Source organism: Pongo abelii, chromosome 7 (assembly GCF_028885655.2).
Source record: "Pongo abelii isolate AG06213 chromosome 7, NHGRI_mPonAbe1-v2.0_pri, whole genome shotgun sequence".
Classification (NCBI taxonomy): domain Eukaryota; kingdom Metazoa; phylum Chordata; class Mammalia; order Primates; family Hominidae; genus Pongo; species Pongo abelii.
In genome coordinates, this window is record NC_071992.2 from 116,407,902 (window position 1) to 116,696,259 (window position 288,358).

At 42.5% G+C, this 288,358-nt stretch overlaps 4 protein-coding genes, 1 long non-coding RNA gene and 2 pseudogenes across 9 annotated transcripts; 3 read left to right on the forward strand and 4 right to left on the reverse strand.

Moving 5' to 3' along the window:
- Positions 1–354: 354 nt before the first annotated feature.
- On the forward strand, positions 355–6,433 carry LOC129047492 (uncharacterized). The gene is made up of 3 exons (XR_008509208.2): positions 355–471; positions 4,195–4,297; positions 6,178–6,433. It is a non-coding gene; the product is annotated as an uncharacterized LOC129047492 (long non-coding RNA).
- Positions 6,434–68,918: 62,485 nt separating this feature from the next.
- ANKRD46 (ankyrin repeat domain 46) lies at positions 68,919–111,942 on the reverse strand. Of its 3 annotated transcripts, none has more exons than XM_009243988.4 (5): positions 111,715–111,942; positions 81,308–81,409; positions 77,640–77,977; positions 75,968–76,126; positions 68,919–70,918 (listed from the first exon to the last, which is right to left on the reverse strand). In XM_009243988.4, exons 3-5 carry the CDS (start codon positions 77,948–77,950, stop codon positions 70,702–70,704), a joined length of 687 nt encoding a protein of 228 aa, XP_009242263.1. In that variant the 5' UTR covers positions 77,951–77,977; positions 81,308–81,409; positions 111,715–111,942; the 3' UTR covers positions 68,919–70,701.
- LOC103891367 (glyceraldehyde-3-phosphate dehydrogenase-like) lies at positions 98,492–100,889 on the reverse strand (annotated as a pseudogene).
- A 13,122-nt stretch (positions 111,943–125,064) lies between the features above and the next one.
- On the reverse strand, positions 125,065–201,835 carry SNX31 (sorting nexin 31). Of its 2 annotated transcripts, XM_002819332.6 has the most exons (14): positions 201,770–201,835; positions 201,595–201,669; positions 188,217–188,331; positions 182,667–182,731; positions 169,982–170,092; positions 165,325–165,415; positions 164,330–164,417; positions 160,828–160,897; positions 152,674–152,766; positions 148,974–149,177; positions 140,934–141,047; positions 136,229–136,306; positions 129,208–129,264; positions 125,187–126,150 (listed from the first exon to the last, which is right to left on the reverse strand). In XM_002819332.6, the coding sequence occupies exons 1-14, from the start codon at positions 201,833–201,835 to the stop codon at positions 126,055–126,057; spliced, it is 1,323 nt and encodes a 440-aa protein (XP_002819378.3). In that variant the 3' UTR covers positions 125,187–126,054. The 2 variants fall into 2 exon arrangements, with proteins under 2 accessions (XP_063582536.1, XP_002819378.3); XM_063726466.1 differs by lacking the exon at positions 201,770–201,835 and having other exon boundaries at positions 125,065–126,150.
- Positions 201,836–233,981: 32,146 nt separating this feature from the next.
- LOC112134765 (U6 spliceosomal RNA) lies at positions 233,982–234,081 on the forward strand (annotated as a pseudogene).
- Positions 234,082–253,863: 19,782 nt separating this feature from the next.
- On the reverse strand, positions 253,864–274,211 carry PABPC1 (poly(A) binding protein cytoplasmic 1). Of its 2 annotated transcripts, NM_001135370.1 has the most exon segments (15): positions 254,277–254,317; positions 255,251–255,344; positions 255,877–256,007; positions 256,537–256,621; positions 257,601–257,755; positions 257,837–257,947; positions 260,062–260,152; positions 260,389–260,661; positions 263,320–263,415; positions 263,608–263,745; positions 264,043–264,137; positions 266,432–266,571; positions 268,419–268,534; positions 268,733–268,926; positions 272,052–272,624. In NM_001135370.1, coding segments are annotated over 14 exon segments (1,911 nt in total). In that variant the 5' UTR covers positions 272,245–272,624; the 3' UTR covers positions 254,277–254,317; position 255,251.
- LOC129047495 (uncharacterized) lies at positions 272,685–280,201 on the forward strand. Its single transcript, XM_054518698.1, has 2 exons — positions 272,685–273,275; positions 279,954–280,201. Exons 1-2 carry the CDS (start codon positions 272,685–272,687, stop codon positions 279,969–279,971), a joined length of 609 nt encoding a protein of 202 aa, XP_054374673.1. The 3' UTR covers positions 279,972–280,201.
- The last annotated feature ends 8,157 nt before the right edge of the window (positions 280,202–288,358 follow it).

Below are 288,358 nucleotides of genomic sequence, written 5' to 3' on the forward strand. Positions count from 1 at the left end.
GTGGACACCTGCTTTCAGTATTCCACACTCAGCCCAAGGGAAAAACAACTGCTCAAGCACAAAATGGTGATCCTGTTTTCTGAATATTTGGTCCTGAGTGTCATGTGGTCTGGTCTGTGGTGTCCTAGCTTTGAAATACGTCTCCTCTTATTTTCAGGAGACGATTCCTCTTAGCAAAAGGGCACTGTGTACCCTCCAAGGCTGGAAATGATAGGTTTTCGGGGAGGAGTGAAAATATTGTGCTGACAGCCCTTTGCCTGTGTAGAGCAGGGTTGTTTACTTGGGCTGGAGCACAGCTTTATTGAAGCAGAGAGTCGTGGTCCCATCATCAGGGTTGCCTAGTAACCGGTCTACGCCACACCACAGAGTTTCAGAATGGGCTGGACCACACACAAGTACCCATTTTGGGGGATTTCCAGTGGCAGTCCTACTCTCACTCCATCACATCACTTCTAAAATCTGAGTCACATGGTAAGACACAAGATTAATTGTTCAGCATCTCCCTTTCTTCTTTGAAAGTTGAAAAGAGTATTTGTTGGTTGAGTATGTTTTTTCAGATACTACAGAGAATTGGTCACTCTAGGTTATTGAGAGTATCTAATTTTAGTTTAATTGGATCTTTTTCTCTCCAATTCCTTTAATATTTTATTTGATATGATATTAAGAGCATATTCTGTAACTGAATCTTATTATGACTAGCCAGTTTAATATTCAGCAAAGTAGCTGAATGTATACAATGCTCATTTTATCAACAAAGATGCATGGTACCACACACAGTTTGAAAAGATACTCTGTCATCAAAAATGTTGCTACCAAGGAAAGAAATCCTATATAAGCATAAAGATACATTCTACTAAGCAACAGATTGAAGGAGTTGGACATGATACAAAAACAAACAAAAAGACAAATTTATAACATCCCTTTATTAAACAAACATTTATGAACTGACTATTATATAGATGTGTCACTTACTGACATGGATACATTCTGAGAAATGTATCATTAGATGGTTTTGTTATTGTGCAACCATCATAGAGTGTACTTACATCAACCTAAATGATTGCATAGCCTACTACACACCTAGGCTATACGGTATAGCCTGTTGCTCTTAGGCTGCAAACCTGTACAGCGTGTTACTGTGCTCAATACTGCAGGCAGATGTAACACAATGGTAAGTATTTGTGTATCAAAACATGAAAAAGGTATGGTAAAAATATGGTATGAAAGATAAAAAATGGTACACCTGCATAGGGCACTTACCATGAATGGAGCTTGCAGGATTGGAAGTTGCGCTGGGTGAGTCAGTGAATGGTGAGTGAATGTGAAGGCCTAGGGAAGCGGTGTTCAATCTTTAGGCTTCCCTGAGCCACATTGGAAGAAAAATTGTCTTGCGCCACACATAAAATACACTAACACTAATGATAGCTGATAAGAAAGAAGAAAGAGAAAGAAAGAAAGGAGAGAGAGAGAGAAAGAAAGAAAGAAAGAAAGGAGGGAGGGAGGGAAGGAAGGAAAGAAGGGAGAGAGAAAGCAAGAAAGAAAGAAAGAAAGAAAGAAAGAAAGCAAGAAAGAAAGAAAGAAAGAAAGAAAGAGAAAAGAAAGAAAGAAAGAGAAAGAAAGAAAGGAAAGGAAGGAAGGAAGGAAGGAAGGAAGGAAGGAAGGGAAAGGGAAGGGAAGGAAAGGAGAGAGGGAGGGAAGGAAGGAAAGAAGGAAGGAAGGAAGGGAGGGAAGGAAGGGAGAGAGAAAGAAAGAAAGAAAGGAAGGAAGGAAGAAAGAAAGACTACCTGTGCATAAATCTCGTAATGTTTTAAGAAAGTTTATGAATTTGTGTTGGGCTGTATTCAAAGCTGTCCTTGGCCACATGTGGCCCGTGGGCCATGGGTTGGACAAGCTTGGTCTAGGGCATTACTGTACACTACTGCAGACCTTATAAACACTGTATTCGTAGGCTATACTACATTTATTACATTTTTTTCTCTCTTCAGTAATAAATTAAACCTAGCTTACTGTAATTTTTATTTTATAAACTTTTTAAAAAACATATTCTCTTTTATAATAACACTTAGCTTAAAACACACATGGTACAACTGTACAAAAATATTTTCCTCTTTACATCCTATGCTACTAGTTTTGTTATATTTTTAAATCATTTTATTCTTTTTTCTTCAAATTTTTTTGTTAAAAACTAAGACAGAGGCCAGGCACAGTGGTTCATGCCTATAATCCCAGCACCTTGGGAGGCTAAGGCAGGTGGATCACTTGAGGCCAGGAGTTCGAGACCCACCTGGCCAACATAGTGAAACCCCATCTCTACTAAAAATACAAAAATTAGCCGGTGTGGTAGCACATGCCTATAATCTCAGCTATTTGGGTGGTGGACCCCCATCTCTACTAAAAATACAAAAATTAGCTGGGTGTGGTGGCATGTGCCTGTAGTCCAAGCTACTTGGGAGGCTGAGGCAGGAGAATCGCTTGAACCTGGGAGGTGGAGGTTGCAGTGAGCCGAGATCGTGCCACTGCACTCCAGTCTGGCAACAGAGCAAGACTGCATCTCAAAAATAAATAAATAAATAAAAATAAATAACCACAAATGTTGTGGGAAAAAAGACAATGAGTGTTTGGGAACCACAGTATGTAGAGGGAGAAGTTAAGGTAGAGGAGAAAGAGTCTGAAGATGAGACTGTGCTTGAGGAGATTCTCCATGCTGGAGGGTGATGATGGGGTATGCAGTACACCCCCCAGGTACTCCTGAAAACAGAGCTCAACTGCAACATGCCTCCTTTCCTACCACTAGAAGATGGGCAGTCGATGGTATTTTTGTGGTGTACAAAGGTGGACCTGTGTATCTTTGTGGAACAATTGCTATTGACATTGGCCCTGTTTTGCATTATTTATGATTTGTAAAAGCAGTATTGATTTTATTATAAAGGGGCTATTTTTCCTCAGAGGATTTGTTGATGTACGTTTGTTTCAGTTAAAGGTTCAAAGTAGCCACTACTGATTTTTGTCACTTAATCTTTCTATCAAATGTTTTTATTAATGATTGTGCATTATGTGTTCAGGAATTCAATGGGAAGTAGATTTATGGTCAGATCAGATTGAAGGCTTGGGTTAAAAATTAAGTGTATTTTTTCTATGTCAGTCTTTAGACATTCTTCATGGTTAAATTAAAGGTTAGCATGTTAATATCAATTTATGCCAGCTTGGGTCTTTACAAGAATATACACAAAGTAGATCATTGATCTTAAAATATTGCCTCTATTACCTCTTTAAGGGCATAATCTCAGTCTTTCCAACTTACTTTTTTGTTTTGGTTTTGTTTTTTTGTTTGTTTTGTTTTGTTTTTTTGAGACAGAGTTTCGCTCTTGTTGCCCAGGCTGGAGTGCAATGGCACGATCTTGGCTCACTGGAATCTCTGCCTCCCAGGTTCAAGCGATTCTCCTGCCTTAGCCTCCTGAGTAGCTGGGACTATAAGCACATGCCACCACACCTGGCTAATTTTTTGTATTTTTAATAGTTACGGGGTTTCACCATGTTGGCTAGGCTGGTCTGGAACTCCTGACCTCAGGTAATCCACCCTCCTTGGCCTCCCAAAGTGCTGGGATTACAGGTGTGAGCCACCATGCCCTGCTCCAGCTTACTTTTTGTAGTAACTTTGACAAAACCATGTATAAGAGACATTGGACATATCCTTTTTGTAATGAGAATGACAAATTCATTGTTGCTCATTGCAGAACTACGGCTAACATTAACTAGTTATTCAAACACCAGCCATGTTTGCTGGGGATTTCTAACATTTTAGAGGAATCCAGCAGTTCATGTTTATCTGGAAAGTTTGGAATATTCAGTTCAAGAATAGTTTCAAATCATAATTGCTCATTTTATTTCCTGTTAAGATTATCAGTCTCATATCTAGCTAGGGTGCTTGGAGTGGCAAGGGCAGAGCAGAAAGGACTGGCAACATAGATATTATGTTAAAGTGACACAGTTGGATTACTGATAAGTTATTTTGAATAAATTACAAAGAATAGGAATCTCAAAAGAGGTAAGGAACACTGAGGACTTAAACCAGATAATCTTGAGATAATCCAGTCTATCAACAAAATTATATAATTTTATATTTAAAGTACAAAAAAACAAACATTGATGTTTCTTATCTGCTCAGTGTAACTTTTGTTTCTGTTTTTGTGTAAGGTTCAAATTTCACAGTACAAAGTGTGTTCTTGAGATCTGGGGTTCTCTCCAAAATGGATAATCATTATTGGTTTTGTAATGCAATGCCAAGACCATCAATAAGGTAAGTTTAATTATTTATTGCTTTGCTTTTTCTTTAGCTTGGTCTTAAAAATGCTTCTCAATTGTGAAACTGGTTATCACACAGAAATAGCATATGCCATGCATCTCCTTCAGAATTTCAGTGTCAGGCATTATGTCTCTTTCAAAGATATTTCATTCATTCTCCTCAATGTATATGTGCTAAGTGTTAGTAAAGGTTTTTTTTCTTTCTTTTCTTTTCTTTCTTTCTTTTTTTTTTTTGGAGACAGAGTCTTGCTCTGGCTGGAGGGCTGGAGTACAGCGGCACAATCTCAGCTCACTGACTGCAACCTCTGCCTCCCAGGTTCAAGCAATTCTCCTGCCTCAGCCTCCCTAGTAGCTGGGATTACAGGTGTGCACCACCATAGCCAGCTAATTTTTCTGTACTTTAGTAGAGACAGGGTTTCACCATGTTGCCCAGGCTGATCTTGAACTCCTGAGCTCAGGCAATCTACCTGCCTCAGCCTCTCAAAATGCTAGGATTACAGGAAGTTGTTTTTGTTAGTTCATCAGGAAGGGAAATGGTTGTAGAACTCCTCAAAACTTGGATCCCTTTGGAGATGGACAGGCCTGGATTCGCTTTATATTACATGCACTTCACTTCCCACCCTGTGCTTCATCATGTGTAACCTTGTGCAAGGCAGTTATCCTCATCAAGCCTTCATCACTAATCTGCAAAATGAGAAGAATGATGATGCCCACCATATGGGACTATTTTTAAGGGTTAAATTCAACTTGAGCATTCACTACAGTTTTAAACACTTAGTAGGCCTTTGGGAAAGGTTGGCTATTCTTGTCACTCATACTTGGTAGAGGCTGAATTGTGTCACCCTCAAAATTCATATGTTGAAGTCCCATTTCCCAGTACCTCAGAATGTGACTGCATTTGGAGATAGGACCCTTAAAGAGATAATTAAAGTAAAATGCAGACATAGGGGTAGACCCTAATCCCATGCGACTCATATCCTCATAAGATGAGGGGATAAGGACGCAGATACACACAGAGGAAAGACTACATGAAGATGCAGGGAGAGGCCAGCCATCCACAAGCCACAGAGAGAGGCCTCAAAAGACACCAACCCTGCTGCCACCTCGATCTTGGACTTCTAGCCTCTAGCATTGTGAAAAACAAATTTCTGTTGTTGAAGCCACCTGCTCTGTGGTACTCTGTTATGGCAATCCTAAAAAATTGATACTGATGAAGAGTCTATTTCTAAATTACATGTTAAACAGTGTAAGATAAGGATGTTTCTGAAAATTACTGTATTTGTTCTGTTTCTATAATTTTCTTGCATGGGGAAATAACATCAACTGCATGTTCTGTTCTCTGGCCCTAAGCTGCCGTCTGTGGGATTTGGCCAGCCTGAGTTAGGCTGTGGATGGAATACAGACACAAAGATCAGGCGGCCTTGGTGGTAACCAAGATGCCCCAGGGCATAAAATCAACAGTGTAATGATTTAGCGTTTGTTATGTCAATACCGTGCTGGTTAGAGCAGCTAGCCTGGGATGAGCACATCAGAGGTAAATCAGAGTGAGCTCATATTTAAACACCACTCGGTTAGAACAATTGCCATTTTTCTCCAAGCAAAGCTAAAGATGTTGTTTGTTCACTTAGTGTTATTATGGGAACAAAATCATTAAACTGTATAGATTTTATTTTCCTTAAACCAGATGGAATCCTGATTTCATTGGAACGGAGGATAATAATGTCCACATGAATCGCTGATTGCTCTTGGTGGATAACTCCCCTAACTCCACGTGACTCTTTCCTTCTCCCTGGCAATTTGCATTCTTTTTCTTTTCTGCTTCCAAGCCTATCCTTGGGGCTGCTCATCTGCCCTTTGTGCTGCTTTCTTTCCCAGCTAGGCAAGGTGTTGGCGCAGAGACAACCCTGACAGCCCCGGAATCCAGGCCACTTGAATCCTTTTGTCCTGCTTTCATTCATCCCGGGTTCACCAACCCTAGGCACAGGGAGCAAGGACTTCCCCATCCTCACTACCTTCGGACCTTTCTGCAGCCATACTGAAGCCCTGACGGCTCTCTTGTTGATGAAAAGCAACTTGTCCATTGTCACGGGAGGGAAAAAAGAGACCTAAATCATTAAAACATTTATCCCCGAAGTTTTGGGAGGTTGGCTCTCTGTAAGTGACACCAGAGTCTGTGTTCGTAAATTGGAGATGGTAAAAGGACAGAATTTAGCATTTCCATGTGGTTGTGCAACTGCAGGGTCCACAGGGAGAGTCAGTGCCTCCTGACGTGCTGTGTCCCAGATGCCCTGCTTGCTTGCCTCTGCTTGTCCTGGGACGTGCCCTGTGACCACTCCCCGCTGTTGGCAATCGTAACAAGAAGCAGCTGGCAGGGGGAGCGTGGTTTGCAGAGTCCCAGCTCCAGCATCTCAGAGCAGAGGTGGATTAGTGCTGAGAAACAATAGCTTAACAGCCAGCACAGTCACATAGGCTCTGTCACTTAGTTTGAACCTCATGACAATCCTGAGAAGTAGAGCAGGTACTGTCATCCCCATGATTCAGCTCAGAGACTTGCTGAGGTCTTGGGAGGAGATCTGGAGCTGGGCTTCGAGTCTTCTGAGTGTCCTGATGTTTCATCACCCCTCAGATCACGCCAAAGAGGCAGCTGCCTACTCAGCTGATCCACAGCCGGGCCTGATCCCCTCCCTCCGTCAAGAATATTGTGGGGCTGTGCCACGCCTTTACCAAACCCAGCCTGCAGTCTTACCCAACCCCTGGTTGCATCTTTTTCTTGTATCCTACAACATCAGTTTCATTTACAGATAACTTTTCTTATTGCTGGATATCTGAGGGCTGTCCGAAATGTCCTGAGCACTTTATTTTCCAGAGTAGGGATTAGCAGGAAGTCTTTTATTTCTGCCAGCAAGAGCCACCTGAATCTCTCCGGCACAATGACTGTCATGATCTGTTTCCTACTGTATCTTGCATCCAGAAAAAGAAATGCAAAAAGTACAGGTTGCAAGTACAAATGCCAAGCCTGGATTTTTCCCATCTGGGAAGGGCCAAACCTGGAAGTCATGCCCAGAGTCCTGGTGGCCACTATAACTTTGCCTGCCTTTGCTTTGTAGAAGTAGTTTGGCCTGATAGAAGCTGCAAATTAAAACCATAAAAATTGAGCCAGGCGCGGTGGCTCACACCTGTCATCCCAGCACTTTGGGAGGCCGAGGCAGGTGGATCACTGGAGGCCAGGAGTTCGAGACCAGCCTGGCCAATACAGTGAAACCCCATCTGTACTAAAAATACAAAAATTAGCCAGGCATGGTGCCTGTAATCCCAGCTACTCGGGAGGCGGAGGCAGGAGAATCGCTTGAACCTGGGAGGCAGAGGTTGCAGTGAGCCAAGATCACGCCACTGCACTCCAGCCTGGGCGTCGGAGCAAGACTTTGTTAAAAAAAAAAAAAAAAAAAAAGACATAAAAATTGACCTAAGGCCTGTTAGGTGATTATACATTGATTTTATACTTTGTGCCAAAACGTGTCAGATCTTGGCCTGCCTGTCTCCAGCTTACACAATTGGGCGCATTCCTCAGTACTAGGGGTTGGCTGGGGCAACGGTGTTGGGGAAAGAAAATGAAGAAAACCGAGGCGTTTTGTGCTGAGCCTCTCAATCTGTGTGCCAGCGTTCTTGAGCAACTGTTAGAGAAGCCAAGTCCAGTGGGTGGGCGGTTTATGGGGCTCGGAATTCCCCCTCGAGGTTCCCATGGAGACTCCCCTGAGAGAGCTGCTCCCAGCCACCCCAGGAGTGAAAGGAACAGGCAGAGCTTGGTAAAGGAGGAGAGAAGGTCTCAGGGATGGCAGCGTGGGAGCCCGGGCAGGTGACCCCCATGCCTGCCTTGTTGGGGACTGACCTTGAGAAAAATTGTTACTTCAAATTGTTACTCCTGCTGAAAGGGGCGTTTCTGTGGTACCCTCTCTCTGGACATCATGTCAGTTTCCCTGGGAAGGCCTGGGGGATCCTGAGAGGGGTAGGGTGTGCTCTGAAAGTGTGAATTCCCCTGCCGGTCCCAGCTGCTTCTGCTCCAGCCACACTCTTCAGGACTGTCAGGGTCTGGGCTGAAGGTGGCTGAGAAGCAGGAAGGTAGGCGCGGCTCTGCCACAGGTTCTCCTTCAGGCCCTGACTAGCTATTGGTAGTCTAGCTGTTGGTAGCCATTGGCCATCTGGCTGCCATCCCAGCCACAAGCCCCACAGACCCAAGGAGACACCCCCTGATCCATTCACATTTGGAGTGGGAAGGAAGACCAGGTTGGCTTTCACAGTAGGACTTAACTGTTGTGAGAATGGAAACGCGTGGATTAGAGGCAGGAATACTGGTGCCCAGATACCCTTTGAGCCTATTTTTTCATTCATTCATTTGAGTAGAGCTGCTGAGGCCTACTGTGTGTCAGGTTGGATGCCAGGCCCTGGAGACAGAAAGGTAAATAGGCCAAAGTTACTGCTGAGCCCACCGTGAAGAGACAAAGCGAGTTTAAGCGATGACAGTCCAGTGTGGTAGGCGCTGAGATGGGAGCCTGGCCCACATGCTGTGGGATACATTGGAGGATGGGCTCCCAACTCAGTCACACAAGACAGGGAAGAATTCCTGGAAGAAGCAGCAGTGAAGCTGAGACCTTGGGCTTGGTTTAAACCCCAGACTCCCACTTGGTCTGTCTGTACAGCCCACTTCTTGTCCTATCCACATGTGCTCCTCTGCCTCTTTCCTCTGCTGATTTCCATCCCTGTCCACCCCCCATATCAAGCCTCTTACTTCTAAATCTTTGTTGAGTGTTGATTCTGTGCACTGAGCTAGAAGCAACCATTACCTCCCAGCAACCCTATGAGATAATGAAGTCAGACCACCTGGCTTCAAACCCCAGCTCAGCCACTGCCAGCCATGAGATCTGGGGCAAGTTAGTGAACCTCTCTGTGTCGGTTTCCCTAACTGTACACTGAGCCTAATGATAGTACACACTCCACAGTGTTGGTGTGAGGTCTAAATGAGTTAATATATGTAAAATGCACAGAGAGACATCAGGGATATATTCAGAGCTGTGTATGTGTTAGCTAATATTGCGGTAGCCTCCACTTTATAGATGAGGAAGTCGAATTCAGAGAAGTTAACCATTTGTCCAAAGCTACACAACTGGTAACAAGTCAGAGGCAGGATTTGAAGTCAGAGTTTCTGACTTCATGTCCAAAGTTCCCTTTTCCATGACACCACAGCTGCATCTGATACCATCTCTGGTTCAGAGTCCTACCTGCCCTTGTGGCCAAGGTCGTGACCTCCTGCCATGCTGTCTCAGCTCTGTCCCACCAACCTGTTGCAGCAGCTGAGCCTGGTCTTGTCCACCACAGCCCACATCTGAGCACCGGAACACACAAGAGTTTGGGCCCCCAAGACCACTCTCAGCCTGAGCCCTGCCCATTCAAACCGGCTGTTCTTGTGCAGAGAAGGAAGCGGGTCACCTCAGTGGCAGGAATGGGGCATCAAGAAGGCAACTGAGAAAGCTGCAGTGTTGAAATGAGAGAAGTGTCAAGATGTCATAGTGGAGGCATGGAGTGGAGCCAGGCAGGTGGAGTGAGCCTAATAGGTACACAAGGATTTCAAATAAAGGCAAACTTTCCCCTTTTGGAGGTGTTTTTTTTTGTTTTGTTTTGTTTTTGTTTTTGTTTTGGAGACAGGGTTTTGCTCTGTGGCCAGGGCTGGAATGCAGTGGTATGATCACAGCTCACTGTAGCCTCCACCTCCTGGGCTCAAGCGACCCTTTGGAGGCTTTTTAATGTGACTTTCTAATGCTAACTAAGGCACTGAGCACTAATTTCAAATGGAAGTTCCTACAATTATCCTAAACATTCTCATAACAACCCACTAGATCCGTATTAAGTCTATCCTGTAGTCCTTTCGGCCATTTGATAGAAATTGACCAGGGGGTCAGAAATTGGGAATCAGAGTCTCCAAGTTCTGTGCTTGCCCCGTGACCTTGGAGAGATGTTTGTCTTTTTAAGAATCTGCTTCCTCATCTGGAAACCAAGGGAAATTTTACCGTTTTCCTCTGAGGGGTATTTTTGAGGGTAGTTGTAGACCATCTTCCAAGTACAAAGCCTCAGATATGCAGAAAGAGAGCTGGCATTTCAGAAAATGTGGAGCTCAAGTGTTTTCAAATCCATTATTATTTCCATCTAGGAGCATTTTTTTTAAGGAGGCCAGGTTAGTTCCAATGGATTCAATACTGTGTTCATCCACTCCTGAATAACAATAATCAAAGTTCTTTATTTATTTGAGTTTTGTTTGAGACATTTCAGCCCATTATCCTTCAGCTGGGCCACTGAACCTACACTCAGAAATGAGAACCAGCTGACTAAATAAATAGTTGCATATGGAAAAGAAGCAGGAAACACCTTTCCAAAACTAATAATATTAACAAACTTTCAAGAGACACACAATTCATAATTAATGACTATTTGGGGGGAAAAAAAGACATAAACCTTGGAATTTGAAATATGATTCTGAGAACAGCCTGGTGTGTTTTTTCTTGCTCAGAATCTGTCCACCCTTTTTTTTTTGGCTCCTTTCCCTTCTGACAGCCGCATTAATTCAAGTTCTTTCTTTACATGTCTGTAGTCTGCAAATTTAGATACTGAGATTCAATACTTCTTGCCTGAACTCCCAGAGTCGCCAGTCGACAAAGGCTTATTAAAAACCTCGGTAAGTCATGTGACCAGACAGAACTGATTCTAGCTCAGCCCACAGGAAGGGTAGCCTTGCTCTCAGAAACCAAATCTCTGGCAAGGCTGCCTTTAGGGTCAGATTCAGTGACATTGGACTCTATGGCAGGGCAGACCCAATCAGTGTGCCTAGGCCAAGATTCAGCAGGCCACAGATGCCTGGGGAATGAGCTTGACCTCCTGGAGTCACTCCTTAAGAGAAGTACCCAGCCTACATCCCTGGGTTGTCCCACTTCCAACACAGCCCATATAATGCTGAAATTCATACGCCATTTACTAACCTGTGCCAGATCATCATATCACCCTCCCCTCTTTCTCTCAAGTGTGATAGAAATGGCTAGTTGACCCCTGAAAAGTCATGATCTCCTTGACTCCTTGATCTGTGTAGTATGAACTTGCTGTTGAGAAGCAGTTTACTAACCAGGGACTCCATTTCCCAGCCTCTCAACCCACCCCATGTCCTTCACTCTGGCCAGTGAAATAAGAGCCTGAGAGATGTGTCACTTTCTGGCTGAGGTGGTTAAGTATCCAGTGTGGCTTTCCTCACTCTCTTCCCCAGCTTGTATCACTAAAGGACAGAGGCCTGGATCCCCGAGTCGCTGGGTGGAGGAAGAGCCCAGGACTGCTGCCTGACCAGGAATGTCTGATTAGAGTTTGTGTGAGCCGGAAATACACTTTTGTGTTCAGCTGTTAATATTGTGGGTTTTTTATTGCAGCGGTTCACTGTGTTGACTAAGATAATGCCCATGCAGCATTTCCTAAGCAGCGCATCTCATGATAGTGGGATTTTCCCCTGCTCCTATCTTTCTTTGTGCAGAGAGCACCAGTGCTGCCCACGTGCCCTGTGGTCTTGTTTGAGTCTCTGTATACCTCTCTTTCCAACCCTCCCGAATGGAACCTCGCTTTGTGAGGAGGCAGTAGAGTGTGGGCAGAAGTTACAAGCATAGTTTCTGATCAGATTGCTTAGGTTCAAATCCTGACCCCACCACTTACAGACATGTGAGGCCTTGAGCAAATGGCTTAACTTCTCTGAGCTTTAAATTCTCTCCCTAACAGAGGGAGAGTACCTTGCAGAGTTGTCATGCTGAATAAACAGAACAGTGTAAAGTACCTGGCACATAATCAACACAGTAAATATTAGTATTGTTAGATAGCTGTTACCTACTGAGCCAGCTTCAGCATAACAGATATGCAGATTGACTGCAACCAATCAGCATCATCGCCACTCTTCTCTCTCCTCCTTTTTTCTGTTCATGTCAGTAATTCCCACCAGTAACGCACAACAGTTTTCTTTCATGGGTACTGGTGTTTCTTCTAGCTCTGTCCCATGGTCACCACCGACCTTCTATTCTGAGATGCCACAACAAATTTGAAATGTGTAAGTATTTTTTTTCAGAATGAGAAAGTAGGGTGGATTCCAAGGAAGCGGCCCCAAGTGTGTGCTGGATGAACGCTTACCTGCTTTGGTAGATATCTGGTCCTGCTCAGGAACAGCTGTCGTGATGGATCAGCGCTGCCCTCTGCCTCCCCTCAGGGTTCTGTGTTTCCAGCTTAGCTCTTGGGAGCTTTAGTAATGCAGAAAGCCAAGTGGGTAAAAGGATAAGAAGCACCCAGACTAGTATTAGAGAGGGTTTCCCCAAGATTTCAGAGGCAAGAGAAGCCAGGGCATTTGTGGGTTAAGAAGGAAGCAGAAGGAAGAGACAAGGAGGGCTGAGAACTGTATTGCCTGACATCCATCTTCTTTAGGATGGCCGAGAAGTACAAATAAAGGCCTTCTGTGATTTCTAATTGCTTTTTGGTGGCTAGACTGTCTTTCATGTATCATGGTCGTATTCTGAGACTGGACTGTGAAGCCACAGCTTCAATAGCATCATAACACTTTTTTTGCATAGATTGACATTCATCCATCCTATAAGCAGATGATAAACCTTATTTGAGAAATTAAATGAACACTGCAGCATTTGTTCAGCTGAGTGACAGGATTGAGGGGTTCCATCGGGGGCAACAGGTGTGGCAGAGCAGTGAAAAAGGCTGGCACATTCCCAGAGGAGGCGGCAGCCCCAACCTTGCTTCTAGCTTTCTGAATATTGAACAGGCAAAGGCCAGCACAGACCGCATGAGACACATCTCTGACCCCACAGAGTCTCGGGCATTCACCTCCTAATGCTATGAGTAAACCAGCGCTGCCATCAGAGCGTCTTGGCTATTGGCACCAGAGCCGTGACTGTCGCCCCATTTCAGATTCTGGTTAGAATGCAGATAAGTTCACAGTTTACAGGCTTTGAAGCCCTAACTGAACCTTTCTCCAGGACCTGTTTGCAGGCTCTTCCATGATAAGTCCTCCTCCACTGGGATTCTCATGGATTTGGGCCCAGAAGGACTTTAAAGGTCATATAGCCCAACTCCTTCATTTGAGAGAGGAGGGCACTTGAAATCCTGTGGATTCTCCTCTAACACATGCTTTGCTAACTGAGATGGTAACGGAAGCTGAAGTTGGCCAGCATGCTCAAGGGGCTAGCATTTCTGGGGGTGTTAGTAGTGAAAAAGAAACATGCTCACTGGGGTCTGGGGTGCTGAGACTTCACAGCCGTGGGCTGGGATGGCCTGGAAAACGGGCTCCCTTCCTCTAGACTGATAGTCTGAATTGCCTGTGAGTGGAGGGCATCAGGGGTCCATTGGATGCTGGTGTCACAGGGCTGCATTTCTGTTCACTCTATCGTGACCTGCCGGTGGCTTCCTGGAAAAGGCTGAGCTAATCCTCAACAATCCTTAGCATGAGAGCTCAAAGGTGACCGATGTTTCACAACAGGAGACTCGGTCCTTTGGCTTAAGTCTTCATCCTCTATTAAAATGCAAATATCCCTGAACAAGATGCTATAGTGGGAGAGTAGAGAACTGGATGCTAGTGCCAATTCTGCTATCGGCTCCTGGGTAACTGGGTAACCGTGGGCAGCATTCTCATTCTTGGAGCCTCAGCCTGTGGGTCACAGGACACTATCTCTGGGGTACCTGAAAGTGCTGCTAGGATTCTAACGTAACTAGAGAAGAATGAATGACCCCTCACACTTGACTGTGGTCCTTTTCCGGAGAGCAGCTTAGGGGAAAAGCGATGTGGAGAGTAATTGGGAGACTTTGGGCTCTGAAAGGGAACTTCACAACTTGGCTCAGGGCTGCACAACACAGGAAAGATAGTGCTCACAGCTCAGAGCCCACCAGTGCTGCTGGTCTGGACAGCGACATCTTGAGCCCTTATGAGGGGGCAGCTCCGTTCCCAGACACGTGTCACCCAGAGTCCAAAGCCTCTGTCACTTCAGAGGAAGCTGGAGAGATGATTCTGGAATAGCTCCTCTCTCCTGTGTGAGGCAAGGAATAAGTGAGCTCTTAAAAGGAAAGGTGCCCAGCCTGTAATCCCAGCACTTTGGGAGGCCGAGGCGGGTGGGTCACTTGAGGTCAGGAGTTTGAGACCAGCCTGGCCAACATGGCGAAACACCATCTCTACAAAAAACACAAAAATTAGCCAGGCATGATGGTGTGCACCTATAATCCCAGCCACTTGGGAGGCTGAGGCACAAGAATCTCTTGAATCCGGGAGGTGGAGGTTGCAATGAGCCGAGATCGCGCCACTGTACTCCAGCCTGGGCAAGAGAGAGAGAAACTCTGTCTCCAACAAATAAATAAATAAATAAATAAAAATAAACAAAAGGAGAGGTCCCCATCAGTTTTTGTTTGTTTGTTTTAAGACAGGGTCTCTGTCGCCCAGGCTGGAGTGCAGTGGTGCAAGCATAGCTCACGGCAGCCTTGAACTTCTGGGCTCAAGCGATCCTCCCGCCTTCCGAGTAGCCTGTAGTCTTGGCTGGGACTGGACATGGACCACCAAGCCCAGCTAATTTTTTAATTTTTTGCAGAGGTGGGGATCTCTCTATGTTACCCAAGCTGGTTTGAACTCCTGGGCTCAAGTGATCCTTCCACCTTGGCCTCCCAAAACATTGGGATTACAGGTGTGAGCCATCAGGCCTGGCCCCGTTGGGTTCTTGATAATTCTTTAATGAAGCAATTGCTCCAGAAAAGTTTTATACCATGAATACTCTTGCTAGTTTTCTCCAATAAAAGATGAGATGGCTTCTCTTTTGTTTGACTTCGGAGGGCCCATTACTGTTTGAATTTGAATTTGAGCTACGCCCACTTCAGGCAGAAGAGGAGTCTTTTTAGTCTGCATGAGGGAGAGCTGAACTGTGTTAGGCAGGAGAATTTTGTTGTAGTTGATGTTGCGCTTAATATTGGTGGATGGTGGATGTTGGCCCTGGGGCCCGTTAAGCAATTGAATGAAACAGACACCTGCCATATTTCCTGGCTGTCCAGCAACTTTTTAAACTCACCTTTGCTCTACTTGGGGAATGTCCTGCTTTGTAAGTTCTACTTTCAACAGGAACAACCCAGAAAATTCAGTTTGCAAACTCCTCTGCCATTACAGCACAACTAATATGAGCCGGGTTCTCCCAATCAAATTACCTGTAGGGGACCTGGACTTGGAAGTGAGGACCTTACAGAACCCACTTTGCTGGCAAGGCAGGTAATGGAGGTTTCTTTGGGAAGAAATGTGGTTAAGATGGCATCAGTGGAGTTGCCTGGCTGGGAGCTTTTGCCCTGGTGGCAGCTGCTTCCTCATCAGGACAGGGCTGTAGCATGGATTTGGACATTGTTCTATGAAACTGCTTCTCCAGGCTCCTGCTAAGTCTGTGAGCTAGCCAATTCCCTTTCCATAAACTCCTTTATTTTTGATTACCAGAGCAGGCCTTTGTGGCTTTCTGTTGAAAGCTTCGAAGGATTCAACAATCAACCACTAACTGGACGACTCCTCCTCACAGGCACTCTGTGCCCTGAGATTGCCACAGCAGCAGGAGGCTCAGCCAGACCTCCAGGAATTCCCCTTCTCAAACCTCGTTCCTCACCATTTCTTTCCTGCCTATTCACTCCAGGCCTCCCACATGGTCCTGTTGAGTTTATCCCCTCCTGTTGCTGCACTAACGGCCGCTCTGTGGGAAATGCAATGGTTTTTTAAAACCATCTGAGTCGCCTGGTTTTAAAGAATGAGCCTGGCCTAAGGGAGGCACATGGCCTCCATTCCAGAGATAGAGACCAGGTGCTCCTCCAGGATGGCAGCCCCACAAGAACCTGCTTGGGGGTTTCAACCCAGTTTCCAAATACCTGGGCCATCATTCCTTACACAGAGCCTTTGACATCTTCTTGCTTAGATAATTCACCACTAGCCCATGCTAGAATCCAAAGAAATGCCCAGTTAGATAATTTTTGTTTGTCTCCAGTGAGAAGTATTTCCAGAATGTAAACACTACAAGGACAGGGATGTGTTTACTGTTACAGTCATCCCAGTGTCTAGAACTGTTCCTGGGACCTAATGAGGTACTCAGTAAATCACTGTTGAATAAATGTAAGAATTTATTTAAACTGCAATCTGCCAGATAATGGTCTAAAACAGCGGTCCCCAAACTTCTTGGCACCAGGGACTGGTTTAGTGGAAGACAACTGTTCCACAAACAGCAGCAGGGCAGGGTTGAGTGGAGGGGGGATGGTTTCGAGATGAAACTGTTCCACCTCAGATCATCAGACATTAGATTCTCATAAGGAGTGAGCAACCTAGACCCCGCGCATGCACAGTTCACAATAGGGTTTGCGTTCCTATGAAAATCTAATGCCACTGCTGATCTGACAGGATGTGGTGCTCAGGTGGTAATGCTTGCTCACCTGCCACTCACCTCCTGCTGTGCAACCCAGTTCCTAATAGGCCACAGACCTGCACCAGTCAGTGACCCAGGGGTTGAGGACCCCTGGTCTAAAACAGACTGAAATAGAAATGAACATCACTTTGAAAATTTGGTATGCCTTAAGAGTTTCACAAAAAATATATCTACAGTATATCTATCCATCTGTTCTAGAAGTCTATAGCCATGGAGGGGGAGGCCCAGTGTATGGTCTTTGTGGAGAAGATGGGCTCTTTTTTTTTTTTTTTTTTTGAGACAGGGTGTCACTCTGTTGACCAGGTTTGAGTGCAGTGGTGGACTCATAGCTTGTTGCAGCCTTGAACTCCTGGGCTCAAGGGATCTTTCTGCCTCAGCCTAGTAGCTGGGATTACAGGTATATACCACTAAGCCCAGCTAATTTTTAATTTTTTTGTAAAGAGGTAGTTTCGCCTTGTTGCCCAGGCTGGCCTCAAGCAATACTCCTGCCTCAGCCTCCCAAAGTGTTGGGATTACAGGTGTGAGCCATTGCACCTGGCCTGGTTACCTCTTTGTGATATTTTTTGGTATCAACTACTAATTAAAATTTGTTGGCATTTGGTATATTTTTATTCTAAAAAGCCCTGAAAAATCTCTACTATTTGCAAAGCACCTTGTCATCTTCTTCTTCTTTTTTTTAAAAAAGGGGACAACAGTGTATATTGACATTTTTAGTTTTAAGCCTGCTTGAAACTGGTCTTTAATGTCTACATAAATTTAATACAAGCTTCCTGATGACATCACCCTCTTGCTGTGGCCTTTGGGAGATAGTGGAGAGTCTCACATCAAGTGCATTTTTAGTCTGTGGTTGACAAGCATGTTGAAGCTTTTGCATGCATCACCTCAGTTATCCTTCAAGGACCTTGAAAGATACAAGTCATATAATAACCTCCATTTGACCAATAAAGAAAGTGGTGCATAAAGAGGTTAAATTACTTGCTAGTGAATGGTGGAGCCAGGATTCCAATCCAGTCCAGCTGACACCAGAGCCTGCGGACCTGACCATCAAGTGTTCTGAAACTGGTAGACCAGAGGGCTTCTGGGGCCCCTCTAGTGTCTATGTACAGTAGAAAATGCTCAAAGATGATTGTCATCCCCAAATATTCAGCCCCTACCATAAGTTTCTCAGCATCTACTAGAGGCACGATGATAACTTAGCCCAGGCAATAGTCATTGCTTCTAGGATGTTATTCTCTAGTCTTATACTCTAGCATGCCCCATCCACACAAATGCAACTTTTTAAAACCAATATTTCACAGCTGGGTGTGGTGGCTCACACCTGTAATCCTAGCTGCTTGGGAGGCTGAGGCGGGAGGATCACTGGAGCCCAGGAGTTTGAGACTAGCCTGGAAAACATAGTGAGACCATGTCTCAAAAACAAAAATCAAATCAAGTATCTCTAGAAAATTCTCTGTGTGCTCACTCAACAGAATACAAAGGCTCAATTTCCCATCTTAGCTTTTAGCTCAAATGTTCTATGTCTTTTAACCTTGCTCTAAGCACATTGAATCCACTTTCAGAATTTCTTTGATGCCAGAGTTGCTCTGAATTGCCAACTGACCTCAGTGGTAAATGTTTGACAGCAACATTATTTGCTTTAAGTTGTCAGCAGGAAATACTTTATCACCACTTACTCCAATATTTCAAATTTATCTTCAATTTGCTTGAGAAAGTTTGCCTAGGCTGGGCATGGTGGTTTATTCCCATGATCCCAGCACTTTGGGAGGCTGAGGCAGGAGGATTGCTTGAGCCTAGGAGTTTGAGAGCAGCCTGAGCAACATAGTGAGACCCTGTCTCTACAAAAAAATAAAAATTAGCTGCAGTGGGTGGCATGAACCTGTGGTCTCAGCTACTCGGGAGGTGGAGGCAGGAGGATCACTTGAGCCTAGGAGGTTGAGGTTGCAGTGAGCTGTGATTGCACCACTGCACTCCAGCCTGGGTAACAGAGCAAAACCCTGCCTCAAACAGAAAAGAAAAAAAAAGAAAGTTTGCCTGAGTCGTTTAAACATTCGTGGAAAATGGAGTGGTGAGGGGGATGAAGTGTGTTTCTTCCTCTATTTTCCAATTCCTTCACCTCTCATCCATCAAAGTAAGGATATGATATGATTTAGCTCTGTGTCCCCACCCATATCTCATCTTGTAACTCCCATAATTCCCACATGTTGTACGAGGGGCTGGGTGGAAGATGACTGAATTATGGGGGCGGGTCTTTCCCATACTGTTCTCGTGATAGTGAATGGGTCTCACAAGATCTGATAGCTTTAAAAATGGGAGTTTCTTTGCACAAGCTCTCTTTTTGCCTGCTGCCATCCACGTAAGATGTGACTTGCTCCTCCTTGCCCTTCTGCCATGATTGTGAGGCTTCCCCAGCCACACAGAACTGTGAGTCTTTCCTTTGTAAATTGCCCAGTCTCGGCTATGTCTTTATTAGCAGCGTGAAAATGGACAAATGCAGGATGTAATTTGCAAACTATTTTAAAGGTAACAGCATCTCAATCATAGAGCTCTTTTAAAATTAACTGTGACTATAAATGATTTTTCAGATGCTACAAACATATTAGTATGTTTGTGGAGAAGCTTGTTGTCATTGTCTAAGGCCCAGGTGTAAGCGGGGCTTTGTTGAGATTAAGTCAGCTGATGAACGCTCTTATTTTTACTTCCATCTTTTTTCACAAGAATGACACTTACGGACAGTTTCCTTCTTAGGACGCTACACTGAGAGCATCTCCCAGAAGAGGAGTAAATGTTGTCCCTAGCTGATTCTGTATGGAAGCTCTTGACCTGGTCTGCTTGTGTTCCATTCTGCTACCCAAAGTCAAACCTAAAAATACAAATCTGAAATTATAGCCAGCACCAGGGTATAAAAAAACCAAGAACCAATAAAACCATTTCCACTTCTTTGCCAGAAGAGAAAGTCATCCCCAAATAGAGGATATGGATGCTTAGGTTTCAAAGAAGGGCCAAGAAAGGGTAACCCAGCACAGCTGAGGCAGGTTTTTTTTTGTTTGTTTTGTTTTTGGTCGGGGGGTAAGGGGGGTTTGGGGTGTGGAGTGCTGACTTCTCACACTCCTAAGAGGTTGCTAAGCAGGGCATCTTATTAAATGCCCGGCAATGGAAATCAGCCAAGTGTTCACAGGGAGGGGGCCCTCTCCCAGTCTCGGGCTCCCCTAGGAAAATAGATCTTAACAAAGCTCTTGATTATTTTGCCATGTCCATGATTTAGCATTTTTCCTGGAGTTGGAAAACAGCTGAGAACATTGAGCAAGTCCTTTTTGCTCATAGATAATGCCTTTAGTTTGGTTCTTACCACTTTTTTGAAACCAGGGATTGGCTCCAGCCCGTTCCTTATATGGATGGTGCCTCTAATTTGGTTTCAGTTTGATTTATGCCAGGATCTAACTCACTATGGAGCTCAACTAAGAATTTTATAAACACTTTTTGATGCTAATGATATGTGTCTCATAATATAGACATCTGGACGTAATGTCAAACAAATATTACCCACCACAAAAACCAGTTGGATCTGTTTGTGGTTACTTCAGCCCTGAGCAGTTCCTTCTTTAAAGGCTCTGACCTGATAAAGTAGCTTTTGGCCCCATCAGGCTGCTGGCTATGTGAGATAAAGCGATCCCTGAACCATTAGCTCTTTTTTCTCAGACCTATGCTCTGAAGCTGGATGGCCCAGCCCCTCCCCAGCACAAAAACGTCGTGTGATCCTGTCTGTTGAAATACTTTTCTCTGGGCCAGATTCTCCACATCAGCAATGCAGGATTAGGATATGATGCTTGTTTGCTTGGAGATCCAGGTGGTATTTGGAAGTGGCTTGCACAATTGCATCCCTATGGGAACTTACCTCCCACGTGCTTTTGGGAAAGTTTCCCCCTGAACTCCAACCACCCTGAATATAAAATAGAGGTCACAGTGGTTGATTCACCGGCATTTTCTAACCTAAGTTTCTTTAAAGTGTTTTTATATTACCCACAATCCTATTACGGCAATCACACTCACTGTGCATACAAAGAATCATTAAACCTTCTTCATGCAAGATCTCATTTCCTTCTCATAACTGCCCTGTGAGCTGGGTATCACTGTTATTTTAGTGGGAACGGGTAGGGAAACTGAGGAAGAGTATGGTGGGTTAGCTTCCTCAAGAGCACACAGTTTATAAATAACAGAGCCACCACTAACCCAGGTATGTCTGATCCCCAAATTCATGTTCTTAATCATGACCCTAGGCTGCCTGTCAAGTCGGGGTTAATGATAGAGAAAAGAAACCCAAATTTTATATAACTGATACGAGTTATGTGACATGAGAGGCTCAAATGAATAGTTCTTATTCATTCCGAGATCCCTCTCTTGGGGTCATCTTTCTCCCTTTCCCAGGATGCCGGAGGGCACGGGACTCCAGTTGGAGGAGGTAACAGAGTGCAGGTGTAGCTTAAAGATGCAGAGCAGTGGGAAGGGAGGAGGAAAGTAGAGGGTGGAAGGGTGCCTCTTGGGGAAATTCAGGGAGTGAAGGCCTCTGAACTGCATAAAAAAGGTCAAAGATCATCAGCTGAGGGATCATCTTGGAGCGAAGCTGTTGGTGCTGCCAATACGACCAGTGCTTTTACTGTGAGTTCCAGAATGTCCAGCCACCAGCACCCCGACACCTGCGGGGGTTGTGATAGCAGAGTGGCCTTGTGGGCTTCATGGAAGGGGTTTTTCAGCCTATATTGCCCTGGCCTTAGCAGTCTCGGAGAGGTTTATGCTTTTTGAGTGTAGATTAGACTCCCTAGCTCTGTTTCCACCCATACTCCTCCAACAGAAACTTACAGAAACCTCTCCCACTCTTTCTGCCTTGACCACACAGCAAAGGACTCCCCAGAAACAGCCCGAGCTTGTTGCCAGGGAGGCTTAAGAGCAGAGCGCCTGCTGCAGCAGGGTCTCAGGTTACCAAGACTTCTTTCCCTTGTATCCTCATTCTGCGGGACATTTTTAGTGGCTTATAAGTTTTAGCATAAATAATTGAAACTAGGTTAGCCTTGTCAGAAATAAACAGATGCAGCATGAGCTATCATTCAGCCTTGGAGGGCGTGTGTGTTTTGTGTTTCTTGCTGATTCATAAACGTTGGTGATGCACAGGCCCCCATTCCAAGGGTCACATTCCTGTATCTGTTGCACATGACTGTGAGTTTTATTCCCTTCAACCAAGCAGCTACCTGGACCTGGGGCAAGCTGGTACTGCCAGTGTGCCCAGGGACAGCTGTGAGCTGTAAACCCATGGGTCTGGGTTAATGTTTGCTGATGTTTATATCTTCCCTGATAGGTGGATGGAATTTGCCTAATGATTGTGTTTCCTTGAAAAGTTAATCAATGTCTAAGTGAGCCAGTCACAGACCACCTCAGAAGTACAGTGACGTTGGACTCCCAGCACTTTTCCCCCAAGGCCATGTCCCTGGGGTCAGAGTGACAGGAAAGTTGCAGTGAGCGATAGACGTGACCAGAGGGACCTGGGGGCTCTCTTAGTGGTTGTCTCTTGCACACCTTGTGCAAAGCTCTGGAGTCCAGATGTAAGGGTCACACCCACAAGGCATAATGTGGCCTGGTCCACCAGCACTCCCAGCCATAGCCCTGCTTTCTTCAGGCCCCCTTATCACTTTAAATAGGGCACCTCTGTGCCCACGTCATCAGGCCTTTTCATCCTGTGGTTGTCAGCCAGAAGGGACCCCTTCCTTCCTGCAAACATACCTCAAGCATGTATGCTGTGCCGGATCTTTATGATACTGAGAGGAAGAAAGCAGATGAGATCCCAGCCCTCAAGCTGCTTATAGTTGTGAGAAGGGAGGCGAAAAGGCAGTTACAATCCAGGGCACTGGGAGCTTCCATAGGGAGCCAGGGGCTGTGGAGAGCAAAGGTGCAGCCCTGAACACAACCTTGGGGATTGGGGAGGCCACTCAGAGGAGAAGATGAAGTCTGAGCAGAACCTGGAAGGCAGATAGGGAGTTACCAGCTTGGTGAATGTGGTAATCTCCAAAACATCTGCATCCTAATCAATGGAACCTATCAATGTCACCGTATGGGGCATACAGAACATTGCAGATCTGACTGAATTAAGGGTTTTGAGGTAAGAGGTTGTCCTGGATTATCTGGGCAGCCCTGCATGTATCACCGGGGTCCTTAGAAGAGGGAGGTAGAAGAAGATTTGACCACAGAGGAAGAGAAGGCCTTGTGACCTCATTGACAGAGATTGGAATGGTGTGCTTTGAAGCAGGAAGGGCCCACAAGTCTTGGAACACAGGTGGTCCCTAGAAACTGATGAAGGCAAGAAAACAGGCTTCACCCTCAGAGCCTCCAGAAGGAGCCAGCCTGGCCAACATCTTGACTTTGGCTCTGTGAAACTGGTTTCAGGCTTCTGGCTTCCAGAACTCTGACCTACTAAATTGTTTTTTGTTTTTGTTTTTGTTTTTGAGATGGAGTCTCACTCTGTTGCCTAGGCTGGAGTGCAGTGGCATGATCTCAGCTCATTGCAACCTCCGCCTCCCCAGTTCAAGTGATTCTCCTACCTCAGCTTCCCAAGTAGCTGGGATTAAAGGTGCCTGCCACCATGCCCCACTAATTTTTGTCTTTTTAGTAAAGATGAGGTTTCACCATGTTTGGCCAGGCTGGTTTCGAACTCTGACCTCAAGTGATCCACCAGCCTCGGCCTCCCAAAGTGCTGGGGTTACAGGTGTGAGGCATCACACCCGGCCTGTTTTGTTTTAAGCCACAAAGTCTGTGGAAATTTGTAACAGCAGCAATAGGAAACTGATCCAGTGGGGTGGGGCCGGGGGGATGGGCATGACCCAGAAGGAGGGAAAAACAGGGCCACAGGCTGGGCATGACACATCTTGTTACCCATGCAATGTTGGGGTCAGAGAGTGTAGAGAGTGGTGTGGGGAGAATGCAGGCTGAAGAGTTACCTAAGGTCAAAATCCTGACCTAGGAGCCAAGCCATCGATTTGGGATTTCTACTGAGGGCACCGGAAATCACTAAGAGCATCTGAATGGTGAGTGAGGAAGATGCGCCTGGCCAGCACTGTGGGGCCCCAGTTGAGGAGTGGGGAAGTGGCATCACACTAGACAGAGAGGCCACAGGGGAAGCTGTCGCCACCATTCAACCCCGGATCTGTGGCTCTGGAGCTCCACTAGAGTTCCAGGCTCTCCTCTGAAGTTCTGAGGACCTAGGGCAACTCCATTTCATTCCATAAACTCGAGTCGTTCTTGACTTGTATAGGGTTATCCCAGTTTGTTCTTTATGATCCCTGCCCACAAATGGCGCTGGTTAGGCCTGAATTTTTGAGATATAAAATTAGGCTGTTCAGGTGGATTTTTCCAGCTGTAGCTTGTGTGGCCAGAAAGAGGGACCTAAATAACTTGTGAGAGCAGCTGGGCCTGGTACTGGCAGGCTGAAACTCAGGGTCTATGAAGTGAGTTCCCATGTCTTTACTGGCCCCACTCAGATATGAATCTATGGCTGCTCAGGCTGTCTGGTTTTTGGACCCTTTATTCAGGTGCCAAGGGCCCAGCCAGCATGCAAGTTTTCTTGTACTCTTCTAGATGCCTGTAAATAGAACTTGCCACAAGGGCTACCAACCTAAATACCTACTGGGGCCAGTCAAAACACAATAGAGAGTGGCTGGACCTGAGAATCACCGGAGAGTTCTCATCCTGCCCAAAAGCATTTAAATCCAAATGTTCAAAAAATACATTTGAGGATCCCATTCAGCCTTCAGCCAATTTTGTAATCCTGGTGAGACTACACCCTTGTCAAAATCATCCTTCTCTCACAGTCTCATCAGGAGGCAGGTATTTTACAAAGGAAACCCCACCACTGTAGGTTTTTTGTTTTTTTTTTTAAAGTTGATTTGTGGTATAGGGGTGGTTGGAGAAAGAGCATCTGGTTGGGGCAGGTGTTAGCATTTTCCTGATGTACAGGCCAGAGCATTCTGACATCAGCTCTCCTTGCCACCTCCAGCTGCACCAGCCAAGGTTTAGGCAATGTTTAAAGGACACTTTAATAATAAACTAAACCACTTAGAAATCATTGGTTCAATATATGAACTTAAGGCTGGGATATGTGACCAAGGAGAAAAGCATTTGAGAAAACAGGCTTTTTCTCTGAGGTAATGGTATTGTGGTAGCCCTGCAATCATAAATGAAAGACAGGGAAAGCTTCATAACAGGATGTCCTTATTTAACAAAATGTCTGGGGGTGCTCTCAGCCTAGTGATTGCAACTCATGATAAAATTTTAGGCAAGCTCACTTACAGGAGTAAGGGAAATAGGTGGTGAGGTAAGGTGATGACAATGAAGTAAATTAGCAAAGAATGAGAGGCTTGAAGACCACAATTTATGGCTTCTCTTTATAGTTTTGGCATCTTCAGTCTGGCAAAAAGTCAGTAGATAAAATGTAATTTTAAAAACAAAATCTATTAAAACTGTAAAGAAAGCAGGAAGGAAGAGCAGGCGGAAAAGAAAAGATTAGACAAATTAAAACAAATAATAAATAACTATATCAACAATTACATTAAATGTAAGTTGACTAAAACACTACAGTTTAAAGTCAAGGATTGTCAGATTGGAAAAAAAATCAAGACCCAATTTTATGCTGTCTACAAGCACAGAACAAATATAAAGTCAGAAATGGGTTGTAAATATAAGGGTGGAAAAAGAGATATTACCTAAATTATTTTATAAAATAGAATAGGAGAGAATACTTCCCAATGCACTTTATGAGATCATCCAAACCCAAAGAAGGCTGATACCTGATACCTAAACCAAAGAAGACTATTATAATAAAAGTAAATTACACACCAATATTTTTAGGGAATATGGATGTATAAAATTCTTAACTAACTACTAGCAAGTTGAATCTCAAAAGTAAAAAGACAACTCCATTAAACATGGGCAAAAGACGTGAACAGATACTTCACAAAGGAAGACATACCACTGGCCAATAAGCATGTGACAAAGTGCTCAATGCCATTAATCATCAGAGAAATATAAGTTAAAATCATAATAAGATACCACTACGTACCTACTTGAGAGGCTAAGATTAAGAAAACTGAAAAACTAAATGTTGGAAGGATGTCATGCAACCAGGACTCTCACACATATCTTTAGTAGGAGTGTAAAATGCCACAACCACTTTTGAAAAAATGTCTGTCAGTTTCTTATAAAACTAAACATATGCCTACCCTACAACTCAGCAATTCTACTCCTAAGTATTTATGTAAGAGACATAAAAACCTATAACTTCAAAAACCTTGTACAAGTTCATGGCAGCTTCTTTTATAATAACAAAAAAGGGGAGACAACCCAAATGTCCATCAACAAGAGAATCAGAGCACAAACTATGATATAGTCATATAAATGAAATAAAATCAATAAGAAAAATGAATTAACTACTTTTTTTTGAGACAGGGTCTGGCTCATTCACTCAGGCTGGAATGCAGTGGTCCAATCACAGCTCACAGCAGCCTCAACCTCCCAGGCTCAAGTGATCCTCCCACCTCAGCCTCCTGAGTAGCTGGAACTATAGGCATGCACCACCATGCCCAGCTAGTTTTTATATATATATGTTTGTGTATGTGTGTATATATATATATTTGTGTATATATATGTGTGTGTGTGTGTTTATATGTATGTGTGTGTGTATATATATATATACACACACACACACACATATAGCAGCAACAAGTTTTTGCCATGTTGCCCAGACTGGTCTTGAACTCCTGGGCTCAAGCAATCAGCCTGCCTTGGCCTCCCAAAGTGCTGAGATTATAGGCATAAGCCACTGTGCCTGGCCTGAAATTAACTACTTTTAAAAAACTTTTCTTAAGAAGAATAAAACATTAAAATACTATTTTAAGTTACAAAAGAGTAGATACTGAACAATGTCACTTATATGAAATTCTAGAACAGGCAAACCTAATCATCTAAGGTAGAAAAAAAGTCAGAACAATGTTTGTTCTGGAAGTGGGAATGGAGATTTAGGTATTTGGGAATGCTTTAAGGCAATGGAAATATTCTGTATCTGATGAGGGTTTGGATTACACAGGTATGTGAATTTGTCAAAGTACATTGAATAGTAGACTTATGATTTGTGCATTTGAGGTTGTGTAATTTTGTTTTGTTTTGTTTTGTTTTTTTTTTTGGAGACGGATTCTCGCTCTGTCGTCTAGGCTGCAGTGCAGTGGTGCAGTCTTGGCTCACTGCAAGCTCCGCCTCCCGGGTTCAAGCAATTCTCCTGCCTCAGCCTCCCGAGTAGCTGGGACTACAGGTGCCCACCACCATGCCCGGCTAATTTTTTGTATTTTTAGTAGAGACGGGGTTTCACCATGTTAGCCAGGATGGTCACAATCTCCTGACCTCGTGATCCACCTGCCTTGGCCTCTCAAAGTGCTGGTATTACAGGCGTGAGCCACTGCACCCGGCTGAGGTTTTGTACTTTTTTTAAAAAGAACTGCTGGGCCCAGCACTTTGGGAGGCTGAGGTGGGTGGATCGCTTGAGCCTAGGAGTTTGATACCAGCTTGGGTAACTTAAGGAGACCCCATCTCCACCCACCCCAAAGAAAATTAGCCAGGTATAGTGGCATGAGCCTGTGGTCCTGGCTACTCAGAAGGCTGAGGTGGGAGTATTGCTTGAGTCCAGGAGGTTGAGGCTGCCGCGAGCCATGACTGCACCACTGCACTCCAGCCTAGGTGACAGAGCAAGACTCCATCTCAAATAAATAAATAAATAAATAACAAAATTAAAAAATACAAAACAACCATTCACAAACATTGAACTTTAGATAATGATATGCATGCTAAAGTGTTTGTGGGTCAAGGATGCTGAGGTCTGCCACTCACTTAGAAATGCATCAAAAAGTTAGGATGGAAGGATGTTTGGATAGATGGTTGGATAGATAAAGGTTAAAGCAAATACTATAGTGAAATGTTAACAAATGTATAATCTAGAGATAGGGCATATGCATGATTGCTGTATAATTCTTTCAACTTTTCTGTATGTTTTGAAATTTTTCATAGTAAAATGTTGGGAAAAAGGAGTAAAAAATGTGGTTAGGTGGGAAGAAAAATGAAGAGAGAGTTTTAGGATATATAGGAAACCAAAGGAATATATGAGAAAAGTGAGGCATATTGAGAGGTCTAGGGCACAGTTTCCAAATCTGCCTGTTTCCCAAAATATCCTGGAGAGCCTTTCAAAAATATGGATACCTCAGTTCTACTCATAGAAGTCCCGATTAAGTAGATCTGGGATGAATCTGGGAATCATTTTTAAAAGCTCACTAGTTGATGATCATCCCTATTGGTCGTTAGTCTAACAGGCCACATATAGTTGCTTTTCTCTACAAGGAGTAGAGTATCATGAAAGATACTATGTACAAGCAAAAACAATCGATATTTTCATTTTTAATAATCTCTCTTCCCCAGGCTAAACTTACACTTTAAGGACAGTGCAACACTGAGCAATTAGTAGCAACAAATTTCAGCTCATTGTCACTCCAAGTGTGATAGAGTTGGGCTGTCAAAATCTAGCCCTCCTCATTCACTCACTCAAAGGAGTAGTGGTGATGCCACTGTCAGTTAGGACTACTGCGTGATGCTGAAGAGACTGTGTCAGATGATAGATGAGATGGGTCCCAGCATGTCAGACCTTGATCCTGCAGAGAGCTGGCATGTGAGAGAGGTCAGGCTGTCTCCTCACTGCCCCGACACTGTGTCAAGCTAATTCCCACCACTGTGTAGTTTCCCCAGGCTGGGGTCCCACTCCACTCCTCCCTACCTATCTCAAACCTTCACACTCTTCAAGGGCCCCTTTTCATTAAGAATCCCCCAACTCCCACTGGGCAGAAGCCTATTGCATTGATAACCAGCACAATTCCTAGTCTGAACAATTCCTTTAAAAAAACATAGCAATTGGCTAGGCACAGTGGCTCACACCTGTAATTCCACCACTTTGGGAAGCTGAGGCAGACGGATAGCTTAAGGCCAGGAGTTTGAGATCAGCCTGGCCAACATGGTGAAACCCTGTCTCTACTAAAAATACAAAAAAATTAGCCAGGTGTGGTGGCATGCACCTGTAATCTCAGCTACTTGGGAGGCTGAGACATGAGAACTGCTTGAACCCGAGAGGCAGAGGTCGCAGTGAACCGAGATTGTGCCACTGCACTCCAGCCTAGGCAACAGGGTGAGATTCTGTCTCAAAAAAACAAAAACAAAAACAAAAACACTAATTGTTATTCTTTCACATTCATACTTCCTGTTCCTGTGCAAGGTATGGGAGGTGTGGTGAACATTTGTGATTCATTTTGGCTGCCCTGCATCTGAACCCCTTCCTATGTTTGTGAAATTCCTTGCCTCATGCATGGGTGCCCACCTCCCCCTAAAAACCAGAAACTTCCAGATACTCTATTTCCAGCTTCCCTTGCAGCTAGGATGTGGGCATATGGCTCAGGACTCTGGCCCCAGACTTAGAGTTGACAACTAAGGATGAAAAGAAACAGGGATTGTAGAGAATCTGTTCAAGTTTCAGTGGCCGCCAGAGCAGAGGCTCAGGCTGTGGTGTGCAGAGTCCAATGCCAGGGTGCGGGTGGTGCAAACCCTGGAGTCCTGGATCTTGCTGTGATGACAATGGGGTTATTCCTTATTCCTGTACTTATTATTCCTGTGGTGTTACCCAGTGGTGCTTCCTGCTGTACAGCCTCTCATGGTTTCTGCCTTTTTCTGAGCCTAGCTCCTCAGCCTTTCAGTTACACGTTTACTACTAAATTTATTTTCATTCCAAGTCAGCTAAAGCTGCTTGCAATTGAGTACTCTATGACAAGTAGATTTCAACTATAGAAGTATGGAAGATACTGAAAAATTGAATATTTAGGATTAAAAGTAAGGCTCAGAATCTGAGCCTTTGAGGCCAGGGGCTGTTCTGCATACCTTTTGTACCCCAGCAGAGAGGCTGGCCTGTAGTGAATGCTTGGTAAATGCTTGTTGATTGATTGATTTTCACGAGCATGAATGAGCATGATCCTCATGGGCCAATCATTCCCACTTCTTCCCATGCTTGTGTTATGTGCATTTCCCAGATACAGCAAGAGTCTCTTCATTTTTGGTTGTTAGTGCATTGTCTGAGGGCTATTTCAGCCTTTTCTGATTTCCTTTTGGACTTTGACTTATGAGAAAATTACATGCAGAGGATTTAAGTTTTCTCCAGGCCACATTCGAATACCTACTCTTCTTTTAAGCTGAGTGATCCCAGGCCCCAGTCAGACCCTACAAGAGGCTCAAAAATCTAGGAGTCCAGAGAAGCAAGGTCAGCTCATTTCCAGCAAGTTCCTTGGTTAAGAATGACCCCCTCACCTTGAGTAGGTGAGAAAGGCCATCCCAGTCACTGATTCCCACACCATTCCACTGGAAACTGGGAGGACTTGAGGGGCAGCTGTAAACAGAAGCCACACATGATGCCTCCAAGCAGGCCAACAGGGCATTGCCAAACAGGCTGTTTGTTGAGTAAGACTTGGCCATGACCTTTGCCATGGGATAGCCTCTCCCCGTGACATTTTTGAGGACCAGATCCCCTCTGGGAGTTTACCAGCCACACCAGAAGCATACCAAGGACAGCTGACATAACTCTAATTCTAGAGAACAAAAGCCAAAATTGCCCACAGAAGTTCTGTCTGGCCATGTCATTGTTAAAGGCCCTGAAGGTTAACTTCATTCGCTTGCCAGTGTTGGCTCTTTCTTAGCAAAAACTCATCTGTGCTGATGTCTGCCTTTCCTGAGTCATGCCAAGGGTGTCTCTGCCCAGCCGAGAATCTATGAACAGTGACCATGAATGAAACAGCTTCTTCTGCCTCCAGAAACCACTGGAGGAGCCATGCCATGTGGCTGGCTGATAACTAAAGTGTCTGTCTCCTCTTCTTTTTCTTTTTGTTGATACAGCCTGGACCCACGCCTTCATCAATCTACTGTCAGGGATAGATTGTGCATTTTCTGTGTCCCAGTGAGTGGCCCCCCAAAATAGAGCAGACAAGGCCTGGTCCGCAAGGGTACTGGTTTAGTTCAACAAATATCCGTAGAATGCCCACTTAGGCAAAATGGCATAGGGCAGATTGCCAAAATCAGGGTTGACTCGGCCTGGAGCCGTGAAGTGGGTCCAATAGGTCTCTGAACTGAGGCGGGAGGCCCCAGGATCCCGAGGTGTGCTGCAAAGCCTTTGATGACAGCATCTTGTGCCTAATACCTGGCCACATCTGAGCCACTAGAGACAGTACCTGATAAGGATGCAGATGCCTGGGCCCTACTTTCCAAAGTTCTGGCTCAGTAGGTCTGGGGGAAGACCAGTAATCTTCATTTTAACAAGGACCACTGATGGTTCTGATGCAGGCGATACAAGGACCACACCTGGAGAAAATTCCACCTCTAGGAGCATCAGGGGTAAAAACTTCGCCCAAACTTCCTAAGGTCACAACATATTCCCCCAACAGAGGAAGTAGTAACTTTTGGCCACAGCCCCTAGAGAGGGGATTCGCCTGGCGTTTCTATACTGTTCTCTGTCTAAGGACAAAGTGTGCCTTACCCCACAACTGGTTTGTGGTTAAAAGCTTCTATTGAGGGACGGTTTATTTCCTTCTAGCACTATGAAGCAATATAGTGAGGTTTTTGTTCCCTTTGAATCCCAGTCATTTTTTGCTGCAGAATATCTAGAGTTTTTGCCACAGTGGAGGACTCTGCTTAAGGACTACTCACCTGGGTCTGGTAATAGCTACCCCAATCCAACGGTCCTGAACGAGTAATATGGTTTGACTGTTTCCCTCCCCACCTCCAAATCTCGTCTTGAATTGTAGTTCTCATAATCCCCATGTGTTGTGGGAGGGACCTGGTGGGAGGTAATTGAATCATGGGGGCGGTTACCCTCATGTTGTTCTCGTGATAGTGAGTGAGTTCTCACAAGATCTGATGGTTTTATAAGGGGTTTTTCCTCCTTTTGCTTGGCACTTCTTGCTGCCACCATGTGAAGAAGGACATGTTCGCTTCCCCTTATGCCATGATTGTAAGTTTCCTGGGGCCTCCCAAGCCATGTGGAACTGTGAGTCAATTAAACCTCTTTCCTTTAGAGATTACCCAGTCTCAGATATGTCTTTATTAGCAGTGTGAGAATGGGCTAATACAATGAGATAGAACTTAAATCCCCTGCATGCTTATCAGAGGAGACTCCATAGAAGATCATGGACCTTGAACAAGGTGCAAGTGAGCCTAGATGCAATGCAATGGATCAGAGATTCCAGGCTGGAAAACCAGTGGGAAGGAAAGGATCAGGTGGGAGTGGCCCTCAGTTCCTGTGTGGGCTCTGGCAACAGGCAGCACACAGGAGTCTTCCTTGCTGGTGGGGAGAGAAAGGGGCAGTAGAAGGCGTCCCGAGCTGGAAGGATCAGCAGCCACTGCAGACTACTGATGGAGGCAGAACCAGGGAGGGAGAGGGTAGTGGCTAGTGGGGTCCAGGCATTGGCACGCAGGATGCAGTCCAGGCACTGGTACCTGGGAGAGCTAAAACTGGGGGAAGGGAAGACAGCAGGGGATTCTCCCAAGGAATCTGGAGCAGAGGCCCAGGCAGGGGGCCATCAAGGTGGAGAGGACTGAACCTGGAAATGGAAGCTTTCCAAGTCACACATTGAAGAGTATCAGCAAGGTCTTAAGCCCTGGAACAGTGAGGGATGGCATCAGGACAAACTGAGGTCAGTGAGTGTGTTAGCAGCAGACCAGGCTCCGAATGGCAAAAACTCCATCTGGGATGGGGAATCTAGCAGAAGACCTAGGAAGAATTTGAAGAGGATTCAGAGGTGAATTTGGGATGCTTGTAGCTTTTGTGTGGGCAGTGTGTTACTGGGGTGTAGTCCTCACTGAAGGCCCAAGATTCTGCCTCTAAGGGTGTAACTCTGCTGAATCCAGCACCTGAGAGGCTATCCAGAGCAGGCAGGAGGTCAGCTGTCAGTCTGTGGGCCCAGTTTTAGAGTCAAAGTGAATTTCCAGTGGGGAAGACCAAAGCTGAAGTCCATCCCCCAGAGGATGGGAGAAAGGAAGGCTGCAGCTCAGGCAGCTCAGGGAGTCTGAGGCAGCAAACAAGCTCTGGACCTTGAAGTGGGGAGAGGAAGTCCTTTCACCTCATCACAGTGCTCAGATCACCTCAGAAACCAGGTGGGACACACAGCTGTGACAGGTGAGAGATGATTCCATTGGTGCCTGGGATACCAGATTCATGCTGGGAAGTAGGATGGATGTGGTGGTTTGCAAAAGGCTTTGTCTGCTAAATTGAGGGTACTGGATCACACCCCAAGAGAAAGGGGAGCTCCAATGGAAAAGCCACCTGCACCATGATGCTGCCTGTCACTTGACTGAGCGTTGTGCTGCCCAGAAGCTCCTGTTGTCCTCCCAACTGACCGGATGCTCTTGGACAGTGGTGCCAGCTGGAATTAAGACTGGGTTTCCAAGGCCACTGTGACCACAGTGATTAATGTGAGTATCGCCAGGTGTTCTCCATACAGGCCCCCTCAGCATGGCTGTCCCCAAAGCCCTGAGCCCAGCTTTTCCTGGTTTTCTGCCTCCTTTAGCAATCCCTACTGCTAGGGCTCCAACATGCCTCAGCCAGAAAGCTGTCATCTCTTTCCTGGGAACATTCCTTAAGAAAGAACCATCATGGGGTTGGATGAAACTAAACTTGCAAAGAAGGTGATGTGTAACCAAGCTGGAGTGTGGAGTGTGGGGTCAAAGATGATGGCATTCTGTGTGGGGATGCAGTGGTAGGAATGGAGGTGAGGAGGAAGAAATGAATCCAGGAGGCAGTGTGACAGAAAACACAGACTTTGGTGACTACATGTGAGCAGCTGTAAACTGATAAGAAGAAAAGATGTCTCCAGCACATTTGGGTTAGTGTCATCAACCCATGGATCCTGCCCACAGCAAGACTTGGCCCAGTCACAACCTGCTTTCTAGCAATGTGGAGATAAATGCCTTCAACAGAAAGGGTTGGGAATCCCATGTGACAGCCGAGCTCTGTTCTGCCTTTGACAGAGTCTGATGCGACGTGGATCATCTCAGGGATGTGCCTCGCTGGCTTCACCCACCTGGAGCCTCAGGGGAAGTCTCAGGTGGGAGACGTTGATTTGAGAGGCCTGGGTATAAAAGTAATCCCAAGATGTCACAAGATAGAATAATTTCTCTGAGGCACAAACAGGGAGAAAAACAAGAACAGAACCCCTTAGCAGGACACTCATAATAAGAAGAATTAGGAAAAGAAAAGGGAACCCGGGGTGACACAAAACTGGGGGAGTCTGTTACCACAAGGTAGACGGCTACCTCCAGTTGGACAAATTTCCATGGACCACCATGCAATGTCTGGAGATGCCGCCTTTGATCCCCTCTTCTCCCTTTGCTCCTCCCCCATTTCCACACTCAAAGTGCACATTATTCAGATGTCCAGCACGCCCCTAAATCAACTGGACTTCTCTTCTTCCTTGGCAGATTCAAGGACCAGCCTTCATTGGAGTTGGGGTGGAAGCTACATGCTTGTGTCAAGGGTTGTAATCCCAAGTCTAGTGCTGTTTTCTGCGAACAATATCATTGTAAACACATTGAATGTGTCTGAATGGGATTCACATAACCTATTCAAAGATTGATGTCACAAGACTGATACTGAGCTGGAAGCTCTGAAATGTACTTGTGCTCAGGGAAGATATTTGCTAATGTTTGGCTTTAATTTCCCCTGGAACTTGTACACATCAGTAAGGCCTGGGGATAATGAATAACAGCATGGACAATAAATTTTAAAACAAACAAAATAAAAACTCAAAGAACATTAATGCAGACCAGTGCTGGGATACGATGTGTGTTACAAGAGAGTAATGATTACTCCTTGGTGAGCAGATTCTATTATCTGCTTCTTAGGAGCAGTAGGTGGCTGCCTCTTGATTGTATTAGTCCTGGAGTTATAAAAGCCTCAGTCCTTTACATTGCAAAAGTGACACATGGGGCGAGTAGGCAGGTAAGAGAAGGAGCAATTGGAGGACGAGAAATGAGATCTGTGGCAGGGGCTATTGGCTTTCCACTAAAACCCATTCTCTACTTCTTGCTGGGCAAGAGCTAGGCAGTATTTACCAGCCCCTCTTGCGTTTGGGGTGGCCACAAATGAATTCCGGCCAGTGGAGTGAGGGGCTTCTGAGACAGCAGCCTGCCCCTTCCACACTCCTGTTCCCTTTGCAGTGGCTCAAAGCCCTTGGGTGATGATGGAGCCACAGCTGGAAGAAGCCTGGGTCCCTGGGTCCCCCGCGGAGCCTCCACGCGGGAAGGTGGTCTAGAAATACACTTCCGTATTTCAGCCAGCATGCCTTGGGATCTTTTTTTAATGGTGGTTCAGCCTACCCTAACTAAAGCAGGGCCCACTCAGCACGCCCCGCACAGGGATTCTGAAATGGGAGCAGGGTCCAACGAAACTCTGCTTTTCAGAGAGCTCACACCCTAGGGGAGTAAAGGTGACGAGGACACTGGAGCTGGCAGTCAAGACCTAGGATGCCAAAATTAGAGCCCCTAAACACAGCAGTGAGGGTGAGCTATCCTCTTGTGAGGTGGGAGGAGGGTCCCCGTGAGCAGGGCTCTTCTTGGGCCACACCTGGGTCATGAAGAGGAGAGATGCTAAGTGTGACATGTCATTCAAAGTGCTGTCTGGAAATTTGAATTAGTTTCTTCAGTGGAGGCAGCACAGGTTAATCAGACAAACCAGCCATCAACAGGTTTCCTTTGAGGAGCTTGGTAAGAATGGAAAACCCGGGGCTGAGGGGCTTACAGAACTTACAGAGCAGCACAGTATCAGGGGCCCAAGGCACCAGGAACTCCTCTGGAAATTGGCGGGAACAGCTGGGGCAAAGCCGAGGTGACAGTACCCCTGGTGATGGGACGGCAGCGACCCTCCATGGTATAAGGAGTGGCGAGACCCCAAGGGACAGTGTGCAAGGACTCTGATGGCAGCAACAGACTCCTCTAGGAGCTGATGAGAAAGGCCTGGAATCCCAAGATGCACCCCTGAGGTTCAACTCCTACCCTGATCATCTCCTCCAAGATTCTGTGACCTGGGGAAGTCAACAGTACATTTCAACACCTATGATGTCAGCATGTGAATGACATTCCAATGCTGCTCATGGGGTCACCCCTGCAAAGATGAACTCAGTGGAAAGACCTTGCCAAACTGGAAGGAAAACAGGATACTTTTCTCCAAAATACTCATTCAATAAATATTTGCTTAGGCATTACAAAGACAAATAAGACTTGCCCCCGCCTGTTAGAGGTATGTATGTTGAGAAAAGGAAGGAGTGATTCAATAAGAAAAACAGCATTCAGGGAAGAGAAAGAAGGAACACATAAAAATTCAGGTCATATTAGAATAATATATATTACAATGAGTTTGACTATATTTCAGAATTTTCCCAAAATATTTCTTTCAAATTTGATTGACATTCTAAACTATTCAGCTTGATATAAATGAGTTCTTTGTGTACCCTCAGCAGGAACTGCATTTTAGCTGGTTTTAAATCTCAACAATCACTTTCCTGCCTTGGAGAAGGTGTGAACCAGGCTGTTTATGTAGAATCCAGGTGGGTTTGAGAGCAGCTTCAGCTGAATAGAGAATGACAGGGAGGCTGAGGAAGGGAGGGAGGGGACCATGGGCTGTCATACCCGGGGACTTAGGAAGGCTCTTGCTCTTGCTGGAAGCTCTTGCTCTTGCTAAACCAAGTAATCCCATCCCTAAACCAAGTAGTCCCATTAAAACATGAAACATCCAGAGTAAAATTAAGTTTAAAATAACTATTTGCAAAGCCAAACATAGTCTTACCATAGGATCCAGGCATCACACTCCTTGGTATTTCCCCAAATGGGTTGGAAACTTCCATATAAAAATCTGCATACAGGCCGGGTGCGGTGGCTCATGCCTGTAATCCCAGCACTTTGGGAGGCTGAGGCAGACAGATCACCCGAGGTCGGGAGTTCGAGACCAGCCTGACCAACATGGAGAAACCCTATCTCTGCTAAAAATACAAAATTAGCCAGGCGTGGTGGCACATGCCTGTAATACCAGCTACTCGAGAGGCTGAGGCAGGAGAATTGCTTGAACCCAGGAGGCAGAGGTTGCAGTGAGCCGAGATTGTGCCATTGCACTCCAGCCTGGGCAACAAGAGCGAAACTCCATCTCATAAAATAAATAAATAAATAAATATAAACCTGCACACAGGCCAGGCGGGGTGGCTCACCCTGTAATCCCAGCACTTTGGGAGGCCGAGGTGGGTGGGGTGGATCACGAGTTCAGGAGATCGAGACCATCTTGGCCAAGACGGTGAAACCTCAACTCTAATAAAAATACAAAAATTAGCTGGGCATGGTGGCATGTGCCTGTAATCCCAGCTACTCAGGAGGCTGAGACAGGAGAATCGCTTGAACCAGGGAGTCGGAGGTTGTGGTGAGCCGAGATCGCACCACTGCACTCCAGCCTGGTGACAGAGCGAGACTCCGTCTAAAAAAAAAAAAAACAAAAAACGAAAACAAACAAACAAAAAACCTGCACACAATTGTTCATGGTAGCTTTATTCATACTTGCCAAAACCTAGAAGCAACCAAGATGTCCTTCAATAGGTGAATGGGTAAATAAACTGTGGTACATCCAGATAATGCAGTAGTATTTGGTGATTAAAAAAAAAAGAAATGAGTTAAAATCTTGGATCTCTTTTTTTTAAATGAGTTATGAAGCCACAGAAAGACCTTAAATATATATTGTTAAGTGAAAGAAGCCAGCCTGCAAAGCTATATCTATACATGACTGTATGACATTCTAGAAAAGGCAAAACTATAGAGACAGTGAAAACATCAGTGATTGCCAGGGGTTAAGAGGGAAGGAAGGATGAAAAGGCAGAGGACAGAGGATTTTAAGGCCGGTGAAACGATTCGATATCATACCAGAATGGTGGATATGTGGGCTGGGGCTCAGAAAACAATACCCCAAAATGAATGCCTCAGAAGCAAAAGTTTCTCCTGCTCTCCCATCCCTGACCTCATTCTCCCTCGAGGTTAGCCATAGAAACCAGAAGTCCTCTTTCCCAAGGTGGATCATAGAAACTTTCAAACCCCCTTTCCCCAAAGCCAGTCATAAAACCTAAAAATGTGACTCTAACTTCCACCCCCGCCCCCACCACCTTTCTGTGTAAAAATGTGTCATAAGGAAATCATCTAACCTGCCTTGTTTGGTTGTAGGTCATAAGACCCCCATTCCAGAGAGGGCCCTGCCCCGTACCCAGCAGGAAGCAATGCTGCCCAGAGAGGCCACGAGGAATCTAGACAGGGCTTGCTGGGGGGCCCCACTCACTCTATGAGCATTAGGTCATTCCCTTTTTTGTCCAATCACATTTCTACATATTTTGTTGCACCCAAGCGTAAAAGTGGGCAGTGTCCCCTGCATCTCTGGGTCTTCATCCTGAAGGCTCCCCTGTCACGTAAAACTATGACCAAATAGATGTGTGTGCCTTTTCTCCTATTCATCTGCCTTTTGTCAGTTAATTTTCAGTGAAACTTCAGAGGGTGAAGGGGAAGTTTTCCTTGGCCCCTACACATGTCATTACAAACCCATAGAATGTACAATGCCAAGAGTGGACCTTAGTGCAAGCCAGGGACATTAGTCAGTAATAATGTTCCACGCTGACGCACAAATGAAAGTTATTTTATTTGTGTGAATAGGAGAGCTGACATGGTCTGTACTGATATCTCCTGGGCAGGGAGACGGTGAGCACGGCCCCAGAATTCTGACCTGCCGGGAGCCAGGCAGGTTTGCATCCTGGAGCTTGGCCAATTCAGCTGCCCAAGTTCTGGCCATGGGTCTGCAGCCCCCTGGCCCTTGTCTGCATAAGCAGGAGATGAATGAGAGGAAGCAGGACTCACACAGGAGGCAGGAGGAAGCCACCAGGAAGCTCACTGGCTCCAGGGGCAGCAGATCTGGGATGGGGTCCCAGTTCTCTCCTTCCTCATTCATGAAATGGGGCAATAATGGTACTTACTTCATTGGAGGTTCTTGGAGGGAATAAAAGAGATATTAGTTAAAGGCATGGAGCGCAGCCCCTGGCACACTGAGAAAGTTTAATAAATGTTACCAATTAATTGTTCTTATTATATAATGTCTTCCTGATAGGTTTTGGGGAAGGAATAAATCAAAGGTGAGAAAATATATACAAAAACCTGACCGAGAGGAAACATAGCTTACACACAAGAAGTGGCAGCTTGGTGAGCACACTGCTATGTCATATTGTGCCTAGTCATGACATAGCCAAGGACTGATATAGGCGCTCCCATAACCCATGGATGGATTCCTGCTGGACTCTATTCACGAAGGTTGCGATTCTAATTTTTTTAAATCCATGGATAAAACAGCTACCAGAAAATCCCATTTGGCTTCGGTGGGCAGCAAACATGTCAGTTGCATTTCCCGAGCTAGAGCTCTGAGGCTTAGTCATCCCCCTCCCTGGCTGGCTTCCATTGCTGTCTGCAGTGGGAGCATCTTTTATGAGATGACAGGAGGGGACTTCATGGATGTGCAGCCTGGGCTGCTGGTACTGCCGGGGCTGCTGGTACTGCCGGGGCTGCTGGTACTGCCGGGACTGCAGGAGAGGGATGGTTGCTATTAATTCTCACAACAGGAGGGCCCAGTGGGCTGTCACAGCCCACGCAGGGAATCACAGGCCTCCCTGGGTGACCAGCTGTCCTGGCTGCTACCAGATTCGGACTCCAGCAGGCTTTCCCCGGGGGCAGAGATGATCTTGATCTCTGGTCAGCTAGGATTGGTGTCCTTGATATTTGTGGCTCTGCATTGTTGGGGCACAGGATGCAGAGCTGGGGATGACTGAGCTTAAACTCCTGCTGCTATGGAGGGCTGCCTCCTTGCCCTGAATGCCCTGGGAGCCCTTTTAAAAACACAGGTCCAAGGAGTGATAACATGAGGGGCGGCACCTCTGGACCCTGATAGAGAAACCTGTGCAGCGGTATGTGCACAAGCAACGTCTCCAGGCGTTCCTTCCAGACAAGGCAAGAGGCCCCCAGGTGTGATATGTTAGCTACACATGGGCTTGGTCTGTACTGCAAATGTGTACCCAGTGATGGGGCCATTAGATATTTGGTTCCTACATTGCTGTGATGAAAATTTACAAAGAATGTTCATGGGGAAAACAGCTCCCACCCGTGGGCAGCAGAGGAATGTTGTCCAAGACTTACCTGGACAAGTAAGACTAAGGTCTCATCCCATCCTCAGCAGTTCTGTGACTTTTTACTGAACATAGGGAGGCAAGAAGGGAAATGAGCCTTAGTTAGCCTCAGGGAGAGCCAAGCCAGGTCTGTTTAGGGTCACCACCTTCACTGAACTGCCCTCCACTGGAGGCTGTGCTAGGAACTGCAGGACATGACCTCAACATCAAAATAGTAAAAATAGTGGCAAATGTTTAGCAGTGTTTGCAACATATCAGGTGTCACAGCAACCTCTGCAGGAGAGGTGAGCAGGGCTAATATTTAGCAGGTGCACCCTTGTACTGGCTGCCTGCCATTTAATTGGTTAGTGCCTCAGCTGGTTATTGAATATTTTCAACATCGGCCCTGGGTACTAAGATTAGTTCCCATTTTACTGATTAGGAAATCGAGGTTAAGAGAGGGTAGCCGACTTGCCTGAGATCACACAGCCTCGTGTGTGGCAGAGCCTTAGATTCCAAGCCAGGCTGTCTGACGCCAGACCCTTCACAGCCAGCCTGTACTTCCATGGCACCCCGGACTTCCCCTTGGAGCACTGGCCAGTGAAACAAACATGCCCTGGAGAAATGCCTGGGTGAGTGTGCTGTCTTCCTTGCACAGAGATGGGCCTCTTGCACCCTCTACTTTCCTACTGTGGCTGGGGTGAGGTGGCAGGTAGCTCTTCTGTCTTCTTCAGGGTTGTAGCTCACTGTCTTCTTCAGGAGTCCCACAGTGGGTAGGAGCACCAGCTCCTCAACAAGAGAAGACCATTAGGCTTCAGGAGGGAGAGGGAGTTTTTTTGGGAAGGAGAGGACCAAGAGAAATGAGGCAAAAGGGAGATCGGCCCCAAGGCTTGTCCTGAAAAAAGGACATCATCTTCTTCTAAGGTCCCGAGGGTGGGATTTACCTGACACATTCTTCCACGTGCTTATTGCAGGAGGAGCGTTGTGTTAAGTGCTTTGCATGCATTAATTATCTCATTTAAACCAAAAGCAACCCAGTGTGGCTGAGTGACTATATGATGTCCATTTTACAGATGAGAAAAGGGTGGCTGAGAGAACTTAAAGGACACACCACTTGTGAGTGGCAGAGCTAGGATGCAAACCAGACCTGACTGCTGTTAAAGCTTGTGATGTTTGTAGTCATTCTTCTATACTGTCCCCTCATAGGAAGTTCAGAAACAGAGAGGGTGGGATTTGGTCTTTGGCGTTTGTTTAAATGTATGTTTTTATAGATCTATTTCCTTAGCACATGCTATGAACCAGGAGCTTCCATTTGTTTATTTAACTGATTTATTAAGCCTTTTTAGGGGCCAGCCCAGGTTCTGGGCACACACTGGAGAAAGAGAGCTGCTGCAGTCCCTAACTCATGCCTCTTGCGGCAGTGGGTGGGTGGGAAGCGGGAGGAGGGGAGGAGGTGGTGAGAAGTCTGCTTCACATTATTCAGAGTTTCCTGTGAGCCAGGCACTGTGCCTGGTGCCAAGTGATTATATCATTTAGCCCTCCCAATAGACTCTCAGGTAGACACTCTCTTATTTCCACTTTTTTCCATTTATAGATGGGGAAATGAAGACAGGAAACTTAGGTAATCTGCCCAAAGTCTTATAGCCAATACATGGTAAAGCTGAGATTTGGACTCAAGTATCTGACTCCAAAGCCTGGGTTTTTTTGTCTTTCTCTCTCTCTCTTTTTTTTTTTTTTTTTTTTTGAGACAGGGTCTCACTCTGTCACCCAGGCTGGAGTGCAGTGACATGGTCATAACTCACTGTAACCTCAAACTCCTGGACTCAAGTGATCCTCCTTTCTCAGCCTCCTGAGTAGCTGGGACTACAGGTACACACTACTATGCCTGGATAATTTTTGTACTTTTTTTGTAGACAGGGTCTTACTGTGTTGCCTGGGCTGGTCTGGAACTCTTAGGCTAAAATGATCCTCCTGCCTCAGCCTCCCAAATTGTTGGGATTACAGGTGTGAGCCGCTGTGCCAGGTCAAAGCCCGTGCTTTGATTTGCTGCCTAATCTTCCTCCGTTTTGTATGTAATGTTAACCCCAAACCTGCAGGGTAGCCATTATCAGCCTCATTTAACTGACAGGGAAGCCCAGTCTCAGCGTGCCCAAGGCCTTGCTGGGAAGAATGGGATTCTGGGCCCAGGCATTCCAGCGCCAAGTCCAGGGCATGCTTGTTACTCTGCAGTGCCTCTCTGTGACAAGAGCCTCACCGGAAACTCGGGGGTGGGGGCTACCCCAAGCCTCCTGGCTGGACCCCATTCCAAGCGTTAGTGTAACAGATGTTGTGTGGCGGGAGTCTGTTGTGCTCCTGGTGTGTGGCTGGGATTCAGAGGTGTCTTGAAGTGCTCTAGGAAGCCAGCAGGCAGGGCCATGGCCGCAGAAGTGAATGCAGGGGTGGGGAATACAGGGAGTCCCTTGACCGGAGGAGACTTTGGAGGCATTTGTGCTGTTCGCCTGAACTCCACATCCATGGCCTACCCTGTGATTGTCATCATTTCTGTGTGAGAAAAAAGCGGCTACTGATTCACAGCGAAAGGAAACGGACTAGTTCTGAAACTTCCTGTTTGTCTGGTATCTGCAAAGATATCTGTGTTATGCAAATACCCTGACTCCCCAGAACTGCAGGTGTGTACAAACACACACACACACACACACACACACCCTCTGCTTGGCCCCATGCAGTGGGTCTCCTCTGTACCCAGTAAACTGAAACATGACTCTACTAACATGGTAGCCAAGACACTGGGGACTCTGCTGTCGGAATCCCTGATCATAGGGGCAGCAGCTTTGGCCTTTGTCTCAAAGAGCTTCACAGATGTCCCTTGTAGGCGGGTCCTGGCTTTGGCTCCTGGCCCACTGCAGAGCCTGGGAGTGAGGCAGGCAGATAGGCAAGGCGGTCTCACCCAGGCCCAGGAACTCCATTTTCTCTGAGCCCCATTCCTCCCTCCCTCGGCTCCCTGACTGTGCTGAACGCAGCTCCCAAGCACGGGGAGAGTCCAGATAATGGCAGATGTTGATTGTTTCCTGTTGGTTCACTGTGTCCTTTTGGCAGGCCTTTCTTTCTTTCAAAATATATTCAGGTTTGAGCCCAGCACTGCAGCTTGCTGAGTGGGTCTATGCTTCCATAGAGCACTGGCTTCGGGCACAGGCCCGAGACCCAGCCTGCCTGCAGGCTGCTAGCTGCCAGCTACCTCTGCACTAGGAAGCTTTTTAAACAGCTTCAGTGTTAATAGGTGAAAGTGAAAATGACATGTGACTTCTAAACAATTCTCATAGATTTAAAATAATTGTTCTCTGTAATGAGTAAAATAACACTCTTGCAACAGCTGAATGCTTTTCTCATATTCTGAGTTGCCCGAATTAGGGGAAATGTGTCTAAATGGCTGCAAGAGGCAGTTTTGTCAGCTAGACGTCTTTCTACAAGTATATTGCATCCTTTAGTCTCTTCCTGCCCCGCCCTAAGACCCTCACCTGGGAAGTGGGAGGTTGGCTTGGAAGGCAATTGTCAGGCCTCTGAGCCCAAGCTAAGCCATCATATCCCCTGTGACCTGTACATACACATCCGGATGGTCCGGTTCCTGCCTTAACTGATGACATTCCACCACAAAAGAAGTGAAAATGGCCTGTTCCTGCCTTAACTGATGACATTACCTTGTGAAATTCCTTCTCCTGGCTCATCCTGGCTCAAAAGCTCCCCCGCTGAGCACCTTGTGACCCCCGCCCCTGCCCGCCAGAGAACAACCCCCTTTGACTGTAATTTTCCTTTACCTACCCAAATCCTATAAAACGGCCCCACCCCTATCTCCCTTCGCTGACTCTCTTTTTGGACTCAGCCCGCCTGCACCCAGGTGAAATAAACAGCCTTGTTGCTCACACAAAGCCTGTTTGGTGGTCTCTTCACACGGACATGCGTGAAAGCGATGAAGCTGAGGTTGCAGGAAAGGAGTGATCACCTGACTCAGAGCTGGGCCCTAAAAGCCTAGGCCAGCGCCTGCCTGTTGTGAAAGGGAGTGGAGGGAGCAGGGGCTGGGACGGGTCAAACTGGGTGGAAAGCTAGGCTCTGCTGTTTAGAAGCTGTATGATCTTGAGCAAGTTGCTTAACCCTTGCTAAGCCTCAGTTTCCCATCCTGCAGAAACGGATTATCATGGGGATGAAAGGGGATCCAGAACCTGGAGCCGAGGATGGGGTGGGTAAGTGGAAGGTGTCGTGAGGACAGCATATACTGAGACACTCACCACCCTTTCTGAGGGCGCCTCAGTCACTGCAGCAGGTCACATGGTGCCTGAAACTCGTTTTTCCGAGTTGTGCTGGTTTGTGGAATGAAAAGGGAAGCCAGGCTTCCTCCTTACTAGCTCTGACTGCCTTGTTTTAAGGATCATTCACCTTCCCTAAGGATGGGATAAAGCCTTCCTGTAGAGCAGACTGATCTCCTTTATCCCAGGGGCTGTTCTGACTCTTACATTTACATATCACTCCTACTTTCCCAGCCAGCAGGATAGAAAACCTGAGGAGGGAATTCTGCCTCATAAACATTTCTTACAGATGGTGCAGACAGGTTGTTTCTTTTTTACCAAGGAAGCTCAGGGCTATTCTGGTTGCAGGAATGTTAAGCACTGATAAGAAGAGAAGATAAAATATTCACCCTCCAGGACCTGGAATTTCCCCATTCCTGAGCCCTGGCTTCCCTGTCTGAGATAGAGACTGTCAGTCAGTCACCTACCAATTTCCAATTTCTCTTTCTGCTTTACCAAAAGTACTTGATTTGGGATGGTGGTGGGGGGTGGCAGGCAGCAATACATCCAAGTAAAAGACTGTACTTCCCAAATCTCTTGAAACTAGGGACAGCCAATGAGGTATAAATGAAAATTATTGGGGCTGGGGTCCTAAAAGCTTCTCTCTTTTTTTTGAGACAGATTCTCAGTTTGTCATCTAGGCTGGAGTGCAGCAGCAGGATCACAGCTGTAAAATCAAAAGTGTCAAAGACAGGTCTCAATCAATTTAGAAAGTTTATTTTGCCAAAGTTAAGGGCACACCCTTAACCTCAGGTGATCCTGACAGCATGTACCCAAGGTGGTTGGTGCCCAACTTGGTTTTATACATTTTAGGGAGCATAAGTCATCAATCAATATGTGTAAGATGTACATTGGTTTGGTCTGGAAAGGTGGGACAACTGAAAGCTGGGACTTCCAAGTCATAGGTGGATTCAAAGATTTTCTGATTGGCAATTGGTTGAAAGAGTTATTATCAATAGAAAAGAACGTCTGGGTTATGATGAGGGGTTTTGAAGGGAGGAGGGTAGAATGAGGCATGTCTGACTCCCGCTTTCCATCATGGCCTGAACTAGTTTTTCAGGTTAACTTTGGAATGCCCTTGGCTAAGAGGAAGGGTCCATTCAGACAGTTGGGGGGCCTTAGAATTTTATTGTTGATTTAAGTGGCTCAGTGCAGCCTTCACCTCCTGGGCTCAAGTGATCCTCCCATCTCAGTCTCTTGAGTAGCTGTGACCACAGGTGCATGCCACCATGCCTGGCTAACTTTTTTTTTTTTTTGGTAGATATGGGGTCTTGCCATGTTGCCCAGGCTGGTTTTGAATTCCTAAGCTCGAGATATCCTCCTGTTACAGGAAAGGGGTCCTGATCCAGATCCCAAGAGAGAGTTCTTGGATCTCACACAAGAAAGAATTTGAGGTGAATCCGTAGAGTAAAGTGAAAGCAAGTTTATTAGGAAAGTAAAGAAATAAAAGAATGGCTACTCCATAGGCACAGCAGCTTCCAGGGCTGCTGGCTGCACATTTTTATGGTTATTTCTTGATTATATGCTAAATAAGGGGTGGATTATTCATGAGTTTTATGGAAAAGGGGTGGGCAATTCCCAGAGCCGAGGGTTCCTCCCATTTTTAGACCATATAGGGTAACTTCCAGATCTTACGTTGGCATCTATAAACTGCCATGGTGCTGATGAGAGTGTCTTTTAGCATGCTAAGGCATTACAATTAGCATATAATGAGCAGTGAGGACAATCAGAGATTACTCTTATCACTATCTTGCTTTTGGGGGGTTTTAGCTGGCTTCTTTACAGCAGACTGTTTTATCAGCAAGGTCTTTGTGACCTGTTTCTCGTGCTGACCTCCTATGTCATCCTGTGCCTTAGAATGCCTACCCTTCTGGAAATGCAGCCTAGTAGGTCTCAGCCTTATTTTACCCAGCCCCTACTCAAGATGGAGTCCCTCTGGTTCAAATGCCTCTGACACTCCCACCTCAGCCTCCCAAAGTGTTGGAATTACAGGCTTGAGCCACTGCACCTGGCCTTAAAACCTTCTTAAAGGGATCTAAGAAATTCACTCTCCCCACCCTCTTTCTTAACCGTAAAACACTAATGTAATGGCTGGAGTTCTAGCAACCATATTGGGCCATGAGGCAACCTTGAAAAAGGAAGCCACAAACTAAAACATTGACTCTCAACCTTTAATGCTGAAAAAGGAAAAAGTATCCCCGACATCCGGGAAATGGCCTGATACTTTGAGCTAGGGCTTAATCTTATTAAAAGCTTGCCTGGCTATTTTCGCAAACACTGATATCAGTTGCCAGTCTGCAACTGTGATGAAGAGGTCAAAAGAGACCCCTTCCTAACTCTGTCTAAGCACAAACAACCCCACAAAACACTAGACACACCCCCTCCTGGCTCATTAAGTGACAGGGGCCTCCTTATCAACTATAACTATAGCCTTGATCTTGTCTGCTGTCCTTATAGATAAGATTTACTAACATACCCAGCCACAGAATCGTCCTGTTTCCAGACAGCAGACAATGCAGAGCAAGCCCTTCCCTCCTAGACCCTCCCCAAATTCACCTAACCAAAGCCCAAAGCCTATAAGTCCCTTTGAACACCTTTTTACTGAAATGGTTCCCCCATGGTATCTTCCTCATTGCAACCAGTAATAAGGCCAACTTGTTCAACTACCGGTTTGCAAATAAATCACTTGGGGATTTGTTAAAATGCAGACCATGGTTCAGCAGGTCTGGAGTAGAGCTCATTCTGTGTTTCTAACAAGCACCCAGTGAGGCACTTGCTGCTGGACCATGGTCCCACTTTGGGTAGCAAGGCAGTTAAGGGTGGTAGATTAGAACGCTGGACATCCTTAACCTTGACCATGGGACCACTGTATGCATCCTGTTGTTTCTCAGTGAAAATATGCCTGTATTGCATGTAAGCCCCCGCTATATATGTTTGCTACTAGCAACTTAACCAACACATTGTCCTTGTCCTTAGAAAATGTGTGGTTACAGCCAGGTGTGTGCAGGCCTAGACCAGGCTTGGGGATTTATTGACCAAATGTGGTGCCTCTGAGGTGAAACCACAAGTAATCCGAGAAGCTGAGTCACTCCACTTAGTGGATTGGTGGAAAATTCTCAAATGGTCCTAAGCTGGCTCCATGTTGGGCTGAGGACTAGAGATCTCAGAGGCCCTACCTGCCCATCCAATTGCAGGTGTCTGGGCCTGGCCCCACCTTGCCTTCCTGCTCCATTGCTCACCATTCCACATCCCAGGGTACCATGATGTTTTGTACCTCCTTGCCTTTGCTCTTCCTTTTGCCAGGGATGCCCTTCCCACCTTCCTCCATGTGGCTAATCCTCCCTCAGCTCTGCTTTCAGTGTGTCTCCCCTAGTCGCCAAGGGCTGGCTAGTGCCTCTTCTTTGCTCCCAGGGCACCCTGTGCCTTTCTCTGCCCCAACTATTTCCCAGTTTGTAGCAGTTATTTATTTTGTGGTCATCTTCCCACTGGTCGTCAGCTGCTAGAGGGCAGGGATCATGTTTTGGGTTATTCATCACTGCATCCCCTGACATAGTCCCCAACCCTCGAGAACTATGAAACTGCGCCAAAGGTTCCAGATCCCCCACAGCCTGCCCTTAACCTCGAGCCATTTGAAGGGAGATTATGAGACAATAGTGAAAGACACCCTTCTCTAATGTTTTCCCCATTTAGGTTATGTGAAGTTGGCAGTTCCCAAGGGCTTTAGGCTTGAAGCTGTGGGTCATACCCCTTCGGAAACTTGGTCCCCAAGAGAAATGTATGCTTCTGAAAATCACAGGTGCATGAATCAGTGTTTAGTAAATGACTACTAAACTGAAATCAGGACTTATCTATATCTTGGCTTCTCAAACTTGAATATGCTTATCATCTGGATAGCAAAAGCATTCCTACACGTTGAGGCCTGCCAGCGTGGGTGTCACCCAGGAGCCACTCGGAAAGGCTCATCGGAAAACACCCCAGCCTGACTGAGGCAGAATCTCTGGGGGCAGGACCCAGGCCTCAGCATAAAAACTCCAGGTGATGGAAGAGCTCCCACCTAACAGGTGTGTTGACGTTGTAGGTGACTGATGTAGTTTCCCATCTCACAGCTTTACCTCCACTAAGAAAAGTCATGGAAAATTGAGACTTTGGGCTGAGTGTGGCTCATCCCTGTAATCTTAGTGCTTTGGGAGGTTGAGGTAGGAGGATCGCTTGAGGTCAGGAATTTGAGGCCAGCCTGAGCAACATAGTATCTCTTCAAAAAACTAAGTTTATTCTTTCCTCTTTTTTAGTTTTTATTTTACACGGCTCACTGTGGCTTTGACCTCCCATGCTGAAGCGATCCTCCTATCTCAACCTCTCAAGTAGCTGGAAGTACAGGCATGCACCACCACACCTGGCTAATTTTTTTCTTCTTTTTTTAAAGAGACAGAGTCTCGCCATGTTGCCCAGGCCCTGCTGACCAGGAAAAAAAAAAAAAAAAAAAAAGTTTTTTTTCTTTTTTAAAGAAAGAAAAGAAAAGAGACTGAGAAACTACAGAAAGAAAGAAGCGCTGATGACAATGCCTGCTTGCTGATGGTTACGAAGATCATAGCAGTGTACATTTTGTATGCATGAAGCCCGTGACTAAATAAACGTGTGGGGAAACATTTGTAAGGAAATAAGCTATTAATAAAATAAGCTAAAATCACAGTTACTGGACTATGACTGATTTTTCCCCTTTCTCTCATTTAAAATTAAATATTTGATGTTTATTGCGGCACTATTCACAATAGCAAAGACTTGGAACCAACCCAAATGTCCAACAGTGATAGACTGGATTAAGAAAATGTGGCACATATACACCATGGAATACTATGCAGCCATAAAAAATGATGAGTTCATGTCCTTTGTAGGGACATGGATGAAATTGGAAATCATCATTCTCAGTAAACTATCGCAAGGACAAAAAACCAAACACCACATGTTCTCACTCATAGATGGGAATTGAACAATAACACATGAACACAGGAAGGGGAACATCACACTCTGGGGACTGTTGTGGGGTGGGGAGAGGGGGGAGGGATAGCATTAGGAGATATACCTAATGCTAAATGACGAGTTAATGGGTGCAGCACACCAGCATGGCACATGTATACATATGTAACAAACCTGCACATTGTGCACATGTACCCTAAAACTTAAAGTATAATAATAATAAAAAAAGAAAGAAAAACAAGCAAAGTAAGAAATAAACCTTAAAAAAAATTAAATTAAATTAAATTAAATTAAATTAAATATTTGTATGACTTGTATAATAGAAAAATAAATGTATTCAATCTTAAAAAGATATTCTTATTTTACACTTTACGGGACAAAAGAGGTTGTGGGTTGGGATGGTTCAGTCCCCCTGTGACAACTCAAAAACAGAGACCTTAAGCCTTTCTCAACCAATGTTGGGGGACAGGCAGGCGTGTGAGGTGACAATGCCATTAGGGTATTTTTTGGAAAAATTTTAGTGCGAGAGACAAAAGCCAAATTCAAACTGGCCTGAGCCAAAATAGGTAGGAAAGGGAGAAGCGGGGACAGGGAGGAAGAAAGAAAGATAAAAAGAAAGAAAAAGGGAGAAATGTCTAAAGGCAAAATTACAACACATTTAGTTAAATGATTGAATTGGTTTTTATTTGAAATTCATTAATTGAGGCAGCATCTCCTCTAAAACTTTAGGAAAAGTGTTCTGATGAGCTGAACAGAGAAGCTTGGCTTTATAGGCAGAAAAGGGTGAAGAAAGCAGACACAGGGAACAAAAAGCAGATTGGCGAGCTCAGGTTACTTCAGGTTACTTTTCTTATAAAGGTTAAAGTAGAGGGGACTTCCTTATCAGGCTGACTACAACTGGCCTGTTTGGGGATTTGCATATTATCTCTCTCTGTCTTGAGTTCTGGGAAGGTCTGATGACTTAGTTTCAGTTTGGTGATATGGAACTTAGCATGAGTGACTCCATCTTGGTTTGGTCTACTGAGGCCTCCTGCAGAAGCTCAGCCCAAAGCAGTGATCTCCTATAAATTTCATTTAATAGAAAAGGAAGGAAGGAAGGAAGGGAGGAAGGGAGGGAGGAAAGAAGGAAGGAAAGAAAGAAAGTTGCTTATAACTAGAAAGACCAGCTGGACCCAGGAGCTCTGAGGTTGCTTTCAGGCCTCTGACCATCTCTTAGTTTTCCATCCTCAGACAGGCTCTGCCCTGCCTTGCAGTCTAGCAGTGTTGGCCAAAGGTGACTGACTGGCCCAGCTTGGGCCATATGTCCTTCCCTGTGGCCAGAGAGATGTACCTATGTGATGGCCAGGCTTGGGTCACGTTTTCCCTCCCCTACCAGAATCACATGAAAAGAGGGAAGAAGAGCCGCTTTCCCCCAAAGGAAAACTGAAGTGCTATTGTCAGAGGGGTTGCTGGGCAGACCAAAAAGATGACAATATCTGCTCCAATAGCTCGGGTTGTTGGTGCTTGGCAGATTTGCCTCTACGTCACTTTTCAGATGTGGATAAGACTGAGGGTGACCACAGGCTTCCGAGAGGAAAGGTGCCATCGGGGGTGTGAGGGGAGGGGGAATTCTTACTCACCAAGGTTAACACTGTGCACACTGTTCTCCGAGGAAGTGGGAATTTCCACATGGTGAGTTCCCTTCCCTGTACAATGAATTACTATCTTGATGAGAAACCCGTGGGCAGCTGGTTGAGAAGAGAAAGGTATTCTCTGAATGAGAGGGAATTTACCACCTTCCTTTCAATGGTGACAGTTTTTTCTGGTGTCACCGCAGGGTATGGATTGATTCATAGACAAATATACATATCTACATAGATGCCATTCTGCTAGCCTCTGCAAAATGCATGCCTGGAGACCATTTCTGCTGCCTAGGAGATGTCACCTTTGTCACCACCACTCTCTCTCCACCACTCCCACACCCTGCAGGGGTCAGGTGGGTGGGTGGGGAGCTCCCCAGCTGGAGGCCAGATTAGAGGTCTCTGTGTGGTGGGGATGGGGAGGATGGGGTGGGAATGAGGTGGTAAGCCACTGGCAGTGGTCCAAGTTCCATCCAGGATCTGTCCTAGGCCTCTTCCCAGGCTGTCGCTTCCACCATTGAATTTCTAACCTGGGTCTCTAAGTTTATGAATATCTCATTCCCGCATCCTGGGGTGCTCAGACATGTCTCCCCTGAGTCCCCAGCTGGGCTCGTGGCCGTGACCACTGTCCTCAGAGTTCCATCCTCCCAACAAAGGGACAGAAGAAACACAGGGCTCACTTTTCTGGATTCTGAGTTGGAGCCAAGAAATTCTATCTGCTGCTTCCTTCCTGTTGAATTACACCCCAAGGACCCTTAGTCCCTCCAGTCTCCTCCAGAGGCCTATAGCTGCCTCAGCTCCCCATGATGGATACCTGGCTCTTTCCTACCCAGAGGAAAACGCAGGCCCTTCCCCAGCCCTGCACTGAACTCCTGTGAGTGGCTGAGGAGATGAGGAGGTGTGAAGAGTGAGTATATTGGGGAGAGAGGGGTCCCCTGCCACCAGGTAACAAGGACTTCTGCCAGATCACCAGAACTGACACCTGGTTCCACTGGCCAGCTCTGAAGTGTCTGCCCTAACATCAACAGCTGATCTCCCACAGGGCCTAAGGAAACGGAATTGTGGGTAAACAAAACGTTTTATTTATTTTATTTTGTTTTATTTTTATAAATTTTTGGGGAGACAGTTTTGTTATTTTGCCAAGGCTGGGCTTGATCTCCTGACCTTAAGTGATCCTCCTACTTTGGCCTCCTGTGCTGAGATTACAGGTGTGAACCACCATGCCTGGCCAAGAAGTGAATTTGTAAAAGACATGAGGAAAGGCCTAGTGGAAAGCTAACAGTGAAAAAAATTTTCAATACTTGCTATAGAAACTAAAGAAACTCACAATATTTTGCTCTCTATTGGATCATTTCCATCAACATACAAATAAATACCTGTTATTTTTTCCCATCTTTAAAAAAATGCCTTCTTTATAAGTGATTCAACAAATTAATCAACGAGAAGGGAAAAATCTTCTCTATAGAAGAATTCCAAATAGTATATGTAGATACTCTCCCCTCCAGGAAGCCAAGCTTAAATCCACTCTCTTTGAGAGTGAACTGGATTTAGTGACTCACTTCCAAAGAGTAGAGTATGGAAAGGAAAAATAGTAACTTTATAGGAAAGAAACCCAGCAGGTACCTTGTTAACCAAATGATGAAGGTTAACATCACCGCTGATAAGTCATGTTGCTATCATTCACCCGCTGATACGATCTCATGAGAAGGGTGCTTCCCGACTGTGGTATTCTTCAAATCTGTTGAGTTATAAGAAAATATGAGATAAACCCAAATTGTGGAACATTCTACAGAATACATGATCAGTATTCTTCAAAGCCCTTAAGGTCATGATAAACAAGGGAAGACTAAGAAATGATCACAGACTGGGATGACTGAGACATGATGACAAAATGCAGAGTGATATCCTGGAACAGAAAAAAGACATTAGTGAGAAAATTCAAAAAACTCTGATTAGAGTTTATAGTTGGGCTATTAGTATTATACCAATGTGAATTTCTCAGTTTTGACAAATATACGTGAGGGAAAGCTAGGCAAAGGGTATACTGGAACTTTCTACCCTGTACTGTCTTTTCAACTTTTCAGTGAATCTAAAGCTATTCCAAAGATAAGTCTATTAAACAAGCAACAAAAACTTCCTCTAAAATTTAAAGATGGACAATATCGGTGTTGATAAATCTGTGGAGAATTTGGAGCTCATACATTGCTGGTGAGAATGTGAAATTAGATAGTCATTTTGGAAAACAGTTCGGTAGTTCTTATAAAATGAAAGATACATCACTAAATAACCCAACAATTCTACTCCTTGATATCTACCCAGTAGAAAGGAAATGTATGTCCGTACAAAGACTTGTATACAAATATTCATACCATTTTTCATCATAATGGCCCAAAACTAGAAACAACTCAAATGTCCATCAACAAGTAATGGGTAATCAAATTGTGGTATATGTATACAATGAAATATAACTCAATAATATAAAGTAAGAAACTACTCATAGATACAGCAACATGGATATTTCTCAAGTACATGCTGAGCAAAAAAAGCCAGACACAGGAGCACATCCTATACGATTTAATTTATATGACATTTTAGAAAAGGCAAAACTAATCTCAGAGACAGAAAGCAGGTCTGTGGCTGCCTGGAGCTGGGGATTGGGGAGGTGATGATGGGAGAGATTGACAAAAGGAGCACAAGGAACTTTTTGGGGTGATGCTGGTGATATGTATCTTGATTGTTGTGGTGGTTACATGGATGCATACATTTGTCAAAAATCATTAAACTGTATACCTCAAATTTATTGTATGTAAATTATCCCTTAATAAAGTTGATTTTCTGAAAAGCTTTCTTTGATCCATTTACCCTGCCAGCTCCCCTTTTGCAAGACTCCTGAAAGAGCTGTTGATACTCACTGTCTCCACTTCTACCCCATACATTATTTCTGAAGCCCACCCCAGCCAGGCTTCTATTCCCATCATGCCATGGAAACCATTCTCATCAAGGCGGCAGTGACCTCCATGTTGCTAAATTCAATGGTTAGTTCCCATTTCCCAGTCACATTTTATTTGACCTGTCAGGAGTATTCCACACAGTTAACTCCTTTTTCTTCCTTTGGCTTCCAGGACACAGTAGTCTCTTGGTTTTCTGCCTACCTCTGATTACTCCTCCTCTGTCTTCTGTGTTGATTCTCCTTACCTCTCCAACCCCTTCATGTCGGCTGCCTCAGGATTCCCCTTTCTGTGCTCCCTCCTCGGATGATTTCACCAAGTCCCAGGGCTGTAAATTCCATCTATATGCTGAGAATTTCCAATATGATTGACAAATTCTATCTCTAGCCCAGACCTTTCTCCCAAATTTTGACTCATAATTCCAATGGCCTACTTGGCATTTCTCTTTGGATGTTGAATAGACATCTCCAACCCAACATGCCCCAAACAGAACTCCTGATCTTCTCCCTTAAACCTGTCCCTGCTGCAGCCTTTCCTGGGCTGGCATCTTGCAATTTGCTCAGATAAAAAATCTAGGAGTCATCCTTGACTACCCTTTCTCATGCCCCACTAGCTCTACCTTCAAAATATATCCACAATCCATTGATCTTTCGGCATCTTCACTGCTACTACATTCAAAATCACATAGCAATTCTTCATTTCTCCCAAAATTAAAGCCAGTGCCCTGGCAATGGCCTGCAAGGCCCTAAAGGATCTGCTGTCTCCTTCCCGACACCTTAGCACTGTGATTTCAGCTCCCAACACTCTCGCCCTTGCCCAATCTTCTCCAGACATTCAGGTCTTTTTGTAGTTTCTCAATCATGTCAGGCATGCTCCCGCGCACCTGAGAGCCTCTGCTCTAGCTGTTCTCTCTGTTTGGGGTACTCTCCTGGCCAACTCGCTCACTTCCTTCAACCCTGTGCCTTCAGACTTCTCAAATCTCACCTTCTCAATGAGGCCAGCTCTGACCGCAGAATTTAATGTAACCTGCCCCACTCCCAGCACTTCTTATTTCCTTACCTTGTTTTATTTTTCTTTTGTTTTCACAGCACTCACCACTTTCCAGTACAGTATATTATTCAATCTGCTTATTTATTTTGTTTACTTTTCATTGTCTATCTACTCAAAGGCAGGAAACTGTTTTGTTCACGGCTGTATCCCATGTCCTAGAGTAGTGCCTGGCCCGTAGTAGCTGCCCAGTAGGTACTTGTTGAATGAAGTAATAAAGTTTCACCAGCAGGAGCAAACTTCCTACCTCTGGCCTATCAGCCTAGGTCTGAGCAGACTGATCCAGGAGATGACAGACAAAAGGTGGATCTGGAGGGATCCTGCCCTGTCCCAGGATTGGGAGAATTGAGAGAGGCTCTGGACTCTTCCTGCATTGTCTTTGGTTGTGCCTCGTGACCTCAGACAGACCTGGGCCTCTGGTTCGCTAGGCTGCAGCTGCGTGCTCAGAGCCACTGCCCACCGCTTAACGTCATAGTTCTCGGGGGACCTTCCAGGAACACTCAGACGATATATGTCCATGACTGCACTGCCCAGCGTAGCAGCCACTGGCCATGTGGCTACTGAGTCCCAACTGAGATGTGTTGAAATGGTAAAATTTCAAAGACTTAGTACAAAAACGAATGTAAAATATCTAATTACTAATTTTAAATATTGATTACATGTCGATACTATTTTGGATATATTGGGTTAAATAAAATTTATGATTAAAATGAAGTTCACTTCTTTCTTTCTTTCTTCTTTCTTCTTTTCTTTTCTTTTTTTTTTTTTGATACAAGGTCTCACTCTGTCACCCAGGCTGGAGTGTGGTGGTGGGATCATGGCTCACTGCAGCCTCGACCTCCTGGGCTTAAGCTATCCTCCCACTTCAACCTCCCGAGTAGCTGGGACCACAGGTGTGTGCCACCACACCTGGCCAAATTTTTGATATTTTGTAGAGATTAGCTGGGGGCGGGGGGGGTTCAATATGTTGCCCAGGCTGGTCTCGAATTCCTAGGCTCAAACATTTGTCCCTCCTAGGCCTCCCAAAGTGCTAGGATTACAGGCATGAGCCACCATGCCCAGCCGCTTGTATCTTATTACTTTTTTAATGTGACTACTAGAAAATTTAAAATGATATAAGTGGCTTGCATTATACTTCTACAGAATGGTTCTGATGTATGAGGAAAAACAACTCACATCTAGAAATCAAATCCCAAGACCCTGAAAATCCCCATTTCCTAAATCCAAACTGATGGCTCCTTTATTTCAAATAATACTGATATACAGTGAAATTCCATTAAGATAAAAGCCACTTCAGAATATGACTAATTCAGTTAATAAGGATTTCTTTAAAAGCTTTGGCTTTGTATCCTTATATCATCTTGTGATGCTTTGCCTGAGGGGCAGAAAGCCCTCACAAAACATTCATAGTCTCCTCCATTTGTTCTTCAGACATTTATTGAACTCCTACAGCATGCCAGGAGCTGGGTGAGGAGTGGGGGATTCAGCAAGGCTGGCTCCAGCCTCCCTTCCCTAAGCTTCCCTCCTAACATTGCACACATGTTGGGTCGCCCACTGAGGCTCACGTAGGCAGCCATGGAACCGGGGGCTGGGTGCCTGATCAGACCTGGGCCAGTGTCAGTACAGGCCTGGAAAAGGAGCAAAGCTTGGGCCCTGAGCTCAGGCCTGTGGGCAGGCTGCTGGCGTCCGGCAGGGTATTCTAGACCAAAGACTTGCAGGGTGAAGAGGTCTGCAGTATGCCACAGGACCATGTGGAGTATTTTGAGCTGAAGACATTTGAGAATCAACAGCTGCAGGAAGAGGCTCTTCCTGAACTCCCCTTATCTTCCTAAATGCAAAGCCTCCCCAAAGAATTCAACTATTATAAATCCCTTTCCCGGGAATTTCACAAAAAGAGAAGATTGACTCTTATCACTGAAGAGAAGTCAACACAAGGCATCACCTGGATAAGAAATTGCCTGAACGGATATTGTTACAAAACTATCCCCACAGTCCATGGGGACAATACATACTTCCCGTGGAGTCACCTAAGAACCTATTTATTTTTCCTAAGTTGTTTGGTCACATAGAAGTTCCCCTCTGCATCTGCCCACTCCCTATTAAGATGGCATATAAGCCCCAGATTCTAACCTCCTCCCAGAGTCAGCTTTTGTGTGTGTGTGAACTCTCATGTACCTACAAATTTGAACAATAATATGTTTTCTTTTTTTTTGGAGGCAGGGTCTCACTGTCATCCAGGCTAAAGTGTAGTGGCATGATCAGGGCTCACTGCAGCCTCGAACTCCTGGGCTTAAGTGATCCTCCTGCCTCAGCCTCCAGAGTCGCTGGGATTACAGGCATAAGCCACACCATACCTGGCTTTTTCTTTTGCTAATCTGTCTTTTGTCAGTTTAATGTACAGGCCCCTAAATACTGAATGTAAGAGCACAGAAGAAAAGTTTTCCTCCCCAGCAATGGTCAGGCACTGACACTGCACATGCTGCTCAGAGATCCGTGTGCTTTGTAGGCTAAGGGAAGGAGGCTTTGTGTTCCCAGTACTAAACGCAAGGGGAGCATTGACCCTGGGAACTGTTTTGGGGATGGATATAAGAGGCTGTGGGAGAGTTTCAGGAAAGATGAGTCTGAGAGCCTGGGGAATGCCATAGAGCTGTGACTTCCTAGAGGCCAGGCCCGGGGGAGAAGGGTGCCGTAACAAAGCTAGGAGTCACAGGGGAGCAGGGAAGACAAGACAGAAAGGGGCTCAGTGGCCAACAGGACCTGGCACCAGGAAGACATGTAATGAAAGGAGGGGTGGTCTAGAGAGACTTTCTCCTGTCTTCCAAGATTCTGTTGTCTTGCCATGTTGTTTTTATGGGATTAAAAAAATAAAGTGGGAGAATCCAGGGAGCAACATCTCTAGAAAAGTTGCCCCCTGGATCTAAGCTCTCTGGCCCTGGTCTTTCCCAGCAGGGATGATTCCTTCCTGACTTAGGGCTGAAGATCTGGACTGGGAATTATATGCTAAGTTTCTCATGAAAAGAGCAATAAAATTTACCCTCTGTTTCTGCCTCTTTCTCACTGTGCCAAATGTAAAGAAAAAAGAAAAGAATAAGAAAAGCAAAAAGGATTCACTAGAGATTGCAGGGCTAGAAAGGGAATAAGAAATGAAAACAACAAAATGTTATTTTAAATTTGCTTTAACAGCAGCTCAGAGATGCAGGTCAACCATTTACGAGAGGGAAGTGCCTGATACTTCAGGGATGGACTCTGGGCAGGAGATAATTTAGGATGAGAACCAGGGAAAACACATCCCCTGCCAACTTGCCACTGGGTCATGGAGAGTCTCCTTGGGGAAGGGGGGTTGCTTGAGATCTTGCCAGAACCATGCACACGTCTATCTGCTGGCAGAAGTGAGCTGCCAGTGGCTATGGGTGGGAGTGAAGGGGCTCAGCCTTGGGGGCGGGAAGTCTTTTCTTCCACCCAAACCCATTGTCTGAGTGTGAAAGTGCTTTCCTCAGCTGCAAACTGTATTTATGGCTTCTCAGAATTTTCCGAATGAAGTAACTTTTTTCCCCAGACCGTTTTCTTCACAACTGAAATTGGATCCCCACAGTCCATGGAGACAAACAAAACAGCATGACATCACCCGCCTGGGAGTTGTCATTTCAGACACCACGGCAGCCTTTTGTTCAAGATCAAATGGATGTGATTTGCCTTGTGGAGGTGGCATCCTGCCCGGGCGGAGGAGGGGATGGTTCCTGGAGCTCCATCTTGAGGATCTGGGAGGCCAGGAAGACAGCAGGTGCCCGGGCTGCCTGCAGGGCAGGACTGGAGAGGAGGGGACAGGTGATAGCAGGTCCCTCTGCCTCCTAACTGCAGAGCTTTGAGATGATGCTCCGTGACACAAGTCGTGACGGAAACAGCCCCACCCATCAGGAACGCTGACGTCTGTATCCCTTCTTTCTTGCCTTCTGAGGCTCAGGAGCACGGGACACTGACCTGGAGGTTAGATGGCCTGGATTCAGCTTCTGTCTTGCCTTGCAAAGCTTCCAAGCCTCAGTGTCCTTCTCTGTAAATGTGGGGAAAGTAGATTAAAAAAAAAAAAATCCCAGTTCTGTTAAGCTGCAGAGATGTGCCAGGACCAGATATAATCATAAATATATAGAACCAGAAAGCATGGGCTTGCTTCTCCTCTGCCCATCTCAGCTCTCAACGCTCACAGGAAGGGTCCTGCCGCTCCACAACTGTCCTTGGCTTCCTATAGAGAAGGCTGGGAAGATTGGCAGGGACTGTGTTCAATGTCCTCTTGAGCTAATAATTAAGGTATTATTTAATGAAAGCTCAAAGAAGAGCTGAAGCCATCTGGGAACCTAATCACCCAGTGCCTGCAGGCCTGACCAATTACACAAGAATAGAGGTTGGCCTGTCTTTCAGCAAATAAATGCTTACTAATACAGCACAGGGCAGAGCTCTAGATTGTGCTTGGCCTAAAGAGGAAGTAATCATATAATTACACTGATTATTGAGAGCTGCTGTGCACCAACAACAGTGTTGAGCGGCTTACACATCGCAGCTGATCCCCTGGTTAGCATTACTATTCCCATGTAACAGATGATGAGCTGAATCAGGAATATCCCCATTGAACAGATGGTGTACCTAAGGCTAGGGGAGCAGGGGTAGGTAACCTGCCCAAGGACACTCCATCATAGTGTAGGCTGGGGATCCAAACCCAGGTGTGTCTGATTGCGAGACCCCTGTGCTCACCACCACAGTCTTCTGCCTCCCAGTCACAAAAGAGTGGGTGTCTGTGACAAGCAGTGTCTTGTTTATTTTCTTATGCATCTGGTAAATGGTGAGGTAGACATCAAGTTGTGTGTGTGTGTGTGTGTGTGTGTGTGTGTGTGTGTGTGTGTCCTGTGGCGTACTGAGGGTAGGCATGTCATCTCATCTTTTCACATCTATTCTTGTAACTCAGAAGCACTGTGTTTCTCATTACTACTTATTTTATCCAAATAAAATGACAAAAAAAATCATATACACATACCTATTTTAAAAGGTTGACATTGAAATAAGTTGACTGTCCGTATTTATTCCATGGCTGGGAATGTTACTTGAGCAGTTGTAAACCAATAAACCAAAGTTAGGCTGTTGGCTGAGTCATTAGGACTCCATTAAAGACAATGAAGAATTTCGGCTGGGCATGGTGGCTCACGCCTGTAATCCCAGCACTTTGGGAGGTCAATGCGGGCAGATCACTTGACGTCAGGAGTTCGAGACCAACCTGGCCAACAATGGTGAAACCCCATCTCTACAAAAATACAAAAATTAGCCGGGTGGGGTGGCGGATGCCTGTAACCCCAGCTGCTCGGGAGGCTGAGTCAGAAGAACTGCTTGAACCCAGGAGGCAGAGGCTGCAGTGAGCCGAGATTGCACCACTGCACTTCAGCCTGGGTGACAGAGTGAGATTCCATCTTAAACAAACGAACAAAAAGACAATAAAGAATTTCAATCAGTAGGAGAAAGGGGGAAAGGAGGCTCTGCCACATAACTCTGGAATTGGAATAACTTCTTTATAGTGAGAATGAATGAGCCTGTTTATTTAACAGAAACTGCATTCTGAGCAAGGTCAGGTGTTTGGTCTGTAGAACAGCATCATTTCGAGGATGGGGAGCTCCAGGACCCTGCTATTTATAGCATTCTCTGAGCCAGGTGCAGGCAGCAAGGCAGCTGCTTACCTTCAAGCCTCTCTTCCACCTGCAGCTCAAGGCTAGGGCAGGGCAGGCCTTGAAAAGGTATAGAATTAGAAATAAGATAGGACAGAGCTCTTTCCACTGGGGACTGGGACTGGCACTTCCCAGAATGAGAATTCCAGAATGATGACCGGACAATAGCTGAAGTTATTCACTGAGGATGTAGTGCATTCCTGTTTCTTGTGACCAACACATACTTTTCGAAGAATATAAGAAGTTTAGTGGATTTCTGAGCTCAACCATTAGAACTCTTTTGTAATTAGGCAAGATGATGTCACCACACTTCTAGGGTCTTATAGTGTCAAAATCATGAGAGAACAGTTTCATGCTTCCTAAACAGAAAAAAATCTCAACCAGAAAGGAAATATAAGCTTCCATAATTCTCACTGACTCTTAGTTCTGAGAGTAGTTCTATTAGAGGAATACCTTTTGAAAGAAGTTTGCAATTGTGTCTACCAATATCTGAATTTTTACTCATGGAACTCAATCAAAATCATCCTCTGGAGTGTCACAGGATGTGCATTGGGCATTGTAAAATTTCTTGATTGGTTAAAAAGTATACACTTCCCTGTTCAATGTAAACCTGAGATTTGGCCAGTTCAGGGATTAGAAGCCCAGGCATTTTCCTTCTCCCATTACTGGAGAGGTCTCTGGGCTCTATTGAGGCTTTCTTGAGAAGAGACTGCTAGAGTTCCTGAGATGATGCCTGGAAGGTTCTATGGGGTCTTATAAGGCCACTGCTATGAAAAACCATGAACAGGATTTGTAATTGATAATGTAGTTATTAATACTTCCTCAACATATCAGAAATTTTGAGATAGTATGTAGACGAGTTGACCATAAGAAGCTGGAGTTTAGTCAATAGAACACATATAACACACATCAAGCCCCTACAGAGCACCAGGTCCTTTCAGATGTGGGTCTTCCTTCAAAGAAGCACCATGGACGGCATAATAGTTGAGCACAAAATCACTGGAGTGAGTTAGGCAGAACCTGGTTTCAAAAATGACTCTACTCCCTGACTTTAGGATACATACTTAACTTCTTAAGCCTCACTTTCTTTATGGGGATAATAAGAGTATCAACCCTGGTAGGGCCTGGTACACATGCAGCACTTAAATAACACAGTTATTATTTTTATTAATCATGATAGGTCTGTGAGGTTCCTATTATTTGTTTTAAACATGAAAACAGATTCAGAAAATGTATTTGATCAAGGTCAGTTCATATTAAGTTGGGATTTGTTGGCTCCAAGTCTACGTGTTTTCTTGTATAACCACAGCCTCCACTGTCTGATCCAAAATTGGAACTTATCTAAAATAACAAATGTGGATTGTTCAATAAGGTGAAATATAGAACTGTTAGCTGGTTAAATATGCCTGCCTTTCCCCCAAATCAGGGGATGTACAAAGAGAATTACCCAAACTTAAGTTATAGTGTAAGAATGCAAAAGCACTTTTGGGGTTAGGGTAACATTTAAGGATCTCTATGTTTTATTTTCTCCTAAACTTGAATCACAGTCTAAAAGAACAGACTGTGCTGGTGGAATTGTACTAACTAGGACTATCCAAAGTAAGTTACAGATTTTTGCCAGCTTTCTGTGCCAGTGACCTAGAAACTACTTCAAAACCTATTTTTATTTCTTATGGGCTGAAATTTCAGTGAAACAGTCCAGACAACGCTGACCCAGAGTCTTCAGATTTAGAAATTAATCCCCAAAGAAAGGGAGTAACTTTTATTGTGGCAGAGAATAACCTTCTCATAGCCCAATCATAGGAAGAAATAACTAACTCTTCAATGCCACATTTCCTACTTGCAATTTATGATATGAAGATGCAAGAGAATTAGGCTAGCAATTATTCTTGAACCTCTAAAAAGTAATTTGGCCTAGGGACACATAAAAACACAAAAGCATTCTGTAAAGCTGATGTTGCATACCATAAAATTGTAAATGTACATAAAGGGATACTGTGAAAAAGAGGAAAACCATTGAAATTTGCCAAGATGTATCTATCCATAAAATATGTAAACATTAATTTGTAAAGATTCCAGCAAATATTTATCTACTTAAAAAAAAAAAATAAGGAGATTTACTATTGTGCATTTTAAGCTGAAATTTCCCTAGGTCAGAGCTTATGTTTAAATTGATTCTTAAACTAATTCAGACATGAAAAAATAATCCAAGTTAAAAACAACAAAACAATAATAAATCTTTATGGAAAAAAAGGGAGAAGACTCTATTGAACATCCTGAAAAGTGATTCCTAAGCAGAAACAGTGATAGTTTTATCCTGAGTGTGGGTTATTCCATCCATCTTCTTTTTTTTTTTTTTTTTGAGACAGAGTCTCACTCTGTCACCCAGGCTGGAGTGTAGTGGTGTAATCTCGGCTCACTGCAACCTCCACCTCTGGGGCTCAAGTGATTCCCAGAGCTCAAGTGATTCTTGTGTCTCAGCCTCCCGAGTAGCTGGGACTACAGACACGTGCCACCACACCCGGCTAATTTTTGTATTTTTAGTAGAGATGGGGTTTCGCCGTATCGGCCAGGCTGGTCTCGAACTCCTTACCTCAAGTGATCCAACTACCCTGGCCTCCCAAAGTGCTGGGATTACACGAGTGAGCCACCACAACCAGCCTTATTCCCCCATCTTCACACACATTTCATTCCCTTTTCAGAGATGCTTCTAAACATGTGGAAAAGGATACAGGGGAAAACATACTGAAGAGCTTAATTAATACCTTGAAGACATCTCTGGCACACTGGAGAACCAGGCAGTAAATGTTTTTTTGTTTTTGTTTTTGTTTTTTTAAATGTCATCAAAAAAGGCATTTTATAATCCCAGGGCTTAAGTTGACAAATGTTCCTCCAACCATTGATCTCCTAACTTGAATCAAAAGTATGCAGCGGACAATGAGCTTGAATATATAATTGCTTCCCTGTTAAGAGAAGTATTGTGACTAGCCAGTGCAAAATGTGGTAACATCATGCCTGCTCTTGAAACCCTGGGGCCTGTTGCTCAGCTTCCTCACAGCATTTCCACGGTGCAAGGTGCTTTACAGAGAAAGTGCATTAACCGAAATGGATTTTTTTTGAGAAGTGGCAAGATTTCTCAAAATAAAATTGTTTATCAAGAGAAGTAAGTTTAGAGTGAGTCTCCTGTTGACACACAAATAGAAACTAGGTTACAGAAATCCACATCCTCAGCTATGACTATCAACTTGATGAAAAGATCAGTCTGTATTTGGCCTAACTATGAAAGCACACAGAATACAATGGTGAGAGAGTCTATCTTTAGGTATTTCACACCAGACTCTTGTAATTTTAATATTTAGAATGGCACACTGAGGTTGGGGGCATCTAATATTAGATGGCAGCATGTGAGGGAGGGGCAGTATGGAAGAGGGAAGAACAACAGACTGTATCTGGATTCAAATAATGGTTCTGCTCCTTTCCTAAGAATGGGACCACAGTCATTCAGTTCCCCTTGGTCTCCCCATCCCTCTCCACTCCAGGTGACTTCTAATGTCCCATCTCTAAAATTCTGTGATTCTAGTAACTTGTTTTTTTTGTTTTGTTTTGTTTTTTTGTTTTTTTTGAGATGGAGTTTCACTCCTGTTGCCCAGGCTGGAATGCAATGGCGTGATCTCGGCTCACTGCAACCTCCACCTCCCAGATTTCAAGCAATTCTCCTGCCTCAGCCTTTCAAGTAGTTGGGATAACAGGCATGCGCCACCATGCCCGGCTAATTTTGTGTCTTTAGTAGAAATGGGGTTTCTCCACGTTGGTCAGGCTGGTCTCGAACTCTCGACCTTAGGTGATCCACCCGCCTCGGCCTCCCAAAATGCTGGGATTACAGGTGTGAGTCACCGCACCTGGCCCCCAGTAACTTGTTAATGTTCATTTTTCAGGCTTCATTCAAATGATTCATTAGAATGCTAGACTATAACTCAGGTCATTTGATTTCCATAGTTTAGAATAATACCTGCTTATTCAGCTGAACATAAATCCTTTTTTGGAACACAGAAAGACACAAATAAGGTAAACTGACATTTCCAGGTATGCTAGAAACCACGACTGCATTTTGAATATGAGGCAACAAAGTATTGTTTCAAATTGCAAAAGGTCAATACATTTTCTGCTGTTATGTTCCAGAAATCAAAAAGTAATTTTATGGTAGTCCTATCAATTCATACTAATAGCTGTCTAACTATCCACCCCCCATCATAATCTAAAAACAACTTAAGTAGGCTAAAGTGAATATTTAGAACAAGAAAATAAAGCTAAAGATGAGGATTTAAAATAAATAGGAATGAGGTTCTAGTAAATCATCATAATGACGTACATTACAGTTGCTTGTGGTGAAACCCAAATTTAGCATTAAGCTTTTCAGCATCCAGTGCGAAAGACGAATTCTACCTGATCAATTACGCAACTCCTAGAGAACATAAATTGAAAGTAAAGTAACTGCTCAGCAGAAATGCAGTTGTGTGCATTAAGAAACAAAAGTTCCTTGTCAGGGGTCTTCATAAAGAATGGTGCCAACAGCATCCTCAGTAGCTTTCCTTTATAGATCCAATGGTTAAATCCACAGGATAGAAGACAATTTTCACTTCAAGACAATTGCATCACAACTAAGTAGACAGGCATCACAGCAGGATGGTGACAAGAGAACCCCGGTCCCATATTGCCTGAGTTCAAATCCCAGCTCTGCCACTTACTGGCCGTGTTACCTTGGGCATGCTATTCAAACCTGCCTCAAGTGCCTTAGTTTCTCTAATGGTGAGGTGGGGACAATAATAGCATTTGTGAAGATTGAGTTAATAAGTATAGCATTACCACTTATTAATGAAGAGCTCAGTAAAAGCAGTTGGGCTGGGCACTACCATTAGCACAGTTCAAGTACGCAGTTCTCCACTGACCTGACTTGAACTCAAGGCAGATTCTACAACAGTGTGGTCCCAAAGAACTTCCTGTAAAAATGGAATCTTCTTTACCTGTGCTGCCCAATAGTACCAGAAATGTGGCTAATATAATAAAGAAATGAATTTCGAATGTAATTTAAACAGCCACAGGTGGCAAGTGGCTACTGCATTGGACAGCATATAGAAAATTTTCAACGTTGCCAAGTTTGATTGGACAGTGCTGCTCTAAAACATCCTCCAAGCAATACTCTCTAAATACTGTTATCAGCTAACCTTTTAATGAGTGTTGGGTAACAAGGAACTCTAGATTGTAGTCCTTGACATCTAAGGAGTGTGGCCAAATCTCTGTCCCCAGGTGAATGTAGACACCTATGCCTCTGGCTGAGGAGCAGTCTGGTTGTGCTGTGAAAAGTCAAGAATGAGCGGCTGAACAGAATGCCAGCCTATGTGTGCTTTGAGGGGCACCAAGGCCAAGATCCCCCCTTAGAAAATTGTTTTGAATCTACTTGGAGCACAAACGAATGAACCTCATCCCAAAGTTCTACTTTAGCAGAGCTGGAATTTGCTTCGGCCTGAACAATATTAAAGGTGTTTTAATCAGATACTGGCCTCATTTTCCCCAAACGTTCTATTAACTTTGGGAAAAGCTACTTCCTGGTGTTCACTCCAAGATAAACTATTTGGAAAAGGTACATCAAGATGACTAAATAAGGCTGGGCACAGTGGCTCACGCCTGTAATCCCAGCACTTTGGGAGGCCGAGGCGGGCAGACCACTTGAGGTCAGAAGTTCAAGACCAGCCTGGCCAACATGACGAAACCCCATCTCTACTAAAAATACAAAAATTAGCCAGGCATGGTAGTGCACACCTGTAATCCCAGCTACTAGGGAGGCTGAGGCAGGAGAATAGCTTGAACCCAGAAGGCGGCAGTTGTAGTGAGCCTAGGTTGCACCACTGCACTCCAGCCTGGGTGAAAGAGTGAGACTCTGTCTTAAAAAAGATTAAATAAGCTAAGCTATAGAATGGGCCCCAGATAAGTAGGAGTTAACAACTGTCAGAATCAATAAAATGATTTCACATAAATTATGTAATAGAAACACAAAATAAAGGGAAAGAAATTTATAATAAAATGTATATTTCAATATGTAAATGCTCAGGCCCAGCTACATTAGAAGAAACAACGAAGTCATTAATATCTGTAATAGAATTATGTTGATGACTTAATTATAAGTAGCACTGCTGTCAATAACAAGATTTTTGAAAAGCGGTGCAATTCTTGATAAAGTTTTGAACAAAATGAAGTCGAATCTTCCCTTAATTATCTCGTGGTTGTATTCTTGGAAAATTCATGATACTTTAAAACTATACCAAATAATACCTTGTTTTAAAATGTGAAATGGTTGGGTTTTAGGTTCACATATCTAAAATTGTTTGTTTTCTAAACACATGAATGTCCAGCAGAACATTCAAGAATCATGTGGGATGTAGAACAATCCTTTGTTAGACTAAACTGTCCCATGCACTGTGGGATGTAAAACAACTATGGTCCCTGCCCAATGATTGCCAGGAGTGGCCCCAATCACTTCTAAAACCATTAGTCCAAGCTCAACATATGAATTCTACCAACCCCACCCCTGCCAATGACTGGTTCATCAATCCAGGCCTAAGTCAACCTGTGTAGGGTACTGGTTGGTTTGAGAATGAGGTACGTGATATAATGTCAGCCAATGAAACAGCTTAAGTTTGCATCAAAGTTTCCTACGACGGAGTCACAGGAAAGACGGTCTCTTCTCTACGTGGTGATAAATGGATGTGATGTCTAAAAATTCTGTACTCATTGCAGAACCAGCTGGAGGAAGCAGCTAACAAAGAGGGCAAGGCAAGAGCACAAGGGAACTGGGCTAAAGATTCTGGATGATGTCACCCTTGGGGTCAACCCTACCTTTTTATGTAAACGGGCTTTATGTAACTGGACTTCCAGTTACATAAATACATTTCCTATGGGGTAAGCTGTTTTGAATTTGGATTTTGGTTCTTGCAGCTGAAAGCACTTTGATACATGCATAAACAACTTCACAAGTCAAAAACTGAGGCCTGGTTTTGAAATAAAAACATCGAAACCAAAACAGCAGCAGTGGCAGGTGAATATTGTTCCTGGGCTTCTACACCAAGTGGTAAACCTGTGGCAGGCGCCGCTGATCGGAAGCCTGCATGCTCCACAGGTGAGGGGGCTCCACACTGCCAGCCTGTATAGTTCGTTCATGAAGCTACAGGTGCACTGTGGAAGGAGGACCAAGCACAGCTCACACCTGCAGCTTGTTGCGGGGGATGCATAAAAGGCAAAGAGCTATTCAATCTGAAAAGAAAAAATATAGCTACAGGTATAAAAGTAATGCTATAAGTATTTGTGTACAAAGAACTCTACAGGATGCTCTGTGGACAGATGGGGTTATAAAAATAGACGAAGTCCCTGCTCTCATGAAGCTTACAATTAAACAAGTTAGAAAGAAAATCATGTTTACAGACAAACGGATCAAGGAATGCAAAATAGAAGTAATAAAACTGAGTGTGGTAAGTGGTGGGGAAAGGAGGGGTTGGGAAGGAGGCAGTCAAGTATGGTTAACTATGGAAGACTTTCTGACAAGCCAGGGTTGGAGTTTGAATATTAAAGCTTCTATCACTGGGAAGATGTGTAAAAAAGGAAAAAAAGTAAGTATATAGGACCACGAGTGGAAAATTTAGTAACGTCCTGCTGAAATGGTATCAGGCGAGGTTCTGGATAAACATGGTTCCATTTCCAGATTCATGAAAGACAGCGGGACAGGAGGAAAGAGCAAGCATAATTGGGGCTGGAGCCTCAATCTGGAATCCCTCTTCCACCAGGTCCTACCTGTTTGACCTTGGACAAGTTACTTAGCCTTCCCTGTGTCCATTTTCTTGTCTTATAAACTGGTGACATGTAGTGCTCAAGGGGTCGTAGCGTAAAACTTGCATAATTGGGAGGGGCTTAATTGTGGTAGTTATTATCATCACCCTTAAATCTACGAGCAAGTCACTCAAATTAGTTTCACAGTATTTATAAGGCAAACATATTTGAAACTCAATATACCTAATACATTAGGTTTGAAAAAAAGCTGTGTTTTAAAAAGCAGCTAATTGCAATCCATTACAAAATCTCCAAATTAAAACTATAATACACTAAAAAAAGAAAAAGACAAATTGTGATTAAGGGATATATAAATACATTTATTGGTGGTATTCCTGAATGATGAATGCAGAGAACAGAATACAAAGAAATCAGCACATAAAAGGAACCATTAATCTTTAAAAATGCTATATACTTACATTTTGACCAATTTTGCATATTTGTTTAGATTTACAAACAAATGTAAAGCTAATTCCAAAGTTTTCTTCTGAATGTACTTCAAATTTGAATTGTAGTGTTCTCCATTCTAAAGTCAGCTGTTTTTTGCTGTATTTACACCAACTATGATTTACTTTGTTTGTATCTAACCTAAAAGCAAGACTCTGCAAGCTGATCCTGAAGCAGCCAGTTACTCAGGAATTTTACAACAGCTATTAAAGAGAGGATAAAGCCACATGAAAGAGCAAGCCTCAATACTAGATACATAGATACAAGAGAAAATACCAAGAAGCAAAAAGAATCACAGAAATACCAATTCTATTCTAAAGCATAATTTCTAATTCTAGCAGCAATTCAATTAGCAATAGCTTAGGTGCCTTTATTCCAAAAACAAAACCATTAGTTCTTTCACTACAATTTCCTGACTTTACCCAATGAATAATTATCAAGCCTTCATATTCTTTTTTACTAACTCAAGAACATAATTCATACATTACAGAATCGTTAACAAAAGAGGCCTTCAAACATACTGCTGAAAGCTGCAATATAGTTTGAGGGCCAGATTTCAATTTACATAATATTACCATTCAAAAAGAGTTTATGACACCCAGTACGATACTGTTCAGCACTGTTAACTCAGAAATGCTCCATCCATTCTTGCCATCAGAGAATTACAGATATGGATGGGATTGTTAAAAGTCTAACAGGGCCTCTAAATAGGATTGCACATGAAATAATTATGAACTATGATAAAACTGTGACAACACAGCTAGCTTATAGAACTGAGTTTTTCACTATAATAGCACTACAGAATTATGACAGTTAAATATCAGAATTATTTTTCCCTGCTAACTATTCAGTAGAAAAAGGATTTTCTGACTGTAATTCTGATGAACTGTTATCTCTGATGACTAGGATACTAGGGAAAGTTGGAAAGTGAACAAAATGAACTCATTTATTTTTCACAGATATTAACAAGCAAAGCAGTTTACAAAAAGATCAAAAATTATCCTAAAAACAAACAAATATAAGATCAAATCAATCATCTTTGAACAAAATATAGCTCATTTTCAAAAGTTTTGTTTGGTTTGTGACTAGACTTAAAAATACTAAAATAAGCCGAATAGATGCTAACAATACTAATTTGCACACAAGATTTGAAAAAAGTACTTCAAGTTTTATCTCTTATCCCTAGAGAAAGTAAATAAAAAGTGGCTCTTGCAAAAATAAATGAAAACAAAACAACCAACAAAAACTAATCATATAAGATACTGTTTTTCTTTTTGAATACTTCAATTGGTCCTATATTAGGATAAGGTTTTGATAGCAAGGACTTCCTAGCTTCTTCCTTTATCTTCCATTCTCTAGTCACTTCTGTGTTTTTATCAAACAAGGCTACATGTAGGTTTTCCTACAAAGTCAAGTTGAGTCAGAGGTAGCGTTAGGATGCAATATACTTGATCATAGTATGTAGTTAGTTCAAATGAACACATCGTTATCTAAAAGGATTACAATAATTAAAAATGCAAAAAGAAACATGTACCGCCCTCACTGCTTTGCACTAAGAAAAATTCTGAGAAACTGAGAACAAACATTGGAAGCCAGGAAACAGGCAATTAATTGCCTCATCTTCCATGAGCTCCTTTAATGCACCAGTTCAGGCTGGTTTTCCACGAAGGGTAGCACCCCACTCACATAATAGGCAATGCCAAGAGACAGCAAAGCAATGACGAAGATCAAGAGCAATACTCTCCAGAAGCCCAGATCCTCCACAAACTCCTGCCATGTGGTTCGGAAGCTGGAAAGGACTCCTTCACCTTGCTGCAGGTTGGGATTGAGGAGTGAATGGCTTTCCATGGCACTGCGGAAGAAGAAAGAGCAAAAAGGGCATTAAAAAAACACAGCAATTCTAAAAATATAAAACCACAGGGCTACTATTTAGAAAAGACCAAATATACACACACATATATATATATACTCTTACATGCTTACATATCTGAACAATATATCCTAAACTGTAAATTGCTAAATGGTAATGAGTATGTTTCTCTTGGTTTATAATTTAGTAAAGTCAAGTTAGAAATTCTATTAAAAAGGTCCTGGCTGGGCGTGGTAGCTCATGCCTGTAATCCCAGCACTTTTGGAGGCCAAGGAGGGAGGATCACTTGAGCCCAGGAGTCTGGGACCAGCCTGGGTAACACAGTGAGACCCCATCTCTATTTTTTTTAAGGTGTCCTGAGCAGAAGTCTTGAAATAGGTTATGAGTTGTTTCCATCAAGATATTAAACCACAACACATTCTTGTTATGTTAAATTTAGAAGATTCAAAGTGCAGACTCATAATTTAAGAATGTGTTAATACGAATAAGCAGACATGCAGGTGATGACACCTGAAGAGGACAGTCATCTACAAGTCAAGCAGAGAGGCCTTAGAAGAAACCAACTTTGTGACACCTTGATCTCAGACTTCTAGGCCCTAGAACTGAGAAAGTAAATGTCTGTTGGGGGCAGGGGGGAAGATGAGTAAATCTAAAAAGTCACTTATACAGTGTGTGTGAATCTTAAAGTTAAAAGGGAATTTTTATTAATTTAGTTCAATAATCTGACCAATGAAGGAATTCCTTCAATTGTAATTCTCTAATAATGGAAGGTTACTCCTCAGCCTGTTGTACATGTGGACTCATCTAGTCATCAGAAATTCTTTTTCTTTTTTTTTTTTTGAGACAGAATCTCACTCTGCTGCCCAGACTGGAATACAGTGATGCGATCTCAGCTCACTGAAACCTCCACCTCCCCAGTTCAAGCAATCCTCCTGCCTCAGCCCCCCAAGTAGCTGGGACTACAGGTGCACGCCACCACGGCTGGCTAATTTTTGTATTTTTGGTAGAGACAGGGTTTCACCATGTTGCCCAGGCTGGTCTTGAACTCCTGAGCTTAGGTGATCCACCTGCCTTGACCTCCCAAAGTGCTGGGATTACAGGCATGAGCCACCACAGCTGGCCTAGTCATTAGGAATTCTTAATAGTTTCTTCCTACTGGTTTTAGTTCTATCTTGTACAATAAGACAGAATATGCTCATTTCTCTTCTGCATAAAGTCTAGTCTAGTTGAAAATAAGGTAGTGCAAATACCATAAAAACACTGATTCTGGTTTTCAGAACTTTATCAATGAGAAATACGACTACCACACAGAGAAACTGCATCTGACTTTGGTACTTGGAAGCACTAAGGGAAGGGCACTCATGGTTATATCACAACATACAGGCCCAATAAGAGGGTATCATTTAGATTAAAGCCACGATGACCATGATCATAGGAATCAACTATCTACTGGTTATCAAAGTTCATTACTATCCTTCCTAACTCCCATAAAACAATCTTTTAGAGTCTCATTCACTATGAACTATGAGTAAACATGCAAAACTGGCATTTTTTAACCTACAACTTTATTTTACTTCTTGATACCATCAAACAAAAGTCCTTCAGCCTTTACCAACATTAGAGGTCTTCTCTGATCATGGGAAACTGACTTCCTAATGGGTCAGTCTGCTTAACACCCAAACTTTTTTTTTTTTAATAATTAAAACATGTTTATTCTCTGAATAAGAGAGGATGTTTTCAGTGGGAATCTACAACACCACAGTAATTTTGGAAAACCTGAGAGCAAGTTTAAAAATAAGATTAGAACTTTGAGAAGGCCTAAAAGAGTAAAACCACAAATAGATAACGAAGTTCTGCAGAGGCTTAGTTTGACCTATGTAAAATTTATTGATTATGAGTTGACATGCCCTTATACATGTTAGGTATAAAATGAAAATTCCATGAGCATTTTCACTGCTCTTCAGAGCTCATGAAGCTCTGCCAATCAGGATATTCTATAAAGACTTTATCCAATGAAATCCTTTCTACTGTCCAGGGAATATCTGATTCTAACATAATGGGGTGTGTGTATAACCTTTTTTTAAAAACCTGATATCTGCACTGTCTTTGGGGGGTGTGTTTGCATATATCTTTTTTAAAAAAAGTGATAGCTATACTGTTTTTGTTATCCCATACCTACAAAGTAAAAAGGAATTAAACAGAGTTATATGAAGGAGTGGGGAAATATTTTTCATTAACTTGATTTATAGTCCCTTATAAGGCCTGTAGAAGTTGTGCTGTCTTGGGGGAATCCTAAGAGAAATGGAAAATATTATAGTAAATACATTTAAAACCCTGCTTTATCTTCTGCTCTAGAAAAGGCCGTTACACAATTATGCCATAATGCCATGTGTTAGCCACTCTTTAAACTTTTTGTCTACTTTTTATTGAGATATAATTCACATCCCATAACATTTACCTTTTGAAACTGTACAATTCAGTGGCTTTTCATATATTCCCCAAATTGTACAACCATTTCTTCTAATTCCAGTACACTTTCAGCACCTCTATAAGAAACTCTGTACCTATTAGCAGTCACTCCCACTGCCCCTTCTCCCAGCTTCTAGTCTACTTTCTCATCTACTTTCTGTCTCTCTGGATTTGCTTATTCTGGACATTTCACATAAACAGAATCATGTAATATGTGGCCTTTTGTGCCTGGCTTCTCCAATGTAGCATGTTTTCAAAATTTATCCATGCTGTAGCATGTATCAGTACAATATAATAATATTAGTAATATTCCATTGGATGAACAGATGATGTTTATTCCTTCATCAGCTGATGGATATCTGGGTGGTATCAATGTTTTGGCTATTATGAATAATGCTGCTATGAACATTCATATATAAGTTTTTGTGTGGACATATGTTTCAATTTTCTTTGGTATATTCCTAGAAGTGGCACTGCTGGTCAGATGGTAACTCTATGTGTAGCTTTTTGAAGGACTGCCAGACTTTTCCAAAGAAGCTGCTCTACTTTCCAGTCCCATCAGCAGTGTATGAGGGTTCCAATTTCTCCACATCCTCCAGAGCACTTGTTACTATCTATCTTTTTAATTGCAGCTATCCTAGTGGGTGTGAAGTGGCATTTCACTATGGTCCTCATTTGCATTTTCCTAATGACATTACCTTTCAACTTTCTGATTTAAGCTTCAACCACTGAATTTCTACCATGACACTGAGGGGTAGGAGTAAGATAGGAAAACTAGGTAATAAAAGTGTTAATAACTCAATTTTTGAAAAACGAGCTTTATACAGTGTTATAATTAATACAAACTCTCATGCTGCAGTGAAATGGCAGGTATGTGAAGGAAGCAGGAGTACCTTCCACTGCTCATCCAATGGAATATTATTTTGTACTAATCACTTCTTAGTAAGTAATCACAACTGAGGCAAACTAATACTAAAAGTATATTTCTAATAAAAAGGTGCCAAGAAACTGGCTATTAACAAAATAAAGGTCCTAAAAATATACCAAAAAAAGCCACATTCTTGGTTGTTTTTCATGGTAAAGAAGCTTAAAGTACTTAATGTTATTTCCTAAAAAGATAAAAATAAATTTCAAGTTATCTTAGAGGAAAAAATCTTTAACAAATAATAGTTAACTCAATGTTGTTAAAGTGCTTATGCCATTCTGTCAATCCAAAGTACACAGGAGAGAAAAAAAAAAGGGCTTGCAAATACAACTCTGACTTCTTGTTTATCTGTTTGTCAGCTTTCAGTGATCACTCAAGAGGAGTATGCACTGTTCCAGAAGTAAAGATCTTGGATTTCTTTAGGACTGTATTAAATGCTTGAAAGTATCTAAACAAAATAGACCTAAGCTTGAGAGTGGAATTAATGGTCCTCAAAGAGCACATCAACTGGCACATGAGAGGAGGAAAGCAAAAATGGGTACAAAGGAATCAAATGAAGGGTAAGCTATGAAAAATAGAGAGGATTTCATTTAGAACTCACAGAAACAATGATCCCAATGGTCTAAGTGGATTATGTGATTCTAAATCCAAGTCCTAGTCCATCAGCTACTAGGTAAACAGCTGATGTGGGCCCTTGCTTATTCTATTTACAACCTACCGAGAATGCTGGGAAGAGGCTATGGAAGCTCAGCATCCTTTTTCCTTCACGTGTATAATCTGGAAGGCTGAAACTGCATGGTGGTCAACCAGATAATATGCTACTAGAACTAAGTCTGGCCTATTAACTTTACCTGTTGAGCCCAGTGACGTCAGGAGAAAAGACGGTGTGCCGCCTTTTTGGAGCTCCATGAACTGCGCTCTCCATTGCTTCTAGATGAGAAATGATGAGCTATTCAAGACCCTGTCAGTTACCACATCTTAGCTTCAATTACTTACAGGAGTCCAAATTTCATTAGCTCCAACTCATATGAAAGTCACTTTCACTTTCACATTACTGAACTATGCATGTGTTAAATACTATCTTGCTTTCCCTCTCCTGTTTTCTTGTTTCTCAGCACACCACTTCCCTACTGTTGAAACTACCTTTCGGTCTTTTCTAAAATTGCCCAAGTTCTTGGCTTTACTTATACTTCTCTTTTTTTTGAAATTCCATTCTTTTTGTGACCTGTACTTAAAATCCTCAAGCTCCAGCTTCCTTCCCTCAGATTCATTTGTTACTATTTTTCCTTTGCACTGTCAATACAGCAGGTGGCTAACAGAACATTACGTGCACATGACATGTAGTACTTTCTGTTAATAGCTTCTCAATTGTAATCTGCAGCCATAAGGTCCTATATAAAGTTCAAGTTGCACTTAAAAGCAAATGAATATTAAAGTTCACAAAGTTAACCATAAATCCACATACTTAAAGTGACTTTCCCCTTAAAAAATTATATTATCTTGCTGGGCGTGGCTGCATGTGCCTATAGTCCCAGCTAGTCAGGAAGCTGAGGCAGGAGGAATGCTTGAGCCCAGGAGTTCAAGTCCAGCATGAGTAATACAGTGAGAAAAAAAAAAAAAAGTTGTATCTCCAGTACCTTTCACTCTCAGCTGTCTGCATGGTCTCCAGTTTTGAGTGGGTTCCTCTGTTAAATCCTTTCACCTCCTGTTCTTCCAAAGATTCCAGCAATCGGATGACATCTTTATTTACTCCTCTGCGCTTTGCCAGAACTAAAGGGGTAGCACCTTGATGATTGCTAAAAAAAAAGTTTACAAAAATAAAGAAGCCATCATAGCAGTTATACTACATTGTCAGTTCCATTTTTAGTACCCATTTGTATAAATCTCAGTGAAGAAAGAATGGGCCCAATTAGGACCTACCCTAGGGCCATGGGGAACTAAAGGAGTATTTGGCTCACTGCGACTCTTCCACTATGAGCCTTGACCATCAGGCTGCAATCAGACCATGACTGATGGGATTTCTGCACAGTTCATCACAGAGCCCGTTATCCTTTACCCAAACACGTCCCCCACCTCCAGCCCCCATCCTCACACTGAATGTCTGCTCAACAGCAGATTGTGGTGGAAGTTACAGCCTTGTGCCTCTTTTTTTTTTCTGAATTGTACTATAGAAAGTGTTTATGAAGAATAAACAAATCACCAGGGGGAAAAAAAGGGTGGGTCCAATTTAACTCAAAAGTAAAACCCAGAGCTGAGCCAAACATCCAGTGTAGCTGAATTTTGAATTAACCCTTGTTTTTTTTCTTTTTTTTTTTTTTTTACTTCCAGGGAAAAGAAAAGAGAGAACATATAGTCAAAAAAGTGGATAAATCTAGTTCTAGACTCATTCTTATTTGATATTTACATTTTATGAGACAAGTACTTCTTTTTTAAAAGTCTAAGAAAAAAACGTCAAATAAGCTGCTTCGGTTCACGCAGCTATTTAGCGCTAATAATAGGTTAGAATCCCAATCACATTAAATCCTGCAGTCAATTCCTACCCCATTTTGTCCTGCAGAACAAAAGCATTTACTGTCTTATTCAGATTTAGGGGCATTATGGCATCAATAAATTAGGGCAGCGTGTAACTGTAATTTAAAGGTCAAGCTCAGTTTTACAGGTGACTTGACATCGTTCCCACTCAAAAAGCAGAGTATCACTAAAACAAACAAAAAGCCCCATGACTTCCTCAAATTGTTCAGACTAAAAAGGATCCTGGACTCCAGGGAGATTACGAAGCTCACATGGTGCGTTACATGACAGAAGGCACACAAGCATTACAGTCAGCGGAACTAGGTTCAAATTCCAGCTCTGTCTCTTATAAGCTGTGACCTTTTCAAATCCTCTATAAACTGTGTGAACTTTGTCCAATCCTTTTTTGTCTTCACTATCTAATCTGTAAAATAAAAACACCTATTGTGAGAGCTCTTCATTCTGAGGACTAAATGAGCTAACAAGTAAACACAGCCTAGCTCATAGATTTTCAACAAATGTTCTTTTCTTCTTCTTCCCTTGTTGTAACACTACATAATTAATTAGTAGCAGAAACTACCCACTATTTTCATAGAAAAAAATACGCTGCTTTAGCAAAAATCTAGAAGTCAGCCCCTCATTCCCTCACTTGCCTAATGATTACACTGTCTTCAATGCTTTCTGAACTTATTTCAACTGATTAATGAGGAAACAAAATCAACAGACCCAAGATAAGACTATCAGTTGAGAGATTAATGGGAAGAAATGACTAGACTTCTAAAACCACAGAGAACTTACCAAATATCAATTTTGAGTCCATTGGAAACCAAAAATTGGATAGTATCCACGTGGCCACAGAGGTGAAGAGCTGTGTTTCCTTGATAATCTGTGGCCAGAAGATCGGCACCGAATTTATGCAGTAACTGGCAGATGTCTACATTCCCTCGAGCTGCTGCAAGGTGAAGCCCTGTTCTGCCCCTGCTGTCACGAATATTTGGGTCAAAGCCACTTTCCAAAAGCCGCTTAGAATAATTAAAGTCCCCATCAATACAGGCTTGTAGCAAGGGCACGTTAGTCTGAGAAGAATCATTTACAAAAACATACGACATTGTTCTGATGTGGCGGATGGAACACGCCTGTAATGAAATAGGTGAGTGAGATTCCATGAAGACAAATGAAATCAAGACAAAGGAGTCATTTAGAAAAGAACTATTTCTCATCCTTTTTGGCCTCCTGCCTCTAATAAATAAATTACTTTAACAGAAACAACAACAAAGTTATCAATTATATTTTATTTTCCATTAAAACATTTTATTTTCTTCACATCTGCTGGAATAAAATTCCAATTCAATTACCGTAAAGCTCTATTTTGCTTTTCACCATGTAAAAAGATTAAGAGATTTTAAAAGTTAAGCAAGATATAATAGCTTAGATTTAAGTATTACATTGTCAGAACACATAGATAACATGGTGTTTAAACATCAAAGAACTACCCATATATAAATGCTACTGCTGGTAGACATTCTTATTTAATACAAACTAATTCTCTTTGATATATATGCTTCTTCTTGTATTTGAGATATTCTACATGGTAACTAAAACCACTTGCATGAAAAGAACTTATACTCAACAAAGACCTGTAGAGTGTTACGTTCATAGCACAATTTTTTTTTTTTGAGATGGTGTCTCGCTCTATTGCCCAAGCTGGAGTGCAGTGGCCTGGTCTTGGCTCACTGCAACCTCCATCTCCCGAGTTCAAGCGATTCTCCTGCCTCAGCCTCCCAAGTAGCTGGAATTACAGGCGTCTGCCACCATGCCCGGCTAATTTTTTGTATTTTTACTAGAGACGGGGTTTCACCATCTTGGCCAGGCTGGTCTTGAACTCCTGATCTCATGATCCGCCCGCCTTGGCCTTGCAAAAAGTGCGTGAGCCACCACGCCTGGCCTATAGCACAAATTTTAAGAGAAAGGCTAAGGAAAGTAACAAACTGAATTTAAAAATCAGAGCATGAAATCAATTCAGATTATGCTTCTTTTTACACGACTGCTCTTATTCTGCTGTGCTCTGTGGTTATCTCAATATGTGACTGTGCCAAATTTCCACTGTCCAAAGACTGAGAGATGAGGGAAAAAAGAGTAGGGCTGTCTGGGAATACCAAGTCAGGACAAAGCAGCAATCCCAACTAGGTCTGATGTGAATTTCATCTCTTGGACTCATCCAGCTCACCAGTTTGCCCACATCTCTTTCACGGATGTTTCCCGGCCCCACTGGTGCACCTGAACTCAGGTGAGAGTTCAGCACCTGCCTGGTGCACCCGAACTCTCAGAACATTCTGCTATACCAAACTGCATACAACTAGGTCTCTCTCTCTTCCCCTAGGTTCATTTAAGAAAGAGTTAAAGCCTGTCAAAAGAAACTTCGCTAGGAAATTGATGAGAAAACAAACAAGAAAACAGAAAGGTAGAGACCCATGCTTTTCTAGAGATGCCTTTCTTATTCTTCGGTTACAAAAGCTTAGTCACAGATGGACTTGGCTTATACAGCTGATCAGGTAAAGTCTCTTTCTGAAACACTGATGGAACTGGACGCTAGACCCATCTATTCTTGTGCCTAACCTCAGGGGGATTCAGGGAAGCCTGGTTGCTGAGTTTGGTGAGATTGCTGCCCCTATTCCTTTCAGCTTGGCTTCTCAGCAGAGCCATTGTCCCAAAATCTGGGGCTGCCTTACACAAGGGCTCTGCTGCTACCATGGGCTCTCTGTGGAAAGAGTGGGCATTAACATACACTGAGACTTGTTCTGAGCCAGGTACCAACTAGGAGCTTTTAATGAATTTAATTTAATCTTCCTAACAACTCCACAGTAAGGTTTTTTTATACCTGAATTTCAGTGAGGAGCCACTGAAGGATTTTTTTGTTTTAAATTGAGACAGGTTCTTGCTCTGTCACCCAGGCTGGAGTGCGGTGGTACAATCATGGCTCACTGCAGCCTCAAACTCCTGGGTTCAAGCAATCCTCCCACATCAGCCTCCTAAATAGCTGGGACTACTATTTCAATGAGTCCAGCCCATTGAAGAATTTTAAGTCAATGAAATGGCACAGTCTTATTAATCTTTCAGAAAGATGACTCGGATGGCAATATGGAGGCGTTGGATTGTAGAGACAAAGACTGGAGGCAGGGAGATCAATCATTAGGTCATTGCAGCTATCTAGGCAAGAAATGAAAACCTGACCTAAGGCAGTGGCAGGCAAAAGGGGACACACTGGAGAGGAACAGAGAAGACAGAATTAGCACAACTTAATGACTCACTGGATATGAAATGAAGGGTGAAAAGGGTCTGTTAAGAATAATTTCAAATAAGAAAAAAAGTTTATGATTAAAAACTACAGAGATTAAAATCAAAATAAACTTCAGATTATGATACATATGATGACTTTTAAAAAATCTGGCTGGACACAGTGGCTCACACCTGTAATCCCAGCACTTTGGAAGGCCAAAATGGGAGGATAGCTTGAAGCCCAGGAGTTCGAAACTAGCCTGGGCAACATAGCTAGAGACCTTGTCTCTATAAAATATTTTAAAATTAGCCAGGCATGGTGGCGCGCACCTTTCGTCCCACCTGTTCGGGACGCTGAGGTGAGAGGATCACTTGAGCCCGGGAGGTCGAGGTTGCGATGAGCTGTGATTGAGCCACAGCACTCCAGCCTGGGCATCAGAGTGAGGCCTGCCTCAAAAAAAACAAACCAAACCAAACCAAACCAACAAACAGAAAAACTCAATGAGAAGAATTTACTCAATAAAATAGTCAAGAATTCTTTTGTGAGGGTAATCTAAATATTTTCCCTTACAGCAAGGGTGTCCAACATTTTGGCTTCCCTGGGTCACACTGGAAGAAGAATTGTCTTGGGCTACACATAAAATACATAATGATAGCTGATAAGTTTTAAAAAATCGCAAAAAAATCTCAGAATGTTTTTTAAAAGTTTATGAATTTGTGTTGGGCTACATTCAAAGCTGTTCTGGGCTGCAGGTTGGACAAGCTTGCACAGTATTGAATCATAAAAATGGAAAAGCTATCATAAACCTTTTAAAAAATGAAATGCCACATATCAAGTGCTTTTCACATGGTAATATGTTTTGGTTAAATTTTTAAGAATAGATAATTTTTAAAATCTACTTGGTGTTTTTGATTCAAACACAGTAAGAATTCTTGTGGCTTGCAGACTGGGATTCTTCTGAATGTTGGCTCAGCAAGAAATAGAAGTCTCTGTGTCTATTTTTCAGGTGAGAACAAGTTTGTATTTTGTCAGTTTCTCTGTGTCCCTGAGCAACCGCTAAACTTAATCCCACATTTAATAAGCCCAATGATAGTTATTTTTCATCTTGATCACAGAACTGAATCTGTCCTAAAGCAGTTCACTGAAGGTTTCACATCTTGTGAGGAAGTCCACAGTAGTAAATACTCACGTAAGCCTTAAGATTAGATCTTTCGTTCAGTGGTCTCTCAGCAGTTTCTCTGAATTCTCAAGAAGGTTCAACAAAAATATTCCGTAATGTGCTGGCAAGGATCTACAGTAAATAGAAAATTCAGTTATAATAGAAGTGTGATGAGAAAAAGAACTCACTGTTCTATTAAATACAGACGGGTTACTGAGCCTGAAGAAATTCTCTAGAAAATCTGTAGGTGAGGCATCAACTTGTGAGGCCAGAAAAATACCTGACGAGTAACAAAGTAGTGAAAAAGAAGCAAAGAAGGGCTTAATAGAAGCTGCTCTGTGGCCCACAAACAAGAAAGCAAGACAGAAAGATAAAAGAATAAGAACCAAATTATGTGCCATCAGTAAAGAACAAATTGGGCTCTGAAAATTCACCCTCAGTCATTACTTGGAATTCAGAATGCATATTTTTCATATTATAAATGGAGGCTAGATCCCAGATTAGTCCACAAAAGCATTTTTATAAATAAAATACTATTCATAATGGGAAAAAATAAGTTTAAAAAACCAATACTTATATTTAAACCAAACAGGATACATTTAAGAAAAAGTATTTCTAATCTACCTTGAATGCTGGTACTTAAATCTCTTTAAATCTGTTCCCTTCCCTGTCTTTTCAGTGTGAAAGAAAACCTGGCCCAAATCTATCTGTAATCGTCTTTACATAGCCTGACCCTGCTCCCCCGCCCAGGCTGCACTTCTCTGCACCGAGAGAGACTACAAGAGCACCCTGTCTGCCCACTCAGCTCTTCTCTGGAGGGACCGTGGAAGCAGGGTCATAGGCAGGCAGTAAGGACCACAAAAACAGCAATATTAGTTCATGAAACAAACATTCACTGTGTGCCTGAAATGTGCCAGATACCATGCTATCAAGTCCAAATCCCAAATTCCTGGTCAGGGTGAAATACAGGTTAACTTTTTACTGGTCATCCTTGTTCATTGTTATCAAATCCCTGTGAACAAATTTATATAGGGAAATAATTAATGGTATTTTACAAAGCTCCATTTACAATATGTAAGTCAGATTGTATCATAAAGGCTATCAGTGCTAGGCTGGAACTGATGACAATAGCTGACAAACTATGTGAGGACCAGTCCCACACGAGGGTCAGTAAATATCACGAAGACATGATAACACACAAAACATCTACGCTCCTCGTTTCCTACTTCTTTTGTGATACCACAGTATCAATTTAGACGAACTTCATGTCACGGAGCCACTTACCTTGATTTCCTCAAACAAATATTATGTATTCACCCAAAGCCTAATATTTTTCCTCTCTTGTACTGACCTCTAGAGCTGAGTCTTTAACGACTAGAGCCTGTCTCTAATGTATGATTTGGCTTTAATTTTCAATGTTAATTAAAATGGTGCAAGTGGGTTATTCTGGATGTGGTAGAGCTCACATTATGGAAAAAGAAAAAATTTTGTTTTTCATCTAGAGATGGAATTATAGTTCATATGGTTATGCCCCCAAATAATCCTAATGTTCTCTTAAATCCACAAGAAAGACAATGCTTCTGCAATTTTCTTTTTTTTTTTTTTTTTTGAGACAGAGTCTCGCTCTGTCGCTGGTGCCAGAGTGCAGTGGTGCAATCTTGACTCACCTGCAGAGGACTCCCATGTTCAAGGAATTATCCTGCCTCAGCCTCCCCAGTAGCTGGGACTACAGGCATATGCCACCATGCCTGGGTAATTTTTGTATTTTTAGTAGAGATGAGGTTTCACCATGTTGGCTAGGCAGGTCTTGAACTCCTGACCTCAGGTGATCCACCCACCTTGGCCTCCCAAAGTGCTGGGATTACAGGTGTGAGCCACCGCACCCAGCCTGCCATTTTCTTTGGATATTACAACGCTCCATAAGAAAATACACTTGAACAAATTACAGATTTGTATGATTTCATATTAATATTATACAAATTCATTAGACCAAATTACCAGAAACCTGCCAAGAAAACTTCCAAGACCTCAATTAGACCTTACTCACTAGACTCTGTTGATAGCTTCCCTAAGAAGTCATAAAGTGAATACAAATCAGAGCACATATTTAACGACTGTCCAATGGGTGAAGAGGACTAAAGACTTTTTTAAATTAAACTTTTTGAGATAATTATAAATTCATATGCAGTTGTAAGAAATAACACAGAGTGATCCTGTGCACCCTTTACCCAGTTTCCTCCAATGGTAACATCTTGCAAAACTATAGTACAACATCACAACCAGGATACTGACATTGATATAGTCAAGATACAGAACATTTCCATCACCATGAAAAATCTCTCATATGTTGCCCTTTTTAGCTATTCCTGCTTCCCTCCCATGCCAGTCTCTCCTTAACACCTAGAAAACACTACCTAGTCTTCCATTTCTTTAATTCTATCATTTCAAGAATGTTGTATAAATGGAGCCATACAGCACATACAGGAACCTTTTGGGATTGGTCTTCTCACTCAGTATAATTCTCTGGAGATTCAACCAGGGTAGCTGTGTGTATCCATAGTTTGTCCCTTTTTTACTGCTGAGTAGTATTCCGTGGCATGGGTGTACCACAATATAACAGTTCATCTACTGAAGGACATCTGGTGTCTCCAGTTTCTGGCCATTGTTAAAGCTTCTACAAACATTTGTTTGTATGTGACTGTAAATCTTCATTTCTCTGGGATAAATGGTCAGGAGAGCAACTAGTGAGTCGTATGAAGACCTGAAGATGGTGACTAAAAGACTGTTGAGCATGAAGGTGTCTATTTCCCCCATTCAAGAATAATGTAAGGTCATCTTTGGAGTCATGTGTCTCGGTGTCAGGTTATTTATGGAAGAACCGGTAGGACCAAGCATTTGCAAGGGCACAGGTGGATGTACTGGCATTTACCAAAGGGAGTGTTTAATAAGAACGATTCTTCAAACAGAATTACAGGCACTAATAAAAGTGTGAATAATGAACCAGTAATCTTTCAAGATTCACTGAGGACTGAGTCTGTGCCCCTGTGAATGGATGTGAAACCTAAGTAAACATAATGAAGCCTGCTTGGAGAGGTGGGAAAAGTAGCGGGGAGAGATATGTGATAGTCTGACTCTCCTGAAAAGCACTACTCTTAGGAGTGTACCATAGAGAGACAATTTTCTTGTCAGATGCTGTTAAAAGAACTTGATTACTCCACCCGGAATGTATATGGAGCTGGACTGCCTGGGTTTGAACCCCAGCTCAGCTACTTACTAGCTGTATGACTTAGCACTCAAAAATAAGCTATTATCCTTTTCAGGCTAGGCACAGCTCTGGGGAGACAGTCCTCAGCCGTACGGAAGAAAGCTTGCGTACAGCACTGATCCTCTGGTAATAGAGCAGCTTCTGATAATGGGGTGACATCTAGTGGGCAGTAAAGACCTCCAGGAAAGAAAAATAAAAGAACTGGTTCCTGGCAGAGGAAAAACCACTAGTCTAGTGCAAGAACAGTCAATATGGGAATAACCACGCCCCAGAAAGCACGCTGGTTGCTGACCAGGGCCCTGGTTCCCAAAGAACAGCGTCCATGAGGAACAGTGTCCACTGACTGGTTCAGAGGCAGACTAGCTGGCATTGTTAAAAGCAGAACTTTGGGGGTCAGGTTTTTGAGGGCTGGTGTAGCCTGACACTTAAAACTCCTCATTCTGTGCTCTGTGGCACTGCCTGAGAGACCTGAAGATGGAGTCATTTATCCTTTCACATGACGCAGTCACTTAGATCTCGGCAACAAGAGCTTCTTATGTCAACCAGCGTGCTTGTCTCAACCCAAACAACAATAAAAAGGTTTTGATGGAAGCTTGTGATTCACTGACTTGATGAAAAGTCATGCCTAATTTTCTTTTATATCTCAAATTTTGGATCCACAATCTTAGGCCAATCTGTAAAACTTTAAGATATAATAGTATTCTTAATGGTTAAGGACTAATGGAGAGAATATATATACTTATAACTAAAAATTGTTCTATATCCAATATCAACAAGAATACATAATAGATGGATTTTTCATTTGGAAAGGCCATTTGGAAAGGCAAGACTAAGCACCACATTCTTGCTTCAAATGGACTGACTACATTATGCCTACACGAGCAATTTTGGTCAGAGATCAAAGCACCAGACATTTCAACAAAACGCAAGGAAAAAACGACATAGCTGGAAAGATATTCTGTCAGATCTTATTGCCTTTGCCATTTTCTAATGTCAAAGAAAAGTGCTGAAACTGTAAAAATGAATGATACACAGTAAATGAAACCCCCAAATCTAGATTCTATCACTTGGTTATTCTTATCCTTTTAAGAGGATACAGCTGTTTCAAAATATAATCTCAGAGAACTATAAAACAAAAATTTCCAATGAAGTGATTAAATCCTAACTGCTAGTACTTTAAAATTACTGTTCTTAAAACCTGAGCTCTGCAAAAATTCAAAGATATTGGGCAAGGAAAAAAGCCATGTTGAAAAGAAATTTAGCTGTGAGCAAGTAAGAATTTTAACAATTTAAAATCCTTCCCAAAACATTAACAATGTATTTCTTCAGTTTGCTTATCTTCAGCAGCTATTTAAACAGCAACTATTTCTCTAATAGAGTGATCTTAATTCCCAAGGCCCACAGACATTGAGTCTAGGGCCATACTGCTTTAAGCGGCAGGGTGGGGCTTCATATTTAGCTTATATATTTCCAATGTGCCCTGCAGCCACTGTAAGTTGTCAACATAACCACGAGAAAACAGTTCATGTAAAACTTTGTTGCTTGTTCACAACTGTCCTAAAATTCCTGCCAGAATATGTTTCTAGAAGCCATGAAATGGGTCTGATTTGTCTATATATACTGGCTGACTGCAGTGCCTGGCACATTAAGTTTCTTGAAGTCTAGACATAGGGAAATCCAATAATTCTTTCCTGAATGTACATTCAATTAAGTTCATTGTCACAAGATTTTAAAGTAATATTTTTTTCTTATGACTAGTTCTGCAGTGCATTGTAAAAATTTTTAGGAAATAAATATGAAAAAAAAGAAACTAAAAGCTGCACACAATCAACCATGAATCAAATTCATGATTCAACCAACCATGAATCAAAAATATTTGGGGAAAAAAAATTACATCTATACTGAACAGGTATGTACAGACTTACTTTCTTGTCATTATTCCCTAAACAATACAGTGTAACAACTACTTCCGTAGCATTTACATTGTATTAGGTATTATAAGTAACCTAGAGATTATTTAAAGTATATGAAAGATGTGCATAGGTTATATGCAAATACCATATCATTCTGTACCAGGGAATTGAGCATCTGTGAATTTTGGTATCTGCATGAGGTCCTGAAACCCATCCCCCATGGATACTAAGGGATGACTGTATTCTATGTATGTACCATAATTTTACTGAATTCCTTAGCACATTAAAAAAGAATTTGTTCTATATTTTTCCTATCACATAGATACATTCACATTTTTGGCTAATCAAAATGTAAACAGAATTTTGTGATGCAGATGAAAGCTGTCTAATATATGGCTGTGGAACCAGTCTCTGACCAGTGAATAGTTTTACTGTGACATCAATCTTGATGCAATGCTTTCTTTGCTCACTGCAAAACTTCTAAGATTCTGGTTTATGGTTCATCCTAAACTAGGATGGACTTAAGTTCCTTATTTCTCTATTTTTTGGAAAATTGTATTAGAAGGGCCTAGGAAGTAATTTCTCACTGATCATATGGCTAGGGCCCAACTTTTAACCTTTTAGTGATCTGTCCTAAATAAAGATAAAATATGTGAAAATTTATTTGGATTCTTTAAAAAAGGAAGAGTTGCTCTCTTTCTGTAGGAAGTAAATAAAAGAAGGAACTAAAAACACTATCCTTTTAGGATATCCCAGCACTATGAAGAACATTGGAAGGAAGAAGTTTATAAGCAGAATCTTCTGCATTTTATTTCCAAGGCTCAATAATAACAGAAGTTCAAATTTTTAGCAAATTTTTGGAACAATTTTTAGGCAGATATGGATCTACCACAGACATACATTTTTATTTTATATCCAACTTTGTAGAAAACACACATTTTGTGTTATTTCCAACATTTCAGTCTAATGTGGCTGTGTCTAAAATTCTTAACTTTTTGATGTCTTCAATACAAAGCTATTAGTAACTTCACAATTAAAACTACTAATGCAGTAAAAGTGAGGTTAATTTGAAGGATGTGAATTACAGAATAATACTTAAAGACAGGCCACTAGCCAGGTGCAGTAGCTCATAACTATAATCCCAGCACTTTGGGAGGCCAAGGTGGGAGGATTGCTTGAGCCCCGGAGTTCGTGACTAGCCTGGGAAACAATGCAAGACCCTGTCTGTACAAAAAACAAAAAAGGCCAGTTCATTGCGTTAAGTTCATATAATAATTAAAACTCTGTTAATCAGATATTACTTAGTAGATGTTCTTCTGGAATTAAGCTTAATGAAAACAGAAAAAAGAATTTCTTGTTTGTTATGTCTGGTATTACTATGCAAATAATTGCTTGGCAACATTTGAGATACACAGTATTCTACATTTATTAAGTTATACTGCAGGCACAGTTCTAAGTGTTTTTCCTGTAATAACTCATTTAATCCTCATAGAAACCCTACAAGGTACATGCATACTATCACTATACTCATTTCATGAGTTAAAAAAAAAAAAGTCACTAAGCTTGTTTCATAAGATTTTTTGTTTAATGAATTAGCTTAGCAAATGTCTTCATCAAACATAAGGGAGAACATTAGTCTAGTGTACACATTCCATATAACTCTTTACAATCATTTCATTCAAAGTGAACTTCTTAAACTGTAGAAACAATACCTGGAAATGTCTTTTACTTTACAGAAAATATTCTAGCACACATAAGCCAAATTAACTCTTTTTAATCATCTCATAAAAGTAAGTTTTTAAAGTATGGGAAAATAACAATAAAATATTTTTGGAAAAGCCTTCTACTTCACAGGTGACTAAATTCTTAGACTCATTATTCTCAAGTACTTCCTACTGATTGGGATAACAAGAAAACACCTAAATTTTTCTTTCTCCATCAGGATATCAAAAAACACCAACAAGGATTTCTGATATATTTCTGGCAATACTTATATTGCTTAACTATTATTTGTTTGCAGTAGTAAAGTTTAGTTATAATTCAACTTTTAGAAAAGGTATTGGCTTAAGACAAATCAAAATTAATTGTTCAAAAAGGAATGCTGGTTATTTTGGATATTCTATTTCACATTCTAATATCTTAGTATTTTCAAAAATCTTTACTATGTAATTTTACCATGTTTAAAATTCTTAGCAAGCGACTTCCTCCTCAGGAGGTTTCCAGTTTATAGTCCATCATTACATAATAAAGTTATTTGATTCTTTAAAACTGTTTTTCCTAGTTGCAACAGCACTTTATTTATATGGCCTAACGGTGCCACCTTGTGACCTGCGTAGGCTTCAAGTTCAACTTCAGCATCTAATATGGCATAAGGTGAGAAGTCTGTACCTCTGAAGTTTTGCTGTTTCATTTCAAGTTATTTACCACAATTCTCACTAACTGTGAATTTGTGAAAATCCAAAGTTGGGATGAAGTTTAATTTTCCTTTTAAAAAAGCTTTTCAAAAAAATTAATAGCAAAAATATGATTCCAGGCCTATTCAGAAATTTAAACCTCATTAAACCCACCTTAGCAGACTTTATATAAAGTACTACTTAAATGGCATTCTAACTTATTCATTTATTGTGTTGTTTCAAAATATAAGAATTGTGGGTTTTGCAAAATATTCCTTATTTTCTAAATAGTCTACAAAATTTAAACCAGACTTCACCCTAAATAAGTTTGAAGGTATGAGACTGTATCCTTACAAGTTTAACTGTAGTAGTCATGTGTCGCTTAATGATGGTGTATGTTCTGAGAACTGCATTGTCAGGTGCTTTCACTGTTATCTGAACAGCATAGAGTGTCCTCAGGTACCTACACAAGTCTAGAGGACATAGCCTACTACATGCCCATGCTATACATGACTGTATTTCCATAAAATTCTTAGAGCTGGAAGGCCATCCAACATCATTTAACTCAATCTCAATATTTTACAAATAAGGACACTGAGACCAGAAAGGCTGTGACTTTGCTACTTTACACGCTACCCCTCATCCCCACAGGTTCTAGTCCTATTCATGATTCACTGTCGAAATATAAAATGCAGTTGTGCACTACATAATGACATTTTGGTCAACGATGGACTGCATATATGAAGGTGGTCTCATAAGATTAGAATATTCTTACTATAACTTTTCTACGTTTATATACAGAAATATTCGCCAGTGTTAAAACTGCCTACAGTATTTAGTACAGTAACATGCTGTATAGGGTTGTAGCCTAGGAACAACAGGCCATACCATATGGCCTGGGTGTGCAGTAGGCTCTTCTATCTAGGTTTGGGTAGTAAGTACACTCTACACAAACAATGAAATAATCTAATGGTGCATTTATCAGAATGCGTGCGCCTGTCATTAAGCAATGCATGACTGTACATCATCTTCAACATAATAGTTTATTTTTCACAATTCTATTGTAATTTGTCCCTTTCCATGCTCTAGATTATGTGCTAAATGGGTGCAAGCATGTACTGCATCCTTCACACAAAACATACATAATGACAGTGGGTGGACAAGGGCCCTCCTCCCTACACTATAAAACCCTGGAGGATCTAGTGGACTTCTTTAAGGTGGGGTCTGCTGGGTGTGAAGCTATGCAAATCACTCTAGTCTACATTTACCATATGTACATTTACGGCCTAGGTAAAACCTTAAAATTCAGAATTCCTTACGTATCCTTATTACACTCACATCCCACCTCACTCACTCCAACCTCCAGGGGCCCTCGTAAATAAGGATATACAACAAAAGACAACTGGACAGCGGACTAAGGAGATGACTTAGTCAAACTGTATTTTTAAAATGGCATGTTTGTAGAACAGACATGAAAGGACTGAGAAATGGTAGAATGACTCATATGTGTGGTATTAGATGTATTTCTTCTCTCTCCACTGGAAATGTTGATTTAATGCTGAGACCTTTGGTAGAAAGGGAATAAATAGTCTTATATCTAAGGGAGTTGAGGAGTGTCTGTGGCTTTAAAGGGAATCTGTGGCTCTTTTCCTGCTGTCCCTGCTCTGGAACTGGGGGTAACCTATTTTGGGAAGGAGTCTTTTTTGAAAAGAAAGTAGGAAGTACATGCTTAGAAATGGCTCCAGGTTCATGAAAGAAAAACAGAGATTCCCTGCCCCCAGGTTTTCTAGCCTAGTTTATGAGGATAGAAATAAAGGATTATAGGCAGAAGGTGTAACTTTCGGCTAGTGCTTTCCTCATGCTGCCAATTAGGAAGGGGTGGGGCGAGAAGTGGAAGACACCAATATCCTAAAGCAGAGCTCAATCACCAGTCATGATAACTTCTTCAGCAGAGTAATAATTTCAAGCTGAAGACAATGAATTACAGCAATTCTCTTTCTGACTGAGCCCTGGCCCCTACACACAGCCTCTCCTATTAAAATGGTGAATCTGTGAGTTAGCTCAGTTTACATGTGTGTACTCAGAGCATTCTGGAGAATCTTTCAGAAATGGGAATAGAGGATGACAAGTTCCTATATCAGTTTCCCATGGAGCTATTTTCGCAAACTGCCCAGAGACCAGAGACCTGCCCATTGTGACTAACATGGGAAAGAATGGTCAAAGACTATGGATCTTCAGTTTTAATAGCTACATAGCTCTTCCAGATTTGCTGCTTTCCAGGAAATGTCTTTAATAAATGGGCTTTGTTTGTTTAGACACTGTCAATTAAAACTGATTCCTAGTGTTAGCAACTGTTAATACAAACCTTATTTTCCTTCTAATTCTTATCCTCAATCTCAAAACCATTTAATATTTTGCCATTTGTTCTATAACAAATACTAAGGAAACTGGGAATAATATGGTAAATTTCTTTATCTCAAAAAACAATTTTCTAAATGACTTGTAGATAGGAGCAGGACACAATATAAAACTGTTAAGAACTCGTTTTTAAAAGTTTGAACAACTGCTAAACTTTTGTCCTTGTACTCAAGAGAACTACAGTGTTAAGCAAAGATAATTATGATTTAAAAATTGTTCTTTAAAATGCTATCAGAAGATAATGGTTTCACAGTCTTCAAACAATAGGAGACTAAGTTTCTTGTTTTTAAATAAATAAAACAAATTACACTCTCAGGATTGACAAGCTTTGGATTTGGGGAAATTAACTATAATATGAAATGTTATATCTTAAACTGTAGAGAAGTATAAGAAAAGACACACAAAAACAAATTAAAGGCAAACTTTCAGGTTTATGGTAGCTATTAAACTTACCACTAATATTTTTGCATGTCTTCTTCAGTGATACTACCAAAATAAATCTATTCCAAATACACTTAAATATTTTTATTCAAATAGTGTCCTTTCATATCATGTTTCTCTGGCCCAAATTTTTCTTTTTAATTATATTTTATTGGATGGTTTCAGGAGTGTAAATGAAATCATTTAAAGATTAACCCAAGAGTTCTTAATGTCAAAGACCTTTATCTCCACGTCACTTCCATCACTTAATTGGACTTTGCACACTTAGAACTTAACTTCACCGCCCAGATCTTGACCCACAACTACCTTTTATATTCCCTTACACTTCAGGAAATATTTCTCATTTATGTCTCTCAATCTCTCCCTTACCCTCCTTTTGGCTACCCCAAGCAGGAAGAAATCTGCCCGTACAACCATCCCTAACTCTCTTCAGCCAGCTTCTGGTTCCTTCTAAGGCTCAAAGCAGATCACTTCCACTTCCACCAAGAAAGAAAATACCTTACCCATCCATGGGACCAGGACATAAAGAAGCAAGGACAATGAACATAAGTATAAAGTTGGGGAGAGACCTAGCAACTGGAGAAAAGACTATAATCAACATCTAGAAAGAACGAGCACTGGATCAAATCTCAGTGCCAGGATTCTGCTAACCCCAAAGTACAACTTGCCTCTCACTCTAGACAAGGGTGAAGCAAGGAAAAACAATCAGTGATCTTAAGTGATAAATAGCGAAGGCAGACTTCCAGACTTGAATCAAGAGATCCATGATCTGTGAATTTATCAAGAGTTATTTTTCAGGATAAGCACTAAGTACTAGACAACAATCAAAAGGTTTGTATCTTAGGTCCTAACTCTGCCATTTTCTAAGGTACTATCTTGAGTAGTCCAACTCTAAGAGTCCCAGTTTCCTCATTTGCAAAACTGGGAATAATATCTGTCTTACCTACTTCACAAGATTTTTGTACAGAACTTTGAAAACTATAATGAAATATACAAATATAAGATGCTATATATTTTTTCTTAGTTTCTTAGTAAAAGTTCCCCTCAAAATAAATTCACTTTGAATTGAGGGTAAAAGGATTTCCACATCTTGGTAACAACAAGTAAAAGGATTTCTGCCTTGAACGGGGTCGGGGCAACAACGGGAGCAACTCGTAGAGTTTGGTGCTCTTCACAGAGTGAAGAAGCAGAGAAGCCCAAGGAGATAATAACAGTATTGTACACTGGCACATGAGTATGTACATAGGGCAGATCAACAGTCCCAAATGGATACTTTGCCATGGCCTTAATATCATATCTAAAACCAGCACTCCAGAGGCTGGGTGTGCTGACTCATGCCTGTAATCCCAGCACTTTTGGAGGCAGAGGTGGGAGAATTGCTTGAGCCCAGGCATTCGAGACAAGCCTGGGCAACATAGTGAGACCTTGTCTCTTAAAAAAAAAAAAAAAATTTATATATATATATATATATATATATATGTTGGGTGTGGTGACACGCACCTGTAGTCCCAGCTACTCGGGAGGCTGAGGTGGGAGGATGGTGATATAATTTGGCTTTGTGTCCTCACTCAAATCTCATCTTAAATTGTAGTCCCCACATGTCAAGGGAGGGACCTGGTGGGAGGTGAATGGAGCATGGAGGTGGTTTCCCCCATGCTGTTCTCATGATAGTGAGGGAGGGCTTACAAGATCAAATGGTTTTAAAATTGGTAGTTTCCCCCACACACTCTCTCTTGCCACCATGTAAGACGTTCCTTGCTTCCCCATAACCTTCCACCATGATTCCATGATTCTAAGTTTCTTGAAGCCTCCCCAGCCATGTGGAACTGTGTGTCAATTAAATCTTTTGTTTATAAATTACCCAGCCTCAAGTAGTCTCTTTATAGCAGTGTGAAAACAGACTAATACAGAGAATTAGTACCAGGAGTGCGGTACTGCTATAAAAATAACCTGAAAAAAATGGAAGTGACTTTGGAACTGAGTAACAGGCAAAGGCTGGAACAGTTTGGGGGGCTCAAAAGATACGGGAAAGTCTGGAACTTCCTAGAGACTTGCTGAATGGTTTTGCCCAAAATGCTGATAGTGATATGGACAATGAAATCAAGGCTGAGGTGGTCTCAGAAAGAGAAGAGGAACTTACTGGGAACTGGAGTAAAGGTCACTCATGCTATGTTTTAGCAAAAAGACTGGTGGCATTTTGTCCCTGCCCTAGAGATCTGTGGAACTTTGAACTTGAGAGAGATGATTTAGGGTATCTGGCAGAAGAAATTTCTGAGCAGCAAAGCATTAAAGACGTGGCCTTGATTTTTCTGAAAGTGTACAAATGTGTTCACGAAGAGATAATCTGCAATTGGAACTTATGTTTAAAAGGGAAGCACAGCATAAAAGTTTGGAAATTTGCAGCCTGACTGGTAGAAAAAGTAAACCCCATTTTCTGGGGAGAAACTCAAGCATGCTGCAGAAATTTGCCTAAGTAACAAGGAACAGAATGCTAATAGCCAAGCAAATGGGAAAAATTTCCCCAAGGCATGTCAGAGATCTTCATGGCAGCCCCTCCGATCACAGGCCAGAAGGCCTAGGAGGGAAAAATGGTTTTGCGGGCTGGCATCAGGCCCCTGCTGCTCTCTGCAGCCTCGGGATATGGTGTCCAGTGTCCCAGCCACTCCAGCTCCAGCCATGGCTAAAAGGGGCCAGACTACAGCTCAGACCATTGTTTCAGAGGGTGCGGGGCCCAAGCCTTGGAAGCTTCCATGTGGTATTGGGCCTGCAGGTGTGCAGAAGACAAGAGCTGAGCTTTGGGAACCTCCACCTAGATTTCAGAGGACATACAGAAATGCCTGGATGTCCAGACAGAAGTCTGCTGCAGGGGCAGAGCCCTTATGGAGAACCTCTGCTGGGGCAGTGCGGAAGGGAAATGTAGGGTTGGAGCCCCCACACAGAGTCCCCACTGGGGCGCTGCCTAGTGGAGCTATGAGAAGAGGGCCACTGTCCTCCAGACCCCAGAAAAGTAGATCCACTGACAGCTTGCACCATGCATCTGGAAAAGCCACAAGCATTCAATGCCAGCCCATGAAAGCAGCCACAGGGGCTGTACCCTGCAGAGCCACAGGGACAAAGCTGCTCAAGGCCGTGGGAGCACACCCCTTGCATCAGTGTACCCTGGATGTGAGACATGGAGTTAAAGGAGATTTTGGAGTTTAAGATTTAATGACTGCCTGGCTGGGTTTCCGACTTGCATGGGGCCTGAGGCCCCTTTGTTTTGGCCAATTTCTCCCATTTGGAATGGGAACATTTACCCAATGCCTGTGCCCTCATTCTATCTTGGAAGTAACTAACTTGCTTTTGATTTTACAGACTCATAGGTGGAAGAGACTTGCCTTGTCTCAGATGAGACTTTGGACTTGGACTTTAGGTTAATACTGGAATGAGTTAAGACTTTGTGGGACTGTTGGGAAGGCATGATTGGTTTTGAAATGTGAAAAGGACATGAGATTTGGGAGAGGCCAGGGGCAGAACTATACGGTTTGGCTCTATGTCCCCACCCAAATCTCATCTCAAATTGTAATCCCCACATGTCAAGGGAGGGACCCAGTGGGAGATGATTGGATCATGCAGGCGGCTTCCCCCATGCTGTTTTCATGATACTGAGGGAGTTCTCATGAGATCTGATGGTTTTAAAAGTGGCAGTTTCCCCTGCATTTTCTCTCTCTCCTGTTGTCATGTAAGATGTGCCTTGCTTACCTTTCACCTTCCACAGGGATTCTAAGTTTCCTGAGGTCTCCCCAGCCATGAGGAACTGTGAGTCAATTGAACTTCTTTTGTTTATAAATTCTTTAGAGCAGTGTGAAAACAGACTAATTCAAATGGCTTGAGCCTGGGAGCTTGAGGCTGCAGCGAGCTGTGATCATGCAACAGCACTCCAGCCTGGGCAACAGAGTAAGACCTTGTTTCAAAAAATAGAATAAAACAAAACCAGCACTCCATAAATATACTCCAGACACTGCTCCAAAATTCTCTGCCAATGGTAATAATACCTCCCTAGAAACCCTGGTTTCAAATCCTTGATGCTTTCTTTTCTCCTGACAGTGAATTAGACACAAAGCCCTGTCAGTTCTGTCTTTCACTGTCTTGCGAGTTCTTTTTCCATTTTATTGACACTGCCTTCACTCTTAATTTGTGCCCTAACAAATAATTTTATACATGAAGTTTTCCAATGTCTTCCTAACTGGTCTCTCAGTCTCATTCTCTCTTCTGTTACCCTCTACCCCAGTCAATCACATTAAGCTATCATGTACATTTTTTCATCCCATGCTTTGTGAACATCACTTCCAAGCTGAAAGTATTTTTAGTAGCTCCCATGGCCCAAGCATGACCTTCTACCTTAGCTAATCTCCATTTCCACTTTTGCCTCTCTACAATACAGAAAAAAAAAAAAAAAATTCCAAAAACACAAACCATTTCTTTTCATTTCCTTACTTGAAATATGTCAATGGCAGCCCAATGTATTTAAAACAACAGCCAAAATCCTTAATAAAGGATAAATTATCATGCTACAAAGCCCTGATAATTTTGTTCCTGTCTACCTCTCCAAATTCATCTTTAACCATTCCCCCTTCTTGTTTTCTATACTCTACCCCCAACTTGCCTCCTTCCTGCCTCAGAGGTACACTCACTTTTCTTCCTGCTGGAATGTACTTCCCCTGGATGGAGAATCACTCAGGTCTCAGCTCAAATGTCACCTACTTCTCCCCACGTTACTTCTCACATCACCCTGCTTACTTCATTCATGTTCTTATTACTATCTATAATTTTCTTATTTATGTGCTTAATCATGTATTGTACATCTCCTCAGTTTGAAAGTAAACTTTGAGGGCATGAGTTTGTCTTGTTCCACACTATCCACAGTATTTCGCATTACCTATTACACACTAAGTGCTCAACCTGTATCTTTTCTGTTAAGTGAATGTATGGTCCAAACGTAAAGTATGCATTCAAATAAGTCTTTCAGTGGAGTCTGGAAGTCAGTATAAATGCTTAAGTAATGACAATGAAAATGAAGGCATTCACTGAAGGTGGCCAAAAAATATAACTAAACTAAAAATGTATGGCAAAAATGGGGTACCAATAAAACTGGTATCACATTTAAAAAGAAATCATGTTCATATGACTACTTCTTGAACATCTTTTAATGTCCAAGAAATAGGAATATTTAGAAATAATAAACATTTGTTGACTCCTCCCATAAGCAGGTACATATTAGGTAGAAATGCAATATGATATACACCTATGATGTATCCACAAACATTTTCAGAAATAAGAAATTTTTTTAATTAAAAAAAATTTTAAAGATTTACCCAGAAATGAAAAAAAAAGTAGTTTAGGTATTTCACACTTATTTTATATAATATGGAACACTAGGATTAATGCTGGTTTGTTTTTTTTTTTAATTCAGAATTTTTTTTAAACAGATGGGGTCTCACTATGTTGCCCAGGCTGGCCTCAAACTCCTTGGGCTCAAGTGATCCTCCTGCCTTAGCCTCCCAAAGTGCTAAGACTACAGGTGTGAGCCACTGTGCCCAGCCTGGAATGTTTTAACAAGTTAAATGTTCAACACATTTGAAGTAAAAAATAACATTTCAGAACATCCATACATTTATAAAAATACACGTGTTAAGCATACATTGCCATTCTAATATAAATTAGGAAAAAAAAAGTGAAACATTTTAAAAGAAACCATATAAAAATGGGGAAAATTTAAATAATCACCAAAAAATTGAGAATAAAATTCTGATTTCTTCCAAAACACAATTTTGCAAAAAAATTGCATTACTAGTATCACAACTGAGCTGTGAGCATATTTTTTATTACTTTATCTTTTTTAAAATGGTCTTTATTTTTTAGACCAGTTTTAGGTTCACAGCAACACTGAGCAGATTTCCCATATTCCCCCACCCTGCCACCACCAGAGGGTACATCTGTTACAACTGATGATCCTACACTAACACATCATTATCACCCAGAGTCCATAGTTTGCATTAGGGTTCACTCTTGGTGTTATACATTCTATGGGTTTAGACAAATTTACAATGACATGTATTCATCATTATAGCATCATGCAGATTAGGTTCACTGCCCTAAAAATTTTCTGGGCTCTGCCTATTAATCCTTCCCTCTACCCAACCCCTGATATTTTTATTGTCTCTATAATTTTGCCCTTTCCAGAATGTCATATAACTGAAATCATACAGTATGCAGCTGTTTCAGATTGGCTTCTTTCCCTCGTAATATGTGTTAAGTTTTCGGTATCTTTCCATGGCTTCATAGCTTCTCTTTAGGACTGCATAATACGCCATTCTCTGTATGTATTACAGTTTATCTGTTCACCTACTGAAGGACACCTTGGTTGCTTCTATGTTCTGGCAATTATGAATAAGGCTGACATGAACATCCACATGCAGGTTTTTGTGTGGACAGTTTTTCACTCCTTTGGGTAAATACCAAGGAGTGTGATTGCTGGATGGTAATAGTATGTTTAGTTTTTTTAAGAAACCACCAAATTGTCTCCCAAAGTGGCTGTACCATTTGGCATTCCCACTAGCAATGAATAAGAGTTCCTGTTAATCCACACTCTCACCAGCATTTGGTGTTGTCAGCGTTCTAGATTTTAGCCATTTTAGTAAGTGTGTAGTGGGATCTCATTGTTTTAATTCGCATTTCCCTGATGACATATGACGTGGAGCATCTTTTTCACATGTTTATTGCCATCTGCATATCCTCCGTGATGAGGTGTCCATTAAGATCTCTGGCTCATTTTTAAAATCAGGTTGTTCATTTTCTTCATTTTTTTTTTTTTTTTGAGTACAGGGGACTTTATTGATGGTACACGACAAGGTAGCGCTCTTTGTGGGGTCTGCATGGAAATTGTGAGGTGGGGAGATTCCCAGTGTGGTGGAGGACTGAGCATGGCAGGGACTGCCCAGAAGCTGAAGGTCTCTTTCTTCCTCTTGTGCTCTCACTGGGGTTGGTTGTCGAGCAGTCTTACTCCTTGGAGGCCCTATGGGCCACCACCCTGTTGCTGTTGCCAAACTCGTTGTTATACGAGAAAATGAGCCTGACAAAGTGGTCACTGAGGGCAACGCCAGCCCCAGCATCGAAAGTGGAAGAGTGAGTATCACTGTTAAAGTCAGAGGAAACAACCTGGTGTTCAGTGTAGCCCAAGATGCCCTTGAGGGGCCCTCCGACGCCTGCTTCCCGCCTTTTTGATGTCATCATATTTGGCATGTTTCTCCAGATGGCAGGTCAGGTCCACAACCAACACGTCTGCAGAAGGGACATGGAAGGCCATGCCAGTGAGCTTCCTGTTCAGCTTGGGGATGGCCTTGCCCACAGCCTTGGCGACACCAGTAGATGCAGGGATGATGTTCTGGAGAGCCCCACAGACATCATGCCACGATTTCCCACAGAGGCCATCCACAGTCTTCTGGGTAGGAGTGACGGCATGGATTGTGGTCACAAGTCCTTCCACAATGCCAAAGTTGTTATGGATGGGCTTGGCCAGGGGGATTAAGCAGTTGGTGGTACAGGAGGCATTGCTGATGATCTTGAGGCTGTTTTCATACTTCTCATGGATCATGCCCATTATGAATATGGGGGCATCAGCAGAGGGGGTAGAGATGATGACCGTTTTGGCTCCCCCCTGTTAAGTGAGCCCCAGCCTTCTCCATGGTCGTGAAGATGCCAGTGGACTCCACGGCGTACTCAGCTTCAGCATCACCCCATTTGATTTTGGTGGGATCTTGCTCCTGGAAGATGGTGATGGGATTTCCATTGATGACAAGCTTCCCATTCTCAGCCTTGACAGTGTAGTGGAATTTGCCATGGGTAGAAATATTGGAACATGTAGACCAGGTAGTTGAGGTCAACGAAGGGTCATTGATGGCGACAATATCCACTTTACTAGAGTTAAAAGCAGCCCTGGTGACCAGGTGTCCAATATGGCCAAATGTATTTACTCTGGCCTTCACCGTCACCATGATGTCTTAGAGACATGGCTTTGAGAAGAGGATGGTGAGCACTGAGTGACCCCAGCCAGTGCCCATACCCACCTCTCTTTTTGTTGAGTTTTAAGAGTTCTCTGTGTATTTTGGCTAACAGCCTTTATCATATATGTCTTTTGAAAACATTTTAGGCTGGGTGCGGTGGCTCACACCTGTAATCCCAGCACTTTGGGGGGCCGAGGTGGGCGGATCACCTGAGGTCAGGAGTTCAAGACGAGCCTGGCCAACACGGTGAAACCCCATCTCTACTAAAAATACAAAAATTAGCCAGGTGTGGTGGTGCACACCTGTAGTCCCAGGTACTCAGGAGGCTGAGGCAGGAGAATAGCCGGAACCTGGGAGGTGGAGGTTGCAGTGAGCCAAGATCGCGCCACTGCACTCCAGCCTGGGTGAAAGACAAAATTAGAGACAGTAAAAATATCCATGGTTTGGGGTTAGAAAGGAGGGAGAAAAGAACAGGCAGGGCACAGACAATTTTTAGGGCAGTGAACCTAATGTGTATGATACTATAATATGGATACATGTCATTATAAATTTGTCCAAACACACAGAAAATGTAACACTGAGTGAACCCTAATCGTGAAAGAAATCATGCCTTCAGTGTCTTATCTAAAAAGTCATCACCAAACGCAAGGTCATCTGGATTTTCTCCTATGTTATCTTCTAGGAGTTTTATAGTTCTGTTTTACATTTAGGTCTATGATCCACTTTCAGTTAATTTTTATGAAGGGTGTAAGGTCTGTGTCTAGATTAAATTTTTTTTGCATATAAATGTCCAGTTGTTACAGCATCATTTATTGAAAAACTATTTTTCTCCATTGTAACCTTTGCTTTTTTGTCAAAGATCAGCTGACTATATTTATGTAGGTCTATTTCTAGGCTATTTGGTTCCATTACTGTAGCTTTACAGTAAGTCTTTTTTTTTTTTTATTAAGCTGACTTTTAACTATGGTGCTTTTTTATTTTATTTTATTTTATTTTTTATTATTATTATACTTTAAGTTTTAGGGTACATGTGCACAATGTGCAGGTTAGTTACATATATATACATGCGCCATGCTGGTGTGTTGCACCCATTAACTCGCCATTTAGCATTAGGTATAACTCCTAATGCTATCCCTCCCCCCTCTCCCCACCCCACAACAGTCCCCAGAGTGTGATGTTCCCCTTCCTGTGTCCATGTGTTCTCATTGTTCAATTCCCATCTACGAGTGAGAACATGCGGTGTCTGGTTTTTTGTCCTTGCGATAGTTTACTGAGAATGATGATTTCCAATTTCATCCATGTCCCTACAAAGGACATGAACTCATCATTTTTTATGGCTGCATAGTATTCCATGGTGTATATGTGCCACATTTTCTTAATCCAGTATATCATTGTTGGACATTTGGGTTGGTTCCAAGTCTTTGCTATTGTGAATAGTGCCGCAATAAACATACGTGTGCATGTGTCTTTATAGCAGCATGATTTATAGTCCTTTGGGTATATACCCAGTAATGGGATGGCTGGGTCAAATGGTATTTCTAGTTCTAGATCCCTGAGGAATCACCACACTGACTTCCACAATGGTTGAACTAGTTTACAGTCCCACCAACAGTGTAAAAGTGTTCCTATTTCTCCACATCCTCTCCAGCACCTGTTGTTTCCTGACTTTTGAATGATTGCCATTCTAACTGGTGTGAGATGGCATCTCATTGTGGTTTTGATTTGCATTTCTCTGATGGCCAGTGATGATAAGCATTTTTTCATGTGTCTTTTGGCTGCATAAATGTCTTCTTTTGAGAAGTGTCTGTTCATATCCTTCACCCACTTTTTGATGGGGTTGTTTTTTTCTTGTAAATTTGAGTTCATTGTAGATTCTGTATATTAGCCCTTTGTCAGATGAGTAGATTGCAAAAATTTTCTCCCATTCTGCAGTTTCCCTATTCACTCTGATGGTAGTTTCTTTTGCTGTGCAGAAGCTCTTTAGTTTAATGAGATCCCATTTGTCAATTTTGGCTTTTGTTGCTATTGCTTTTTGTGTTTTAGACATGAAGTCCTTGCCCATGCCTATGTCCTGAATGGTAATGCCTAGGTTTTCTTCTAGGGTTTTTATGGTTTTAGGTCTAACGTTTAAGTCTTTAATCCATCTTGAATTAATTTTTGTATAAGGTGCTTTACAGTAAGTCTTGAAGTTGGGTAGTGTCAGTCTTCCAACTTTGTTCTCTTTCAATCTTGTGTGGGTTATTCTGGGTCTTTTGCCTTTCCACATAACCTTTATAATGTTTGTCAATATCCACAAAACAACTTGCTGGGATTTTGACTGGGATTGCATTGAATCTATAGATTAGGTTGGGAAAAAGTGATATCTTGACAATATTGAGTCTTCCTATCCACAAGCCTGGAATATCTCTCCATTAGTTTAGCTCTTCTTTGATTTCTTTAATCAGTTTTGTAGTTTTCCTCCTACAGTCTTATGTATATTTTGTTAATTTCTTTTGGAGGGTGCTAATGTAAATGGTATTGTTTTTAATTACAAATTCCACTTGTTCATTGCTGTTATATAGGAAAGCAATTAATTTTTGCATATTACCTTTGTATCCTGCATTTTTGCTATAATTGTTTATTAGTTCCAGGAGGGTTTTTGTCAATTTATTCAGATTTTCTACATAGATGATCATGTCATCTGCAAATAAAGGTAGTTTTATTTCTTTATTCCCAATCTGTATAACTTTTATTTATTTTACCTTATGTTTTGAGATGGAGTCTCACACTGTCATCCTGGCTGGAGTTTAGTGGTGCGATCTCAGCTCACTGCAACCTCTGCTTCCTGGGCTCAAGCAATTCTCCTGCCTCAGCCTCCCGAGTAGGTGGGATTACAGGCGTAAGCCACTGTGCCCGGCCTGTATAACTTTTATTTTCTTATCTTATTGCATTAGCTAGGCCTTCCAATATGACATTGAAAAGCAGTGGTGAAAGAGAACATCCTTGCTTTGTTCTTCTTCTCAGTGAGAAACCTCCAAGTTTCTCACCATTAGGTATGTTAGCTGCAGGGTTTTTGAAGATCTTTTTTTATTGAGTTGAGGAAGTTCTCCTTTATTTGTAGTTTACTGAGAGTTTTTTCATAATCATAAACAGGTTTTAGATTTTATTAAATGCTTTTCTTACATCTACTTATAGGATCATGTGATTTTTCTTCTTTAGCCTGATGAATGTGATGAATTACATTAACTGATTTTCAAATGTTGAAGGAGCCTGGCATATCTGGGATAAATTCCACTCGGTGAGGATGTGTAAGTATTTTTGTACATTGTTAGAACTGATTTGCTAATATTTTGTTGAGGATTTTTGCATCTTCATTCATGAGAAATATTGGTCTATAGTTTTATTTTCCTGTAATGTCTTTGGTTTTGGTATCAGGGGAATGTTGGCCTCACAGAATGAGTTAAGAAGTATTGCCTCTGCTTCTATCCTCTGAAAGAGGTTGTAGGGAATTGGTATAGCTTCTTCCTTAAATGTCTGGTAGACTTCACCAGTGAACCCATCTGGGCCTGATCCTGTTTTAGAAGGTTATGGATTTTTTTATTAAATTTCTCCAATGAATATCCGTCTATTCCGATGGTTTATTTCTTTTTGTGTGAATTTTGGTGGCTTGTGCTTTTTAAATAATTGGGAATTTCATCTAGCTTATCAAATTTGTGGGCAGAGAGTTGTTCATAGTATTCCTTTATTATCCTTTCAATGTCCATGGGATCTCTAGTGATGTCCTCTCTCATTTCTGATATTAGTAATATATGTCCTCTCTTTTCTTTGTGTGGCTAGAGGCTTATTAATTTTACTGATCTTTTCAGAGAACCAACTTTTGGTTTCACTGATTTTCTCTACTGATTTCTCATTTTCAATTTTATTAATTTATACTCTAATTCTTTTTTTTTTTTTTTTTTTGAGACGGAGTCTCGCTCTGTCACCCAGGCTGTAGCTGGGACTACAGGTGCCCGCCACCAAGCCCGGCTAATTTTGTTTTTGTATTTTTAGTAGAGACGGAGTTTCACCGTGTTAGCCAGGATGGTCTTGATCTCCTGACCTCATGATCCACCCGCCTCAGCCTCCCAAAGTGCTGGGATTCTTCTGCTTACTTTGGGTTTAATTTGCTCTTCTTTTTCTAGTTTCATAAGGTGTAAGCTTTAGATGGCTGATTTTGGATCTTTCTTCTTTTCTAATACGTGCATTCAAAGCTATAAATTTTCCTCTAAGCACTGCTTTTGCTGTATCCCACAAATGTCAGGCTATGTTTTCACTTTCATTTAGTTCAAAATATTTATTAATTTCTCTAGAGATTTTTTCTTTGACTTATGTTATTTAGAAATGTGTTATTTAGGCTGGGTGCAGTGGCTCATGCCTGTAATCCCAGCACTTTGGGAGGCTGAGGCGGGTGGATCATGAGGTCAGGAGATTGAGACCATCCTGGCTAACACAGTGAAACCCCGTCTCTACTAAAAATAAAAAAAAAATTAGCTGGGCGTGGTGGCGGGCACCTGTGGTCCCAGCTACTCAGGAGGCTGAGGCAGGAGAATGACGTGAACCCGGGAGGCAGAGCTTGCAGTGAGCCAAGATTGCACCACTGCACTCCAGCCTGGGTGACAGAGTGAGACTCCATTTCAAAAAAAAAAAGAAATGTGTTATTTAATGTCTAAGTATTCAGTGATTTTCCGGCTATCTTTCTGTTATCAAATTCTAATTTAATTCCTTTTGGTCTGAGATCAGATATTGGATGATTTCTATTTTGGCCAATTCCAAAACAGCTACAGCCTCACTGATTACTTTGTGCTTGTGCTCTATAGAGATGGTTAACCTATTTACTATTCTGACTATACTTTGGGGCCTTTTTTTTTTTTTTTTTTAACATCAGTTATTGCCAGGTGCCCAAGCATGAATTTAATATATTATTTTGACTGAAAATCAACTATGTGTTTTTAATTTCCTCAGATGTCCACTGCCTACCTAGACTCCATTCCTACCTGTTCCACTGGTACCCAACTCCATTACTCTTCACTGCTCATATGCTTTGGAGGGGTCGGTCTTTATTATCTAAGGCCATGTAACATATCACATTCCCTAGCTATTGTGGTTTATTTAAAGGTGAGCAAGTGACCATTCCAATAAAACTCTTTGCTTGGAATGCCAGAGAAATACATTCACTTTATTTTTCTAGAAATATGGTGTATAAATGAGATATCTAAAATTGCTTTTGTCATTTTTATATTTCACAGATAGCAAGTATACAGAGTGAGGCAGAACAGATAAATAGGGCCAAGCCTTGGTCTTTTCATATTACGGGTATCAATAAAGGATCTTTTTAAGACAGTTTAAATTAGGTTTTCTGTTACTTAGAACAAAATATCTAAATGACACAGAATCTGAAGTGGTCACTACTATTTGATTTCCACTTTTATATGCTTCTGTCATTGCTTCCTAAAAAGGAAAAACTATTGTTTGTGGCACATGTTTCAGCAAAAGACAAAGGTCAAAGGAAGGGTGAAGTGCACTGATATTTAACTCTCTTTGAGAAGTAGCTGAATTAAGGCCTAAGAAATCTCATGTTCAGCACAGGAGATTGAATACTGACTGAGAGCTTGGTAAATTCTAGAACTGACCAAGGAGATAACCTGAAGAACAAGCTGAAAGGATATTCTGAATAAACAAGTGAAATAAAAATAAGCCTATTGTGGGAAAACTCTTTTATAAGCAATCCACAGTTTTTGTTGTGTTTAAAAAAAAATCAGCATTAACAGCCAATGGGCAAAATACAGCCAAAAGACTGAGGAGAGGGCAGAGGGGCAGATTTAAATTAAAGTAGCAGCAATGCTGGGCTACTGGAAAAAAGATGACTGATAGTAGGACTAAAACTGCCACCAAAGTTAAAATGCCTATATAAACTGTTTCAACAAAGTCACACTCAGAACATTTTTTTTTAATTAAACTTATACGGGCCAGGCACGGTGACTCATGCCTGTAATCCCAGCACTTTGGGAGGCCACAGCAGATCACTTGAGGTCAGGAGTTTGAGACCAGCCTGGCCAATATAGTGAAACCCCGTCTCCACTAAAAATACAAAAATTAGCTGGGTGTGATGGCACGTACCTGTAGTCGCAGCTACTTGGGAGGCTGAGACAGGAGAATCACTTCAACCCAGGAGGTGGAAGCTACAGTGAGCTGAGGTTGTACCACTGCACTCCAGCCTGGGAGACAGAGCAAAATTCCATCTCAAAAACAAACAAATAAAAAACAAAAAAACTTAGGCAAACCAAAAAAGGCATCATAATGTAACAAAAGAAAATATAGGTTTTTTGGCTAGTTTTAATATGTTTACCTTAAAAAGTAAAATACAGCAGAGTATCTAATGTCATAAAGACCCAATATGGAAAGGTAGCTAAATAAACCATTTGTGCTCTTGCATTTGTTTCTGATTTACTTGGTACCATACCTAAATAATAATGTGCACAAATCTTTTAATTGATTGTATTCAGAATTTATTAAAAGTACCACTTATTGGATAGTTTATTAAATGCATGCAAGTATCTGTATATGATTTCTTCGGCATATGTGTGTTTAAGGCAACATGAGACAGAGCTAGAGACAGGAAAGCTGTCCATTTTAAAATCAAATTGGTGTATATCTCCTGCTTATTCAACATGTTTTGGTCTTGGAATTGTTTCTCTAATAATGTACTGGCAAGTCAGACGTTAAATTATTTAAGGTTTCTAAACACTGATTTGGTGGAAGTGCTAACAATCCTTGTGAACAAAGATAAGCTTCAGAAAAACTGAACAGCACTGAAAAAAAGTATCTACTTTGGAAAATAATGATCCTTTGTAATTGATTTTGGTTTTAGATACAAAGTTTACATTGGTAATTCTAATGTCTCTTTACCAGTTTAATTTTAAAAAGTACTTGGCTGGATGCAGTGACTCACACCTGTAGTCCCAGCACTTTTGGGAATCTAGAGCAAGAGGATCACTTGAGCCTAAGGATTCCAGACCAGCCTGGGCAACACAGTGTGAAACCCCATCTCTACAAAAAAATTGAAAAATAAACCTTGCATGGTGGTGCGTGCGTGCCTGTTGTGCCAGATATTCAAGGCTGAGGCAGGAGGATCACTCGAGCCCAGGAGGTGGAGGGTGCATTCAGCCATGATTGTGCCACTGCACTCCAGCCTGAGCAACAGAGCAAAACCCTGTCTCAAAAAAACATAAGGAAAAAAAAAGTACTCAGCCAGGTGCAGTGGCTCATGCCTGTAATCCCAGCACTTTGAGAGGCTGAGGTGGATCACCTGAGGTCAGGAGTTAGAGACCAGCCTGGCCAACATGGTGAAACTCCATCTCCACTAAAAATACAAAAATTAGTCGGGTGTGGTGGTGTGTGCCTGTGGTCCCAGCTACTCAGGAGGCTGAGGCAGGAGAATCGTTTGATGCAGTGAGCCAAGATTGTGCCACTGCACTCCAGCCTGGGTGACAGAGTGAGACTCCATCTCCAGGAAAAAAAAAAAAAAAACTACTTATCACAAAGACATAATCATAAACTTAAGTTCTAATAACACTGAAAGTTATTTTAAATAGAAATCTTTTACAAACATCACAATAGTGTCTTTTATAGAATGCCTAGACAAAACCCAGTTCTCTAATTATTTTCCTTATAGGAAATCTAGGAAAAACCTTTAGTAGAATGGTACTAGTATGACAAATTCAATATTATAGTCTCAAAAGAGGTGCACTAGATCTACAAGAAGAAAAGCACACCACTGAGAATTATTTACAATAAGAAAATGAAAAAAATCCAGAAAAATACTGTGCTCTCAGGGACATACAAAAAATTAAGAACTCAGGGTGGGAGAAAAAACAGTATTAAAGAAGACTGAGACTTAAAAAAAAAAAGACTATAAGTTAAATAAAAACACAAGAGAATTTAAAATCCAAATTGTAAGCAGTTAGGAAATCAGTGATGGAAGGGCCTAACTTAAGAAGCTATGCAAAAGAAAAAAGTTAGAAAGGATGTGTGAGATGACAGCAATGAGAGCACGAAAAGAGAGCCAACCAATGAAAAATTCCTGGAGAAAAAAACAAGAACAAAACAAAAGGCACCAACTTAATATTTTCCTCAGCTAAAAAAAAAAAAAAAAAAAAAGAAAAGAAAAAGCTTTCAATGTATAAAGGACCTGTCATCTTTTAGATAAAATTATTGGATTTAAAAAAATCAGTAGCTATAACCCTAAACTTTGAAATATTTTAATCATTTTACATCTACAATGCAACAATGGCTGTATTTGCTATGGAAAAGGCACATTTATCCCGTCAGGATGGTGTAAATCTGGTATTTTACTGCATACCTTGATTATTTTGTATTTGGGTTTGGACATTAACTTGCTGAGGGCAGAAACAAGAACCTGAACTCATGCCTTAAGATAAAAATTGCACTCTTTTTATACACTTACTACCTTTTGAAACTATGCAGTGGCTCAATCATGGCTCACTGAAGCCTTAATCTCCCAGGCCCATGAGATGCTTCCACCTCACCCTTCCAAGTAGCTGAGACCACAGGTGTGTGCTACCACGCCCAACTAATTTTAAAGTTTTTGTAGAGATGAGCTCTCCCTATGTTGTCCAGGCTGGTTTTGAACTCCTGAGCTCAAGAGATCCTCCAGTCTTGGCCTCCCAAAGTGTTGGGATTACAGGCATGAGCCACTTCGCCCAGCCCACCGAAGCATTTTTATGGGATCTTAAATCTACTACGTAAAAAGGACAAGCTTTATTGGTTTAGAAAGTTAAGTATACATTATTATTATGATCAGCAGTAGGACAGCTATTTTATTTCCACCAGTCATTGATAAAACAATCCAAGTGTAGTAGGTATTAATCAGTAGCTTAAGTTAGAATAAAAATTTACTATGGGAACGACTACAGTGCTTTCAAATAACCGACATATGAAAAATTTACAGCTAACCTCTTCCAAAGAGCTGCCCACACTGCAGTCTCCAATGCCCTTCCCCCTGTTGTCTCTTGAAACCACACCAATCAGATTTTCTTCCTCACTATTCTCCTGAAAGTGCTCTTGCAAGGTCACCAAGGACCTTCCTATTACTAAATCCAATGGTCATCTCCTAGTCTTCATTCTTACTTGACTTGTCAATCAGCAGGAGGAGACACAGTTGGCCACTTTCTCCCTGAAAAACTCTTTACTTGGCCTTCAGTACTCCATACTCGCCTCTTTTTCCTCCTACCTTCAAAAGCCTCTCCTTTGTAATTATTCATCTCTCCAATATCTGAATGTGGAAAGCCCAAGGGCTCAATTCTCATTTCCTTACACTAGATCTCATAGGCTCATGGCTTTAAATACCACCCTTCCGTGCAGGGGTGGCCAATCTTTTGGCTTTCCTGGGCCACAGTGGAAGAAGAACTGTCTTGGGGCACACATATAACGATAGCTGATGAGCTTAAAAAAAAAATACAATCAATCTCATAATGTTTTAAGAAAGTTTACAAATTTGGGTTGCACAAGCTTGCATTAGTGACTCCCAAATTTCTATTTCCAGTTGGACCTTTCTCTTCAACTCCCGTCTCTATAACCCCACTTTAACAGGCATCTCAAACCTGACTAAAACTGGCTCCACCTACCTTCACACTCAGTCTTCTCCATCTCAGTACACTGTAACTAAAGCCTTCCAATAGCTCAGGCCAAAGGCCACAGGGTCGTGCTTCACCCTTTCTCTCATAAGCACATCCCTCCAAACCATAAGCAAATCCTACCAGCAATACTCAGGATACTACGGCTTCTTACTGCCTCTCTTACTACCCGCCTGGTCTAAGCCACCGTTCTCTCTGACCCCAATTACTGCATCCACCTAACAGGTCTCCCTGCTTCCATCCTGCCCTTACAGTCAACTCTGAACACAGCAGCCAGAGTGATCCTTTACAAATCTTAAGCCAGATCGCCTCACTCCTCTGCTCAAAACCCTCCAACCACCTCCCTTCTCACTCAGAGTAAAAGCAAAAGTCCTTACCCGGGCCCATTAGCCCTCTGACCTTGTCTCACCCTCCTTCCCTCCGGGTGCTCAAATCTACTGGCCCCCTTGCTGTTCCTCCCTTGCTGTTCCTCTAACAAGACTGAAGGGTTCTGGGCTTTTGCCCTTGCTTGGTATGCTCTTTCTCTAGACAGCTGCATGGCGGTCCCCGACGCCTTCAGTTTTGCTTGAGTCTTTTCCATGGCACCAGTCCTTATTTTAAAACTGCACCTGTTCCTTCCTTGGTGCTCCCTATCCCCCTTTGCTACTTTATTTTTCTTCTTAGTAACTGTTACCGTCTGACTGCAGATACGTTAACTTTCACAAATTCTGTTTATTGTCCCCAACACCACCTTCCTCCAGTGACATGTTAGCTCCTGGAAGACAAGGACTTCATTTTGTTCATTCTCACATCCCCAGTGCTTAGAACAGAGCCTGGCCATAGAAGGTACTCAATATACGCTTGCTATATGAATGCCGAATATGCAAATTCTTAAATCTGTAATATGTAAGGCTAAGAAGTTTGGGACTATAAAGCCCAACTTCTTTCCACAATGAGAAATACAATTTCCCTTTGGACAAAGAACTGTGAGAATCCTTTGTTTTCCATAGTAAGTAACACAATTTACTCTAAATAACATGCCAAAAATTCCTTATCACTTCACGAAGCCTCTCTCCAATGCCCTTCCTGTATTCTGTAAAATATTAACTTACTATCATCAAACAATCTTTGATTTCCCTCTGGTACTGCTATCATAATATTGCAAAAGCAAAGTGAACTCACTAAAACTGGTATGGAAACATAAATAATGAAGAAATGTAATAAAGTGTGTTAACAACCAAACAAATTCATCTCTATTTCAAATCAAATTGTACTGGCACAGTGAGAACCTCAGTCCAAGTTTAACTTTATTATCACTATAGTCCTTAATGAGCTAACATTTTTCTTATTAAATTCCTTTTAAACTAAAAAGAAGTTCATATAGGACTCCTGCATATAGCCATGAAACTAAGCCTGAGAGAAATCAGTTCAGGCTACAAATTTAACTGATAACACTCTTAGAGAGCACTACATGTTTGGCTAGATAACAGACGCAGGGATACTGAAGTAAGGGAGATGAGACCAAATCTCGCTCAGCCTTTGCTAGCTTTCTGACCTTGGACAAGTCAGACTCTCGGTGCCTCAGTTTCCTTATCTGTATAATGGAAATGGTACCTGATAGGCTTGCTTCAAGGATTAAAGGTACCAGGTATTTAAAGCAATGGCACCCTGTCTGACATAAAATAAGCACTGAAAATAGCTATTACTAGAACATAAAAATAATCCCCACACCACTCATATTACAGCTCTTTAAGAGGCTCCTGGGTACCACCGTCATTTTTTAAAGATTGAGAAGTGCTACTATTCAATGGCATATTTTTACTTTATTATGTTCTGTAGCCAATTCCGAATACCGTGGAACGTTTTAAAAAACAGATGTTTTTTTCTTGAGGTAGTGTTGGGAAAACCTGAGAGAGAAGGATCTGCTTTTTAGCACTGCAAGCCAATTAAGAGAGGAAGTTTGCGATTACCCGAGCTCTAAGTGGAAGGTGTGCAAATCCTGCCTTTTAACACGGGCACCCCGGAGCCACGTGCCATTCTGGAGAGCTCACTCACACCCCAACAGCTTGTCCCGGCGCCTGAACTGTGCGCTCCTCCAAGCACACGCCGCGAAAACACCGTCTCGCCCCGGCCGAGCAGCTGGACCTGCGGCGGGGCTTCCGCGCTCATCCCCCGATTAACCGCGAACCAGTGCTGCCCGCGCTGCGCAGGGGTTCCCCGGACCACAGCCCTAACCCGCAAGCGCAAACGAGAACCTTCGCAGGCCTCTTCCCGGCCCTCGTGAACACACAGACCGCGAAGAAGCCATCACGGACCCGCGGTCGCTTCCTCGGCCCGGCTCCCTCCAGTCGCCGCGGAAGGTACGGGAAGCCCAGGCACCCTCGCCCCTCAGGGCCCCGGCAAAGCCTACTGGACCTCCAGTGCTACAGGGACGGTGCAAGTGGTATCAACTGGCTCTAGCCCAGGCGCTGCCCACGGGCCCCAGGCCAGGTACCTGCGACTCGAACGAGCAGCACCAACAGCAGCAGCTTCCCGGCGGCGTTGACGGGCGGAGGGAGGGGCCAGACAGGGGCAGTCGGAGTCCTCGCTGGGCCAGAGCGGTCTCGTGCTGCAGCCCCCGGCGCGCCCCCTGCAGGTGGGCGGTCCTCACGGTGGCTCGGGCTGCTCTGAGTCAGAGACTCCGGGAAAGCCTGCTCTGAATTAGGGAAAGCATCAAAACTGTGGCTTCAGAAGAGAAAGACAGCCTAGAAGAGGTTTATCCGATCTGAGTCCGGGAGCATTTTGCACTTTTCACGTCCTATTCTAAATTCACATCCCATCCCCTTAGCTAAATGGGGGCTTCAAAGGCAAGGGCAGTTTCATTAGGTGCTATAAGCATCAATTAATAATTGCTGGCCACTAGGTAGGTCTTCCATAGACCCCAAATTGACATATTAGGAATAGCCACTAATGATTGGCTGCGCTATTTCTAAAATATAATCCTGCATTTTTATTTTTTTCAAAAGTAGTTTTGAATCTTTTTTTTTTTTTTTTTTTTTTTAAAAGGAGTCTCACTGTCGCCCAGGCTGGAGTACAGTTGCTCAATCTCTGCTCAGTGCAAACTCGAACTCCGCCTTCCGGGTTCAAGCGATTCGCAGTTTGAATCCTTCCATCCTACTTTGTAGAGTTCCTTGACTTATTGCACCATGTACAGCCAAGACTAACTAAAAGTGTGGTGGGACATTCATATGCTGGAAACATTCTTTCATGCACAACTAGTTTTTTCTTTTTTTCAGTTTACCAACTCCAGTCCTACAGCCAAGACAACTCCCACTGCACAGTGACCGTCCTCTGAATTCTAGCACCCTCATCCAACCAAGCCACCCTCTATGGCAAACTTGTCCAACCCCTTGCCCACACCTGCAGGCTGCATGCAGCCAAGACAGTTTAGAATGCAGCCCAACACAAATTCATAAACTCTCTTAAAACATTATGAGGTGTTTTTTTTTTTGAGATTTTTTTTTAGTTCATCAACAATTGCTGGTGTTAGTGTATTTTATGTGTGGCCCAAGACAATTCTTCTTCCAATGTGGCCCAGGGAAGCCAAAAGATTGGACACCCCTGCTCTAGGGTATCTCATGGTTCATTTATTCAAGGACCATCTACACCGTCTAATAATTTGTTCTTGAAAATGTCATGTAAAGGTTTAGGACTATTGTCATATTAGAGGAAATCACTATTACATTTCTTTAATGTAAGAATTATAAGATCTGGCCATGCACAGTGGCTCACACCTGTAATCCCAGCACTTTGGGATGCTGGGGTGGACAGATCACTTGAGGTCAGGAGTTCGAGACCAGCCGGACCAACATGGTGAAACCTTGGCTCTACAAAAATACAAAAATTAGCCAGGCACGGTGTTGCACACCTGTAATCCCAGCTACTCAGGAGGTTGAGGCACAAGAATCCTTGAACCCCAAAAGGCGGAGGTCACAATGAGCCGAGATCTCACCACTGCACTCCAGCCTGGGTGACAGAACAAGACTCCATCTCAAAAAAAAAAAAAAGTTATAAGATCTTAGGGCATTTCACATTTTATTGTGCTATGACTAATCAGCAATATTACTTGTTAAATTGATGACATTTATTAATCAGTTTGTTATTGATGTCCTCCTTCTGGTTGTGTATTGAGTTTATAATATCTTCACTGATGCCTATAAACTATGTCAAATTAGCAAGGAAATTAAAGCTTTTCCTAATGTATTAATAAGATTTACTCTTCATTAGTTGACTCATCCAACAATCTGAGAGCCTCTCCATTACTTCTATTCAAATTTATCTCTTCCTCTTCATGAATTACTGCTTTTGATTGATATGAAAAAATGTAGGGATGGTGAAGACAGCTTTTTTCTCTGACGGGATTAAAGTGAACTGCATGCTGCACATATTCTATGACTCCTTCATGTTACCACACCTGGGCACTTTGACACAGTGGCTGTTAGGAGGTGATATAGTTTGGCTGTGTCCCTGCCCAAAATCTCATCTTGAATTATAATAATACCAATATGTCAAGGGCAGGACCAGGTGGAGATAATTGAATCATGGGGGCAGTTTCCCCTATGCTGTTCTCATGAGAGTGCGTGAGTTCTCATGAAATCTGATGGTTTTATAAGGGGCTTCTCCTTTTGCTCAGCACTCATTCTGTCTCCGACCACCCTGTCAAGAAGTGCCTTCTGCCATGATTGTAAGTTTTCTAAGGCTGCCCCAGCCATGCAGAATTGTGATTCAACTGTGAGTCAATCACACCTTTTTTCTTATAAATTACTCAGTCTTAGGTATTTCTTCACAGCAGTGTGAGAACGGACTAATACAGGAGCATTCATAGAAGCCATTCCTACTCTCCAGCAATAACTTAATGGTGCATGGAAGTGACCATGAACCACATGAATGTGTCCCATTAAATGCAAACCGAAGTACCCCCAACTGCATTTCTGCTTAGCTGGATCCCAAAAATGCCTGTAGTCACTCCAATGCTAGCCAGTAGAAGAATACTCCAGAAGTCTGAATGGAAAGAGAGAAATCTTAATCAATTGTAGGTAAAGTATTTTAATTTTGCAAGCTTTACAAAAACATATAACCATATCAATACTGCTTCCCAGGGCCTTGGAAGGGGCCTGAACAAGGGAGGGCTGTATATTGGCTTCCTATTGTCATTGTAACAAATTACCCTAAATTTAATAATTTAAAACAAGAATTATCTTACAGTTCAAGAGGTGAGAAGTCCAAAATCATTTTCACTGAGCTAAAATCAAAGTGCAGGAAGTGCTTTCCTTCTGGAGATTCTCAGGAGAGTTGGTTGCCATGCCTTCTCCAGCTCCTAGAGGCCACCTACGTCCCTGGCTCATGGCTCCTTTTTCCATCCTCAAAGCTAGCAGTGTAGCATTTTTACTCCCCTCTGACTTCTGCTTCTGTCCTTGCATTTCCTCTGTGACTCTCCTGTCTCTTTATAAGGACCCTTGTGATTATATTGGGCACACTTGGATAATCCGGAATAATCTCCCTATCTCAAGATCTTTCACTTAATCACATTTGCAAAGTTCTTTTTACCATGCAAAGCAACATATTCATAGATTCTGGGGATTAGGATTAGGATGTGGACATCTTTGAGGAACTGTTATCCAACCTACCACAAGAGCCCTGAAGATTAAACTTTACACTCTTCAGGTAAGTCTGCCTCTTCTTCCTCATTACTAAAATCTATTTGGTCCTGAGTTTTGATTGTGAGAGTTCCAATGGTGGGGGAATACCTGTAATTACAACCGAGATAAGTGTCATGAAGGGAAAGAGAAGCATTCCTTGAGGGCAAACAATATGGGAGCTAATTTAGATAGAAGGGCAACAATGTCTTTGAATAAGTGATATTTAATCTAAGATGCAAAGCATGAGGAATTAATTATGTAATGAACAAGGGAAGTATTCTAGACAGAGAAGACGGTATGTTTGGCCTGTGAATGGTGATGGCAGAAAGCTATCACTTTCTGTGGCGGTATCTCTACCACTGAATCCTTAGCATTACCACAGTGACTGGCACATCAGACATGTTTGGGAATATTAACTTAGTAGTTTTCAACCTGGCAGCATGTTACAATCATGCAGCAGCTTAAAAAATAACAGTGCCAGCCGGGCGCGGCATCTCATGCCTGTAATCCCAGCACTTTGGATCACGAGATCAGGAGTTCAAGACCAGCCTGGCCAAGATGGTGAAACCCCATCTCTACTAAAGATACGAACATTAGCCGGGGCGTGGTGGTGGGTGCCTGTAATCCCAGCTACTTGGGAGGCTGAGGCAGAGACTTGCTTGAACTTGGGAGCCAGAGGTTGCCACGAGCCGAGATCACGCCACTGCACTCCAGCCTGGGCCACAGAGCAAGACTCTGTCTAAAAAAAAACACACAGTGCCCGGACCCTAGCCCAGATCAAGTTAGAATCATTTGGAAGCACGGCCCAGGCATCTGCATTTTCAAAAGCTGTTCAGGGAACTCTAATGTGCAGCCAGGATTGAGTTGAGAATCACTGTATTAGATACAAATGAGTGAATGAATGAATAAGTGAAAGGAAATATTTGCTTTGGGTAGGGTTTTCATTTAGAAAGTTTTCTTATTAGGGATAAGAAGGGTTTTGGCTATATTCGTTATATAAATTCCTATCCAGTCTTAAAAAATGCAGACAGACTTTCAAAAATATTATACTTGAATGCTCATCAGAAGAGACTGAAAGTGATCCAACAACTATCCCAATGTAACTAGTTGTCTCTGTAGAAAGGTGATATGGTCAGAATGGGGAGGTGTTTGAAAAAAATACACCGCATCTACGAAGTAAGGGTTTTGAGCTCTGCTTTCCTGTTCCAGGGTGCATTTGGTTTCTGTAGTACTGATGAATGACCATGAGAGGGAGACATGCTCCTGACAGGTGTTGCTTCCATGGGTCTCCCATCTCTCAAGCCCGGCTAGAACGAGTCAGGTGTTTTCCACAACACTGTGGATTCTCAGGCATAACAATAGAATGAGTACAGGAGATGGCACAAGTAGCACATATTTATCTACACCAAAGTTAGGGTCATTTCAGTTCCCCAACAATTTTAAACATTTAAACAACCAGAAAAAAAAATGAAGTGTTTTGTGTGCCGGACATATTTGCGAAACTGTTAGAGAAAAAATTGGAAGCCCAGGAGAATAATATTTTCCTAGAGCAACTGGCACAACTAAAAAATATTCAAGCAAAACTTTCAGAAAGGGATCTCTTTTCTTAATTGCAGAGTAAACACCTTAGATGTCCTTGGGTTTCTGAAGTTACTAAGATAACAGTTGGACTCTTGGAAAGAAAAAAAAAGATCTCAGCTCCTTGCCGTAACATCCATTTGTCATTTCTCTTTCCACTTACCTACACATGCCAGAACCACACAGATTGTCACACACACACACACACACACACGCACACACGGCAAAATATGATGGGACGTACATTTAGGCAAGTTACCTAACATATGTCCTATACACCGTCTAGCCCTGCTGCCTTAGGAATTAAGTTTCCAACACATGCTTTTTGAGGAACATATTCAAATCATAGCAACTGGTTTGATAAATTTGCTTAGAAGCAGGCAAGGAAAAGTAACAGAAGATAACACCAGAAAAGCTCATGGTCCAGGCTCATCTTACCTCATCTTTCCTCCAGTTCCTTTCTGGCCCTAGTTTCCTTTCTAATCTTGTAATATTTCAACTCCTTTGAGATCAGGATAGTTCATGGCTTGTTAAGTCTGGGCAAAGTTAAGTTAAGGGTTCATGCAGGTCCCAAAAGTCTTTGGGATATCCATTCAGTTCAGTTAATGAGGAGAGTTGAGGATTCCAGCAATCTGTGTTGTTAAAAGTTTCACTTCAACCCTAGAATGGAACTTAGCTTACCCCAGGGGCTTAAACTGAACTGAAATCTTAGGCTTAGAGGGATCTTAACTTTTACATTAGCCCAAAACAAACTCCTGGCAATCATTCAAACAGAAGCAAAGCACATCTCCTTCTCAGTCTTGAAACATATGCCAGGAACTATATTAGACTTTGCCTCAATTCTGCTCTCCTCCTCTCAAAACACTGATCCTGCGGTTTCATTTCCACCTTTACAAAATTGTGATGCCAATGTCAGGGTAAAGCCTGAGGCTATCCTACTCTGACCTTTGAGGATATAGTCATACTCTGACAACTATTTTCTGCAAATATGACTGAACGAACATATCTTTTGGACACACACTCCTGCCTTATTCCATTCAGGCTGCTATAATAAAATACCACAGACTGGATAACTTAAAAAGAATAGAAATCTATTTCTCACAGCTCTGGAGGCTGAGAAGTCCAAGATCAAGGCATCAGCAGATTCTGTGTCTGGTGAAGTCTTCTCTCTGCTTCCAAGGTGGCGCCTTCTTCCTGTGCCCTCATGTGGCAGAAGTTGAAAGGGCAAAATGCACTAGGGTGTTCCCATCAACCTCCTTTATAAGAGCACTAATCCATTCATGAGGGAGGGCCCTCTTAACTTAGTCATTTTCCCAAAGGCCCTACCTTTTAGTACCATCACTTTGGAGTTTAAGCTCCAACATACAAATTTCGGAGGGACACATACATTGAAACTAGAGCAACTCGTGACCAGCAAGAAAGGAAACTTTTGACATTTTTATAAGAAAAACAAATAGGTAGGTAAGTAATACAAATTGCTCTTAGCCTATGAGTTATTTTAAGGCAAACAGAATGAGAAAAGACTCTTAACAACGTCTTCAAATTATTTTATTTTTATTTTTATTTTTTGAGGTGGAGTCTTGCTCTGTCACCCAGGCTGGAGTGCAGTGGTGCAATCTTGGCTCACTGCAAGCTCCACCTCCTGCGTTCACACCATTATCCTGCCTCAGCCTCCCAAGTATCTGGGACTACAGGTGCCCACCACCACTCCTGGCTAACTCTTTGTAGTTTTAGTAGAGACGGGTTTCACTGTGTTAGCCAGGATGATCTCGATCTCCTGACCTCATAATCCACCTGCCTTGGCCTCCCAAAGTGCTAAGATGACAGGCGTGAGCCACCGCGCCTGGCCAAATTTTTTTTTTTTTTTTTTTTTTGAGACAAGGTACAACCATGACTTACTGCAGTCTGGACTTCGCAGGCCCAAGCTGACTTCCTACCTCAGCCTCCCAAATAGCTGGGACTACAGGTGAGTTCCATCATGCCTGGCTAATTTAAAAAAAGAAAAAAATTTATAGAGACAGAGTCTCCCTGTGTTGCCCAGGCTGGTCTTGAACTCCTGGTCTCAAGTAGTCCTCCTGCATTGGTCTCCCAAAGTGCTGGAATTACAGGCGTGAGCCACCATACCTGGCCTGATTTTTATTTTTCAAAGACCTGAAAAATAAATTTTATTTGTTTATCTGGCAGGTCACAAGAGACATTAACAAAATAAATGGAGTTAGTTGCTTTTTGTGTTTTTGTTTTGTTAGTCATCCAACAGGATTTTTTAAGTCACAGGTAACAGTTTGCAATAGGGTAGTAAGGTTTTACGATTTTTCTATAGTGAATTCACAGCCTAAGATTTCCTCATCCTATCTTCATTGTGAACCCCCAGACTGCATGTCTGTCACCTGTTTTAATTTTGACAAAGAAAAAGGGAAAACAGAGGAAGTTAAAAAAAAGGAGGGGGATTAAAAAAATGTATGAATCTATGACACAAACAACCCATAGTTAATTGCAAAAGTAACTAATACCCATATCACATGATTAATAAAAATCCAGTTACCTGTAAAAATGTTAGATTTAACCACTATGACTTGTATCCAGTCAATAATTAAAAATAAACCCTAATTTATAATCTTACTATTTTCTTCCTTAATGTGGTGCTATGCAAGTCATGGTAGTGGAATCGCTTTCTCTTTGTGCATAAGTGGGGTACTTGTTGGCAGTGTGCCTCTGGAGAGCATGACGCTCCACCAGCTATTGTGAGGCAACACCCAGGTATCAATTCAATAGCTGATTTTGGAATGGAATTTGCCTTCAGGTAGTTGACTTTTACAAATACTTAAGAAGTTTAATAACTGCCATTTCACTTGTTTTACTCAGCATTTTTGTGTTGTAGAAAATCAAATTCTGAACTTCCCCTGATCAGGACCCAAATACAGTAGTAGATTTCCATCTTCTCTTCCTCTGCACACCAGACACCATGACAAAGGGGATCTCCCCAGAAATTCTGCCAGGACCAGTTTCCAGTGAGGATAAGAGCATGCATGAGCACAGCAAAGCCAACTCAGAGGACGAGTTTCAGCCTGCTGCTCTGAGTGCCTCCGCCCAGACAACTGCTGCAACTCAGAACCCATCAAATACTTATGAGCTCGTGTGGACAGATGGAAAACCCATTAGGAAGTACAGCCAACTGTGTGTTACCACATTTCTGGGAAAGAAACCACATTTGGTGCAGGAGCAGTGCAAAATCACTAAGGTCAGCACCTTTAAATCAACGGAATGTCTAACCTCTTTCAAGCTATCACACAACTAAAGCTATCCGGTTAGCTAAAGACTTTGCCCTACAGAAAAATACATGGGCTAGGGCTAGACCAAAGACCCAAGCCCACCAAAGACATCATGTACTTTTCTGTAGCTGTCTAATTTTTCTTAAAATTGTGATACAAACAACTTACTTCATAAGAATACAACTGTTAGCTATTATAAAGTAACTTATGAGCAAAATATAATTATACCTCAATAAAGTGGGGAGAAAGTACAATTACAAAGCTTAAAAGCCATCTTGTAAGAAATCGTTGGTTAGCCATACTTTTTTAAAGTTAAATCAGCATGTCTTTTTTTGTGTGACAGAAAAGCATACCTACTTTTTTGACATTTTTCCTGGACTATGGGTGACAGGAAGGAGATCACCCCGTGAAGGAGAGAACTCTCCCCTGTCTTCCACAGTCCTGCGTCCACGGAAACCACTCCCCTCATCCCGCCTGATGGGCCACTGAATACACACTGCAGGACAAGGGACAGCTAAAACAGCAGCTGAGAAAGTAGACTTGCCTCTATTGCTGAGTTTTCTTTTGCAGTTTTCCTTTGTTTGGTATTTTAGAATCATTTTGCCACTGTTTTACCACCAAAGGTTGGCACCTACTTGTTTTTTCCACAAATTAGGATCACCAAGCTCTTCTCAATTTTACTTTGAGGGTAATCTTAAGGTAATTTCTAACTGAAATGTTTAATGTAAAATTTGCTTAAATGTCCATGTGGGGATGTGTGTAAGCTGTATGCTGACCACACGCTGATGTAAACTGAGACCTAGTTCCGGGGAGGATGTTAGCTCATATATATATATGGGATTTTAGAGTTATGAGCCAGGAACCATGGATGAAAACCAATATATATGTATCATAACACCACCAGCCACTGATGGGGACAGTCCTTTAGTCCCTTCATGTTGAGTGTTAAAACATACTTGTGAAGGCATGTAAACCAGCCCTTCATACTTTTATCTCCCCATTCTAGACAACCAATGTTCTAATTTGTTCTACTTCTCTATTACTAAACGTTTACTCTAAACTATCAGGCCACTCCCTGGTTTTCAAACACAGATCCCTTACATCAAAAGAATATACAGGCCAGGCATGGTGGCTTATGCCTGTAATTCCAGCACTTTGGGAGGCAGAGGTAGTAGGATCACTTGAGCCCAGGAGTTTGAGACCAGCCTAGGCAACATAGCAAGACGATGTCTCTACAGAAAAATAATTTTTACAAAAGGATATACAATTCAAAAAATACTGCCTTATTACTAGAATCCTACGTAGTCATTAATAATTAGTCCAGTCCATCATTGTGTATGAATGTCTCCCAGAGTAAAGTCACTCAGGTTTGCAGGTTTCCTCTCAATCTTGTCAGGTGCCAAAAACAGGAGTGGTCTTGGCAACTAGCCTCACCCTTTGAGGCATCTAGAATAACTGAGCCGAGATATCATGTCATCTTTTGCTCTGAGACTCTTTTGAGGTATTAATGTAATATTGAATTTCTTTCCATTAATAACCTTTTTTTTTCTTTACTCTCAGCTTTTTCTCCTTCTCTCCATTGATACTCAAACTTTTTCACCTTTGGAAGGGACATTAGAATTGCCACTGTGCTGGTCTAGATTGTGGGCAGCAATACTAGTCTAGCAAGTAGCTCCTCCTCAATCCACTGCCATTCAGATAAGGTAAGGTTACACAGGTGCAGAACTAGTGAGCTAGTTTTGCCACCAGAGAACATAGCTGCATTCACTCTTGATCCCAATTTCTTAGATGGGGTGAAGGCACTACCCGCCCCCATTATCCCCTTAGTAATTCAGACACAAAGTTTAAAAATGTAGTTACAGCTTCTTGCTTAGAAATCATCCTTGCTTCCAGCACTTGTAATTGTAGCCCTGGTCCTAGGATCATTGCATCAGGTAGAGGAGAGAAAAAAAACTGAGGTTATTTGGGGAAGAAAGAGAAAATTATAATCATTATACCAGTGTACTCCTCCCTTGGCAAGAATTGCATAATCATATCAGCATCCTCCTCAATCCCTCTTCCCCAGATCAACCAAAAGAAATAAAACCAGAAAAATCTAGTGGGGACACTCCTTTAGTCCCATTCATGTTGAGTGTGAGCACCTACCTGTGAAGGCGTGTAAGCCAGCCCTTCATACTTTATCTCCCTATTCTAGACAATCAATGTTTTATACTCCTTCTACTTCTCTATTACTAAACTATTACTCTAAGGAGGTATCTCTCTGCCCATCGTTGGATATTATGGCTTATACATTGTTCCTTGGTCTGAAGAAATGACAGTTGTCTGTACAAATCCATGCAAGTCTTCAGTTCTTGTTTTTTTTATGGTGCTCTGAGCATTTTCATCTTCCACTAAGGAAGCAAAGCCCAGTCCACAGTCAGTGTCTAATTCCTGTCAAGACCAATGTGTAGCCCCCCAGGGCTACCGGCATCAGTCTCACCTGCCAGCTCTGGTCAGGGCCTTCCCACCAGGCAATCTGCCCCATAACCACTGGCAGTTTCTGTCTCTCTTGCTGACAAACAGGACAGTTCTTACTGGCATTCTGTGCCTGCAAAGATGCAAAAGGAGCATGTTTAGATTAATCCCATCTGTGCACTGCTGCAGTATTCCTATATCCACTCACTTCATGGACCAGGTGGTGACCACAAGGGTGGACACGGAGACAACTGCTTGTCTATTCCAGTCACCTTCTCAGCCTAGGGAGGAAGTTCTTCTGATGGCCATTGACTTATTCTCCTTTAATGCACCCCTCAAATTTCTATAGGGCTATGCCCCATATGGACATTCCTTTAATAGACCAGATTTCCATTGTCCTCTTGCCTGAGTGTATGGCCAGGCCATTGGTCACTGCCCATGAATCAGTAAAAACCCAAACATGGAGGCTTCTACTACTGTTCAGTTCTTCCATTACTGTAAGAAAAACAGCATGCACTTCAGCCCCCTCAGCTAATCTGTGTTTACCTTCTTTGATCAAAGCAGCAGCCTTCCAAACAGGAGGATGTTGTCCATTCACTCTGGAAATGCTTTCTGTAAACAGAGCAGCAGATTGTTGGTCAATCAAGAGCTGTTCACAGTGCACTGTCCAAGTGTCTATAGAAACCAGCAGCACCTCACAGTTTGTGTCAGTCCTGGGGGTAAAGAGGCTCTCTGCTCATGAGTATCCCCTTCTTGCATTCCCCAGGTGGCATGATCCCCTAGAAACAATTTCCATTTTATTGGGGAACTCTTCTGGGCACTGCCACTCCCTGAAGCATGTTTCTCTGCTGTCAGCTCTTCAATCAAAGCCTGCACATGTTTCTGTCCATAGGGCCCAAAGGGGCTCGGTGGGGCCTGACCACGATTTAATCACCTCTGTCCAATAGTTATTCTCATTATGATTTGTGTGAAATTTTCAAACTCAGTTGTGTTTGCCTGTGGGCAAATTGCTTATGCTAGTTATTTTAGGAGTATAAACAGCAGTAAAATCTCATATGAATGCCTAGAAGTCGAAAGAAGCGATGGTGGATATAGACATGGCAGGAGAAATTGTGGTTGCCTGGGGACCATTTTTGCAGGGATATGAGGAGTGGACAAAGGTATAGGCTGGTAATTGGCAAAGCCATGTCACACCCCTTAGGATTAGCAGTTACTGAAGGATATCAACAGTCACCTACCTGATAAAGCCACACACCAGCTGACGGCTTCTCCAGTGCTGAGGCGGCTGTGCTGGTGGCAGGGACTACCGCAGAGTGAGGTCCTCACCTCCTGGAGTGATGAGGGGGTCTCACTCGCCATCTTCTCCCAGCACCTGCAGCTGGGGAGCTCACTCTGGCAGCTGAAGTTCTGACTTTTTACGCAATCATCAAGTGTTTTGATCCAGAAGTGATTTAAACTCCTAAATTCCTAGATAAAACTAGGCCCAGTAATCCCCAAAAAAGGCTAATAGCTCCTTCTTCTCTCACATAACTACTAAGAAATGTATCATTTTACAAAATAAGTTTTGAATTTTGTTTGAATTTTTGTTTTGTTTATCAGGTGCTACCCTAGTTCCTTTATTCTTCATGTTATATTTATATACTGTGGAATGCATGTCATCAGTTGTGTTTTTCTTCTCATATTCTGATACTGATGATAACCTCAATGTTTGGAAAAAAAAACTATTAAATAAAATGCTTCTGTTTTGTCCATCCTCAAAGGTTAAACTGCTCTACATATATTGTAGAGATGCTGCATTAGGATATGCACATATTTCTGATCCATCCCACCTCTTAGCTTTGTCTCCTAACTACTCCCTTAACCTAAAACTTCGCTAGCACAGAGCAAGTTTACTCATTTTTTCTGCAATGCCACATTTATTCTCCCATCTGTAACTATCCTTCCCTTTCTCTAGGGTGCCCCACCCTTGCCCACATGGCTGTACTCTTTCTTCAAAGTCCCTCTTCCCCTTGGCGCTTTCCCGATGGCCCCGACGTCCTTTGACATGCAGGTCCACACTATGCTGTTGTTGTTGTTGTTTTTTAATAGATGTTGGGTCTCACTATGTTACCCAGGCTGGTCTTGAACTACTGGGCTCAAGTGATCCTCCCGCCTTGGCCTCCCAAAGTGCTGGGGTTACAGGAGTAAGCCACCATGCCCAGCCCACATAGCACACTTTTGACACCAACCACATATCTGGGATTACTCACTCTCTTATATATCAAGTTGAAACATGAAATTGTCAACATAAAACTACTTTTGGCCTACAAAGATAGCAGTTATATATGGTTCAATTTATGTGTGTTCTTACCCCAAATACAATTTGTTGCATTCTTTTTTTCTCTGATAGCCTCTTCCATTGTGTAGGTGTTTGCTATTAAAAAGAGATAGAGCTTGACTACTCTTAAATTGGCAAAATAGTAGCTAAACTTCCATTTTAATCTGAAGACTATCCTAGTCCATTAACACATTCACTTAGGATGATTTGAGATGTTTGTGAGTCTCTGCAAAAATATTCTACTACAGCCTAAAATTTAAATATAAAAACTTCCAGTAATAGGAGTTACAGCTATAGGCATATGTTTATAAATATTATAGAATTTTTAATAGATTCTATATTTCAAAAAGATTATTCACAGAATTTTAATCAACAAATTATATATTCACTAGAATTATTTTGTATTTATTATATAATTAGGTATACAACCCAGTTAGAACATTAGAATATTGTACTTTTTCTAATTACACTATACAGATTCCTCTGATCATCTTCCTTATTGTGGTCTTAATTCTATACATAATTACATTAATTACCATGAGAGAAATGAAGCTAGATAAGGAAAAACCTTGTGAGAAAGTATACATATTTTTAAAGCTAAGAGAATTATAAGGTATCTGATATCAGGTGCAGGGCCTTATTGCTTTCCAAATTAAAACATTCCAAGTAGTAGGTTGATTATTGAACTGCCTTCAGTACTCTAAGGACAGAATAAAATTATAACAGTGGTCAAGCAGAGAACAGGGCAGCGTTTTACTTTGAGTACATCCATATTGGTAGGCTCAGACTTATGTGAGGAAACAAATCAGTATTTCATCACCTCCTTGCTCTAGTTCTATGTGGCTAGATCAGAGAACCCAGGCTTCTTTTTCAGTGATTCCACTTCTTAGAGCCATATTTTCCTCCATTGAAGAGTCACGTCTTTAGAAATTGATCCAAAATGCCTTTATGATATTTTATGAGACTTTCATTTATGTAAATTCAGAACAATAAAAGACTTCATGAAGCCATATAAGGATCTATTTTAGAGAAAAAATCGAATGAGTTTCATATGAGTTGATTTGAATTTGCCGCTTGTCATTTATGAGACATTAAAAACAAACTCTATACTGTCATGACCAAGTGCAAAAATAAAATAAAAACTAACTCTATAACTTGGTTCCTTTGTTTTTTCTAATCTTGAAATTTCCATAGAGTGCTGTGGTATAATACCTTGATGAATACAGTCTGCCTTAATGCCAAAAAAATGGGAAGAGGTCAAATTTCCCCCACTGATGGTAGGTAGCCCACCTGAATCCCCAAGTTCTTTCACTGTCTTGAGATAGCCTCCAAGGATATTTTAAAATATGAGAGTTTTCTTCAGAGATCTTCTTCCTTTATGTTCCCAAAAACGCAGTCATCTTTAGCTATCTTAATCTTGCTTTTTCTTGATAGAAAACTAGAATAGTCTTTCTGCTGTGAAGTAAAGAGAGGTCAGAAATGTAAATGAAAGGAAATCATTTCCATAACAATAACAAAGTCACAGAGGTTAAAACAGTATTGAAATGGGCAACAGAAAGCTTACATTTGTATAAGCAATGGTTATTTTAAACAGTTTTATTCTGTAGAAGCTTTATTTTGGGGTGAGTGTAAATACATTCGTTAGGGCTGAGAAGAGCGCCGCCTACTGGTTTTATGTGTCCTTTGCATCTTTCGGGGCCCTGGGATGTCATCCGGGTAACATTTAACTCTACCTGTCTTGCCTCTTTCCCCTCTTAAAGTCATGCGACTTTCAATTTTTAACTTTGCCCAAAATCTTTAGTGCACATTCCACACAAATACAAACTTTAAAAAAAAAGCCTGGGCGGCCAGGCGCAGTGGCTCACGCCTGTAATCCCAACACTTTGGGAGGCCAAGGCGGGCAGATCACGAGTTCAGGAGATCAAGACCATCCTGGCCAACATGGTGAAACCCCATCTCTAATAAAATACAAAAAAATTAGCTGGGCATGGTGGCTGGCGCCTGTGGTCCCAGCTATTCGGGAGGCTGAGGCAGGGCAATCACTTGAACCCTGGAGGCAGAGGTTTCAGTGAGCTGAGATTGTGCCACTGCACTTCAGCCTGGCAACAGAGTGAGACTCCGTCTAAAAAAAAAAAAAAAAAGAAGAGGCCAGGTACAGTGGCTCACGCCTGTAATCCCAGCACTTTGGGAGGCTGAGGTGGTGGATCACTTGAGGCCAGGAGTACGAGACCAGCCTGGCCAGCATGGTGAAACCCCGTCTCTACCAAAACTACAAAAACTAGCCGGACGTGGTGGTGTACACCTGTAATCCCAGCTACTCAGGAGGCTGAGGCAGGAGGATCGCTTGAATCTGGGAGGTGGAGGTTGCAGTGAGCCCAGATGGCACCACCGCACTCCAGCCTGGGCAAGGAAGCGAGACTCTGTCTCATTTAAAAAAAAAAAAAAAAAAGTGTTACGCTTATTTTAAAACATTTTAGAGGTTAGGGTTACTGCAAATCTTTAATGAGTAATTTGCCTTCAAGTACTTATGAAATCTCAAAGACAGGGTTATGGAAAGTGGAAAGTGAAAAAAAAATGTGGAGCCCCTCAATGGGCAGATGGGCTACAATTTTTTTTCTACGAGGGATTTGTTTTGATAGAGGGGCCTCACTGCCAAGTGGTTAAAGCAACAAACTAATTTTATTTGTTAAACAACAAATAAAGACTGCTTGGGTTCAAATACTGGCTCTGATATTAACTGACTGTGTGACCTTGAGCAAGTGACTTAACCTTTCTGTGTTTCAGTTCTCTGTGCGGTAAGCCAAGGATAATAACAGTGTTTTGGTTGTTTATTGGGATTAAATGAGTTATACATAAAAAGTAATTATAGCAGTTCATGGCTCAGGATAAGGTCTATACAACAGTTTGCAAAATAAATTAAAACTCAATATAGTTGGACACTAGGTCTCTTTCCGACCTGTGGGTCCTACTCACAGCATGAGATAGGTTGGCCTGTGTTAGAGTTACCACTCATCTGAGAGGACAACTGAACTGATCACAGTTGTGCTGAGTGTTATCTGTTGTCCTGGGACAGTGACTCTCAAACTTGAACATGCATCAGATTTGTCTGGTGGGCGTGTTAAAGAGATTGCTGCGGCCTTCCCCCAGAGCTGCTGATCCAGTAGGTTTGGGGCCTGAGAATTTGAATTTCTAATAAGATCCACGTGATACAGATGCTGTTGGTTCAGGGACCACACACTGAGAACTGGTGTTCTAGGATCATGGTTCCAATTCTGGTTGTATAATAGGACCACTTGGGGAGCTTTTAAAAATTCCAATGCCCAGGCCCCTCAGACCAATTCAATCCAAATTTCTGAGGGTGGGCCTCAAGCATTAGTTTTTAGAGCTCCCCAGGTGATTCCAATGTGCAGCCAAAGTTGAGAACCACAGCTCCATGCTGTCAGCATGCCGCTAAAATGGGTGCATTAAAATAAAGTGATTACCATCTACATTTTACAGATAAAGAAATGGAAGTGCAGTATCAGAGTCCCTAATGCAGTTAGGTTTTGGATCTGCCTAATGACACATAGCCAGTAAGCAGTAGAGTTCCTATCTCGTCTCTCTGTCCAACCAGCCAGAAATGCTGTGATTATGAAGGAGAATGCTGTTATGCATTTATGCTAGTTTATTTTCCCTGACTGTATTCATTCAAGAAAGGACTTTATATACTTACATATTTATAAATACTGTACATATACACTAAGGATGTTTACATACACACCAGTCTGTGTGACAGGTGCTGCATCAAGAAGAAATCCCATTCAAATGCTACTTAGAAGTCACTTTTCTTTCATTCACCTACACTAGGATTTGAACTTAGAAAGGAAGAATTAGCAAGGGTACAGTTAGTTAAGGGCATAGTTCCAGGGTCAGACTGCCTGCTTCTTTCCATCACTGACTGCTGTGCAACCTTGGGCAGGTCACATAACCTCTCTGTGCCCTAATTTCCTCAACTTATTTATAGGGCTGAGAAAGAATGTGTTAATTCACATAAAAGTGCTTAGAATACTGCCTGGCAATAATGAGTGCTCAAAAATGTCATTGATTGTGATTTTTTCTATTATTATCTGCACAGCAGATCTAAATGCTCAAAAAGTATTTTGTAAACTTAAAAGTTGCTTATACAGAGTATACTGCAGAAAACTATGAGACCAAAATACACTAGATATATAACATATACAAACTAGAAAGAGAGTTGCCTCCAAAAAATGCATGGGGTGTACAAAAAAATCACCAAATAATTTTGTGTTTCTCTTGGAAATTTTCTATGTAAAAATTCTTGGTAGTGCTATGGGGTGCTACAATAAAAATACTACTGTGATGGCCTTCCAATTGGCCCAATCTACAAAGAGGAGCTTCTGAGAAACATAATTCTGACTTATTATTGAAAGTGGGATGACTTTGGTTAAAGAGGAAAAAAGATCAGATTTATCAAAATTATAATGTATCAATTACATAATTTTACTCACAGACCTGGCTTTGTTGAATGTGGTATTTTTTACTTTTGCTTTGTTCCAGAACTTCAATCTGCTAAATAGATTAGTGAAATGTCAGTCAGCTCAGCCCAGAGAAGCAAGCACACAAACAATCTATTTAACTAGCACACTTTCCCTTCCACGATAATCCTCTTAATGGTCCCAAAGGCTGCTGGTCAGCAGGTACACCTGCTTGTCATCTGTGCATTCCTCTTTCATTTGTCAGGGTCTAAATGTTACAGAAATAGAGTCCCCAAAAAGTTAAGTAAAACTTAATGTTTCACATTAGTGGTTGCCTATGGATTTTGTGATTGAAGAAAGCTTTTAAAAGAACATCACACAAAATGAAATGTCCTTCTAAATTCTGAAATAATTCTTGGGGTTGCAATCCATATGCTGACTCAAAGCCCAGTGGGGCTTTGGTTAATCAAAAGCCACCATTAATCAAACGAAGAATCAAAGCGAAGTTCAAGACACTTGAATATACCTCATGTACATAAGGTAAACCCAATATACCAGCAGGAAACAGATGGTGCAATCTTGGGGTAATTGAGGAGAATTTTAGGAAGGAACCGTTTAACTATTTAATGGAGGTGTGGGCAGGATTACATCAAATGCATGAAGGGATGTTGGGGCCCCCAGGGGCTAGCAATGAGGGGGATTTCCAGAGGATTCTTACCACCTCTAGGCCTGAAGGGGTGAGGGAGCAGCTGTGGCTGGAACCAGAGAGTAGCTGTAGCTATAAGGAGGAGAGATTGCCTGACGGGAGCTGTATCCCTCAGTAGAGGGACATTCCAACTACAGAGACCCAGCAGGTTCCAACATGGAGAAATAAACACCCCACTCTCACTTTTCTCCCACCCTCCAGTCTCCTGCTGGTTTCCCAATGAGTTATCCAGGGATGTCCAATCTTTTGGCTTTCCTGGACCACACTGGAAGAAGAGAATTGTCTTGGTCCCCACGTAACATAGCTAACGAGCTTTTTAAAAATCACAAAAAATCCCTCAGTGTTTTAAGAAAGTTTATGAATTTGCATTAGGCCACATTCAGACATGTCCTGGGCTGCATGCAGCCCACAGGCTGTAGGTTGGACAAGCTTGAGTTATCCCATTGAGGGTAAGGTTGTAGTACACAGTCTCCCAGGGCACAGAGCAGAGTGGGAGTGAATCTGGAAAGGCAGAGTGCCTGGCACACCTAGTAAACACCACCTAGCCAGGCTTTTGGGGGAAAGGGTTCTTAGACTCTTCTTAATGGGAAAGAAAAGAACTGCTATTAAACAACTGTGCATTAGGTACATAACTCAAACAAGGTGCAGTATTTATTCACTCTACAATTGTCAACGTCTCTGTACTAATCGCCTTTCTCCTCCAACATATTAGCTCTTTGACCCTGAATCCTCAGGTTTAGCCATCACATGGTACACACAGGCATTCATAAATGACAGAATAAAAAAGTGACTTAATTGTTTATTATTGCTTACTTCTCATGAGAATATAGACTGAGACATTTCAAAATAAGTGGGCTAAATAACATGACACTGCAAAAAAGCATTACCTTTTAACTATGGTTAACTTTGTTGTAAAATCAATTGCTTTAAGGAGGTATGCATAAGACTTCCTTGAGGTTAGTATTCTTAATGGAAATGTTCACATATTTAAGCCTATTTCAATAATTTTTTATTTTATTTTATTATTTTGAGACAGTCTCGCTGTGTTGCCCAGGCTAGAGTGCAGTGGCACAATCTTGGCTCACTGCAACCTCCACCTCCTGGATTCAAGCGATTCTCCTGCCTCAGTCTCCCAGGTAGCTAGGACTACAGGTATGCACCACCATGCCCATCTAATTTTTGTATTTTTGGTAGAGAACGGGTTTCACCATGTCGGCCAGGCTGGTCTCAAACTCCTGACCTCAAGTGATCCACCTGCCTCGGCCTCTCAAAGTGCTGGGATTACAGGCACGAGCCACCGTGCCCAGCCTCAATATTTTTTAAAAAGCCAGTTATTAAGTCTTGGTAAATGAGAAATTAACACTCTGATGTCTTATGTGTTTTGCTACTATTATTATTATTTTACAGTGTTACATTTGGGTCCGTAAATAGTCTTGCAGCCATGAAATACAGAACTTGGAGGAAAATTCTCAGAATTTTTCTCTCTCCTAGTCTCCTTCCCCTCCTGCTCCCTATGTCAAAGTAAATAAAATAGAACCAGTACAAATATTAAGCAATTTCTGACATAATCAGTTTTCTTAACTTCTTGCAATAAGGCCTTTAATACTTTATATACTAGGAGGAATAAAGCTGGGGAAACAAGCAAATCTTTTTTCATAATGCAGTATTCCTATACTTTCTTTTTCATCAATAGAGTAGTTTCTGTTAATAACATAATCACTTATTCCTGCACAGTAATTTCCCCATGGCTGTCTAAAACTGTGTCCTCCTGCTATGCTCATACCATTCTCCTGACTGCCATAGACAGTTTTTCCATTTTCTATATTGGACCAGCTCTTCAAAAGGCTAACATTCCTCAGATATCAGAGGCCACTGTCCTTGGTGTTTCCTCTCCTCACCGTATAATAGAAACATGTTTAAAATTGCCAGTTGCCTTTTAAATAGTTTCACCTTGCCTAAAAGGAAAGAAGAATGGAGGGAAAAATACATCTGGTGATGGTAGTTGAGGATGGAGTGAGAGGTGTAAGGTAATCAGGAATCAGAAAGCCATCTTGTTCTTTGCCATTTTTGAGGGAAACTAATTTTGAGATCAGATCTACTTTTAAGAAAAACAAAGGGAAAAATATACAAACTAGGTATAGATTATTAGAAATATAAATTGTTTCTTGCCAGGCACGGTGGCTCACACCTGTAATCTCAGCACTTCGGGAGGCCAAGGCAGGCTGATTGCTTAAGCTCAGGAGTTTGAGACCAGCCTGGGCAACATAGTGAGACCCCTGTCTTTACAAAAAATACAAAAATTAGCCAGGCATGGTGGTGTGTGCCTATAGTACCAGATACTTAGGAGACTGCAGTGGGGAGGATGGCTTTAACTTGGGAGGTGGAGGTTGCAGTGAGCTGAGATTGCACCACTGCACTCCAGCCTGGGAGACAGAGCCTGTCTAAAAAAAAAAAAAAAAAGTCTTTTTAAGTCAGAAAATTATTCACCAGCATACTCCTGATGTACATCTCATGTATCCAGATTACAGTTCAATATGTAAAATAATAATAATGCACATTCAGAAATTCCTTAGGAACACATCTATTGCATAAAATACATCTACTCTCTTTTCTTGGTGTCTTTTGGAATTCTCTAAATGGCAGAGATTGTTGGTAGTTTACTCCATTATCCATTCTGCCCTTCTTCCTTAGTAATTACACCCAGTTTTATTTGAATAGACAACACACCCTGCTAAAAGACCACATTTAACAGACTCCCTTGCAGCTAGGTGTGGGCCTGTGATGTGACTATCTCTTGGCCAATTGTCATAGGGGAAATTCTGAGTGAGACTTCTGAAACTTCTCCTTAAAGAAAAGAAGTGAGCCCTGCTTCATATTTTCCTCATACTTGCTGCCTAGAATGTGGATGTAATGATGGGTGTTCTGGCAGCCATTTTGGGGATGAGGTGAAGGCCACATACAGAAGATGGCACAACAGAAAGGTCTGTGTTGATACTATGGAGCCACCCCATCCAGCCCTAGACTGCCTACCTCTTGACTTCTTTTAGATGAGAGAGAAACAAACTTCATTGTGTCTAAGACACTTGTTTTGTCTTTTGCTTTCTATTATATGCAGCAAAACCTAACTCTAACTAATATACTTTATTTTTAAATAAAGCAATCCTTTATAATTCTGCTCTAATTAAGAACAGCAAATATTAAGGAAATTGATTCAGGCTTTTGTACAGGAGCATAGCTTTAATAAGAATGTTACACTTTTTTTTTCTTCCGGTTTATGGTTAATATTGCCTTTAAGGGCCAGGTACAGTGGCTCATGTCTATAATCTCAGCACTTTGGGAAGCTAAGGTGGGAGGATTGCTTGAGTTCAGGAGCTCAAGACCAGCCTGGAAAACATAGGGAGACCTTATCTCTACAAAAAAAAAAAAATTAGCTGGGTGTGGTGGCACATGCCAGTGGTCCCAGCTACTTGGGAGACTGAAGTAGGAGGATCACCTCAGTCTGGGAAGTTGAGGCTGCAGTGAGACATGATTGCACCACTACACTCCAGCCTGGGTGACAGAGCGAGACCCTGTCTTTAAAAAAATTGTATATATATATATATATAGCATTTAAGAACTTAATATATTTTTGTTGTGGCTGTATGTTTACATTAGTGCATTTGCTTGACCCAAATTTTAATGATGTCTTCATAAACAGAGCACAAGTTTTATCTTTGAAAACATTACCTAAAGCTAACTAAGCTAATTAAGTTAACAATACATTTGTTTTTTCCCTCATTTCTTCTTACTAGGATAAAACTAGCACTATTTAATCTGCTTCTAGGGACCATCTGCCTTATTCATGGGGCTCATTTGGTTACAGTTCTCTCCCCTGCTTCAGATTCTTTAAGATGATCAAAATCTTGGACTCGGAACCTGCCCTGCAAAATAGAGACCTCTGTGTCCTAGTCCATACAAGCCTTCTATAAGTGCTAAGTGTCAGTTTTGACTTTGTGTGTTTCCCTAGAAAACAAGGGAATGTTGCCATGGTACATTTATATGGTTTCCTTGAGCCACAAAATGACTTAAATTGACTGTACTTGTGAGGGGGCCCAGCACTCAGGATGAGTTCAAACACGGAACTGTCTGCTCTCTCCACCTCCCAGGTTCTGCTCTACCCAGAGCTTTGTAGATATAATTCGAGATTAAAATGCAGATTATCCTTACAAAATCCTCTTGGAAACCCAATTTTCAAAATGAAAGGTCTGAACTTTTCATTCCAAGAGCCAAAATAAGTAAAAAAAATAAAGAGTTTCTGGAACTAAAACGTGTTAAATATTTGGATAAAGCAATACAAGGGTACTGACTAATGTGCTGATTTTGCTAACCTCAGAGATAAATTATGGATTTCGATTCATGTGCAAACTTAAGATACATAGTGTGGTTGTTTTTCTTGAAAACTTTAAATAGATTACTACTTTCTCCATTTTACTGAGTTAACTCTTTAGCTACTCATTGTACAAGTATTTCCTGAATCAAGTAGCTTACATTTTTTTCACCACATTTGAGAGCACTTCTCCCTTTTAATGAGGCTACTTCAGTTAATTACTTTTCTCTTTCTTCTTTTTAATACATACAATAATCTCAGCCTAAGAGGGTCCATCCTGCCTGAGAGGTTGGATTTTATTATACTACTCTTTTAAAAAGAGTTTCCTTGATTCTTTTATTGCTTTGATTTACTACTCTCTAGTACATTTTGAATTGTTCAATCACCAAGAGGCAGTGAATTTATTTTCCCTGGAAAAGATATGTTCAGTTCTAGAAGAAACAGAAATAATTACAAAACACAGCTATTTTCTTAGAAAAAAGCTGGAAAGTCAAGTAAAGATCAATGTTAACTAAAGATGTCATCCATCCTCTTAGTCTAAATTTAAATGAAAACATTAGAAAAGTTTCCTGGCCGGGTGTGGTGGCTCATGCCTATAATCCCAGCACTTTGGGAAGCCGAGGCGGGCAGATCATGAGGTCAGGAGATCGAGACCATCCTGGCTAACACGGTGCAACCCCGTCTCTACTAAAAAAAAAAATACAAAAAATCAGCCGGGCGTGGTGGTGGGGACCTGTAGCCCCAGCTACTCAGGAGGCTGAGGCAGGAGAATGGTGTGAACCCGGGAGGCAGAGCTTGCAGTGAGCTGAGATGCACCACTGCACTCCAGCCTGGGCGACAGAGCGAGACTCCATCTCAAAAAAAAAAAAAAAAAAAAAAAAGAAAGAAAAGTTTCCCAATATTTTCTATTATATTTTAAAATATCAATATAATATTCTACAAAAGAATTAAGTTTATGAATGTCAACCAGGTACTGGTATTTCTTTCTTTCTTTTTTTTTTTTTTAAGATGGAGTCTCACTGTCACCCAGGCTGGAATGTAATGGTGTCATCTTGGCTCACTGCAACCTCTGTCTTCTGGGATCAAGCAATTCTCCTGCCTCAGGCTCCCCAGTAGCTGGGACTACAGGTGCACACCACCACGCCCAGCTAATTTTGTATACTTAGTGGAGATGGGGGTTCACCATGTTGGCCAGGCTGGTCTCAAACTCCTGATCTCAAGTGATCCCCCCACTTGGCCTCCTGAAGTGCTGGGATTACAGGCATGAGCCACCATGCCCGGCTCCAGGCATTGGTATTTCTAATCATTTAAAAAAATTTGTACTGTCATGTTTGGGACATACTTGTATCATGATAATGACTAGGCAATGAAAACAGTATAAAATATAATTTTTTCACAGCCTTCTCACCAACCTTTTTGATGAGTTACTAGGCCTTTAATAAATATAATAATAAATAAACATTAGAACAATAAAGTTTAATTTTATATTGAGGAAAAAAATAGCCTTGAGAGTTTATTTTACTACTTCCCCCAACTGTTAAAGGCATTTTCATTCGGCACAATGGAGGTATCAGGAAGCTATGGGTTCTTTCTAGAGATAAACTTATAATAAGATCATCCCCACTGTGTTAAAGACCCCCTCAAGACCCTGACTTGAAGGTGCAGCTTCTATAATAAATCCGAAAGCCTCCCTGTCAGAGAAGGCTGAAATAAAACAATACAAAGTCGAGGGTTAGAATTCTCAGTAACCCAAAGATGACTTCTCATTGGAAAAATGACTTCAATTCTAAAGACAGGCTTCCTTCTGCCCTGCCATCCTGACCACTGAGCTACTAGAGGGAAGAGGAGCTCGCTTCTGTGGTTTGGAGTCCTCCCTTTAGGACTAGACCTGCTGGCCCAGGGAGCTCATGAGTGTAGTTTGGTCTCCAACTGTTGGCTGATGGTGGGAACGTAAAGTGAAAAATATACACAGATAAGAGCACTCACCATTTCTGTATTCTCAGCAGCTAGCTTTACCATCTTTTCTGAGATCATCTTTTTCAAGCAGCTACTCAGCAAAAAAGCCTAAGAAATGCAGGAATAAAGAACTCTTGTAACTGAAGAAATCTTCACTCTCTTTCTTCCCTCCTCACACCACAAAGCGGATTTTGACTCTGCCCTCCAATAACACACATTCAAGAATTTAGATTTCTTCATTAACCTCTAGAAGTTTTCATAAGATCCAATTAGCAAGTAACTATAAATTTTCTCAATTATGTGGATATGTTTACAGCAAATTTTTTAAAGAAATGAAAAATGTCCAGGCTCTCACTATTAACATTTTTCCTCTTAAAACTCACCCCTTGCATCCCATGTTTTCTATTATTTTGTAAGCAGAGCATGTTTTATGAGCAACAAACAATAAAAACTAATTATTATTATTATAATGAGATGAACTGATGATGGTCAATCCTATATTTAATTCTAGACATTGTATACATAATTATTGAGAGACCTCTATTGGGCATAAAAGTAACTGGTTTGTTTGAAGGAATATATTAGCACCTTATTGCTTTTACTAAAGTGAAAAAAAAGATTAGCTGTTTTTCTTCACTTCACTTTCTTATTTTTCTTTTTTTTTCTGAGACATAGTCTCACTCTGTCACCCAGGCTGGAGTGCTGTGGCTGCGATTTTGGCTCACTGCAACCCCCGCCTCCTTGGTTCAAGCGATTCTCCCACCTCAGCCCGCCACCATGCCCAGCTAATTTTTTTGTATTTTTAGTAGAGATGGGGTTTCACCATGTTGGCCAGGGTGGTCTCAAATTCCTGACCTCAAGTGATCCACCCGCCTTGCCTCCCAAAGTACTGGGATTATAGGTGTGAGCCACCGCGCCTGGCCCACTTTATTATTTTTCTAGTATCTTTAATCACTCATGTTCTAGACTGATAGTCACCTCCACTATCCTTCGTGGCTTAATCATCATTAGTGCCAAGACACTCATAGTTGTACAACTTGCTACACAAAAGCTGGGCTTCCTTATTCCAGGCTCTTCAATACTATGAGCAAAATTGAAGGTTCCCTGTGATTTCCCCATTTGTTCCTTTCCCACTAATCCTTTTTCTCTCTTGTCCTGCTCTTAATTCTTGGCCTGCTGTTTTCTCCTTTGGCCCTACTAAGGTGTGGGACAACTGCCAGTCAAAGTTGAGGCTATAAGAACTTAGCGCAGGGCTGTGTTCAGGGGTGGTCACTGTGTTGGGGGGGAGGATGGAGAGGAGAAGGGAGGAGAGAGTGAGAGAAAGCACAGGCTGAGGTGGTAGCCAAGTAGGAAGTTCTTGGAGGGGAGAACACAGAAAGCAGAATTAGAGGTAAAATGGGCTACATACAGCACTCAATGTCTTGCAGGGGTGTAGAGCCTTATAGGAATTAATTTTATATAAAAGGGGAAAAGAGGGAAGAGAAAAAAAAGGGCTGACATCAATTTTTAAAAGAATTAACAGATGTGGCATTTGTGCAAACATTTTGACTTCCTAGCTTTGCTAAGAACTAGCCCTGTTTATATGTGCATATATGTAACCTATGCAAAACCAGATAATAAAATAAACAACAAAACCCTGAGCAAATGCAGCTAGGAAGGACATTTAATAGTGTCCAATAAGATGCAGACCAATTCCATATTCTTATACAATGTACACAAGTACATAGGCCAGGACTCTGCTATAAACTGTCAGGTTTATTAAATATGAAAAGATTGAAAATGAATAAAAAATTTAAAAAAGACAAAGTAAAAGGATTGAGTTGTGTTTTTTTTTGAGATGGAGTCTTGCTCTGTCGCCCAGGCTGGAGCACAGTGGTGTAATCTTGGCTCACTACAACCTTCGCCTCCCAAATTAATGGGATTCTCCTGCCTTAGCCCCCCAAGTAGCTGGGATTACAGGTGCCTGCCACCGTGCCCAGATAATTTTTGTTCTTTTAGTAGAGATGGTGTTTCACTATGTTGGCCAGGCTGGTCTTAAGCTCCTGACCTCAAGTGATCTGCCGGCCTTGGCCTCCCAAAGTGCTGGGATTACAGGCATAAGCCACTGCACCTGGGCAAGGATTCAGATTTCATTTAAAAGGTCTCAAAAAGATTTGGGCCCAAGCCCTCATTTGTGTTTGCAAAGCACACAAGTCACATTTCCACCTTTTGCAAAAGTAGCCCTTGAGTATGTACAACTATTATATATCCATAAAAATTATAATGTTTTTAGAAAGTAGCCTTTGGGTGTACATCAATAAAACTCACACTCCAGGGGAAATAAGACCTTACTAGGAATCCTTTGAAAGAATGTTTATTGCACCTCTTTATGGTGGTTTAAACTCATTTGCTACTGACTAGATTTAAAAATCATAGTAAAATTTAACCGCACTTAGCATTCTGAGGTTGGGAGGTAGTTTTACTACCCAAATCTCTCTATGTCTCTCCAAGTGACTGATAATCTTGCCTTAGCAAACCAGTCTACCATTTCCCTAAAGATGTTTCATATTTAAGGTGGACCTAAGGACCCACTCCTTTAACCTAGAATTTTGGTTTAGTACTTCATGTTTTCAGAGGACTTTGATATAATGACTCAACTATACTAGAAGTAAAGAGTCAAAGAGGCCTTGGTTTCTGAACCAGAATGTTCCATGGAACTTAACCTGATCACCAAAGACTCAAGTTGAATATGACATCGACGCAAAGAGTACTTTACTATTTTGATTCCATTTCAGAACACCTACAATTTTGGTTCTGAAATGGCTTAATTTAGTAAAAAGGACTTTTCAATTGGATTTGGTGTTTAGATTTTCTCTTTTTTAGCATTTCCACTCCAATTTTAGTTAAAAGCCTATGGTAGACATGGATAGTTGGCTACCCAACAGCCATTGCCCCTTCTTCTTTCCTAAGAGACCCTGATTTTGTTCGGGATGATAACATGCTCAGCCCCAGGCAATGGTTCATGCTTACTCTAAGCCAATCATAAATCCTGTTTCTCTTTGCTAGATGCTTGGTTCCCAGACTCCCTTGCAGCTAGGAGTGGTCATATGATCCAGTTCTGGCCATTGAAACATAATAGGAAGCCTACTGGGGGGTTTCTGGGGTAAAACTTTTGCTTTCCAGATAAGAGAGATATGGGTTGAGCATCCCTAATCCAAAAGTCCAAAATGTGAAACTTTTTGAGCCACTTAAATGATGCCCCAAGTGGGAAATTCCACACCTGATCTCCTGTGACTAGTAACAGTCAAAATTTAGGTGTACAGCACAGATTCTGTTGCTGTTGTTTCACAGCTGATACAGGTATTCCGGTGATGCTATTGTGCTGATTAGCTACCCTGAACACATAATTTTTCGCTGCATTAATGGTATGTCATATTTTCTACTGTTGATTATGTATATGTGAATAAGTATAAGAAATGGATTGCTTATCAGTAGCATATAAATTCAGAGTCAGGAATGATGGTGATGCCCAACAACCACAGATGGTCCGCATGGGTGGCTGAGGTAGTGACATCTTTGCTTTCTGATGGCTCAATGTCCACAAACTTTGTTCCATGCACAAATTTATTTAAAATATCATATAAAATTACCTTCAGGCTATGTGTTTAAGGTGTATATGAAACATAATTGAATTTCATGTTTAGACTTGGGTCCCATCCTCAAGATATCTCATTATATACAGTTATACATCACTTAATGATGATGGGGGTATGTTCTGAGAAATGCATCATTAGGCAAGTTTGTCATTGTGCAAACAACATAGAGTGTAGTTACACAAACCTAGATGGCATAGCTTGCTATATACCTAAGCTAGATGATAGAGCCTCCCATTCTTAGGCTATAAACCTGTACAGTATGCTACTGTACTGAATAAATTCTGAGGCAATTGTAACACAATGATAAGTATTTGTATCACCTAAATATAGAAAAGGTACTACAGGAAAAAGGTGAAACATTAAAAAAAAAACATAAAAAAGGTACAGTAAAAATACTGTATTATAAACTTATGGGACCACTGCTATATATACAGACTGTCATTGACCAAAATGTTATGTACCACATGAATGTATATGCAAATATTTCAAGATTAAAAAAAATCTGCAATTGGAAACAATTCTGGTGCTAAGCATTTGGGATAAGGGATACTCAACCAGTGGCTTTTTATCTGCTTGGAAATGGTCAAGAGAATAATAGAGATGCCAATCATCTACCTTCAGTATTTTTATTAACTAAGATCATAAAAATCTGTATTGCCTAAATCAGGGGTTGGCAAACAAGGCCAGACCACCATCTGTTTCTATAAACATAGCCAGACCCACTTGTTTATATACTGCCTATGGCTGCTTTTAACAGAGTTGAGCAGTTGCAACAGAGACTGTATGGATCTCAAATCCTAAAATATTTACTGTCTGGTCCTTTAAGAAAAAGTCTATGGACTCCTGATCTAAGCCACTGTTGGTAGAATCTTCTATTACTTGGTAACTAAATTCATTTCTAACTGATACAAGGCCACGGTGACTAGTAAAATAAAACAAAACATAAAACAAAATAAAAGGTATTACAGTCCCAAACGAGAGTGCATAGAACACTTTAGTGTCCTGCTCTAGCTGGGTTAGGGTCATGTGCTTCATCCACCCCAGCAAGCAAGACAGTATTTCAGCACAGAGGGTGTTCAAGGTCTGCCCTGAGAACTCACCTGTTTGGTGTAAATAACAAACCACTGCCAGCAACTATCCTCACTGTATTGAAATCTGAGCTCTAAGTTCTGGTTGAGAGTTGTCTGGGGCCCATCCGTATCCAGCGGAGTTCCCTACAAAGGAAAATATTTTATATTCAATGTAAATTTAAATGCCTATTAATTTGCCTGGAGCGGTGGCTCACACCTGAAATCCCAGCCGAGGCGGGCAGATCGCCTGAGGTCAGGAGTTCGAGACCATCCTGGCCAACATGGTGAAACCCTGTCTCTACTAAAAATACAAAAATTAGCCAGGCGTGGTGGCAGGTGCCTGTAATCCCAGCTACTTGGGAGGCTGAGGCAGGAGAACCACTTGCACTAGGGTGGCAGAGGTTGCAGTGAGCCGCGATCATGCCATTGCACTCCAGCCTGGGTGACAAGAGTGAGACTTCGTTTCAAAAAAAAAAAAAAAAAGCTCATTAATGTGTTGGGCAAAATATCAAAATGAGGGAGACTGTCCTTATTTCCAAGAAGGTATCAGTCTACGGAGGAGCCATGAAAGTAAATCACCACAGTTTGATATATTAATAGTTAAGTGTTAGGAAGGAAACACAGGTCTATGGAAGTAAATAGGAGGGGCACCTAACCCAGGGTAGGAGGGCAAAGGAAGACTTCCTGGAAGGGTCATCTGAGCAGAGGTAGAAACTACCCAAGTTTGTTGTGGTGGTTTTATTTTGTAGTGTGTAGGGGAGGTGAGGGGTGATTTTTGAAAGAGGAAATATAGCAAGTGCAAACGTCCTGAGGCATGTTGGAGACACTACAAGGGAGTGTGCGTGTGGCTGCAGTACAGGCTCCAAGGCATGGAGGGTGATATGAGAAGAGGCTTAGGACCAGATCCTGAAGGCCTGGTAGGCAACATCTGTGATTTTTGCTTTGCAGCATCCATCATTCTTTTTCCTAGTAATGGAGTCTCAAATACCCTTGGAAAAACCATCCCTCTTCCACTGTTGGCTATCTATGTAGGACTGTCAGGGAATGAAAAGTCAAAGGATGGCATATGACCAAATTTCAGGCCAAGTGGACAAGTAATTCTCTATGCTCCTCATGTTATTCCAGTCAGAGAGACCCAAATGGTAGGTCCTGATAGAGTTCCTATTTCTTAGAAAGCTTGAGCTCCTTTGGTTCTTAACTTTCTAAAGCCTCTGCATCCGTTTTTCCTTTGAATCTGTAGGTTACTCCATATCCTTCCAATAAATCCCATTTTCCACTAGAGTCCAATGTGTTGGTTCCTATTGCTTGCCAACAAAGAGCCCTAACTCTTACAGGTTTTATAAGCTAAGGATCCCTTTCTGCAGATTATATGCAGTACACAAAAAAGAAATAGACAAAGAAAAAAGATATTTTCCCCCTAGGGGGCAACAGACATTATCCTAAGGGCAACAGATTTTCTTTAAGAGGTTTCAGCTAGGTGTGGTAGCTCATGCCTGTAATCCCAGCACTTTGGGAGGCTGAGGCAAGAGAGTCTCTTGATCTCAGGAGTTCAAAACCAGCCTGGGCACCATAGCAAGACCTTGTCTCCAAAAAACAGGAATTAGATTTATATTTTAGAAACATTGGTCTGGCAGCATCAGTTAAAACATGAATTGGAGGCTGGGTGCAGTGATTCATGCCTGTAATCCCAACAATTTGGGAGGCTGAGGCAGGCAGATCACTTGAGGTCAGGAGTTTGAGACCAGCTGGCCAACATGGTGAAACCCCATCTCTAGTAAAAACACACAAAAAATTAGCTGGGTGTGGTGGCTGGTGCCTGTAATCCCAGCTACTAGGGAGGCTGAGGCAGGATAATCACTTGATCCTGGGAGGTGAAGGTTGCAGTGAGATGAGATTATGCCACTGCACTCCAGCCTGGACAACAGAGTAAGACTCCATCTCGAAAACTATAACAACAACAACAACAACAAAACATGAATGGAAAACAGCTGTTTTCAGACACTGAACAACAGATAACGCAGTACTGTTAACCCAGAGAGAAGGAAAACCAAATGAAGTGAGCCCCATAATTATCCCAGCTTACCACCTGAAGAGGTTTCCAGGATATAACACAAAGACAGGGAACCCAGAGCCCAGGGGTCTTAATGAGTGGAGGAGAAAGGGTAAAAGTTTCAAGAAGTTGAGACTGGAATTTATGGTGCAGAATACCAAAGACTAGGGCTTTAAACACAGCGAGAGCTCTAGGGAGTTTTTGACAAATCTTTGGCTGAATAATGATCTCTGCGTGTATAGAGTAAACCTACATAAGGCTGGGGAAAGGACATCTGGAAAGCAGTAGGTTGGAAATTGCAGGAGCTCACAAACAAGGATGAAAAGAATTCATGTTCCCATCGGCCAGAGCAGAGAGACAATAGACAAGATGTCAGGTAGAGCACTAAGAATGGTAGCTAAGGCGTAAAGGGCTAAATTAGCCCTAGACTAAAGATTACTCTGCAACTTCATTAAGGCAGGCGGGCGCCTGTAGTCCCAGCTACTCAGGAGGCTGAGGCAGGAGAATGGCTTGAACCCGGGAGGCAGAGCTTGCAGTGAGCCGAGATCGCGCCACTGCACTCCAGCCTGGGTGACAGAGCGAGACTCCGTCTCAAAAAAAAAAAAAAAAAAAAAAAGAAAAAGAAAAAGAAAGCTTAAAAGCAAGCATTAAAAAAGTAAAACTGGCCAGGCATGGGGGTTCATGCCTGTAATCTCAGCACTTTGGGAAGGTGAGGCAGATGATTGCTTGAGGCCAGCAGTTCAAGACCAGCCTGGGAAACATAGCAAGACCCTGTTTCTACAAAAACTGAAAATTAGCTGAGCATAGGCACATGCTTGTAATCCCAGCTACTTGGGAGGCTGAGGAAGGAGGATCTCTTGGGCCCACAGGGTTGAGGCTGCAGTGAGCCATAATTGTGCCACTGCATTCCAACCTGGGTAACAGAGTGAGACCCTGTCTCTTAAAAAAAAAAAAAAAAAAAAAAAAGTAAAACCAATCCCAAGTAATTTAACTGCATGCCAGAATAAAATCTAATACTCTTTAAAGGAATTCAGTAAAATGCAACATTCAACAATGTAAAATTTGCAAAGTTTAGCATACCACAGAAAATTATCTGGCTTGCATAGGAGGAGGAAAATATGATCTGCATACAGTAGAAAAATCAATCAATAGTGCTTACTCAATGCCAGGTGATAAAAACAAACAAACAAACAAAAAGTACAAAGAAAAAAGTATCAATCAGTAGAATTAGATCCAGAAATGACAGAGATGATGGAATTAGTAGCAAAAATATTGAAACTGCTATTTAAAGTATGTTCCATACACTCAGGAATTTGGAGAAAAATAGAAGCATGATAAGGAGAGAAATGGAAGATATAAAAAAGATCTAAACAGAACTTCTAGAGATGAAAAATACAATACTAGCAGTAAAAATGCACTGGATGGGATAAATAGCAATGTTAGACATTACAGAAGAAAATATCAATAATCTTAAAGCTATAGCAATAGAAACAACCCCAAATAAAGCAGAGAGAGAAAAAATACTGAGATAGATAAAATCACAATGGGATACCATGTCACATCTATCTACTATGTTGGCTATAATAAAAAAATAATAACAAGTACTGGCCAGGATGAGGAGAAATCAAAACCCTCCACTGCTGCTGGGGATATAAAATGGTGCAGCCACTTTGGAAACTAGGCTGGCAGTTCCTCAAAAAGTTAAACACAGAATTATCATTTGATCCAATGATAATTCTATTCCTAGGTATATACTCAAGAGACATAAAAACATATGTCTACACAAAAGATTGCACACAAATGTTCATAGCAGCATAATTCATAACAGCCAAAATATAGAAGCAACCCAAATGTCTATCAGTGGATGAATGGGTAAAATGTGCTATAACCATAAAGTGGAATATTATTTGTCCATAAAAAATAATAAAGTACTGATGATACATGCTACAAGAATGAACATGGGAAACATGCTAAGTAAAAAGCTAGTCACAAGGATCACATATTAAATGATTCCATTAATATAAAATATCCAGAATAGGCAAATCTATTCTATAGAGACAGAAAGTAGATTAGTGGTTTTTTAGGGCTGGGGGGATAGGAAGGTGACAACTAAAGGGTATGGGGCTTCTTTTTCAGGTGATAAAGTGTTCTAAAATTGATTGTGGTGATGGCTGCACAACTCTGTGAATATACTAAATACCATACCATTGAATTGTATACTTTATATGGGTGAATTGTATGGTATGTGAATTATATCTCAATAAAGTTGTGACAAAGAAAGACACATGTGATATTGGTGGGGGAATATACACATAGATCAGCCAAACAGAACAGAGAACCTAGAAACAGACCCATACAAACATGCCCAACTGATTTTTGACAAAGGTATAAAATAACTCAATTGAGGACAGACAGTCATTTCAACAAATGGTACTGGAGCAACTGGACCTCCAGAGGCAAACAAACAAACAAAAGGTTGGGGATGGGGGGATAAACATCTTATTTTTATTTTATTTTATTTTATTTGAGACAGGGTCTTGCTCTGTCTCCCAGGCTGGAGTGCAGTGGCATGATCTCAGCTCACTGCAACCTCTCCCTCCCGGACTCAAGGGATTCTCCTGCCTCAGCCTCCCAAGTAGCTGGGATTACAGGTGTGCACCACCACACCCAGCTAATTTTTATAGTTTTAGTAAAGACAGAGTTTCTCCATGTTGGCAAGACTGGTCTCAGAATCCTGATTTCAAGCGATCTGCCCACCTCGGCCTCCCAAAGTGCTGGGATTATAGGTATGAGCCACTGTGCCTGGCCTGATAACCTTATAAGTCTCATGCTCCATACAAAAATTAACTGAAAATGGATCATGAACTTACATGTAAAACCCCTAACTGTAAAACTTTTAGGAAAAAAAATAGAAAAACTTCAGCATCTATAACAGGATTTATCAAAGAGTTCTTGGACTTGACAGCAAAAGCACAATCCAAAAAAGGAAAACTGATTAATTACATTTAATCAAAATGAAAAATTTTTGATCTGCAAAAGACCTTGTTTAAGAGGATGAAAAACTATAGAGTGGGCCAGGTGTGGTGGCTCACACCTGTAATCCCAGCACTTTGGGAGGCCAAGGCGGGCAGATTGTTTGAGGTCAGGAGTTTGAGACCAGCCAGCACAACATGGTGAAACCTCATCTCTACTAAAAATACAAAAAATTAGCCGGGCCTGGTGGCACATGCCTGTAATCCCAGCTACTTGGGAGGCTGAGGCAGGAGAATCCCTTGAACCTGGGAGGCGGAGGCTGCAGTGAGCTGAGATTGCACCACTGCACTCCAGCCTGGGCGACAGAGCAAGACTCTGTTTCAAAACAAAAATGAAAACAAAGAAACAAACAAACAACAGCAACAACAAAACCAAAACTATAGAATAAGAGAAAATATTTGGAAACCAGAAGGCCAACAAAGAACAAGTATCTAGAATATATAAAGAACTCTCAACACTCAACAGTAAAAAGCCAAACAATCCAATTCAAAAATGAGTAAAAGATATGAGAAGACATTTTACCAAAGAAGGTATACAGATGGCAAATAAACACATGAAGATATTCGGCATCATAAGCCATAGTGAAATGCAAACTTAAGTCACAATGAAATATCTTTACACATATATTAGAATGACTACAATAAAAAAAATAGTGACAACACCAAATGCTGGTGAGAATGCAGAAAACTGGTTCACTCATACATTGCTGATGGGAACGTAAAATGACATAGCCATTCTCAAAAACAATTTGGCAGTTTCTTTAAAAAGTAAACATGCAATTACCGCATGACCCAGCAATTGCACTCATGGGCATTTATTCCAGAAGAATGAAGATTCATGGTCAGACAAACACCCGTATGTGAAGATTTATAGCAGCTCTATTCATAACAGCTAAAAACTAGAAACAACCAGTGGTTCTTCAATGAATAAATGGTTAAGCAAACTTTGGCACATCCAGACCATGGACTGCTGCTCAACAATAAAAAGAGACAAACTACCTGGATAAACTTCCAACAAATTATGCAGAGCAAAAACGAGCCAATCCCTAAGGCAATTGATATTTATAGAATGTTCTACCCAAAATGGAAGGCACATTCTTTTAAGATACATGTGAAACATTTACCAAGATAGATCAAATTTGGGGCCACAAAACACGTTTCCATACCTTTCAAAGGGCTAAGATCATACAATATATTTTCTCTGACCTCCAGGAGGAAAGAGTGGTGTAGGGAGAAGGGTTAGGAAACTGTTCAAACCATCCACACAGGGCATGTTGAGACCAAGCTGTGAGTGCAGAGATAGAGGGAATTTTTTTTTCTTTTCTTTTCTTTTTTTTTTTTTTTTTGAGGCAGGGTCTCACTGTTGCCGAGGTTGGAGTGCAGTGGCGTAATCTCAGCTCACTGCAGCCTCTGCCTCCCAGGCTCAAGGGATCCTCCCACCTCAGCCTCCCCAGTAGCTGGGACCACAGGTGCACACCACCATGCCTGGCTTATTTTTGTATTAGTTTGTAGAGATGGGATTTTGCCATGTTGCCTGGGCTGGTAAGGGAGACTTTTGAGGGACAACAGAGTATAGAATGGATAGGCCTCCATTAGCACTTAAATGTGTAGGGTCAGAGAGAGAGAAAAGTCAGAGATAATTTCAAGATTTCTGGTTTGGCAATTAGGGTGTGGTAGTGGAAGTTCCCTTGACCAAGTAGGGAACACAGGCAGAAGAACCCCATGAAAGGCATAAGGAGATGGCCGGGCGCGGTGGCTCACGTCTGTAATCCCAGCACTTTGGGAGGCCGAGGCAGGTGGATCACGAGGTCAGGAGATTGAGACCATCCTGGCTAACATGGTGAAACTCCGTCTCTACTAAAAATACAAAAAATTAGCCGGGCGTGGTGGCAGGCGCCTGTAGTCCCAGATACTCGGGAGGCTGAGGCAGGAGAATAGCGTGAACCCGGGAGGTGGAGCTTGCAGTGAGCTGAGATCGCGCCACTGCACTCCAGCCTGGGAGACAGAGCAAGACTCCGTCTCAAAAAAAAAAAAAAAAAAAAAAAAAAAAAAAAAAAAAGAAAGGCGTAAGGAGGAAAGGACACGTCTGCTTTGGGGAAAGGCTGCATTTGAGATGTCTGTGAGACACCTGGTTGAAGGCATCAGAGGTAGAAAAAACTGGGCCTTTGAGAAGGGTCTGGGCATTGATTTCGAGAATATGTAGAGGAATGATGCTAGAATGCAATGCCAGAAACACCAGAATTTCAGGAATGCTCAGAGGGAGAAGTGGCCCACGAAAGTAGGGGAGAAAGGAGAGAGATCTTTGAGAAGTAAGAAATGGTTGACAGTATCCAATGCCACAGAGAGGTCAAGTATGAGCCCAGCTAAAAAATCCCCAGGGATTCCATGGATTTAACAAGTGGGTGTCATGCTCTGATAGCTTTTGTCCTCTATTAGTTAACCTCAGTTTCCTGTGTAAAGAGGATAACACCACTTAGCTCACTGGGGTCTTACAGGCTGAATTAAATAATAGATGAGACAGTGCAGCACAGCCCCTGGTACAAAGTGGGCACTCAATAAATCTAATAAAGGTTTCTCTCGGGAGGAGCTGGCAATGCAAGCATGATGCCAAGGTGTTGTAAGAAGAGCTCTGCCTGTCAGTGCCAATCTTGAAGGGTAGAGACCTTGTCAACACTGAGCACACAGTAAGTGCTCAATAAATAGTAGCTGTTATTGCCATCTGCTGTTATTACTACAGCCACCCTTCAAGCAGTAGGGAGTCCTGCTGTTGGGAAGGTGGAAAGATCAATGTCTCTGCTTCTCTGGGTGGGGAACGTGCATCAGACTACAGATAGGTTTTACTGCTAGGTGATATTTAACGTGGCTTAGATGTCACTCCACTCAAGGTACAGATTCAAATGGCAAACCTGTCTCCCTAGTGTCAACTTTGTCATCCAAGGGTACTAGGATTTTTAAGTCATGGGCAAAGCAAGGTGCCAAGATACTCACAAGGAAAGTGACCTGCCAGCACTTCACCCTGCTCATCTGGAAAACGATGTCCTGGGTCTGGCTGTCAGGCAGGGTGATGCAGCAGCTGATCTCATTATTGCCAACAGAAAGAACAGCTCCAGAGCCTGGTTCTGGGTAGTCACAGGTACAAGGATCCAGCTGCAGGTATCCATAGTGCTGTACCTCCCGGGCCAGCTCCAAAAACTGCTCCAAAAAGGGTGATGTGGGGGGAGGGGAGGCAAGAGGAAGCAAAAGACTACTTGAAACAGATGAAAACCTCATGTCAGAAGCTACTGTCATTCTAGGATAATACATGGAACTGAGTCACAGTGAAAGCTCCTTTTCTTGATCATGCAATTGGAGATAACGCCCCTGGTGCTCACCAGAAGCCCAGGGGAAATTCATGGAGTGTCCTTCTAGGGAAGGGACCATTCCTGCCTCTTTCACCATTGTGTCTCTGCCCCTGTTATGGTGCTTGGTACACAGTGAAAATGAAAACATTCCATGAGTAAAAGAAGAATGAAGAAAAGAGTCCATAAAATGGATGAACAGATATGATTCTGTTTCAGCAGATTATAATAGCAAGTAAACAAAAAAGTGTATGTTGGCTTTTTTTTTTTTTTAGACGGAGTCTCACTCTATCACCCAGGCTAGAGTGCTGCGGCATGATCTCGGCTCACTGCAACCTCCGACTCCCTGGTTCAAGTGATTATCCTGCCTCAGCCTCTCAAGTAGCTGGGATTACAGGCACGTGCCACCACACCCAGCTAATTTTTGTATTTTTAGTGGAGACAGGGTTTCACAATGTTGGCCGGGATGGTCTCGATCTCCTGACCTCGTCATGACCCACCTGCCTCAGCCTCCCAAAGTGCTGGGATTACAGACGTGAGCCACTGTGCCTGGCCTAAAATGTTGGCTTTTAAAAAACTAAGCTGAGATCTATGTAGGAAGAAAAGTAGTTCATTTCTACAGGCTGCTTTATATGATGGTGATATTAATTGCCAGAGAAAGAGATTTTAGAAATGGCAATGAGGGTACGAGCTGGTCTGCTTTCTAAATAGAATTCCAGAGAGCCCCCAGTTGCCCAGGGAAGACTTTTAAAATTTAGCTTTTCCCTCTGCTTCTGAAGTGACCTAAGAACTGAGGACAGTTGCAGTCACACCACTGATCAAGGCATCCTGTCACATTAACGTCTGTCCAGGGCTTTTCATTTTATTAATGATTGCATTTAAATAAGCTGGTATAGGTTTGGTGACCTCCACTCTGTTCTTCCAGCTTTCACCATGGGCCTGGCCTAATGGTATGTGAGATGTGCATGTGGAGAACAGAGTTCCCACTTTAGCACATGGTTGAATCAGAAAGAAGACTACCTAGTGGCAACTTGTGATCCTTTCCTGAAGCAAGGTAACTCACACCTCCTTTACAAGGACTCCGGAGGCATTCTCTGATACAGTGATACAGGCCGAGACAGAAGCAGTAAGGGACAGCTGACTCCTGATCTCATGCTGGCAGGAGTATTGAAAGCCACTGTCCCATCCAGCCCATGTGTCAGCTCATTGTGCTATGGTCCAGGCTTCAGCTTGGGAGATGCATTAAGGTGCTGGCCTTCAGTTGGGTCAGTGAGAAACATCAGAAAGGACAGGTTGCAAGTACATGGTACTTGTGCAGTGATTGGGGGCAGGAGCTGAGTCATCTTGTCACAGAGCAGACAGAGAGTAGTGTCATGCTTTTGCTACAACACTTTCTAACTGATATGGTATAAATTTATAATTGTTTATCTTATTGTTTGATAACACTTCTTTAAAATTGTAATAATCTCTTGGCTGCAATGAGCTAAAAGAAAGGAAAGTGTTTGTTTAATTAAAAGTGAAGCTCTATTTTGCAAGAAAGTCAGTGATGAGTAAGTAACTTATGTAAAACCCTTGTTGGCATTTGACATTCGATAAAAGGGTGTTGTGATATTACTGACTATATGAACACCAGAAGACAGAATTCTACAAGGATTCTCTACTTGAAAATTAGTTAAGATTGTACCTAAAAAAGACAATTTAACATACACAGCTGCAGAAAGTATGTTTATATTAATATATTTAGATTTTGATCAGGGATTGCTAAACTTTTATGTAAAGAACCATCTAGTAAATATTTTCAGCTATACAGACATATGGTCCCTATTGCAACTTACCTCTGCCACTGCAACACAAAAGCGGCCTTAGACAATACATGAATGAATGATTGTAACTGTGTGCCAATAAAACTTTATTTACAAAAAAAGTGGCCCATGGACCACAGCCTTTCTCTGATTTAGATCAAATGCCTCTTTTTTAAGTTAATTTCACTCATTTCACTTCCAAGTTTTCTTGTACATAAAGTATAGTTGTTAATGTGTTTGCTCCATTAGCAGAAGAACTTGACAAACAAATAATGTTGGTTACATATCAGTACATGCAGATGCTTTGAGAGAAAGTAAATTTCAATAAAAATTAAATTTTTTATTCAATTTATGTACTCAAAGCAAAGCTTTTTTAAAATAGCATTATTACAAATAGTATGGTAAATTCAGATAAAATGTTTATCATAGAAGATAAAATTTATTTTGTGGAAAAACTACAAATACACATTTTGGCAGGGCATGGTAAGAACAATATTCTTACTAAATTAAGAAGTTTATAGGGCAGATATGTATGAAGACTTGGTTGTGGCATACACAGTTTGTAGTCGTATCTAAAGTAACAGCAACATTCTATCCATCAAAATAGAAGCTTCACTTGTCAAAATTTACAAACACACAGAGAAACTGAGCTCTTTTTTTTTGTGACACAGCTGAGGTAGAACACTGGGCTAGCAGGTGGGGGGATACTAAATTGTGGCAGTATGTGCCTTTCCTTTTTCTTTTTTTGCAGTTCATCAATAAAAATCTCAAAGGTCTGAGCCTTTGAAGAATTATTTTCTGTTACACATAAATGAGTCCTCTAAATTTTGGTTGTATTTCGTTCAAAAATCAATGTTGCAGTTGTGAACACTGGCAAAGTCAAAAGAATTTTTAAAAAGACAACACAACAAAACAGAGGCCATTTCTTCTGTTAAAATACATCTTGTCTGTCAGACACATTCGCTGCTTGGGGGCAGGAGGTATGTGATTTGGTAACACCTTTATGGAAACTTTAAAAATGAATGTTTAGAAATATATCCTAAAGAATAATAGAACACATAGTCAAAGAGGATGTTGGCTGCAATGTTCAGGGACTTCAGCCAGGAACTATACCAGGTGCTGTGAATACACAGAGTATGTATAAATTAGACACAGCCCTGGGCCTCATGGCTCTTGCTGCCAAAGTGATTTATAGCAGCTAGAGCTGGAAACAACCTGACTTCCAATAATAGAAAAGTGGTTAGCCAAACGATAATATAACCATAAAATGGAATACTCTGTAGTCACTAAAAATAATGCGGAGGATCTATATTAATTAACTCAGCAGAGGACTCACAATATACCGTCTGTATTTTTTTTAGAATCTTTAAACAATAAAGCTTTTATTAATTCTGTACTCAGAACAATCAATGAAGATATTCTCATTTTTTTAAAAAGAACCCCATTTTTAGTGCTTGGTAGGTTTATAAATTACAGAAACAGTTCAATTCTAATATGTTTCTTTAACTCCCTTTCAAGGGATTTCTCTTGGAGCAATATTTGATTCACCTTTGTTTGATTGTCTTCTTTCTGGAAAGCTTCTAATTTCTGCCTCTGCGCCTCTGTGGGTTTGGCCCATCCTTTTTCAATGTCCTGTATTGCCTTAAAATAACGTAAGTTGCAAAATTAGCAGTCTTAGCAGAAATTAATCAATCTGACAAAAACATACTCTTGTATGAAGGGATATAAAAACAAACCCAAGTGGATATATATTTAGGGATTTAGCGTGTTATAAGCCTTATTTTTTAAATTAGTAAGAAGAGATTGTTCAACAGCTTGGGGACAATTGGCAACACTTGGCAAAAAAGAAAATAAAATTAGCTCTTTCCCCACACCACCCAATCGAATAAATTCCAGATAAAGATTTAAATGTATAAGACCATAAAAGAATCAGGAAAAAAATAAAGGTAAATATTTTTATCTGATCTTGAGGTAGCGAATATCTTTTTTAAGATACAAAAACAAAATGTCATAATGAAGAAATCGTCATATATAATTATGTGAAACATAAAACTTCTGTACATGAAAACTAACAAGAACAAAACTAAGAATCAAATGGAAAAACAAGGAAAATGATTGCATCATATATATCAAACAGTTAATATTTATATAAAGCAATAGGAAAAATGTAAGCATCACCAAAAGGAAAATGGACAACAGCTATGTATTGGCAATTGACAAAATGGAGTTCCAAACAATAAGTATATTTGAATCATAAACATAGATATTGGAAAAAATATATTGATAAGGCCATTAATGCTATTGTTTATAACAATGAAACATTTTCAACTTGATAGCGGCAAACACATGTATAGTGCTTACTATGTGTCAGGCAATGTTCTAATTGCTTCGGAACAAAAGTCAATCCTTACAGCCACCCTGTGATGTAGGTACTGTTATGAAATGCCCCAAAATAGGTAACTGAGTTTGGGTATAACTAAATAATATGCTACGCTATCATTAAAAATTACACAGAATATTTAACAACATGGGAAATGTATGTAATGTACATGAAAAATATCAAACTGCCAAGTAAGAGTCTAGTAGTAAACCCTAATTTTTATAAAACAACAAAAAATAAATATAAAACAACAAAAAACCCTCATATGGATACTTACGAGTCAAGGAAATGGATGTGCAAATACTTGAAATGTATGAAATAAATATACCCGAAGAGTTAATTAATAGTTTATATATCTGGTTGATTTAAGATTTGGGGTGACATCTACTTTCATTTTTGAATTCTTCCACATTCGCAAACTTTTTATAAGATAAAAACTAATTTCACATTTAAAAAATTAAAGTTGAATATATTGTTGGGTCCTGTCTGGTCAGCCTAGGGTAACCACCATCAGCAAGTGTTCCCAAACTCCAAATCCTTAATGGGGTTCTTGGTTGCCTCCTAATCCACTGCATGCTTCAGCAGAACGACACTGGGCTCAAAGGCAGAAATTGCCTGGAAGGCAATGGCCCCCTGTGGAAGCGCGTCAGGACTGTGGTGAAGCAACATGAAACGTGGAAGTAACAAAGCCTGTTGTCTCAGCCTACCCTCCCTGGGTTAGGCACCTTTTCCTGTGCTCTTTCTCTCTCCTTTCGGCACCCAGCTCCCTTCCTCTTTAGCCAGTCTGGCCCCAGGGAGGCCGTGGAATCCGCTGTCCACCTCCTCAGCTGCACACACTCGGCCTGTGCTGCTCTGACTTGTCATGACGGGCAGAAATGGCCATTGTCCCTCAGGCTGTCAACCACTAAGGGAAGACCCCGCACCCGTCGTCTCAGTGTGCCTTGCCCGGTGTCCTACATACGGCAATGCCCAGCATTCTTTGCCAATTATCAGGCGCTTATTTTCACCTTAGTCTGAACATAAGCCTATCTGTTACATCCCTCAGTGATATTGGCAGGCTATGCTTTATCTCCCAGAGAAGAATGAAAAGCTGAATATGCCTTAAATATTGCAGTTTAGGCTGGGGGAAAAGGACATGGGATTTAGAGAGGAGAAGAAAAATAACTAATATTTGTAGAAAACTTGTTTTAGGTCAATTTTGTCATTGACTTTTTCCCAACTACAGTGGTCCCTCTTATCCTCGGGGGATACTATCCAAGACTCCCAGGAAGGATGCCTGGTACTGTCACGGATAATACCAAACTCTATATATACTGTTTTTTCCTGCATATACATACCTATGTATGTATACATAAACTATGATAAAATTTAATTTATAAATTAGGCACAGTAAGAGATGAACAACAATAACTAATAAGAAAATAGAACAAGTATAACAATATGCCAGCATCACTACTCTTGCACTTTAGGGCCATTATTAAGTAAAACTGGGGCCTTGAACACAAGTGTTGGGATACCAGGATGGTGATAACTGAGATCACTACTAAGTGACTGATGGGTGGATGATGCAGACAGCACGAAGAAACTGGACAAAGAGATTATTCATGTTCCGGGCCAGCAAGACGTTTCATCACACTACTTAGAATGGCGTGCAATTTAAAACTTATGAATTGTTTATTTCTGAAATTTTTTCACTTAATATTTTCAGACCATGCTTGACTGCAGGTAACTGAAACCACAGAAAGCAAGACCAAGGATAAGGGGGGCCTACTCTATTCTATGGAGAGGAACAATACCACCATTCTACAGATGAGTAAATTGAGGTTCAGAGAGGTTATGATATTCAAGATGACCCAGCGAGTAAGTGGCAGGAGTTAGAGCAAACCCAGGTCTGGACACTACACCAAGCCCTCCTTCCCTTGCTCAAGCCACTGAATTCTTACCAGGTAGGCAGCTACCCACCCCAAGGCTTTCTCCGTGTCGCCAATTCTTCTTCAAACCAAACCTACAGACCATACGAGAAAGCATGGGTGTGAAGAACAAAACGCTGCCTTCTTTCCTGAATTGTACTTGATGGTAGAGCCCAGTAAGGGCTGTTAGCACAGGGGAACAATATTGAAAAGAAGGGATGGCTGTGTAAAGATAAACGGGAGTCACGGCAGTAAATACTAACCCAAGACATGTCATTCACCATCAGAGTAACTGGATCCTCAGACACAGAGATGCAGATGTCTTACAGCAAAGGTAATGTAACTGTTTTGTTTCATTACTTTTTTTTTTGTGATGGAGTTTTGCTCCTGTTGCCCAGGCTGGAGTGCAATGGCACAATCTCGGCTGACTGCAACCTCCGCCTCCCGGGTTCAAGTGATTCTCCTCTTTCAGCCTCCCAAGTAGCTGGGATTACAGGCGTGCGCCACCATGCCCAGCTAATTTTTTGTCTTTTTAGTAGAGACGGGGTTTCACCATGTTGGTCAGGCTGGTCTTGAACTCCTGACCTCAGATACCTTGGATGATTGGCCTGCCTTGGCCTCCCAAAGTTCTGGGATTACAGGCGTGAACCACCACACCCGGCCTTTTTTTTTTTTTTTTTTTTTTTTTTTTGAGACAGTCTTACTCTGTTGCCCAGGCTGGAGTGCAGTGGTGTGATCTCAGCTCACTGCAATCTCCGCCTCCTGAGCTCAAGCCATACTCTTGCCCCAGCCTCCTGAGTATCTGGGACTACAGGCATGTGCCACCACACCTGGCTAATTTTTGTATTTTTAGTAGAGACGGGGTTTCACCACATTGGCCAGGCTGGTCTCAAACTCCTAATCTCAGGTGATTTGCCCACCTCTGCCTCCCAAAGTGCTGGGATTACAGGCATGAGCCACTGTGCCTAGCCTTAGATCATTACCTTTGAAAAGAGTTGACCCTGATTATGGGTTCACAAGTCATCACTCAAATGTGATATTATACAGTGCCTCACTCTGAGTAGGTCCGGACAATGAGAGTCGAGTCTAGACAAGTCTACTCAGTTACATGGTTCCCTGAACACTGGCTGAGAGGGGCTTATGCAGAACTGAACTTAAAAAATCAAGCATCCTAAAGGTGCTGCAGATAGAAAAAAAGAAAAAATAATAAAATAAAAAAATTTAAAAATCAAGCAAAATTACATAAGCCATGGTCTTCCTGAGCTTCAGTCACACATGCTCTAGTGTCCTCTGCAGAGGGCACAGTAGTGAGAAATGGAGGTCATATGCCTCTCAAAGGCAGGCACTGGCCACTCGGCTCTGGCTAAAGCATGGTGGAGAAGGACAAGGGACGTGTGTGCCTGGACAAGGTCACCAGGCCATAGGGGATTCAGGAAGCCAAAGGTCAGCCCCCCTTCACTCACCAAGTCATGGGCCCCAGCGCAGGACTAGTCCCACCTGGAGGATGAGGTGCCTTTTTCTAATTTGCATCACTGTCCAGGCCAGCAATGGCCCTGCTGAAATGCAGGCCCAGAATTGACTGAGCCTTCAAAATTTATACTTACTTATAGTTTTAAATGCAATCTCTCATTTTTAAACTCAGGTTAAAAGAGGAGGAGAAGAAAGGAAACAGGCTGTGGGAATTCAGTTGACTCGTTGGATATCACTGGGCACATCTGCTTTAGAAAATCAAAGCTGTGCCCGTTAATAGTTAATTATGATGGCTCCATTATTTATCAGAACTCAAGAGCTTTTCATGTTAACTTTTTTAAAGGATGACTGCTTCTTAGTCTTTTTTTTTGACAGAATCTTGTGCTGTCGCCCAAGCAGGAGTACAGTGACGTATTCTTGGCTCCCTGCAACCTCTGCCTCCTGGGTTCAAGTGATTCTCCCACCTCAGCTTCCCAAGTAGCTGGGACTACAGGCATTTGCCACCGTGCCCAGCTAATTTTTGTATTTTTAGTAGAGATGGAGTTTCACCGTGTTAACCAGGCTGGTCTTGAACTCCTGACCTCAGGTGATCCACCTGCCTTGGCCTCTCAAAGTGCTGGGATTACAAGTGTGAGCCACCGTGCCTGGCCACTTCTTAGTCTTTCACATATCCCAGGCACCCAGGACACAGGAGGAATGAGACAGTCTCTGCCCTTGGCCATTCAGAGTCTGGTTGGGAGAAATGGGAGGAAGGTAGGCATTTTCTTCTGGGGAGAGCCAAGGCAGGCCTCCCAAAAGAGGCACTGATTATGGTCCTGACTCTCCTGCTGACCTTGGACCCACCTTTGACTTCTTAGCTCCTCTACCCAGATTCAGGGAACAATGATGATGGTGATGATGATAATAATGATGACAAATATTATTATGATATCAACTACAATTTTTTGGAGACTTTGCCAGGCAATGAGCTAAGGTTTGAATGACAGTCTATTAAAGCTTGGAGAAAACTTAGAGATGATGTTAGTTCCACCTCGTCTCAACAGGGAGATGTCGTGGTTCAGAAGGATATGGTGGCTGGCCCAGGGTCACCCAGAGAGAGGACTAGTGTCAGAACAAGGGAAGGAATTCATTTCTGAAACTGCAATTCAGTGTGCCTCCCATGAAGCCACATTTTTTTTAGCTTTGAGCAGAGGAAGTACCATCATCTGTTTCCCTCTGGTTATAAATCTTTAATGAAGACAGATTTAAAAAGTCACATTATGATGCTCGAAGCTCTGACCTCTCATCACACAATGAGAAGCAAAAGACATGCCATAAAGATGATATTTCCCACAGGAACGATATTAGAATTATGTGATGCAATCTCAACCAAGGACATGGTATCAAACCAGACACAGCTAATAATGAATCATAATAGCAAGGATGGGCCTCAATAAACATTTAAAGTGGGAAATTCTGCTCTAACTCGTATCAAGTACACTGAACGTGATTTTTTTTTTTTTGAGACAGGTTCTTGGTATGTTGCCCAGACTGGAGTGTAATGGCATAATCACATCTTAACTGACCTCTGCCTTCTGGGCTCAAGCCATCCTCCTACCTCAGCCTCCGGAGTAGCTGGGACCACAGGCACACACCAACACGCCTGGCTGACTTTTATATTTTTGGTAGAGATGGGATTTTGCCATAGTGCCCAGGCTGGTCTTGAACTCCTGAGCTCAAGTAATCCACCTGCCTCAGCCTCTCAAAGTGCTGGGATTACAGGTGTGTGCCCCCGTTCCCAGGCTGAACATAATTATACATGTATTAATGTATAATACGGAATGAACTCAAAGCTATATTCTAGCCATAAAAATACAATAGTGAACATTAAACATTTAATAAGTGGTATTTTGATTTGCCCTCTTAGAATTTAGAAGAGCTTTGGGATCTTGATCTATAAAAGTCACTTAAGGAGGCATGGGCTAAGTTTCTTTTCCTCTTCTACACCCTCTGGTAAGCCAGGGTATCAAAATCCACCCATTGACCTTTTTCTATGCCCAAAGTACTACAGTAGGTTTTATTAACATTCCACTTGAAAAGCTCATTAAAAGTAATAATTTATCCACCATCTCTCTCTCTCGTGAGTTTATAAATCTACCGAGTATAGAAGCTTAGAATCACGCTAAATAAAAGCCACCTGTAAATAAGTGTTGTTAAATTTCTTTATCTACAATTTCTATTAATCCAAACCCACTACTCAATCTTTTGTCAGCAAACCTAATGTTTTTCTTCCTGAAAGTGTGGATGGTGCCAACTACCTTACAGAGTTGTTATGAAGCTCCAATGACATAATGCACTTAATTAATATGATGCCAGGCCCACCACAGGGCTTAATGCTGACATCGTGCCAGGAACAGTTCCAGTTTCTGGGGATGCAGCAGTGAACGAATAAATACCCACTTTCAGGGAGAAATCATTCCAGTAGGGAAAGAGTAAACAAATATACACAACACACACACATACTTACATTGGCAGATGGTAGAAATACTACAGAGGAAAAAGAACAAGGACATTGGGATCTGGGGTTTAGCCTGAGTGAGATGGAAAGTCTGGGAGGGGTTGGAGCAGGGCAGGGCTGTGACCCACCACCCTGCCTGCTGCCTGAGAATAGACTGTGAGATGTTCTCAGGGAACTCACTGAAAGAAGTTTCTGAGCTTTCTTCCCAGAATTGTGGAGCCAAGCCTGGAAAAGATGAGGTCTCCAAAGATGGCAGTGTGGTGAGTGTGAACACCTGGGGCAGCTGGTGACCGGGGTGTGTATGTTGGGGGCACAACTGGCTGACCATTCCACGACTTGGCAGAAGCTTCATCACACGAGGCAGGAGAAAGGAACTGAGGCCTAGCTCGAAATTTACTTTATTAGAGGCTGGGGGTAGGAGTAGGTAGGGCCAACTATGTAATTTTCAGGGTCTACCTAGTGCAAAATGAAAATGCTGTTCAAAAATTTAAAATTTTGGGTAATGGGCACAAAAAAATAGAATGAAGAAGACCTAGTATTTGCTAGCACAACAGGATGACTATAGTTTAAAAAATTAATTGTACATTTAAAAATAACTAAAAGAGTATAATTGGAGTGTTTGTAACGTAAAGGATAAATGCTTGAGGAAATAGATACCTTATTTACCCTGATGGGATTATTACACACTGCAGGCCTGCATGAAAATATCTCATGTAACCCATAAATATTATATATATACCTACTATGTACCAATGAAAATTTAATTTTTTTAAATAAAAACTAAAAATAAAATGAAGAATTTCAAGATGGTAACAGCGATCATTACAGAAGCATGGGTTCTCTGAGCCCGGAGCCCAACGCAACTGCGCAGGCCACACTCCCGCCCGGCTGGAGCCAACGGCAGGCAGGTTGCTTGTTGGCTTAGGGGCAAGAAGGCTATGCTAGAGTGAGATTTAAGGATCATGTGTGACTTTAAGTTATCAGGGATATCCTTTCTAGGCTCATGATGACAGTGTGTCAGCTGCAAATTCAGAGAGGGATTGTTAAAATGGAGATAGAATTCCTTTTCTCTCTCTAAACTCCTCTACTTTTTACATTTTATTGTTATCGTGGTAAAATATATACAACATAACTTGTCATTTTAACTGTTCACAAAATTCAGAGTCATTATATACATTCACAATGTTGGATAATCATCACCACTATTTAGAGCTAAAACTTTTTTATCATCCCCCAACGAAAACTTGTACCCATCAAACAATAACAACTTCTCCTTCTCCACTCCCTGCGGCCCCTGGTAACCTCTGTTCTACTTTCTGTCTCTGTGAATTTGCCTATTTTAGGTACGGAGGTAGAATTATTAACTGCCACAAAATTTTTTTAGTGACTCCAAGCCAACATGGCCTATGATCTATGGTGCTGTCAGAGCTCTTGGTGACCCTCACCTGCATGTAGAGCAAATCTACGGCCACGCTGCAGTCCATCAGCATGGAGTCGAGGGATGGATCCATATACCTGCAAAATTCAGGAGCGTGAAATTCATTCCTGTGACATGGCCCATGGGCGCACCTGGCAAGTGCTTTGGAAAGTGGTGGCCCTCTACCCTATGAACCAGGGCCCCCTTTTCTAACGAAGCCACACCTCCACTTGCCCAGCTTTCACTCTGTGCCTCCACCTCTTTTGTTTCCTAATTTCTTTACACTGTAAGCTCTTGCCTGGAGGGCTCTGAGAGTAAAGAGGCACAAACATAAAGCTTTAGGGGAATGGTCTGCATCCCTGTTCACACTCAGCCTCACTCTTGGCCACCAAGCTGTGGATTCCCTTTCTCCACCACACAATACCTGGCATAGTCAACTGCCCCATACAGACCCACCCCCATATTCACCACCCTGCAGCAGGGCCACCCTCATCTCTTGCCTGAGCTGCTCTGGGAGCCTCCTTCCCAGGCTTTCTGTCTCAGCCACGTGCCCTTAATCTCATGCTCCATATTCTAACCAGAGTGGTCTTTCCTGTGAAACTTTTCAGACTCTCATGGTTCCTGGAGTTAGATATTTATTCTACTCACTTTCAAGGCCCTTCCGGGGACCACCCCCACTTTCATTTCCAATTCCATCTCTCACCAACCCCACCACCAACGCTGTATTCCAACCATGTTTTCTCTCCTCTCCCCCTGCCTGGAAGACCAAGGCCCTCACCAGTCTCCTCCCCTGACTGATTGGCCTTTCTTTGCAAGCCTTATGCAGTGCCCCCTCCTCTGGTCCCTACTCCCCAAGGCTGCATTAACCACCCATCCACTGTGCTTCCTTGGCACCCTGAGTTTATTCCAATTGCCACTCTGATTAAGTTTTCTTGACACCATCTGTGAAGAACCCCAAGGCCAGGGGCCTATCCAGAGTTGCCCCTCTGCATCTTGACAGAGTGATTTGCAAATAGCAGGGGCTCCGTGTCTGCCTGTCAGATCCAGAATCACGAGGAACTGAAATTAATGACTGTAGAAGCACAGTAGCATGTTAAGAAGGGACTGAAACTGTCAGGAAAGGGTACCTATGGCTGATCTCTACCAACCAGAAGGCAGAGGTAAGCAGAGTTGCTATGCTCAGAAGAATAGGGTGAATAGACCAATGGGGTTGGCTTACACCGGGAAAGGGATAAATACGGTGCTTGAAGGTCAACTTCATTCTGGGATGGGGAGAAGTAACTGAAGCATCCCTACTTACATTCCAGGTAACTATGCACCCACACATTCCAGAGGCCCCTGTGTGCAGAGAACAGACCCATCCCAGACTGGGCCTCCCACAGGCCAGCACAGGCACCCTCTGGCCTGGAGGAAGCCGTATCATCATCATGGGGGAGATGCACCCAGGCATCTCTCCTTAAGGACAGAGAAGTCCTTAAGATGCCACTTAGGCCTCACTGAGGCTTCACCTGCTGGGAATCACTCAGCTTTTAGAGCTAGCCTTCCAGCTCCCACCCGGCAAGACTTCCCTCTGGAAAGAGGGCAAGGCACCTGCAGGAGGCTATGCCAGAATCTCCCCTCCAGAGACCTGATCCTCAGCTCTAACAACAGAAATGGAACCTCCTTTCTTCCCAGTTCCCATCAACAGATGCAATCTGCCTGAATCTGAGATGCTGGCTTATAATTTGGGGTAGATGTTTTTTCTTGCACATATCATCTAGAGTTTACCTATTTCAAAAAGACATAGGCAATGCCTAATTTCTAATTCGACCTTCAAGGTAAGCAACAGAATCGTCATCTTTCCTTTGATCTCAGGTTTTCAGGAGAGCACATGAGTGAAAATCTAAGCCCCAAGGATTTTTTTTTTTTTTTTGCTTCCTATAATCACCATCATCATCAATATAACAGTCACAAACATGACCAAAACTTACTGAGCATATGGGACTATTTTACATAACCCTTATAATAATCCTATGATGTAGACACTATTTTTATTATTCCCATTTTATAGATAAAGAAACTGAGGCTTAGAGAGCTTGAACAAACTTGGCTAGGTTTATGCAGCTAAGACCTGAGCAAGCCGCGACTTAGATTCACATACTGTAATTCCAGGAACAACTGTGCTCAGCCACTCACTACAGTAAGCAGCTTCCAGAACAGCTTTACTCTAAACTATTGGATGGAACCAAGTCCTTCTCCCCTTCTCAGGGTTTCGCACCTCAAGATCTGGACCATTCCTCAGGATACTTCTAAACAGCAGTATATGAACTGCCTTGCTGGGAATATCCTTCCACAATTCGAAGCCACAAACTGGAGCTCTAGAGCAAGGTATCACAAGGTCAAGGGAATTCTTAGACTTCAAAATACCTTTCTTTAAAACCTTTGTACTCAGATAACAGAATAAATGGGCTGGGAGAGAGCGAGCCTAAGGAGCAATCCCTTGCAGCCACGGTAATAAACGCTGGGAGCTGCAGGTTATAGGACTGGGGGTGCATAAAGTCCTGCTGCTTGGCACTATTTTCTATAATATTTTGTTCTCCACAGGCCCCTGTGTTACTGGAGGAAATGACAGTATTTTCTGCAGAGGGACACTTGTGTCCTGTCTAGGAATATGGATGGCCCTGGTACACATCTTTTAGGCACGTGTAAGCACAGTACTTAGAGTTCAAATTCACTGCAAACTGGCTGAATCCACCCTTTACCTTCAGGGAATACCACACTTCTACGGATGAATCAGATCGGGTTGTAATCATCAACAAAGTCCCTCCATTAATACGGTCAGTGATGCATTGCAAAGCAAACCCAAGGCCAGCCATTTCCCACCATTATCTGCTTTAATCCATGTCCCCTGGCCCCACCCCTAGTTTTCAAGTCTTACTTTCTTGTTCGCCTATCAGTAGAGATGCAGAAAGATGGCTACCCTCCTCATTTTCATACTCCACCCCACCCTGAGTATTTACCTGAGACACTGAAAGTCATCCTCAACATCCTATTCTTTAAGACAAATATTCAGAAACTAGTTTATTTCACCCTCTCTCATTTTCATTGCTTTTCTTTTCTTTTTGAGACAGGGTCTTGCACTGTTGCCCAGGTTGGAGTGCAGTGGTGTAATCTTGGCTCACTGCAGCCTCAATCTTCTGGGCTCAAGTGATTCTCCTGCCTCAGCCTCCTGAATAGCTGGGACCACAGATGCACGGCACCACATCTGGCTAATTTTTTTGATTTTTAGTGGAGATGAGGTCTTGCTATGTTGCCCAGGCTGGTCTTGAACTCCTGGGCTCCAGCAATCCTCTTGCCTTGGTCTCCCAAAGTACTGGGATTATAGGCATAAGCCACAGCACCTGGCCTTCATTGCTTTTCTTACAGCCTTCTCTAAGTTCTTGGTCTCCAGCTGTCAGGCTATGAGCAGGATGTGATGGGACTCTGATAAGTCCTGATGGGCAATGGTGAAATGTCCTCAAACGCCTCTGTCACTTTCAGAAACTACTTACCACTTTCGGAGTCCAACCTTACAGTTTTCCACCTCAGAACTTCCAAGACTAACATAAGGGAGTTCAAAGTCGGCCAATTTTTTCACAACTAGAGAAAGGGGAAAGCCAGTCTTACTGGTTGAAACAGCACAGACAGCTTATATATAGCAGCTTTCAAATGGGAAATAAAACCTTATTATTGGAAATAATAAAACCACGGTAAGAATATCCTCTGTATTTACATGTAATTTTAACTTTCTGAAGTTCATTCAAAAAATAAACATCATTTGATCCTCAAAAATATCAGCCCCTTGGGTGGGGGGTGTTTTACACTGTGATATAGATGAAAAAATAGATCCGGAGACATCCAGAGCCTTCGCAGCTCACCGCAGGGCCTAGCAGCCAACCCTCTACACAAGCCCCTTAACTTCCAACTCAAAACCACCTCCCCTGGCTTCTTGAGGACATTTATAAACTACTTTAATATAACTGATACCATTTCACAAAAAAAACCTTGTAATATCTAGAAACATACTGTAGAGAAAACAAAAGATAGGAGAATCAGACTGTCTTCTTACACTATCTCATTACACTTGAAAAAAAGAATCTAATAACTCATTGATATCATCCACAAATATTCCTTAACAAGGAGAAATGATGCTGTGGTGGGGCATCCTGATCCCTGGAGTCTAGCACTCCATTCACAGGAAACGGTGCAGGCGAATGGTCAGTGGTCAGGCCCGGGCCTGCGGTAAAGGGGAGGGGGTCAGGATTAGGGCTGGGGGTACACAAGTGCAGTTACTGGACCACCCAAGGTATGAGCGGTTTGCCCCCACTCTCCCCTAACAAGGACGAAACCTCCCATTCCCCAAACCCTTAACCCAGTGACTGAGAACAGTGGTAGGGATCACAGCCCGGTGGGTGGCCAGCCCCTCAGCTGTGACTCCTGCATCGAGCCCCTGCTCACACCTGTCTACTCCATCTCCTAGCTGATTCACTTGTTCCTTCCTTCTTACCAGAGAGCTTGCCCTCCTTGCCAAACCGAATGAGAAAGAGGCCGAAGTAGCCCAAGAGCTCCCGACACAGTCCAATTTTGTATGACACCACCTTTAACCAGAAACAAGCAGAAGGGGAAAAAGTTAGGTGTGCCCACCATGCATCCTAACTGTGACATGCAGACATGGAAATGGCCGGTAGACATCAATAAAAAGTGCTGTCATGGGTTAGTGAACACTCAAAGAAAGCTTTTTGGAATCCAAAAATGGTATCTATTTTAGAAAATTTTAAAACACAAAAAATTAGAATAAAGAAAATAAAAATCAGTCCCACCACAATGGACAGAGGCTGGCCCCAGTTGAGGTTGGTCATCCCATCTCAGATGTGGACACACTCCCGGATCGTCTTGGTCTTCATTTTCCCCTGGATGGCAGCAGCCATGCTCCATGAACATCTGTCCTTCTGTGATGTCTGTCCCTGGAGCCTGCACACTAGTTTACCTTCCTGTGGGCTGCATTACCAGCTATTTGGAAAAGGATCACTCCCTGCTGCTTGGCTGGCATACAAACGTGCATGTGCTACTGCCCACCTTTGACACGCCAGGCCTGCTTCACCTTGATGTTTCCTGCGATGGTCAACTGTAATTTACTAGGATGTTTGCAAAATGAAAACCTCAGATCCCAGGCACAGGTTGCCTTCCTTCACATTCCTCTTTGACTTTTATATCAAACAGCTTTCATTTCAACACCAGTGGCTTCATTTGTACCATCAGCCTATCAGGGTGTCACCTCACAGCATTGGACATCTACTCACGCTCCCTTAGCAGAAACTTCTACATGACCACAGGCTACCTCCCTGCCATCTGCCCAGCCCAGCCCCTATTTAACGCTGGGCTCTAGAGTAATTTCTTTATACTCTTGGTCTTAACTCACTAAATCATCTCTGTACCACGCAGGGAGTGGCCTCCAAGCACTGCCCTCGAGAGCTGCTTTACCCACGGCTCCCAGTTCTCCAGGTGGCAGTTGTACAAATACCAGGCTCACAGGGGGCCTTCTCTTGTCAGAGATACATAAATTACCCCCAGGAAGCAGTCTGATTAGGTGGCTGGTATGAGTGGGTGTTCTCAGCATAGCTTTGAAAATAAAGAGCAGCTCAGGAATAGTTTCACCATTTCAAAACAATTCCCTTTCCCCTTCTTTCTGTCTCTCTCTTTCCCCCATGTTTTGGGTTGCAAAACGCCCAAAAGCCAAACACAGTGGGTGAGTGTGTGGTAGGTAACAGCATAGTAAAGACATCTTTCCCAGAGTAAACCTGACCCAGGTCCACTCGAGTTAGATTTCCTTCTTTTCTGCCTAATTTAGGGAAAACAACAAGCTTACATGCCAAGGCAGACAGAGGAAAGGCATGGGGACAAAAGGAGAATGAAGAAGGCTTTCGCATTCATAAAGACATAAATATAAACACCTTCTTTTGAGAGGAGTGAGCATCAGCAAAAAAATACATAATAATATTTTTCCTCTTAGCAAATGTTAATGATGATTCAAAACACGAACGCCATCACTAGCACCACAGTAGTCCTAGATTTTAGCTTGCTGCTGGTCCTTAAACAGGCCATTGAGGCCCGGCACAGTGGCTTATGCCTGTAATCCCAGCACTTTGGAAGGCCGAGGCGGGTGGATCACCTAAGATCAGGAGTTCAAAACCAGCCTGGCCAACATAGTGAAAACCCATCCCTACTAAAAAAAAAAAAATACAAAACTTAGCTGGGCGTGGTGGCACGTGCTTGTAATCCCAGCTACTCGGGAGCCGAGGAAGGAGAATCGCTTGAACCTGGGAGGTGGAGGTTGCAGTGAGCCAAGATCGTGCCATGGCATTCCAGCCTAGGCAACAAGAGTGAAACTCCATTTCAAAACAAACAAAAAAAAGAGACCATTGAAAAGTAAAAGGCAGGCTGTGGGTAAGGCAAACCTGGGGAAGCAAAGTGAGAATGGCAGCAAGTGTGCTGGAGAAGATGCAGAAGGTGATTTTTAATTATAAAACTTAAATTATGGTTTTATGCAAACTAGACAATTTCCCAGCTCCTGGAAGGAAATTCACACCTGCGGCTGGCCAAGTGACCACTTCACCTGTTATGGAAACTACCACTTCTAGGGTAGAACCTCCAGTTAAACTTACCTGATCTGATGATGTCAATGTCTTGGGTCTGAATTTCTCACAGGCCAACATGATTGGAAGAGAGGAAGCACATTTTTCTGACTGCAAATGTACTTCATCAAATGTATGCTATTAGTTTCAAGGGAAATGGACAAAACAGATGGTACCACAGAACCCTAGAGATACTGCCCTACTCAGTATGTACTCAGCACTCCCTCCAATATCAAGATCAATACCAATACCAATAATGATCAATAAACATAACTGCCATTGTCTCGGCAACATGAACTATTTCCATAATTATTTACTTAGACATTGTCTGTAAAGTAGCTTACCCAAATTCACACAGCCCTTACACAGCAGCACTGTACAGCTGTGGGTTGCTTAATGACAGGAATACATTCTGAGAAATGCATCGTTAGGCGATTTTGTTGTTGTATGAACACTGCGAAGTGAACTTACACAAATCTAAATGGTTTTGCCTACTATACACCTAGGCTAGATGGTATGGCCCGCTGTTCCCAGGCTACAAGCCTATTAGCCCAGGTTTATACTAGTATAGTAGGCATGTTACTGTACTAAATACTCTAGGCAACTGTAACATGCTGGTAAGTATTGGTGTATCTAAACATATCTATTGTTATTATTATTATTATTTTTTTTTTTTGGAGATGGAGTCTTGCTCTGTCACCCACGCTGGAGTGCAGTGGCGCGATCTCGGCTCACTGCAAGCTCTGCCTCCCGGGTTCATGCCATTCTCCTGCCTCAGCCTCCTGAGTAGCTGGGACTACAGGCACCCGCCACCACGCCCGGCTAATTTTTTTTGTATTTTGCAGTAGAGATGGGGTTTCACTGTGTTAGCCAGAATGGTCTCGATCTCCTGACCTCATGATCCACCCAGCTCGGCCTCCCAAAGTGCTGGGATTACAGGCGTGAGCCACGGCACCCGGCCAAAACGTATCTAGACATAGAGAAAGTACAGTAAAATATTGTATCATAAACTTATGGGACCACCATTGTATATGCAGTCCAATGTTGACCAAAACGTCATTATTATGTGGCACATGACGGTAATTTGAATCCAGGACTCATCCTAAACCCAGAAGATAGGAGACCCCAAACTACCACCACCACCACTGCCTTCAGCTGCAGGCATGTCTAGTTTGGTCAGCAAGCCCAGTGTGTAAAAAAAGAAGTCAATGAAGATGTCTTTGGGCAAGGCAGGTGCTCTCTCCTGTTCTGAACAATTCCATCCATTTCCAAATTATCTCTGATCCTGCAGCTGTACCCCAGAGCTACCTGCCTGGCCCCAGACACATACAGTCTGTGGCTCCCACTCTATCACTGCCTTCCTACTCCTCCTTCATCTATGAGACTGTCTCCCACTTCTAGATCCTGAGCAATTGAGGTTTCTGTGTTTGGGGTACAAACTTCCTCAAGCATCAAGGGCCTTTGATACTTTTTAGAAAGACTATGCTGGAAATCAATACAGAAGATTAGCAAGACTGGAAGCAGGGAGACTAGTTTAGGGGCAGCTGTAGAGATCTAGCTGGGAAACAATGAGGGCTGGAGCTAAGGTCAAGATGTAGGATCGAGAGGAGGAAACGGAGAGACGATGAATATAAGAGAGGCTGGAGATACAGGAATAGGTTAAGTCAAGGCAGGCCTGAAGAGCTAGCAGCCAAAATGGGAGTGCTTCCATTTCTCAGCTCAGAAAGGGTCAGACACCATAACCCAAGCGCAAGAACTTTCTGTCCTTTGAAAGTTCCTAGAAACTTTCTGACTCTTCTTCATGTTTATAACTTTGTATTTTCTCTTGTATGTTTCTCTGGAGGATTAAAGCTAAAACCTTCCAGAGGAAAAGGGCCTGGGAGCTTGCCCCCGGGGAGCAGAATGTGGATGTGAGAAGACAGCGTCCCCTCTGCAGCCCTGCTCAGCAGATGGAAGAGGGGTCTGGGAGGCAGAGCTGCTGAAGAAGGACAAAGCCTTCTGGGTCTTGTCCTATTAGTCCTCAGACAGTGGACTACAACTCATGTCTGGGCCCTCTGCACCCAGAATTAGCCCTGATGGAGCACTGGTTTCAAGAATTTTCCCTGTGGGAGAACAGGAACCTTCAAGAAGTCCCCTGTCACCCACATACCTAGGTATGACCTGTTTCAGACTCTGCCAATCCCCACTTTCCTTCCTGCTCCCAACAATGGGGCATCCAATAATGATGCATTTCACATATTCCCAGGCCACATCCCTGGCTAAGTTCCAAGGAAGTCACAGCAGCCTTCCAAGAGATCTCTGGAAAATTGGTGCCCCCAGGGAGGGTGAAATCAAAGAGGCCCTGGAAGATTGGCTGTATCTCAGGTTCCTTCGTTGTTCTCCCAGGAAATGCCAGTACCTCTGCAGATAATCATCCACAGAGCAAAACAACAGGCCAGAAGCTCCTGGAAGGTAACCGTATCCCACTCTCTGCTTTTCAAACAGAACCATCCCTAGATTCAGTTCTGGAGCTGGAGTTTAAGCAAAGCTTACCTCTAGGACTCTTTCAGCAGTGTCTGATGTTATAATTTCGATTTTAATACTCTGTTCATTGGGCAGAAATATGTCCAGACAAGCTTTCTTGGTGGCGATGTTAAATGTATTCTATAAGCAAAAGAAAAGCAAAATAAATTTCCATACCTTTTTTTTTTTTGGAGGCAGAGTCTCACTCCATCACCCAGGCTGGAGTGCAGTGGCGTGATCTTGGCTCACTGCAACCTCTGCCTCCTGAGTTCAAGTGATTCTCCTTCCTCAGCCTCCCAAGTAGCTGGGATTACAGGCACTCACCACCAAGTCCAACTAATTTTTTGTATTTTTAGTAGAGACGGGGTTTTACTGTGTTGGCCAGGCTGGTCTCAAACTCCTGACCTCAGGTGATCCACCCTCCCTGGCCTCCCAAAGTGTTGGGATTACAGGCCTGAGCCACCGCGTCCGGCCTCCACACCATTTTTTAAAGCTGTGCCATTGCAGCAAGCGAACAATCCACAGCTTCCTTTTTTGGTACTCTTCTAGCATATGGTACCCAAAGTTCCCAAGAGACAAGTGCAGAGATTGGAAGGGTTGTTTTGTGGGGTACAGTGGAGGCAAGGCAAAGCAGTAACATGAAGCTTAAAGAATTTCCAAGTAAACAACTGAGTATCTATATTGGAGAAAACAGCTTTTGATAAAGTCTGCATCCTTGACAGTCTCATAATTAAGTTGCCCAGTTTTCAGTATTTCCAAGCATCCCTAAAGCCCATATCCCTGATTTTTTCTGACACTAATTGTGGGTGGGGGCAGGGGGAAGGTGTTTCCATGTAGCAACCAATTCTCCAGTTCTTGAACATCACAATGGCTGTCCAACAATTCAATTCAATTATGACATGCTTTACCTGGAGTTAGCATCAGGTCCCACAAGTTTAAGGGCTCAGCTTCACAAGACTACCCCCTTCACATGCCAGCAGCAAATATGGGGCCCAAGTTACTCACATTTCTGCCCAGCTGACTACAAATTCTGTTTTCCATGACCCCCTCTCAGGTTTGATAGTTTGCCAGAACAACTCACAAAGTGAAGGAAAATGGTGTACTTACTATTACTGGCTTATTATAAAGGCTACAACTCAGAAACAGCCAAACAGAGGAGTTGCACAGAGCAAGGTGTGGGTGGGGTTTCCATGCTCTGTTTGGGTGCCCCACCCTCCCAGCACCGCCACGTGCTCACCAACCTGGAAGCTCTTCAAACCCCATTGCTTAGGGGGGTTGTTTATGGAGGTGACGTTATGGAAGCTCCTCAAACCCCATTGCTTAGGGGTTTCTTATGGAGGTCTATGACGCAGGCATAACTGATTAAATTATTGGCCACTGGTGATGAAACTCAATCTCCAGCCACTCCCCCTTCCCAAGAGGCCAAGGGTTGTAGGGTAGGAGCTGAAAGTCCCAATCCTCTAATCATGCCGTGGTCTTTCAGGTGACCAGTCCGCATCCTGATACTATCTCGGAGTCCCCCAGCCAAGAATCATCTCATCAGCATAAACTCAGGCAATGCTGAAAGGTGCTTGTTATGGATAACAAAAGGCAGTCCTAACACTAAGGAAATTCCTAGGAACTCTGTGCCAGGAACTGGGGACAAAGATCAAATTGGTTTTGTATTACGCCACACTAAATATGCAGTAATTTATGATTTTGCTATAGCAAAAATCGGAGCTGCACAAACTGTGAGGCCAGTGAAGAGAAGTGAGTTGCCATCTAGTGAGTGAGTTTCCAGCTGAAGGAGCAGCTCCAGCTGGACACAACTCTGCAGTCTTAAGCATCCTGCGAGGGGAAGGATGTGTGCTAGAAGCAGGAACAAATCTGGGGACCTGTGACATTATCGGGATGGAGCTGGAGACATTGTTAGGCCATCAGAGTCCAGGGAAGCACAGGCTGAGTTTGTTACTCCAGCTGCTATAGGGAGAGGGAGGACCCCAGGAGGAGGCAGGGTCCAAGGAGGCCAGCAGCTGCCCACATGGGGCCTCGCAGGGCAGCGATCTGGGGGTGGATCGTTCCTTGGCATCTCCTAAAGGCGATGCTGTCAGTCTGCAGACCTGCTTTGTCTCTGGCTGATTGAGGTCACAGCCTTTCTCATCCCAGATTCCCTGAGAGGATTAAACTCTAATGCCCCAAGGCATCCACAGTATACAATAAATTAACTTCTCTCCTAGGCATTGAGAATGGTACTGGTCATGTAACATCCTCAGGAAAATGGAGAAAGGAGTCACATCACCTTTTGTGTTTGGAGACTGCTATATAAGCCAGAATACTAGTCACACAGTGCAGGTGGGAGTGGCAGGGAAGTAACCTCCTTTTTTTTTTTAGACTGATACATTTATGGTATACACCTGAATTTGTGGTGCAAAAATCTGATACCCATTGCACACATTCTGTATCATGTTTAAAATAATTTCAACTTTTATTTTAGATTCAAGGGGTACACTTGCAGTTTTATTACATGGGTTTATTGCGTGATGCTGAGGTTTGGGGTGCAATTGATCCCATCACCTTCCAGGTGTCAGGATGTAAAAGGGAAGATCCAAATGACCAATCAGGAGATCACTGGGGGACCACAAAGCTGGGGCTCAGGTCAGCTGACCGGGTGAGACCCTGTCCCCACCATGGGCAACAGCTCCCCTTTCCTCAGGCCCCCTGACCTTTCAGACACAACAGATGCTGCAGGCTTCACAGGGACCTGGGTAGCCCCAGCAACTCAATCACATTGCTCAGTGACCCCAAAAGGCTGATCACATTAGCAACAGGCTTATTTTTCATCATTTCATTGTCAAGGGGCAAGTTTTGACTTTACATTTTAATTCCTCCCCACCACATGCTTACAATTACTAAAGTTCTATGATTCTGAATCCAAGTTCTTTAGAAGAGATAATCTGCTCTCTTCTACATTCAAAGGATTAGTGCAAAAAAGCAATATATTTGTGTGTTATATCTACATATATAAGAACATGTGTATACAGCACATCATTTATGGATAAAATATCTATATATTTATTATATACAAATATTTTATTAGATCGTGATCCTGGTCATTGGGCTCATTGTTTCACATATAGCAGCTCACTTAATTCTCATAACAACTCTATGAGGCATATACACTTAATAATCCCATTATTTTTTCAGATGAAGTAAAGGTTCACAAAGGTTAAATAACTTTTGTGGCCGAGCACGGTGGCTCATGCCTGTAATCCCAGCACTTTGGGAGGCTGAGGTGGGCGGATCACCTGAGGTCGGCGGATCACCTGAGGTCAGGAGTTCGAGACCGGTGAAACCCTATCTCTACTAGAAGAAAAATAAAAAAGGAAAATACATTTAAAAAAAAAATTAGCCAGGCATGGTGGTGGATACCTGTAATCCCAGCTACTTGTAAGGCTGAGTCAGGAGAATTGCTTGAACCCAGGAGGTGGAGGTTGCAGTAAGCTGAGATTGCACCACTGCACCCCAGCCTGGGTGACAGAGCAAGACTCCATCTCAAAAAAACAAAAACCAAAAAAAATAACTTCTCCAAGGACACACTGCTAGTTGGTGGCAGAGGCAAAACTCAAGGCCAGCTCCACGTGACTGTAGGTTCTAAATATGGTAAACATCTCTCCCAGCTGGCCCAGAAGCCTGGCACCCCAGTGTGATAACTGCAGCACTGTTTTCACTCTCAAAAGCATCCCAGTTTGGCTAAGCAATATGGCTGCCCTAGCTCTAAGCTACCATGTGTTAAGCTTCCTCTCTCCATGTAGAAGAGAGTTAATATTTGACTTACTGGCAACAGGTAAGAAATAACGGAGTCAAAGAAAGATTCAGAAAGGTCTTTTCAACACTCATATCCAGTCACGTTCCGAGACCTCCATATTTCCCACCTTAAATGATCTCTTGAGTCCATCTCCATCTCACCACCAGCACCTTAGACCCAGCTAACATCCTCTCTGCCCTGGACTCCCCACTTCAATGGGCTCCTTACAAGTCTCCTTGCTTCCATTCTCCTCCCCTACCAGTACTCCTCACACAGCAGCCCAATATGTATTTTTTAAATGCAAACCTAAAAATGTCCATTTCTTACTTAAAACCCTCCAACATTCTAACATTATTCATAGGTCACCTGACTCTTTGCCATTGGTCAGGATGAGAGGAATTGGTGGTCCACTGCCCCTTTCTTCCTTTCCTCCTCCTGTCTGGCACGTGTTCCAGGTTTCGATGCTCAGTGCAATTCTCGCTCCCTCGGAAGGAGGAAGGAAGGGCAGGGTCCTTGCCATCAGCTAGGGCTGCTAATGTTGGAGTAAATGGAGGGAAGCTCTGTGAGAATAAAGTCAATGTAGAGAAGAGCAGGGTTTGGGGTAGGGGTGAGAAGTGGGAGGCAGCCGACCTTCCATGACCTTTTAGTTAAATAAACAAATTTCTCTTTTGTGATTTTGGCCTTGACAATGAAAATAACCTGACTAATTGGAAGTAGTTGAGTTCTACCTTCTCCGCTCTAGATGCTTATTTGTAGAATGTTCTTGGCTTTTTTTACGCTTAATTAGTTTAAAGCCAGGTTAGATGGCTGCCTAGAAGATAAGCTCCTTCAGAGAAGGATTATGTGGTGAGTTTATCTTGAAGAGTGCCCTGTACAAATAGACATTTAATAATCTTGGTTCCATATTTCTCAAAATAATCCAAGTGAGAAGAGAAAAAGAACTAGCATAGTAGCGTCCGAAATGGGGCATTTGCCAGGCACGGTGGCTCGTGCCTGGAATCCCAGCACTTTGGGAGGGTGAGGTAGGCAGGTCATTTGAGGTCAGGAGTTCGAGACCAGCCTGGCCAACGTGGTGAAACCCTATCTCTACTAAAACACAGAAATTAGCTGGGCGTGGCGGCACATGCCTGTAATCTCAGCTATTTGGGAGGCTGAGGCAGGAGAATTGCTTGAACCCAGGAGGTGGAGGTTGCAGTGAGCTGAGATTGCACCACTGCACTCCAGCCTGGGTGACAGAGCAAGACTCCCTCTCAAAAAATAAATAAGTAAATAAATAAATATGAAAATAAATTAAATGGGGAAACTTAAAAATGGAGTGTTGATATATGAACTTCTCTCTCCAGCCCATGACTGCATACTTATCCTACAGATATGTAAGAAGAGAATATTAAGGTTAAAGCCTCCAGTGTTCTGTTTTGATGTTGCAGCACTGGTTTTGGCTGAGGTAACCTCCTCTCAGCAGAGAACCTGCCCTTCAAGGGAGGCAAGAGGTTAAAGAGCCACCCAACCCACAGGCATTGGCCAGGATGGACAAATTGGTTGGCAACCGCACTCACCTTCCTTCCTCCTTCTATCACACCCTACTGGTTTGTATTACTCTGTTCTCACATTGCTATAAAGAAATACCTGAGACTCGGTAATTTTTATAAAGAAAGAGGTTTAATTGGCTCACTGTTCTGCAGGCTGTACAGGAAGCATGACGCTGGCATCTACTCAGCTTCTGAGAAGGCCTCAGGAAGTTTACAATCTGGAATGTGAAGGGCAAGCAGGCATGTCTTACCTGGCTAGAGCAGGAGCAAGGGTGACGGGGAGTGCCACACACTTTTAAACAACCAGATCTCAAGAGAACTCACTCACCATCATGAGAACAGCAACAAGGGGATGGTGCTAAACCATTCATGAGAAACCACCTGTGATCCAATCACTTCCCGCCAGGCTCCACCTCCAACATTGGGAACTACAATTCAACATGGGATTTGGGGGAGAACAGAAATCCAGACAGTTCCCCCACCCAGTGGAATTCTGACTCACATTCATCTTCAACCTCATCCCCTTTCCCCAAGACTCCAGCCACACTCTCCTCCTCCCTCATTCCCACCAGCTAACCTCACTTCATATTAGTCACAGAGAAAACAGCAAGATGGAACTTACTCTGCTTCCACTCACCGTCCAGCCTTGGACCCTGCCTGTAGCCTTGCTCTATCTTTCTTTGTCCTACACTCAATTTAAAAGGTGCCCTTCCTCCACCTGATCCCAGACCTTGTGCAATTCTCCTTCCAGAAGGACTTGGAACCACTGATAACCAAGGCCCCTCCTTCACATTCTCATCTTCCACTTCTCCTTCTTTACCGGCTCCTACTCACCAGCAGGCAAACTTATTCAAGTCTCTGTCATCCAAAACAACAGAAAGTCAGAGACTTTGGGTAGATCATCTTGAAGGGAAAGAACCTGATGTGCTTGACTATGGGGAAAATTCTGTCTTCAACACTGCTATAGGTACGGAAGGAGTTTAGTCATATGTTTTGAGACAACTAAGCATATTTTTTTTCTTTTAAGTGATTCAGTTTTAACTCCAGTTGCGGGGGAGGTGGGGGGATGGGTGGAGGCAAGGGGAAGGTGTTGACTAAGGACTTAATTTTTTAAAATTAAAGATGGGGAGAAGGGAAGAATAGAAGAAGTGACACAAGAAAGCTGAAATCCTCACATCCATCACAGTCAGTGGATAGGGTTTAAAAATTGAAGAATAATAGCTGGGTGCTATGGCATATACCTGTAATCCCAGCTCCTGGGGAAGCTGAGGAGGAAGGATCACTTGAGCCCAGGAGATGGAGTCCTGGGCAACATAGTGAGATCCTGTATCTGGAAAAAAATAAAACGAAGAATAAGAGATAGTCATATATGTATATAATTAACCTCCATATTTTTAAATATCTGAAGAGAAAGCTATAAGATTTGAAAGGCATTGCCTCTGGAGGACACTGGAGTGTTATAATCCTTTTTAGCACTATTTCACTGTTATTTTTAGGTTTTTAACTTTTATTCCATCCATGATATCTATTTCATTTTTCTAACTATAAGCACATTTTGCTTTGGTAAGTAAACAAACATTTTAGAGCAATATAATAAAGAGGAGAATTGATGGCATCAAAAGATCTTTGTGTGATGAGATCAAAGCAAGCACAAAACAGATCAAACAAGTTTAGAGTGGAAATCAAACAACAATTTGGCTCTATTTGTGATATTTGAATTTTACTAGAATGTTTTAATGTATTATTCACAAAATTAATGAAATGTAAAAGCAATACAAAAACCAATTCGGGGGAAAAGTCAACCTGGTAGAATTGGCTTGTATAAAAAACAAAACGTTAAATGAGCTGCTATCCTTTTTTTTTTTTTTTTTTTTTTAAGTCAGGGTCTTGCTCTGTTGCCCAGGCTGGAGTACAGTGGGCTGATCATAGCTCACCGTAGCCTCAAAGCTCTGGGCTCAAGCAATCCTCCTGCCTCAGCATCCAGAGTAGCGGGGGGTATAGACACGTGCCACCACCCCCATCTAAATATCTCTTATTATTATTTTTTTGTAGAGACAGAGTCTCACTATGTTGCCCAGGCTGGTCTTCAACTCCTGGCCTCAAGTAATTCTCCCACTTCAGCCCCCCAAAGTTCTGGGATTACAGGTGTGAGCCACCACGCTTGGCCCAGCTGCCATACTGATCTATGATGCAGCAGGAATGAAAAAATGCAATTCATACTAGAAAACTAACAAAAACACATTCATTTTAAAGAAACCTCAAAATCTTCCAATACCATGGGCTGCCTTAACACATTTTAAAATATGTGCTTTGTTGCTATTCTGCTCTGAGGCAGAGGAACATTCTTAAGAATGTTTCCCATTTCACTTGTAGAGAAATGACAGTGGGACATCATCATTGCATGTGATGGAGGTTTAGAGCCTGGTGAGTCCGCATATGGATTTTCTTGGATGCGCACATGGCTATTAGACATTCCTCTGCCTCAGAGCAGAATAGCAACAAAGCACACTGATCTCCTTGAAAAATTAAAAGGTTTCTCCAGTTGTTAAATTCAACTCAATTAAACTCAAAAAGAGCACATATTTTGAAACGTGTTAAGGTTCTGGGAAGTGACTGTTACCTCTGTCCTGCCCTCTCTAGAAGCAAACAGAAAACAATGAAAAGGAAAGCATCCTTGAAGAAACTTACAAATAGCCCTGAGCCTGAGGTTTTCAGAAGGGCTGCCAAGTGCAGTGAAAATTGAACCTGGTCAGGAAGGAGGGAATTAGAGGTCTCAAAGTGCTGCAGAACTCAAGCAATGCATAAGCTGCCTCAAAGCAGTTAATCACGTGGTGCTCAGCCTGTCTGAGAGCGCTACTCCAGGCCCCATTGGACACCACCTAGTGGCAGGGCATGCTGAAGAGATGTACACACACTCCATCTTTGCAAAAAGCAATCTCTCAGCATGGCTGGGGAAAGAAAAGGGACTGGCATTAAGATTTTGCTTTTTAAAACCTATGTCTTGGCCAGGCATGGTAGCTCACACCTATAATCCCAGCATTTTGGGAGGCCGAGTTGGGTAGATCACCTGAGGTCAGGAGTTCAAGACCAGCCTGACCAACATAGAGAAACCCCATCTCTACTAAAATACAAAAATTAGCTGGGCGTGGTGGCATGCGCCTGTAGTCCCAGCAACTCAGGAGGCTGAGACAGGAGAATCGCTCGAACCCAGGAGGTGGAGGTAGTGACTACCTCATATCTGTTAACATTGTGCCAGATGATATGCTTTAAGGGTATCAGTTAATTTAATCCTCAAAGCAACCCCAAGAGACAGGAGCTCTTCTCCCCATTTTACAGATGGGGAAACTGAGGTACAAAAAGCCTAAGTAAATTGACCCAAGTCATATAAATCAAAAGTAGGGTAGCCAAAATTAGAACTGAGGCCATCTCACTACTTAGCCCGAACTCTTAACCCCTAAACCAGGTCGGGGGCTGTTGATCTTAGTCAATCAAAAGATTTAGAATGCTAGATCATGATATGAGGAGCTGGGGTTTAAAGCTTTGCTGCTAGACAGTCTGCTCAGGCCTTAGGGTAAAGTGTTCATAAGAAAGTGCTCAGAAACAAGAAACAAGAACTGGAAATACAACAGATTCAATGAATTCAGCTCAGGCCCCCTCCCTAATACTATGTGTCAGCAAACAGCTAGCTCACAACAGCATCCCCTTTCAAAGTTAATTGATGACCTAAAGATAACTGGCAAGGGACCTATGCAAAAATCCTGCAAGAAAGGAGGAAAGAAACATGACCAATGAAAGGCAATAAACATATACCAAAAGAATTACATCATTAAGCAGATGAAAATGATGGATGTGTTAATAAAAAGAAGGTGTTTCTGAATGAAAACCTCAAATAATAGATAAAAGCCTCAAGAAATAAGATAAAAAGAAAGACACAAAAGTGAGCTGGCAAAGTTCACAGAAGAAATGGAATAGGAAAATAAAGCCATTACAAAAGTGAAAATTGTGTTAGAAAAAGTAAAAACAGGCACTGAAAAACACAGCTACAGGTATAAGGCTTTTGTATGAAGTCACAAAGGCAAAATATTAAGGAACTAAAATCAGGTATAAAACCTTCCGAATTATCAGGAAAATAAGATATACAAAACTGGCTGGGTACAGTGGCTCACGTCTGTAATCTCAGCACTTTGGGAGGCCGAGGCAGGAAGATCACAAGGTCAGGAGTTCAAAACCAGCCTGACGAACATGGTAAAATCCTGTCTCTACTAAAAATACAAAAATTAGCTGGGCATGGTGGCACATGCCTTTAATCCCAGCTACTTGGGAGGCTGAGGCAACAGAATCACCTGAACCCGGGAGATGGAAGTTGTGGTGAGCCGAGATCATGCCATTGCACTGTAGCCTGGGCAACAAGAGCAAAACTCCGTCTCAAAGACAAACAAAAAAAGAGATATACAAAACAAAGCCTAACAACATTGAATGATCCCATGAATGATGGAAAGCAAAACCCATAATGCACCCCAAAAAGACGACTGAACTAAAGTCAACTTACCATTATATGTGCAGATATAGAATGATCTGCAAGACATAGGTTTAAAAAAGCAGGTCAATTTAAAAAAATTTTTTTTTCGAGACAGAGTCTTGCTGTCACCTAGTCTGGATTGCAGTGGCATGATCTCAGCTCACTGTAACCTCCACCTCCTGGGTTCAGGCAATTCTGCCTCAGCCTCCTAAGTAGCTGGGATTGCAGGCATGCACCACCACGACTGGCTAAATTTTTATTTTTGTAGAGATGGGGTTTCACCACATTGGCCAGGCTGGTCTCAAACTCCTTACCTCAGGTGATCCGCCCACCTCAGCCTCCCAAAGTGCTGGGATTACAGACGTGAGTCACAGCACCCGGGCATTAAAAAGCAAGGGCTAATATCCAGAATCTACAATGAACTCAAACAAATTTACAAGAAAAAAACAAACAACCCCATCAAAAAGTGGGCAAAGGATATGAACAGACACTTCTCAAAAGAAGACATTTATGCAGCCAAAAAACACATGAAAAAATGCTCATCATCACTGGCCATCAAACAAATGCAAATCAAAACCACAATGAGATGCCATCTCACACCAGTTAGAATGGTGATCATTAAAAAGTCAGGAAACAACAGGTGCTGGAGAGGATGTGGAGAAATAGGAACACTTTTACACTGTTGGTGGGACTGTAAACTAGTTCAACCATTGTGGAAGTCAGTGTGGTGATTCCTCAGGGATCTAGAACTAGAAATACCATTTGACCCAGCCATCCCATTACTGGGTATATACCCAAAGGATTATAAATCATACTGCTATAAAGACACACGCACACATGTGTTTATTGCAGTACTATTCATAATAGCAAAGACTCGGAACCAACCCAAATGTCCAACAGTAATAGACTGGATTAAGAAAATGTGGCACATATACACCATGGAATACTATGCAGCCATAAAAAATAATGAGTTCATGTCCTTTGTAGGGACATGGATGAAGCTGGAAACCATCATTCTCAGCAAACTATTGCAAGGACAAAAAAACAAATACCGCATGTTCTCACTCATAGGTGGGAATTGAACAATGAGAACACATGGACACAGGAAGGGGAACATCACACACTGGGGACTGTTGTGGGGTGGGGGGAAGGGGGAGGGATAGCATTAGGAGATATGCCTAATGCTAAATGACGAGTTAATGGGTGCAGCACACCAACATGTCATATGTATACATATGTAACAAACCTGCGCATTGTGCACATGTACCCTAAAACTTAAAGTATAATAATAATAAAATTTTTAAAAAAAGCAAGTTGAAAAAGTGTGTTGAGTGTGCGCTTGTTTGTAAAATAAAATGTGTGTGTGTGTGTGTGTGTGTGTGTGTGTATAGTCATGTACCATTTAATGACATTTTGGTCAACAGCAAACTGCACATATGACAGTGGTCCCACAAGATGATAGTACCATATTTTTACTGTGCCTTTTCTATGTTTAGATACACAAATACCACGGTGTTTCAATTGTCTACAGTATGCAGTAGAGTAACATAGTATACAGGTTTGTAGCCTGGGGCAGTAGGCTCTACCATCTAGGTTTGTGTAAGTACACTCTATGGTGTTCACACAATGACAAAATCGCCTAATGATGCATTTATCAGAACGAATCCACATTGTTAAGTGACACATGGTTGTGTGTGTGCATGTATGTGTATATATATGTGTGCATGTATGTATATATGTATATATATATGCATGCTTATATATGTGCAGAAATGTGTAGCAAAAGAGCACTATGAACTATTAGACTATAAACAACAGTTGTCACTGAGGAGGGGTATCATAAGGGAAGAAAAGTTACTTTTCATTGTATACACTTGTGCTATTTGAATTTTACTATCATCACCGCTTCCACAGCAAACTTTTCAAAGAATAGGAAAGTGTGTGTATATATAAACCATCAAGCAAATGTGAAAATACGAACCACTACAGAACAGAAGGCTCTAGGGCCATTTCTCAGGTTGACTGGGCCAGTAAATATCCCAACACATTTGAACCCCTGTTTACATGAGATTTGTTCTGAGAACCCAATGGGATTTTATTTTATAAATGAGTAAATGAATGAATGAAATGTGTTCTCATTTTTGCAAATCCGATCATTCCTCCCCTGGCTAAGGATCCAGTTAACTAGTATCATATTACTGCAGAACTTAAATTCTTTCAGAGCTTTTCCAGCCAAGCTCATGCATACAGGCATAACAATGTTTCCTTATGTGTCATTAGAATGAGTGTTGTGCTAAACAAATGTACTTAGCAGTTTCAGCCTAGGGAGCAAGTGACCCATGATTCTTTAGACCAACAAAGGAAAGGGAGTTGCTGTATGTCATTCTGTTCATGTTGAATTTTCTCCATGATTCATTTACAATAAAGGCAGGAGTAGAGAATATACAAGGAATAGCCAGCATGGCCTGCTTTCCTGATATCTTCACTGTGGCCCATTTGGAAATCTCAGCTACAGAAGCAGGGTCACAGACATGTTATGGGAACCCTTAAAGATAACGGCTGTAGTTCTCGTACTATACTCGAAGGTCTTCATCTTCATGTCCTGTTTTGAGATGTATAATTCTTAGGCTACAGAAAAAGGGATCTACTTAATAAAATGAGCCAAAGGTCAAGTGACACACTTCATTTTCCATCTAAAATCTAAACCTCCAAAAGAACAAAATAGGAACCATCCCCCAATTGACTTGAAATGAATATATTTTGTCTAAGTCCAGGCTCTGTGGGGCTGTGGCCAGTGCACACATGTGTGTGTACCTGCACACTTGGTTCATGAAGAGTGTCCTGCAGAGGAATGATGCCCCCATTAAAGAAGAGCAAGCTTACCAGCTGCGCCAGTTTTAAAAACTCAGTGAAGACATCACTTCTCAACACGTTTGGGTCCATGGTTACTGAAAAACATGGGCAGTGAGCCAGGTTAGCATGGGCAGGGCTGGGCCTTGCCTGTTAATTGCTATGTCCTCCAGAGATCGCTCCACGCCTTGCCAGTGCTCTGTCTCCTCCCTGAAGTGATGAATGTTGAAACCTCTCAAATACAGGAAAACCCCCAAAGCTTGCCTCCTATAGGCAGCCTTAACAACAGGAACCCATGACACCCATCCAGGGTGACAGTGTTCCCAGGCATCTCACTTCATTTATACATACCCATACTACCCAACATCCATTTTGCTGCCCTACCAGGATGATAATGAAGTTTATATGAAGAATCAGAAAGATCTTAAAACCTGCATCTAGACTCCCAGCCTAGCAAGACACAGGGTAATTTGAAAATTTAATTCAACCAAGAAACATCAACTGAGAGCACCTCTTTGGAGTCTCGCCCAGTCGCCCAGGCTGGAGTGTAGTGGCGTGAGTTCGGCTCACTGCAATGTCCATCTCCTGGGTTAAGGCGATTCTCTTGCCTCAGCCTCCGAAGTAGCTGGGATTACAGGCACCCACCACCATGCCCGGCTAATTTTTGTATTTTTAGTAGAGATGGGGTTTCATCATGTTGGCCAGGCTGGTCTCAAACGCCCAACCTCAGGTGATCTGCCTGCCTTGGCCTCCCAAAATGCTGGGATTACAGGTGTGAGCCACAGCACCCGGCCGAGAGCACCCCTTTGAATGATAGGAGTTCTCAAGATGTTACCAAAAAAAAGCAACGATAAGGCAGTCAGAGAGATTTAAAATATTTCATTCTTCTATACTTACCAAAAATATTTTCACCCTTAGTTTTAAAGCTCCTGACACAAATAGCCAGGAGATATGGGCAGAGCAGATGGGGCAGACACACCCCCATGAGAACTGCAAACCCACAAGGTATGGCCCAGCCTGGTTCCTCCTGGTTCACCCCCTTGCCACAGATCCTCCCCTATATCCTGCGCTTCAGCTACACTTAATACTTACTAAATGCTGCCAAATTCTTTCTTCCTTCTGTTTTCATTGCTGTTTTTTTTTTGAGACGGAGTCTTGCTCTGTCACCCAGGCTGGAGTGCAATGGCGTGATCTCAGCTCACTTCAACCTCCGCCTCCCGGGTTCAAGCAATTCTCCTGCCTCAGTCTCTCAAGTTGCTGGGATTACAGGCGTGCGCCACGACACCTGGCCTGTTTTACTAATTTTATCAAACATCCTCTACCAGCATTCAAAACCATCACTGACTTCATTGCAGGCTGTGCCTTTTCCAAAAGACATCACGTTTTCCAAAATAAACGAAGAGAGAAAGTCCCTGCAACATGAGAAACTATTTATAAAAAGCATTCTGTCTTTTCTGAGGGGTAATTCCCAGGGTGGATGAGGGGAAAGCCCTTGCATTATTTTCTGCAACGGTGCATATAGTCAAACTATTAATAACTATATTCATTAGCATAAGTTCTTGGGAATGAGGAAAGCTGCTGAAAAAGGTATTCACCCAACTGATATTTACTGCATGACTATTAAGTACAAGCACTAGGCTAAAAACTTTGTATATTTTAGCTTATCTAATCTTCATGACAAACTCTGAGGTAAATATTATTTCTATTTCACGGATAAAGAAACTGAGGCTCAGAGCAGGTAGGTATCTTGCCCAAGGTCACACAGCTGGTGAGGAGCTAAAGTGGGATTTGACACTGTGTCTGATTCTAGAACCTGTGCTCTGAGTCATGAGGCTAAGCTGTACTGTCTTCCTACTTGACCTTGTCAAAGACAGTACACAGGTCATCCTGATGATATGAATAAAGACCAGGCCTGGAAAAGTGAACTCTGAAGCACTGTGATCATCTGTAAAAAGGCCAGGTATTAAAGGAGCATTTTGCTAAGACACAAGAAAACAAACTAAGGGAGAATGAAAATTCAAAAGATATTACATTTTGAACTTGAACTTTGAAAGAGCTCATTCAGCAGGTCTAAAAAGAAGTATGGTCCCATGACAAAAAAAAATTAATGGGAAATAGGTGGCTTCTAGAATTTTTACTTACTATGTTTAAGAAAAACATGCAGCCATGAAAAATAATGAGATAAATCTATGACTGCTGATGTAGAATGACTTCTAAGGTATATATATTTTAAGAGAAAAAAGTCAACGTACAGGAGAAAAACTTTTTTTCTTGAGCTACAAAGGATATCAGTATAATAGTTGGTGATGTTTTATTTATTTATTTTTAGATACAGGGTCTCCATCTGTCACCCAAGCTGGAGTGCAGTTGCTCAAATCATAGCTCAGGAGGTCGAGACTGCAGTGAGCTGTGATTGTACCACTGCACTCCAGCCTGGGTGACACAGCAAGACACTGACTCTAAAAAAAAATAAAAAGAGATGAGATCTATATTGCTCAGGTTGGTCTCAAATTCTTGGGCTCAAGTGATCCTCTTGCCTCAGCTTCCCGAAGTGTTGGGATTACAGGTGTGAGCCACCACGCCCAGCCTAAATGTCTCAGCAGTTTTATGTTTGCTGACTTTATTTTATTTTTTGAGACAGGGTCTTTGTTGCCCAGGATGGAGTGCAGTGGCAAGATCAGAGCTTACTGCAGCCTGAAACTCCTGGGCTCAAGCAATCCTCCCACCTCAGCCTTCCAAGTAGGTGCAGGCACGTGCCACTACACCCAGCTAATTTTTATTTATTTTTTATTTTTTGGTACAGATGGGGTCTTGTTATATTGCCCAGGCTGGCCTTGAACTCCTGGGCTCAAGGGATCCTCCTGCCTTAACCTCCCAAAGTGCTGGAATTGCAGGCATGAGCTACCATGCCGAGCCTAATTGTTGGCGAAGTTTGAATAAGGTCTCTAGATAAATTATTGTATCAATGTTGTTTCCTGGTTTTGATATATTGAACATTATTGTATCAATGTTGTTTCCTGATTTTGCTAACTATACTGTGATTCTATAAGACAGTCTCTGTGATCTTAGGAAATATACAAAGTATTTTATTTATTTTTTATTTTTTTGAGATGGAGTTTCACTCTCATTGCCCAGGCTGGAGTGCAATGGCATGATCTCGGCTCACTGCAGCCTGCTCCTCCTCCTCCAGGGTTCAAGCAATTCTCCTGCCTTAGCCTCCCAAGTTGCTGGGATTGCAGGCACCCGCCACCATGGCCAGCTAATTTTTTGTATGTTTAGTAGAGACAGGGTTTTGCCATGTAGGCCAGGCTGGTCTTGAACTCCTGGCCTCAGGTGATCTGCCCACCTCAGCCTCCCAAATTCACAAAGTATCTTAAAATAAGATGGCTGAGGTGTGTAACATTCAAGTGAGTCTAAAAAAAAGATATAGAGAGATTCATATATACACATACACACACAAGGAAAAAAGAATGATAAGACAAATATAAAATGTAAACATCTGGGAAATCTGGGTGGTGTATACAGAAATGCTTAGTATTATGTTTGCAACTTTTCTGTAAACCAAACTTTCAGAATAAAAAGCTCTGAAAATCAGCTACAGAAAAGTATGTATAGTAAACTTCAATTGGTGTTGAGCAAAAAGGGATCTATATACACGCAAATTGCTGCTAGGGAATATACAAACAGCCTGGGGTGGAAAGGGAACTTACCTTTCATTGTATATTCTTTTAGGTAGTTTATATTTTAAAAAATATTATGTGTATACACTTTTCCAATTTTAAAAACTTTAAGTCTTTAAGTGCCAGTTTTGCCATTTCCCCTCAACATCCTCTTTTCCGTGAGAGCCTAATCTTGCCAACCGCAGTTTTGCTGTACACAGCATTTCCAGGACCCAGGCGAAGGGCAAGCCGTTGTACTGTAAGCCTCACAGGGGCCAGAGCTGAATGTCCTTGGTGCCTTAGCATGGCTTCCTGGTAAGGACTAACATGGAGGCACTAGCTCTGGCACTGCTAATAAAGACCTCTGATATCTCTTAAGAGCTTTCCTGTAAGCAGTTCATCTCATCCTTTTGTTCATTCCTAATCCAGAAACATTTTTTTTTAACCTCCCAATCAAAGCCAAAATACAGCACCCAAGTGTGACTCTAAATATAAAGTAGGCCAGGCATGGTGGCTCACCCCTGTAATCTCAGTACTTTGGGAAGCTGAAGTGGGCAGATCATTTGAGATCAGGAGCTCGAGACCAGCCTGGCCAACATGATGAAACCCCAACTGTACTAAAAAAAATACAAAAATTAGCTAAGCATGGTGGCAAGCACCTGTAATCCCAGCTACTAGAGAGGCTGAGGCAGGAGAATCGCTTGAACCTGGTAGGCAGAGGTTGTAGTGAGCCAAGGTCACACCACTGCACTCCAGCCTGGGCGACAGAGTGAGACTCTGTCTTAAAAAAAAAAAAAAAAAATTAAATATTGGGTGCAGTGGCTCATATCTGTAATCCCAGCACTTTGGGAGGCTGACATGGGAGGATTGCTTGAGGCCAGGAGTTTGAGACTAACCTGGGCAATATAGTGAGACCCCACCTCTATAAAAAAAAATTTTTTTTTTAATTGGCCAGGCATGGAGCGTTGCACATATAGTCCCAGCTTCTCAGAAAGCTGTGGTGGGAGGATTGCTTGACCCCAGGAGATCAAGGCTATAGTTAGCCATGATTGTGCCACTGTACTCCAGCCTGGGCAACAGGGAAATATCCTGTCTCAAAAAATAAAATCTGCAAACATATAACTGCTGAGACATTTAGGCTGGGTGTGGTGGCTCACACCTGTAATCCTAACACTTTAGGAAGCTGAGGCAGGAGGATCACTTGAGCCCAGAAATTTGAGAGCAGCCTGGGCAACATAGTGAGACCTCATCTCTTTTATTTATTTATTTATTTTTTTAATCTTTTTTGGAGTCACTGTCTTGCTGTGTCACCTAGGCTGGAGTGCAGTGGTGCAATCACAGCTCACTGCAGCCTCAGCTTCCTGTGCTCAAGCTATCCTCCCACCTCAGCTTCCTGAGTAGCTGGGATTATAGGCATGCACCACCATACCTGACTAATTTTTAAAATTTTGTTTAGAGACCGGCTCTCTCTATGTTGCTCAGGCTGGTCTTGAACTCCTGGCCTCAAGTGATCCTCCTGCCTCAGCTTCCCAAAGTGCTGAGATTACAGGTGTGAGCCACCATATCCAGCCAGACCTCATCTCTTAAAAAAAAAAAAAGGTATTTTTAAAACCAAATACAAAGAACACATATTATATGATCCCTTATATATGAAACGTCCAGAATAGGCAAAGTTTTAGAGATAAAAATTATAGTGGTAGTTGCCAGGGCGTGGTGGGGGAGGGAAAGAGGAAGTGATTGCCAGTGGGTATGAGGTTTCTTTTGGGGGTAGTGACAATATTCTAAAATTAGATTATGATAATGGTCGCACAATTAATTACATAAATATATTGTAAAAGAATTGTACACTTTAGCAGGTGAATTTTGTGGCATACAACTTACATTGCAATAAATCTGTTTTTTAAAAAACCCTGCAAATACATACCATTTTGCAAATATTGTTCCAGTTGGTCCCTCCTCTCATCAGCCATAGCTGTGGTCATTGCCAGATAGTACTTCGGTGGGAAGGGTGGCAGGCAATTTCCAAAGACCCGCCTTAGCTGAAAGATCCAGGAAACACTGTTAAGGCAGGTGAGCCTCCAGTTCAGGGTTGATGAGATTACTAAAGCCTCCTTTAGGGCAAGTCCCATCCTAGCACTTTATTTCAAATTAAGCCTACCTGGTGGCCCAAAGGGGGAAAAGAGGACAATTTGATTTTCTTAAGGATGAATTTATTTCAGTATATATTCTGGAGACGTTCCTAGACATATCACAGACTGACAGCTCCAGTTTAAGTTTGGTAGAGCTGAGATGTATTTTTATTTTTCATTTGTTTTACAAGACTAGCCACTGCTCACATCATACAATATTATCTTGATTCATTCCACAATAGTGTCTGTGATATCAATGACAACGGGAATTAAATTTCTCAACCCTACCTCCACCAAATCTGAACTTGACAAATGCTTACAGCTGTGTTACCTAATGCATTAGCCACCAGCCACCTGTGGCGAATGAACACTTGAGCGTGGCTAGTTTGGATTGAGATGTGTTGTAGGTGTAAAATACATTCCACATTTCAAAGAAAAGAGAATGTAAAATATCTCACTGATAATTTTTTATATTGATTACATGTTGAAATGATAATATTTTGGATATATTGAATTAAATAAAATATATTATTAAAATTAATTCCATCTGTTTCCTTTTACTCTTTTTAACGTGCCTATCAGAAAATTTTAAATTACATAGGTGACTCATATTTCTTTCTTTCTTTCTTTTTTTTTTTTGAGACGGAGTTTTACTCCTGTTGCCCAGGTTGGAGTGCAATGGCTCAATCTCGGCTCACTGCAACCTCTGCCTCCCAGGTTCGAGCAATTCTCCTGCCTCAGCCTCCCGAGTAGCTGGGATTACAGACATGTGCCACTACGGCAGGCTAATTTTGAATTTTAGTAGAGACAGTGTTTCTCCGTGTTGGCCAGGCTGGTCTCAAACTCCCGACATTAGGTGATCCACCTGCCTCTGCCTCCCAAAGTGCTGGGATTACAGGTGTGAGCCACCACACCCAGCCGGGTGACTCACATTATATTTCTATTGGACCAGTGCTGGTTACAGAATTCCAATAAGGCTGACATATGATCCCAAGTAGAAACCAGCCAGGCCCTTCTCTCCCACTTACTCATATATGACCCACGACCACGGTAGTAATTATTTTTATGGAACCTAAAAAGTGGATGCATAAAAAATAATTTTAAAATTAAGAGCTAAAAGTGTGCATCTTTATTCCAGCCCTACACTTGTAGTGGCAGCTTGAAGGTAAGGCACAGAATCATTCTCCTGAAAATAAGAGAAAGGAAACCACTCAGAAACCCAATCAGGTTTTGACATGGTACCTCTAGAGCAGGAGGGCTGAAATCTTACTATTACCATACTCAGTGGCTTAAAGAAAATGAAAGATGGAATAAGAAAAATGAGGCTGCAAACAGTAAGATTTTTTAATTCCATGGCCTTTGTCACAAATACAGTGAGTATCTGACAAATATTTACCTTGCATAGATAGGCCCTAACTTCAAAAAAGTCAACAATCCGATAACTTCTCTCCATGCCCACTACCGTCACCCCGGTCCAAGCCACTATCATCTCTTTTCTAGATTATTGCAGTAGCCTTCCAACAAGTCTCTCCGCTTCTACCTGTGACTCCTTCAGTCTATTCCTAACACAGAATCTAAAGTGATACTTTATTTTTATTTTATTTTATTTTTTTGAGACAGAGTCTCGCTCTGTCACCCAGGCTCGAGTGCAGTGGTATGATCTTGGCTCACTGCAACCTCCGCCTCCTAGGTTCAAGTGATTCTCCTGCCTCATCTCCTGAGTAGTTGGGACTACAGGTGTGCACCACCATGCCCAGCTAATTCTTGTATTTTTAGTAGAGATGGGGTTTCACCATGTTGGCCAAGCTGGTCTCGAACTCCTGACCTCAGGTGATCTGGCTGCCTTGGCCTCCCAAAGTGCTGGGATTACAGGTATGAGCCACTGCATCCAGCCTAAAGTGATACGTTAAAAGTGTAAGTCAGCCAGGTGCAGTCATGCACACCTGTAGTCCCAGCTACTTGGGAGGCTGAGGCAGGAGGGTTGCTTGAGCCCAGGAGTTGAAGGCTAGCCACTGCCCTCCAGCCTGGGCAACAGAGCAAGACTCTATCATCTATTAAAATAAGAAAAGTAAGTCAGATCATTCCACTGCCTTGCTCAAAATCATCCTCAACTTCTCATCTCACTCAAGTAAACCCAAAATTCTTACAATGACCTAGAATTGTGCCATCTAATATGGTGGGCATTAGCCACCTGTGAGTAAATTTAAACCTAATTAAAATCATATAAAATTTTAAAATTCAATCTTCAGTCTTGCTAGCCACATTTCAAATGCTTACTAGCCACTTGAAATATTGTAATTTGCTATTGAGTTGGGCAAAGCAGATATAGAGCATTTCCATCGGCACAAAAGTTCTATTGGAAAACATTGGTCTAACATCTGGAATGGTTATTAACTGCCTGCCCGTGGGCAAAACACACTTCCCTGATGCATTTTTTTGGTGGTTGGTTGTTTGATTTTTAGATAACCGGAATTTGGTACCAGCAGTTATTTGTGTGATTTAAAATTTTAAAAACTTGTATCTTGAAGAGAATACAGAATATTACAACCACTTTGAAAGACAGTTTGGCAATTTCTTACAAAGCTAAACACAGTCTTACTCTACAATCCAGCAATAAATACCCAACTGATTTGAAAACTGTCCATACAAAATGTTTATGGCAACTTTATTCATAACCCCCAAAATTTAAACAACAAATATGTCCTTCAGTCTGTGAATGGATAAGCAAATTGTGATATATCCATACAATGAAATGTGTTATTCAGAAATAAAATGAAATAAGCTATCAAAACACAAAAGACATGAATGAAACGTAAATAAATACTGCTAAGTGACAGGAGTCAGTCTGGAAAAGCTATATACTATATGATTTCAATTATATGACATTCTGGAAAAGCCAAAAGTATAGACACTTTATAAAAAGATCAACAGCTGCAAAGTTTTGGGGCAGGGAGGTACAGAATAGCTGAAACACATGGAGTTTTTTAGGGCAATAAAACTAGTCTATATGAAACTAGAATTGTGGATTCATGACACTATGCATTAGTCAAAATTACAACAGAACTTCATGTTTTCTGAACTTTACAACAGAAGCTTCATGTGTGCAAATATTTTTAGAAATAATTTAGGAGGTTGGTGGAATCTGAGGATGGAATGTGGAATGTGATAAAGCTATATTACAAATGTATGAAACCAACTCACTGAACGTGGTGAGAAAAAAAGTGCTGACCTAAGTCACTTTGAAAATAAGTGGAGTCTGTATACTAAAGGCAAAGAAACTAACTGTACACAGGCATTGGACTCTGGCTGATAAAGTTGTTTCTCACAGGAGTATAGGTTAACAGCACTATACTGCTACATGTGTATACAGAATCAAACAAGTAAATGAATGGCAGATAGTGGGAGTCAGGTTTCCAACTGTTGTAGTGGCAGTTTACACATAAGGGGAAGAGGCTAGAATGATCCATGTGGTAATGCACTAGAGTTGAATATATTAGTATGACCACATGTTTAGTTTAATATAGATACAGATGATTACATATAGAAAGATTTATTCATGTGTCTGTATACATGGGTTAGTATACACACATATATTTCCTTGCTGTCAGCTGAGAGGACCTAGATGCAACAACACTCCAGTAGCAATGAACATATCTAGTGCCCAGATCTTAGTTTCCAATACCATTCTACAATCAGTGCAACCAAGGATCTGTGGAGAAATGGCTGATTTCTAGGGCTGAGGCAGGAAATATACATGATGGGCCTGGAGTACCTTGTAGCTCCAGAAAGAAAGGAAACATTCAAAACAAATGAAAAAAAACAAATCAGGAATGGGAGTATGTCAGAGACAAAGGAGCAAAATGAAAGAGCTTCCATGGGCCAAGATGGAACAATTTGACCAACCAAGTAGTAGTGAAATATAACCCAAAGTATAAAGTGAATATCCATGAGTCCTTATAGACTTGTTTTAAATAAATAGGAGCGACTAGACAAATCTCTTATGCAGAAGAACATCTTTTCTTTTCTTTCTTTTTCTTTTTTTTTTTTTTTTTTTGGAGACAGAGTCTTGCTCTTGTTGCCCAGGCTGGAGTGCAATGGCGTGATCTTGGCTCACTGCAACCTCTGCCTCCTGGGTTTGAGTAATTCTCCTGCCTCGCCTCCCGAGTAGCTGGGATTACAAGTATGTGCCACTATGCCTGGCTAATTTTGTATTTTTAGTAGAGACGGGGTTTCTCCATGTTGGTCAGGCTGGTCTCAAACTCCTGACCTCAGGTGATCCACCAACCTCGGCCTCCCAAAATGTTGGGATTACAGGTGTGAGCCACTGCGCCCAGCCACATCAGATAATTTCTATAGATACTCCTCAAGAATGGGGAGCATAAATCCCCACTCTCAGTGTGGGCTGCATGTGGTGACTTCCTTCCAAAGAGGATACTATGGAAAGAGAGGACAAAAGAGTAACTTTACAGTGGAGAAAACTGACAAATACTACCTCACCCAGGTGATGAAGACCAACATCAAGAGTTTAAGTCAGAGGATAGTAGGTACTCTTGATACGATGTGATTAGAGTGGCACTTTATCTCTGGGGTCTTCATCCCCCCAACCCATAACCCCCATCTAATTATGTGGAAAATATAAGACAAATTCCAAGAAGGATATTCTACAAAATATCTGACAAGTACTCCTTAGAATTATCAAGGTCATTAAACATAAGGAAAATCTAAGAAACTGTTACAGTCAAGAGGAACTTAAGGAGACCTAACAACTCAATGTAATGTGGTACACTGGCCAGAGTCCTGGAAGAGAAATAGGACGTTAGATAAACACTAAGGAGGTCTGAAAAGTTATAGATTGTAGTTAATAAGAATGTATAAATACTGATTTGTTAATTGTAATGAATGTACCATATTAATATAAAACCTTAATAACAGAGGAAACTGTGGATTATATGGAAACCCTCTGTCCTATCTTTTCTGTAAACTAAAACTGTTTCAAAAAATAAAGTTTATTTAAAAAAAACTGATGTTCTGGCTTCTCTTGAAAACTGAGATCTGGAATCAACGGGTTCACACTCAGGCAACTGTCTGGTGAGGGGACCTAAACCGTTCCCACCACTCTCCACTGTTTGTTGGTCACCTGATCCTCATCTCTCATTTAAAGTACCTGCCAATTGGCTGCGGTGGCTCACGCCTGTCATCCCAACACTTTGGGAGGCCTAGGTGGGAAGATTGCTTGAGCCTATGAGTTTAAGACCAGCCTAGGTAACATGGCAAGATGTTGTCTCTACTAAATATACAAAAAATTAAGCCAAGTGTGGTAGCATGTGCCTGTAGTCCCAGCTACTCAGGAGGTTGAGGTGGGAGACTAACCTGAGCTGGAGACTTCAAGGCTAAGGCGGCAGTGAGCCGAGATCACACCACTGCACTCCAGCCTGGGCCACAGGAGTGAGACCTTGTCTCAAAAAAAAAAAAAATATATATATATATATATATATATATATGTATACACACACACACACACGCATATATATATGTGTGTATATATATATATATATATAGTACTTTCCTGTAGCCATTTAAGTTTGCAATCTCTCATCTAAACCTAGTATAATTTTTTTTTTTTTTTTTTTTTTGAGACAAGGTCTCACTCCTGTGGTCCAGGCTAGAGTACGATTAAACCTAGTATAAATTATTATAGGCCGGGCGTGGTGGGTCACGCCTGTAATCTCAGCACTTTGGGAGGCCGAGGCGGGCGGATCACGAGGTCAGGAGATCGAGACCATCCTGGCCAACGCGGTGAAACCCCGTCTCTACTAAAAATACAAAAAAATTAGCCAGGCGTGGTGGGTGCCTGTAGTCCCAGCTACTCCGGAGGCTGAGGCAGGAGAATGGTGTGAACCCGGGAGGCGGAGCTTGCAGTGAGCCGAGATCGCGCCACTGCACTCCAGCCTGGGCGACAGAGCAAGACTCTATCTCAAACAAACAAACAAACAAACAAGACATTATAGCAACAATTCTGTTTCTTTTAAACTCAAGGAAATTTTTCTGCCCTTCCAGAGACTGTCAAAAAGCATCCCAGTTGGAGCATTATCCCAGGCAGGGCTGCTGAAACAACCTGGGATTGATGCACCCATCTCTGCTAATTCCATTAAACAGAAGCAAGAATTTGACTTCTTTGCATGCAATTATTTCTTGGCTAACTGATTAAGTGATCTTTAAAAGGCAATTGTCTTCATTGGCATGTGTTCGTAAATGTCGCAGATGTTCCCGAATCAGTTCTAATCACAGCAGCCTTGAATTAACAGGGCTGCCTGAGTTATCCATCTGCAAGACAGTATCTTGGGGAAGCCCTGAGGCCAAGATCTGGGGAAAAATCAACAAGGATTAAGGTTCTAATACCTATCACAGAGCAGAAACCTTCCCAGCAGGTTTACAACCTGAGCTGACTTGTCAAGGAATCTTTCCCCTCCCTTCTCGGATACTGATCTAAAGGGGACAATGAACATAAAGGAAACTGAGTAGTTAAACGTGCCAAAAGTCACCAATCAAATCCAAATTCAACTCCACCAAAAGAAGACCTTTTCCATGGGTCTCAGTACACAGTTGAGCTATCAAAACCACCAGCATACTGAGAAGTATCTGGTACTACAGTTCAGCCCTACCTGTCTTTCAAAAAACTAAAGAGATCAAAAGGAAAACATACCTGTTCTGTTCTTTTATTATGTGGTGTTTTCGTTTGTTTGGGGTATTGTGGGGTTTTTTTAAGACTGTGATCTGACAAATATTTTCATAAACCCCAGAACAGGGCGGGTGCGATGGCTCGTGCCTGTAATCCTAGCACTTTGGGAGGCCGAGGCAGGCAGATCACCTGAGGTCAGGAGTTCAAGACCAGCCTGGCCAACATGGCAAAACCCCCTCTCTACTAAAAATACAAAAATTAGCCAGGTGTGGTGGCAGGCACCTGTAATCCCAGGTACCCGGGAGGCTGAGGCAGGAGAATCACTTGAACTTGGGGGGGTGGAGGTTGCAGTGAGCTGAGATCGTACCACCTCACTGTAGCCTAGGTGAAAGAGCGTGACTCCTTCTCAAACAAAACAAAACAAAACAAACAAGCAAAAAATCCCAGAACAATCTTCTGTACCAACTTCCCCTTTGTACAGCTCTGCCTTTTAACATGAAGAGGCCTTTACAGGCCAGTTGAAAATGTCACCTACTTCCCCCACCTTACTGCATTCACACCCCCCTATACCTATGCCAAAACGGTGACGGCCTGGGACAAGTGGAATTAGACACAAACAGTGTCTGTTTCTAATGTCGACTCATTCATCCCACCTCTCCAAGTCCCCTTGTAGTTAAAAACCCAAATTCACCAGATAAAGGGCCACAGCTCAGAGTCTGGGTGGTGGCATCTAGCACCTAAGAGCATGGCCTAGAGCTTGCATATTATCCCATTTGTTCCTCAAAACAACACTACGAGGTAGACAGATCCTCAGCACCGTGAACATTGTCATCTTCCACCTTGAGCAGGAGCAACCCCAGACTCAGGGAGATGAAGTGACTTCAAACTAGGACATCCAAGCTAATGACTGGCAGAAGATGGACTCAGTCTTCTCACTGCTGTCATCATCATCACCATCACCTTTTCCACCAAATCTCTGCTAAGCAACTACCAAGGCAGAATTTCATGCTGGGTGTTCCATACCTACAAGACTTCATCCTGTCCCTTCATTCAAATATTTGGGTTTTGCTTGTAAATAATCAGGGGAGACAAAATATAAACACAAAAAGAGGAAGGAGCATGACAAGGTTGAAACATGAAGTGGCACAGCAATCAGAGAAAGGCATCTCATGCAATCAAGGTGGAACTTCCTGGAGGAGATGGGACTGAGGTGGGCTTTGAGAAACGATTGCTCCCTTGACAGGTAGACTAAAACCGGGAGTCATCCCAGGCAGAGGAAGTGAGCCAGCCAGAGACAAAGAGTGGGCCAGCCTGATAGGAAAAGGAGGTATGGGTAGGGAAAGAGGAGATCAGGTTAGGTCAGAGGGGAAGCAGCCAAGTTGGGTCAGCACTTGGCAGGGAGGACAACTGAACCAGCGCATACAGGCTGCACAGCCCTCCCCTCCTGCTGACAGGTCCTTTGCAAGCTTTCCCAACTTGTCCCCATTGCCATGTCTGATGCTGGCAGAGTGCAAAGAAACAGAGCCCCATATCACTGTTCACAGAGCCCCATATCACTTACACAGGATGGCCTCATCTGTAACTTGGCTGAAATGAGCTGATTAAATGTTTCCCTCACAGATTTCTTTAAATCTATTTGGGCAGGGTGGTGCCAGCAAGAGCAGGTGCATAAATCAAACTGGTTTTTTTTTATCTAAAGGCACAGAAAAAGGTGGGGCCAGACAGTTCACATGGCAGGAAGATGGGCAGCACTGAGCAGCAGAGGGTCAAAAAGCTGCCAGAGCCCGAGGGAGCCTCACTGGGAACAGGACTGCAGGTGAGGATGACAGAGGGCGCAGGTCACAGCAGAGCCCATGGAAACACATCCACCTCTTCCCAAGGTCCAGCTTTTCTTTGTTTTGGTTTTTGTTTTGAGACAGAGTCTCCCTCTGTTGCCCAGCCTGGAGTGCAGTGGTGGGATCTCAGCTCACTGCAATCTGTGCCTCCTGGGTTCAAGCAATTCTCACGCCTCATTCTCCCAAGTAGCTGGGATTATAGGAACATGTCACCACACCTGGCTAATTTTTTGTATTTTAGTAGAGACGGGGTTTTACCATGTTGCCCAGGCAGGTCTCAAACTCTTGAGCTGAAGTGATCCACCCACCTTGGCCTCCCAAAATGCTGGGATTCCAGGTGTGAGCCACTGCACCTGGCCAACCCAGGTCCAGTTTTTATGCATTAGCTCCCCACATACCCTGGCTGAGATGGAGTGGAGGCCACCTCACCTGTGCCAGGTACTGCCCCTCAATCTCAGTTATCCAACATGCAAAATTTAAGTCCAATTCTTAAAGCCAAAGATCACACATGCTAAAGTAATAGTCCTAATTTAACAGAATGCATGGCATATAATAGAAACTTAGTAAATATTTCTTAAGCAAATAATCAGTTAATTATATAGATGAAAACTATTCTATCAGGATGCAGAACTAAACTGGAAATAAACTGGAAATAAACTCATATTCCCCAAACACACACACAGATGGGGACCTTTCTACTATTTCCTTTTTTACAGTGCTCTGTGTTAAATCAGATTAAGAATTCTGAGCCGTTTCACTTCCTCCACTGAATAGGAGAAATAAAAACTAGCTGAGAAGTATCTGGGAGAGATCACCCAACCTTTCAGTCTCAGACTTAGGGTGGCCAGATAAAATACAGGATGCTCAGTTAAATGTGTATCAAGTGGTGCATGGGACATACTTATACTAAAAAAAAATTGTTGTTGATTTGTAATTTAAATTTAATTGGGAGACTTTGTATTTGTATTTGCTAAATCTAGCAACCCTACTCAGACTCTTCATTTTTTTTTTTTTTTTTTTTTTTTGAGACAGGGTCTCACTCTGTCACCCAGGTTGGAGTGCAGTGGCGCAATCTGAGCTCACTGCAACCTACACTCCCAGGCTCAAGCGATCCTCCCACCTCAGGCTCCTGAATAGCTGAGATTACAGGAGCACCACCATGCCTGGCTAATTTTTTGTATTTTTGGAACAGACAGGGTTTTGCCATGTTGCCCAGGCTGGTCTTGAACTCCCGAGCTCAGGCAGTCCACCCACCTTGGCCTCCCAGAGCGCTGGGATTGCAGGTGTGAACCACCATGCCCGGCCTCAGACTCTTTACCTATAAAATGAGAATGATGATGATGATTGAACTGCTGACCTTACTGGGGACTTGCTGGAACAAAATCCTGTGTCTGGAACTCTCATGACACAGAGTGGATGTCGGAGGCCTGGGGTCAGGGCTGAATGAAGGGGATTGAGAGCAAAAAGATTATCGGGGCTAAGGGCAAACTTCCCCTTCATCCTCTGAAGGTTCACTAAAAAACGAACTGGCAAAAGGCCGATTCATAGGAAAAAAGGCGTACAAATTTACTAACATGTGCGGGAGTCTTACAAAATATAAGATCTCAAAGAAATGGCCAGACGGTTGATGGTTTTATACCATCTTGAGATTACAGAAAAAAGCGGCATGGTACCAAAAACAGGTTATGGTGGCGAATCAGGTTATGGTGGCAAGACAGGTCATGGGAAGAAGAGGAGAGACCTGGCCAGCAAAGGTGGTCTTAGTATACAGAGGAAACCCACAGGTAGCAGCTCTCAGAAAGAATAGTTGGTAAACATTTGTTTCAGACCTTTAAAGGTGTCAGACTCTCTGTGATTCTTTCCTAAATCTGAACAAGAGAGGACTTCAGAGAAAGCCTGGCTGCATCAATACAGATTCTCTCTACAGGTGCAAATCTCCTCCACAAAAGGCAGCTTTTCAGCTATTCTGATATTTCCAGCTCTCTACACAGCCATCTTGAAATATGTCATAGTAGTACATTTTGAGATGAAATATTTTGGTTTCCTTCAAGGACAAGGGGACTTTTAAAGGCAAAAAAAAAATTTCAACCTTGATCGTGGTGGCGGTAATTGTATACATTTAACAAAATTCATTACACCAAACCCATAAAGTTGGGGAATTTTATTACATTACATGATTCCAAAATATAGTAAAAGTATGTTAGTTTAGGACTCAGTCATTTGACTCATTGTTTTACTGATACGATTGATTTTATCAGCTTTAGAAAGAAACCACATTAATGTAATAGGTCAGAGCAGGTTCTAGAAATCAAATACTGCCTCCAACATTAACAGTATGACTTTGGGAAAATTGTTCCTCAGCTTCTTCATTTGTTAAATTGGACTAATTCTAATGCTAGCTCATAAAGCTATTGTAAAAATTAAGCTATTACAGGTGAAGTGTTTGGTACCAAACTCAGTACACAGTAACTACTTGTTATTATTTCAGATTGATTATAAATACCAATAGCCATCTAAGATCTAAATAGTTTCTTTAAAAATGTAGTAGTTTCTATAGAAAGGGGGAAAATGATAAATATTCATATAAGATATACGGAAGTTGGAAACTAGACAAAGAAATTTCCATTTTAGTATTTTGAGAAATCTGGGATAAATATGAAATACTTATTAAAATCTATTGTATACCCTACTGAGGGCACCGAGCCATGGTAATTCAATATTTAAAGGCCCCAATAGTAAATAACAGACAATTTCTACTTCATGTCTTACCAAATAGAAGATCAAGAATAAAATTTATTCACTCTACGCCTCTGCTTCTGGACCTGCTAGGATTTGGTTCATCTGAGTTTTCCTGAAAATAAGCATTTTCCCGAGTATGTTGGGTAAGGAGGGCCAGATTCAGGAATGCTTGAAGCCTCTGAGTCCACAAATGTTTGCTGAGCATATATTATGTACCAGGCTCTGCAAGAAGCTGGCCCCTAATCTTCACAAGCACACTGTGAGGCTGACATCCATAAGGACCCATTTGCTTATTATTTCTGATGAGAAAATTGAAGATCAGAGGAGAGGTGAGGTGATCAGCCAGGACGCAGTTGATCAGTCACAGACTCTCTTGCTGCCTACTGCTCTGCTCCCGCCCCTTCCCCACCTCAAGCTGCAGGAAGACAGAGGAGGGTAGGAGAGGATACCCTGCTTCCCCCTGCCAATGCCTAAGACACTCATCCTTTCTCTTCCTTTGAGATCCCTGCCTCTGCAGTCCTCACAATTCCCCATGTGTTTCAGTCACAAGTAGCTTCTTATCTTCCAGAAGTCTGAATCTATGCCATTCTTCATTCAATCATTTGACAATCGTTCCTAAGGACCTACTGGGTCACAGCACTAGTAATACAAAGATGACCACTCAAATTAACTAGTAACCACATTACAACTGTTCTTAGTTGACTCCAAAGATACTTAATCACACCTTGAAAATGGACTTTTCCAATGCCCTATGATGTATGAGCAAGAAGGCTTGCTACAGTGACAATTTCAACAGCAGAAAAAACAAACTAAGCTGTCGGTCAACAGAAGATGGTTAAATGAAACATGGTGTATCTAACTCACTAGAAACCCAGAGACTGTCTGAAAAACTCTCTCAAAACAAACAAACAAACAAACAAACAAAAACAGCTGTTGCCTCTGGGCAAGTTTTTTCTGTTTTCTCTACACTTTTTTTTTTTTTTTTTTTTTAATAGAGACGAGGTCTCGGCTATGTTGCCCAGGCTGGTCTCAAACTCTGGGACTCAAGTAATCCTCCCGCCTCAGTCTCCCAAAGTATTGGGATTACAAGCATGAGCCACAGTGCCTGGCCTGTACTTTTGTTTTTGTTAGGTATGTGCTCTTTATAACCTAAAATCTAAAACAAAAAAAACAAAAAGCACTATTCCTGGGGGAGTGGAGGAGGAGGGTAAAGTTTATTTCTAAACTTTCATTTACTTCTCTAATCCATTTTGAAGATTTATAACACCTCCTTATAAGAACAATGAAACCCATTAGAGCAGACTAATAAATCAGTCTGCCTCCCAGAGAAAATACTGTCAAGACAGCAGGGTGAGAAACTATCCTAGCTTGGTAAGTCATGTTCCCTGGTTCCCAGCCTGCCAGTACTTGAAGCCTCATGGCCATTCGAAAACAAAACTAGAGACACACCTTTTTAAAGAGGTCAAACTTAAGAAACTCTGGAGACAAAGGAGATTAAATACCCATGTACAAGACTCCAAAGACTCTAGGCCTTGATCTAGACCCAGTTTCCTAATTTTGGACGGAGGCATTGTCCTGGGGAACAGCGGGCACTGAAATGGGGCCCAGCATAGCCCCAGCGCCCTGCCAGGCCGGGATAGCGGGGATCACCCGGCTGCGGCTGCGAGGGGCTTGGAAGAATCACCTGCGCCCGCTTCCCTCATCTCACAGCTCTAGGCGACCAGCAGCCGCAGCATGCATTCATCCAACTGTATGCCAAGCAATTCAGTTCATCGTTACCAGGACCCTGTTTCACAATAGGAAGCCCGAGGCCCTGAAACGCCCAGTGTCTTGCCAGAGTCAGAGGAACAGAGCGCTTTGGGGACAGCTTTCTCCACCTGTCTCAGTGGATGGGCTTGTATCCGCCTCCAACCTGCTCACCTGTTCGTTCCAACCGTGCAGCTGGCTGTAGCGCACCCTGCAGAAGAGGAACCCGTCCAGGTACACGGAGTACAGCTGCAAACACACAGACACCCCGTCCCGGGTGAGCAGAGGGATAAGTGAGCATTGCCACCGGCCCCCTCCCTGCCCACCCTGACCCCAGCCCTGGGCGCACCACGTAGCGGCCCCCCAGCGCATCGGACCGCTGCTGGGACACCGGGATACAGAAATGCATCTTCATGGCTGAGCGGTGGCTTGGGAGTAGCGCTGGGAACCCGACCTGCGGCGGCGGGCGGTGCGCGGCTCTGAACTCGGCAGCGGTGGACGCAGCCGGGCCTGCCACGCGACACAGGGCGAACCCCGGCGCCCGCTCTCCCTGGCCCGGGGCGTCCACAGGTGGGGCCGGGGCCGGGCCGCGCCACCTCCCAGTCCCCGCCCCATCCAGCCCCGCCGCTCTGGTCCCGGGATAGGTGGTGCCCGGGACTGGAGCCCATCCACGGCCACCCCCACCCCGGACATCGGCCACTGTTGGCATTTTCTCCAAGACGGCCCGTGAGAGGCTTGAAAACAGTTTGTGTCCCATTACCTGCCAACGCTGCCTGCAGTGCACTAATTAAGATTTCTGTAATTACATAGATCTAGTAACTGCCCTATGATTAGCAGAGTTATGTTTAGTCAGCTTTTTGTATTGACATTTGTTAAATGTAACACAAGACATGCAGCAATATATGCAACCCTGCTTTAGTATTATTCTTTCAGTCTTGTTTTTTCCCCTTAAAATACCAGAAGCCCCCCAAAATGGAAATGGCTTGGGTCTCTCTTGATCCCTGAGAAGCCCTCATTTTTAGACAGGTGCATTCACATAAACACTTGGTTCTCTGGACTACCCAGTGCAAGTTCTTTCAACAGTCTCTCATTTTTAGTTGCTGTGGAAAATAATCTTCCTAATTCTCTTATTTTAGTTAAATGAAACTAGAATTCCTCCTGCCTTGCCGTGATCACAGAGCACAGAGACGCTGCAGCTCTCGCCAGCCTGTTCTGTAGCAAGCCCTGGGCTGGCTCCATTCTTCCCTCTCTCCTTTAATCCACCCATAACTCTTCCAGGTAAACAGAGGACATCCTAACATGGACAAAACAGGCCCAGGGGGTGGAGGAACTTGTCCAAGCTCACAGGGCATTTTTTTTCATGGGTCTCAGTCGTTTACTGCAGGATTTCATCAGGATCATTGAAAGTCCTTTCAAATGCCAGTCATCCCTGGGGTAAGAGCTGCATGCCTGAAATGGGAATCTGAGACTAAGGAAGGAGAAGCGACGCCTGCCAAACACCGGTGCCTCCTGCGTGCTTGCTGGTTGCCAGGACCTGACATATGCTATGCCATTTAATTTTCACAAACACCTGTGGGCTAGGAGCCATTGACAGTTCTGGTCTTATAGAAAAGGAAATTGAGACTTAGGGCCATTAAGTGAGGGAAGCAGTATAATATAGTAGTTAAGAGAATGGCAACAGGAATTCGTGTCCCAGCTTAGTGGCTTCTAGTTGAGAGGCCTTGGGCAAATTAGTGTTTTTTTTTTGTTTTGTTTTGTTTTGTTTTGTTTTGAGACAGAGTTTTGCTCTTGTTGCCCAGACTGGAGTGCAATGGCACGATCTCAGCTCACCACAACCTCCGCCTCCCGGGTTCAAGTGATTTTCCTGCCTCAGCCTCCTGAGTAGCTGGGATTACAGGCATACGCCACCACACCCGGATAATTTTGTATTTTTAGTAGAGATGGGGTTTCTCCATGTTGGTCAGGCTGGTCTCGAACTCCTGACCTCAGATGATCCGCCCACCTCGGCCTCCAAAAGTGCTGAGATTACAAGTGTGAAATTAGTGCACTCTTTAAGCTGCTGTTCCTTCTTATGAAAAAAGGGTCTTGAGCAAACATGGAAGCGATTCCTGGTTGGTGGATACCTATTTTGAGCAAACACAGAAAGGGATAGGAGCTGGAAGGTTGGGCATGCAGAGTTAAGTCTTTGCATCCTGTGTATCTTTCTTCATCTGCCTGTGTCCTCCTCACTCTCTTGAGGTTCAGACCAGTGAGTCAGAAAGGTAAGGCTGGATGGCTTGGGATGTATATCTTTCTCTGTCTTTAGCTGTATTGGTCTATGTTGAGTGTCTAGGGTCTTTTGGAATTTGAGGAAATATACAAAATTATACGATACATAGGAGAACTACAAAATCATACCAGTGGTTCTAAAATGTCCACGGTTCCTGGAGGATTTTCTGGTCCAGAACACCTACTCAGAGACTGACTGTAGTTGGTTGAATAGTGTCCTGATTTGGAAATAGGGTCTTGGCAGACATCATAAGGTAAGGCTCAAGATGAGATCCTACTGGATTAGGGCAGCTCTATATCCAATTAGCATGTCCTTATAAGGCACAGAAAAAGAAATACAGAGACACAGAGGAGAAGGCCACATGAAGACAGAGGCAGAGCTGGAGTTGTGCTTCCAGAAGCCAAGAAGCGCTTCAGGCCACCAGAAGCTCAGGAGAACAAGGAAGGAGTCAGCCTTAGAGCTTTCAGAGGGAGCACGGCTCTGCCGACACTTTGATTTCAGACTTCCAGCCTCTAGAAGTATGAGAGAATTCATTTCTGTGGTCGTAAGCCACCCAGTTTGAGGCACTTTGTTATGGAAGCCGTGAGAAAAACCTACACTGATGCTGTGGCCACAGTCAGCCTCATGCCAGAGAGCAGAGGGCTGAGCCCCTGGCCGTGTGCACAACTAGGAGGAGATTGGAACAGAGAAAGAGCAGCTCAGAGGAAAGGAGACCTGCAATCTGAGGGACAGTGTCCTGAATGTAGTAACAAGACTGGCTAACCCTACGCAGCACTCACTCTCGGCCAGACGTAACTCTGTGTAACATGCACAAACTAATTTAATGCTTGCAACAACCATCTGGACTTGGTGGGTTTTGTTTTTGTCTTTGTTTTGGAGACAGGGTCTTGCTCTGTTGCCCAGGTTGGAGTGGAGTGGCATGATCATGGCTCACTGCAGCCTTGACCTCCCCAGGCTCAGGTGATCCTCCCACCTCAGCCTCCCAAGTAGCTGGGACTACAGGGGTGCGCCATAACACCCGGCTAATTTTTTTTTATTTTTTTGGTAGAGATGGGGTTTTGCCCATGTTGCCCAGGCCAGTCTCTAATCCCTTGGTCTCAAGTGCTCCTCCCACCTCAGCCTCCCAAAGTGCTGGGATTACAGGCGTGAGCCACTGCCCTGGTCTTTGGTGTGATTGTTATCCCTATTTTACAGGAGATGAAACTGAGGTGGAGGGAAATCAATAACTCACCCGAAGTCACACAGTTTGTAAGAGAAGAGTCAGGATTCAAATCCAGGCTGCCTGGAAAGTCTCCAAAGCCCTTGCTCCTAATCACTTCTCCAAACAAAAATAACATTTCAGTCTGTACTTACTCATTTGAGGAACTCTGAAAAATCAAGAGTCCCCAAATTTGAGGGATGACATCAGGAAAATACCACTCTATGGAAATGAAACTGCTGGGAATCGAGCCGTGGCAGAAGTGACCCCCACCCCAGGGGACCTGGGAATGGGCTGCTGAGAAGCACATGTGCAGGCATCTGTGCAGGGCCTCTGTGCAGGCATCACATCCAATGTGGGAATTGAAAGATGAAGATGGAAAAAGTGAAGAAGATGGGGCCAGGTGCGGTGGCTCTCGCCTGTAATTCCAGCACTTTGGGAGGCTGAGGCATGCGGATCACTTGAGGTCAGGAGTTCGAGACCAGCCTGGCCAACATGGTGAAACACTGTCTCTACTAAAACTACAAAAATTAGCCAGATGTGGTAGTACACACCTGTAATCCCAGCTGCTAGGGAGGCTGAGGCAGGAGAATTGCCTGAACCCAGGAGGCGGAGGTTGCAGTAAACTGAGATTGTGCCATTGCACTTCAGCCTGGGTGACAGAGTGAGAATTCGTCTCAAAAAACAAAACAAAACAAAACTGAAGACAGAAGGTGGGGCCAGCTACAACAACCTTACTGTCTAGTAAGAGGAGGCAGACAATATTCAAAAACTACTAAATACCAGCACCTTGGGGAGGGGGCACGGTGATGTCTAGTCTGCCACAACAGCACACAGGAGGGACATTGACCCAGCAGGCATGAAGGGAGGAGCAGAGCGGGAAAGGCTTTCTGGAGAAGGTGATGTTTCAGAGAGATTCTTCAGGAAGAGTTAACTGGTAAGAGCATTTTAGGAAGGCAACACAGCAAAGGCCTGGGATAAAATTAAAAGAAACAAAAAGCCAGGTGATATGGTTTGGCTGTGTCCCCACCCAAATCTCATCTTGAATTGTAGCTCCCATAATTCTCACATGTTGTGGGAGGGACCCTGTGGGAGATACCTGAATCATTGGGGCAGTTTCCCCCATACTGTTCTCGTGGTGGTGAATACGTCTCATGAGATCAGACGGTTTTATAAGGGGAAACCCCTTTTGCTTGGCTCATTCTCTGTTGTCTGCCACCATGTAAGAAGTGCCTTTCAGCTTCCTCCTTCTGCCATGATTGTGAGGCCTCCCCAGCCACGTGGAGCTGTAAACCCATTAAACATTTTTTTCTTTATAAATTACCTAGTCTTGAGTATGTCTTTATCAGCAGGAGTTTGTTGTTACGGAGAAGTATAGGTGAGGCCTAAGAAGAGGACAATGAGGCTGCGGAGGGAGGAAGCCTGATCTTTTGAAGGATGCAGCTGCTGGGCCAAGAAGCTTGGAGTTCACCCTGTAGATGAAGAAGAGCTACCTATGGGAGAAGGTGTGGACAGCATGTGTTCTAGATGGAGATCACTGAGGCCAGTGTGCAGGGAATGAGGGGGGCTGTCACATAACTAGAGGCAGTCAGACCAGCAAGGAAGTTTTTTGAGAGAAAAGACTGTAGAACATGAGTCTTGTAAAGCGCTCCTCAAAAACTGGGTGGGAGGCCTGGGTGGCATCATCTGTAATAACCCCTCTTGGAGGTTCACAAAGTGCTTTAGTGTATGGAGGGCTCTGAGATGTCTGCAGCAAGGAAACCTGGGACTCTGTTTTACATTGTACCTGTTCACACTGCAGAGGCTAATGTCCCAGGAATGGCTGTCAACAGAAGACAGAGGCCTAGGCTAGGGCAGTGTCAAAAAGGATGGATTTAAAAATATTTAAGAAGCATGCTTGGTCTCTCAAGTCACCTGCTTGTCCCTCTTCCAAGTGTACTTTCCTTCCTTTTTTTCTTTCCTTACTGTTCTAAAGATTTTAAAGAAACTTCCACTCCTGCTCTGAAAAATAAATAAATAAAAACAGCCAGACATGGTGGCTTACACCTGTAATCCCAGCACTTTGGGAGGCCAAGGCAGGCAGATCACCTGAGGTCAGGAGTTCAAGACCAGTCTAGTCCAACATGGTGAAACCCTGTCTCTACTAAAAATACAAAAATTAGCCAGGCGTGGTGGTGGGTGCCTGTAATCCCAGCTACTCGGGAGGCCGAGGCGGGAAAATCTCTTGAACCTGGGAGGCAGAGGTTGCAGTGAGCCGAGATAACGCCACTGCACTCCAGCCTGGGCAACAGAGTGAGATTCTGTCTCAAAAAAAAAAAAAAAAAAAAAAAAACTTTAAGAGCAAAGCACAAACTGTATAATTACCTAGAAATGGCTCCTGTCCTCAAAAAACCAAAAGATAACCATTTAGGCTTTAACGATTTGTTGACCCTAAACCACTTTGGGATCCTTTCACAATGTATTGCAAAGTTTGGGTACTTGTACTTGATCCACATTCTGGAGGTTTTCATTTCCTTTCTCTTAGATCCTTTCTTCATGTGTAATGGTTGCTGCCAACAATGATTCCCAGATGTGACCCTGCTCTGTCCCAGTCTGGCAGCAAGAAGTATGGAAAAACTGAACTAGGCATTCAATTCTGAAGAAATACAGGTGCAAGAGCAAGCATTCGACAGTCATCCACCATGCTAATGAAGCTTACACAGAAAGATGGCATGCCATTGGATATTGTACCTTACAGTAAATTAATATTTTGTTAAAATGTAATTTTAAAAAATGAGGAGGGAAAGTGACACAAGACTTGGATTAATCAGGCATGGGAAGTAAAGAAAAGTGGGGAGGCTGGGCATGGTGGCTCATGCCTGTAATCCCAGCACTTTGGGAGGCTGAGGCAGGCAGATCACCTGAGGTCGGGAGTTCAAGACCAGCCTGACCAACATGGAGAAACCCCTGTCTCTACTAAAAATACAAAATTAGCCAGGTGTGGTGGCGTATGCCTGTAATCCCAGCTACTCAGGAGGCTGAGGCAGGAGAATTGCTTGAACCTGGAAGGCAGAGGTTGCGGTGAGCCAAGATCGCGCCATTGCACTCCAGCCTGAGCAACAAGAGCAAAACTCCAACTCAAAAAAAAAAAAAAAAAAAAGAGAAAGAAAGAAAAGGAGGGAAGGGAGCCCCGAGGCTTCCTCTGGGTTTGGGTGGAACAGGCTTGCTGGCCAAGGAGACCTCATTTGGGGAGGCAGCAGGTATACCTGTGGAGTCCAGACTGTGCTTGGATGTGTGGGAAGGAGGTCCAGCTGGAGGGCTTGGGAACCAATCTGAAGTGGAGGGACAAGACAGGGATTGGGAATAGGGGTGAAGATCAGGGTCACAGGAGACGGTGCAGTCACCTGGTGAAGGCCCAGAGGTGAGGAATGAAGTGGACTACTTGGGAGGCTGAGGCAGGAGAATCCCTTGAACCTGGGAGGCAGAGGTTGCAGTAAGCCAAGATCGCCCCACTGCATTCCAGCCTGGGCGCCAAAGGTAGACTTCAAAAAAAATAATAATAATAATAACATCAACAACAAAAACTAAAAAAATTGGTCACCAGCTGTGATTTGTTACCACTGTGAAAAATCACAAATCCTTGGCATTTTGTTTAGATCTTGGCAGGTCAGTTCAGCCCAGCCTGGACTGACCATGGGAATCGTCTGGGAAGCTTTAAAAAAATGCTGATGTCTGGGTCCCACCTTCAGGGATCCTGATTTAATTGTTTTTTGGAGGATAGCCTGGGCATCGGGATGCTAATGCTCCCAAAGTGTGAAAACTACTGGAGAGTGAGTAAAACCCACTGTAGTCAGAGTCCCTCACGGCTCCGAAGATTCTAAAGGCTGCAATTTTGGCTCAGCTTGCTGTCTAGGAGATGGAGGCTACTGTTGGAAAAATGCTTCCCCGGGAAGCTACGTTAGAATCTCATCCAGGCAGCTTGCAGGGACAAAACTGTAGTCTGTGAAACATTGCCTGAGATTTTATTCAAAGTCTTTTTCATTCATTTGTAGAATGCAAGTTCGTTTCTTGTGCTGCTAGGAACCTATTAAGCGACAGTGAGTGGAAGCTCAAATGCTGCTGCAGAGGCATTAGCCAGTATTTAAGAGCACAGTTAACATGTAGTGGGTACTTCCCATGTGTCAGACACTATTCAGGGCACTTTACAATATTACTTCACTTGATCCGCACAACAACCCTATGAAATAGGTACTACTGTATGCACTTTACTGATAAGGAAACTGAGATCAGAGAGGTTAAGTATCTTGCCCAAAGTTGCACAGCTGGTAAGTCCCACAGCCAGGATTTGAAACTCGAGTGCCCAGGCTCTGCAGTGATCTGTGGGACACTAGGACCACAGTGGGGCATGGCCAGTGTGGACTTTGTGTAAGCACACACGAGATGCTTCTGGGATCACCATACTTTCAAGAGGTTCTTTGCGATGAGTCAAGGTCTTGGTTAGGGGTGAACCAATGACTGCTGTTTGATCACTCCTGGTGGGACCTACTCTGTGCCCACTGGCTGCTAGGCTTGGCAGAATTCAAATTTTAATACAGTTGTTTCCAACTGCATTGTACAGGTGGAAAATATGTTGATTTAAGAAGAACTTAGATTCATGTGGGATTCACACATGGATTACAAAGCAGGATCAAGAATTAAGTAAGGGACATAAGAAGGTGTGGGGGCTGGCCGGGCACAGTGGCTCATGCCTATAATACCAGCACTTTGGGAGGCCTAGGTGGGTGAATCACCTGAGGTCAGGAGTTCAAGATCAGACGGGCCAACATGGTGAAACGCCATCTCTACTAAAAATATAAAAATTAGCCAGGCCTGGTGGCGGGCTCCTGTAATCCTAGCTACTCGGGAGGCTGAGGCAGGAGACTTGCTTGAACCCAGGAGGCGGAGGTTGCAGGAGCTGAGATCACGCCACTGCCCTCCAGCCTCTCCAGCCTGGGCGACAGAGCAAAACTCCATCTCAAAAAAAAAAAAAGGTGTGGGGGGACATCACTATTCTTTTCATTCAGGGTCAAGGAGCACAGCAAGACATTCCTGAGGCTGTCCCATGTACAGGTCTCAGAGACAGATATCTAAGGTATTTGGTTTGAGGCATTTTAATTATTTTTGCTTGCTTACAGATGGCTATTTTTATTGGTTACAAGTAACGAGAATGTTTCCTGCTTTTCTGAACAAAGGTAGCAACTCCATAGACATCAGAACTATTTTTAAGTGTTTTTTTGTAAAAGCAATATCCATTCATTGTATAAAATTTAGAAAACACAGATAAACCAAAAGAAGAAAGTAAAAAGTTTCCTCAACCCCAAGACAAAGAGTAATTACTGTTTGTGTTTTGGTTTGGATCTTTTGGCAAACATTTGGTACAATTTTAGTTTATATCTTTCCAGTCTTTTCAACCCTGGCTTTATAAGTTACCCCTACCCACAAAATGAGGTCTTTTAAGACATACAGTTTTAGAGCTTTTTTTTTTTTTTCACTTAATCCTTTTCCTTTTTCTCCTTATTCTGCTTTCATAGGTAAAATGAGACAAACTCTTTGATCTACTGACAACTCTACTGTATCATTTCTCTATATAATGAAAAAGATAACAATAGAAGGATTAACAAAAGACAGAAAAATGATTTAGGAACTACGGGAGAAAAAAAGAATGAAAATATAATTAAGATCACTCTTTGGCTGAAAGTAAATTATGCCAGTGGAAATGATTTTGCTCAAATTATATATCAGTTATTGTGATTATTAGTTACCTTTCTCTGAGCACTTACCATCTTCCAGAGAACCATTTTACGTAAACTGCTTTGTTCAATCTTCACACCTACCCACAGATTAGCTAATGGTATTAGCAGTAGTAATAATAGTAGAATGCTGATTTTCAGATTAAAAAACTAAAGCAGAAAGAGGTGAGCTTGTCCCAGTCACATTGCTTAAAAGTGGCAGGGCCAGAAATTGAATCCAGGCTCTCTAAGCCTAAACTCTTTGCGGCAATTTTTATTATTTATTTTAAATTTACTTCATATGAGTTATTAGCCACTAATGTATGCTGTTTCCTGTAAATACAATGTTTTACCCATGCCTACGGGCTCTTCAGAGTGATACTAAATGATTGTGTTTTACACAAGAGATCAAACCAGGTCCTGCAGTGTCACTCAGCACTGGGCTCTAACTCAAGTGGCAGGCGTCCCTGACCTGACAGAAGGTTCTGTAGGGGTCAGACTTGATGCCCAGAAAGTTCCTATATTCAGCCTTCCCCACTAACACTGGCCTGGCCTCTCCTAGCAGCCTGGCCTGGGCCTGTCAAACTCCAGTGTACTTGCTCTGAATCCCTCCTCTCCACAGACCCCAGTGATTAGCCATAAAATGAGCTCACAAAGGCATTTACACTAAAATCATAAATCTGAATAATATTTGTAAAAGGGCTGCTTTGAGAGGTTCTACTCAGTATTGGGTTCTGCTGGCAGACCAAGCCCTGGCAAACACACATTCGAGCTAATGCAGCATGGATCACCCCTTTATATTTTCCTCATGTCATACAGTTTTTAGGAGCCTTTTGATGAATATTCAATCTTCACAACAATCCTACCTTCCAGAAAAGCAGGTCGATATTTTTTTTTTTTTTTTTTTTTGAGACAGGGTCTTGCTCTGTCGCCCAGGCTGGAGTGCAGTGGCGTGATCTCGGCTAACTGTAACCTCTGCCTCCCAGGTTCAAGCGATTCTCTTGCCTCAGCCTCCCGAGTAGTTGGAATTACAGGCATATGCCACCATGCCCAGCTAATTTTTGTATTTTTAGTAGAGACGAGGTTTCACCATGTTGGCCAGGCTGGTCTCAAACTCCTGACCTCAGGTGATCCACCCGCCTCGGCCTCCCAAAGTGCTGGGATTACAGGCGTGAGCCACCGCGCCCAGCAAAAGTAGGTAGATATTATAAGTTCCATATTACTGACGAAAAACACTAAGGCCCAGAGAGGTTCAGAGGATTAGAAGGTTATAGAATCATAAATTCTCATAAATGCAAGAGGATCAAAAAAGTCCATCAAAACCAGGGATAACAATAAGACTAGAACCGAGTGTTGACTCTGATTCAGGTAGCAAACACCTGAGGCCCTGTTTTAAAAAGAATGAGGTTAGTGGGAAATAATGATAGCTAATATATATATATATTTTTTAATCTAGATAGGGTCTCACTCTGTCACCCAAGCAGGATTATGGTTCACTGCAGCCTCGACCCCCTGGGCTCAAGTCATCCTCTCACCTCGGCCTCCCAAGGAGCTGGGACTATAACATGCACCACCACACATGGCCAATTTTTTTTTAATTTTGTAGAAACAAGGTCTAACTATTTTGCTCAGGCTGGTCTCAAACTCCTGGGCTCTAGCAATCCTCCTGCCTCAGCCTCCCAAATTGCTGGGATTACAGGTGTGAGCCACTGCATCCAGCCACTGTTTTTTTTGTTTTTGTTTTTGTTTTTGTTTTTTTTGAGACAGAATCTTGCTCTCTTGCCCAGGCTGGAGTGCGGTGGCATGATCTTGGCTCACTGCAACCTCTGCCTTCCAGGCTCAAACAATTCTCGTGCCTCAGCCTCCGAAGTAGCTGGGATTACAGACATGCACCACCACGTCCAGTTAATTTTTGTATTTGTAGTAGAGACAGGGTTTCGCCACGTTGGCGAGGCTGGTCTTGAACTCCTGGCCTCAAGTGATCCACCTGCCTTGGCCTCCCAGAGTGCTAGGATTACAGGCATGAGACACCGTGCTCGGCCATATTAAATCATTTAACCTCATGACATGTAGTAGGTACTCTTCTGCTCCTCCCTTTATTGATGAGCTCACTGAAGAACTGCATGATTGAGAAAACCGCCCAAGGTTATGCAGCTGTTAAATGACAGAGCCAGGATACGAACTCAGACAGTATGATTCTAAAGCCGGTATTCTCAACTGCTATGATCACTTAGCAATGCCTGTCGGGGCAGGAGTAGGGAGAGATGGCACTTGTAACATGTATTTGCAGCCCCCAAGCTCTTAATAACTGCCATGCTGGGTGGGGCATGGTGGCTCACGCCTGTAATCCCAGCACTTTGGGAGGCCGAGGTGGGTGGTTCACCTGAGGTCAGGAGTTTGAGACCAGCCTGGCCAACGTGGTGAAACCCCGTCTCTACTAAAATACAAAAATTAGCCAGGCATTGTGGCAGGCACCTATAATCCCAGCTACTTGGGAGGCTGAGGCAGGAGAATCACCTGAACCCAGGGGGCAGAGGTTGCAGTGAGCTGAGATTGCGCCACTGCACTCCAGCCTAGGCCACAGAGCAAGACTCCGTCTCAAAAAAATAAAATAAAAATAAATAACTGCCATGCTTTCTCATCTAAACTGTCCCACCAGATGTTTAAGTCCCCTCTACAATATCAATTTCAGCTGTTGCTTGAATGGAGAACATTTTGAGGTAGGAATTTGCTCAGTGTCAGAAATTTTTGTTCCCAAAAATAGAGTATCATAACACACTCGGCCTAATTTAAAAATACATATTTTTGACTTTTGAAAATAAATCAGTGCTCTACTATTAAAAAAACAAGAACAAAATCATGCTCCTTGCAACAACATGGATGTAGCTGGAAGCCATTATCCTAAGCGAATTAATGCTGGAACGGAAAACAAAATACTGCCTGTTCTCACTTGTAGATGGGAGGTAGACATTGGGTCCACACAGACACAAAGGTGGGAACAACAAACACTGGGGGCTCCAAAAGGAGCGGGGGTTGAAAAACTACCTTTTGGGTAGTATGTTTGCTACTTGAGCGACAGGATCATTAGAAGCCCAGATCTCAGCATCATGCAATATACTCTGTCGAACAGAGCTGCAGAGGTACCCCCCAAATCCAAAATTAAAATGAAAAAAGAAATAAATGAAAATCAGGAATATTTGATTCCTGCTGAGCAGTATCTTTGTATTTGAGAGTTAAAAGACAGAAATAGCTCTTTTCTCGACAGTACAACTGGAAATAACCCAACCAAGCCTTTCTGAATGCACAGGGCTTTTGAGGAATGCTTTTTCAGAGTTGTTTTGTTTCTGCTTTTGATTCTTTTTGGCTTCTCTTCCTCAGTTGCGAGGATACCATGTGAATTAAGACGGCGATGTCCCCCAGCTCGGAAGCAGTCAGAGTGGAGCCCTCTGGAAACCCTATCGAGTAAAAGGTCCTATAAAGAAGATTTTGTTTCTTCAACAGAAATGAGAACCACAGCTCCATGGCTGGAGAATAAAGGAAAGGCATTCTCAGCCATGCCAGGGTGCACTGTAAATAAGAATGTGGCTGGATACGTCCTGCCTGCTGAGCTTGTCTTACTATTCAACTATCGGACTTTGATTTTGGTTAAGTAAACATGAACTTGGGGACAACCAGCTTTTCTGCATCTCTAGTCAGGGAGTTGTAGGTGCAAGTTTGAGCTGGTGGCTCTGGCAGTGAGCTGGCCAAGCGAGGTGGCCTGGTATTCAGCCAAGAAAGGAGATAATGAATATATAGTGGATACCTACGGCGGATCTGGCACTGTGGATGGGCTGTGGGTCCCACAGTAGATGTCTCTGTGCTCATACAGTCTTACAGGGAAGCAAGACATTCAGAAAGAAAGAACACAAGTGGATTCGATTCCAAGCGTGATCCGCTCTAGGAAGGGCAAGCACAGAGAAAAAGGTTGCCTCTTGAGAGGGAGACAATGGAGTGAGGCCTGAGTCTGCTGTTTCTACATAACTCTTATAGAACTAGTTGATTCTTTAAGCTGTATACAACTACAGTCTTGATAAAAAATTTTAAAATGAAAAATGAAATCAAGTGAGTGGGTGGGACTAGATAACCTCTGTGTTTTATCAGAATTTCTAAGATAATCTTAGATCTGAAATTCTAAGATACTGCCTGTTGTGCTAATGCTTTGGGAAGAACTGGTTAACAGCTAAACACCCTGAAAATACTGGAGTTCACCCCCCCATCTTTTTTTTTTTTTTTTGAGACACAGTCTCACTTTGTCACCCAGGCTGGAGTGTAGTGGCACGATCTCGGCTCACTGCAACCTCTGCCTCCCGGGTTCAAGTGATTCTCCTGCCTCAGCCTCCTGTGTTGCTGGGATTAGAGATGCGTGCCACGACGCCCAGCTAATTTTTGTATTTTTAGTAGAGACGGGGTTTCACTATGTTGGCCAGGCTGGTCTTGAACTCCTGATCTCAAGTGATCCACCCTCTTCAGCCTCACCAAAGTGCTGGGATTACAGGCGTGAGCCACCACGCACGCCCTGCCCACTTTCCTTTTCTTGAAATGTGATAAGGAAGAAAGGGGAAGTCATAGGAGAAACGATGTTTGGGCCCTGACTTAGGCCCAGGTGCTGAGCTAAGCACATTTGTCTTCGATCATCTCAGTTAGCTGTCATGGTTATTATTGTCCCAAGTTTAAAGATCAGGAGAGTCTGAAGTAATTTACCTAAAGAAACACAGCTGATGTCCGAGCCTGAATTTGAACCACAACTCCAGTTGTTTCTTGTGTTTCATTTGATTAAACCCAAGGGCAACACATTACCTCCCCATCCCTGAGCCGAACCCCTTGAAGGCAATTTTGCAGGAGCTGATCCTGCTATGCGGTGTGGCTTTATGATGTAATCTGATCTAATTCTATCTAATTTGATGTGAGGAGAAAACTTAGAATACCTATAGGAGTGAGATGTGAGCTTAGAACTCTTTAGACACTAGTCATAGAAACTCACTAAAAATATCCTAATTTTTTTTGTAAAGACGGGGTTTTGCCATGTTGCCCAGGCTGGTCTCGAACTCTTGGACTCAAGTGATCCACCCACCTCAGCCTCCCAAAGTGCTGGGATTACAGGCGTGAGCCACCATGCCTGGCTGAGACATCCTGAATAAAAAGGGGAAATGTACTTAGTGCACAGGGGTTCTTTTAAGAACTGTAGGACAGGATATATATAGTTGGGTCTTGAGAAGGGATGGATCTTGAAACTGGAAAGTTTCTGAAACTCTCTGTATCTCTTTTCTCTGCACATCTGCTAATCCGTTTTCCCTTCTTCCCAAAATAACCTGGCAGAATATAGTCACTGTGTAACTCTTGCCCTTCTCCATCCTCGTTTTCATGTTACCTGTAACAGTTCCAGCCTTAGTGAGTGATTCAGTCTGCTAGTAACCTGGTTGGAAGTTCCTGGGAAAGAGAATTTGATTTGTCCATGCCTGGTCTAATCAGCAGAGAATGTGGCCATCCTACATAAATATGCATGTGTGTGTGTGTGTGTGGTGTATATGTGTGTGTGTGGTGTGTGTGTAGCAGTTCCACGAGAAAAACAAAAGGTAGGGCCATGTGCTCACAGGCTTTACTAAGTCTGACCTGCTAGGACATGGCACCCTGGAGTTCACTTCCCCTTTCTATTCCTACTTTACAGGACTAAAAAATAAATTTGTGATAATAACAAAATATAATTAAAGAAGCAAAACAAAAAGTTTAAATTATATGTACAGTGGCCTTTTGAAATACGTATTAGTCTAATTTTTGGTTGCATATGTCAGAAACTAAACTCAATGTAACTCAAGCAAAAAGAAAATTGACATTCATGCAAACTGGGAAATACAGATGTGATCTGACATCATGCATACATGAATCTGGGATCTCAAATAATATCTTTGGGGCTTTGCCTCTCTCTTACCACTTCTCATTTCTGCCTTCCTCTCCACGTTGGTTTCATTTGCTTCTTCTATAGATGGCTGCTTCCATGAAGCTGGGAAAGATGACTACAAGTAGTTCCGGTTTGCCAGCAGTTACAGCCACTCCTTCCGGGAACAGTGCTTCTTCGTGTGTGGAAGGGGAGGTCAGTAGCGCCCCCTGAAGAGCATTTTGGGAATTTGTGGGGATGATTTTTGTTGTCACAATGATGGTGGAAAGCTACTGCTTAAATTTTATGCTAGACTTGCTGTGAAGCATGGAATAGTCCTACACAAAGAATTATCCTGTGTCTCACACAAATTTATAATGTCCAACTGGACATCTATGTGGGTGGAAAGCCTATTTGTAATTAATTAAGCCTAGACTTAACCCCATTTTATATATAAAGTATTTCTTGCACAGTTTTAATATACACTGAGTTGTCCATACATACTACCTTGTGTAAAACAAAGGAAAGTTTTATTTGCTTTTGTTTGAAATTTTGCCAAGGGCTGTTCATGATTTCACTGTTTCAGAAACCACATCGCCGATGGCAATGCCACTTACAGTGTTGGAGGTATCACACAGCACACCTGCATATGGCTTCATCTGCGGCTGTCACACTCACGGTGATTCTACATGTTTGAACAAGCATCTGACTCCCTCATTGTGTCTTCTAGTGTGGGCATAACCATGCATTTACTTACTGATGCATTATTATTTTATTATGTGCTATTTTAGAAATGAGTTTATTATAAGCTATTTTAATTTCTCTTTTCTACTACAGTTAGGGCATCATATATATATATATTTTTTTTGGTATAGACAGGGTCTTTTTTTTGTTGCCCAGGCTGGTCTTGAACTCCTGGCTTCAAGACATCCTCCCAACCCCAAAGTGCTGGCATTACAGGTGTGAGCCACTGCACCCTGCCTGAGGTTTTAAATAACATGTACATGATCTATTACCTTTCAGTATATTAAAAGGATAATAAAGTATTTGTTTATAAAAAGCAAGTGTTAGATTTTAGAACGACTGTCTTAGAGGAAGAGGGCTGTGTACTCCCTCCTAATGAGCATCACCTTGCCAACTTGTAAGGATGACCCAGATGGTCTAGTGTGGGTCATAGTCCACCCCTGAACCCAAGGGGTGACCAAGAAAGGAAGTGCTCCTGGCTAGCTTGGTTAGTGGGGCACCCTTGGGAAAGGGGTAAGAAGGGAGGCAGAACAGGCAGGACCCCAAGATACATAGCTTCTCAAGGCGGCATGGAGTGGGGAGGGGCTCCCCAAAGGGAAAATGGGGTGCTGTTACTACATGAAGGCAGAAGGGAAGCTGGACAGGCTAAAGTGACAATTATGCACAAAAAAATTTTAAAAAAACATATTCATGACTTAGAAACCTAAGAAATGGAAAAGTGTTGACGAAACATTCACTACTGCAGCCTGCAGGGCTTACAGAACAAGTCCACTACAAACCAAATTGCTAAGGATGAAGAGAAACAGAAAATGACCATTGAAATGCAGAAAACTGCAAGAGAAAAAGCCAGGATCCCCTCTAAACAACATCGATGATGCAACAATAACAAAGCTTCCTGCCTAAGGTTGGCAGGAATTCCAGCTATGCTGTGCACAGTGGGAGATGGCCACACCAGAGAGCTGGGCTTGGCAGCCAAGCTCCTTGGCTGAATGTTGAATCAGTCCCCAGGACTCTGCTAGTGGAGCACTAATTTTGGTATCCCCTGACTGCATATAAGCAGTTGTACATAATAATGGCACTCCAGGGAATTGTATCCACTCACTTGGAAGAACCAAGCAAAGGATTTGCATTGTTCTCATCAACTGGTTGCCCATCTGGACATCCTCCTTGTGGGCTGAACTCTATATTTTTATAAAAACAAAGCCTTAGGAGAGCTCCATAAATATCACTTCTTTCAGTTGGGTTGTGCCTGGAGCTAGGGAGTGAACAATTGAGCCTAGAATATTGATATTCTAATTTGCTGATGGAGGTGCTGTACGGGTTAATCATTATTTTTTCTTTATTCAATAAACATTTATACAGCATATTCCATGGCCTGGTACAGGACCGAGTGATACAAAGACTTGAGACTCATAGCTAGTGTGAGATCATGATCCATAAGCAGAAGTGCTGGATGACACCATGGGCTCATTCCCCATTCACTCCACCCCATGCATTGCTGCCCTCTTCTTGGACCTATCAAGCTGACTCCTGCCTCAGGCCCTTGTTTTTGGCTGTTTTCTCATCCCTAGATAGTTTATGAGTCCATTCCTCTCTTCTTTCAGGTCTCTTCGTAACTGCCACCTCCACAAAGAGGCTTTCCCTTCCCTAAACACCCCAGCTAAAAGAAACCCTCTCACTTCCCCTCCCAGCCCTTATTCTCTTATTCGTGCCTGTTTTATCCCCTAACCTAGTTTGATTTTTCATCAAAAGAGTCTCATTAATAAAGCTGGAGAAGAAAATATTATCAATATCTTATGTTAAAAATAATGGTTACTTCTTACTAAATATTTTCTATTTGGTCCGGGTGCAGTGACTCATACCTGTAATCCCAGCATTTTGGGAGGCCAGGCAGGTGGATCACCTGAGGTCAGGAGTTCGAGACCAGCTTGGCCAACATGGTGAAACCCCGTCTCTACTAAAAATATAAAATCAGGCAGGTGGTGCCTGATAATCCTAGCTGTAATCCTAGCTACTCGGGAGGGTGAGCATGAAAATCACTTGAACCCGGGAGGCGGAGGTTGCTGTGAGCCAAGATCGCACCATAGCACTCCCACTTAGTCAACAAGAGCAAAACTCTGTCTCAAAATATATATATATGTGTGTGTGTGTGTGTGTGTGCGCACGTATTTATCTGAAATTGCTGTGTTTTAAGTACATTAATAACTTTTTTTTTCTTTTTTGAGACAGGGTCTCACTCTGTCACCCAGACTGGAGTGGAGAGGCACTATCATAACTCACAGAAGCCTCGAACTCCTGAGCTCAAGCAGTACTCTGGCCTCAGCTTCCCAAGTAGCTGGGACTACAGGTGCATGCCACCACACTCAGCTAATTAAGGGCATTAACACTTACTTCTCTCCCAATAACTTTATGAATTGGTTCTGAGCTTGTTCTTATTATCTTTTTTGAAAAAAATAGTAGGCCGGGTGTGGTGGCTCATGCCTGTAATCCCAGCACTTTGGGAGGCCACGTTGGGAGGATTGCTTGAGGCCAGGAGTTTGAGACCAGCCTAGTCAATATAGTGAGATAAAACAGGTGGGAATATAGCGGGAAAATAAATAAATACATTTTAAAAATTAATAAACATTACTTTTTAGATCAGTTTCAGGTTCACAACAAAATTGAATATAAAGTGCAGAGAATTTCCATCCAAATACTCCTTACTGCCCACCCCACAGTCTCCCCCACCAGAGTGGTACTTTTGTTATAATTGATGAGTCTACACTGACACATTATTATCATCCAAAGTCCATCGTTTATATTAGAGCTCACTCTTTTTTTTTTTTTTTTTTTTTTTTTGAGACAGAGTTTCACTTTTGTTGCCCAGGCTGGAGTGCTCACTCTTAATGCTGTATATTGGTCATCTTCTTTTTACAAATAAGGAGGCCAGGTGTGGTAAGTCGTGCCTATAATCCCAGCACTTTGGGAGGCTGAGGCAGGTGAATCACAAAGTCAGGAGTTCGAGACCAGCCTGGACAACATGGTGAAACTCCATCTCTACTAAAAATACAAAAAATTAGCTGGGCACAGTGGCAGGTGCCTGTAATCCCAGCTACTCGGGAGGCTGAGGCAGGAGAATCGCTTGAACCTGGGAGGCAGAGGTTGCAGTGAGCCAAGATTGCACCACTGCACTCCAGCTCAGGGGACAATGAGAGACTCCATCTCAAAAAAACAAACAAACAAAAACAAAAAAAACCAAACGAACAAATGAGGAAACTGAGGCAAAAGGGGTTAAGTAACTTGCCCAAGGTCACACACAGCCAGGGTTTGAACTCCAGCCAGGTTGAGTCCAGGCTCTGAACCACTAGGCTCTACAGCTGCTCTCCACATTGTCACTTATCTATTGACTTCGTTTGACTGCCAACCACCTCCCCTCTAGAATACAATCTCCAACAGAACAGAGATTTGTCTACTCCACTGCTATACCCCCAGTGCCTTGGGGAGTGGCTGGCATAGAGCCAGCACTCAACAAACCCTAGAGGAATGAATGGATAGTGGCAGGAGGCAGACAAATCCTAGGCAGACAGGGACAGGTTCCCAGTGTAACCCCACCTTCAAGTCTAGGACAGTTTAAAGCCTAGCCATAAGTCCCAGATAAATCCACGGATTGGATTGAGAACCTTTCTTCTTGTTTGGCACACTTTCCTCTGATTGATCCCCACTCTTCACCTATTTTACATATACCTGCCCTTCCCTAATTGGTTTATTACACTGTTGTGCCCACCTTTGAGTGGCACTTTTGTTTTAGCCTTTTTTGCATACTCACAAACCAATCAGCATGCAGTCCCCAATTCTTAGCCCATAAAAGCCTCGGACCCAGCCACACTGAGAGAGAGACCACCTGACTTCAGGTGGTGGACCACCCTCATGTCCCCTCTCCACCGAGAGCTGTTTTGTCACTCAATAAAACTCTTCTCTGCCCTCCTCACCATCCAGTTGTCAGTGTAATCTCATTCTTCTTGGATGCAGGACAAGAGCTTCAGACCCACCAAACACAGATATGAAGAAGTCTGTAACACTATAACCCTCCTGGCCTCTGCTGGCAGAGGGTAGCTGCCCCACATGGCAGGAAGCAGTGGTCGGGCTGGGCCAGTCCCAGAGCCTAGGACCGGAGTGGAGCAACAGGACTGACAGAGCTGTTAACACGCCCCCGTTCATCAGGCCATGGATGGCAGGACAAAAGCGCTATTAGCATGTTTGTAACACCCACTCTAGGTCTTCAGGGTCATGGGCATCCCTGTTTGGGTGCCACTGCATTCCCCTTGTCTAGACGTTGGAGTCTACCACAACATGCCTGGTCCAGTCGCAAGCCCTGCACAGAGCCCACTCCTGTGCCGGTGCTTGGAGCAGCTGGCTGGACCACACACTTACTCACTCACATGTTCGCTCCTGCTGCAGGCTGAGTGTACAGTTGTGGAGGCTGCAGGATCCACCCCAAAGCGCAAGCCAGGTGCAGTCCAGCAGGCTAAGTGAACAGGGACGCTGCCGGCTGTGGAGGTCTCCAGCTGGCAAAGCAGCATTAAAAAATATCCTGCATCATTTTGATATTGGTAAATATTCCTGCCCTGGCCCCTGAGGAGTACCAAGACCCTAAAGAGTTCTCTAAATTGCCACATGATCAAGACTTGGGAAGCTGTGGCCTCAAACTTAACAAGAGTAGCACTTTCTACCAACAGATCTCAAGGCTGGCTGCACACTGGCATCACCTGGAAGCTGTTAAAATGCCAATGCCTTGGCCTCACCCTAGATCAATCAAATCAGCGTCTCTGGGTTGGACACCAGTCTCAATGTTCACAGAGCTCCATTGCTGATCCCACTGTGCAGCCAAGTTTAAGAACCACGTTCATAGTTGAATCCCATCAAGTGGTAAAGCAACCTGAGTGGAGTTATAAAATATTGTCTCCTCAAATCTGGGGATAAAGTCAACAAAAATTACACAAGAATTAAGCAATGAGTATTTGAGTAATTTAAATTTGGGGACTGTTAAACCCCAACCCACCATAACCTTCTGGGAGAGCAAGAAATCCTTTCCTGTAGGCTCAACTTGCTCCTCCTTGTCATTAGAAAAATCAAACCAAAACAAAAACACACAAAACTCTGCTTAGATCTCTGTATCTTCAGAACTTGTGTCCTGGCCAAAACTATCTGATTGGTCAGTTATCTTAGCCCAGTCAATAGAAGGTACCCCCGAGTTTGCCTGGGATGTTTCCTTCCTGGGTATGTGACTTGACCTCTGGAAACTCTTAGACTTAATCTTAGAGATAATAAAATTAAATCCATTGTATCAATGTTTTTGTGTTACATTTAGAAGTGGTCTGTGTAATATTTATCAATAGGCACCTACAATGATACAATGTTTGTGATGTTTAAGAGGACTTGGCATGGTAGGGTATGCAACATATTAGCCTTGTGAGTCCAATGTAAAATGTGTAATTGAGTATTCAATTGTAGACTTTAGATTTTAAGTTGAAAAATAAAATAGTATTTTTTCAAGTTTATTAACAATATTGTAATGTTTGAGATAACTGGCAAATCACTGTTGTTACTCATTTACTTCATTAGCTTTCCTATGGTGGCTTAAGTATTTGGGGAAGGTTTTGCTTCTTAGTCTAGCATTCGAGGAGCTTAAAGTTAAATATGTTTAATGTGTAAACATAGCTTAAGATATTAATATTTACAGGACTTGAACTGTGTTGTAGAAGGGGGCTAGTGTTTGCTTTGGAGACACCCTGGACTCTCTCTCTCCCGCATGTACTCCATAACTCATCCATTGACAAAGCCTGTTGGCTTTTCCTTTAAAATATATCCAGCATTTCACCTCCTTTCACTTTCTCCTACACTCACCCTGGTGTAACCACCATTCTCTCTCACCTGGATTAATAACATAGACTCCAACTGGTCCTTCTGCTTCTATCCTTTTCCCCTCCTATAAGCCAGGCCATGTCACTACTACCCAGCTTCCAGCAGTTCACATGGGGTAGTAACTCACCCTGCTCCCATCCTTTTCTGACCTCATCTCTTCCTGCTCCTTCTTCCTTGGGGGAAGTCACTCCGGACTCATGGCTGAAGCAAGCACATCCCCACTCTAGGGCCTCTGCACTGGCTGTCCTCTCTGCCTGATGTTCTTTCACCTGATGGCCATCTGGCTTATCCCTCACTTTCTTCAGGTCTCTGTTAAAATGTCATCTCCTCTGTGATGCCTTTTCTGAACATCCTTTGCAAACCCCTCCATGCCCTCCTCCCACCCCTTCGCTCCTGCCCCGCTTACCCTGCTGTTGTTCTATAGAGCACTTATTGCCATCTAACAGATTATATACTGAACATCAGAGGCATCCAAAAAAGTCACACTGACATGACAATGGGAAATTATATTACATTTAGAATGATGTCAGCATTAATTGTTATATATATATAAAATATATGTAATACATATTTTTTTTTAAATAGAAACTAGGTCTCACTATGTTGCCCAGGCTGGTTTTCAAACTTCTGAGCTCAAGCAATCTTCCTACCTAGGCCTCCCAAAGTGCTAGGATTATAGACATGAGCCACCATGCCCAGCTGTTTTCTACTTTAACATTTATTATTCATATGTTTTAAAAAATAGAGAGCAGCACCATGTAAATAAAAACTAACAAAGCTCTTCCAGTTGGTAGGTATCATTCTAAGTACTTTAATCACTTAATTCTCACAACCATGTTAGCTGGTTATTACTACTAGTTCTATTTTTCAGATAAGGAAGTTGAAGCACAAAAAGAAGTGTGTTGCCCAAGCTCACACAACCACAGGTGTCACAACAGGGATGCCAGGCCAGGCCATCTGGCTCCAAGGCCCATGTTCTTAACCACTTTGCTAGAATATTCTATTGAAGCCCCCTTCCCTGTGAGAGACAGAGAACAAGTCTAGACTAGTCTCTGCCACCAGTCAACAGGGTGACCTTGGACAAACTAACTGCTTTACCTCCTTCTTATCTGCACAATGACTCCCTTTCAACTCTGAGTCTTGATTAATTGACATCAGATAACAATTATCTGAATTGCTGCAGAAAACTCAGGTTAAGAGAAAATTGATTTAGAAGACATGAAAGATCTGGCTCACACGCCCCACTTAGAATAAAGACCCGCTCTCCAGGAAAACTTACATGTGCCTACAATTTTGTAAACTATTTCAGGTGGTTTATAAATTCCCTACTGCCCTAAGTCCTGGGTTAAGAACCCTTATTATAAACAATAAATTTCAGACCCTGGAAAGAGTTCTAAGGAATATGAGTTCTTGGCCGGGCACAGTGGCTCACGCCTATAATCTCAGCACTTTGGGAGGCTGAGGCGGGGTGGATCACGAGGTCGGGAGTTCAAGACCAGACTGGCCAAGATGGTGAAACCCCGTCTCTACTAAAAATACAAAAATTAGCTGGGCTAAGTGGCAGGCGCCTGTAATCCCAACTACTCAGGAGGCTGAGGCAGGAGAATCACTTGAACTCAGGGGGCAGAGATTGCAGTGAGCCAAGATCATGCCACTGCACTCCAGCCTGGGTGGCAAAGTGAGCCTCTGTCTCAAAAAAAAAAAAAAAAAGATGGGGGGAACATGGGTTCTGTTTCTCTGGAGGGGTTTTTAAAAATAAAGCTGGCCTTCCTTCCTTCCTTCCTTCCTGCCTGCCTGCCTTCCTTGAGAGACAGGGTCATGCTCTGTCACCCAGGCTGGAGTGCAGTGGTGCGATCACAGCTCACTGCAGCCTCAACCTCCTGGGCTCAAGCAATCCTCCTGCCTCAGCCTCCTGAGTAGCTGGGATTACAAGCATTCACCACCACACCTGGCTAATTTTCTTGATTTTTTTTTTTTTAAGAGACGGGGTCTCGCTATGTTGCCTAGGCTGGTCTCTAACTCCTGGGCTTAAGCAATTCTCCCCCTTGGCCTCCCAAAATGCTGGGATTACAGGCGTGAACCACTGCACCAGGCCGAGGCCGGAGGTTTGAAAGGTTGGAAGTTGTCTAGATATGGTTCAGTTGGAAGAAGGAAGAATAAGGACCCTCAGGGCTCCCCAAACTCCTAGCTCTGCACCTGAGTCCCCTGGGGCAGAGATTCTCAACTCCGGCACTACAGACATTTCACAGGATGACAATTGTGGAGGCTGCCCTGTGCACTGTAGGATGTTTAGCAGCATCCATGGCTGCTACCTGCTTGCTGCCAGGACCACCCCTCCTCCAGGTGTGACAATCAAAAATGTCTCCACACATTGCCTAATGTCCCCTGGGGGTACAAAATCAACCCTGATTGAGAGCCACTGGCCTAGGGGAGTAATTTATTTTTATTTTTATTTTTTGAGACAGGGTCTCACTCTGTTGCCCAGATTGGAGTGTAGTGGTATGAACATGGCCCACTGCAGCCTCAATCTCCTGGGCTCAAGAGATCTTCCTGCCTCAGCCTCCTAGGGTAGCACTTTTTTATTTTATTTTATTTTATTTATTTTATTTATTCTGAGACGGAGTCTCGCTTAGTCGCCCATGCTTGAGTGCAGTGGCGCGATCTCAGCTCACTGCGACCTCTGCCTCCCAGGTTCAAGCAATTCTCTTGTCTCAGCCTCCCAAGTAGCTGGGACTACAGGCATGTGCCACCATGCCCAGCTAAGTTTTGTATTTTTAGTAGAGACAGGTTTCTTCATGTTGACCAGGCTGGTCTTGAACTCCTGACCTCAGGCAATCTGCCCTCCTCAGCCTCCCAAACTGCTGGGATTACAGGTGTGAGCCACCGTGCCCAACCAGGGAGCACTTTAAAAATAAGCCTTGTTCACACAAAAGCTTGTACATGAATAATCATATCAGCATTATTAACAATAGCCAAAAAGTGGAAAGAGCCCAAATGTCCATCAAATGATGAACGGATAAATAAAATGTGGATATCCATACAATGGAATATTATTCATCCATAAAAACAATGGAATATTGATACATACTACAACATGAATGAACTTGGAAACATTATGGAAAGTGAAAGAAGCCAGTCACAAAAGATCACAAAGTATTAATATATGACTCCATTTATATGAAATATGCAGGATAGGTAAATCTATAGAGACAGAAAGTAGATGAGCCAGGCGCAGTGGTTTACACCTGTAATTCCAGCACTTTAGGAGACTGAGGCAGGCGGATCACCTGAGGTCAGGAGTTTGAGACCAGCTGGTCAACATGGTGAAACAGCATCTCTACTAAAAATACAAAAATTACCCAGGCATGGTGGCAGGTGCCTATAATCCCAGCTACTTGGGAGGCTGAGGCAGGAGAATCACTTGAACCCGGGAGGCAGAGGTTGCAGTGAACCGAGATCGCACCATTGCACTCCAGCCTGGGCGACAAGAGTGAAACTCTGTTTCAAAAAAAAAAAAAAAAAGAAAGAAGGTAGGTGAGTGGGTGCCTAGGACTGGGGGAGACTGGGGAGACAGGGTGATTGGGAGTGACAGCTAATGGTCACAGGGTTTCTTTTTGGGGTTGGTTAAAATGTTTCAAAATTGATCGTGGTGCTGTTTTGCATAACTCTGTGGATATACCAAAAAACATTTAATTGTACACTTTAGAAGGGTGAATTGTACGGTATGTGAATTGTATCTCAATAAAGCCGTTTACCAAAAAGAAAAAAAAAAAAAGTCTCTCCATGCCCTCAACCTCCTGCCTCAGGCCTATTAAATCAGGTTCTCCAAGTGACAGGCCCTGGGAATCGAGTACATGTCAAAGCTCCTGGATGACCCTGATGCGGCTGGGGAGCCTCCTCTAACTCTGGGGGGTGACTCAGACTGAGTGACCATAATTTTTTTTTCATCAACCCTTGCCTGCTAGTCAGAAGAGGAAAGAGGAGTATGAATTAATGAAGACCAGCAAGTTTCCCCATTGAGACAATAATGGAGTTGTCATTTGTCTATGTCCAGGAGTCGTTTTTTATCTTCTGGTGTCTAGCAATGGAATGGAAAATTCCACAAATTATGAATTGGCAAGCAATGCCCCCCTGTGGACTGTTGCAATAAGAAGTCCCAGTGTTTACATTGCTTTTAGATCTTTTAACCAAGTATCTTTCCTGCCTGCATCATTTTATCTTCAGTTCATTTGTCTTAGAATCCAGATAGAGAGCACATGTTAGGTCTTGGAAAGTACAAGAGGAAAGAAAGCACTTTGAAAGGTGACATTCCCAGAACTGGTGAAAGTTCAGGAACAGATTTCTTGAAGGTAAGTGAGGTCTGGTCACATGGTTTTCTTTCAGGTCACCACTGGAAAAGGCTCCAGCTGCATCCGCGGCCTTTTCAGTTGGCGAAGCAGAACAACATGGTTGTGTTAGCACAGCATCCTTACCTGCTCCTGGCAGAGGCAATCTTAGTGCCCTCTCTTCTCCTCTTTCTTTTTTCTGAGATGGAGTTTTGCTCTGTCACCCAGGCTGGTGCGATCTCGGCTCACTGCAACCTCTGCCTCCCAGGTTGAAGCGATTCTCCTGCCTCAGCCTCCGGGGTAGCTGGGATTACAAGCTTATGCCACCACGCCTGGCTACTTTTTGTATTGTAAGTAGAGATGGGGATTCACCATGTTGGCCAGGCCGGTCTCGAACTCCTGACCTCATGATCCACCCGCCTCAGCCTCCCAAAGTGCTGAGATTACAGGCATGAGCCACCGCGCCCGGCCTTCTTCTCCTCTTTTGTTGTCTGTTCCCTCACCAAATGGACCTTGGCTTCAAGTGCTTCCTAGCCACTCAGACCGACCTGGGCTCCAATGCTGGCTTGCTAAAGCAATGTGGCAGTGCTTTTGAGACATTATCCTAATTAATTATCAGAACAATCCTATGAGAGAGGTGTTGTTCTTTTTTTTTTTTTTAAGACAGGGTCTCACTCTGCCACCCAGGCAGGAGTGCAGTGGCACTATCTTGGCTCACTGCAGCCTTGACCTCCAGGCTCAAGCAATCCTCCTGCCTCAGCCTCCTGAGTAGCTGGGACCACAGGTGCATGCCACCACACCTGACTAAATGTCCTTAGGGTCTTCAGATGTGAAAATTGGGCCATGAAGAGCTAGGTCAATTCAGTGCAAGAAGCACAATCCACGGTGCATGGTATGCAGCAGGGTTGCATTATCATTTCCCTCATTCTCCAAGTCCTGTTCTGCTCTTGGCTGATCCATTTACCTGACCCTTGATAAGTGTCCATGTCTTCCAATGACCAATTAAAAAGTATAAATAAAAGTATTAGCACTTTTAGGCCAGGCGCAGTGGTAGCTCACGCCTGTAATCCCAGCACTTTGAGAAGCCGAGGTGGGTGGATCACCTGAGATCAGGAGCTCAAGACCAGTCTGACCAACACGGTGAAACCGTGTCTCTACTAAAAATGCAAAATTAGCCGGCCTGGTGGCGCATGCTTGTAATCACAGCTACTTGGGAGGCTGAGGCAGGAGAATCGTTTGAACCCAGGTGGCGGAGGTTGCAGTCAGCCAAGATCATGCCATTGCACTCCAGCCTGGGAAACAAGAGCAAAACTCTGTAGCAAAAAAAGAAAGTATTAGCACTTTTAAATAGCATGTATACATTTTAGCAGGGGTCTTCCAGCAATCAAACCATAAACCCCAAACTGAATCCCTAATGCTGGGATTTCAAGAGCCATGTTTCATGGGGGTGAAACAGTATGATCTGGGCCTGGGACTTTCCAGGTGGGCTGCAAAGTATCACCTGGGCATATGGTAACACTTCAATTTGCTGAATGCTTCTCTGCTGGGGAGTTTATGTATTTTATCTCTGTTAATCCTCCTGATTACCCACAAGGGCATTATTATCCCCATTTTACAGCAGAGGAAACGATGTAAGCCCGAGTGGCGGTGAGCAGCAGAGCCGACATTCACACCCAGGTCTTCCTGGCTCCGAAGCTTGTGCTCCTGGGCATGCTGCCTGGCCCCTCAAGCAGCCTTTCAGGAGTGAGCTCCGTCAGAGGTCTGGGCACTTTCTTTCTTTCCATTTATGTCTATGCCACACTCCCTAACAAGCTATGCTATAAACCTCTGCAGGGGACCGAAGCTTATTCACTGTTTCCTATAGGATTTGTGTTGCTCATAGGTGCACAATGCATGTGTGATGCATCACCGGATGGCTGCTTAGACATGTGGCTGCTTGTTTGTTGCAGACATGTACTCAGCATTCAAATGAAATATTTCCGCCATGCCACAAATGCTTGCCAGCAGGTTAGGAACACCTTTCCTGTGGCAGATAGCAATGGGCATCTGTGCAGTCTAATTGCAGTAGGCAAAGTTTGCCATATCAGATACAATTTTAAACTTATCTTTAGGCCAATTTTTTCCCTAATGTCCTAACCTAATGTCTCTCCAGTCCTGGATCTCTAGGCCCAGGCCACTGGGTTAACTTGCCTTAGCCAGAGATCTTTATTTTGTCAGTGACAAAACCAGAACTCAAACAAGCTTGCATAAACTGGAGAGCTATTGGCTTTCACAACTGGGAATGACTTGGGAGGCTTGGAGAACTGAAGGAAGAGTTCCTGAGCCCAGGGACCTGGGGATGGAATGAGGGACGCTACCTGGCATGACCTTCTCTCCTCTCCACTTTCCAGGTTTTTTTTGTAGACAGGTGACCACATAAGGCAGGAAAGATAGTCATCTGCAACCCAGAACCTGCCTCCTTGTATCTTATGATCCCAGAGGAAAGGAGAACAACTCTTCTCCCACTTTGATTTGGGAAATTTGGGGAAAAGGCTCCAGTTGGCTTGATTTATGTTGGATGCCCACCTCTTGGACCAGTTCATTTACTGTCAATCATTCAACAAATATGAGCAAAAAATGATACTGGGCCTAGCCCCATGGAGTTCATAATCACTGGGGAGACAAACATAAATCAATTAGCCAGCAAGTGTGAAACTGCACTGTGATGAGTGCTTTGCAAAGGAGATAGGTGGTACTTGGAGAGTATACATGGAGGATTTGACCTTGGAGGTTGGGAAAACTTCCCTAAGGAAATGATGCTTGCACTAAGACAAAAAGGATGAGTTACCTAGGTGGAGGGTTAGGGAAAGGGCATTTTGGATGGAAGAACCGCTATGCGCAAAGCACCATGTTAGTTAATACCAGAAACTGGGGCTGCAAGAATGTCTAGTAGCTAAAACAGCAGACAGCAGGATAAGGTGGGACAGGAGAGGTGGGGGGAGTAGTCCATGGGGCTTGTGGGCCACATTAAGGAATTTTGTCTTTATCATAAGGCCGTAGAAAGCCAAGACCAAAATTGGGGGTGGGTAAGGTGTCACAATCATATTTGTCCTTTGAAAGAATGACTCTATGGCACGGCACGGTGGCTAACACCTGTAATCCGAACACTTTGGGAGTGCAAGGCAGGTGGATCACCTGAGGTCAGGGGTTCAAGACCAGCCTGACCAATATGATGAAACCCCGTCTCTACTAAAAATACAAAAATTAGCCGGACGTGGTGGCGGGCACCTGTAATCCCAGCTACTCAGAAGGCTGAGACAGGGGAATCACTTGAACCTGGGAGGCGGAGGTTGCAGTGAGCCAAGATTGCACCATTGTATTCCAGCCTGAGCAACAAGAGCAAAACCCCATCTGAAAAAAAAAAAAAGACTCCAGCTGCAGTAGGCCACGTGGAGGTGGCCCGGAGCGAATGTGAGAGTATCAGTTAGGAGGACACTAACTAAGAAGTTAGATAACAACAGCTGGGACTTGGGTGATTGAGGAGATGGACAGGAAAGAGATCCAGGAGGCAAAATTGGCAGATCTGGGAGCTTGGATATGGCAGGTAAGGGACAGGATGTTGTCAAGGATGACCTCCAGCTTTCTAGCTTACTCAACAATGTCCAAAGGGATGCAGGACTAAGTTTGGCCTGGCTGGGTCCCATTCTTACCCCTATGGACAGGATCAAGTACTGTGGCTCATTAAAATTACTGGATTCATGTAGAGTTTGGGAGAGATTTTCTGAGGAGAAGTGGTACTGTTACCAGGAAAAGACGGATGGGAAAACCACAGCCACTGCAGAGAAAACATAGAGTGGCCAGTCTCTGGTCTCTGGCCACCCTGAGATACTTAGCAGTAAGTGCTACATTTATATTTGCCATTAAACATCAATTTGCATATGCCACAGGGCAAGACACCAAGGGTCACGTTCCAGCTGCTTCAGGAGCCCCCTGGGGGAGGTTTCCTGCTGTCAAATTCACTGTCATAAGCATTCGCCAGTAGGGGCACTGTTACTCTTCTCAGCCACTTCCCTGGCCCCTGAGGTGGCCAAACAGGTGGCATCTTGGCCCCAGCTTGAGTCGGAGGTTAAAAGGACAGAGGGATTAGTTCCAACAGTCTCAGCCAGCCTTGGAAGTGGCAAAATGAGCTACAGTCATACAGCACAGGAACATTTAGTCCTAGTTTTGCATAAAGCCCCACAATGCACTCATGCACTCTTTGGCATTCTTTAAATCTTTCCCTATTGTGATGTGGAGACATGGATCTTAAGCAGAAAAAATGGTCTTTGTTCATCCTAGGTATTTCTTTCAGTGGTACCTAGAGGCCATTGGCAAATATGTTCAAATTATAAACCAAAATGATAAGCCAGGGAGGAAGTTAAAAGAATAAGAACTGGTCTTTCAAGGTCCCCTAAGGTATTCAGCCAAACCGGTTGTATTAATGACAAAGTAAAAGAAGCCAAACTGCCCAGGATGTTTGTCTAAGAAAATGATAGGCCACTTTTCACGTATCGAGTGACGGATGCAGACTTGTGAGGGTTTGCTAAGTTCTTGTAAAGGGGCAGGGGTGGCTGCAGGTTTCGTCATGGAGAGGATGTATGCAAAGTCAAATGCTCTATCTAGCAGGTCAATTTGTTTCCTTGCTTATTTGCTTTTTTTCCAAAATACTGTTTAAAAAAAAATCTGTTGGAAATAGTTTGAGCAGTCAAGAAAAACAAAAGCAAACTCAGGGAAAGACAATATACTGTCTACACAATACCAAAACAGGAAAGTCCTGGGTATCTGTCACAGAGGTGAAGAATGGCAAATAGAGCTGGCTTCAATCTCCTCCAAAATGGTGGAAATACTGGGGATTTTACTTAATACTTTAGTACTAAGTAACTCGATGGCACCTCCAAGTTGGTGGTTTCTGTACTTCCTGTGGAACAGGTCTCTGGGCCTGAGCCCACCATCAGTGTTGGCAGCCACCTCCGGGGCAGTGCTACTTTGCTATGGTATCTCTGCTTAGTAATAAGAACTAAGGTGTACGGGAGCTCACTGTGGGCCAGGTGCTCCACGAGCTTTGCATAATAGTTATTTTCATCAAATCTTCACAACAACCTGTGAGGTAGCCCTATATCTCTCTCATTTTTTTTAAGACGGAGTCTCACTCTGTCACCAGGCTGGAATGCAGGGGCGCAATCTCGGTTCACTACAACCTCCGTCTCCCGGGTTCAAGCGATTCTCCTGCCTCCCGAGTAGCTGGGACTACAGGCGCGCACCACCACGCCCAGCTAATTTTTGTATTTTTAGTAGAGACGGGATTTCACCATTTTGGCCAGGATGGTCTCGATCTCTTGACCTCGTGATCCACCCGCTTCAGCCTCCCAAAGTGCTGGGATTACCGGCATGAGCCACTGTGCCTGGCTTTTTTGTTTGTTTGTTTAAGTAGAGACAGGATCTCCTTATGTTGCCCAGGCTGGCCTCAAACTCCTGAGCTCAAGCCATCAACCCCCTCTCGGTCTCCCAAAGCACCGGAATTACAGGCATGAGCCACTGCACCCAGCCTCATCCCCATTTTAACACAAGTACACTGAGCCCTAGCAAAGAGCTATAACTTACTGAAAACCCCACAGCTGATAAGTGGTGGCACTGGGATTTGAACCTGAGCAGTCTGTTTCCAGAGTCTGCCGGCTGAGCTACTGTGCGAAACAGTGCCTTCCAAACATTCTTTTCTACCTTATTGCTCCTTGAATTCTGGCCCTGGCTCCAGTTTGGGGCCAAGCAGAAAATAGGATTGGCGGGCATGATGGTAACAGGGTCTATATGAAAGTGAGTGTTTGGGGCTGGGCGCAAGGGCTGACATCTGTAATCTCAGCATTTTTGGGAGGCTGAGGTGAAAGGATCACTTGAGGCCAGAAGTTCAAGACCAGACTGGGCAACACAGCAAGATGCCATCTTTAAAAAATAAAAAAAGTAGCCAGGCATGGTGGCGTGTACCTGTAGTCTCAGCTACTTGGGAGGCTGAGGTGGGAGGATCTCTGGAGCCTGGGAGTTCAAGTGTGCAGTAAGCCACGATTGCACCACTGCACTCATGGAAAGAAGGAAAGAGAGAAAGAGAGAAAGAGGACAGGTGTGGTGGCTCACGCCTGTAATCCTAGCAGTTTGGGAGGCTGAGGCGGGCAGATCACATGAGGTCAGGAGATTGAGACCAGCCTGGCCAATATGGTGAAACCCCATCTTTACTAAAAATACAAATAATTAGCTGAGCTTGGTGGCACATGCCTGTAGTCCCAGCTTCTTGGGATGCATGAGTCCCAGCTTCTTGAGGCACAAGAATTGCTTGAACCCGGGAGGTGGAGGTTGCAGTGAGCAGAGATCGTGATGCTCAGAGAGTGCACTGCACTCCAGCCTGGGTGACACAACAAGACTCTGTCTCAAGAAAAAAAAAAGGAAAAAGAAAGAAAGAGTGCTCACGTTGGCAGCATATGTACAAAATTGGAATGATACAGAGATTAGCATGGCTCCTGTGCAAGGATGACACAAATTCCAAAGCATTCCATATAAAAAAACAAAGAAAGAAAGAAAGAGAAAGAAAGAAAATAAAAGAAAAAGAAAAAAATAAAAAGAGAATGAGAGAGAGAGAGAAAGAAAAAGAGGGGGTTGAGGTAGGGGTTTTACATTTGTCCTTCAACTATGAGCTAACCATAGTGACTTCCCTGCTGTCCACATAAGGGTGATTTGTTATTGTGCCCAGTGTTGGCTGCTGCTGCCAACAATTTCCCAGTATGCTGAAAGGACACACAGGCTGCTACCAAGTAAGACCAGAGGGGCAGAGACTCTTATAACCCACCCAATAGGTAGCATCTCTTTTTTTTCCTTAGAAACAGAACATTAAGGCCAGGAGCGGTGGCTCACACCTATAATCCCAGAACTTTGGGAAGCCAAGATGAGTGGATCACCTGAGATCAGGAGTTCGAGATCAGCCTGACCAACATGGTGAAATCCCATCTTTACTAAAAATACAAAATTATCAGGGTGTGGTGGTGAATGCCTGGTAATCCCAGCTACTTGGGAGGCTTAGGCAGGAGAATTGCTTGAACCCAGGAGGTGGAACTTGCAGTGAGCCAAGATCACGCCACTGCGCTCCAGCCTGGGGAGACAAGAGCAAAACTCTATCTCAAAAAAAAAAAAAAAAAAAAGAGCAGTAATTTTATTTAGCTGGGCAATGGCCCCCAACTAAAACACTGGATTTCCCTGTCTCCTTTGCATGCAGGCATGTGACTAAGCTCTAAACAATGAGACATTAGCAGAAGTGTTCTGAGAGACTTCTGGGATTAATGGGACCTAACTCAACGGGAGGTGAATCCTTTAGTTCCCCTCCTCCTTCCTGATGGCGGAAATGAAACGTGATGGCTAACACGCAACATGATGGCTGACACTCAAATAGCTAGATTGGACAGTAGAGTCTACTCTGTAGGTGAGCAGTGCTTCCAAAGCTTTAAAGTGCATGTGAATCCCCTAGGGATCTTGTTAACACTGCAGACTGATTCAGTAGGTGTTGGATATGTTTCCTATATTCCCTAGTTCTGTTCATAAAGGCAGCCTAGGTGCAGTGACCGCCCTAATGTATAGGAGCACACCTGACACCCAGATGTTGGCTTCTAAATGCCACATTGCACTAAAAGAAACCAGGGCTTCTTGGAAAAATGGCTAATCGCAAGGCAGGAGCAGGGAAGGTATAAGAAAAGACTGGCACATCTTGTGCCATAAAGCCAGGAAGTAGGCCGGGCGCGGTGGCTCATGCTTGTAATCCCAACACTTTGGGAGGCTGAGGTGGGCGGATCGCGAGGTCAGGAGTTCGAGACCAGCATGGTCAACAAGGTGAAACCCCGTCTCTACTAAAGCTACAAAAATTAGCCGGGCGTGGTGGCAGGCACCTGTAATCCCAGCTGTTCAGGAGGCTGAGGCAGAAGAATTGCTTGAACCTGAGTGGCAGAGGTTGCAGTGAGCCAAGATTGTGCATTGGCCTGGGCAACAGAGGGAGACTCCTTCTCAAAAAAAAAAAAAAAGCCAGGAAGTACTAAAAAAATAATGGGGATGGGCCAGGCGCGGTGGCTCTGGCCTGTAATCCCAGCACTTTGGGAGGGCGAGGCAGGCAGATCATGAGGTCAGGAGTTTGAGACCAGCCTGGCCATTATGGTGAAACGCCGTCTCTACTAAAAATATTAAAAATTAGCTGGGTGTGGTGGCGCACACCTGTAGTCCCAGCTACTTGGGAGGCCAAGGCAGAAGAATCACTTGAACCTGGGAGATAGAAGTTGCAGTGAGCCGAGATCACGCCACTGCATTCCAGCCTGGGTGACAGAGTGAGATTCTGTCTCAAAAAATAAATAAATTAAGTAATTAATTAATTAAAATAAAAAACAATAAGGACATGTCAAAAGGTCAAAGAAGCCAACTTGAAGGAGCTGCCACGAGTCACATCAGGGACAATCTGAGCACTAAAATTAATAATGATAGTCATCGTTTCCTGCTGGGGAGCCAAAGAAAACAGAAAAAAAATTTAAATAATGATAGTAACAGATTATAACTCATTGACTAAAATGGGAAACCATAAACTCATACAGATATAAATCAATCAATGAACAAATGGAATGTTTGATGGGCAAGCAAACATTTACATAGTTTCAAAATACCTCCCTACAACATAGTAATTATAAAGAGAAAAATAGCAACTTTACAGTGGCAGATAACAACTTAATCAAATGCTCAAAACGAACGCCACTGGTAATGAGATAAAATAGAATCACAGGCCACCAGACAGGATGTAATGAGAAGAATGTAATGTCAATTCTGTGATATTTCCACCAAAATGTATCATTTCATTCTAATAATAAAGAGGTATCGGACAAACCCAGATTGAAAGATATTCTATTGAATAACTGGTCTATAATGTTCAAAAGTGTCAAGGTCATGAAAATCAAGGATAGACTGAAGAACTGCTCCAAAGTGAATGAGCAATTCTTATGTTTTAGGCATGACAATGAAATATAACTCCTGATTTTGAACTAGATCCTTTTGCTATGGAGGACATTATTGAAGCAATCGAGGAACTTGAGTGGGGCGTGAGGACTCGACGGTGCTGATCGTTTGCATGGCGGTGTCATGGTTATGGAGGAGAACGTCCTTGTTTCTAGGAAATAAATATGTGTTTGGGTACGATGCATTAGGTTAGCAACTCTCAAATGGTTTAGAAAATAATTTTTTGTACTGTGTTTCCACCTTTTCTGTAGCCTTTGTCATTGTTTCAAATTAAAAAATTAAATTCCATTTATAAAAAAAAAAAGCTTAGCACAAAAGCAAGACATTTTGATTCTGCTACTCTGCTGTAGGAGATTTGGAGGCTTGGACGTGGATATGATTGTTTTGATTTGTTTAAAAATGTAAAATCATTCTTTAGCTGCAATGGACTTAAGTTTCACTTCAGACCTAACTCCCCATCTCACCCCCCACCCCCCTCAATTATGAAGGACTTTTACTTTCTGCTGAATTCTGAGTTAGTTTTTAAGAGGAGCTATTATTTTTAAAATAAGAGCAAGAACAAAACAATGAAGACACCTTTAAAAAATATGCTGTAACTGGGTTAGCCTCTAAGGTGGTGCTGCTTGGTGCCTCTTCATACCTCACCTCCAAACAATTAAAAATATTATTTTAAATAGTTAAAATTGAAAATATTAATATACTTAATAATATAATATATTATAGTATAATTAAGTATAATATATAATTAAGTATAATCTATAAATATAGTATAATTAAGTATAATAAAATATACTTGAAATATTAAGTATAACACGACCAGGGGCAGTGGCTCATGCCTATAATCCCAGCATTTTGGGAGGCCAGGGTGGGTGCATCACTGGAGGCCAGGAGTTCGAGACCAGCCTGACCAATATAGTGAAACCCCCTCTCTACTAAAAATACAAAACTTAGCTAGGCGCGGTAGCCCACGCCTGTAATCCCAGCTACAGAGGAGGCTGAAGCAGGAGAATCGCTTGAACCTGGGAGGTGGAGGTTGCAGTGAGCCAAGATCGTGCCACTGCACTCCAGTCTAGGCAACAGAGTGAGACTTCATCTCAAAAAAAAAAAAAAAAAAAAATACACTGGACTTTACCCAAATTAAAACCTTATGCTCATCAAAAGATGCCATGAAGAGAATGAATAGACAAGTTGTTTAGTAGACATATAGAATGGGAGACTATATTCAAGACAGATGTATATGACAAAGGACTTGTATCCAGAACACATAAAGAAATTCTACATCTCAGCAATGAGGAGACAAAAACCCATTTAAAAATAACTGGGCAAAAGTCTTGCACAGACACTTCATAAGAGATATGAATGGCCAATATGCAAGAAAAAAAGTGCCCAGAATCCCTAGTCATCAGTAACAGGAACCTTTATATTAAAAGAGGCTTAAAAGATATGTTGACCAACACAAGTAACTAGAACTTATTTAAATCCTAATTCAGACAAACAACATGTAAAAAAATTATAAAACAACTGGAGATGTATGAACACCCACTGGATATTTTATATTAAGGTATTCTTGGCCAGACGCAGTGGCTCACGCCTGTAATCCCAGCACTTTGGAAGGCTGAGGCGGGTGGATCACCTGAGGTCAAGAGTTTGAGACCATCATGGCCAACATGGTGAAACCCTGTCTCTACCAAAAATACAAAAATTAGCTGGCCGTGGCGGCACATGCCTGTAGTCTCAGCTAATTGGGAGGCGGAGGCAGGAGAATCGCTCGAACTCAGGAGGTGGAGGTTGCAGTGAGCTGAGATCCTGCCACTGCACTCCAGCCTGGGCAACAGAGTGAGACTCTGTCTCAAGAAAGAAAAAAAGAGAGAGAGAGAGAAAGGAATTCTTACTCATTTATTTTAACTGGGATAATGGTATTGTGGCAATAATTTTAAAAGTCTTTATCTTTTATACATACTTTGAAATAGTTACAGATAAAATGGCATGAGGTTTGAAATTTGCTTCAGAATAATCTAGGGACATGTGAATTGGGGGAATGTAAATGAAAGAAAATGAACCAAATGTTGAGAGTTGTTGAAAGCGAGTGATAGGAACATTGGCTTTATTACATTACTTTCTATACTTTTGTACACATTTGCAAGTTTCCAAAATAAAAAGAGAAAAGGGCAAAAAAAAAAAAAAAATTTGAGAGGAGAAGGGAGAGAGGAAAGAGAAGGGAAAGTAGAATAAGATCATTGAATGTTAGATTGTTAGATAGTTGATACCATTAAAAAATTGACAGACCAGATAATAAAAGGTTTAGTTAAAAAAAAAAAAAAAAAAAAAGGCCAGGCATGGTGGCTCACGCCTATAATCCCAGGACTTTCGGAGGCCGAGGCAGGGTATCACGAGGTCAGGAGTTCAAGACCAGCCTGGCCAACATGGTGAAACCCCATCTCTACTAAAAATACAAAAATTAGCCGGGCGTGGTGGCACATGCCTGTAATCCCAGCTACTCAAGAGGCTGAGGCAGGAGAATTGCTTGAACCTGGGAGGCGGAGGTTGCAGTGAGCAGAGATCGTGCCATTGCACTCTAGTCTGGGTGACAGAGCAAGACTCCGTCTTGGAAAAACAACAACAACAACAAAAAAACAGGTGGGCTTGGTAGTTCATGCTTGTAATCCTGGCACTTTGGGAGATTGAGGCAGGAGAGTTGCCTGAGCCCCAGAGTTAAAGACCAGTCAGGGCAACATAGTGAGACCTCATCTCTTCAAAAAATAAAAAATAAATTAGTCAAGCATGGTGATGAGTGGTTGTCTCAGCTACTTGGGAGGCTGAAGTGGGAGGATCACTTGAGCCTGGGAATTTGAGACTGAAGTGAGCAGTAATCACACCACCACACTCCAGCCCAGGCAACAGAATGAGACCCCACCTCAAAAAAAAAAAAAAAAAAAAAAAAAAGTAACATAATTAGAACAAAAATGCAATCTTTCCTAAATACCAAAAGATGTACTACATAAAGAAAAACATAACATTACATATCTAGCAATAAGGTATTAAATGTGTCAAAGGACACGTTTAATACTAACAGACACAATTCATAATGGATATGCATACATGAACATACATACACATATATTTTACTTTATTCAAAATATATACATCAGTACATATATTTATATGTATGTATCTCCTATGTAAATTACACATGTGTGTGTAGGTATATGGAGGTATATATCTCCATCCTAAAGCTGGCATCTTACATAACAGTGAAATACTAGAGACTTTTCAACTAAGGTCAGAAACAAGACAAAGATTCCTAGTGTCTCCACTACTTTTTTTTTTTTTTTTTTTGAGATGGAGTCTGGCTCTGTTGCCCAGGCTGAGTGCAGTGGCGGGATCTCGGCTCACTGCAACCTCCACCTCCTGGGTTCAAGCAATCCTCCCACCTCAGCCTCCCAAGTAGCTGAGATTACAGGTGCCTGCCACCACTCCCAGCTAATTTTTGTATTTTTAGTAGAGATGGGGTTTCACCATGTTGGTCAGGCTGGTCTCAAACTCCTGACCTCAGGTGATCCGCTGGTCTAGGCCTCCCAAAGTGCTGCGACTACAGGTGTGAGCCACCACACCCGGCCCACTAGTATTTACACAACAGGTATTTGACCAATACAATTAGACAAAGCAAAGGCATAAAAATTAGAAGAAAAGGAAAAGTGAAACTATCTCTATTTGTACGTGACATGATAGCACACCTCAGACCCTGGGAAAAAAATGATAAACTCAATTTAAAAAAAATCAATGTAGCAGTATATAAAAATTAACATACAAAAATCAACACAAGTAATTTTTTTTTCATATACACAAGTAATAACCAGTTGGGATATATAATGGTGACAGAAAAAACCCCATTTACAAAAGCAACAAAAAGCTAACATAGGAATAAAACTTAACAAGAAATGTTCAAAACTTATATGAATGAAACTATGAAACACTCTTGAACTACCTGAAAGTGAACTTGAGCAAAAAGAAAGACTTCTGTTCTTGCCTAGGATATCTCAGCTTCATTAAGATTTCAATTCTAGGCTGGGTGCAGTGGCTCATGCCTGTAATCCCAGCACTTTGAGAGGGAGGACAAGGTGGGCAGATCACTTGACATCAGGAGTTCAAGACCAGCCTGGCTAACATGGTGAAACTGTCTCTACTAAAAATACAAAACTTAGTTGGGCATGGTGGCCCACACCCCTGTAGTCCCAGCTACTTGGGAGGCTGAGGCACGAGAATCGCTTGAACCTGGGAGGCGGAGGGCTGCAGTGAGCTGAGATCACACCACTGCACTCCAGCCTGGGCGACAGAGCGAGGTTCTGTCTCAAAAAGAAAAAAAAAAGATTTCAATTCTAAGTCAATATATAAATTTAATGTGATCCGAATATAATTCTCAAAAAGTTTTTTTTTTCTGGAGATAGACAATTGAAATGATCATATAGAAAAATAAATACGCGAGCATAGCTAGGAAAACTAAGAAGGAAGGGCTCTGAGGAGATACCAGTCCTGTAAGACATTAAACCACATTACAAAGCTGGTATGATAAAGAATACAGTTGTGGAGCATGAATAGACAGACTAATGGAACAGAGTAGGAAGCCCAGAAATAGACACAACTACAAATAGAAATTTAGTGTATGATAAAGGTGGTACCACAAGTTACCAGGGAAAAGGTGGGTTTTTAAATAAATGATATTAAAACAACCGAACATGCCAAATCTGTCTGGCTTAGGGAGAAAAAGAGACAGAAAAACAAACAAAAAACTGGACAGCCATTTGGGAAAAGATAAAATTAGATCCATTCTTCACACGATCTTTTCACACAAACATAAACTCCAGATAGATCAAAGATCTAAATGTAAAAAACGAAACTAAAAATACTGGAAGAAAACGTGGGCAAATTTCTCCATAAAATGGGTGTAGGAAAAGTCTTTCTCATTATGACTCAAAATCTAAATGAAATAAAAGATTGATAAATTTGACTACATAAAAAAACTTTTGCATGACAAAAAAATCACTGTAAATAAAGTTAAAAGACAAAATACAAATTGGGAGAAAGTTTTCCCGGCATACATCACAGACAAATGGTTACTATCCCTAATACAGCACATAAAACTGTCTTTAAAATTTAGGAGGACAAAAAGTCCAAAAACCCAATAGAAAAATGACCAAAAGGCATGAACAGACAATTCAAAAAGATATAAAAGTGGTCTACATATATATATGTGTGGGTCACAGCTGTGGTCTCAGCTACTTGGGAGGCTGAGATGGGAGGATGGCTTGAACCCAGGATGTTAATATTAAGGCTGCAGTGAGCCGTGTTCGCCCCCCTGCACTCCAGCCTGCATGACAAAGAGGGACCGTGTCTCAAAAACAGAAAAAGAAAAAAAAAGCATATATATATATATAGATATAAAGATATATATTTATAAAGATATATATATAAAGATATATATATAAAGATATATATAAAGATATATATATAAAGATACATATATAAAGATATATATATAAAGATACATATATAAAGATATATATGAAGATATATATAAAGATATATATAAAGATATATATAAAGATATATATAAAGATATATATAAAGATATATATAGATATATATATACACACACACACATATATATACACACACACACACATAAATGTTTAACTTCACTCACAGTAAGAGAAACGCAGATTAAAATTACACTGGGCCAGGCACAGTGGCTCACGCTTGTAATCCTAGCACTTGGGAGGCTGAGGTAGGTGGATTGTTTAAGCCCAGGAGTTTGAGACCAGTGTGGACAACATGGCGAGACTCCCATCTCAACAAAAAATAAAAAAAATTAGCCAGGCGTGGTGGCATACACCTGTGGTCCCAGCTACTCCAGAGGCTGAGAGGGGAGGATGGCTTGAGCCCAGGAGGTCGAGGCTGCAGTGAGCTGTAATCACACTACTGCACTCCAGCCTGAGTGACTGAGTGAGACACTGTCTCATGTAAATAAATAAGTAAAAATAAATAAATAAATAAATAATAAAATTAGCCTGGGCACAGTGGCTCATACCTGGAATCTCAGCGCTTTGGGAGGCTGAGGCAGGAGGATCCCTTGAGCCCAGTAGTTTGAGACCAGCCTGAGCAACACGGGGAAACCCTGTCTCTACAAAAAAAAACCCTAAAAATCAGCCAGGCATGGTGGCACACACCTGTGGTGTCAGCTACTTGGGAGGCTGAGGTGGGAGAATTGCTTGAGCCCAGGAGACGGAGGCTGCAGTGAGCCTAGATTGCACCATTGCACTCCAGCCTGAGTGACAGAGTGAGACTTCATCTCAAAAAAAAAAAAAAAAAAAAAAATTGGAGGTTGAATTGAGACTTACCAGCATGAACTTTTATAACTCTTATATTTCCTAACTCTGAAAGGGCTTAGAAGCAATGTCAAATCAGTTGCAATGAGCACACCTAAAGCCCTATCTTGGTTTTTACTTCTTAGAGGAATGTCTGGTTCCAGGGCTGGGGTAAGGAAAGTTCAAAATAAACCTTGAACATCTTGTTAAGCCAAGAAGTGAGAGAGTGTTCAAAACATGATGGGAGATTGTTAAATGCACACAGGACCCAGTTTGAACGGGTTCCCACTGGCCAAGTGTGAGAAAATGTGAGCACCAAACTAAGAATATAATGGATTATAACCCTGGTTATAAAACAGGAATTCTTTAGGTCATACTGATTATCAATCAATCAATAAGTGTGGGAGGTACCCTTCCTTATACCAACTGATACATGTAAAGGGAGTTGTGAAATTGGAAAATCACCATTCTCAACCATCCTCGTAAAGGTTGGTCCAAGCAAGAATAATTAATGAATGCTAAATCTAGGGGGAAAATTTGGTGAGGAACACAATATTTATGTAGTTTCAAAGTGTCTCTCCACAGACTGCTAATTAGTTACAAAAGGTAAAATAGTAACTCTACAGTAGAGAAAACAGACAACATCTTGATCAAAATGATCACCAATGAGGAACAGAAGAACAAAGTGTGCCTCTGGATGTGATACACTGGAAAAAATACATTATTTGGGTTGGGAATAAGTTAGCTGAAATCTAATCTTAAGGAAACGTATAACAAACTCAAATTGAAGAACATTTGTAAAATAAGGATCGATATAATGAAAGCTAATAAAAGGCTGAGGAACAGTTGCAGACTAAAGAAAACAACAACAACAACAACAACAACAACAAAATGCAAAACATGATCCTGGACTGGAGGGAAAAAAATTTCATGAACATTATCACAGCAATTGAAAAAGTTGAGGTACAAGACTTATGATTTTCTCAATGTTAAATTCCTGAATATAATAACTGATTTATAGCTATATAAGAGACTATCTTTGTTCTCAGGAAATACACAAATAAGACGACGGGGCCAGGAGCAGTGGCTCACGCCTGTAATCTCAACACTTTGGGAGGCCGAGGTGGGAAAATTGCTTGAGCCCAGGAGTTCAAGACCAGCCTGGACAATGTAGCAAGACCTCCATCTCTAAATATCTATCTATCTATCTATATAATTTTTAAAGATAATAAGAGGTAAAGGGAAATGATATATGCAACCTATTCTAAAGTGGTTCAGAAAATATATATATATGAAGGGAATGAAAAAAGTATATTTGGCAAAATGTTAAACATTGGTAAATTTGGGTAAAGGATATATAAAAATTCTGAATATTATTCTTGCAATTTGAAGTTTGAATTATTTCAATGAAAAGTAAAAAACAAAAGTATGCCATGTCTTAAGTAATCAGTTTCTAATTTCAGAAATTCACAACCTGAAGAAAAATGGTATCTCATGTTTGAACCATTCATTCAAGTATTTACTGAATTCATTCAACAAGTATTTACTGAATGTGCCAAGCAGTAAAGTGAGACAGAATACCCCAGTCATGCCCCTACTCTTAAGTGCTCTTACAGAGATAGGCCTGGCTCTATGTGTTTTTTTCCATTTTGCTGGTGTCACCTCATCTAGAATCCAAATGTCAGGGGTGGGTATCAATGCAAATCCCTGAATCGTCGTCATTGTTTTTATCATTGTAGTTGTCATTATCGTTGTAGTCTTTTTCTTCTTTAAATAGCAAAATCCCTTCCTAACACTTGAGAAAAGGTGAATTAAGAGAAACGAAGTTATATGTAGCTTTGTTTCAAAGTCATGAAGTAGTAATAGCATCCATTTCAAGACATTTCATTTTATGAGGGCAGTCATTGTTCACATTTTAAGACTTGCTCTGATTTTGCAGAGCTTTTGAAGACATTTTCCCCTTGTTTGGGAATCAATATGAAAACATTGATTGTCTTGCAATTATCAATGTTACATTGTCTCTGGAGTTTTTGGACTTGTTTCAATGCAATAAATCAAGTTGTAGATTGCTGGTGGCCTTAGCAGAGCAATTATCACTGCAGCACATAATATCCAGCTTGCTGCCTTATTGTGATTCAGAGACCTAGTCACAAGCTTGCTTTTTGTCTAACAGCCAAGAACTAAAAACCCAAGTTTCCATCAATAGAAGGAATAAATTGTGGTATATTCATACATGGAGTACTATGCGGCCACATAGGAGCTAACTACTGCTACATATAATACGGAGGAATCTCAGACATGATGTTGAACAAAAGCAGACAAGCACAAGTCAATATGTGTGCATTTATTTATATGAAATTCAAAACAGCTACCACAAATATAGGACATAGGAAGAATGTCTACCTTTGGGGAAGGGGGCAAATATTAACTGAGTAGGGGCCCAAGGGAGCCCTCTGAGGTACTGGAAATGTTCTATATTTTTATATGAGTGATTACAGGGTATAAACATTGGTCAGGGCCAGGCTCATGCCTGTAATCCTAGCACTTTGGGAGGCTGAGGCGGGCGGATCACCTGAGGTCAGGAGTTTTGAAGCCTGACCAACATGGCGAAACCCGGTCTCTACTAAAAATACAAAAAATTAGCTGGGTGTGGTGGTGGGCGCCTGTAATCCCAGCTCCTTGGAGGCTGAGGCAGGAGAATTGCTTGAACCCAGGACGCAGAGGTTGCAGTGAGCTGAGATTGCACCATTGCACTCCAGACTGGGTGACAGAGCAAGACTCCACCTCAAAAAATAAAATACAATAGGTGGGGCGTGGTGGCTCATGCCTGTAATCCCAGAACTTTGGGAGGCTGAGGCGGGAGGATCACCTGAGGTTAGGAGTTCGAGACCAGCCTGCCCAACATGGCAAAACCCCTTCTCTACTAAAAATACAAAAAATTAGCCAGGCGTGGTGGTGGGTGCCTGTAATCCCAGCTACTCAGGAGGCTGAGGCAGGAGAATCACTTGAACCTGGGAGGTGGAGGTTGTAGTGAGCCGAGATCCTGTCACTGTATGCCAGCCTGGTGACAAAAGCGAAACTCCGTCACACACACAAAAAATTAATTAAAAAATAAATAAAAAATAAACATTGGTCAAAAATCATAAAGCTGTATCAACTGTATATAAATAATTCAATTAAAATATCATGCATAAAATCTGGGTGTAGTAAAAACAAAGAATAATTTTTTTAAAACCCAAAGCAAGGCAAGGGGTAATGTTCCCAAACTGCCATGTATCAAAGATATGATTACAAGGAAATTCTTCAAGGGGAGCTTATTTATGGCATGCTAGATGTCTTCTGGCTCCATTCACACACGATAAATAACACCACCTCTCCAAGTCCACTGGTTTGTTTCTTCAAGGAAAGAGCTGGAACAGGATCAGTGTTTACACTCACGTGACACAAAACATCTATGTCATCTCCATCTGAGATCAGATGAAAGCTAAGTTTAAATGACAGTAGTTATTATTCATTAATATAATTGGTAAAGAAAATATCAAACATTCTTGTCTGCATAAATAGCAAGACAAAAGCAAAATTAAACAAGTTAATAGCACAAACCCTGAAGTCAGAGAGCCAGGAGTTCTAGATGGGGCTTTGCTGCTTAAGTGGCAGTGTGTGTTGCTTATCTGAAAGAAAACATTCCCAATTTGTTGGAAAGTTCTTCTTTAGCAGTAGTAATCGCTGTTTTACCCAACATATTTCTTAATAACTGTTGAGAAAAGGTTGAGACATCTTCCTAATTGGCACAGAAGTGCAATACAAGGCCAGAACATTAATTTCACGTTTTATTAAAAATTCATGGTAATTAAAAGGTTTTCGTTAAGTCTATTTATCAATTCTAAGAGAACCTAGAACAGGAATATGAACAAGCTCAGCACAATGATCACAAGGCCACTAAAAGAATGTCTGATATTCCCCAGCAGTCGAAGATGCTCAAAGGAAGAAAAGTATCCTGATTTAGAATTTTATACCCAGCACGGTTAAAGGTCTCCTTTTTCTTCTGTTTTTTAACTTTCTTTTTTCTTCTCTTTGAAGACAACTTGTCACTAGGATTCCTTTTCTTCTAAACAATGACTTTCTCATTCTTTTTGGCTGCCTTAAAATATGACAACAAAAAAGCATCTTTGCACATTAGGAAGCCGAGGCAGGCGGATCACTTGAGGTCAGGAGTTCGAGATTCGCCTGAGCAACATGGTGAAATCCCATCTCTATTAAAAATACAAAAATTAGCTAGGCATGGTGACATGTGCCTGTAGTCCCAGCTACTTGGGAGGCTGGGGCAGGAGACATGCTTCAACCCGGGAGGTGGAGGCTGCAGTGAGCTGAGATCGCACCACTGCACTCCAGCCTGGGTGACAGTGAGATTCCGTAAAAAAAATAAAAATTTAAATTAAATTAAAAAAAAGGTATTTCATGCTTTAATAAATATAAAAATTTGCTACCTGTGTCTCCCCAATCCCCCATCTCTCAGACTGAAGGTAGTCCAAGTACCTGAGATTTTATGGAGTTTTACTTTTTTATAGTTTATAGGCAGTTTATGCCAAGCCTAAAAGTGTGAACTCTAGTCTGTATGTAAGCGTGGATTTAAAGCCCAGCTCCACCCCCACTTACTATGTGACTTTGGACAAGCAGCAGTTCAGTTTGATGCTTCAGGTTCCTCATGTGTAAAATGGGAATGTATTACTGAACCAATTTCATAGGGTGGGTTTAAGAATTAAATGATATAGTGCAAGTAAAGAGTTTACTTGTTAAGTAAACACATACATATACTCAATATTAGCAGTTACAAATGTTAATTCCGAGTTGGCTCTGGTAAATTTTTAAAAAATTGGTTGGTTAAAAAAAACAGGTATATCGGCCAGACACAGTGACTCCACACCTGTAATCCTTGCGCTTTGGGAGGCCGAGGCAGGATGACTGCCTGAGCTCAGGAGTTTGAGACTACCCTGGGCAACATGGTGAAACCATCTCTACTAAAAATACAAAAATTAGCCGGGCACGGTGGCAGGCGCCTGTAGGCCCAGCCACTTGGGAGGCTGAGGCAGGAAAATCATTTGAACCCAGGAGACGAAGGCTGTAGTGAGCGGATATCGCACCACTGCACTCTAACCTGGGCGACAGAGCAAGACTCTATCTCCAAAAAAATCACTACTCTATACTTCTAAGAATCTTGTAAGATCCCTGCTTCTTTTTAGTGCACATGAGCTTGGTTCCTCAGGCAATTATTTTACAATTTTCATTGTTGGCCGTAAGTGCAGTGCCACCAAATTACCAGTGCATCACAATTGGGTTTGTAAAGAATAGTCACCCATATTTATAAATGATTTGCTTATAAAAATATCTGTTAAAGCCGGACGCAGTGCTCACGCCTGTAATCCCAGCACTTTGGGAGGCTGAGGCAGGCAGATCACCTGAGGTCGGGAGCTCGAAACCAGCCTGACCAACATAGAGAAACCCCGTCTCTACTAAAAATAAAAAATTAGCTGGGTGTGGTGGCACATGCCTGTAATCCCAGCTACTCAGGAGGCTGAGGCAGGAGAACTGCATGAACCCGGGAGGTGGTGGTTGCGGTGAGCCAAGATTGTGCCACTGCACTCCAGCCTGGGCAACAAGAGTAAAACTCCATCTCAAAAAAAAAAAAAAAAAAAAAAAAAAATCTGTTAAAAATATTAAGTTAAAAATTTAAAGGACTTGTTTAGCATATAATCTGGCATTTAATCCATTTTATATCATAACTTTTTATTTTTAATAGTAAAAATGTCTTCTACTGATTTAAATAGTTTGGGAAATATTAACATTTAGGGGCTGATAAAATACTTTTGAATGTCAGGCTGGCCATCTACCTGGCAATACGAAATAAGCATAATAAAAAATATTCCATGTACCTCACATTTTTTTTTTACTTGGGGTGGGGTATAGAAACAAAAACCCATCACCAATCATAAATCCAGCTGCTCATGTATGTCTTATCAATGATCATGTATCTTGTGGGAACTTCCTGAAAAGGACAAATGTTCCAACATGTAGAGCTTTTTCTCTACACAAAGAACATCAGAGCTAATCAAAAGCCCATGTTGTTTCCTTTTCTGGGGATAGTCAGTAACAAAGTAAATAAATTGCACGTTTTTCTACCTTTTTAGATAATACAATATTTTGCAAACTTGCCATGATTGTGAGGGTCAAATAAAAGACTATCTAAAATTTAAAAATTAGGTTATCCTGGGTAGGCGAGGTGGCTCATGCCTGTGATCACAGCACTTTGGGAGGCCGGGGTGGGTGGATCACCTGAAGTCAGGAGTTCCAGACCAGCCTGGCCAACACGGCGAAATCCCATATCTACTAAAAATACAAAAATTAGCTGGGCGTGGTGGCACGTGCCTGCAGTCCCAGCTACTCGGGATGCTGAGGCAAGAGAATCGCTTAAACCTAGGAGGTGGAGGCTGCAGTGAGCTGAGATTGCACTACTGCACTCCAGCCTGGGTGACAGAGCAAGACTCCATCTCAAAAAAAAAATAAATAAATAATAAATAAAAATTAGGTTCTCCTGCAATTCTGCCATGTATCTCCCTAGCATGTGAAACTATGTGGTAGAGAAGATACAACAACAGGAGAGGTATCAAAGTGATCTGAGTGTTACAGAAAGTGGTAACTAAAAACCCTTAAATCTAACTTAGTAGAAGACAGGCTATATTTACTGAAGAGGGAGAGTCAATATGAGGCCTAGAAAATAGGAGACAAATAATTCATTGCCAGGCATGATGGCTGACACCTATAAGCCCAGCACTTTGGGAGCCCAAGGCAGGAGAATCGGGAGTTCAAGACCAGCCTGGGCAACAATCAAGACCTCATTTCTAAAAAAGTAATAAATTAACCAGATGTGGGAGTGTACCTGTAGTCTCAGCTACTCAGGAGGCTAGGCGGGAGGATGGCTTGAGCCCAGGAGGTTGAGGCTGCAGTAAGCTGTGATCACACCACTGCACTCCACCCTGGGTGACAGAGCAAGACTCTGTCCCTATTAAAAAAAAAAAAAAAAAAAAAAAAAAATTCATCGGTGTAGGGCCAGGTACAGTGGCTCACATCTGTAATCCCAGTACTTCAGGAGGCCAGGAGTTTGAGACCGGCCTGGGCAACATAGCAAGACCTCCATCTCTACAAACAAAAAAATTAGCTGGATGAGGTGGCGAGTGCCTGTAGTCTCAGCTACTTGGGAGACTGAGGTGGGAGGGTCTCTTGAACTCAGGAATTGGAGGCTGCAGTGAGCTACAATTGTGTCACTGCACTCCAGCCTGGGCAAGAGACCCTGTCTCTATAATACAAAAAGTTAAAAAAAATTCGTTGGTGTAGCACTGGCATTGTTCAAAGGTAGGTCTGCCCTGACTGGTTTATTCAGAGATGTCCCCATGACTGGTTAGGTCTCCTAGCAGAGAGCCATGCAGCAGACTATCATAGCTGGACAGTGTTAGGCAGTATATTGACCAGCTCCACCCATGGTGCTTCCAACTCAGACTTAGGATTTTACTTTGCTTCCATGACAACTTGTCTAGTGCACTCATTAAACGTTAAGTATCCAGATCCTCTTCAAAGTTATATACTTGCTTTCGGCCAGGCACGGTGGCTCACGCCTGTAGTCCTAATACTTTGAGACTGTGGCAGGCAGATCACTTGGGGTCAGGAGTTCAAGACCAGCCTGGCCAACATGGCGAAACTCTGTCTCTACTAAAAATACAAAAATTTTAGCCGGATGTAGTGTTGTGTGCCTGTAATCCCAGCTACTCGGGAGACTGGGACACAATAATTGCTTGAACTCGGGAGGCGGAGGTTGCAATGAACTGAGATAACGCCACTGCACTCCAGCCTTGGTAACAGAGCGAGACTCTGTCTCAAAAACAAAAAACAGACAAAAAAAACAAAGTCATATACTTGCTTTAAATGAATAATCTGGGATCACAATTTTAAACCAAAATAATAAGCAATTTTCAAAGTACTCTCCATTAACGTCTCTCACATAACCAAAGATAGCATACTATAAACAAGGCACATTACTTGAGCTTATTTCATCTATGCAAGTCTTAGCATACGTGTTGAAACAGAGAAAAGATTCCAGAAGTTTCCAATTAACCATTATACATTCTAGTATCCATAGAAAAAGTCACCTATTAGTTTGTGTCAAAACTGTCAAATGATGCAGTCATACACATGCTTTAAAAGATACATGGTAGCCCAAAAAATGTCAGTTGTCTTATTCTGTTTTGCATCTCAAATTCTGCTATGAAACTAGGAGTTTCAAATAAACCACTGTGGATTATGAACTACATTATTTACCATATACAACTACAGTCAGTTCTTTTTACTCATAGCAGTTATGTTCTATGAAATCACCATGGGCCGGGCGCCGAGCTCACGTCTGTAATCCCAACACTTTGGGAGGCTGAGGAGGGTGATCACCTGAGGTCAGGAGTTTGAGACCAGCCAGGCCAACATGGTGAAACTGTCTCTACCAAAAATACAAAAATTAGCCAGGCGTGGTGGTGTGCACCTGTAATCCCAGCTACTTGGGAGACTGAGGCACAAGAATTGTTTGAACCCGGGAGGCAGAGGCTGCAGTGAGCCGAGATCGTGCCACTGCACTCCAGCCTGGGCAACAAGAGCAAGACTCTGTCTCAAAAAAAAAAAAAAAAGAAATCACCATGAACACCAAATTATTAAATACAGGTTGAGTATCCCTAATACAAAAAGCTCCAAAACCCTAAACTTTTGAGTGCTGACATGACACAAGTGGAAAATTCCACACCTGACCTCATGTGATGGGTCAGTCAAAACTTTGTTTCATGCACAAATTTACTGAAAATACTATATAAAATTACATTCAGGCTTTAACATGTATGAAATAAATTGTTTAGACTTCAGTTCTATCCCCAAGATCTCATTCTGTATATGTAAATATTCCAAAATCCCAAGCATTTCTGAAAAGGGATAATCAACCTGTACTGACAGGGTTCGGTTCCTGTAAGCCTGTGACATTTCCAGCAATTAATACATGACCTTGTTTTATGTGTTTGTTAAGATACCTTATTTAACATACATTAATACTGAATTCATGTAACTCATGTCACCCATGCCTGAAAAAAAGCCTCCCTAACATCCATTTTCTCCAAAAGGCTCATCTCTTCCTTCTTGTGCTAAGGAACACCAGAGGTAACACTTCTGCGCTATGCTTGGGGGCCATTTTAAACAGCAAAATCCACCCACAAAAGGCACAAAAATGTCAAGAACATAGCACTCAAGAGACCATGAAAGGGATACTCGTCTGGGAAGTGTGATATCAGGTGACGCAAACTTTTTGTTGCTCTGCACACATCCATGAAAGCAGCATGCACACTGATTTGGGGGTTACAAATAAATTTTAGTGAGTAGGCAAATTTGTAAATACGGAATCTGCGAATGAGAATCAACTGTGTTTCCTTAATTCCTGCAAGAGTCCAAATGTCTACTCCCCAGATCTGTTGGCTCTGGCCACTTAAAGTTTGCTCTATCCGAAAAAGCAGACATTTCAAGAACAGATGAATATGACTTATCTTCGAATCTCACAACAAATACTGACTTCCAATCAGCTACCTAACATATAAAGCTATGAACCCAACCTGGCACTAGATTTTGGTGTGTGACCTAGTGTGTGAACTTTATAGATTTGACTTCAAGCATCTCAAAATAGCCAGCTCTTTTAAAACCTCAAAATTTGAACCATTTTGTATTACAATTTTGAAAAAATATGGTGTTTCTCTGCCTTAACACAATGAAGAAAATCTTTCAAAAAAAAAATTGTAATGAACCATCAGCCCCTGAGAGGGTATGTCTGTTGTGAGGCAAATACAAAATGATCAGGATCCCCACTGGATGCACTGTTCTATGCTAAAGGGTAGGAGTGTGGAGTTTGTATTATTTTGAGTTGCAAAACAAGAAGCCAAAGTGAAAAGCATTCTAGGTACAGAAGCATCACTAGGCTTCATCAGCAGGGAGGGCTGCTACTGTCACAAGCTAGGGTTTTGTTTAAATTTATTTAATCCTAAAGGTTAATAGAATTGTTTATTTAGCATGGAATGAGATAACCACACGTTTAACTTAGAAAGCTAACTCTAGCAGTAGTCCACAGAGAATGATCAGTTAGAAATTAAAACTCAAAAGTGTAAATTGCCTGGGTTATCAGTTTTATGCAGATACCCTATACCCCAGGCCAGATCTTCTAAATCCATCTTCCTAAAAGAACCCCACATCTTCACCTTTAACAAGTACTTTGGGTATTACACTAAAATTAAGCCACAATCATGAACTACCAAATTAAAGACATTACAAGAATAAGGTTTACGACTAATCATAACTTTTAACATTTAATATTAAAATCATACCAAAGCCTATCTTATCTACATCCTCTTCAAGAGTAGCTATCATTGTTTTATATCATTTAAGAGTTTAAGCTAATAATCTCGTAGCCTAGAAACCTCAATATGATCATAACCTGGCAGGCCAGGCATGGTGGCTTATGCAGGACCCCTTGAGCCCAGGAATTCGAGACTAGCCTGGACAAAACAGGGAGACCCCACCTCTACCTGCAAAAAATCCCCATAAACTGGCTTATCTTCAAAAGTTGATGGGTGTCAGTCTTGTACATGAAATATTAAGATCATGTAACAAATAGAGATTGTTTTCAATAATCCGTATGGAAACCTTAACTCATAAAATGCACTACAGGAATTGTCTTGTGCCTTTTACATAAAACCAATAGACCCCTTGAACTTAACAGTACATTTTTCATGAAAGATTCTTATGTCGGCTCAGCACCATTAAGATATTACTTATTTATGCATAGCAATTATAAAGACTTTGAAAAAAAGCAAAACCGTGCACTGTTTAAGGAATTTTTATTAAAGCAAGAATTTTATAATCCAAATTACGTTTCCTTGCTCAGTTATCAATTCTGTTACTTAAAACAGAACTGACATTTTGAGCTATTCCACAGTAAAGAATTACAAAATTAAAGAAAGGAATGCTTTAAATTTTTGTACTTTGCTGAAAATTCTTTTTCCCAGGGTCTATAAAACATTAATTTGTTTTTATATTTTACTATTTTTTTGTGGTTTTTTTTTTTTGTTTTTAAATCAATAAGTAATCTAGGACTAGCATTATGTTTGCTAGACCTGGCATTTGCTCGGTACATAAGGTTCAAAGTTTCCTTTCCTTTTTTTATTTATTTTATATTTTGCAATGTTTTTTTTCCATAATATTTAATTAAGTTTTTCGATGTTTAGATATTTTTCTTCGGTGAAGCACAAGTTTCTTTTCGTGGTCCCTGATCAATCTGTAAATGTTAAAAAAACAAATTAAGACCAGGACTATCACTTCTCAGTAGCAAATAAAAGCCCTTAGCCAAATCCAATGTGGCTGCCTGTTTTTATCTATAGTTTCATTGGAACACAGCCATACCTGTTCATTTGTACACATACTATCTATGGTTGTCTTGACATGGTAACACTGGAACAAGATCATTTCAGAGATAACATGGTCCTCAAAGCCCAAAATATTTCCTATCTGGCCCTTTACAAAAAAAGATTTGCCAATCCCTGGTCCTGATCCTGGCTGCACTACTCAATTTCTTGGGAGTAATGAAAGACAGTAGTAGAGACCCAAGGGCACCACCCAAAAAGGAAAGGTGTAACTATGAAAGCCAACCTGTGACAGGTCATTTAATATATATATTACTATACAAAATCTGGCAGGGCGCAGTGGCTCACGCCTGTAATTTCAAGACTTTGGGAGGCTGAGGTGGGCGGATAACTTGAGGTCAGAAGTTCCAGACCAGCCTGGCCAACATGGCAAAACCCCGAGTCTAGTAAAAAGACAAAAATTAGCTGGGCACGGTGGCAGGCATGGGCCTGTAATCCCAGCTGCTCGGGAGGCTGAGGCAGGAGAATTGTTTGAACCTGGGAGGCGGAGGTTGCAGTAAGCAGAGATTGCGTCACTGCACTCCAGCCTGGGGGACAGAACGAAACTCCATCTCAAAAAAAAAAAAAAACCACCTGAAAGTCCTGGGATTTTAAAAATCCAACAGTTAACGGGTAAAATTCCTTTAATTCCTCTATAGTTAGTTCTACTTTTCCTTGAAAAATTAGCAATACATTTAAACGAACTGTAAAATGATCTTTTGCTATGTACATTTCAAAATATGCTCAACAAACTTTATAAAAGATGAAGAAAACAAGCTTAAAACAACAAACCAGAGGGAAAAGCTCACTTTAAACAGTTGGAACACCGGTGGCACTGTTAACTGCTTTCTGGGCAGCCTCTTTAGCTTGGTGGGCTTGTAGTACAGCTACAGCTTCATCAACCTAAAAAAGGGGAAAACAGATAAACTGGTTCAGGAAAGGAATGGAAATAAAGAGTTTCATATTGGTAACATACCAATTCCCAACAAAGATAAGTTTCTTCCCTCAGATGAAAGTGTAAATTGTTAAACAACTATATCCATTCAATTTTGAGTTCTATTACACCACGATTCTAGAATTATGAATCGCTCCCCTGCACTTCTCTCTTTCCTTGTCCTCCCTACACTCGAAAAATATTTCTCTTTCTCCACTAGAGAAAGCAGCAGCAGTTTAGAGTATGGCTGTTGGAGCTGATGGGATTTGAAGCCAGGTTCTGCCACTTAAGACCTGTGTGAGCATTTGGCAAATTATTCAGCCTGTTTCAGTTTACCTATCTATAAAATGGGGATAAATAGCACCACAGGTTATTATGCAGACTTTACAACTGTACATGGCTTATATATAATGCGATGTAAGTGTTCTGTACAATTAAGTCCCCATAAAAAGCCATGTAATAACTGTGTAAGAAGCAACTTGGTAAATAAATTTAAATCACCTTAGAACGGAGTGACTCTGGAGACTCGAGCATATGAAGAAGTTCTGAATTATCAATCTCCAACAACATGCCAGTGATTTTACCAGCAAGAGTAGGGTGCATGGCTTGAATAAGAGGAAACAGCCGTTCACCTAGGAACAGAAACATTCAAAAACACCCTTCAATAAAAAAAGTTTTTAACTGCATTGAATTACCACATTAAACTGGGGTTTAAGAACCATACTTCTGTCTCACGTATATAATAACCCATAATCCACAATTTCATTATGTCTTCATGGGAAGACAGAGTAAAATCTGCCACAAGGCAATTAACTCGATATTATCAGCTTGCCAATTAAGCAATGTTACCATTAGGTTGTTAAATCGGTGTTCAGGCAAAGTCACAAGTTTTCTTCTCATTTGCTTCAAATTCCTTCTCTCAAAAATGTAGTGACGGCCCATGGTGAGTAATGCCCTACTACCCTATTTATTACTAACAATACATTTTCTTATTGGCTTTCCAGTGGTTTTAATTAGGCAGACCAACTGTGCTATCATAATCATTCATGCCAATTCAGATCAATTCCACTGCCCTAGCTGTCAATTGATTGACCTAGTGCCTAAGTGATTCCTATATTTTCTAGTCTCTCTGAACTGGCAAGGTGGGACAGAAGTACTCACCCAACATTTGCTTTTGCTCTTGAGGAGGGGCAGATGCCAACATGGAAGCAGTCAAAGGTTCCTGACCTTGTACATGAACAGCAGGCTAGACAGAAAATGAGAACTCTTAAAGTTTAAAGCACAGAAAAAAATGGCAAATACAAAATAGTCATCAATGGACATCTGCTGAAGTGGTAGACTTCCATCGAAACATGAGGTGGAGAAGTTGAGTGAGCGAATTAGAAAGAGGCCAAAGTAGTTATTATTACTATATATCACAGATACATTTTTTTTTTTTTGAGATGGAGTCTCACTTTTTTGCCCAGGCTGGAATGCAATGGCACAATCTTGGCTCACTGCAACCTCCGCCTCCCGGATTCAAGCAACTTTCCTGCCTCAGCCTCCCCAGTAGCTGGGATTACAGGCATGTGCCACGACGCCTGGCTAATCTTTATATTTTTAGAGCTGGGGTTTCACCCTGTTGACCAGGCTGGTCTCAAACTCCTGACCTCAAGTGATCCACCTGCCTCGACCTCCTAAAGTGCTGGGATTACATACAGGTGTGAGCCACCACACTCGGCCCATAGCTACCTATAATAGTTGTTTTAGACCAGGCGTGGTGATTTAGGATGTGAATTTCTCGCTGCTTGTCCAATTCCTAAAGCATAAGACATTTTACACACCATTGTATTAGCAGGATGTTCCAGATAGGCTAAGCTCTCAAGAATCTATCATGCAGCTGTCTTCACATTTTTTCTTTTGAGACTGAGTCTTGCTGTCACCCAGCAGGGATTATAGCTTGCTGCAGCCTCAAACTCCTAGGCTTGAGCAATCCTCCTGCCTCAGCCTTCCTAGTAGCTAGGACTACAGGCGTATGCCACCACACCCAACTAGTTTTCTTTGTGGATACAGGGTCCTGCTATGTTGCCCAGGCTGGTCCCAAACTCCTGGTCTCAAGCAATCTGCCTGCCTCAGCCTCCCAAAGTGCTGGGGTTATAGGTGTGAGCCACTGTGCCCAGCTGTCTTCACGTCTTTGATTTCACCCAAGAAATGTGATTTTTATTAAGAAATCATTAAATCCATACCTGTTGCATTGTAACTTGTGGCTGTGCATTAAGATGTTGCTGAGGATTGCGAACTCCTGCAGCATATTTATACTGTGGAACGGTGCGGACAGCAGGAGTAGCTGCAGCAGCTGCAGCTGCAGGACGTGGACCCATTGTCTGTGTTGATGTGTTAGCTAAAAAATAAGAACATTTTGTATTTTTATCTTGCTCTTTCAAATTGGTGATCAATTTTTAAAGAAAGGATTAAGACTCACCAACACGCTGTGTTGACATGACTCGTGGAACCTGTGAAGAAGCTGGTCTCATAGTACTAAATGGTGGTCTAGGAGCAGCTGGGCGGATAGCACCGGGCATATTTTGGAATGCTGCATTTTAAAGATGTGAATATACATTAACTGGGAAAATTTACTGAGTGAAAAGTGTTTATGCTGTTTTCTTCGATCTGAGGTTTGTATAAAAGACTAAAAGGTGACAAAACTTTTTAAAGCTGAGTCTTACACCAGCCATTTTCCCAGACTCAGAGCATCAATAAGTAAAAACATTAATTCATACAAGGACGAGTACTTATATGTAGGGACCAGCCCCACAGGGTCGGTGGGCTTCTCCCTGTGTGCGGCGACGAGAGAGTGTAGAAATAAAGACACAAGACACAGAGATAAAAAAAAAAGACAGCTGGGCCCGGGGAACCACTACCACCAAGACGCGGAGACCAGTAGTGGCCCTGAATGTCTGGCTGCACTGTTATTTACTGGATACAAAGCAAAAGGGGCAGGGTAAAGAGTGTGAGTCATCTCCAATGACAGGTAAGGTCACGTGGGTTACGTGTCCACTGGACAGGGGGCCCTTCCCTGCCTGGCAGCCGAGGCAGAGAGGGAGAGGAGACAGAGAGAAAGACAGCTTACGCCATTGTTTCTGCATATTAGAGACTTTTAGTACTTTCACTAATTTACTACTATCTAGAAGGCAGAGCCAGGTGTACAGGATGGAACATGAAGGCAGACTAGGAGCGTGACCACTGAAGCACAGCATCACAGGGAGATGGTTAGGCCTCCGGATAATTGCGGGCAAGCCTGACTGATGTCAGGCCCTCCACAAGAGGTGGAGGAGCAGAGTCTTCTCTAAACTCCCCTGGGGAAAAGTAGACTCCCTTTCCTGGTCTGCTAAGTAGTAGGTGTTTTCCCTTGACACTTGACGCTACCGCTAGACCTCGGTCCACCTGGCAACAGGCGTCTTCCCAGACGCTGGCGTTACCACTAGACCAAGGTGCCCTTTGGTGGCCCTGTCTGGGCATAACAGAAGGCTTGCACTCTTGCCTTCTGGTCACTCCTCACTATGTCCCCTCAGCTCCTATCTCTGTATGGCCTGGTTTTTCCTAGGTTATGATTATAGAGCGAGGATTATTATAATATTGGAATAAAGAGTAATTGCTACAAACTAATGATTAATGCTATTCATATGTAATCATATCTAAGATCTATATCTGGTATAACTATTCTTATTTTATATTTTATTATATTGGAACAGCTCGTGTCCTTGGTCACTCGCCTCAGCACCTGGGTGGCTTGCCGCCCACACTTGTAAATATACCTGAAACATAATCATGATAAAATTCTAAGTGCTCCCAGCCTGGCCAACAGGGCAAAATCCCGTCTCTACAAAAAATTTAAAAAATTAGCTGGGCGTGGTGGCGTGTGCCTGTAGTCCCAGCTACTTAGGAGGCTGAGGCAGGAGGACCACTTGAACCCGGCAGGTGAAAGCTGCAGTAAGCCAAGATCATGCCACTGCACTCCAGACTGGAAGAAAGAGTGACTGTCTAAAAAAATAAACTCTAAGTGCTCTTGGAATATAACATACTGTTCCACAGGACAAGACTTAAAATACCACGACTCTGATTCTCATACATAATTAAATGGAACGAGACCTTTAAAACTGTGACCTGACAAAATATGAAATTGGCTGGGTGCCATGGCTCACGCCTGTAATCTCAACACTTTAGGAGGCTGAGGTGGGCAGATGACCTGAGATCAGGAGCTCGAGACGAGCCTGGCCAACATGGTGAAACCCCGTCTCTACTAATAATGCGTAAGTTAGCCGGGCGTGGTGGCGGGCACCTGTAATCCCAGCTACTCCAGAGGCTGAGGCAGGGAGAATCGCTTGAACCTGGGAGGTGGAGTTTGCAGTGAGCCGAAACTGAGCCACTGCACTCGAGCCTGGGGCAACAGAGCAAGACTATGTCTCAAAAATAAATAAGTAAATAATGAAGAGCTGTACCTATTCTCAAAACTTTTATAAAGGGAAATCAAACCACTGTAGACATTACTATCTTAGCACTGTTTTTAAATGCTATAAAAATGAACATCCATAACCACAAATTACGTGAAATGCAATAGTTAACCTAACATTGACATAGAAGAGCTGATTTACCCAATGTGTATTTTTAACTCAATCCCCAACCTTAATTAAAAGAAATAAGACTTACGATGAGGTCTGGCACCCTGAGCAGTCCAGCGAGGACTTGGTCTTAGTTGAGCAATTTGGCTAGGAGGATAGTATGCAGCACGGTTCTGAGTCTGCAGGCGAAAAAAGCACATGAGTTTATCAGTTGAAGAAAAAAGCAAATAATGCAATAAATTATATATGTACTTTTTCAAAACATTACCAGGACTTCACACTCAAGCATTTTTTCCAACTCAATCATAATTCACCTTTCTTAATGTTTCACATTTGGGGGGCGAGGGGCACAAAAAACACTAGAAATGACCAAATACGAAAACCTTCATGGTTCTGGTTGCCTTCTAAAACTTACCTGTGGGATAGCTGCCATGAAGTAACCTGAAGGAGGTGCTGGCTGGTAGGGGTTGATTACAGGGTTGGGCACAGCTCGTACACTTGCCATTCTCTGCATATACTGGTTAGTGAGGTGAGCCTGGCGCTCTTCTTTGCGCTGAGCTAAAGCTACATACAATGGCTTTGTGGCCACAATTCTACCGTTCATTTCTGTAACTGCTTTAGTGGCTTCTTCTGGGGAGGAGAAACATACAAAACCAAACCCTTTGCTGCGACCACCCTCCATCATAACCTATTAAAAGAAAAAAAAAAAGTTAACGTAATGGTAGAATGAGGAGCAAAAAAAGAGCATTACAATTTAGACAATTATAAATCACTGAATCAAATAACTAAACCCTGTTAATGCTTCATCATCTTGTATTCACCCACTGAGTTCACAATTTTTCCTTAATACCCAAGTATTAAGGGCAAACTACACATATGCATTACCCTAGCCAAGTCAGAGAACTGACAGAAGTGAAAGCTGCACAGAAACTTTTAAAGATTTTAGATACTGAATTTGATTGGATTTTCAATATTGAAATTTAATTATCTAAATAAATACATCCTGGGCCTACTAAATTGACTTTTGGGCACCACTGGAAGCATGTCCCAATTAAATTTTGACTATTCTAACAATTCAAGCTGACAAGATGCTTTACTATGCCTTTGAGAAAAAAGTAGTTGAATCTTACAATACCCACATCTTAAAAGTTTTCACATTCAAGAGCAGAGAATCCATAAATATTACGGTATAAAGAACACTCAAGAGGAAAGTTCTTCTAAAATTGATTGCAAAGACCTTTTAAATGAGCAATGAAGACTTGCAAAGAACCACTCACTAGGCCAGCAATATATATAAGCATGCTATAAAACTAAATTAACAGTATGCAAGTGGCATAGGAACAAACGGTAATAAAACAGAGTCCAGAAATATACCCAAGCAATTATGGGGATTCATTGTGTTAAAGTTAACATTTTAAAGCACTAGGAAAAAAGGACTTTGGGCTACCCAATACATGATACACTGTGACAAATGAAAAAACGTAGAACAACTCTTAATTCACATTACGTTGAAAAATCTTAAATGCCAGGTAGATTCTGAATCTGAACATAAAATGTAGAAATAAAGAGAAAATCTTTCTAACACACACACACACACACACACACACAAGTGAGGTCTATAAAGTGGAAAATCCGAAGAAAATATTTCCAATATAAAACAAATGTTTGGCCGGGCGCGGTGGCTCATGCCTATAATCCTAGCACTTTGGGAGGCCAAGGCGGGTGGATCACCTGAAGTCAGGAGTTCGAGATCAGCCTGGCCAACATGGCGAAACCCCGTCTTTACTAAAAATACAAAAATTAGCCGGGCGTGGTGGCAGGTGCATATAATCCCAGCTACTCGGGAAGCTGAGACAGGAAAACTGCTTGAACCCAGGGGGTGGAAATTGCAGTGAACTGAGATCACTCCACTTCACTCCATCTCAAAAAAATAATAAAACAAATGTTCCCTCAATCAATAAAAGACAGACAACCAGCCGGGCACGGTGGCTCACGCCTGTAATCCCAACACTTTAGGAGGTCACCTGAGGTCAGGAGTTGGAAGACCAGCTTGGCCAACAAGGTGAAACCCCATCTCTACTAAAAATACCAAAAATTAGCTGGGCGTAGTGGCGCTCGCCTGTAATCCCAGCTACTCAGGAGGCTGAGGCAGGAGAATCGCTTGAACCCGGGAGGCGGAGGCTACAGTGAGCTGAGATTGCACCACTGCACTCCAGCCCAGGCGAGAGTGAGACTCGTCTTTAAAAAAGACAAAAAACAAAAACAAAAACAAAAACAAAAAAACCTCCTAAGTTTAACAAATTGTGTTGCGCTGCATTAAAAGCATTCTTGGGCCGCATGTGGCCTGCAAACAGCGGGTTGGACAAGCTTGGCTTAAGCCCAGGAAAGGCTGAGGCTGCAGTGAGCTGTGATTGTGCCATGCCCCTGCACTCCAACCTGGGCAACATAGTGAGATCCTGTCTCAAGAAACAGAAAAACATGCATGCTTCATATATTCAAAATATGCTGATGCACAACACTCAATTTAAACAATATCCAGGGAACACACTGAAGACAAAAACATTCAGGAATAAATTCTATCATACTCCAATACTCTTACATAAAAAGCATAATCTGAAACACAAGACAACCATGGCACTTCCATCTTACTTGTATTCAACCACCTTTCCTCTAACATTTCCTCACTTTCACAGAAGCTCCCTCGGGCTTGCCAGGAAAAGCTGACTAGAAAGATCAGCCACAGCGTCATTCCAGTTCAGTTGAGTTGTAATTTTTTCTATGCACTCTTCCCCAACCCCAGCAAAATTACGTACGCACAAAACTTTGCATCTAGAGGGACTCTTGGCCCATGGACACTAGACAAAAACATCTAGAAGAGAACTTCTTAAATCAAGATTTCAGAATTTGTACTAGAATACTACTGCTGTGTTTCTTAATCTCTGATTTCAAATAAAAGAAAATATGATCTCTAATCTTACTGCTAGGGGGCAGGGGAGGGAACTGGGGCTTGACTACCCAGAATGAATTGTAAAAATGAATAAACAGATCAGAACTATAGTAACAATTATAAGTCCCTAATAAATTGCTTGCTTTAGCAAAATGACTAGTTGTTGGAATAGTGCGTATCATGTGAGGATATCAGCCGCCTTCCTTAGCAAAGAGTTCAGCGCTTGCCATTTATAAGTTAACCATTAGGCTACAACTACTTCAAACGTGAATTTAAGTTTTAGAAGTAACGAAGCAAACACCTCTCTAGTGGCTATAATTAATACAAAATTTATATACCTATACCTACATTTATCAATTTTTACCAGACCTCAAATAAATGCACCGTATGTTTTCTTACCTTTGCACTAGTGATTGTACCAAATGGAGAAAACTCTTTCCGGAGACGTTCATCATCAATACCATCATCAAGATTTTTCACATAAAGATTAACACCCTAAAAAGAAGAAAAGAAAACTATAAAAAAAGAAAACCATGGTGGTACCTAAATACACCTCCTATTATTTTACCCCATGTTTCTTCTCCTATTCCCCTCTCAAAACCTCCAGTTACCTGGAAGTAACTGAAATCAACGTAAAATAGGTTTCCTCATCCCTGTCTTATTTTGCTTGTTCAATTAAAAATGAACCTGGTATCTGGTGATCCTATCTTGCTTCATCTGTTCAAATTTGCGCTTAAGTTCCGTCTGCCGTTCCACCTTTTTCTGAGCTCGACCAACGTAAATTTGTTTTCCGTTGAGCTCCTTTCCGTTCATCTCATCCACAGCCTTCCCCCCAAAAAAAAAAAAAAAAAAAAAATCACAAAACTTTCAACTTACAGTTCATTTCCTTAACAGTTAAGACGAATTTGTTAAGTCACAAAAGCTAAAGACAAACCCATCCCAAAATCTCAAGGTTTTGGGACAATATAGGTTACCAATTTATACTCTCAAAGCTAATGCATAAAATGCAAATAACTGAAAATATAAGAACATGTCAAATAGCTATTAGTATGCACACAGACTTCAACACAAGAGCAACTCAACTTTGTACCCCCTTCTTCCTGCTGAATACAGACCACTTACTTTCTGTGCATCTTCATGCCTTTCAAAGCTTACAAATCCAAATCCTTTGGATTTTCCACTTTCATCAGTCATTACTTTCACACTTAAGGCAGGCCCTAAAAAAATTTCTTACATAAATCAAAGATATTCCATACAACATTCACGTTATACATTTCAAATTTCAACATACAAAGCCATGAAAAAAATGAAAAGCCATGAAAAAAATTTCAGAACTCCGTAACGTGCCTCCTCCCTCCCAGCCTTCCATGCCCTAGGTAGGCATACTTTTCCATTGAAAGACCCTTTATTATTAAGAAGGTAAATACCTTCCCTCCCCTGAAGGATTCCTCCTTCCATTTAAGGAGGTACACTTTAAACGACTGTAAAAAGTTTTATTCTCAGCTCTAGCACAAAACAGAGTTGCATTTTTTACCCAATAATTTCATTTTTTCCCTTTTCTATAGAGACAGTATATTATTCCACTGCCCAGGCTGGAGTGTAGTAGCACAATGAATAAGCTCACTTTAACTCAACTCCTGGGCTCAAGTGATCCTCCTGCCTCAACTTACCAAGTAGCTGGGACTACTGGCCCACATACCACCATGCCTGGCTAATTTATTTTTGTAGAGATAGGGTCTTGCTATGTTGCCCGGGCTAGTCTCAAACTTGTGGCTTCAAGTATCTTCCTTCTTTGACCTCCCCAAGTGCTAGGGTTACAGGCATGAGCCACTGTGCCAGACCAATTTGATTTTCTTTGTATCAATTAAGGAACAAGTATTTATTAAGCCTTGGCCTACCCGACTTTCAATAGGAGTGGAAGGAATACATGGTTGGACTCTTTGGTAAGACATAGGTAATACAGGAATTTGAAAGACAGAAAAAAAAATTTTTTTTTTTAAAGACACAGGTGAATTACCTGGAGGAGGAAGCATTTATTTCTGAAGACATGTTTTCCCCTAACTCCCTCTAAAGTAGGAGACAGGTAACTGAGGCGGGTGGCATCTCAGGCAAGTGGGGCAGAAAAGGTTAAAAATCACATTTGATTACAGAAATTTAGAAGATGTATTGGCCAAGGCAGATTCTGAATGTGCCTCTCTCCTGAGGCCAAAGTCAAGAAACTATGACATATTCACATATTTGTGGTCAACTTATGCAGCATTACTCATAGGGTAGATAGTTAACATTAACTTTTACAAATAGCTTCTAATTAAAAGATATTAAGAAGCATGACAGTTGAAATATATAAAAGGCAGTAGCTAAAGACAATTTGGGGGTTGAGATGTAAACACAATGTCACTTTCTACATTTTGTATCATCTATCTTTGTACAAAATGGTACTTTTTTGCTCTAGTGGAGGGCTTGATGTGACATGCTAGCATGGCAGTAAGATATTAGATTTCCTGGCCAGGCGCAGTGGCTCACACCTGTAATCCCAGCACTTTGGGAGGCCAAGGTGACTGGATCACTTGAGGTCAGGAGTTGGAGACCAGCCTGGCCATCATGGTGAAACCCCGTCTCTATTAAAAATACAAAAATTAGCTGGGCATGGTGGCGCACACCTGTAATCCCAGCTACTCAAGGTGGAGATAGGAGAACCGCTTGAACCCGGGAGGCGGAGGCTGCAGTGAGCTGAGATCACGCGACTGTACTCCAGCCCAGGTGACAGAGCGAGAGTCAAAAAAAAAAAAAAAAAAAGTATTAGATTTCCTAACTCTTTATTATTTGACATACTAAAAAAAGCAAGCCACCTCTAAGTTCAACACAAAATGCAAAGGGCGGGGTCAAGCAAATCATCTGCACATGAACACTTAGAAGTTATTTTATCTGTTACACCCCTACCTAAACTAAGGCTGGTTTGTGCCTCATCAATTTCAAGTTTTATGAAGTTATTTTTAAATGCAAGAAATAAGTACTTTGAATCACTGGAAAATCTGAATTTTTGGTTTCATCACTGAAAGTCATTGTTTTAAACTGCTCAAGCATGATGTCACTTAGACTGACCAGCATTATTGTCCTATGAGACTGCATTCCACTGTAGGCTGGCTGTATCAAATATATGTTTCTGATGACATGGGATCTCTAATTACACACACACACACACACACATATATATATCTCCAGCCTCTTAATGTAGTAAAATATTTTAAAATCTGTTCTAATTACTTAGTCACACCTTACTGTGCTAATCTAATGCTATTAACCTTTAACCTGGATAGAATTCTATTTATTTGCATTATACTACTTTGTAGAGTAATAGATGGCCAGCGGCTTAATTCAAATAACCACAAATATTTTAAAGTACCATGTAAGTCTAATTTTATTGATGTTTTTAGTATAAAGTAATAGCTAAAATTAACACTGAGCACTAATTCAGAAATTTGTGTGTAAAAATTTAATTAAGACACATTACCAAACTTGCCAAAGAGATCCTTAAGGCGCTCATCATCCATGTCTTCTCCAAAATTCTTGATGTAAACATTGGTGAATTCTTTTGCCCTAGCTCCAAGTTCAGCTTCTCGTTCTTTACGAGACTTAAATCGTCCAACAAATCTAATAAGATATACAAGGACTATAATATTAGATTCTATTTTATAAAGTTCAGATTAAGTAAGACCTCTATCAAATTAAAAAGCTTTCACTGTCATTTTAAAGTGGCCCTTGCACTTTGCCATCTCCTAGAATAAAAATTTAAACTTCCCAATCCTGTACTCTAACACACAACAGCCTGACATAACTGCAGCATTTTCAATAAAACGACACTAAAACTTAATTTTTCCTGAATATAACAGTAGTAATTCAGAACAAGGATCACTGGAGGCCAGGAATTTGAGTTCAGCCTGGCCAACATGGTGAAACTGTCTCTAGTTAAAGTACAAAAATTAGTTGGGTGTGATGGTGTACACCTGTAATCCCAGCTACTTGGGAGGCTGAACCACGAGAATCGCTAGAACCCGGGAGGCAGAGGTTGCAGTGAGTGGAGACTGCACCACTGCACTCCAGCCTGGGCAAGAGAGCAAGACCATGTCTCAAAAATATAAAAAGAACAACAATCACTGAAGAAAAAAAGGTAGCACATGTGTCATAGCATATTATAATACACAGCAAAGCAGAAGGAAAAACCATCTTCCATAATCTCACCCTAGTCATCTAAATTTCCTTATCTCTAACCCAGCTTTAGAATAAAAAGTAAAATAAAAATAATTTCCTCATCTTTCCACAAAATATGGTTGGTCTTCACTATGCTATTAGTTTCATAAATGTTCTCAAAGGGAGCGTATTTCACTGTGAGCATCACTTTCTGCTTTGTAAATAATGCTGCAACTTTTTTAAGAGACAAGGTCTTGCTGTTTTGCCCTGGCTGGAGTGTAATAGCTGTTCACAAGCACAATCACAACACACTACAGCCTTGGCTCAAGCATCCTGCCCCAGCTTCCCAGTGGCTGGGAATAAAGGCACACTACAGTAAAGCTGAAACTTTATGAAAGACACTGTGTATTTCTTCTTAGGACAGTTACAAATTTCCAAAAGAGTTATATCACTTTTACTCAAAACAGCCATATATCATTCTTTTCTGGATCCTGCCAGTGTTGGGTTTGCTTTTTTTCCCCTCCTGAAGCACTGGTAACAGGCATTTGTGAGTATTTTTTTTTTTTTTTAAAGACCGTTTCAATCTTGTCGCCCAGACTGGAGTGCAATGGCGAAATCTTGGTTCATTGCAACCTCCACCTCCCGGGTTTAAGTGATTCTCCTGCCTCAGCCTCCCGAGTAGCTAGGATTACAGGCATGCGCCACCACGCCCAGTTAATTTTGTATTTTTAGTAGAGACGGTTTCTCCATGTTGGTCAGGCTGCTCTCAAACTCCCAACCTCATGTGATCCGCCCGCCTCGGCCTCCCAAAGTGCTGGCATTACAGGCATGAGCCACCGCGCCTGGCCTTGTGAGTAATGTATGTCTCTCATTTTACAGTACATAAAAGCAAGTTATTTTGAGTTTCCTCACCTATAAAATGGGTTAATTTAACCAGTACCTCAAGAATTATGAATATTAGGTTTGTCTGAATTCCTGATTTTTCACTAATGCACTCATTTTGAAAAAGCTTCATATTTCTGTTCACCTATCTTTTGTTTTCCTTTTGGCATAAATGTTAATTATATTAAACCTGTTATTTGTATGTTACACTTATTGTGTAGAAAATTGTAAAAATCAAGATTAGCTTATTAATTTTCACTCTTGAGTACAACTACATGAACTTTTCTTGTTATTCATCTTTAAAATGTTTTTATTCTTTTCTTATGTGTATCTAACTTCTCCCTGACAAATGTTAACTTAAAACGAATGGATTTGGAATTATTAAAAATAAGATTCAAAATATGATTAGCTAGATATTTATAACTTACACTTTGCGATCATTTAGGAGCATTCCATTCATTTTTTCAATAGCTCTTTCAGCTGCTTCCTGCGTCTCAAAGTGTACAAATCCATAGCCCTTGGAACCATTTTCATCACAAACCACCTAGGGAAAAACATATACCCATTTTTCTTTATTTGCTATTGATTTAACATTTGTTCAGTGTTGAGAGACAATCTGTTAGCCATCTAACCTGGATATTTGTGAAATAAAGATATCCATTACTGCACAGTTCCTATTTCAAGCACTAAACTAAAAGTAGCTCAACAATGCAAACATGTGTATCGGACATTTTTGGCTTACCTTACATGAAAGGATGTTACCGAAAGCAGAAAATGTATCATACAGTGCTTTATTATCAATGGATTTGTCCAGATTTTTAATGAATATGTTGCCTACTCCACTTTTGCGAAGCGATGGATCACGCTGAGACCACATGATGCGTACTGGTTTGCCCTTTATAACATCAAAATTCATGGTGTCCAAAGCACGCTCCGCTGCAGGAAACACATTTGCAGAGTCAATATTACTTCAAAATTTTTGCTGGCTACTTAAGATTATATAAACTATGGTGAGTGGAGTGGGAGGACACATGGTCTCACAGTTGAATGCTTCCTCTTTAAGCTTCAAGATGGCTAGACCGTTCAAGTATCACACACTAGTGTGGGACCTAAGTTGTATAAAGCAAAGACAAATACCAGAAGCCCCTGAAATTTCTCACATATAAAAGGATGCCATATTGCTAATAATTAATGAATTCTTGAAGCAATCTCTTGCCTTAATTGCCATTAAATCTAAAAGCACTTTTTTCCTTAGTTACCAAAATCCAAATCCCTTCACATACAATCTGTTTAATGAGCAGTATAAAAGACATTACGCAATAGATTTATCTACAAGCTGGAAGTAGTTTATAGATTTAAATATTTTAACTTCTTCCCAACTACTTGCTAAAATTGGTCATTTCATTGCTAATAACTAACAATATTATATGAAAACTAGTCCATTTCCTAAAAAATGAAAGTTTCTGAATTATTGGGGGGAGGGAGGGTTTCAGTGATTCATGGCACAACTTCCATTTAAGAAAATGAAAGGCTAGACCAAGATTTGAATCATGCTTTCAAAAGCTAATGTGAAGTTAGACATATTCGGTTTCATAATCACAGAATTTTAAAAACACCAGGTCTGCAATATTCAGAAATCACTATTAACGCTTTCTTGACACATAAAATCAATTTCACTTTAGATCGCTGATTTTCTTAACAACTGATTTAGTTATTTCTGAATAGTGCTAGAAAATTTCAAAATCTACCATTAATTTCAGGGTCTATAAAGGATTGAATTACGTATACCTGTACCATCAAAGGCTCTAAATGAAATAACACATCCTTAAATAAAAAGACTAGTCCCCGAATAGAGGAAAAACGGTCCCTTTTAAGCCCTGAAACAATTTCTACAAATTCCATGCCAATGTAAATTTAAAGTTATTGACAGGACGAATTTTCCGGCCACCTCTTTTTTTATAAATGAAAATTCCAGTTTCTAGAATATAGTGATAATCAGCTGTTAGCTCATTATCAATTGACCACACCTACTCAGCTTCCCTAGTTTTTTTTTTTTTTTTTTTTTTTAGCTGACTTTGCTTGAGCTATTTTTCAATGAGTCACCTCTTCCTATGAAATTGAAAACTGGTCACTTTCAGAAGCTATTCTGCCTATCAATGTAGCAATAAGTTTAAAAAAAAGAACAAGAAATCCACTGAAGTAATTAATTGGATAGTAAATTGTACATATAGAAACTAGACAAATGGAAAACTGCCATATTCTTTTCACTAGTTAGGGTACTGGTCTACTGGTACAGACTGATAATATATACTGTACACTGCAACCACGGCAACCTGAAGTTCAACTCTTCGAATCCCAAGAAATGTAAAAATTGTTTTTTGGATTTAAAAACGTTAAGCTGAGAAAGAGTAACACTTTCAAGTTATCATTTTATGGTCTCTAGAATTCATTCCCATGTTTTCTCTACCAACTCTTAGGTTGTGATAACCTGCCCCAAAGTTATCTACCCCCATCTGACATGCATTGATACAACCTGCCTAAGGTTGACAAGAACTGTTATGAAGTGACATTTGGAGTTACTGCTTACAGAGCAAAGGGCAGGAAACCTGCAGTGCTGTTTTACAACTTCTGGCTCTGTGTCACTCAATATTCTGCTTCCAAAATCAGTATCAACTTTACACAGTGAAGAGCTGATCAGTAACCTAAGTTCTACTGAATGAATGTTAATAGGAGCTTAAATTCCACCCTTAAGGCCTTTTCTAATAAAAATGAATTCTTCATATTTCGATTATTTGACACGTATTAAAGTGGCCAGCCTGTAGGGGGGAAAAAAGGCAAAATTGGGCGGTAAAATGGAATTAAGCTGACTTCTCAAAGCCAATTGATCTAAAGACAAATCCTAGCAACTCAACAGACCACAGATATTATCTGTTTACAAGATTGTGTTTCTGTTACCTGTTTAGCTTCAAAATAAAAGCACAAAGTTAGCTGCATTTCCCCCCATAAATTTCAAGCTCAATTTAATCTCCGTTATTTTGTACTCAGTCATTTCCCAAGATTTACAGGTATCATGGGCCACTTTTAAAAATAAAAAAGAAACTTGAACTTCTTGCATGCTACAGATAAGACTGGTCCAGCTGGAATTACACTAAAGTAACCTTTTATAGCCAAAATTGACTATTTTATAAAGAAAAGCCCCTCAATACGACAGGAACTATTTCAGAAAGTAACATAATATACTCGAAAACCACCAGTATTGTGAATCTAAGATAAAATTTGACTAAAAATGATCTAAGTTGCCTGAGAAAACTGGCCTTCAAAGTGGTCGGCTCCCACATCCCCTCCTCCCACTCTGCCCTTTTAATAACGTTAGAGAAATGCTTGATCTAGGGGAAACCCCAAATGCACGTCTCCGGTAAATTCCATTTCTAGATCCATCAGTCACTGATGAGTTCTGGGGAGTGGACTCACAAGCCTGAGGACCACCACCACACCACACATCGCCAAAGGAACTTTATCCTAAGGCCTGGTGGCTCCCCCAGGCGACTGGGCCAGGAGCAGGAGCAGAAGCAGGCCTCGGGCCTGCGAGGTTACAGGGTTCAACACGTGGTATTTTTCGAGCACAGAACTGCACTTCCTCCCCAGGCTGGGGCGCCGGCAGGAGCTCCGGGTCGTGGGAGCGCCTCCACCTCCTACCCACGAAAGGAGCTCAGCGCTCAACGCCCCAGAATCCCGGGGCCACTGGCGGGAGCGCCGCGGAGGAACCGAATCTCACCCACCCTCCCGGCGCGTCATCACCCTAAAGTTTGAGAGCGTCTGAGGCCGAGAAAATGGTCGCAAAGGAGGAAGTAGCCGGACGTGTGGCTGCCGGCAGCGTGGGTCCCAGCCCGCTCGGGAAACGCGGCTCCAGGGGCCCCGGCGCCTTCCCGCCGGCCGTCGCGGGGTGACATGCCCTCCCGCCCCCCGCCCCGGGCCCGCTGGCCTACCCCGCCCGCAGCCGCCGCCCGAGCCTCATGGCCGCCCGCCCGCCCGTCCGGCCGACCGCGGAGCCCGGCGCTCACCGTCCGCCGGCTGCTGGAAGTTCACATACGCGTAGCCCAAGGAGCGGCGGGTGATCATGTCCCTGCAGACCCGGATGGAGAGGATGGGCCCGGCCGGGCTGAACTTCTCGTAGAGCATCGCCTCGGTCACGTCGGGGTGGAGGTCCCCCACGTAGAGCGAGGCCATGGGGTAGCTGGGGGCGCTGGGGTTCATCTCGGCACGGCTGCCCGCAGGGCCACAGGCCGCGACCTTTCCGTGAGAGGAGGAGAGCGAGTGCCGGGGCTGGGGGCCGGTGCCGGGGGGAGGGGAGCGGGAGCAAGCGCAGAGGGACAAAAATCAACCGGAATTGAAAACTACTCAACGGCCGCAGAACGGGGTCGATCCACTGCCGCTGGCTGCCGGCTGCCGGCGAGGAGCGAGGGTGGCGGTGTCGGGTCCGGGCAGCGGGAAGGCCTCGGTCTCTTGGTTCCTTCTTGGAGCTGCTGCGGGGCCGCGGGCGGGCGGGTCGGTCTCGGCTGCTTCACCGGGTTATTTTATAAAAGAGGAAGAAAAAAAATAAAAGTCTCCGGCGGGGGAGACGCGGATTTTTTGTAAATTTTTTTGGGGTTTTTTAAAAGATTTTTTTAGATTTTTTTTGGATTTTTTAATAATAAATGTGTGTTCCGAGCCCGGAGCACACACTCCGCACTCTCAGCACTAACCGCCGGGGAGAAGGGGAAGCACCTCCTCCTGCACCCTCTACTTATACCCCGCGCCGCACTCGCCCCGCCCCCGCGCGTCTGACGCCAGGGCCACTACGCGAGCGTCAGCGCCGGAGTAGGAGGAGACGCGGAGGCCAGGGGGAGGAGGGAAGAGAAAACAGGAGGAAAGAGCAGAGAGGAAGGGAGAGGTGGCGGCGGCGGAGGCTGCGGTGTGGGGGTGGGGCTCGGGCGAAGAGGCGGGGCTTTTGCGCAGGCGCCGCGCCGGGGAAGCGGAGCTCGCGCTGCGTCGCGTCCGTGGGGGTGGGGAGGGCGGCTCGCGGGCGGTTCTCGGGGGTGTTGGCTGAGGCTGCCCCGCCTTCCTCCCCGCCCGCCCCCGCCTCCACCAGGAGGAGCGTTAACCCGTCACCGCGGCGGTGGGCGGTGCAAGGAGCTTCCGGGTTCCTCGGCGCTAACCACCCCCCACGTGCGCGGCCGCCTGTGGCCTCTTCCCGCCGCGGCCGGCCCGGCTTCTCTAGCCCCAGCTCCGAGGGACGCCGGGCACGGGTGAGTGGGCGTGGTCCCCTCCGGCCCCGGTTTCCGAAACGTGCGTAGATGGAGCCGGGGTGGCTCCCTGCTCTCTCCTACCCGGACCACACTACGAGTCCCAGCGGGCACCGCCGCCACGCGCGTCGGCCGCAGAAGCGGTGCCTGCTGGGAGCTGGAGTCCCCAACGGCCGCGGCGCTCGCTGACCCCAACTGGCTGCGCGGGTCCTAGCCGCCCGCTCCGGGACCCCCAACCGTCCTGCGCGCTGGACCCCGGCACCGCTGGAGCTCCCGGCGCGGGATGGGGGGGCAGGGAGAGAGAGGGGAGGGCCCCTCGGGTTCCTAGTCCTCTTCTTTTCCAGCCCGACCGTCCTCCGTGTCTTCACTGGACGTTGTCGTTGGTCAAAGTGGCTTTAATTTGGGATAGCTGTGTTGGGGATCGTTGATCACTTCTTACCTTAAGGTGCTAGGCTGGAGTCATTGATTTGTGCTGCTTCTGCCAGACATTTCTTGGCGATAGAAACCAGGAGTGGAGAAAAGTGAATGTTTTTCCTGAAAGTACGGGTTTGTCACAATCACTACTATATGGCACCACAGCCCTGCAACCAGACAAAATTAGGAATAGTCTAAAACAACGTCCTTATAAATAACTAAAACAATTCTGCACATTAGTAGTGGGTTTTAATAGGAATGCTAAATTTAACGAATTGATAGTAATAAAAACCGGCTCTGGGAATGACATTAAATCAACATACAAATTCCACTCGAAAGTAGTAAAGTGCTTTTACAGTTTTTAAAGCACTCGCGTAAACATACTATCATTTGTTCCTGAGAGCAATCTTGTGTGGGAGGTGGAGCAAGTGGTAATAATTTTATTTTACTGTTAAGGGAACAGTCTCAAAGAACTTAAATGATTGCCCAATTTATTCCTTAATTCAATAAACTTTAATGGATGCCAACTGTATTGCTAGGTGTGGAATTAAGTACTTTATATCTGTTCTCATTTAATTAGAATTTAAACCAGTGGAATCCCACATAAATACTATTTTGCTCCTATTAGAGGATAAAATGTGACTGGGCGCGGTGGCTCACTCCTGTAATTCCAGCACTTTGGGAGGCTGAGGCACGCTGATCACTTGAGGTCAGGAGTTCGAGACCAGCCTGGCCAACATGGTGAAACCCCGTCTCTACTAAAAATACAAAAAGTAGCCAGGCGCGGTGGCTCACGCCTGTAATCCCAGCACTTTGAGAAGCCGAGAGGGGCGGATCACGAGGTCAAGAGATCGAGACCATCCTGGCCAACATGGTGAAACCCTGTCTCTACTAAAAATACAAAAATTAGCTGGGCGCGATGGCGCGCGCCTATAGTCCCAGCTACTGGGGAGCCTGAGGCAGGAGAATCGCTTGAACCCGGGAGACGGAGGTTGCAGTGAGCCAGGATCGCGTCACTGCACTCCAGCCTGGTGACAGAGTGAGACTCAAAATAAATAAATAAATAAATAAATAAATAAATAAAAAATAAACAGTTGTTAGGCTTCCAGGGCAGCTTGACAGGCTATGATGCCCTGGATGGTAAGTGGAAGCATTCTCATCACTAGAAAAGAATATTAGTGCTTTGTAGGTGAATACATAGTTTGGGAAGGGAGCCAGTCATCAGGACGTCTATGCAGCTGTGGCTCTTGCACTTAGTAGATGTCATTGTCATATTTTATGGAGGTACAGTTGAGTATGTGCAAGGGAAAGTAGAAGCAAAGTCCATCCCTGAGGAAACGGAGCTGCTATTTAATAGAATGGGAGAGAGTCAGAGCCCAGGAGGAAACAGGAGTGGGATCTGGAACTGAAACCAAGAACCTGTTCCCTTGATCCATCAATTACCTCTTTTTATTTCCAGCCAGCTCCTTTCGCTCAGATCAGAAACTGGTCAATTCAGATCAAAAAGAAAACAAACCAATCTTCTCTTAATGACATATTCCTCTCTCATTCACTTTTTTTTCATAGCCAAGCTTTTCATTTCTACTTTCTCTCTCCTTAGTTCCTCAACACTACCGTATGACTTCTAGCTGCACTCAAATTGCCCCGTCAACAGTTGCCAGTGATCCCTGTTCTATTTGACGAATCCAATGGACTTCCTTCAGGTCCATTTTACTGGACATCTGCAGAGTTTGACACTGTTTTCCTCCCTCTCTTTTGTCACACAGCCTCTTGGCATCTGGGCTACACTTTCCTGGTTCTGCCTCTCAGACTCCCTCCTCTCCCCCAGTAACCGTTCCCTGACCACTAGGTAGGATTGGGCACCTTTCCTTTGGTTTTGCCCCTGCCCCCAACCAACCCTGCCCCTACATTTACTACATTATATCAAAATAGTGTGTTTATGAGCGATCTCCCAAAATAAGTTGTAAGCTCCAGAAGAGGGCTTATGTCATGTTTATCTGCATCCCAACCATCTACCGTGAAGCCTGGCACACTGAGGGTGTATTTTTTCTTTTTAAACCTAACTTCAGGGAGAGGGCCAGCTAGGCCTTGTAGACTGACCATATAGGATGAGGGTTAGTTGGGAGATCTCAACCTGATGGTCACATGGGCACCTAGGGCCGTGTTCACCTCCAGACTGCTTGGCCTGCTGCAGCATGTTACCTCTCAGCTCCACAGGCTGTTTTGGGGAGCACTTCCTGACATGCTGGTTGGGCTCTCATTTCTAGTGCTGGAAGTAGTGGACTTTTAGTACCCCAAATCAGGCAAACAGGGACAAGCAAGGACTCCTGGACAGCAGGAGTTTCTGGACCTCCAAAGCTGAGGACGCTGTACAGTGGTAATCCCACTAATGTTCTGAGACCCCCTTTTTGATGTTAGCAGTCTGATTGCTTGTGATAGAGGTAATTAAGGCTACGAATAAAAGGCAGAAGATGAAATATTCGTTGATTCCTTTTGCCTTTTTGATTCACTACTCTCATTTTTCTCTCCTATCATTTTTTTTGTCTTAAAAAAATGTGCTGTCTATGTTTATCTGGCTTGCCTGTGTTTATCTAATTTTAGATTGCAAGCTGTGGGACAGAATAATGTCTTTATATGTGCAGCATCTCACTGTGGGTGCCTAAGAATATCTAATGACATTAAAGTCATTCAATTAACCTGTTTTTATTTAATGAGTAAACTGTAAAGTTCTTCAGAGAGCTTATTCACTTGAACTTCACTAGCAATTTATAAGTAATTTTCAGGTTATATCCAGGATACATTCAGAATATATCCAGGATAATTTATAGTATCTTGTGTAATGTAAGATAAATTAAAGTTGCCTGGCCTTGTAAGATCTTTAGGTAATATAGAGAGATATATTTGAAATGGATAATAAGTGTATTCGTTGAGAGCAGATCCCTCTCAATTGAAGGGGTATACTTTCTGTAGATCTTTGAAATAGAAAAAATCTTATATGATGTCTGTGATAAAATCAAAACTATGCAATGTTTCAGAAGATGAGCTTCCCATTTAATTGGTTTGCCAGGTTGGTGAGGAACATAACACCTACTCAGATTTGCAAATTGTCATGCCCATGATCAGAGGAATTCCTATAATGAGACTCTCTTAGAGTTTATGTTTTCTTCCATACGCATTACATATTTTTCTCATACCAAGCAAGAATGAAGAAAGGAATTTATATGAGTTTGAAATGGGGTCCTGTTTCTAGATTGTGTGTCAGATGTCGTAACCTGACATTAGTTCTGAGAAAATGGTGCGCAATCAGACTGCTAACATCAAAGAGGAGATCTCAGAACATTAGTGGGATCACTGCAATACAGCGTCCTCAGCTTTGGAGGTCCAGAAACTCCTGTTGTCCAGAAGTCGTTGCTCGTCCCTGCTTGCCTGACTTTGGGTACCAAAAGTCCACTACTTCCAAGCTCAACACTAGAAATGAGAACCCAGCCAGCGTGTCAGGAAATGCTCCCTGAAAGAGCTCCTGGAGTTTAGAGCTAACATGCTGCGGCAGGATCAAGGATCATAAGGTCAAGGGTCATAAACACAGACTCATAAACACAGAAACAATATTGGGAAAAAAATGTAGTTAGGGATTTTGTTGTAGAAGAGAATAAGAGAAATCTCAAAATACTAAGGTTTCTTACAAGGTGCTTTTCTAATGGCATAGCCATCTGTGTTAAACCAGTGTAGTTGTTATAATGATTGTTCAATATAACAGGGATACTACGGCCGGGCACTGTGGCTCACGCCTGTAATCCCAGGACTTTGGGAGGCCGAGATTGGCAGATCACAAGGTCAGGAGTTCGAGACCAGCCTGGACAACATGGTGAAACCCTGTCTCTACTAAAAATACAAAAATTAGCCAAGCGTGGTGGTGTGCGCCTATAATCCCAGCTACTCAGGAGGCTGAGGCATGAGAATCGCTTGAACCCGGAAGGTGGAGGTTGCAGTGAGCCGAGATTGTACCACTGCACTCCAGCCTGGGACAGAGCAAGACTCCATCTCAAAACAAAAAGAAAAACAAAACAGGGATACTACTACCTTCCTAATAGGATTCTTGTAAGACTTGAGTAAAATATTGTATGTAAACTTCTTTTTTGAGACAGAGTCTTGCCTCGTCCCCCAGGCTGAAGTGCAGTGGCACCATCTCTGCTCACTGCAACCTCCGCCTCCTGGGTTCAAGTGATTCTCCTGCTTCACCCTCCCAAGTAGCTGGGATTACAGGCACATACCACCAAACCTGGCTCATTTTTGTATTTTTAGTAGAGACGGGGTTTCTCCATGTTGGCCAGGCTAGTCTTGAACTCCTGACCTCAAGTGATCCACAAGCCTTGGCCCTCAAAAGTGCTGGGATTACAGGCGTGAGCCACCACACCTGGCCTATATGTAAATTTTAATAGCATAATGTACAGTGCTACCACTTATCGAATACCTCTTATCTCTCTCTATTACCACACATCAATTGATTTGGTAGATACCAAGTTCAAATGTATGACAGAAGTATTAAACAGAGACATACACAGGAGGGTGGGGAGGGGCAAAAAATAAAATAAAAGAGACATACACATGCAGAAACATAAAAGAGATACAACTGTTACTGTCCTAAACTAATTTAGAGAAGAGAAAAATGCAATGACCCCATTGAGACAATATTAAATATTAGATGCATAACAAAAAAACTCACAAGAGGGGTCAAAGTGAGAATATTCTTGCAATGGGTCATATTCTAGGACCACTGTTCTTAAGGCACAAATACTTTAAGAACATAGGTTAAGATGTAAAGTATTTGGGGCTGGGCACGGTCACTCATGCCTGTAATTCCAGCACTTTGGGAGACCGAGGCGGGCAGATCACTTGAGGTCAGGAGTTTGAGACCAGCCTGGCCAGCATGGTGAAACCCCATCTCTACTAAAAATACAAAACTTAATTGGGCGTGGTGGTGCATACCTGTAATCCCAGCTACTTGGGAGGCTGAGGCAGGAGAATTGCTTAAACCTGGGAGGCGGAGGTTGCGGTGAGCTGAGATCACGCCACTGTGCTCCAGCCTGGGCGACGAAGCTAGACTCCATCTCAAAAAAAAAAAAAAAAAAAAAAAGATATAAAGTATTTGGCCAGGCATGGGCATGGTGGCTGGCTCACACCTGTAAACCCAGCACTTTGGGAGGCCGAGGTGACACAATTGCTTGAGGCCAGGAGCTTAAGACCAGTCTGGGTAGCACAGTGAGACCTCATCTCTACAAAGTTAAAACAAAACAAAACAAAGCCAGGTGTGGTGGTGTGCATTTGTGGTCCCCCCTACTGGGAGGCTGAGGCAAGAGGATCACTTGAGCCAGGGAGGTTGAGGCTGCGGTGAGCTATGATTGTACCACTACACTCCAGCCTGGGTGACAGAGTGAGACCCTGTCTCTAAACAAACAACAAAAAGATACAAAGAATGACAAAAATACTTTTCAGGTAAATAGAAGAAATTTTAATTTTATTAAGAGCTAATATTAATGGAGCATGGATATTTATTGAACCTGGATAATTTTCTTTTTTTTTTTTTTTTTGAGACGGAGTCTCGCTCTTGTTGCCCAGGCTGGAGTGCAATGGCTCAATCTCGGCTCACTGCAACCTCTGCCTCTTGGGTTCAAGCGATTCTCCTGCCTTAGCCTCCTGAGTAGCTGGTATTACAGGTGGCCACCATCATGCCCAGCTACTTTTTTTGTATTTCTAGTAGAGATGGGGTTTTACCATATTGACCAGGTTGGTCTCAAACTCGTGACCTCAGGTAATCCACCCGCCTCAGCCTCCCAAATTGTTGGGATTACAGGCGTGAGCCACTGCTCCTGGCTGAACCTGGATAATTTTATTGCCTCCTCACAGAATCCTATCAGGCAGGAAACTACAATATTGCCAATGAGGAAACTGAGGCTAAAGTAGTAGAACAACTTTGATTCAAACACAAGCAGTGCAAATTTCAAAGGATGTCTTTGATGTGGGAATGACGGGGGCCAGAACAGTACTTGGAATAAGGAAAGGAAAGGGCATTGTAAGGTGGAAGAAATAACATCAGGAATGTGGTGGAGGTGGGCATAAGCAGCATGTGTTGAAGGGATGATGATCCCTTGGCTGAAACAGGGTGAATAGGAGGGCGTAAAGGCAGGCGGGAGAGGAGGCAAGTACGATAAACAATAGATTAGGGCTTGAATGAAAAGGGAACACAGGATCTAAACTTTTGGCTTTCAGGTTTTTTCCAAAAGGTAATTCCAGTGGTGGTGTGAAAGTACTGGATTTGAAAGATGAGAGCCAAAGGAAGACCAATTGAGATATTCTTGGAAATGGCCTCACTTTCGTCTTCCTGGAAGTCGAAGAAACAAGTTCCTAACTGTCTAATGAAAAGCAGCACAACAGTTTTATTCAGAAAGACTAATTTTTTTCCTATAGTAAATCTTTAAAAGAATTTATTGTGTAGCTCTTTAAAGACATTGAATTATATAAGTCAATTCTTCATTCACTACAAATCAAATGCTTTTTAGGCCTACAGTGTGTGTTGTTATAAATGTTGTTATAAAACATTAAAACCACTGAAGTGTATGCCCTTATGGAGCTTACTTTCTAGAGAAATTGTCTAGGGCAGTTGTCTTAAATAGTGATTTTTATTTTTATTTGTTTTTATATTCTATTTTTTTCTGCAACAAAAGCCACATTCAAGTGATTGTTTTTAATGCAAGAATAATTTTTTTTGTCAACTCTTTCCTTTTTCTCTCTCCCCTTTCCTTTCCTTTCCTCTTCTTTCCTCTCCTTTCCCTTCCTTTCGAGACAGGGTCTCACTCTGTTGCCCAGGCTGGAAATGCAGTGGCACAATCTTGGCTCACTGCAGCCTCCACCTCCCAGACTCAAATGATCCTCCCAATTCAGCCTTCTGAGTAGCTGAGATTACAGGTGAGTGCCACCACGCCCAGCTAATGTTTTATGTTTTGTAGAGACAGGGTTTTGTTATGTTGCTCAGACTGGTCTCAAACTCCTGGGCTCAAGCAATCCACCCTCCTCAGCCTCCCAAAGTGTTGGGATTACAGGCATGAGCCACCATGCCCAGCCTCTTTTGTCAACTCTTAATAATGGCAAATTGCCAGCCTGGCTAACATGGTGAAACCCCGTCTCTACTGAAAATACAAAAATTAGACGGGCATGGTGATTCTCACCTGTAGTCCCACCTGCTTGGGAGGCTGAGGCATGAAAATTGCTTGAACCTGGGAGGTAGAAGTTGCAGTGAGCCGAGATCACACCACTGCACTCCAGCCTGGGTGACAGAGCGAGACTCTGTCTCTGAAGAAAAATAAATAATGGCAAATCGTAATGCACTAATGGCATTCCTGTTGAGAACTAAATTTAACATAAAGCTTACGAAATCTACAGAAACTGATGGTGGTGCACCCTTTAGGCAACATATCTCAAATATCAGTGATTTTATCTGGGCTTTTTAAAAGAGCTGGGGCTGGGCACTGTTGCTCGCACCTGGGCACTCTTGCTCCCAGCACTCTGGGAGGCCGAGGTGGGTGGATTGCTTGAACCCAGAAGTTCCAGACTGGCCTGGGCAACATGGTGAAACCCCATCTCTACAAAAAATACAAAAATTAGCCAGGTGTGGTGGTACATACCTGTAGTCCCAGCTACTTGGGAGGCTGAGGTGGGAGGATTGCTTGAGCCCAGGAGGTGGAGGCTGCAGTGAGCCATGATTGCACCACTGCACTCCAGCCTAGGAAACACAGTGAGACCCTGTCTCGAAATAAAAAATAAAGCCGGGTGCGGTGGCTCACGCCTGTAATCCCAGCACTTTGGGAGGCCAAGGTGGGTGGATCACTTGAGGTCAGGAGTTGGAGACCAGCCTGGCCATCATGGTGAAACCCCATCTCTACTAAAAACACAAAAATTAGCCAGGCACAGCGGCAGGCACCTGTAATCCCAGCTACTTGGGTGGCTGAGGGAGGAGACTCGCTTGAAACCAGAAGGCGGAGGTTGCAGTGAGCTGAGATCATGCCACTGCACTCCAGCCTGGGCAAAAGAGTGAAACTGTGTCTAAATAAAATAAAATAAAATAAAATGAAAAATAAAAAAATGATAATAGCCACCATTTAAGGAGCCCTTTTGCTTAAAACAACAGCTCAGGGGAGCCAAGTGAGGCCCAAATAAGGTCAGCACACAGCGAGACCCCAGGTCCAGGCTCACTAGCGGTGTGCTGAGTAGTAGCACTGCCTTCTCTGGGGTAGGCCACGACAGAGGTGCCAGGCAGCTCTTGTGAATCATAAATGACCTACCTGTCAGATTAAATGATGAAATCAGTTCCAGCTTTGTATTACTAATTAGGGGACAGCTCCTGTAACTATGGTTCATTGGTTTGTTTTCTCTTCTAGGAAACCAACCAGGTATGAACAACTTCCTTCTAGTAATCTTTCTTTTGGCTCCTTCACAGGCTGAGCAAGAAAATATTTTTATGCTGAATGGTGGTAATGGCTTATGTCCTGACAAGTGTGTGTCAAATGATTGTCGTGACAGAATGATGTGTGTAGGTACCTGTCCAGTGTGTCTCTGTCTTGCAAATCCATAGTTGTATTGTCTGAATGATAAACCTACTGTTAATCAGAATTACCTCAAGTTACCTACATTATACCATTTCCTCGTCATGAATAATTTTGGAACATTGTTCATTTCCTTCCATATAAAAATCTATTTTTAAAAGATAATGTGAAGGTAGCCTATCTGCCATTTAACTATTGATAAGATAATTTGCATTTTTAAAAAATCCTAGCCTCTCAAGAGAAAAATTGAGAAGCTGAAAGCCATTCCCATCTAAGAACTCAGAGGTGTCAGTTGTTTGCCTGCTGACACTCTTATGTGAACTAAGAGGATGGAACCGCACATTCGTGAAGTATTCAGTAAGCAAACAAAATGAAGACTTCTTGTGAGGGACAAAATCATTGGTTTGGTCACCTTAGTGAGATGCATTTTAAGAGAAAAGCAAAGAATTTGAATGTTATTCAGTAGTTTTACTGTTAGTATTAATAATTGCATTACTATTTCATGCTTTTTTCTATTGCCAAATAAAAGAAATAAGGGATTATGGTAACTTTGTTAAGAATTTAACATTTTTAGAGTGATAATTCAGTGTTTCATTGAGTTATAAAGCAAGAGAAATATAATTATAACTTGGAAGAAGAATAAAAAATTGGAGTAGACATCCAGTAATGTAAGAACTAAGTTGAAAATGTTAATACAAACTAATAACACTTAATAAAATATGTCTTTTCTAACTTTGTTCAATGAAATTGCCAAGGAGCAATATTACACCACCAACATGAGCCTGATCATATGCACTCCTGTTGGCTAAATTTTGAGGTCTAAAACCATTTTTCACTTAAAGGAACCAACATACCTCAGAAAAATGGCTGATTCCATGTCTGGGTCTAGGGAAGCACAGGTGAGTCTTGGAACATTTTGTTTGGGCCAGAAGGCAAGTACTTTCTAAAAGTAATGGTGTTGGGGCCTGGCATGGTGGCTCACGCCTGTAATCCCAGCATTTTACAGCACACATGTAATCCCAATCCCAGGCCAAGGCAGGACGATCATTTGAGGTCAGGAGTTTGAGACCAGATTAGCCAACATGGCAAAACACTGTCCTACTAAAAATACAAAAATTAGCCAGTTGTGATGGTGTGTACCTATAGTCCCAGCTACTCGGGAAGCTGAGGTGGGAGGATCACTTGAACCCAAAAGTGGAGATTGCAGTGAGCCAGGATCATGCCACTGCACTCCAGCCTGGGTGACAGAGCGAGACTCCATCTCAAAATAAATAAATAAATATAAAAATTAAAATAACAGTGTTGAAAATAGTGGAAGAATACAGAAGCCAGTTTAATGGGACACCCATTGACTAGATTCTGTTAAATTGTGTATCAAAAGGAAAATGATGACTATAGTTAGTTGAAATGCCTTAAGTAGGGAGGTGATGAATTCATAATGATAGCAAAAATGAGATAAGTCGATGAATTGTACTAAATAAATTGAATATAATCAATCTCATTATTTACCCTGTTATCATGTTAGTACTACTGACTCATTTATTGAGTCAGTGCAGATACCAAATTCAGTAAATAACAAGTATGTTAATTTTAAGTTTACATTGAGAAAAATAGTTCTTTAACTCTTAGGCTATAACTACCTGTGTCTACTAGTGCAAACTGCTTTTTTTGTAGTGATAAATTATTTGTGTATGTAGGCACCTTCCCAGTGTATCCCTGCCTGCCTTAGAAATTGAATACTGAGGGTTTTGATTGCACCTCAAAATGTCATTTTAGTGAATCATCTCAGGAAAATTGGTGTTGGAATATTTTTGAATTTGTTTCAGTCAACTAAGTTTTGTTTTATTTATGTATTTATGCTGAGATGGAGTCTCACTCTGTTATGCAGGCTGGAGTGCAGTGACTCACTGTAACCTTTGCCTCCTGGGTTCAAGTAATTCTCCTGCCTCAGCCTCTTGAGTAGCTGGAATTACAGGTGCATGCCACCACACCTGGCTAATTTTTGTATTTTTAGAAGAGTCTAGGTTTCACTATGTTGGCCAGGCTGGTCTGGAACTCCTGACCTCAGTTGATCCACCTGCCTCAGCCTGTCAAAGTGCTGGGATTACAGGCGTGAGCCACCGCGCTTGGCCTATCAAATAAATTTTAAGAAGCAGTTTATAACTCTGGTGGTATTTTGTTTAAGTATATAGCAGGCTGTTCAATAGAACTTTCCATGATGATAAAAATATTGTATATCTGTGCTGACCAATATGGTAGCCATTAGTCACATGTAGCTAATGGTTACTGAACACTGAAATGTGGCTACTGTGACCAAGAAACTGAATTTGTAGTTTAATTTCATTTAATTTAGATTTAAAGTAAAATAGACACGTGGCTAATGACTAATGTATTGAACAGTATAGGTCTAGATTTTCAGCCACTTTTAATTTTTTTTAGAGACAGGGTCTCACTCTGTTGTCCAGGCTAGAGTGCTGTGGTGTGATAATAGCTCACTGCAGCCTCAAACTCCTAGCTCCAGCAATCCTCCCACCTCAGCCTCCCAAGTAGCTGGGACTACAGGCTTGTGCCGCCATGCCCGGCTAATTTTAAAATTTGTTTGTTGAGATGGGAGGTCTTCCTATGTTGCCCAGGCTAGAGCACTTGGCCTCAAGAGATGCCCCTAAAGCTCTGGGAATATATGCCTGAGCCACTGCACTGTTCTATTAAGCCTCCTTCAAATTAGATGGTTTTTCCTCAGTGTGACCTCTTGAGAAAAAAAAGAAAAAGAAAAAGAAAACATAAAAACAAAAAAATAGATAGTTTACCCAGTGATGCAAATTTCTTCTCACCAATTCTGGAAGATTGTCCATTTTCTTTCAGATAAGGATCTATATTGAAAAAATGTAGAATTTAAATTTATTGTTTGAATAGGTAAATTCATATTGTTTCAGAACACCAAAATGACAAAAAGATGTATAGTAAGAATTCTCTCCCATCCTATCCCTCAGCTACCCAGGTCTCTTCAGCATAGGTGTGACCGATGTTACCAGTTTCTTATATATCCCAAAGATACTTTATGCATTTACAAGTAATGTTAGCACATCACTGTTGTTCACAAGGCATTTTTAATTCCTCTTAACATATTTTAAGGGTCACTTTATATCAGTTCATCAACTGTCTCCTTCCTATGACTGTGTAGTCTTAAGAGTCTGTTTTAAAAGATACCTGAAGGTGGCTTGTCTACCATTTTGACGGTCAATGAGATAGCTTGCATTTGAAATGTTAAAAATCCTAATTTTGACCAGGCACAGTAGCTCACCCCTATAATCCCAACACTTTGGGAGGCCAAGACAGGAGGATGGCTTAAAGCTAGAAGTTTGAGACCAGCCTGGACAACATAGTGAGACCCTGGCTCTACAAAAAATAATTTAAAAAAATCATAATTTCATAAGACAGGTAATGATAACAGCAAGTAGAGCCTATGACAGCCCCTACTCGGTGTACCCTGCCAATATGCAGGAAGCTTGCATTTCAAAATACCTAGTCCTTTTTCTTTTCAAAACTTGTATTTTGGGGGCCGGGCTTGGTGGCTCACACCTGCAGTCCCAGCACTTTGGGAGGCCAAGGTGGGCAGATGACGTGAGGTCAAGAGTTCAAGACCAGCCTGGCCAACATGGCGAAACGCTGTCTCTACTAAAAAGACAAAAATTAGCTGGGCCTGGTGACAACGCCTGTAATCCCAGCTACTCAGGAGGCTGATGCAGGAGAATCACTTGAACTCAGGAGATGGAGATTGCAGTGAGCCGAAATCACACTGCTGCACTCCAGCCTGGGCAGCAGAGCTAGACTCTGTCTCCAAAAAAAAAAAAAAAAAAAAAAAGACTTGTATTTTGAACAAAATCTACTCAAGTTTTGTGAAGTGATCCAAGATATTATAATGATAAATATGACTGTTTAAAAAATAACACAATTTAAATTTCAGTAATATGTAATTTCCTTTAGTGGTTTTCCATTGCACAAAGAATAACATCCAAACTCCTCCCCAAGGCTCACCAAGCTTTGTGTGATCTGGCTCCAGACTTCTTAATCAGGAGGCTCCAGCCACATAGACCTCTTAGCACAGCCAGCTCTTTGCTGCCCTAGGGCCCTTGCACTCACTCTTCTCTCAGCTGGCATGCTCCCTCCTGGGCTCCTGTGCCTCTCTACTTCATCCTCCATCCTGGCTGGCACGGTGGCTCATACCTGTAGTCCCAGCACTCTGGGAGACCAAGGAGGGAGGATTGCTTGAGCCCAGGACTTTGAGACCCACCTGGGCAACACAGTGAGACCTCGTCCTTACTAAAATTTGGAAAAATTAGGCTGGGCACCGTGGCTCACACCTGTAATTCTAGCCAAGATGGGCAGATCACTTGAGGCCAGGAGTTTGAGACCAGCCTGGCCAACATGGTGAAACCCCATCTCTACTTAAAAAATACTAAAATTAGCTGGGTGTGGTGGCACACACCTGTAGTCCCAGCTACTCAGAGGCTGAGGTGGGAGGCTCACTTGAACCCAGGAGGTGGAGGTTGCAGTGAGCCGAGATCGCACCACTGCATTCCAGCCTGGGTGACAGAGTGACTCCACCTCAAAAAACTTAAAAACTTTCTTAAAAATTTAAAAATGTTAGCTGAGTATGGTGGCATATGCCTTTAGTCCCACCTACTTTGGGGATTGAGGCAGGAGGATCACTTGACCTTGGGAAGTTGAGGCTGCAGTGAGCCTTGATCATGCATGCCACTGCACTCCAGCCTGGATGACAGAGTGAGACCCTGTCTCAACAAAAAAGGCACCCTCATTGATGTCTTCCCTAAATATGCCATCCATAGTCCTCCCCACCCAGTCCCCATACTGCTTTCTTCATGGCACTTAACTATAATCTGTAATTATTTTGTTTATTTAATGCTACTTATCTGATTGAAATATAAGATCCCTGAGAACAGGAACTTGAACTGTCTTCACTGGTATGTCTCCAGGGCCTAAAACAGAGCTTGGTATATAGTTGGTATACCGCTAATATTTGCTAAAGCAAAAAAAGTTGAATAAGCAAATCTGAATGCATTTCAAATATAGGATCAGAACTTGGGGGAATTTGGACAAATATTATGCTTTTCAAATATTCCCTCATAATTAAATAAACATAATGAATTACTTTCATAGAAACAGTGATTTATGTGAGGTTTTTGATTCATTAGCATCTATCTGGAGTCCTATTAACTTGTAAGTCAGAGACATTCGGTATGTTTGAATCACTATGCTGCTTGCTCTGCTGTCATTGCTGTTTATGAAGTGATTCTGCTTATGCCATAATGTATGTGCTCTTCATCTTATAATCTTGTTGAATCACTAAGTTTACACGTATTGGTCTCTTAGTCAACATTTATTAGTTAAGTGCTTACCTTGTCATTACTAAGAAATATGTGGTGGCTCACTCCTGGAATCCCAGCACTTTGGGAGGCTGAGGCAGGAGGATTGCTAGAATCCGGGAGTTGGAGACCAGTCTGGGCAACATAGTGAGACCTTGTCTTTACAAAAAATAGACAAAATTAGCTGGGCATGGGTGACATGAGCCTGTAGTTCCAGCTCCTCAGGAGGCTAAGGTGGGAGGATCGCTTGAGCCCGAGAGGTTGAGGCTGCAGTGGGCTGAGATCATGCTGCTGCATCCCGACCTGGGTGACAGAGCAAGACCCTGTCTCCAAAAAAAAAAAAGAAAAGAAAAAGGGGGAATATGCATTTGTTGGTGCTTTAAACTTTGTAAAACATTTTTATTTTTCTTTTTAGGAGACCTAAGTGGCCTAGGCTGGTCTCAAACTCCTGGCCTCAAGTGATCCTTCTACCTCAGCCTCTCAAAATTCTGGGATTACAGGTATGAGCCACTGTGCCCATTCTGCAAAGTTTCTATTGATGTCAATTTATTTGATCTTCCCAATCCCCCTACTCCGTAAAGTATTTTATGGCCATTTTACTGGTGAGGTTACTGGAACTTAGGAGGGATTAAATTTTGCTGGTAAAACTCTTCTCTAAAAACTTCATATAGCCTTATTTTTTTTCCTTTTT

Coding starts and splice junctions, on each gene's coding strand:
- ANKRD46 (XM_009243988.4), bottom strand. CDS start 77,950: ATGTCGTATGTTTTTGTAAATGATTCTTCTCAGACTAACGTGCCCTTG. Junction 76,127..77,639: donor GGACTCAAAATTGATATTTG/GTAAGTTCTCTG, acceptor CTTTTTTTTTAG/CAATCATCAAGGTGCTACCC. Junction 70,919..75,967: donor CAGACAGCTGAGAGTGAAAG/GTACTGGAGATA, acceptor CTTCTTCCGCAG/TGCCATGGAAAGCCATTCAC.
- SNX31 (XM_002819332.6), bottom strand. CDS start 201,835: ATGAAGATGCATTTCTGTATCCCGGTGTCCCAGCAGCGGTCCGATGCG. Junction 165,416..169,981: donor CTGCTGAAAGAGTCCTAGAG/GTAAGCTTTGCT, acceptor TTCTGGTTAAAG/GTGGTGTCATACAAAATTGG. Junction 152,767..160,827: donor TAGATTTGCTCTACATGCAG/GTGAGGGTCACC, acceptor CGTTATTTTAAG/GCAATACAGGACATTGAAAA.
- PABPC1 (XM_063726374.1), bottom strand. CDS start 272,244: ATGAACCCCAGCGCCCCCAGCTACCCCATGGCCTCGCTCTACGTGGGG. Junction 263,746..264,042: donor GGCATGAAGATGCACAGAAA/GTAAGTGGTCTG, acceptor TTTGGGGGGAAG/GCTGTGGATGAGATGAACGG. Junction 255,345..255,876: donor CAGAGTCACTCCGTTCTAAG/GTGATTTAAATT, acceptor CCCCTTTTTTAG/GTTGATGAAGCTGTAGCTGT.
- LOC129047495 (XM_054518698.1), top strand. CDS start 272,685: ATGTGTGTTCCGAGCCCGGAGCACACACTCCGCACTCTCAGCACTAAC.